The sequence below is a fragment of the Catharus ustulatus genome, chromosome 22 (assembly GCF_009819885.2).
Source record: "Catharus ustulatus isolate bCatUst1 chromosome 22, bCatUst1.pri.v2, whole genome shotgun sequence".
Taxonomy (NCBI): Eukaryota; Metazoa; Chordata; class Aves; order Passeriformes; family Turdidae; genus Catharus; species Catharus ustulatus.
Genome location: NC_046242.1, coordinates 4,560,663 through 4,811,107, shown reverse-complemented (window position 1 = coordinate 4,811,107; position 250,445 = coordinate 4,560,663). Strand labels below are relative to the sequence as shown.

At 54.8% G+C, this 250,445-nt stretch overlaps 15 protein-coding genes and 2 non-coding genes across 23 annotated transcripts; 8 read left to right on the top strand and 9 right to left on the bottom strand.

Moving 5' to 3' along the window:
- Nucleotides 1-6,888: 6,888 nt before the first annotated feature.
- Nucleotides 6,889-36,407, bottom strand: RTN4RL1 (reticulon 4 receptor like 1). The gene is made up of 2 exons (XM_033078459.1): nucleotides 36,346-36,407; nucleotides 6,889-10,023 (listed from the first exon to the last, which is right to left on the bottom strand). The coding sequence occupies exons 1-2, from the start codon at nucleotides 36,356-36,358 to the stop codon at nucleotides 8,660-8,662; spliced, it is 1,377 nt and encodes a 458-aa protein (XP_032934350.1). The 5' UTR covers nucleotides 36,359-36,407; the 3' UTR covers nucleotides 6,889-8,659.
- Nucleotides 36,408-38,168: 1,761 nt separating this feature from the next.
- DPH1 (diphthamide biosynthesis 1) lies at nucleotides 38,169-55,948 on the top strand. 2 transcript variants are annotated; one of them, XM_033078158.1, is made up of 12 exons: nucleotides 38,169-38,217; nucleotides 38,943-39,089; nucleotides 41,329-41,392; nucleotides 48,789-48,910; nucleotides 50,572-50,726; nucleotides 51,333-51,454; nucleotides 52,644-52,712; nucleotides 53,423-53,579; nucleotides 54,481-54,581; nucleotides 54,811-54,889; nucleotides 55,177-55,308; nucleotides 55,652-55,948. In XM_033078158.1, exons 1-12 carry the CDS (start codon nucleotides 38,169-38,171, stop codon nucleotides 55,724-55,726), a joined length of 1,272 nt encoding a protein of 423 aa, XP_032934049.1. In that variant the 3' UTR covers nucleotides 55,727-55,948. The 2 variants fall into 2 exon arrangements, with proteins under 2 accessions (XP_032934049.1, XP_032934050.1); XM_033078159.1 differs by lacking the exon at nucleotides 38,169-38,217 and having other exon boundaries at nucleotides 39,084-39,159.
- A 146-nt stretch (nucleotides 55,949-56,094) lies between these two features.
- On the top strand, nucleotides 56,095-58,437 carry OVCA2 (OVCA2 serine hydrolase domain containing). Its single transcript, XM_033078161.1, has one exon. It carries the CDS (start codon nucleotides 56,115-56,117, stop codon nucleotides 56,793-56,795), a length of 681 nt encoding a protein of 226 aa, XP_032934052.1. The 5' UTR covers nucleotides 56,095-56,114; the 3' UTR covers nucleotides 56,796-58,437.
- Nucleotides 58,438-65,185: 6,748 nt separating this feature from the next.
- On the top strand, nucleotides 65,186-73,994 carry HIC1 (HIC ZBTB transcriptional repressor 1). Its single transcript, XM_033078591.1, has 4 exons — nucleotides 65,186-65,429; nucleotides 68,288-68,351; nucleotides 69,703-69,853; nucleotides 70,523-73,994. Exons 3-4 carry the CDS (start codon nucleotides 69,802-69,804, stop codon nucleotides 72,466-72,468), a joined length of 1,998 nt encoding a protein of 665 aa, XP_032934482.1. The 5' UTR covers nucleotides 65,186-65,429; nucleotides 68,288-68,351; nucleotides 69,703-69,801; the 3' UTR covers nucleotides 72,469-73,994.
- Nucleotides 73,995-74,262: 268 nt separating this feature from the next.
- SMG6 (SMG6 nonsense mediated mRNA decay factor) lies at nucleotides 74,263-181,235 on the bottom strand. Of its 4 annotated transcripts, none has more exons than XM_033078032.2 (19): nucleotides 181,091-181,235; nucleotides 175,806-177,546; nucleotides 173,799-173,991; nucleotides 173,042-173,152; nucleotides 172,273-172,379; nucleotides 171,515-171,593; nucleotides 170,707-170,817; nucleotides 169,922-170,134; nucleotides 155,401-155,462; nucleotides 151,697-151,842; nucleotides 128,003-128,119; nucleotides 127,342-127,510; nucleotides 118,994-119,195; nucleotides 91,544-91,720; nucleotides 88,499-88,645; nucleotides 81,527-81,680; nucleotides 78,174-78,385; nucleotides 77,851-77,932; nucleotides 74,263-76,327 (listed from the first exon to the last, which is right to left on the bottom strand). In XM_033078032.2, the coding sequence occupies exons 1-19, from the start codon at nucleotides 181,233-181,235 to the stop codon at nucleotides 76,197-76,199; spliced, it is 4,299 nt and encodes a 1,432-aa protein (XP_032933923.1). In that variant the 3' UTR covers nucleotides 74,263-76,196. The 4 variants fall into 4 exon arrangements, with proteins under 4 accessions (XP_032933923.1, XP_032933926.1, XP_032933924.1 ...); XM_033078035.1 differs by lacking the exon at nucleotides 181,091-181,235 and adding an exon at nucleotides 178,722-178,801 and having other exon boundaries at nucleotides 88,499-88,648; XM_033078033.1 differs by lacking the exon at nucleotides 181,091-181,235 and adding an exon at nucleotides 178,447-178,537 and having other exon boundaries at nucleotides 88,499-88,648.
- On the top strand, nucleotides 178,630-180,719 carry SRR (serine racemase). 2 transcript variants are annotated; one of them, XM_033078037.1, is made up of 7 exons: nucleotides 178,630-178,800; nucleotides 178,952-179,087; nucleotides 179,289-179,392; nucleotides 179,466-179,585; nucleotides 179,673-179,747; nucleotides 179,965-180,174; nucleotides 180,436-180,719. In XM_033078037.1, exons 1-7 carry the CDS (start codon nucleotides 178,630-178,632, stop codon nucleotides 180,631-180,633), a joined length of 1,014 nt encoding a protein of 337 aa, XP_032933928.1. In that variant the 3' UTR covers nucleotides 180,634-180,719. The 2 variants fall into 2 exon arrangements, with proteins under 2 accessions (XP_032933928.1, XP_032933929.1); XM_033078038.1 differs by lacking the exon at nucleotides 178,630-178,800 and having other exon boundaries at nucleotides 178,808-178,972; nucleotides 179,471-179,585.
- TSR1 (TSR1 ribosome maturation factor) lies at nucleotides 181,047-187,126 on the bottom strand. The gene is made up of 15 exons (XM_033078036.2): nucleotides 187,003-187,126; nucleotides 186,826-186,929; nucleotides 186,375-186,591; nucleotides 186,162-186,296; nucleotides 185,423-185,850; nucleotides 185,007-185,166; nucleotides 184,540-184,700; nucleotides 184,074-184,270; nucleotides 183,501-183,663; nucleotides 182,990-183,100; nucleotides 182,558-182,690; nucleotides 182,088-182,204; nucleotides 181,690-181,830; nucleotides 181,507-181,581; nucleotides 181,047-181,410 (listed from the first exon to the last, which is right to left on the bottom strand). The coding sequence occupies exons 1-15, from the start codon at nucleotides 187,106-187,108 to the stop codon at nucleotides 181,232-181,234; spliced, it is 2,427 nt and encodes an 808-aa protein (XP_032933927.1). The 5' UTR covers nucleotides 187,109-187,126; the 3' UTR covers nucleotides 181,047-181,231.
- Nucleotides 182,420-182,510, bottom strand: LOC117006234. Its single transcript, XR_004419972.1, has one exon. It is a non-coding gene; the product is annotated as a small nucleolar RNA SNORD91 family (small nucleolar RNA).
- On the bottom strand, nucleotides 183,923-184,013 carry LOC117006233. The gene has a single exon (XR_004419971.1). It is a non-coding gene; the product is annotated as a small nucleolar RNA SNORD91 family (small nucleolar RNA).
- A 201-nt stretch (nucleotides 187,127-187,327) lies between the features above and the next one.
- POLDIP2 (DNA polymerase delta interacting protein 2) lies at nucleotides 187,328-196,557 on the bottom strand. Its single transcript, XM_033078420.2, has 11 exons — nucleotides 196,382-196,557; nucleotides 195,884-195,965; nucleotides 195,206-195,303; nucleotides 194,351-194,447; nucleotides 193,828-193,903; nucleotides 193,144-193,251; nucleotides 192,790-192,926; nucleotides 191,802-191,828; nucleotides 191,493-191,618; nucleotides 191,030-191,109; nucleotides 187,328-189,571 (listed from the first exon to the last, which is right to left on the bottom strand). Exons 1-11 carry the CDS (start codon nucleotides 196,552-196,554, stop codon nucleotides 189,457-189,459), a joined length of 1,119 nt encoding a protein of 372 aa, XP_032934311.1. The 5' UTR covers nucleotides 196,555-196,557; the 3' UTR covers nucleotides 187,328-189,456.
- Nucleotides 196,558-196,709: 152 nt separating this feature from the next.
- On the top strand, nucleotides 196,710-198,957 carry TMEM199 (transmembrane protein 199). 2 transcript variants are annotated; one of them, XM_033078191.1, is made up of 6 exons: nucleotides 196,710-196,881; nucleotides 196,955-197,028; nucleotides 197,106-197,195; nucleotides 198,030-198,066; nucleotides 198,351-198,463; nucleotides 198,548-198,957. In XM_033078191.1, exons 1-6 carry the CDS (start codon nucleotides 196,710-196,712, stop codon nucleotides 198,641-198,643), a joined length of 582 nt encoding a protein of 193 aa, XP_032934082.1. In that variant the 3' UTR covers nucleotides 198,644-198,957. The 2 variants fall into 2 exon arrangements, with proteins under 2 accessions (XP_032934082.1, XP_032934081.1); XM_033078190.1 differs by having other exon boundaries at nucleotides 198,351-198,957.
- Nucleotides 198,958-199,052: 95 nt separating this feature from the next.
- Nucleotides 199,053-200,308, bottom strand: SEBOX (SEBOX homeobox). Its single transcript, XM_033078543.2, has 2 exons — nucleotides 200,024-200,308; nucleotides 199,053-199,900 (listed from the first exon to the last, which is right to left on the bottom strand). The coding sequence occupies exons 1-2, from the start codon at nucleotides 200,306-200,308 to the stop codon at nucleotides 199,652-199,654; spliced, it is 534 nt and encodes a 177-aa protein (XP_032934434.1). The 3' UTR covers nucleotides 199,053-199,651.
- A 370-nt stretch (nucleotides 200,309-200,678) lies between these two features.
- Nucleotides 200,679-205,021, top strand: KIF12 (kinesin family member 12). The gene is given in 16 exon segments (XM_033078163.2): nucleotides 200,679-201,178; nucleotides 201,181-201,293; nucleotides 201,421-201,499; nucleotides 201,576-201,697; nucleotides 201,837-201,912; nucleotides 202,024-202,158; nucleotides 202,243-202,378; nucleotides 202,607-202,698; nucleotides 202,927-203,062; nucleotides 203,148-203,266; nucleotides 203,378-203,482; nucleotides 203,570-203,829; nucleotides 204,020-204,146; nucleotides 204,234-204,520; nucleotides 204,625-204,761; nucleotides 204,886-205,021. Coding segments are annotated over 16 exon segments (2,115 nt in total). The 5' UTR covers nucleotides 200,679-201,052; the 3' UTR covers nucleotides 204,951-205,021.
- Nucleotides 205,022-205,108: 87 nt separating this feature from the next.
- Nucleotides 205,109-210,542, bottom strand: VTN (vitronectin). The gene is made up of 9 exons (XM_033078164.2): nucleotides 210,298-210,542; nucleotides 208,528-208,670; nucleotides 207,942-208,061; nucleotides 207,198-207,464; nucleotides 206,952-207,091; nucleotides 206,544-206,700; nucleotides 206,289-206,438; nucleotides 205,473-205,745; nucleotides 205,109-205,290 (listed from the first exon to the last, which is right to left on the bottom strand). Exons 2-9 carry the CDS (start codon nucleotides 208,652-208,654, stop codon nucleotides 205,175-205,177), a joined length of 1,350 nt encoding a protein of 449 aa, XP_032934055.1. The 5' UTR covers nucleotides 208,655-208,670; nucleotides 210,298-210,542; the 3' UTR covers nucleotides 205,109-205,174.
- Nucleotides 210,543-211,439: 897 nt separating this feature from the next.
- On the top strand, nucleotides 211,440-219,970 carry SARM1 (sterile alpha and TIR motif containing 1). Its single transcript, XM_033078162.2, has 9 exons — nucleotides 211,440-212,069; nucleotides 214,464-215,082; nucleotides 215,246-215,458; nucleotides 215,581-215,672; nucleotides 216,134-216,369; nucleotides 216,464-216,557; nucleotides 216,886-217,075; nucleotides 217,179-217,300; nucleotides 217,794-219,970. The coding sequence occupies exons 1-9, from the start codon at nucleotides 211,618-211,620 to the stop codon at nucleotides 217,921-217,923; spliced, it is 2,148 nt and encodes a 715-aa protein (XP_032934053.1). The 5' UTR covers nucleotides 211,440-211,617; the 3' UTR covers nucleotides 217,924-219,970.
- An 861-nt stretch (nucleotides 219,971-220,831) lies between these two features.
- Nucleotides 220,832-225,698, bottom strand: SLC46A1 (solute carrier family 46 member 1). The gene is made up of 5 exons (XM_033078520.1): nucleotides 225,468-225,698; nucleotides 224,114-224,966; nucleotides 223,667-223,750; nucleotides 222,603-222,759; nucleotides 220,832-222,069 (listed from the first exon to the last, which is right to left on the bottom strand). The coding sequence occupies exons 1-5, from the start codon at nucleotides 225,696-225,698 to the stop codon at nucleotides 221,994-221,996; spliced, it is 1,401 nt and encodes a 466-aa protein (XP_032934411.1). The 3' UTR covers nucleotides 220,832-221,993.
- A 3,462-nt stretch (nucleotides 225,699-229,160) lies between these two features.
- Nucleotides 229,161-241,071, top strand: SLC13A2 (solute carrier family 13 member 2). Its single transcript, XM_033078518.1, has 12 exons — nucleotides 229,161-229,283; nucleotides 232,134-232,262; nucleotides 232,625-232,761; nucleotides 233,838-234,058; nucleotides 234,914-235,091; nucleotides 235,281-235,403; nucleotides 236,298-236,519; nucleotides 236,602-236,684; nucleotides 237,196-237,317; nucleotides 238,451-238,612; nucleotides 239,472-239,609; nucleotides 240,329-241,071. The coding sequence occupies exons 1-12, from the start codon at nucleotides 229,182-229,184 to the stop codon at nucleotides 240,458-240,460; spliced, it is 1,749 nt and encodes a 582-aa protein (XP_032934409.1). The 5' UTR covers nucleotides 229,161-229,181; the 3' UTR covers nucleotides 240,461-241,071.
- The last annotated feature ends 9,374 nt before the right edge of the window (nucleotides 241,072-250,445 follow it).

Here is a 250,445-nt window from a genome sequence, read left to right as displayed (position 1 = left end):
TTCTTCCCCCCCCACCCCTACCCCCAGCTCCCTGCAGCTGGGATTACTTTTCACATGCTCTGCTCACATAATTGGCTCTAATAATTTCTCAGCTCTCAAGACAAATACGTCCACCTTTCCCCTGGCAGGGCTGCACACACCCACTGCACTCAGCACGTATGCCCTCCTTCCTGCTGCTCCTGCCTCTCCCGAGCCCTTCCCTTCTCTCTCCCTGCTCTAATCTCCAGAATCCCCATCTTCCTTCCTGGAGATCACTCGGCTGATGGCTCGGTGTGCTGTGCAGATGTCCTTGGCTGGTCCCAGCTCTGCTCCTCGCCCGCCTGCGGGAAGGAGATCCTGCAGGCGCTCGGGGAGATGGAGCCTCACAGGAGGAGATGCTGTCAGGCAGGGCTGCTCTGTGCCTCTCTGCTCTCTGGATGCTGGCACCAACGTTTCAGGGCAGTGCTGTGTCAGCAGCACATGTGGAGGGGGATTTTGGAGGTTTCCCATCTTTGCTCCAGAGAAAACCCTTCCAGCTACCCAGCGAAGCCGGTGGCCGGGGTCCTGCCGTGCCAGCTGGAGTGCCAGGGAGTTGAGGCAGGCTGTTAACATCCCGTGGTATATTTAGTTCAGGTTTAACAGGGGCTCCATATGTGTGTGTTCTCTTGTTTCCTTTTGCTTTCTATGTGCTAAATAGATGCAGGGAAGAGTGGAGAATTCTTCCCGTGACAGCGAGGGTGAGGTTTCACTGCTTCGTGTTCTGTTCTCCTTTGTTGTCTGCTTCCCCGACCTGTGCCCTTAGAAAACATTAAGAGCTGGAGAGGAACAAGTGTCCCAGGGACTCCTTCTATCAGGGATCCCTAAAAAAGTGGTGAGGGACATGATTCTCCTGGGAGCAGAGCTGTGGAACAGGGCCCTGCACACAGCCAGCAGATTTTGCACATTTGGTCCTCCCCAGGATCCTTTGGTGCCAAAATAGTCACCACTTTTTCTCTTAAATTATTATTTTTTACATTTTTATATTTCAGAGTGAGGTTAAGGAATGAGTTGAAAATCATGCAGATAGCCTGTGATTCCCAGGAGGGGTTCCAGGAGGGCTCATTCTGAGGATATGGGGGCATGCAAGGCACTTCATGAGACAGAACACGCAGGAATGCTTCCTCAGAGAAGATGTGTGAGGAGCCAACACCTTTGATTACAGGATATTTTAGCTGTAGAAGGATTGACTGGGGGAATCATGATGAAAACCTTTTCCAAGGAGAGCAATTTGTATGCACTATTGAGAAATCAGGCCTGAGAGAAGCTTCGCAGGGTCTGTGGGAAAAAAGAAATAACCAAGTCATGCTGGTAGGCTCAAAGTGGAGGTGTTAAACCTCATCTAAGAGATGGGGAAGGTAAAGTCCTGTGCTGGGGGTGCTGTGGTACCTGCCCATTTGGAGAGGGATGACCTGAGGCAGCTCAGATTGAAGCAAACAGAATCCATCTCTAGGGATGGCAACCCTTGCTGGGAGTGGGAGCTGCTTCTCTGGGGAACAAAGTGTGTGGATGTGGGGGAGAAATGGAAATCTTCCCAGGCACGTCAGCAAATAGCCAAGAGTATCATTATTCCATAACAGCCTCAGACATCCTCAGCCTGTCATAGGAACAATTCTGGATTTTAATAGAAATGTTTTGCTTGTGACCCTGTGTGGCAGAGCAGCCCCTGAAAAGCAGGAGAGTTCTTTCACTGTTTCCATCAGATTTTAGGTTTTCTCCAGCTCCATTTGTTTAAACCTCCTGTTCCCCAGGCAGGTTTGGGCAGGTGAGGGGCTCAGTGTGGACGCTGGAGCCTCTCAGGGTGTAGCAGAACCCAGTTTGGGCAGGATGGAGGTGTAAGACACCAGAGATGTTCTGGCCAGCACATTATTGCTAATCACGATTTGGTACTTCGATTTTGACATTCTGTAAGTGTCAGCTGTAAGCACAAAATAACCCCCACCTCTGAAGCTTCCAGCAATGCTTTTTGTCCCTCCACAAGATCAAGGGCTGGGTTGCAAAACACTGAATTCTGCTTGGATCCCCTGAGAAGAGAACTCGACTCTTTTCATCCAAACAAGACCAGTAACTTTAAACCCATGCTTAGCTTGGGTTTATCCCCTTTTTAGCTGGAAAACACAAGATCCAGAGCATCTGGCGGGTGCTGCAGCGTGTTGGCAAAAGGAGACCACAAACAAACGGAGAGGAGAAATGGCAAAGAGGAAGGAAATTTTGAGTAATGTTAGGAAGTGTTTTACAAAGCAGATGGCAAACAACGCCTGCCTGACCCTGTGCCTGTCTGCAGCACCAGGGCTGTGACAGCTGACTCCCTGCGAGCTGCGAGTGCAGGAAGCTGTCCATAAATCAAAAGCACCGAGACTATCAGATTTGTTTATTACTTGGGGGTATTACTTGCTGGGTTTCACTCAGGTAGCTATTTAGTTTCTTTTTAGCTGTGTTCCACCCCAAAAAAAAATTTGTTGGAGCACAACTATATCCCTACAACCCTTTATCCTTAGATTCTTTCTCTCTTTTTTGAATTATTTTTTTTTTCCCAGAAGATAGCGAGCGAGCCGTGGTGGAGCTGGTGGTGTTAATGTTCTGCAGCAGGAGTGAAATAGCCTGGAGATGTGCAGCAAGAGCAGGGGCGTGTGCCCTAAATAGGAGGGTTAAACAGGGCTTATTCTGAGGGAAGCAGTAATTGCAGCTTGCATGAAGCAGTAATATTCTTTTGTGCATTATTTACCCAGGAACATCTGCTAATACATATACATTCTCCGGTGCATGTAAACAAGTTGTGCAGGAAGAGGATTAGGAGATTTATAAAAAAATTAGAAGCAAGTTAAAAGGGCAATTAGAAGAGCAGAAAGAGATATTGAGCAGTGAATTAGGGAGGATATTTTAACACACAATCAGAGCTCCCCGAGACGTATTCAGAGCAGAGAGAAGGTAAAAGAGAAAATTGGCCAATTACGAAATGATAGCGGGGAATTGGTGACATGAGAGAAGGTAATGGCTGATTTGTTAAACAGTTATTTTGATTCTGTTTTCACAAAGGAGGAAGAGGATGGAGGGGCAGCTCCAGAAAGGACTCTGGCTGTGAGGATGAGGGTGGGGATAAGCCTGCAGAGAGATAAAGATGCATCTGCAGAGTGGCTGGGCGTGGGGAGAATTTCACCCGTGTTCACAGAGTGGGGGGAAAAAATGGATTTTAGTGAGCAGCGATTTCCAGCAGGGAGCTGGGGAACGAGGGGCTTGTGTTGTGACACCTGCTTTTGTTCACTAAATGCTGCCTTTGAGTGGGGACCAGAGAGGTGGTCACTGAGCTGGCACACCCCTCTCCCTGCTGAAGCTGCTTCTCTGGGAAAGGGGACGACAGAGATGGATGGGGACCCTGGAGGGGTGCTGCTCCTGGGGCTGTTTTATGTGGGCAGAGATGTTTCTGGCTCGTCAGCGTGACACCTTCCCCAAAAACACACACTGCAGAGCGTGAGCACCTGTGTCCTGCTTTCAGAGTTGCTTTTGCTTCCATCTGTAACCCACAAACTCCAACGCAGTCAGGAATACAACAGCATCCCTGGAATCGCTGTTCCCACCACACTTGTGTTGGTATCTCGTGTTTCTCCAAAGCAGGGTGAGCTCTGGGGCTGCTGGATGTGGTGGGGAAGGACAGCAGGACCCCAAGGAGATAGTGGTGAGAAGGGAAATCATCTTGGTAATGGGAAATGGGCTCTTGGGAAGGGTTCCTGGGGGAGTGGTTGAAGCTAAGACAGGGAAAGAATACACAGGCAGGGGATTAAGGGGAGGATAAACTTGAAGGACTGCAAAAAAGTGTTATTTAGCTGCAAGAAATGTGAAGTGGTGCTTTTGTTCTGCTCTGCCCCTCTGAAGGGGAACATGTCACAAAGGAACTTTCTGAGACAAAGGAAATATTTTGGAATTGGTGCAGGGGGGCACAGGCGTGGTGTGGGAAGTGATGGGGAATACAGGAGAAACTGCGGTCTCGTGGTGTTGCTTTAGACTGATAAACTAAAAATTTATTCTCAGTATCCAAGAGGTGTTTGGTTTTTCATCCTGCCTGGGAGGATAAAAGAGATGCAGTGTTGCGTGGTTTCTGATTTCAAAGCATGTACGAAAAGCTCCATATTAGCAATTACGGGATGAAACTGTGGAAAAGTGGTACAAAGGAGAGAAAATTGGCTCCGACTCAGGAAACGGGATTCTGCCGCTGGGAGTGAGTTTCCAGAGGCACAGTCTGGGGTCTCTTCTGGGTTCTCTGGTGTTTATTTTGTTTAATGGAAAGGATTTGCATGAACAGCCCAAAGTCAGAGCGCTAAAGCTCGCTGATGGAAGGAAGGGGAAAGCAGCCACAGCGACAGGGACTTGTCTCATCTTCCAGAGCAGCACAGACTGGAGAACACTAATGGAAAGGCAAACTGATGAGCAAATAAAGGCTCAGGTGACATTTTCCCCAGGGGAGCTGTGGGGAGGTACTGGCAGTGTCTGCCCAGGCAGCAGGGCCTGTCTGCCCCCACCACAAGATGGGATCAGGGCACATCCAAAGGATGAGCTTGTGAAAGGAGCATGGACAGGTTCAGAATTTATAGAATCACGGAATCATTTAAGTTGGAAAAGAGCTCTGTGGTCATAAAGTCCAACAGTTAACCCAGCACAGCCAAGGCCACCAGTAAACCACGTCCCACAAGTGCCACATCCACAGGTCTGTTAAATCCCTCCAGGGATGGGGACCCCAAGCCAGGTGCCCTTGGCCTTCTTGCCCACCTGGGCACCCCTGGGCAAAGGTTCACCCAGTGCTGAGCAGCACCTCCAGGTCCTCTCCCACCTCTCCAGACACTGCCCCAGGCCTGTAGTGCTGCCTGGGGTTGTTGTGACCCAAGTGCAGGACTTGCCACGTGGCTTTGCTGGCCCTCAGCCCATTATTGCAGCCCAGCAAAATTCCATCCCTCAAAGTGGCCCTGGTGCTTCCCACCACTCTGGAGCTCATCTCTTCACCCCTGCCAGACACCTTGGGAGCAGTTCTAATGAGATCCCAATTTTCTCCACCTTATCTCCAGACAATCTCTGGCAAGTCAGGGTTGTACCCACGTCTGGAGAGCTGCTGCTTCAGAGGAGAGGGGATTTCTGCCGGGCCTCAGAGCAGCATTCAAAATGCATGAAGACATGCTGTAGGAAGGAGCTGGGGAAAAGGCACACGAGTGTGAACTCAGGGCTGTGGTGAGCTGAACCACGCAGCTGGAAGTTCGTTATCCAGCCTGAGTGTCAGAGCATGCCATAAAAATTTAGTTTATCCTCAAAGAGCTGTGGTCGTGGATAGAAGGGTGGGAGTGGGGAGGGATGGCAGCTGAGGAGGAGGCAGGAGGAATATCAGGAACCTGTGTGTGTCCTGGTTTGGGCTGGGTGAGTTGATTTTCTTTCTAGGAGCTGTGGATTGGGTTTGGGATGAGAATAATGTTGATAACACATGGATTTTTTTGTTGTTTGCCCTGAGTCAAGGATTTTTCTGCTCCTCTGAGAACACTGTGTGGGGCACAAGAAAACTGGGAAGGGACAGCTGATCCCAACTGGCCAAAGGGATATCCTAAATCAAATGGGATCATGGTCAGTATTTAAGCTGAGGGACTGGCTGGGCATCAGCAGGCGGTGAGAAACTGCACTGTGCATCCCTTGGTTAGCATATTCCAATCCTATTGTTACTATTATTATTTCTCCTATTTCTGTCCTATTAAACCAGCCTTATCTCAAGCCATGAATGTCACTTGTGTTTTTCCCAATCCTCTCCCCCATTCCAGCACAGCCATGTGGTGCTCAGCTGCCTGCCAGGTTAAACCACAATGCCATGTCAAGAGACATCTCCTATTTAGCAGTGTATCATGTCTCCCTTCTGGTTTTTAAACAGTTGCCTTTATCACTAGGAGTTAGAGCACTTGATTGACAAGGCTTGTAATACACCATGGAGTTGCTTTTATTTTCCCTACATGTTAAAGGAAAAGATACTAAAAATACAATTATAGTTTTGAGCCAGGCATAGTCTGTTCTAATATAATTCATCTCAAAGACTATCCACCGTGCCTGTTGCACCCAAATCATTTATAAAACATTAGCATCTCCTGTGCTGACATTTCACTCCCATATTACAGGAGTTACACGCAGACTTAAAAAAAAAATTAATAAAGTGCTTCTCTTCTTCATTCTCCCACTGAGAGCTTTGATTTCCAGAGTATGAAACGAAATAACCAACATAACAACATGCTCCACTTCTGAGGGACAGTGCCAGACTCATTCAGTTGCTATTGGTTATAGAGAGTAGGACATGAGGGAGCTATTTCAGATCACGGATTATTTGTTCTGGCTGCATTGGACATCCCTTTAGTGGAGCTTTAGAGCCCTGTAGACAGAAAAGTTTGGGTAGGAGCTGGAAGGCAGAGGGCTTGATGAAGTAACCTCTTCCTTTCTCCTCCCAGAATTACTCTTGCTATTCCCCAAGAAGGGTGTTTAAAAGAGAAGCATCCAAGCCTCTGGCCTTCCTTGCTTGCAAGACAGAGAGAGGAGGCCGTGCCCCTCCAGCTTCCCACTCTCACCATCCAGCTGCTCGTAAACACAAGTGCATTGGGGAATTTTCTACTTCTCTTTTCAGTGGGAGTTTCCCTTTTCATTTCCAGATACCTCCAAGGGATCTGCCACTATGTAAATACCCTGCCCCCTTCCCCAAAGTGGTTGGGAGAGCAGATTTCTCTAGCTGGCGCATCCTTCCTGGAGCTAATTGTGTGTCTGATGGAAAATTCCAGCTGTTTTCTTCAGGATTTCCTGCCCCACACCTGAGCCACAGGCTCGAAATATCGCCAGTGAGATACGGTTACGGAAAGAACAGAAGCCTTTTCTTGTCCAAGATCACTTTTATTTCCTTTGTTTCATTAACTTCAGTGTCTGTTTGGTCTCACACATCCACGCTGACAGGGAATTCACACCAGCTGCAGAATTTGGGCAGCACCTCCCCGAGCCCGTGGGCTGCCGTCAGTGGAGCTGCCGGCTCTGCCATGCCCCCGACCACAAACACATCCCTCCAGCACACTGTTTGACCCAGGAAGAGGGGAACAGGATGCCCTGCTCCCTCTCCTCCACCTCCCCACAACCCCCTTTGTACCACAGCTCTCTTGGACCAAAGATTTGTCTCTCCTGCCATGGACCACAAACCTCGGGCACCGCGCTCCTCGCCGGTCCTCTACAAGCTGTAGTTTCCCCCCTTATCTGACTGTTCCAGAATCTGTTCCTTTTAAGAAACAAAACCCCTCCTGACTCTGTCAGGTCTGTCTGCAGCCTGGGAGCTGCTCCTTGCTGCCCCAGTGAAAACCTTAGTCCAGCTATAAAGGTCCTCACGCCACCACCAGGCTGGGAAGCCCCTCTGTGCCTCCAGCCCCAAACCAGCCCCTTTCCTCCCTGGGGCCTCCGAGTGCTCTCCAGAGACAGAGCTCTATGGCTCTATTTATTTGGGCTAATTAATCTCTCTTTCTCCCCACCACCAGTTATAAATTAGGATGTAAGGGTGAATTTTGGCTCTCTGGGTATGGACTTTGCTGCATCACACACAACCACCCCCCAACCCCTCCCAAAGTTTAGTGCTCTGAATTGCTGAGAACATTGGTCCGTTGTGGTTCCCCCGCGTGTACTGAGCCCGCCCGATGGCTTTCAGCATCTGTAGGCACTGCTGCCGGTTTGTTTTCTCAAGGAAAAAAAAAAAAAAATCGTATACTGGTCTGCTATAAATTCAATAATACAATCCTTAGTTCTGAAGATACAGTTTCCATATAGTTTATAAACATTGTAAGACATACATATGGATAATTGAGGGGAAGAGGGGGAGCCTGTGCAATTGTTGGGGTTTTTTTTTTCCTCAGATGTGTGAACATGGTTACAAAAAACACACCTCCTGCGGGTACCTCATTTCTTTATGTGTTGGGTTTGTTGGGGTTTGTTTTTTTTTTTGTTTAATTCCACCTCTAATCAGTCTTTCCTTTGGTTGTTGGCTACTCCAAGCCCAGCAGGCAAGCCCTGTTCTGCTGTAATGCCTGAGATATTCAGGGGTTTGAGATTGTCTTCTAAGAGATTCCCAGCCAACTTTGGCCTCTGGGTTTGGAGCCAAAAGGGCTAAAACGTGGGAGAACCAAATGTCCTTATTACATCAGTGTCCTTGCACTCACTTTCAGAGAGAAACAGTGTAGGCTTAATCGGTGATGGTTTTTACAGCAATTATGTTCCTTTCGGTAATTGGAGGGGTCGCTCGGAGCGCTCTCGAACGAACGGGATTTCACAAGAGCATGGATACAGTCCATTTGTCCGGGTGTTGTCACCGACAAATTGGTTACCGTCCCCGTTATCTGCTTTTTGTAAGGTTGGCTTTGTTGCTGTTGTAGGTGCTCGGTTAGGCTGTTTGTGACAAGGTGTGATAATGCCTTTTAATCTGCTCCCGCTGCGCTCGGCACAGTCCGGCCGGGCGCGGAGACAACCCTCAGAAGCCGAGACAACGTTCTTCCCTTCGCCAGGCCAACGCTGAGCCACGTACAAAAAAAGAAGAAGAAAAGAAACTCTGGTCCTTTGTAGATTGGTGGCAGTACAGCTCCGCTCCGTCCGCGGCCGGAGGGAGGGGGGCTCAGCGGATGACGGCCGCCAACACCACCATAAAAACCAGGAGCGATGCCCTGAGCCCCGGGCAGCCGGAGGCCTGCTGGACCCCGCTGGGCGGGCGGATGGGCGTCCGCCGGGTGCACTTACCCTTGCGCTTGGGGGACAGCGTGGGCATGGCCCCAAAGCTGTATTTGTGCTGATAATCAGGCACATAGTCTGGCACCTCCTGCCCGTTTTTGCGCGGCCCCAAGGACACCGGTTTGGAGGTTCGGTTACGGCTTTTGTGGCTGGTGCAGTTCTTGCCGGGTTTGCGGTAGCCCGGCCGGGAGCCGGGGGGGCCGGCGGGCTGGCTGCTGTGCAAACTGTTCTCAGCCCCTCGCTCCTTGCCCTTCTCCTTGGAGGAGTGGTGAGGGTGGTGGGATTTGGAGGCTCCTCTGTCCGCTGTAGAGAAGGTGTGTGTTTTCATCTGGTGGAGCGACTCGGACCCTGAACAGTTCCTAAAGTCTTCCGCTCTTAGCACCTTGAGGTCCTTGCCGTGCATCTGCTCGGGGGACTCGCAGATGACGCTGGAGCTGGAGCCTCTGAACCTGTGCAGCCATTCCCAGAGGGAACGGGCTTTGCAGTCGCAGCTCCACGGGTTCCCATTCAGCCTGAGAAACTCCAGGGCTCCCAGGTGGGCCAGGCAGTCCCCCTGCAGCTCCGAGAGGCTGTTATTGAACAGGAAAAGGGTGGTCAATCTTCGGAGGTCATGAAAAGCCCGCCTATGAATCCACTGCAGCTGATTTTGATGGATGAGCAGCCGATCCAGGTTTATTAGTCCCCTGAACGTGTTCTGATGGAGGCTCCAGAGCTTGTTTCCATGGAGAAAAAGATGGCTGAGGTTAACCAAGTCAACAAAAATATCGTCCTGAAGGAACTCGATGTGGTTGTCTTGCAGGTACAGGTATTGCAGGTTGTGGAGGCCACCGAAAATCCCGCTGGGGAGGGAGCTCAGCCCGCACTTGTACAGATACAAGGCGTGGAGTTTCACCAGCCCTTGGAAAGTGTCTGCAGCTAAAGCCCTTAAGTAGCGGTTGTCCCCCAGGTCCAGCTCCTCCAGGTTGACGAACCCATCGAAGGTGTTGGGGTCGATGAAGGTGATGTTGTTGGAGTAGATCCAGAGGGTGACCATGGAAGGGCTGAAGTGGCCCCGCAGCAGCAAGGTGATCTGGTTGTTCTGGAGGAAGATCCTCTCGCTGTCCTCGGGGATGCCCTCGGGGATGGTGACGAAGTTGTGAGCCTGGCAGCTGACGGTCATCGGGGAGGGGTAGCACACGCAGTCGGTGGGGCAGCCCAGGGCACCGGGCACCTTCAGCCCCAGCAGCACCAGCAGCAGCTCCGCAAACCCCCCTGTGCGGAGAGAGGGGAGAGCGGCGTCAGCGGGAACCGGGCACCTCCCGCCCACCCATCGCTGCTGCGGAGACTATTCCGGGTGAAAAACGCCCCCAATTAGCTCAGCCCTCCTCTCTGCTCATGAATTACCCACGCGGCTGTGATGAGTAGGCTCATCACCCACGGCAGTTCAAACGTGATGTATGGAGTACTCCCTGCCTCCTCTCCCTGCCTGCAACAGGCGGCTGCTCGTGTTCCCAGCCCCGAACAGGCAGCAGAAACTTTCTCGGCGAGAATTCACGCTGCCAGCGCAGGCAGCAGAGCCCCTTGCCTGCAGGCAAGGAAACGCCGCGGTGTGAGAGCAAACAGAGGAAATTCAAACTCTCGCAGGTGCCCCCCACTCCTGCTGAAATGCACCTGTTAAATCCCCTGCACATACCGGGGAGGAAAAGCTGCAGAGATTCAGCATTTCCCAGCGAACCACCTAAAATTACACGTGTGCAGTGAGTGCATCCCACTCCCCCCAAAGGCACAGACCCATCCCCACCGTCTCCTTTCGCTACAGCTGTTAGACACCACCATCCACTCCGAAACCCGAGTGATTTACAGGGAAATATGTTGTCAGCAGTTGGTGGAAAAGGCTGAGCCGAAAACTCCGTTTGGAAGTGGGATGCTCAAACATATTTTTAAATGAATGTCCTGTGGCAAAGCATATTGCATCCTCTAATGCTACGGTATGTGCCTGTGACTGGGGCTTTCTCGCAGCAGAGAAGCAGAGAGCGAGGCAGAATCATCCCCTCCCTCTGCTCAGCTCTCAGAGCTCCGGTTTCGCCACCCCGCTCCCGTCTCGCTCCCACTCCTCGCACCAGGCTTGCTTTCAGGCTATTCCTTCTGCGCCGAGTGGCTTTTCAGACTCATTGCACCAGACTTGTCATTTCTCATTCAGATTTTCCTCCTAGATTTGGCTTTTTCCTCTTACACACAGAATTTGCTCTTGTCTAATGAATTCTGCCTCTGGACTTTACGGGGGAAAGGAGTAACAGCGGAGCAGCGCACAGCTGCCGGTGCCATCCTGCCCACGAGTCCTGCTCAGCTTGTAATAATCTGAAAAACGAGAGTGGAAGTGGAGTTCATCTCTAATTACTCCACGTCGTTATCACCAGCTAGTCCAAGAGCTGGGACCCCTTGGGCTTTTACAGTCCCTCTTTTCAGTGCCTACAGCCTAATATAAGTTGGAGGCACAAAAAACTCACTGTTTTCTTATTAATTGTGTTTGAAATATAACTGTGTGGTTGCTGTTGCCTTTTCCCTGGTATGGAGATCTATGGCCGTTTAGTTAACAGCAGGTGACCCGTCCATCTAGACCCATCCTTTCAAGGCAAAGTTGCCACATATTTTAGACAAACTGAGTTATTCAGACTCTCCATAAATCACCAGTAACAGCCAGTCATCGCCGACTGGGCGGTTAATTGGGAAAAAAATAGCATTGCTGCCCAAAGCATTGGATCAGGTCTTGCCTGGGAATGGGAATGAGGGGGATGACTTCCAGGCACTGCCCTTCAGAAACGAAGCATGGGCTACCAGGAGGGATGTCTCATCCCTGCACCACTGCCAAAAAGGGCTGGTGAGTCGGGAACGCTGAATTCGCGACAACTCCTACGGCTGTGTAGGAAAAGGAACATTCTCCAAGTCACTGCCGTAGCATTTTGGCTTTGCTGTCGTGCCTCTGCACGACGAGCATGAGCGAGGGGCTGCGCTGGTGGGAGCATCGTGCTGACTACCCAGAGCTCCCTGCCAAAACGGGAGCCCTGGCTGCCACTCACAGCCTGGGAAACAGCGGTGTCCTGAGGATGTAGTGATTATCCTACGATGGGAGAGGTAAAGCCATGTCTGCAGATATATTCTGCTGGGTTTTTGAACTCGAGGATGTGCTTCACCGAGGTGGGACAGCTCCACATCCCCCCGTCTCACCTCGGTGACACCGGCGCACGGCGCCTTCCGTAGGTCTAATGTTTATTAGCAAAACCCTGCCAGGCACAAGTGCTGTGACGATCTCCCACATGCAGAGTCTGTTATTGCAAATACCAAATCACAAGGGTCTGAATCAATAAACCATCTCCCAGCTACACGCAGCAGGTTGGAAGATTACATATTGCTTCCAAACAACAGTTTTATGCGCTCTTCCGTGACACGACAGTTGCCAGGCTAACGGGATTACTGACGGGAGGTGGAGCTGGGCAGGGATCTGGGAGCATACAGGATTTCATGTATAGGGATGGTGATGACAGGAGGCTGTTAGCAACGCCTGGTGATGGAGCAAGGCAGCCCAGGCCTCCCTGGAGCATGGCCAAGGTAGAGGCTCCTGCCGAAAGGGAACGCGGTGTTTAACAGCTCGCTGCCTGCAGGGATAGCTCCGGAGGTAAAGGTCAGAGGGAACTGAGTCCATCTCTTTAATTAACAGGCGGCTGTGAGTTAATGGCTGGAGCTCCTATGGAGAGAGAGATGGGATTCCTGCAGCCAGGGAGGGCGGTGAGGATAGGCTGGGGTTGTTAGTGGTTTTCAGCTTCCTGAGAATAGGATGGTGGGAAGAAAAGACAGGGATGTCTTTCCCCCTGTTGCAACTTGGGAGTAAGGAGAATGGGGAAACAGAAGGATGGATACTTAGGGAAAAAAGGATGAACAGGGGAGCAGGACTTGGATAGGGAGTAGGTTTATACTAGGTAAAATGAAGGAATTCCTCCTTGGGAGGGTGGTGAGGCCCTGGCACAGCCTGCCCAGAAAAACTCTGGCTGCCCCATCCCTGGAAGTGTCCAAGGCCAGGTTGGATGGGGCTTGGAGCAACTTGGTCCTAGTGGAAGGTGTCCCTGCCCATGGCAGGGGGGATGGAACTAGATGTTCTTTGAGGTACCTTCCAGCCCAAAGCAAGCCATGATTCTGTGAAGGTCTGGACTCCCCAGTGGATGCACACAAGGTTTGTGGTATCATCGAGGAGGCCTTTCCTCCAAGCCTGTAAAACCTGCTGACTGCTTAGTGCTGTGAGAAGCTGCTCCTGGCATGCCCTGGGACTGGTTCCAGTTTAGATCCGGGAATGAGACCTCCAAAAAGCAAAGCGGTCATGGAGCTATGAAGCTCCTGAGGCTGGTCACACCAGCACTGGGATATCCAGCAGCCAAACCCTGCTGGGGTGTGACAGCCAGGAGCACCTGGGTCTCACTGGGCTTCCCACACTGGAAAACACCATGGGAGCCTCCTGAGAGGCCCCAGCCTGCTCTCCTGAGAGTTTGACCCTGTCTAACTTGTTATTCCTGACTCAGCCCTTTCAAGTTCATCTTGTAAAGGTTGAGGCACACAGAGGGTCACCAGCCCCAGCCTCGGAGCTCACCGGGGAGGGAGAGCTTCAAAAGCAGCACGGAGAAATCCTCCAGAAACCTGCTGGTGTAGAGAGCAGAACCAAATCCCTGCTGACATGGATAAAACCAGCAAAGGGGTGTTCATCTCCTGCCTTTCTCCCACTGACGTGCTGTGTCACCCTGGCCTCTGCTCGCCGAGTCCTTCTGCTGCCTCCTGCCTCTGACTGAGGTTTCAGTGATTGGAATGAATTCGTCTGACTGTCCAAACCATTTCCCATGTAACATCCCTCTAATTGGGCATTAATTAGGCATCAGTTAATGAATGCTTGAAATAATTTATCTTTGGATGCGTCCAGTTTGCAGTCTTACTTTTAACAGCATTAGACTCATTATTAGATTAACATCGTTATAAATGTTCTCCATTACCTGCTTGTTTCCATTGTCTTAGCCTTATTACTGAGAGTGAAAATCACTCCTCCCACATGCATTATTGATGAGTAAGGACTTTCTATATGTAGCACGGGATTAATTGTTATACAGTGTAATGCATTTAGCGTGAAGCCTCAATTTGTGCAAGAGCTGAAAGCAGCCAGAAGAATGCAGACGCCCGGAGCCAGCGTGATCGGCCAGACACTGCACATCCCTCTCCAGGCCAGACCAGGTTCCTCCCAGGCCGGTGCCAGCACAGGAAGAAATTTGAAAAAAAAAACAACCCAGTTTGATACCTAGGATCAAAGATGGATGGTTTCAAGGGTTGGAGCATTTCTCTGCCACCACGGCAGGGACTCTTGACTCTGCAGTGCCACTTGCTCCAGAGAGCCAGGTGTACCTGCCCTGGCAGTTTTCTTGCTTTTTAAGGTTTATAACACTTTGCTGTACCTCTGAGCCAGGCAGGGACTCGGTTTCTTTACATGCCACTGACTTGAGGCCAAGACATCACTTAGTACAAGGGTGGTTTTGTCCCTGCAGGACAACCCCAAAAGGGAGCCCTGCACCCCCTGGCCATTCCCTCTTGGAGAGCTGCTCCTCTCACATGGATGTTTTCACCTCTACACCCGGACAGGCTTATATGGGTCAGAGCTTGTCTAATTCTCCAGCAGGAGAATCCGCTCTCGAGGATGGAGCAGGTTGCTTCTCTTCCAAATCTCTCCTAAACCCACCATCTGCTTTGGGAGACCCATCTTAGCTCATGTCTACATGCAACTTGACTGCCTGCTTACTGTGTCCATTACCAGGGCTGCTCAAGCTGTTAGATTTATAAGCTCTTTAGAGCAAAGCCCTCGTCTTCTGGTTGCTGATTTATGAATCTTTACTGCCATAAAACACTATGTATAGCTACTACATAATATAAATAATAATACTTAACCAGAGTGCGCTACAAGTGGGGACAAAGCATCTGCTCACAGGCGGGATTATCAAAAAGAGAGAAGCTTCCTCATCACTCACCCTCTTTTGAGGCCAAACTCACACCTGCTCTAACACCAGCACCTCACTGAGCTCTAGGCAGAGATTTTCCTGTCCTGCTCCCACCCTGGACCTATCAAAGGATTTTTCAAAATCCACCTCTAACAAGCTGGTGCACAAAGACATGACTGTAACCCCTGGGGGAAAGTACACTTTGAAACTTGGGAACGACCTCAGAATTGGATGTTCACATAGAGAGAAACTGTTGTTTAGGGAGAAAAAGCAGCCTCAAACGCTCACAATTTCATCAGCCAAGTGAAGGACAATGAAAGGCAAGGACAGAGTACCGAAAGCAACTGGGCATGAGCCAAGAGCCAAAATCAGGATCTGGGACGGTTTGACAAAGCAGTGTCAGACCCTGCTTAGCAGCTGCAGGGTTTATTTCCTCTTTTTCTCCTTCTCTTTTTTTTTTAACACAGAGGATAAAATAAACACGCCCATGCTGACTGTCACAAAGCCTAAATTCCCCAGTGAGCAGCAGCTCCCTTTCAGCCTCTGTGCAAAGCCCCTTAGGTGCTGCCCCTCCATCCTGCAGCAGGAGCATCCTCGCTGGGATTGCTCCCAAAACATCAGCTGCAGCTCCCAGCAGCAGGACACACGAGGCTTTGCTTTCTGCACGAGCTGCCTTTCAGCCAGAGAGTGGCAGCCACCCATCCACCTTCATCATTTTATTATTTTTTTTTTTGCGACCGGTGTCATAAATAACTGACAGATCCCAGCTGTTTGGAGTTATGGCTTCTGATGGAGTGACAGCTGCTCCCAATCCCCCAGTCATCACCCCGGCAGTTCTGGAACATTTCAGCAACATAAAAATCATTGGAGATAATTTCGGTTTTGCATAATTTGGTTAGGCAAGCTGTGATTTAATGGCAATTATGACCTCCGAGGCAGAAGATGAGCTTGGAGGCTACTGGCTTCACACGACTTTAGCTCGGGGTGCAGCATCAGGGATGTTCCAGGGAGATGGCACTACAAGGAAAAAAAAAACCATCTCCAGCAGTTGGAAATTGCCTTCCTTGGCTGGCAAGTGAAAACACTGTTCCCACAGGAAGAAGCATACAAGGAAATTTGGAAGGAATAGTGCTAAGGAAAGCTTTGGGAAGAGACCAGTGCCAAAAGATGCATCAGGAGGTACCTTTCAAAGAAAAGCCAGGAAAAGGCTGTAGACTGGGGAGTGCCTTTGCAAACCCTTCTGTGCCACCAGTATCTCATGTGTTAACTGGTACAAATGTCCTCCTGGTCACTCTGAAAGCAAATCCTCCTCTTGGAGAGGAGATTTGGAATCTGGAATGGGCCCAGCTGCCTGCTCTGGGCACTGCCCTTTGCCCTCCCCTCTCACAGGGTTTCTCCTGCTCTGGGCTGTGTTGCCTCCTCTCCCTGCATGCTCCTCATCCATCCCAGAGCCCCTTGGTTTGCATTTCTCCAGCTGTGACTGAAAGGAGCAAACCCTTGGGCAGCCAAGCTGTGCTGGGAGGTCAGCTGAGGATGGAGAGCCATGCTCAGGAGCTCTGGGGACACCATGGTGCTTCTGGCTGGGGGAAAAACGTGGCTTAACAGCAGGAACAACTTTTGTTTGGAGCTGAGAAGGTCCCATTCCCCCACTCCATCATGGCTGTCAACCAGCTTGGAGTTTGCTGTGAGCTCAAGTTCAGGGCAGAGACCTGGGGACAGCAGCACCCCAAAATCAAGTCCTGTAGGGTGTTGCAACTTCAATTTACATTTGCTGACCTGGTAAGTGGAGCTGTTCACCTTCCCCCACCAAAGCCAAGGCCAAGGTCACCTGGAAGTTTCTGGATGGTGGTCATTAACTCCTATTGCAGTTTGAAACCAGACCATAAATTTCATAGTGTAATAATGTAAAAATCAATAACTCTGTTTGAAACAATAGCTTTGTCTTCCATTTCAGCCGGCTCTGATATCTCCCCACGGACCACGTCCCTCTGAATCACACAAATAAAGAGAGAGGAGCGATGGGTGGTGGGGCTGCTGCTCCCCTGCCAGGTGCACAGTCCCTCCATAGTTACAGATTCAATTAGTTCATTTATTCCTCTCTTGCAGTTAAACTCGAGGATGATTTAACAGGAATAAATAAGGAGCCTTTTATGCTCAGTCTCGCTGACATCCCGTCCAACACAGCGTCCCTGAGGCTTTCCATGTGAGAGCTGCCCAAGCCCCTGCTCTCCATTGCCATGGGCAGCAGGGCCAAAACCCAAAATACTTCTGGAAAGATGCAGAACCAACTCACACGGGCAAAAAATAATGAAAGTCCGCTCTTTTCCAGCTCTGGCTTTCCGGGCGAGGGAGGTCTGGCTTCCTTTGCTTGCTTATTTTCTGTTGTTTGCTGTAGCACTGGCTCAAAATATACATCGAGAAGCAGGATTGTCTTTCACATGTTGGTGGATGTGTGATCCTCAAAAACAAATTAGCACCGATTCACTTCTATATAGAGTGCAGCCGTCAGGGAATCACTCCTGAATTCACAGTGAAGGAAAGTAATAATGCTTCCAGCGTGCTAATCCTCTCCAAGAGCAGCCCCTGAACTCTCTCCTGGTGCTGGAGGCACCACTGGAAATTACAATTGTACTGAAAAAATAATAAATAAATGCAGAAATTGGCAGGGTTTGTGCTATTCCAGAGGATTTGTACCCTAATGTGGAACTCCCTGTTTAATTAGCACTTCTCTCTGTCTGCATCTCCTCCTCCTGCTCTCAAGCTAGAGAAAAAGGGGGAAAAAAGGAGGTCAATGGTGGAAGTGGCTGTGGGATTGAAACTCAGCTATAGAAACTTGTTTAATTTAAATGCTTCTTTCAGGATTAACACACGCAGAAGCAGAGGGAGTGTAGAGTGTGTTTTCCCAGCATAATCTGCTCTGCTTAACCCCAGTTCTGAGCACACCTTCCACAGCAGGGATGCCCTTGGTGGAAAACTGCAGTGGGATGCTGCTGGTCCTGCAGCTGCAGGCACAGGGAACACCCCCAGTACCTCAGGGCACGTTTGGGAGAAGATGTTTAAATCAGAGACTGGAGCACTTGGAGACAGATGATTGGGATGGGATGGGATGGGATGGGATGGGATGGGATGGGATGGGATGGGATGGGATGGGATGGGATGGGATGGGATGGGATGTTTCTGTTGGAAGGGACATACAATGATCATCTGCTCCATCTGCCCAAAAGCTAAAGCTTGTTATTACAGGCACTGTCTAAATGCCTCTGGAACATGCTTGGGACATCAGCCACCTCTGCAGGAAACCTGTTCCAGGGTCTGACCACCCTCTAAGTGAAGAAATGCTTCCTAATGTCCAGCCTAAACCTCCCTTGGTGCAACCATTCCCACATGTCCTGTCCCTGTCAGGGGAGACAGAGCACCCCCTTTTCCTGGGTCTCCTTTCCTTGCTGCTGCAGGGTTTATTGTGCCCCTGTGTCTCACCCCACTGCGCATCTCAAAAACCACCAGGACCTTTTTGGAGTGCAGGAATGCTGGAGGGAAAAGCACATCTCTTTGTGCATGGATGAGTCAAATCCTTGGGTGCTGCTGTGGCTGGAGGTGTCAATGGACACCAGGATGCTCCTGCTTCTCCAGGAGAGAATGGCATGGGCCAGGGAACACCCTGAGCAGGATTCCAGGCATGGATAGGGGTTTCCCCGGCTACTGGCACTGCTGTCCTGACCCCCAGCATCCTCTGCTGGTCCCCAGCACAGGACAGGGCTCTGACAGGACTTGCCAGCAGCCTGCAGTGAAGCCGGGATAGAATTTGGCAAAGGACGGGGAGATCTGGAGGTCCTCGAGAAGGGACTAATAATTCCAATTGCCCCCAAGGAAAGAGAAATACAGGAGGATGACTTGAGCTTAGTGCATTGTCTCAGGGGATCATCAGATACTTCCACTCCCTTTTTGTCCTGAGGTGACAAGTTTTCCTTCCCATTCACAGAAATGCAAAGCAGTTCATTCACAGCAGTAATAATAGCGATGTCCTTTGTAAAACAGCCGGGGAATGAACCCTTCGAGGTGCTTTACAGCAAAACAATTGCAGATGAAATGACAAAACCCACCCCAGCTGAGCACCGACCAGATCGGTATCAAACGCTGAACAAGCTCATGTGTAGAGAAAGCAGATTCACCAGCTCGTTTCCCTGCCAGCAGCTGGCCAGGAGCTACGGAGGGTCGCTTTAGGATCAGAAATACAGCCAAAACACAGCAAATATGAGATGAAGAGCGAAACGACAGCTGCCCAGGCTCTCAGTGCATGCTCGGCTGCCCCATCCAGCCCACATCCACGGAAGATGGAAAAACTGGAGGCTGTGGAAAAGTGAGGATGGATGGATGGATTTTTTTACCTGGCTGGAGATGGGAGCAGACAGCGACCCGACCCGGGGAGGCAAAGATGTTTTCATGCAAGCATGGCTAATAGGGAGGGCATTAGTACTATAAACTTGTAATCCTGCTGAGGTCCCGACCCCAGCAGTGTCCTGTGCCATTGAGATCCACAAGCGAATTCTGCACCGTGCCGCGTGGGCTCCCTTTCATCATCCCTTTTCAGCCTTTCAGCGCTTGAGATTTACTGGATGTCCTTGTGTTTGGTGGAGAAGAGGGCAAATTGGAGCCTGTCGTGTACCTTCTTCCTCATTCAGCAGCACATCATTCTGCCTGCAGCAGGGGGGAAGGAGACGGACGGGCAGGCATCAAAGCTGCCGGCTCTGTCACATTTTCTTCCCCCCAACCAAAAAAGAAGTGTTGGCGTCATTTGGAGCCCAACCCACAGCCTCAGGTCTCTCTCCCACACCCAGAAAGGGCAGCAGCACCTTTCCCTGTGCCCTTGGTCTCCTCTCAGGGCGATGCCACGAGCCCTCCGAGTGAACATCCCTGCGGGTGAGATCCCAGCAAAACCCCATCCCCACTGGAGACGTGAGCCAGCACGCTGGGTCATGAGCACGGCTGCCTTTCAGAGACCTCTCCTGTGCTTTGCACTGAACTTTTTAGCAGCTCATGAAAAAGGCAGTGATAAAAGCAGAGCAGTGTGAATAGCTGAGTTGTGCCGCTCCTCTGCCCGGCATCCGGGGCCATTCGGAGGCTTAATGAGCCGGAGGGAAATGCCATGTGCCCAGTTGGATGTTGGGCATTGTCACTCTCCCACACAGCTCTTGGGGTGTGTGGGGACGTGGGGGACCTGAGGACCGAGCAGCAATGCTTTGCCAACCCCTGAAATCCGAAATCTTGGAGCAGCTGGCTGCTGGGAATTAATGCACAAGCGATGAACGTGGTCAGGACACGGCACTCTGCTAACATCCTGCTTTGTCTAGCTCCAGTGCCGGTATTCCAGCCCAAAATATCCCCCTGAACATCCCTCTGGGAATGGACTTTGTGGAGATGCTGCACATCCCCCAGCACCACGCAAGTGCCTGCATTAAAAGCTTAATAAAAATAGCTTGATAACGGGATGTGTTCCCATCCGCGGCGGCTCTCGAGCCCGCCGCCCATCCCTGCGCCTCCAACACTGCAAGGCCAAGTCATTACGGGATGGGGGCTGCAAGGTCTTGACAGTCTAATTTCTACTAATTACAGCCCGTGTAGGATCCTGTCATTGTGGAAAAGGGAGATGGGAAATCGTTGCAAGGCCAGGAAGATGTTGAGAGAAGATGTTGAAGGTTGGTAGTGAAAACTGGCAGCAGCCAAAAGATCCGGGCTGGCCACAGCAAGGAGAGGTTTAAGGTGAGCAGCAACAGGTTGGGCTGGATGGAGGGATGGAGATGTTCCACCCTCCTCCTCCTCCTCCTCGTGTTGTGTTGCTCGAATGCACGTTTTGCAAAGTTAAGAGAAATCGCAAAAGAAAGGAAATCAGTAGTTTTAAGGGAAAATAAAAGAAAACAAAAATAAGATCTTGGCAGAAGGATAAAGGAAGGCAACTGAAATGCTCATTAAAACTGAGGGGCCCCATTTCCCTGTCCAAGTGGCCACATCTCTGGAGGCTCCCAGATCCTTTGAAATGCCTTGTCAGACGAAGTCTTTCATCCTACCTGATTCTGGCTAAATTCATGGACCCAGAAATTTTCACTGCAAGCGTGAAAGACAGAGCAACTCCATTCTGACTTTTCACTTCCCATCTGATCGCTGTTGATACAATTTATTCCTATGACAGCATCTGCTGCTTTCATGGGTTTTTTATTCTGAAGTACAACTCGTCTTTGTTAGTCCCATTTTCAGGCCTTTCATCATTTGAGTCACAACATAAAAGGCATTTAAACACTCCTGCTTGGAAGCCAGGCTGGGAGAGGGTGGGAGCAAGGAGATGCCATGTCTCCCCAATCCCAACCCTCCTCTGGCATGGGATGGGTTGTTCTGGTGTGCCACAACCCTCTGGTACTCCCACGTGCCCCCTTGCCGAGGATGGCAGTGATGGGGATGCTGTGGCTCCATTTTGGAGTGATGCTGTGAAATCCAGATTTGCTTTGAGGTGCAGAGCCCTGTAGACCACATCTCTGTTGGGGCAGCATCTCTCTCACCTAGCACTGGCCCAAGGAGTGTTTCCAGGGGCTCTGTGCCCTTCTCATTAGCCAAACCTCTCATTAGACAACTATTTGCCTTTTGCTCTGTGGCTCCAGAGCAGGCTGTGGTGCTCAGCTCTGCATGTCCCTGTGCTGGGGGGCTCTGCCACCCCTCACTGCCATCCACACCCCTCTGAACTCACTAGGGACCCTTGTCCCCACCAGTGCCAGCAGATCCTCCTCTGCCATGGCATCTGCCGAGCTGCTGGAGGCATCAGGGAGTTCAGAGCTACCCACAGAAAATTGGAGTCTAATAATAGCTCTGTGGTGTTGCACCAGCAGAGAGCTGGAACAGCTACGTCTGGCAGGGAGAGGCCACCGCTGGCTGCCTGTGCCTGCCCGGGCTCCTGCCTGCTCAGCTGGAAGAACAACGCCTTTCCCGGGATCCTCCTCCCCCTGCTCCCCCTGCAGCCCCGCTGCAGCTGACAGACCACTGTCCTCACTTCAAGGATTCCCTGCCACAGCAGCGTGGCTCACACCACTCCCCAAACCCCTCCCTGTGCACATGGGGCACGGGGCTCCACGCCTGTGACGGGGTTGGGACCATGTGGAAAAGCCACTGGGGGCACAGAATGGGCAGGACTCACCCAGCACAGCCCTGGATGAGCATCTCTGGGATCTGGTGGCCTGTCCCCCTCCTGCTTTAATTCCCCTGCCATATTTTCCACCCCAGCAGGCATTGCTGGCACCTGAGCATCCTCCAGCAAAAATCCTTCCTCCCACCTGGTATCTCTCACCCTGGATGCCATCCCTTGTCCCCCAGCTCCCAGGAAAGGGAGCGCAGCTGGAAACTGTGCTGCTGCTTATTGGAATAACCTTTCAGGATTCATTTAGTGCCGCTTGCTTCCACCCCACCTTTCCATCGTCAGCACTTTACTAATTGCAACTTTTAACTCGTTGTGCCCAGGCAGCCCAAGAGCAGCTGCTGCTGTAAGGAATGGGGTCCCTCTGCTCCTCATCTCTCCTTCCTCCTCAAATAAAGGGTCAACCTAGTGAAGTGTGAACACCATGCTCACCCCAGCCTGCACGGCCCCACTCCTGCTCCCAGCTCACCCCACAGGCTTCCTGCTTTGGGAAAAGATCATCCCAGAAGACCACAAACGCCAGGCTAAATCCCAGCCATCACCTGGGAGCATAAATCAGTGCATGGCTGGGCAGGGAAGAGGCGAGAGATCCCGACGGCTATCGGAGCACTGTCTGCCTGAGACTTATTAAATTATGGCTCTCGAGTTCAGCATCTGAGCCCGGCGCGCCGGGGACCGGGCGGGAGGGGGGTGGGCTCCAGCCCCCTAATTCAATCACGGGGCAGAGGCGGTGTGCAGCTGGTGGGGAAGAGGAGCTGTCGCTGTCAACACAGAGAGAACGAGGCTTCCACAGCCTTCCTGGATGGCTCTGCCCACTGACCCCTCACAGCTGCATTTCCCAGTGCACTGGGAACGGCTCTGTGTCACTGTTAAGGGCTGGGGTCTGGTCCTGTGCTGGTGTGGCATCAGTGCCACCGCTCAGGATTGCACTGATCCAAGTCCACCTGCACTGAAAGGGGGGATGTTGCCAGCTCTTCTGGCCAAAGAGAAAACGAGCCAAGAAACTGCATTTTCAGGAAAATGAGGTGCTTTTTACTAAAGTGCAAGAGCAAGGCAGGAGGAGGATGAGATGCTGTTTCCCAGCTGACACCATGAACCAGCGAGTGTGACTAAAACTTGGGAATGCTTTGCACAGGGGGTTCAGCCCATGGCACTGAAACCTCAGCAGCTGCTCAGGGAGACGAGGACAGAGGGACATAATCAGGCAGGAAAGAGAGGAGAGAGCCGGGAAGGCAGATGCTTTCCCTGAAAGCATTTCCAAGGTCAACGCTTAAAAGTGGAGCAGAGAGAGGATTTGGCTCAGGCAGGGGAGCGGGACCACGCCGGGATGCTCAGTGGGAGGCAGACGAACGCCCAGCTCCCACGCCGGCACCAAATTACGAATTACCCAGGCGAGAGCTAAGTGAGGCACCCAGACAAGGTCACGGTCCCACCGGAGCGGCGCGGGAGCTCCGGCTGCGCCAGCTCCTGCCTCCACGGCAGCAAATTCAATCGTGGCGAATAACAGAGTGGAACAAAACCCAGCAATGCAATAAAATCTGCCGGCGCCTTGTTCACCTGAAGCCTGAGCAGCCGGGCTCGCACAGGACATGGCACGGCCTCTGCGGGCAGCCTGGTGTCTGGGGAGCTGGGCAAGGGCAGGGAGGGTTTGAAATGACCCTGGGTGAGCTTTCAAAGGGTGACAGTTCATCCCAAGGCTCATGGGAAGGGGAGGACGGCTGGGTTTGTGAGCAAGGGAGAGCTGCTGGTTCCGTAAGAAGCGGGGAGGTGAAATCCAATTGTGCAGCATCCACGGCTGCCATTAACCTGTCTGTGTACTCCCGCATCCCTCCCCGCCCGGCAGCCGGGGCTGCCCGGCACTCGCTGCCCCGGCACACGGGGATTTGTGTGTGCCTGCGCACAGCCCTGCCGCAGGCCTTCCTCTGGGCTGCTTCCAAAATGGAGCGCTGGCTAAACGTCCCCTGGTGAGCTGGAACTGGTTCCTGGAGAAGGAGAAATGGTGGCAATGTGATGGGTGGAGCTGCTGACCAAACCACAGCTCCAAACTGAGCTTTGAGGAAAGATAATGGCATCGGACTTCCTTGAAGGAGGGCCCTTAGGACATTCCTTGGGGATGCCCCTCGGGTATTCAGCTTGTATCATCTCCATCAAGTGAGTGTTTAGATCCAGGGATCTTAATGGCAGCTTTTGGAAGCGCAGATGGGTTTGTGCCAGAGTTGCACGTTCCTGGAGGAGGCACCAGGTGGGCATGAGAGGGGTCTGCACCGCCTGGCATTCAGCTGGAGCCCCCTCAGATGTGCCAGCAGTGGCTGACAGGGGAAAAGGCAGGATCTGGACTCGCCGTGCTCAGCCCCACACTCTTCCCAGCCCATGGGGAGGCTGAGAGCAGGCTGATGGAGAAGGGAAGGGAGAGGAGAGGTGGGCAGCAGGGAGGAGGTGCAGCCAGCCCCACCAACCGCCTCGCCTCTCTGCATCCCAGTTCCATTTGCAGATTTATTAAATCGAGAGCCAATTCCGGCATAATTTCTTTCAAGCAGCTCCACCTCGCAGGTGTGCGGAATTTATTTGAGATAAAGAAAACCATTACAGAGAGACAGCAATCTTCAAAGACCACCTCGGAGACCTGAGAGAAATAAAAACACTAGCCCGTGCAAATGTGCAATTAAGTTTCAGAATACTCCTGCTCCATGAAAAGCTCCGTCCCTGCAGAGAACAGGCCTTTAAGGCAATTTTCCCAAACCCTATTCAGCATTCACTCAAAAACGCCTTTTTAAAACAACGTGTGATTTTTTTTTTCCCCCTCCCTGCCTCACTCCTCCTCCTCCCTGTGCTTGCTCCATCACTTCCAGGTGGGACACAGACAGCTCTGGTGGAGATTTGGTTCCTCCCCCTTTGGAGGGGGACATGAGGCACAGGAGGGGTCCCATCCACACAGGCACAGCTCTGTCACAACCACCAGTCATGTCAGATCCACAAACCAGGAATTTTTAGAGCTAGTCTTATTATTCAAGGAGACCATGACACCGGCATGGCCCCGCCTGGGGACAATTCGCCAACTATTCCCAGTTGAAGGATCTTCATATCCCTTATTCATGGGTCATTCTCTGCTTGGTGATTAATTAAAAATGCATAATTAACCTGTGGAACGCACTGCCATGAGGTATTGGGGAGGCCAGGAGCTTAGCAGGATTCGGGGGAGGATTATATGTTTAAATGGATAATGAGAACATCTGGTGGTACATTAACAGGGATGAAGGAGAATTAGGGAGAAGAGCTTGGCCTGCTGCCGGCACAGGGTGCAGGGGGGCAACCACGGGGTTGGCTCAAGGAGGGCACTGCTGGTCCAGCCCCAGAGACACCAACACACCCCTGCACCTTTGAGAAGCGTGATTTTGGGAATGATGGGTGAATTCTGGGGAATGGGGCAGTGACAGAGGTGTCACCGCAGGGCTGGTTCCCTTTGGCTTGGAGGTGGCTGCCTGGGACAGCAGGATGGTCACAGTGCTGCCAGCTCCTTGCCAGAACACCCAACCCAGCTGACACTTCTTGTCCATAGATATCAGTGGCATGACCCTGACCCCTGGAGACACCTTGATAAATCAGCCACAGTGCCCTTAGAACCCCAGGAGAGCATCCATCAGCTGCAGCCCTTCCTGCAGGTGACACCACGCTCGCACGCACAGCCATCCGTGCTGCTGGTGCCAGGCTCTGAAGTTGTGGCACGCGACCAGAATCCAAGAAAAACGCAGGAGACACAAGAACAAGCCTCAGCCAGCCTGGCCATGCAGGGTGTCCCAGCCCAAGGGTGTGCAGCCCATGCAGCAAGCAGTTCCTAGGGGTCTCCAGCTTCTAAACAACATGTGGCTTCCAGGACTGAGCCTGGCACACACCTTCTCCCTGTGGCAGCATTCCCTATCCACCCCAGGTTCCACACAGAATCACAGACACCACCCACCATCCCCTTTGCACACTGGGCACAGACCATGTGCTTTGCTTCACTTCTTTCCCCCAGAAAGAAAATTCAGAAGTTTTCTTGGAAAAGCCTGGCAGCCAAAGCCAGCGGCTCTGAGAGCAAACTCCGGGCTGACGACAGGATTACTAAATCCTGTCAGCAAACAGCTGCTCTTTTGCATTGTAAATCTGCTGCTCCACTGTTAGCACCAACTGAGGTTGTGCAGGGCCTGGGAACTTCAACTTATTGGGGTGAAAAGCACTGAGGGCTCTCAGCAAGGTCCCCAGGGACTGTGGGTATCCTCAGCTCCTCATCCCACTGCATCACCAGGCTCCAGCTTTGCAGCAGCTTGGAGAAGGAAGGGATGCTCAGTCCTCCCAGCAGGACTCTGGATGCTCTCCATGTCCCTTCACCATTTTGCAGGTGATGCCACCGACTCAGCAAGATTGGGCAACCAGAGGGATTTTGGGTGTCGTGGCCCCTCTGGACTGGCTGCTGGTCCCCTGGGACGAGGTGGCTGCAGCACATCGTGCTCAGCCTGCCGAGCACGGCCAGGCCCTGCTGGGCCAGGGTTAATCTCGTTGTCACACTTTCCCTCCTTCTTGCTGGCTCGGCGCGCTTTGACCCGCTGTGAAATTGTGGCCAACAGCACTGAATATTTTAAGAGCAGCAATGCAGTGATGGCCGCACGGAGGAGCAGCAAGGCAGGCCGGGAGCTGGGCTGGGCCCTCACCTCCCCCCCGCCACCACCAACCCATTAGCACAGTTCAGGGAAACCTAAAAAATTCAAAAGACACTGAAATATGCAGCATTTTTGCTCTCTCTGGAAATGACGCGCTTCGCTTCCCAGATGCTCCCGAGTAGGACGTTGTAAATAAGAAGCTTTATGACACAGAGGGTGTTGCCAATGGGGCTGTGGGATGCTGCAGAGCCCAAATTGACACCCCAGTCCCTGTCCTGCCCCCCAATGGGGACAGAGCCATGCTTGGGCTTGGAACAGACCTGCACTGCCATCAGTGCCCGTCCTCACTAGCGCAGTGCAGCCACTAAAGGAGCTTCCCCTCTGCACTCTCCATCCTTGGCCTCTGCTGGCTGCTCCCTGCCCCTTTTTCCCCCCGGGATATCCCCTCAGCACATCCCTCCTCCCCTCGGCCGGGCGGGACGCGGGTGCCGCAGGACCTGACGCAAACACCTGTCCTCAGCACTTCTGCTATCTGGGGCACAGCACAGCAGCAGCGGCGAGGAATTAAAAAAAAAAAAAAAAAAAAAAAAAAAAAGCAGCCCTATTTGCATAAACCTCCCAAAAAAGAGGAGCTGGAGCCTGAGCCTGGAGAGCTGGAATATCAGTCAGCGACCACTGGAGCTGGTAGGAAGTGCAATAAGTATTTGGGAAGCATCACCTGGACCTGGGCACGTTCTGCCACCAGGTCCCTGCATATCCCCAAAGTGCTGCCCCAGGGCTTGACACCCCATCTTGGAGTGACATTGGGACACTTTTGTATTCAGGTCTTAAGAGGGCAGATTAATCGCCATGCGCTGGATCTGTCACGCGCAGGGATATATATTCTTCTCGGAATTTACAAGTAGTTCTGTCTGAGAAATAAACAACTGGAGATAAAAATTACATTGTCACCGTGCAGGTGTGATCGATGGGCAAGACAAGCCCTCGGAGTGCCGGCGAGGTGCCACTGGCACAACCCACCCACGGAGTGCCAGCACCAGGAAAGCTGGGAGATGCCAAAGGGACTCCAGGAAAGGCACTGGGATGTGCTCCACCAACCCCTGTTGTGTCTCTGCCCCAAAAGCCAGGAAAAGTGGGAACAAGCCACCAAGGCCATCCCCAAGTGAGGTAGATGCCAAACCCTGGAGAAAACAATGCTGGTAATGGTGATCAGGATGCAACCGTGGGAAGATGCCCAGAGCAAAGCAGTCAGTGGCACAGGGGGCTGCAGCCCCCAGGTCAGCTCCTTGTAAAAGCCTCTTGGGTTCTGCCTCAAGCCCCAGATCCTCCTCTCCAGTGTGTTTCCAAGGCTGGCAGCTACTGGATTCCCCAGGGATTTGAGAGAAGGATTGATGCAGTTTACACCAAGCCCATTTCTAGTTTGGTTTCTCCTTCATCCTTCTCTGCTCCCCGTGGCTGCATTGCCTTGGCCTGGCTTGTCATGGAGTGACAGAGCACATTGCCTGCTGGGGTCACTCCCTGGGGAGGGACAGGCATCGGCTCCCTCACAGTTTAAATCTGAATTCACACTGAAAGCACTAAAAAAGCCCTGCGTGGATCCTCTTCCCAGCCTTCGGCATCCTGAGGAGTCATGACTCGGCTCAGCCTGCCAGGATGGAGATCCCAAAACCATCTGGGGACATCCAGCTGCCCCTGAGGCGGGTGCCTCGCTCCAGGCTGGCACCCAGCAGCTGGTCCAGCAACTGCCTTCGGTCTATTAATAAAGCTGGAGCAGCTGGTAGAGCATCCACCACGCCAGTCCTCGGGATTTATCCACACTGCTCTGCCTTATCAGCCATGCTTTTCACAAGCACTTAAATTCAGGAGGAAAAGGAAAAAGTGAAATCAGATAGAAATGCAGGTCTGTTTGCTGTTTTCTCCAATGAAATGGTTCTGGGTAAACAGCAGACGCCTTTGATGAAATCCCAGCAGGCTTAAACAATAAAGCTGGTTACAAACTCAATCTGGCGCAGATATCAGATCTGAAATTGTTTCAAAAAACATGTCAACATTTTCTAATGCTGCTGCAAAACTTCCTCGGCACTTTGCCACAAGCTGCATCTGTGACGCAGGACCTGCGCCGCTGTCCCAACTCCTGCTCCCACTGCTGCACTTCCCAGGGGCAGTCCTGCCCTGGCACCTCTGCCACCCTCTGCCTGGGGAGACCCTGAGCTGCAGGAAGGTGCTCAGCAGCATCACCTGGGAGGCAGGAGATGCACATTCCCAGCACAAGGCACACTGGGTTGTTTTCCAGTTGTAAATGCAATTCCCATCCCCAGGCACAGCCTGGCTGAGGCTTTGCAGTGCTGGAGGTCTGGCAGGGTGGGCATCCCTCTCATCACATCCCAGGGGTGGAATTCAGGCGTGGGTTCATCCCAGGCACCACCAAGGACAATTGACTTTTCCGTGGAAGAACAATTTGCAAAGCTTTATGGTGGCAGAGAAGCACAGCCTGGTGCCCCTCCTGGGTTCTGCCTCCTGTGTGCCACCCCTGCATCCTGCTGGGACACCAGGGCAGGATGAGGTTGCATGGCATGCACAGGTCCAGCTGATGGGATGCCTGGCTGGGGGCAAAGCTTGGTCCCTCTCCTACACCCATAGGTGTGAGCACAGGTTGGAGAGCACAACAGGGAGCATCCAGTGCAGGGTGACAGGAAATCTGACAGCTCCACTGGTGTTGGAGTGACAGAGACCATCCAAACTCAGAAAACACGTGGAACCAGAGTGCAGTAAGATCCTGCACTGGCATTGCATTGCACTGGCATTTGGCACTTCCCAATCTCTGTCAGCACTTGGGGTTTCTGGAGGACACCAGGGGATTCAGCTGAGAGGCTGAGGAGGAGGAGGCACACCTGGTCACACCACAAACACTATCTTGGCTCTAGTTTAAAATACCAGAGCCAAAAATACCAGAGTTAAAAATACTGGTCAGCACCAGCTCTAAAGGTATTTGGGGTCTCCCAAAGGCTCCCACCTCCATCCACGAGAACTGCTCCACAAGTGTGGGGGAAGACACACTCATCCCATGTTGGATCCAGCCCTACACACAGCCCATCCCACCCCGAGGAACCCCCAGCCTGGAGCTGATGCCTGACACAGCTCACACCCCGCGTGGCCGTGATGGAGAGCAGAACCTTCATCCCTCCCAGGACCTGGAAATGACAAAGGGGACACAGGAGAGGAAAAACGGGGCCCGAGGAAGAGGATGAGGAGGGCAGGCAGCCCTGGGGGGTGCAGGGGGCCAAGCCTGAGCTCCGGAGCAGCACAGGGGACGTGGCAGAGCTGACCCCTCTGCGGAGGTTGCCTTTGCCATCGATCCCTGTTGCACTCAGGCTCATTAGGGCCAGGGAGCTGCTGCGAGCGGCTGCTGGAGGAGACAGACGGGGGGAGCGCTCGCTGTGGCTCCCTGGATCGTATTAAATATTTACTTTGTTTTGTTTTGTTTTTCCCAGCTATATTGATCAGAGATGGAGTTGTGGGTGGGGGGGAAGCAAGGGGGTGCTGCTGGATGCTGGGAGGGAGAAACAGAGGCAACGACTGAGCTGGAAAACGGGGACAAACCTGTCAGAGCATTCCCGAGGGATTCACCTGCTCTCCCAGTGCTGTCACCCTAGAGAGGCTCTGTCACCCTACAGAGCCATTCATCCCCTTCAGGGTCGGGATGGGCATTACCAGCACACGGGAGGCACAACGGGGCAGCTCCCACTCCCCATCCCACACCATCCCGTCTCCAGGGATGCAGGATAGGGGGATGCCCGAGGCGAAAGCACCTCACAGCTTGGGGTATCCCCCCTCCCCGGGCCGGGAGGTGCCCCCCGCATCCAGGCTGGGCCCCGGGAGCGGCCGCGCAGTCGGCACTGTTTCTATTTCGAGAGGAGCTCTACTGGAAAAGGAACAAAAGCCGAGGGAAGCTATAAATAGCCGCCTCCTTCACACCAGCGCCTCCACCGCCCCAGCATCCCGAGGCCGGCGGGGTCCCGCAGCCTGGCCCGGGCTCAGCCCCACCGCCAAACCCCCCTCCGCATCTCCGAGCCAACATCTCCATCTGAAAACCAGAGGGAATAAGAAGCCGGGGAATATCTGCCGCCGAAGCAGAACTGGCTCTGAGCAGCGGTTTGCCAAGTTACCCAGCGGCTCTGCCCAGCCACAGCCCCGTTCCCCGCGGGGTTTGCCGCTGCCCAGCCGGGCTCTGCACCCAAAAACACCCCGCGGGCACGGATTCCACCACCTGGGGATGCTCCTCTTGTCCCTGGCCCTGTCTGCGGCTGGCAGGGAGCAGGAAGAGCCGAGTGGCTCGGGAAGACCTACTTTCAAGGCTTTAATCCTTTTTGCTTAAAGAATCTTTTTTTTTTTTTCCTCTCTCCCCTCTCTTTCTTTTTTTCCCTTTCTTTTCCTTTCCACGCGGCAAAGATGGGGTCTGATCAGAGGAGAGACGCAGGGAGCTGACAAGCTGCGGCGTACGGAGAGAAAGGAGAAAGAAATACATATTTATTACCCTCAATTATTAAAAAATAGATAGCAGCAGATCTTAGGCCCTGGCAGAGGCACTGCAGAGTCGTTTGTCTGAGGACTATTTTGTTTTTTAAATTCCATTGAAATTATAATACGCTGGGCTTGTTAGCACAAACACCCCGGCATCTCCCTGCCGAGGGGGGATCATCCCAGCCCCTCTGCTGCCTCTGGTGTGCTTCCCGCAGGGTGGCTGTATCCAGCACCCGATGGGATGCCGAATTTGCAGGCAGCGGGGATGGAAGGAAGGAGGCTCAGGGAGGCAGAGGATGCAGCCAGCAGCTTTGTCCCACTCTGCCTTCACCCCGCGGGGATCAGGAGGGCTCTGCCCGGTGCAAGCACGTACCAAATGCACATGGATACCCAGCTGGGTGAAGGTCTCATGGACAAGATCTCAACCAGGTCACCTCGGGTCAAAAAAACCTCCCCGTGACATTCTCCGTGCCCAAGGACGGGCTCTGCACCCCTCGGGTGGCACCGTGGGGGTCCCGTGGTCACGGGGATGGGGTTTCCCCAAGCAAGCCAATGCAAACGCTGGTGCAAATGCAGCTGGAAAAAAATAGAAAGCGGTTCCCAAGTGCGGCACACGGGGCTGGCGGAGCCGCTGGCACCTCCCCTCCGCTTGCAGGGCTGCTCCGTAAGGAGCCCTGCCAGAGCAGCAGCAGCCAAATTCCCTCCCCAGTAAACAGCGGCTGCATCACCGTGCGATGGTGATGCCGGGACTTGGGGAGCACGTGGAGCACCTCTGACACCCTCCGGCTCCAGCACGGCGCCCTCCCCACACACGGGATCTGTTTGGATGCTCTGGACCTCCACGGACCTGCCGTGCCATCCCCTCTCCAGGGCCAAATCCCTCTGCCACCCCATCCGAGAGACGCAGCCGTGAGAGGAACCAGTTTTTGGCACCGTGAGCCACCAGAGCGGTCACGGCTCACCCGGCCCAGGCAGGAGCATCGCTAAAAGCTGCTCACCAAAGCTGGGCCGGCTCCAAGCTGCCGTGCCGGCTCCGAGCCGCTGTGCCAACGCCACCGGGAAGCAAGCAGACAGCGGGCACAGATGCTGTTAAAAAGGAAAAGGAGCTTTCTACACCAAATGGAGTATTTTCCGCTTAATAACCCCCAATCCTAATCTGCGCAAAGAAGATTGCCCCCCGCATCTTCCCGTCCTGCATCTGCCGCTCGCCCTGCCCGCACTTAACACCCGGGCAGAGCCGCGGCTGCCCCAGCAGCACGTGCCCTCAGCAGGAAAAGCAGGAGAAACACCGGCCACTGGGAAAACAGGCGATGCCCAGCACCGGGCTCATCTCCTTTGTCAGCGCCGAGCCTCCACCATTTGTCATCAGTAAAAATAATATTCCTAAAAGTGTCCCCCCTCTGATTGCCGGGCGGCAGGGCTGTGGGTTTCCATGGTGATGCTGTTCCGCAGGGATGGCACAGGGGGATCGGTGGGATTGGTGCTTCCTCGATTTGGGAGATGGGACGTGGTGTTGACATCCGGAGTGAGGACAGCACAGCCCTGCTGCTGGCAGAGGATCCTGAGGCTGAGCCAGCTCCTTCCACCTTGGGCTTGAGCAGCATCACCCAGAATAGCAGGGGAAGAGCAGCCCTGCTGGAGAGGACACGGATGCTCCTGTATCCCGGCGGTGCTCCTGAGGCCATGCCCTGCACCCCGTGCCAGCACACGGATCCCCAGCTCCTCCTCACTGACTCCCACTAGGATCCTGCTTGCTCCTGGCCTCATGGTTCTCCCTGCAGCCTCCCACTTGTTGCCTCTGCCCTTAAAACAGACTCCAGGCTCTTTCAGTGGGCTCTGGATGAGGGCAATACCTCGCCCATCCCAAGCTGCTGGGAGCCCGTACAACAGCCACCACTGCTGGGGTGTGGGTGCCTGTGCTGCTGCTGCTGCTCCACCAAAGTGCTCTGCAAACATCATCTGCTCTTAATAACCCAAGTCTCTACTGATCGTGGCTGAGCCCTGGAACTGCACTTTGCAAACAAAGCCCAAGTTTTTGGTTGTCTGGGGGAGACTGGAGCAGCTCCCTGGGGTGGGGATGAGCAGCAGTGTCACCCAGGGGTGCCCCAATGTGGGGCATAGTGGGACAGGCAGTGCCCCAGTGATGTGGGGCTGAAGTGGCCATGTCCTGGGTCACTCCTCTGCAAGGGGGGCTTTTCCTCTACACTCCCACAGGGGCACTGCCAGGAGCAGGGGACACCCCAATGGGAGACAGCCCTGGTCACACTTGGCCACCACCATGTCCCTCCAGGCTCCCACACTTCCCTGCCTGGTTTTTACCTTCAAACAAGATTTTGAAGAGTGATTTTACCCACTCTTGCTGTCAAAACCCATCAATGCTCCAGCAGTTTCCAGCAGCCCAAGCTCCTGCCCGGCCCCAAGGCAATGATATCCCAACTGGTGGCCTCATCCTGCAAACCATGGAGCCCCACTGCCCCTGCTGCTGGCCTGTGCCACTGGCTCCAGCACTGCCAGGTGCTTCAGGGAAAGATGGGTGTGAAATCATGCTGGAAAATGCATATTTTTACGTCTCCCCAGCAGGTTCACTGATGTTTTTAGGGCAGTGCTTCGAGGCCACCTGGAGTGTCACCCACAGCCTCCGGCACCCAGATGGGACTGCAGGGCACGGGGTGTGGCATTTTAGGCAAAAGGTGGGAGTAACATCCAGCCAAGCAAGCATGGTCATGGCTCTGACCTGCCAGGCTCTATCAGTGCAGGTCACCGAGCAGAGACGGCTCCTTCATATCCTGGCTCTGACTCCAGGTCTGGGCAGGTCTCATCTGCCGAGCCCTCCTTGCTCCCCCCAGCACCACCGCAGGGACAGCCTGGGCCGCATCCTGACCCCCTCCCTTGCTTCACCAGGCACAGAGAGCTTGTGGCTTCCTATCAGCTCTTTAGGAAATTAAACTTTTATAAGCAGAAAGGTTTCTGGGCTCTCGGCTCCCCGGTGCAAGAACCGCAGTCCAGCCTGTGCCTGTACCCTGCCCACTGGCTGCTGGCCTGGCAGGGAGGGAATGGAGGCTGGACGCCCCGTCGATGGGATGAGTGATGGAAGGGACAGGGATGTGGCTGCCCATGACCTTGATGTCATCCTTGACCTGGAAATCTCCTTCTGCATTGCCAGTATTGCACTCCCGCCTGCGGCTGCCTGCGGCCACCTCTGACAAGGCTGTGACACCCTCACCTGGGGTGGAGCTGCACCCCACACTGTCACCCACTGCCACGCCACCAATGACATCCCACTGCACAGAATCCACCCCGACTCCCACCAGTGACTCCACAGATGAAGCTCATGGGTTGCAAGAGGCCCAAAATGCCCCCAGGAATCGCAGCACTCGCCCGGCCACGCTGCCACCATCCTGCTGCCAACGGCTTTGCCCGTGTGGCACCGTGAGTGAAGCTGATCCCTCAGAGCTGCCTCCCTTGCAGGTGTCAGCCACAGCACAGCTCCTGCTGCCTCAAGCCCTGCCATGGCCCCAGCTTCCAGCCTGGTCCTGGCAGTGGGATGTGGAAGGTGGTGGCAGTGCCACCATCAGCCCGCGCTGCCATGCACCAGCACAGCCTTGCGTTGCCACCATCCTTGACAAAACCAGCTGCCTCGGAGCCCTGCAGAGGGGCTTGGCCCCAGCCCAGCCAAACCCTGCAGCTGTGCCCTTGTCCCCTTGCCTCACATATGGGGTGTCCCCTCTGCACCTCGCTTGGGGCTGATGCTGGGAGCGGGGACCCCTGCCCAGGGACACCTGGCCACGGTGAGGCAGGGAGGGGAGAACCTGTCGGCAGGATGGAGGCCTCCTCTAACTGCCTGTTGAATTATTCAGTAACGGTATTAACTTATAAATGAGTGTGTTTGACTGATTTTGTGGTTGATGTACAGATAAATTCTAATGAAAGACAGCTACAAGATTTTAAATTATTAATTAGACTGCCACTTAACAAAGCCTATTTGGCACTCTATTTCCTTGCTTAACAAGACAAAAACTTTAAGAATAGGTTTTGCTTTAGCCCACAGGCTCTTCAATTTGCATTTTGTTTTTCTAGCTCCACAAATGAAAGCTGTAGATCTTGACCTTAACAGGCTACCCCTGGTGGGATCCAACCCTGTCGGCAGCCTCGCTGCCTGCCTCCACCTCAGGCTCCCAGTTTCCCAGCCTGGATGATGCTTTTCCTCCAGCTGGCAGCACCAGGGCTGGGAATCCAGGCTGGAAACCAGGACGGCTCCGAAGGCTTGGGGTTTATTCTCAAGTCATCCAGCCGGGTTGGGTTAATACACCAAACAAAGCTGAGGCGCGAGGCAGAGAAAGGAGCATCCGAGTGCGAGGCCCCACAGCCGCAAGGTGACATTTCCCCCAGTGGGAAAAAGCATCTCTGGGGTGGCAGCGGGGGCTCTGCCCTGGCTGGAGGTCCGCACCCCAATGCCAGGGGCTGCACGCACAGCGTTGGCACCTTTTCCTCTGCCCGAGCCTCGTCGGAGAGGGGCATGTACTGGTGGTGGCAAGGGCTGGGCCTGGGGCTGTGTGGCCGCCCCCTCCCTGGGGCATGGAACAGCACTGGGGGGTCCAGCTGGGATCTCCCCGCATGGCACCGCTGTCCCCAGCACCTCCCCGGGACTGACCCCGGTGCAGCGGGGCCGGGGGCACTGCTCCCCCCCACCGTCCCGGACCCCCCGGGAGGGCCGGCTGCTCCCCTCGCTGTGATGTCACAAAGCTCCTCGATGATGTCCCAGGCGGTTGCCATGGAAATCGCGTGATGTCACAGCGGAGCGATTCTCCTCGGGGGGGGCCGAACGGGACGGCTCGCCCCAACTTCCCCGCCGAACCCCCCGCGCTCCCCGGTGAGCCCCGTTTCCCGTTCCCTCGCCCTGACGGACGAGCATTGACCCCCCCCGCGCCCGCCGCAGCCCCGCTGCCTCCGGGACCCGCCGTACCCCGGTGCCCGCGGGACCCGCCGCGTCCCCGGTCCTGCGGGACCCAGCGCCTGCCCTGCCTCCCTTCGCTCCTCCCGGTCTCCCGCCTCCCCGCCGCGCTGCGCTCCCGCCGGTGCCGCTCCCCGGGGGGTGCCCGAGCCTCGGTGGCGGCGCCGGTAACGCGGTGGCGGCGGGGGGCGCCCGGCGGCGCGGCCCCAACTTCGGCGGGGAGACAAACTTCGGGGCCGGCCCCGCTGCCCCCGATGCCCGCGGCACCCGGTGCCCTCCCGGTGCGGTGCTCACCTTGGCGGAGCATCTTGGAGCCGGGGCGGGCGCGGTCTCCCGGCGGCGGCGGCGGCGGCGCTCAGAGCCTCGGGCGCGGCGGCGGCGAGCGGTAGCGGCGGCGGCGGCTGCTGCTGCTGTACCGGGAACGAGGAGCCGGAGCCCGGGCGAGCGGCCCCCGCGGGGGCATGGCGGGCCGAGCCGCAGCGGCACCGGGGAGCGCCGGCCCCGGAGCACCGGGGAGCGCCGGCCGCGCCTCTGCCCGCCGCGCGTCCCGCCGCCGGCTTTTAGGGGGGAGCCGCCCCCTCGGGGCTGGGGCCGCCGCCGCCCCCCACCCCCTCGGGCAGAGCCTATAAAGGGGTGCCCGGTGCCGGTGCCGCGCTGCCTGCAGCGGCGGGCAGGGCTGGGCAGGGCGGGGCGGGGCAGCGACGGGGCGGGCAGGGCTGGGCTGGGCTGGGCGAGCCCCCCCCGGGCCCCCCCTTCCACCGCCGCCGCCGCCTCTCCCGCCTCCCGTGGACAGTTCGTGAAAGTGCCGCTGCTCCCGTTCCCCGCGCCACCGCCCTCCCTCCGCCCCACCGGGGGGTACGGCCCAGCGCCGCCCCTCCGGGGCTCTGCGGTCCCCCCGGGACCGACCGTCACCCCCGGCACATCGTTGTCGCCTCTGCCGTCGCCGTCCACACGGTGCCCCTCTATCGCACCGAGGCTCCGCCGCGCCGCCCCGCGCCTGCCGTGCTCACAGCTGTCCCCGCTGTCCCGCCTGCCCAGCACCGTCCCTGCCGCTCCCCGGAGAGCTCTCCTTATCGTCCCCTCTCCCCGCCGTGTCCTGCCGCGATGCCGCCGGGTCCGATCCGGGTCCCTGCTATCCGCGCTCTCCCCACCGCCCCGGCACGGTCCCAGCCGCTCCCTACAGTGACCTCCGCCCCTTCTCGTTCCCTCCGCCCCACCGGGTCCCTGCTGTCCCACCGGGGTCACGGATACCCCACCGGGGGCTCTGCTGTCCCATCTGCCTCCCGCTTGCCGCTGTTCCCTTTGTCTCCCGATTCCTGCTGTCCCCGCACTCTCCGCTGTCATCCCGACACCCCAATGCCCCCGGGCTGTCCCCACTGTCCCTAGACAGTCCCTTCTGCCTCTAGAGGGTCCCTTGCGCCTCCTCCCCTGTGCACCACAGGGGGTCCCGTTATCCCACCGGGAGCGCAGCTGTCCCCACTGCCCCGCCGGGATCGCCGCTTTCCTCGGGGGATCCTCGCTGCCTCTTCGGTCTTTTGTCGTCCCCTTGAGGTCCCCGCTGACCCCGGACTGTCCCTCCTGTCTCTCGAGGGTCTCTCTGTCCCACAGCGGGTCCCGTTATCCCAATGGGAACGCTGCCGTTCCCACTGCCCCGAGAGGATCCCATTATTCCAGCGGGAGCACTGCTCTCCTTATTGCACCATCGGGATCCCCGTTGTCTCCAGGGAATCCCCATTACCCTCTGTTCCTTCTTGCCCCACGACACGGGCGTGGGGGACACACACACGGACCTCTCACCGTGACAACGTCCCCTGTGCCCCCGCCCCGTCCCTGTGTTAACATTAGGACTGTTAACCCTAGAGCACCGCGAGGGATGCGGCGGGACCACATCCCCGACGTGAAGAGCGGACAGCCGCACCATCGCAGCGCTCGTCCCATCCCACCGCACTCCCAGCGTCCCGCCGGGACCGCGGCGAGCGCGCTTGGTCCCCGCCACACCGCCCGTCCCGTCGGGGCCCGCGGGTGCGCTCCCGAGCTCGACGTCTCGGCCGGCGATTGCTCGGGCCTGGCGCGGGGATCGCTCGGTGCCGCCTCCCGGCCCCACGTGCGGCACTGCCATGGCGGCCCCCGTGCGCGCCGGGAGCGCGGCCGCGCCGCCCGCCAAAGGTGCGCTGCCACCGCCTCGGCGCGGGGCTCCCGGTGCTCCTACCGGGCGCTGTTTGGGTCGCCTCAACGGCGAGGCCGGGCCGGTGGCGGGAGGTGGCTCCGCCACCATCGCGGCCACCCCCGCCGCCGTCCCGGCCCAGCTGGCCCTTTGTCGGTTTTCCCGTGGGCCGTGCGGGGAGGGTTTGGTGGCTCGTGAGTGCCGGTGTTGGGCTGGAAATAGTGAATAATCCCCCTGCTGTCACTCCCCCGCTGCACTCTGGCATCGCCGAGATGTAGGGGGGCGGCTGCTGTCGGGGGGGCGGCTTCAGGATGAGGCTCCCGGGGATGGATCACCCGGCGCTGGGTGGCTTTTTCCCGCTGGGATAACGGGATCCCCTTGTTAGGGAAACAGGGATGCTTTAGGGTGTCGCAGGGATGCTGACCCATGAGCCATGAGGGGCTGTGCGTGCTGTCCCCTCGGTGTGGGGACAGCCAGCTGTGCTCACAGGGTTTCACATACTCACTGCTAAAAAAAAAGCACCTTCTTGTTCCCCCAAAAAGCGCTAACAATGTGTCCCCAGCGTGAAGGGCAGGACCCCGCTTCTTTTCCCCGCTTGTCACACGGGGTTTGAGCACAGTGACCCTTCTCCTGCTCGACCCAAAGCCTGCCATGAGGACGGCGAGGCTGCTGCTGGCCCTTGGCGAGCGGGAGAAGGGTCACCGTTTGTCCCCCGTTTGTCCCACAGCCCGAGCGCGGAGCGTGGCCCAGCAGATCCCCGAGGAGATCCTCGGCAACGCGGAGCTGCGGGCGGCGGCGGAGGCTCTGCCCCCCAACTACAACTTCGAGATCCCCAAGACCATCTGGCGCATCCGGCAGGCTCGGGCCAGGAAGGGTGAGCGCTGACCCGGGGGATGAGCGGTTTTGGGGCTGGTTTGTGCTGCTGAACCCCCCGTGGCAGGCAGGTGAGGTGTGGGGCCGAGCTGCTGCTGTGCCCCCCGTGTGTTTAGGCACTGTCTTGGCGAGCTTTCCTCCTCTCGAGGGGGGTTAATAGATCTGTATCTCTGGATTATAATCACATTGGACAGCACAGGTTGAGCTGCGCGGACCTGTCAGCCTGGAGATGTGTCTGGGATGCTGGCCAGGTCCCTGCTGTGCTCCTCTTGCCTCTCTCCTCTCTCTCTGCACTTTCCTGACACGCTGCTGAGGCCGGGAAGGGGGAGCCCCACAACACCGGGCAGCAGGAGGGGCTGGCAGGGAGCTGGGCTGTGCTGCTCTCTGGTCTGAACCTTCCTCAGAGAGTTGTGTAGCCCCAGAGGAGCTGGGAATGATTGTGGAGGCTTCAGGAGCGGTGCCAGGGCTTTCCCTGCACAGCCTGTGCATCCCACTGAGCAATATGTGATCAGCTACGGGGAGCAGGGCACAGAGCCTCCCCCTCCATCCCCGGGTGTCACCAGCGTCCCCACCCTGACTTCACGTGCAGACAGGGGCTGTGTGGCTGAGCCAGGTTTGAAATGCCTTGAATCCACCTGGGAATGTCTCTGCCTGCTGCCACCGAGCTGGCAGGGCTGGCAGGCGTCACGGGGGATGTTCTGGAAGCTGAGCTGCTCCCGGCTGCCATGCCCAGGGGCCGGAGGGTGTGGGGCTGTCCGGCCCATTCTGGCTGTGGTGTGGCAGTCAGGGCTGGACGTGTCCCATCAGGACACAGTGAGGCTGCCCAGCCATGCTGCTCTGGCTTTCCTTGCTGTGTTTTGCTGCTTGGCACCTCCTAATTAAATGTAAATATGCGGCTGGGATTTAGGCTTCCGAGCTGGGAGCGGAGCCCATCAGCCAGCCAGCCGTGCTGGGATTTAAAAATCCGCGTGTGCAGAGACCAGCCAGGGGCTCGTTGCTGGGGGAACGCAGCCTCCCACAGGGCTGCAGCCAGCCCTGCCTGTGCCCTGCCTGCTGTGGGGTTTGGTGGGGGGGTTGGGGAGCACCTCCTTTCCCCATTGTGCTGTGATGGTGGAGAGCGACCCAGCTGCCTCCTGCCAACCCCCTGTTTGCTGAGCTGGGGTGGAGGGCGGCCCCAGATGGGCCAGAATGGTCTCAAATGGGCTGGGGGATGCTGAGATGGGGAAGCCTCGTCCCTGTCAGGTCAGGCAGGGGCTGGCAGAGCACGTGCAGCTTTTTCTGGGCCCTGTGGGTTGAAACAGGGTGGGATCAACCTAATTTGAGCCAGGCCTTTACACAGCTCCACACTGGCCAGCAGGCTGGGCCTGGCAGCACTGGGATTTTGTTGGAGGGGAATCTGGAGAGAGTGTTTGTATAGATAGCATGGAAGCTGGGATATCTTTGTAGGACTGGGAGGTGAAACAACAACAGGATTAATGGGGCCTCCTCCATCATGGTCCCTGCTCCTCCCCACCACTCTGTGGGGGGCTCCTGGCTGGACCCCAGGCACTGGGCAGTCCGCTGGCCTTTGGAGGAAGAGGGATTGTTGTGAGCTGTGAGGAGGGAGCAAATGAGGAAACATAATTTGTTGTTGAATAAATTCCTGCAAGGCACAATGCTGCGGTTGTTGCTGGCCACCCTCCTGAAATGGAGAGAGAAGCTGGGATGGGGGGTTGGAGAAGGGCGGTGAGGATGATCAAAGGTTTGGAGCAGCTTCTGTATAAGGAGAGATTAAATAGATTTAGGTCCTTTAGCTGGAAAAGAGGTGAATGAAGGGAGATATGATAGGGATGTAGAATTGTGAATGATGTGGAGAGGCTGAACAGGGGATGATTATTCGCTCTTTCTTGTACCAGTAAAACCAGGGGCACACGTTTACATTATTAGGAGCAGGTTTAAAATAAACAGAATAAAGTACCTTTTGCTGTACAGCACATAATTAAAATCTGGAAGTCATTACTGTGGGAAGCAGGAGAGACCAGCAGTGTCAGCGGGTTCAGAGAGGGATGAGGTGTGAGCACAGGGAGAGTGGATACAGCCCAAGCAGGACAGTCTGCACCCCACCTGCCAGAGCCACCCGGATTTTTGACCAACACCTGGCTGGTTTGGGAAGAGTGTTTTGTGACTGCACCTTGAGCTGGTCCCCACTTCAGGATGTCCCTTCCATCCCCTCCTAACCCCGTGGCTGTTTCTCTTCCCAGTGGCCCTGCAGATGCCAGAAGGGCTCCTCATGTTCGCCTGCACCATCGCTGACATCATTGAGCGGTAAGACCACGGCTTTTCCCTGCTTCCCTGCGGGGCTCCAGGGCTGGCGAGGACATGGGGGCTGTTACTGGGGATGGGTTGGCCACTGGGCAGGGTGAGGCCCAGGGCTATGATGAGGAGGTGCTGTGGCTGCCTTTGTGGGGCCGCAGCCTGGCTGGGCACAGCTGGGCAGCCCTGCAGCAGCTCACAGGGACCTGAGGACAGGGACCAGCACGGTCCCAGCCCAGCCCTCGCTGCTTGGCTTCTCCTCCCCTCTCTGCTGAGCCCGGAGCTGCTGACAGGCTCAGCATGCTGGGGTCCCCGTGGGGGTGCTGGAGCCGGGGAGCAGCCGTGTTAACAGCCGGCTGCCGGCAGCCCGGTGCCCGCACGCTCGCCGCGCAGCGCAGCCAGGGGAGGGCCGGCAGCGGGGCCACCCCTGCGGCACAGAGCCATCCTCCTCCCCCACGGCCTCGTCCTGCCTCTGCAGCCACGCTGCCCAGCATGGAGATGTGCAGGGGCAGCCTTGCTGCGGCTGGGGAGGCTTGAGGCCACGGAAAGGGTCACTCCTGCTGGGTGACCCCTTCGCCCTGGCTCCTCTCTTGATTTTTCTGTGCCGCCTGAGAGGCGAGGCTGAGGCACTGGAGAGGAGCTGGGCTGTGCAGTGACAGTGGATGCAGGCACCTTGCAGAAATTGGCTGTGATCTCTTTCCTGCGAGCGCGTCTGCCTTCCTCCCCACCCACCATAGCTCCCTCCGCGTCCCCTCTCTGTTTTAGCACAATGAATTAGTGCTAATAGCACTTGGTGCCTTGTCTGCCATCGGGGTCGTGGCACTCATTAGCAGCTGCCTTGCCGAGGCTGCTGGCCTTGCCTCCCCGCCGCTGCCGTGCTGGGTGGGAAGGCAGCTGTGCCCACGGGCTTTGTCCCCGCTCTGCCATCGTCTCCCCCGGGGATCACAGCAGCCCCACACTCGGTGGGAAGGTGGGCGTGGGCAGGGGACGGGCACGGGGGGCAGGGGGTGGGTGCGAGTGTGGGCAGCTCCGCGTGGGTTTGTCCCTTTAAGTGGAGCTGCCTCCTCTCCGGCTTTGGCACCCAGCCGCTTTCATGTCTCCGACTTCAAAGGCAGCGGATTAAGGGGCTCTTTTATCTGAATGAAACCTTAAGCCCCGCTTCCCGGTGGATGGTGGATTCCAGGGTGCTGAATGCCAGGGTGCCGGTGGATTCTGGGGTGCTGGCATCCTTGCTGGACTCACCCTCTTTGCTGGGGGTGCTCCACAGGGCTGGTGAGGGGTGCTGGTGGGTGGAGGTGCCCAGCCAAGAGAGGAGATATGGGGGCACCGATGGGATGGTGTTTGGATGTGGGATGGCTTCAAGGCTGAGCTTGAGACCTGTATCTTTCCTTCTCTGCCACTATGCAGCACCCAGACACTGCCACCCTCTTACTGGGAGCACTGGATGCCATCTGTGACCCTGGGTGGGGATGTGGCAGTGCTGCTGCCAGCCAGAGGATTGTGGCTGTGGGCAGGACTGAGCCCAACCCTCTGTCCACTCTCTGGGGGACACACTGGGGACCCAGTCACGCTGCTGGAGGTGAGGTGTGAATCTGCAGGTGGCCTCGTTAGTTCCTGCCTCTTCCTGCTATTAATATTCATCGCCAGCATTAATGTGGAATCGCAGCTCGGCGCCCGCTCCTGCTGGCCCTCCTCACCCAGTGCTGGGGCCGGATGAGCCTCCAACGTGACAGGAATCGCTGCAGCTGTGTGCTCTGGCTGCCGTGGCCAGGCTGGGGACAGGGGCTTGGGCAACCATCAGCCCTGGGCTGGTGACCCCTTCCTCCTGGTGACAGAGAGATGTGAGTGCTGATCGTGACAGGAATACCTGTGTGCCCAAGAGGGACATTGCTCATGAGCAGCCCCTTTCCCCAGCCCATCCCCACAGCCTCCTGTCCTTGCTGGGCAGTTTGAGGAGTGAGTTCCCCCTCCCTTGCATTCTCTGCTGCTGGCTGCAGAGCCATGCCCGGGGCTGGTGCCCCTGGGGTGACAGTGCCCACCCCTGTGAACTGGAACCGTGTCAGCTGCCACTCAGTCGGAATATTTATCCCTTCTGCTGGAGCTGCCTTTTAATAGAATATTTGTGCCACGGCGTGGCGGTGCAGGGGGGAGCCGAGAGCAGGGATGTGGCTCACTCCCCCGCATCACAGGCGGCTGTGCGTCTGTCTGTCCCCGTGCTGTGGCATGGCAGTGTCACCACGGTGGGATGGCAGTGTCACCGCGTCCCTCCCGGCCATGTGGGAGTGAGCAGGCCCCCGGGGGAGCTCCGTGGGGTAAGGAGGGGAGGGGGGCGGCCAAGGTGGGGCCTGCCTGAGCTTCCCAGCACTGCACTGGCGCTCGCCGAGCCCGGGGGGATGCAGGGATGAAGATGTAGCCGAAGCATCACAGCCGCCGCTGCCGGAAAGGCCGGTGGGGTTCTTAGCCTGGAGCCTTTGAAATCGAGAGCACTCTCGGAGCATTGACCGGTGTGAGGCCAGTTAATTACCGTTAATAGGTTTGTCATTGTCAAAGCCGTGCCGGGGCGAGCAGCCCGGCTGCGGGGGGGACGGCGGGGCCGGGGTCTGCACGATGCCGGCGCCGCATCACGACGCTCCCGCGGCACCTTCCAAATTGGCTCCATTTGTCACGGCTGATGTAATTCGGCAGAGGGGAGCTCGTGCTGGGGGGCGGCAGCGTGGGGAGCCGCGTGGGGGGAGCTCGGACCACAGCTCAGGGAGGGGCAGCCCCCCAGCCCAGCCGCTGTCGTGCCGGGGAGGTGGCAGTCGTGTCCCCCTGTGCCAGCAGCGTGCAGCTGGGGGCTGTGCAGCCAGCGGCGGACCCCTGCTCCCCTCCCTGCCGGGGCTGGAGCAGACGGATCAGCTGGGCTCTCAGCTGGGCTTTTGATTCCGTGTTAATAAAGTCGGCTGTCAGGCTTCGCAGCTGCTAATCCCTCTGTCTTCCTGTGCCACGCCGGGGTGAGAGGCTCTTGCTAATCAGCCGAGACTTGGTGGTGGGGATGGGCAATGGCAGGGGGGCCCAGGGGTGTCCTGATGCCCACACAGGCTGCCCTGGCACAACTTTCAACACCTCCCAGTGGCTTTTGGAGATCCATGCGAGGCGGTGCTGGAGGTGTGCAGACCGTCCGAGTCTCATCCTGGTGACTCAAGCATATGGGAACTTCTTGGAGTGATGGCTGGGTCCTGCTTGAGCAAGAAAGAGTTAAACATCTGTGTGTACAGCCCAACAGCTGTGGCAGAGCTTGAAATGCCCCACTGTGGCCAGGACAAAACAGGCCCTGATGGCCAGTGTGCCCTGCAGTCCCTGGTGCCATGGCTGGTGTGCCCAGCAGGTTCCCAGTGCCAGCAGGCACCAGGTCCCTTGGCCAGGCAGGTTTGCAACGTGGCACTGAGCAGTGTGGCACTGAATGCTGTGATGAAGCTGGCAGCATCACCAGGAGGTCCCAAAAGGCCACCCTGGGACACTAACACAGATCAGGGTCTGGCCTCAGCTGCACAGTGCCGTGGCTGTGCTGGCCAGCGCCGCCTTTTCTTCTCCCCTCATCCTTTTAGGCACAACCTGGAGGGTCTGGCATCAGTGCACGCTGTGCAGGGGAATTTAATCACTGTCATTAACCACACAACAGCATCATTAGGAGGAATGAAGTTCTCACTTCATTGGAGATGTTCAAAACCTTCTACCCAGGCGGTGGCTGCACCAGGGGATTTGGCGAAGGGGAATGTGTGGGGTCTATAGGGCTGTCACCTCCCAGGGCTGGGATGTGTCAGCACAGGTGCCCTGTGCCACCTCCTTGTATCCCACAGAGCTCTGTGACCTGGCCATTGTGAAGAGGGGACAGGCACCATCCAGGCACAGGGTGGTCATGGTGGCTTTACAACCAACGTGCACTGGCCCTTGGTTTGCCTTATTTTGGGTTTTATTTGCTGCTATGGGACCAGCAAAACTAGGGTGCCCTGGGACATGCCCCTTGAGAGGTGGTGTTTGCCCTGCCACCTATAGTGAGGACAGAGTGGAAAGTCCCCTCAGGGGAGGGGACCCAGCTGGAGATGGTTCCTCCTGGAGGGCTGTGGGGACACCCACCTCTCCCCCACCGTGCCCAGAAGCTCTGTGGGGCTCCATCATTGCCCAGCTGCAGCCGGGCTCTTCCAGCACCAATTGCAATAAAATTGCAAACTCATTATTTTAATTATGTGCAGCCTTCCTGTGCTAATGAAGTTGGGAGTCTGGTAATGGGTTTGGTGATGGGCTTCTCTGCTAATTAAGTGCACTGCTCTCGGCCAGGGCTGGGCTGAGGCCCCACAGCCCACGACAGCAGCACCCACGGGTATCCTGGGACACACTGGGCTTGAGCACAGGGCAGGCAGTGGGGGTGGTGTTTGTGGGGTGAATATGGGGTGGTTATGGGGTGTTTGAAGGGCCACATGCAGGTGAGGCAGGTGGCTGTGAGGCAAGGAGCAGTCTGCACCGTGTCCCTGTTCCCAGCACAACATGCAGGTGCCCTGGCATCCCAGTGCTGGCTCCATCCTCCCCTAGCACAGGGGTCAGGACTGGCCACTCTCAGCCCAGTCCCCTCAATCTCCTCCCCACCTAGGGCTGGTGGACACAGGGGCTGAGGACTCGTCCCTGCCAGGCAGAGCAGCTCTGCCTCATGGCTTGAGGACCAGCACTGTATCATTCACACACTGCCAAGGGACCTTGTGCTCCTGCCAGCAGCAAATGCTCTCATTCATTTTTCGAGGGGCTGGGATAAATCAGGGCTGCTCCAGCCAAGTGCCTGTGCTCAGGTGACAGGGACTGGCTACCCCGTGCTTGGAGACTTGCAGCTCTTACGTGTGCATGTCTCTGATCCAGCGTTTTCAGCCCCAAAACTTGTCCCTGGATTGCTGCTGCCTCCATCCTTCCCCAGAGCAGGGCTGGGAGGGCGTGGGGGTCCCAGCTGGGATCGGGACCAGGACCTGGCCCACCCTGGAGCACATCCTGCCAGTGCTGAGCATGGCACTTTATAAATGGGATTTTGGGAGCCATCTGTTTAAGGGAGCAGATAATGAATTAGGGGGAGATGAGAAAAATGCTAAGGCCAGGCGGTTTTTCAGAATGAGCCGGGGTTTGCGGGACATAAAAGATGAATAACCTCCCCACGTGTTCAATATTCATGAGCTCCCAGCTGTAATGAGCGTCTCAGCGCTGGGTGGGGACATCCCTGTCACCACTGCCAGCACGCTGCTGGGACCCATGCGTGGCTGTGACAACTTCCAGGGACACAAAACACTGACAAGGATGCTGCCGTGGCTGCCCCTTGCCCACGTCCTGGTCCGGGCTGGTTGGTGAGCAGCTCCCCAGCCTGCACTGGAGGCAGGTGGCTGCTAATTGACATTTCCTTCCTCTGTAGTTTGATGAAAGACTCTGGCGACACCGAACTGATTAAAACATCAAGGGGAGGCTCTGGTGCTTGCCTTTGATTTGTCTCAGGAGATGATTGCGGCTCCGCTCGATTGTCCAGCCCAGCCGGAGCGGGTGATCCCGGACTGTGCCATCCTGGAGCCCCTCTGGCAGCACCGCCAGGCTCCTGGCCTTGCCAGCACCATTGGGCTCTCTCCTCACCAGGCACCATCCCGTGGCCTCTTTGCTCACCTGTGACTCCACACCCTGCAGCCAGAGGAGGAATCTTGCCCATGGCCAGCGCTGGGCTCAGCCTCATCTCTCCCTGCCCAGCTGCATCCCCACACACCGGGCAGGGCCACGGGCACCTCTGCCCTCCTCCTTCCACCGTTGCTATTTCACTTTCTTGCTCTTCACCCCCAGGGACTTTCTCTGGGGTTTGGGCCAATTTGCATACATTTTAATCTATAAAAAATTAAGCGGCGCTGGCTGCCGCTCTGAGTCAGACCTCCCCATCCTGAATCTTAAGGAGCTGAATAATTTTCCACTTTTGCTGAGATGTGTGGAGTCTGATTCATGTTCATCTCATCACCTCTCATTAGAAGAGGGGGCTGGGGGCTCGGAAGGGTGGGAAGAGCTTTCTCGAACCTTCACTGGCAGCCCCCAGCCCCACGGCGTGGCCGTGTGGGCAGTGGAGGAGCCATCCTCCCATCCAGGCCACGCTGGCCGCGAGGAATCGCGGGATTTGGATGCTGGCAAGATCCAGCCCATCTTCTGACGCTCCCCAACTGCATCCCCAACCCTTGTGGAGTGGGAGCTGCCCAGGCTGGACTCGGGAGGTGAGGATGGCTGTGCTCCCACCTCGGGGATGCTCCAGCATTGCTGCTCCCCTTTCCCCCTCCCCGGGTGCTGATGGAAGGGCCAGAACTGTTAATATTCAGCACGCTCCGCCATTTCTCCACCTTCTGCCATCTGCCCAGCTCTGCCCACCATTTCTATTCTTGCTGCCGACGTAACGCTCCCTGCCTGGCGCTTGGGGGGAGCGCGGGACCCTGGCCCCCAGCCAGCCATGGGTGCTGCAGGGGGTGACACTGTGCCAGGGCCTCCTCCCTCCCTGGTGCCTGTGCCAGCAGCAGGGGGGAACCCCGCTGGCACCGAGCTACAGCAGGCCTCGAGTAAATAATTAGCATCTGGTTTAAGCAGCCCCTCCAGGCACAGGGCTTTGTCATCGCGATACCTGCTCTCATCCTGCTGCGGCGGCTCCCTGGGAAGGCAGCCAAGCTAATAATCCCCCAAAATGGTGCAATAAATACCCACAAAGGTGGTGTCTCTGAATCATGCCAGAGCCCTGGATTTGCTGCTCAATGCTGGTGTGTGCCCCTTCAGCCACGGGCTGGCAGATGCCAGGTGGGTTTGGACTGGAGCAGTGGGAGTAGGGGACAGCACCAGTGGTGATTTGGTGCTTTCCCTCTCCAAGTGCCATTTAAGCACCAGCTCTTCTGCATGTCACCCAGCTTGGCCAAACTGGCATTCAGGGGTGACACAGCCAGGTGCAATTGGATTCACCAGCTCACACAGTGCCCAGGCATGGGGTGATGGTGGCTTGGCTGGCACCTCAAGGGATGCCAGGACACTGTTCTGCCTGTCCTGGTGTATCCAGTCCCCAGGGCTGGCTGTGGAAGCGGTGGCACCACGCTGTGCTGGGTCTCCCTCTGCTGCTCTCCCTGCTGGAGCATTAGGAATCTGGCAGCGTATTGTTTGATGAGTGGATAATCCGCTGAATTGCAAACAGCTTTACCCAATTGAAGAGGCGGATTACCGCTCTCCAGCTTAATCATGTTGACATCTCGGAGAGTAGCCAGTGCTTGTCCTCTTCGGCGCGTGGCTCGGTGGCAGCGCGGGGTCCCCCTGTAGTGACATGGCACGGGGCTGGGGGACAGAACCTGGGCTGTGGTGACGCAACCGTGACCCTCAGTGCTGTGCCTTCCCACAGATTCACGGATGCAGAGGCGGTGGTGATGGGTGACGTGACCTACGGCGCCTGCTGCGTGGACGACTACACGGCGCGGGCGCTGGGGGCTGACTTCCTGGTGCACTATGGACACAGCTGCCTAAGTAGGTGACACAGAGTCCCGGGGTGCTGCTGGGGTGGCTGTGTGGGGCACTGTGGAGGCTATGCCACTGCCACCATGCCACACCAAGCAACTCCACACCCCTCTCGACGCCAGCTCAGAGACTTAGTGCCAAAGGCTAATCCCTTCCCAAAGGGCTTTCTGTTCTCCAGCTTCAGCTGCTGCCTTTGGCTGGGGCCAGGCTGGCTGGGTGGTTGCTCACAGGCAGGATTTTTGGGTGCAGCAGGGCGTGCTCATCCTGCTCGGCTGCAGCAGCAGCACACGGATCCAGCCTTGTCCCCAAGAGCAGAGCAGCAAGGCCATGGCTTGGCAGGACCCTGCTGGCCCAGGAGCTGCCAGCGGGGATGAGGCTGCTCTTGCCCCCACCTGGCCTCTGTGGAGTGATGAGGAAGGGAATGATGGCAGAGGAGAGCGAGGGCCTGGGGGTCCCGCTTGCCCCGGGGCTGGGGAGGGCGGCTCTGCGGGCACAGTGCAGGCTGGGCGGGGAAGGGAGGAGGAGGAGGCTGTGTGCTCCCCAGGCGGACAGTACTCTGGATCCAGTTGCCATGGAAACTGCGCTGCTGTCCCAGATGCTGCTAACTTTGAAGTCCACCCAGGATGGAATCAGCCCAAAAATAACAATAAGACGCTCTGGGTTTTAAGGTGGATCTGCAGAATTGCCATAGCGAGTAGGAGGTGTGTGCATCCCTGCTGCTGCCACGCTCCCAGCACCTGGCAGCCCTCCTGGACATTTATGGGGCCCTATAAATGGGTTTGAAGAATTGCATCGGGCTCTGTATGAAATACTGACTCCCCAGCTGAGGACTCTGTCCTGAAAGCCACGTCGGTGTGAGCGTTCGTGGTGATAAATATGTGTGCTAGGTGCTTTGTTATGGAAGGAGGGTTATGGGCACCCCTGGAACAGGGAGTATAAAACTCCTGGTTTGTAGCCTGCTGCTTATGAATGAACAGCAGGAAGGGGAGGAAGGGGCTGTATGCATCAGGCTGCTCCGGGGAATGGGACTCACATCAGCTGGAGCTGCTCCCTGCAGGGACAGGCAGGCACTGCCAGGCTGACTGTCACCAGCTGCCATCTGCTGCCTGTGGCCTTGTCACCCTTGCCTGCTCTGAGTTGGGTGGGTCACAGGGCAGAATTGGGTGGGTCACAGGGCACCCTGGGTTGCCCATGGGCTGCCTTGAGGATGCTGGGCTCCTTTTGAGCTGCCCACGGTGGTCCTGTCGCCAGGGTGGCCAGTGGTGAGGTACAGGGATGCTCCCTGCTCCCTCCCAGCCCCACGTGCCCCGCAGGAGGGAGTAATTTGCACTTAATTGTGATCAGGCGAAGAGCACCAAAATGGGAAGTGAACGCGGAGCTGTGGATCGATGTGGACTCTGTGTACTTTAATTATTCACTTAATCGTGGTGACAAAGGCTTCTTAGCACCAGGGGTAATTAGATTTGTGTTCATTGATTCCCCAGGCTGCCATTATCTGGAGAGAAGCGAGCGGGTGCTCTCTGTAGCTCCCATCTGCACCCCCTGCCCTGGGTGCCAGGGCAGTTTAGGGCACAGGGAGCCCCACCAACATGCTGCAGGCAGCAACAGACTGGGGCTCGCTGGAGCCCTGGTGTACCCCACACTCAGACCCTGTCTCTTCCCATCACCAGTTCCCATCGACTCCACGCAGGGGCTGAAGATGCTCTATGTGTTCGTGGACATAAAGATCGATGCATCCCATTTTCTTGAGACCATTCGCTTCAACTTCGCAGCAGGCACCTCCCTGGCCCTGGTCAGCACCATCCAGTTCGTCTCCACGCTGCAGGTGAGATGGAAATCCCTGGCTTTTGTCTCCCTCTGAGTTTTCCTTGGCTCAGCCCTTCCCTGTCCCAGCCCCGCAGTAGGAGCAGCTGCCCCGCGGTGCTGCTGGAGCCGGTTCCCCTCTGACGAGTCGCTGCAATAACGTGCTGCTGCCATAATGTTGATCAAGTACTTTATAATAACTCTGATCAATGTTTCATGGCGGCACCCCTCCCCAGCTCCCCCGGGAGCTGCTCTGGAAATGTCAGGGCAGGCGGTGGAGCACTTGGCATTTTGATGCAGTGCCGGCAGCGGCCGGGGAAGCTCCGGCGGGTCTGTCTGTCTGCCCCTGAACGGCCGGCTGGGCAGGACGGGAGGAGATGAATGAGCCTCTTGAGCCGTGTCTATCAAAACACGGGGCTATCCAAGCGTTAAGCCTTTCCCCTTGTCTTTTAATTGATACGATGGTTGAGCCTCGCTGAGCATCCCGGCTGTGCGGGGGCTGTTCCTGGTGCCACCGCGAGCGGGCTGGGCCACAACAGCTGGGACTGCCAGGGCTGGGCTGTCCCCAGAGGTTCTCAGCCACCCTTTGTGCCATGGCCTGTCCGTGCTGACCCCACGTCTCCCACAGGCAGTGTCGCAGGAGCTGCGCTCCCAGTACAAGGTGTGTGTGCCCCAGTGCAAGCCCCTGTCCCCAGGAGAGATCCTGGGCTGCACGTCACCCCGGCTTGCTCAGGACACGGATGCCATTGTGTAAGTACCCGGAATCCTTCAGCGCCCTCCTGCCTGGCCCAGGCTTGCCATCCTTCCTGCACCCCCTGCCTGGTTTTGTGCAGTTTTGGGGGGTTGTGGGGGACATCCACAGGCTGAGATGGGCCCCCTTCAGCTCCTCACGCTGCTTTAAGTGGCGTGTGCTTGTAGCACAGAGGAAATAATTGAGTCGTATATCAGAATAGATAATAGATGGAAGGGCGGGTGGATAATTGGAAAAGACAAATGGCCGGGGCCCAACATCACAGCAACATTAATTTTATTTAAGGACAGCAAATTAGAGGGAGCACTTCGCTTCCTATCACCTAATTATTTTAGGTAATGGAAATGCTTAATGTACTGTGAATACAGTGTGCTGCAGAATAAATAAATACAAGGACCCCACCCTTGGGGGGAGCTGGGGAGCCCAGGTGCGGGTTTGGGCCCTGCTGAGCTCCTTGCCCACGCTGCTGGGAGCCAACAGCACTGGTGCTTTCCAAGCACGGCCATGCAGGGACCTGGGCTCTGAGCTGCTGGGCATGGGAGTCAGTGGGAGCTCTGGATTCATCCTGAGGCACTCTCCATCTCTCCAAGGACATCAGGAGCAGGTGGGGCAGCCAGGCTGGCACTGCTTTGGTGAGAGTGGGTCCTTTCAGCTGGCAGAGGAGCGGCAGTGCGGCACCAACCCGCGCAGGTGCACTCGGCCTTACCTGCGTCCTCCCTGCGTTATTATTTTCTTCTTTGCACCGTCTCTGGGGCTAACTTCTGCAGACAAATTAGCTTTGATCTCCCAAAATGTCATTCTCCAATTAAGGGCAAAATCTAGTCAAGTTTTACGTCTGAATTCATTTTCCAAGCCCTCACTCCATTAGGGCAGCTGAATGAAAGGCTTTGAAATGTAATTGCTGACTGGAAATCCGATTAGAAATGGAAGCAGCAACGTCTAGAACCAGCCATTGAGATGGAGCAGCTCCCAGCCACCCTGTGCTGGTGTGAGCACCCCTCCTTGCTCTGAGCATGGCTGCCAGCCCTGCCAGGCCAGGGAGCCCTCGCTGTGCCTGCTGCCCCTGGGTCCCAGCACAGGAGCTTGGATTCCTGGCATCTCCACTGTCCTGCAGTTTGGGAAACCATTGGACACATGGATGGGGTGCTGCTGTTTCCCAGTGTCATAGCTGTCCTTCCCTCTCTGCAGGTATTTGGGAGATGGGCGCTTCCACCTGGAGTCCATCATGATTGCCAACCCAGGGATACCTGCATACAGGTACAGACACCCGCTGCAATCCCACAGTGGGGAGCACACCATCTGTCCCCATGTGCACCCCAGGAACACCTCTGGGCTGGGCTGTAGCTGCCAGCAGCAGGCACAGGCAGGTGAGAGGCCATGGGGTGGGTGAGGAGGTGCTTTGGGGGAGATGAACACCAGCCATTTACTCCGGCTGAATATAAACATTTTGACAAGTACCTGTGGAAGCTCGTGGAGGTGCAGCCATTAAAGCCTGGCTGCTGCAGGCAGAGGCCATAAAGCGCGATGATGAGGCCGCTGAAAGCAGATGAAATATCAGGAGTGAAAGGCTGGGCCCATTTGGCGGAATCTGAATTTCCTAGTAGGTCGTTTGTTACAAACGGGAGGCGCACGTCAGGTTTATGGCGCTGGTGAAGCTGCCGAAACCCGAGTGGGATTTGATTAAAATTCTCCTCGTCAAACAAAGCAACAAATCAAAGAATTCTTCATAATTGATGAGCCAGGATGGGGGGGAGCTGAGTGTGAAGCCAAGCACAGAGCTGAGGCTGTGCTGGGTGTTGGGGTGCTGTGGTGGGACACTTGTCCCTATCCCTGTCCTTGTCCCCTAAAAGTCGGCTGGGTCCTACATCAGCCAGGAGGACAGATGCTGTGGGAGGCAATTAGTGCTAATGAGGGACGGGCATCACTGGGAAGAGGGCAGGTGATGGAGCACTGGCTGTGCTTTGCAGGTACGATCCCTACAGCAAAGTGTTCTCTCAGGAGCACTACAGCCACGAGCGCATGCACCGCGCCCGGCAGGACGCCATCCGCACCGCCACCAGTGCCCGCTGCTGGGGACTCATCCTGGGCACGCTGGGACGTCAGGGCTCCCCCAGCATCCTACAGGTACCAGCCCCCTCCCCAGTGTCCCCACCGGGCACCAGTTGGATGTGGGGGGAAGGACTGGAGAGCGATAGCACTGTTGCTGTCCTCACTGCCAGGGTGAGAGTGGATATGGCACCACTGGAAACCCATCAGTGGCCACTGGCCCCGGTCTGCGTGGGCAATTAGCAGCAGATGAGGGAGGCTGGACAAGGGCTCATTAAACTCCTTCCTGGGGAGAGCTGGCCAGTCTTGGAGAACCCCCCTCTGCCCAGACAGCTCAGCAATTAATTGGCTGGGTTTGTCTTAATTGGATGAACTTCTGATCAGGTTCAGCATCCCTGCTCAGCTGCCGTGCTGGCGCTTTCTGCACCCCAGCTGGGTGAGGGGAGCAGGACAGCAGAGTTCTGCCCTCTGAGCATGGTGGCCCTGCCCACACCCAGACATTCTGGGGTAGCCAGAGGTGAGATTTGAGGCAGTGCAGGGAGCAGTGGGCAGAGCAGGACAGCAAGGTCCCAGCAGCTGCTCTTCCACATCTGGCAGGACACAGGCATGACCAGGGCTGGCTGGGCAGGGGGTGATTAGCACTGGCTCTGAGGACAAGGACATCTCTGGCCCCTCTCTTCCTCCTGAAAGCGCTGGCTGCAGCCAGCCCCTGACAGGCGGGTGTCCCAGGGCAGGCAGTCGCTAACGAGAACAGATTGTTGTCATTGAGCAGTAATTACTTCATTAGGCTGAGGCACGTGCTGGGGAGAGCTGGGAGCAAGCAGGAGCCATGGCTGCAGCCTGGCCTGACTGCCAAGGGGACACGGCTGTGGGGCAGAGCTGGGACCCACAGAGTCTGATGGCCAGGAAGGGGCTATGGGCAGGGCTTGGGGGGCTTGCTGGGGGACCCTAACCCTGCCAGCTGCCTTTTACCCTGCAGCACCTGGAGTTGCGTCTCCGTGCGCTGGGCCGGCCCTATGTGCGGGTGCTGCTGTCTGAGATCTTCCCCAGCAAGTTAAAGCTCTTCCCAGAGGTGGATGTGTGAGTGCTGCTGACCCTGCTCCAGCCCCAGGGTGCCCCATCCCTGTGCAATTCTCACTCGAAGCTGTCCCTGACACATCTGTCCTGCTGTCACTGTGCAGGGAAGGGGCATGGCTGTCCTTAGCAGGGTGGTGCTGGCACAGGAAGGACCTTTTGGGATTCTGCTGAGGAGTGTCATTGTGGCTTGCTCTTCCCAAAATGCTCATCCCCACTGGTATTTCCCTTCCAGGTGGGTGCAGGTAGCCTGTCCCCGGCTCTCCATCGACTGGGGAGAAGCCTTCAGCAAGCCACTGCTGACACCCTATGAGGTGAGCACCCCTCTCTGTTTTGTGGGGACAGTCCTGGCTTGCGGTGATGCTCCAGGGCAGGCTTGGGGATGTCCCTGCACCCAGACAGGGTGCATCTGTGCTCTGTGCACAATCCAGGCATATCCATGCTGGGATATCCAATCTTTTGTGAAACCAGTGAGATTCCCAGTGGCTCGAGCTTTTCCCCAGCAGTGCCCTCCCTGGCACACCAAGCTGGATGCTGGGACCTCTCCCAGCTCCCCCTCTGCGGGCATCACTCGGGGACTCATCCCCGGTCCTCTCCGCAGGCTGCAGTGGCTCTCCAGGACATCGAGTGGCAGCAGCCTTATCCCATGGATTTCTACGCCAGCCAGTCCCTGGGGCCGTGGACGGTGAACCACGGTGGCACACAGCCCCCGCGCCGCGGGCGGCCGGCACAGGTGGGCAGCGAGGGGTCACCGTGTCCCCGCTCCATCCCTCGGGCCGGGGACAGCACCGGCACGGGCTGAGCGCCCGGTGCCGCTCGGTGCCCGGTGCCGCGTACCCAAAGCGCCACCCCGTGGTGTCACTGCCACCGAACAGTAACGGGGACAGTGCCAGCCCGGCCCGGGGGAGGGACACGCGGGTCCCCGCAGCCCTGGCCGGGGTGAGCGCCCGCCGATCCCCGCGGCTCCCCGGGAAAGGGGAGTGTCCCCGCAGTGTCCCACGGGGTGCTGTGCGCTGGGCACGGACCGGCTCAGCCGGCTGGGGCTGGGACATCCCTGACCCTCCCTCTCCCTGCAGGACAAGCCACCCGCGCCCCCCGCCCCGCCCGAGGGTGGGGAGCAGCCAAGCACCGGGGACCCCGCAGCCTCGTGAGTGTCGCCCGCAGCTGCCGCGCTCTGGGACCTGGCGTGGGCAGCGGCGGGGGCACCGCTGATCCCCCCACCAGGGTAAACACCACCGGGATGGGGATGGATGGGGTCTCACCCCGTAACTCGACGACACCACTGCCCACAGGACTGACCCCGGCTGTGCGCGGGGAGTTGCCCCTCGTGAGGCCAGGCCGTGCTGCGGCCCTGCCCGCGGCCGCCGCCATCGCACCGGGGGTCCCGCCCCGTCGGGGCCGCCCCGTCCTCACCGCCCCCCGAGACCTCCCACCGCCAGGGGGCGCGCGTCACTCCGCGCCGCTCTCTCCCCTCCCGCCGGCCAATCAGCGCGCGGCGTTTCGGCGGGAAGGCGGAAGTGGCGCTGCCGGGGCGCGGCCATGGCGGAGGCGCGGCCGCTGCGGCTGCTGGCGCTGCACGGCTACCGGCAGAGCGCCCGCCGCCTCCGCCAGCGGACCGGCGCGCTCCGCAAGGCCCTGCGCGGCCGCGCCGAGCTGGTGGCCATCGACGCGCCGCACCGCTTGCCCACCAGCGCTGAGGACGACCCCGACGGGGACGATCCCCCCCGCGGCTGGTGGTTCTCCGGGCCCGGCACGTTCGAGGCGGGCGAGGCGGCTGCGGCTCCGGCGGGGCTGGAGGAGTCTCTGTCGGCGGTGGCGGCGGCGCTGGCGGAGCACGGGCCCTTTGACGGGCTGCTGGGCTTCAGCCAGGGCGCGGCGCTGGCCGCCATGGTGTGCGCCCTGCGGGCCCGCGGCGACCCGCGCTTCCCGGTGTCCTTCGCCGTGCTGGTGGCCGCGTTCGCCAGCCGCGCCCCGGCACACGGACACTTCTACCGGGAGCCCATCGCCCTGCCCACGCTGCACGTCGTGGGCGACACCGACGCCGTCATCGCAGCCCCGCTCAGCAGGGAGCTGGCCCAGTGCTTCGTGGAGCCCGTTGTCCTCACGCACCCCGGCGGGCACTTCATCCCCGCGGCCCCGGCGCAGAAGAAAGCCTACCTGGAATTCTTGGAACGCTTCTGCCCCGGGCAGGGCCAGGCCCAGGGGGCTGGGGAGGTTTGAGAACGGGTTCTGTAATAAAAAAGGGCTCTGGTGAGCCACGTGCAGCCGCCCATGCTGTGAAGCATCACTATTGCCATGTCTCCAGAGGGACCAGAGAACAGCTCACTGCACATTCTGCTCTTCAGTGCTCACCCAGGCCAGGCTAAATGGTTCTTTATCTCCCTTATTTTCAACTTTGTTGTACACATCAGGATAAAATATATACGTATATATGTATATAAAGTTAAATATTATGTATCTAACATGTATGACATGTAACTCGTGAGTGCGGGGGTGTGACAGTGAGGGGGTTCAGGGCAGGAGGGTGACACTGCTCTGTGTGCAAGGTGCTTTCAGAGACTCAAACACCTGCTCAAAATGAGAGTCCCTCAGCTCAGCCACAGGAAGTGTGTGCAGAGCACAGAGCTGCAGTTTCACACCCCAACGACTCGTGGTTTGTAGTATCTGTTAAGCCAAGCTTCCAGCTGCTCTGGGCCTGGAAAACCTTCTCATCCTTGGCAGTGCCAGGGCTGGTGTTTGTTTCAGGAATGAAATTCCTGCTGGCTTGGTGTGCATATGTTGAATCTCCCTCCATGAACAAGAAAAACTTGTCAGTGTTTGTGGCTCTGCATTATCCAGAGGCGCACGAAAATCTTTATTGCTGTAACAGTTGCAGGTGTTCTGCCTGCTCAGCACTTGGGCACACGTCTCAGGAGAGGAGTGCTAGCAGAGCTTCTCTAACCACGGCTTTCCTTGGGGGTGTAGAGTTGGTAAAAGAGGGAAATCGGGTGAAAAATGTGAATTTTCCCCCTGTTTGAGCAGCGGGGCAGCGCAGTGTCAGCTCTGAGAGGGCTGGAGGACACTGTGCTGCTGAATCCCCTCCCCTCCCCTCGGCGGGGAGCAGGCCTGGGAGCGCCGTGGGTTAAACCAGCCCAGAGGAGTGAGCAGTTCTCAAACCCAGCACGTTTTTCCCCCAGTATGCAGGTGGTGATGGTGGCAGGAGGACGTGGCTGTTCCCTGCAGCCCAGCCCTGCTCTGCTGTTGCCCCGCGGGGCTGGGGTGGCTCGGGCAGTCCTGGCCGTGTGTGCCACTTCACCTGGGCTGTGTCACATCTGCTGCGAAGGCGTGGGGTGTCCGCACCCCTTGGTGACCACACCAGGGGCTGGGATTTTTTTGGTGGCTGCACGCCCGGCTGCAGCTGTGGCAGAACACGGCGAGCAGCTGTGACAACGCAGCGGAGCTTTTGTCCCTGCGCCGCCGGGCAGGGACGGCAGCGGCCGCGCTCGCCAGCCCCCGGTACCGCTCGCCAGCCCCCGGTACCGCTTGATGATCGCGGAGCTCCGGCGTGCCCGGCGCGGGGGAGGCACCGCAGCCGTGTCCGCCCGCCCGCACTGCGGCCCCGCAGCTCCCGGGCACGGGGGGGCACCGGCAGCTCCTGGGAAGAGGAGAGGGAAGGAAGGGGAAGAAGCCCAGGGTGCGGTGAGTGAGCAGCACGATCCCAGCTCTGCAGGCAGCTCCTTCGCGTGGTGGGTCAGAGAGGGATGGGTGACCTGGAGTGGGGTGCTGCAGTACCTCCCCCTTCCCTGAGGTCTGCATAACGATGGCTCCTGCTGGGTATCTGCTGTACCGGTTTAAATGGATTAATAAAAACAGATAAACGCGACCTTTGTCCACAGGAGGTGCCGGGTGCGGAGGGAGGTCCTGCTTGGTCCGGGTGGTGGGAGGAGGGAAGCGGCTCCCGCGGCTGTCACGGCGTGTCCCCAGCGGGCGGAGGGTTTGCCATGGGAATCCTGCCCTCTCCCTCCTGTCCGCTGGCGGGATGCCCTCGGGCTGGCCCCTGCCTCTGTCGCAGATCCAGGTCTGTTCTTGGGATGCAGCCACACTCGGCTGCCCGCAGAGGTGAGCCTGGAGACAAGACTGGCTGCTGTCCTCCCTCCCTCAGCTTCATGCTGGGGAGTTCCCTTTTCCACCACCCGGTGTGGCCCACTAGAGTTGGTTTTCCCCCCAAAACAGCATGGGCTTGTTGCTATTGCTGAACACGGGGGTGGTGAAGTGAGCCCAGGATCTGGGTGGCAGCTGTGCCACTTGCCTGGGATAAGAGGGCCCTGGGGACAATCACCTGTGTTACAAGCAGCACTGGGTGTTTTGGCAGGGGGGATGTCACTCCTGTCCCCACATGAGCCTTTCCAGACCCCAATGCAGCCAGTGGAGGCACCTGTGTGACCTCAGGGACAGGAAGGACCCTGGCTGTGGCCCTGCTCGTGAGGAGCCTGCTGTGGGCATGGAGTGCAAGCCTTGGCCAGGCCGAGCTTTGCTGCCCCTTCCCTGGCTTAGCAGAGCCCCCAGTCCTCTCCCAGTGTCTCAGGGAGGGCAGGAGGAGCTGAGATGCTGCCAGTGCTGTCACTTCCCTGCAAACTCCCGGCTGTTTTCCCACCTCTCCCCAGCTCCCCACACCCCTTCCCCCTGTGCCACTGCCACCTCGAGGTCACTGCCACTGCCCACCCTGCCAGCCACCCACCTGGAGCCTAGCAGGGGTTCCTGTGGGCAGTGCTGGACAAAGCGATGCCCCACCGAGCCTGGCACCAGGGTTGAGCCTTACTCATCTCACGCTCTTCCTCCTCTGTCCCTGCCAGCAAGACCTGCCACAGGCGTGGGGAGGGGGCACACCGGGAGGGTGACGTGTTTCCCAGGTGATTTTACAGCGAGGCTTCCCCCAAACCTGCCACGCTCCTGCCTGTGAAGTGGCAGTGGCACGGGCAGGGGACAGCTGGGACCATCCCTGGGCCTGCTGCTGGAGCAGGACCAAGCCTTTGGGAACAGCCCCCCCTTCCCTGCTTCACTCGCAGAAGCTTCCAGTTGTGGCTGAGTCACTCCTGCTGTAGCTCCTTCTCTCTCCTTGTTTTGGATGGAAGTTTTCCATGGAAACCCACGCTGGGCCGGGCTGCAGGCTGGGATAAACACGGCTGAATCACAAAAGGCCGTTTCGCCAAGAGCTGTCAGATGGCAGCAACAGCGTGTGGGGCCAGTGGGCACCTGCCTGGCCTTTGGGGGGGCAACAGCAGCACCTCTCCCTGCAGCCCCCACCAGCTTGGCTGGCTCAGCCCCCCTGGGCCCACCCTAAGTTCCTACGGTGCCAGGATGCCGCTTGGCAAAGCCAGGAGTGGGTGACAGGTTTTGTCTAGAAGTTTTCTGGGGCCACGTGCTTTCCCAAGGATGCACAGGGAAATCCCGTCTGGGAGAGTCCCTTGGGACCTTCGCTGCAGTCAGTGGGGGCTCCACCCCGGTCCTCAGCCACTGGGCTCTGTAGGGTCATGGCTTGGAGGTCCCAGGGAGACCCTTCCCCCCTCCTGGCCGTGCCCAGGGACACGCTCTGCAGCCGCTGGGTGCGTTGCCGAGGTGAGGCGGTGTTTGTGCCGTGCCTGTGCCCCGCTGAGCACCATTCCACCATGGAAGAGGCCGTGGCAAGGGCTGTGATCCTCCTTGGCACCACATTCCTTCCCAGCACCGCTGCGATCTCCGTGCTGAGGAGGAGCACAGGAGCTGGACGGGCTCTGTCCCCCGGCGCTGACGGCTGGCCCCAGGCCCAGCAGCTTGGAAGCGCCGTTGGAAGACGAGTCCCAGTGTCAGGAATCCAGGATATTTTTAAGGACTCTGGAAGAAAAACTGATTCCAGGGTGTCAGCGGGAGAGACTTGGCCTTCAAAACAACAGCGCAGCTGGAATGTTCCTGGGCTGGAGCGTGGGGTTCAAGGGGCTGCAGTGCTGCCCACGGGACATGTCCCCTCACCCAGGGTACCCTGGAAGGGACACTGATGGCACCATGGCCTGAACCTCACTGCAATGCTGGGGCACAAACAAGGAGGTGTTTCCCAGGGTGTGGAGGGTGGGTTTTGTGGCAGTGGCAACTTTGCTGCACGGATGTGCTGGACATAGCTGTGGTTTTACCTGAAAATCCCCATCCTGGAGGTGTGAGGTGCTTGACCTGTCACCAACATCAGCCATGGGAAAAGCAGGAGTCAAAGGGAACAAGCAAGAGACATGGCAGGGCACAGTGGAGACCTCTGATCCTCCCCTGCCTGTGGCTCCCATGTCCCACTGTGGCCCTGCTGGCCCCTGGGGACCTGGTGGTGGCCATGCCTGTCAGTGAGGGCAGAGCTGCCAGGTGCATGACCCCATGGATGGGTGAGGGATCCTAATGGGGCTGCTTTGGAGAGGGAGAGTGTGGGCAGGGGACCCTGTGTGACCCCCACTCAGTCTAGGTGGGACACCAACAGCAGCCCTGTGCTGCAGGATCCCAGGACCGAAGTTTCTTCTTTGGAGTCTCTCCCTGTTCTTCTTGCCACTGCCACCCTCACACACTTGGGCCTGACCCTACATCCCCGGTGTCCCCGTGGGATCAGGTACCTCCCTCCCCTGTGTGACCCTGTGTGGTCACTACAGCCCTTCCAGCCCCCTCTCCAGGGCTGTGAGTCCCCGGTGCCCCCCGCGAGCAGCCCTGCCCGGCCAGCACCGGCCGCCGCCGGCTGCCGAAGGCCCGGTGCCCGGTGCCGGGGCAGGCCGGGCCGCTCTGACTTCGCCGCTCAGGAATCTCCTGGCCCCGCCGGGCGGGTTGTGCAACCTGCGACCGCCCCCGGCCTCCCCCGCCCCGGCCCCGCGGGCCGCGCTCAGTCCCCGCCGCGCCGGCCCCGCCGCCAGCCCCGCTCCGCGAGCGGCCCGCGGTGCCCCGGAGCGGGGCACGGCACGGGGGGACGGGACCCCGACTGCCGAGCGGACAGATGCGGCGGGACGAGCCCGGCGGGGACGCTCCCCGAGGGGCTCCGGGTCCCCGCCGGGAGGGCAGGTGAGGGGCTGCGGGGCGGGGGGCAGGACTGGCGGTCCTGGAGGGGGTCCCCATCGTTCCCGCTGTCCGAGGAGGAGCCGCTCGGCGCCCGCCCCCCCGAACAGTAAGAGTTGATGTGCGGTGAGCTGCATCCTGCATGTGAGCTCCTACTGCCCCGGGAGGCGGGCCGCCCCCGACGGGACCCCCGCCGCCCCGCCTCCGCCGCCTCGGGGACCCCTGGGCGTGGGCGAGTGTGGGGAGCCGGTGCTGCCTGCGGTGCGAGTCCGCCTGTCCCGGCGACCATGGCTGTAGACTGTTACCCCCCCAGCGGCACAGTAACAATCTAAAGCCACGGTCGCCCGGGCGGCGTCGGAGTGGGGGGGGCCGGGAGGGCGGGTCGGGAGGGGGCAGCCGGTGCCTTGGCGACGGCGAGGAGGCGTCCCCGCCACCGCAGCGAGCGCGCCCGACCCCCACCGGCGGCGCGAGGGGTGGCTCCCGGTGCTCGGGAGGGGGGAGTCGGTAGCATCGGCAGCATCAGTAACATCCGCCCACCCCCCCTCCCCGCCCCCTGCCCTCCCACGCGTGTCCGCCCCGCCGGGGGTCCCCCCCTACCTGGGCTGCAGCGGGAAGGCGGGGGGGGGCGTCCGCCGTGGGGGGGTCGGTGTCTGCGGGGAGGGAAAGAGAGAGCGGGGTCAGGCGGGCACCGGGACACCCCCCCATCCCCGCCCCTTCCCGCCTTCCCCCCCGCCCCCGTCGGGGCGCGCTCCCCGACGGCTCAGCACCACGGACAGCGCCCGCCCCCCCGGCGCTGCGGCGGGGCCGGGACCGGTGCGGGGCCGGTGCGGGGCTGGGGCCGGCGGTGGGTCATGCTTCAGTAGCCATGACTGTAGACTGTTACTGTCCTGTCCCTACGCAGCAGTAAGCAGTCTAGAGCCAAGGTGCCGACGCTCTGACTCGGGCTCTCCTCGACGGGGTCTCCGCGCTCTTTAGACGCAGCGGGGTGAAGGCGATCGACCCCCCCCGGGCTGCGGAGCCGGCAGCACCCGGGCTGGGGACACGGGGCTGCGGGGGAACCCGAGGGAGGCGGCGGTGGAGAGTGCCTGGCACGGCGGGAAGGGGCTGGGGGGTCCCGTCGGGGGTGGCTGCGGGGAGGCTCGGAGAGTGGGGACAGCGGCGGTGTCACCGCCGAGCGGGACACGCACGCACAGCTCCACACACGGATGCGCTTCCGCACCTCTCCCCGCCCTCCTCCCCCTCCAAAACCAACCCCTGCAAGATGCGGGCGGCCGGACCCCGCCGTGCGCCCCCCCGGGGCGGCCCCGCTCTCAGCGCCCGCCCCCGCGCACCGCCCCCGCCGGCGCCGCCGCCCGGCCCCGCCGCCCCCGCCGCCCGGCCCGCACGTGGGGCTGCGCCAGGCGGCACCGCACCGCCCCCGCCCGTCGCAGAGCTGCCCCCCCGCCCCGGCCCCCGCTGCCCTCCGCTCCGCCTCACCCCCGCCCCGGGGCCGGCAGGTGCAGCTCCCGGTGCCGCGGGGCTCTGCTGCCCCCTCCCGCCCCCGCACCGGGCTCCGTCCCCGCTTACCTGGGGGCCAACCCAGCCGGTGCCTTACCTCCTGCGGGCCCCGCGGCTGCCGGGCCGGGCAGGGGCCCCGCGGCTCCCGGCGGGGCCGGCGCCGGTGTCGGTGCTGCGCTGTCCGCAGCGCGCGGGGCTTTTATAGGATCGGGCTCGTAGTAACGGGGATCTCGGCTCATTCATAGAAAAGCATCAACCTACACAATGACGTGAGCGCTACGTCAGCGAGGAAATTTAGGGAACGGGAAGACGCTACTATTTATATCGGCGCGGGGGGAGGACAGCGGCCCGGAGCCGGGCAGGGGGTCCGGGCTGCAAAAGGACCCAGCCCCTCCCCGACCCCTCCGGAGCACCCCCCTCCCCGTTCCCTGGCTGCTCGAGGAGCGCAGTGGAGCAGCACCCAGCACCCCACATCCCTTCTGCACCTGCTGCCAGACCCAGGAGCCATGCACCCACTGAGACATAAACTGAGGGTCCTGTCACCCTGGGAGTGCGGCGTGGGGCACCCCCTGCCCCAGACACGAGGTGTCCATCCAGCACCCACGGGAACCTGGGTGCCCATCGCCCTGACCACCCCTCTAGGCCAGAACGTGGCCCCGTCCTGGTCTCGTGGCATCACCACGGGGCTGCTCATTTAGGGCAGTCTGAGCCTCCGGGTTGCACAGGGGTCCCCACGACCGGGCATCAGCCTGGGGGTGCCCCCTGCCCACCTGCATCCCTCACCCACAACAATGTCCTGAGCAGCACCTCCCAGGTGTCCCCTGATAAGAGTCGCTGTCCTTCCAGTGTCACAAGCACCCGTGGGTGCTGCTCCAAAGCGCTGCAGGATAATGGCACAGCACAGAGTGGTGCTGGGGGACGAGTTTAGAATACGTGGGGTGAGCAACTCATTGCAGCACCGTGCAGCCCTGACCCCTCCAGCCTCACAGTGGGGCCTGGCCCTCACTCCCACCAGGGTTGGGTCCCCCAAAAACCATCACTGCTACAGAAACAGGTTGCAGCTTCATGGGTGAGTTAATTTTGGCCCCTTGCTCCTTCCCAAGTGTCAGCACCCCACAAGATGGGCCTAGAGTCATATCCAGGGGGATTTGGAAGCATCCTTTCCCCCTTTATGCATCTGTCCGTCCGTCCATCCATCCATCCATCCATCCATGCATCCCCCCCATTCCTGCTGGAGCCGTCTGACCTCACTCTGCTCTGGCGAAGCATCACACCGGTAACCACAGCAACAGCGGCGTTGTCATTGACAGCAGCATCCGCGCCCGCCAGCATCCGCCGCTGCGCAAGGCCGCACGCTGCTGCAAGGCCACACGCTGCTTCGGGGGCCTCAAGCCACGACCCCCCCACTCCGTTACCCCTCACACCCCCAAATACCTGCAGAGCGGCTCGGAGAATTAACCCCTCCCAACCCCACCAGCACCTCCCCATCCTCCACCAACCATCCCGCTCAAGGTGCTGCCACCCCCCCAGAACTCCCCAAAACGCCTTACGCACCCCCTGCTAGATGGGGGTGTTCCCCTCCTCTCTCCCCCCACATTTTTTTTTCCCACGCAGCACCGGCGCTCGCCCCGTCGGGGCTCTCCGGTTCGGGAAGGGGAGGGGGGGAATCGCTGCCGCAGCGCTCCCCGCCGCAACCGTGACTCAGCCCCGGGATTAGTCAGCAACTGGGGCCGGCCCACCCGCAACCGGCTGCGCAGCTCCGCCGCTCCTCCGGGAGCCCAGACCCCCCCACTCCACGTCCCGGTCCCCGCGACGCGCACCGGGAGACCGGGGGACCGGGATGCGGAGTGGGGGGATCGCGGCCCCCGAGGAGGGGGTGTCGCATCCCGGAGCGCGGCGCGTTGCTGCCATCTCGTGGGCTTCCCTCCAGCGACTGCAGCCGTGTCCCTGTCGCGGGAGGAGGGAGAGAGGGCCCGGTGATGTGGGTGGGGAGGGGGAGGTCACCTGTAGGGCTGGGGAAGGTGGTGGGTGGGAAGGGGGTGGTCGATGAGGGGGATTGGAGGAGGAAGGGGTGGTGTCGCCCCACCTGAGAGGGGAGGAGGTCTCATCGTGTCGTCGTGACTCCACAGGGGTGGGGTTTTCACCTGCTTGGACATCACCCCACAAGGAAGGGATCCTGTTGCCCCACGATGCTTCACTTCAAAGGAAAGCGGTCTCATCACCTCAAGCCCCAAAATAACACCCTGCTGGAAGTGTTCCTCACCCAATCTGAGCATTGTGCCGCCAGGAAGGGGTCCCACTGCCCCAGGAAACACCACCAGGCAGGTATGGGTGCCTTTTCCTGAGAACTGCCCCACCAGGAAGGGGTCCCACTGCCTCATGAAGCATCATCCATTAGGGAAGGGGTCCCATTGTCTCACCAAGCATCATCCCACAGGGATGAGATCATCACCTGCCTGCAGAGAAAAGGGGTTCCATCACCCCATCCAGTGTCATCCCGCAAGGAATTGGTCCCACTGCCCCAGGAAACAACACCTGGCAGGGATGGGTGTCCGTGTTTGACTGAAAATTGCTCCCACAAGGGGTCCCACTGCCCCCAAGAAGCATCACCCATAAGGAAAGGGGTCCCATCATCTCACCAAATTTGACCCACGGGGACAGGATCCTCATCTGCCTGCAGAGGAGGGGTCCTGTCACCCCATCAGGCATCATCCCACAAGGAGGGGGTCCCATTGCTCCACAAAGCTTCACCTCACATGGGTGCCCTTGTCTTCCCAAACATCCCCCTTTAAGGAAGGGATCCCACTGCCCCCCAGTTCAGGGGGAATTGCTGCTCCTGGGGAGGAGGATCCCTGAGCTCTGGGATATCCCAGGGATTGTCCAGCTGGACAGCAGTGCAGTGGAAAAGGCCTTGGGGACAGGAAGTTGGCCATGTGTCCTTGGGGTGAAGGAGGTGAATGGTGTCCTGGTCTGTGCTGGTTGTCAGCAGGGAGAGGATCCTTCCCCACTGCTCAGTCCTGGAGTGCTGGAAATACTGGAGAGAGTCCAGGGAAGGACCACTAAGAAGGGTGAAGGGCTGGAGCATCTCTCTGAGGAGGAGAGGCAGAGGGCCAGGACTGGCTGGAGAAGGCTCCAGAGGTCTCTCAGTGCATACAGACCTCTGGAGGGAGGGTGTGGAGAGAACAGAGCCAGACTCAGCTCCGTGGTGCCAGGGGCAGGTGGCACAGATGAGTCCTACAGCTTCCTCTGACCATCAGGGAGCACTTTTACACTGACAGGGGAGTGCTGGCACAGGCTGCCCAGGGTGGTGCTGGAGTCACCAGCCCTTGAGATGTCCAAAACCACCTGGGCAAGGTCCTGTGCAGCCAGCCCTGGGTGGCCCTGCTGGAGCAGAGGGTTGGGTGATGACTTCCTGAGGTGTCTCCCAGTCTCAGTTCATGTTTGATTCTCTCTCTTCTGCTCCTGGCTATCCTTCCACAAGGAAGGGTTACCTTGCTCCATGAAATATCACCTTGCAGGGATAGGTGTCCTTTTCTGACCAAGGACCACTCTGCAAAAAAGGCTCCTCTCAGTGTCACCCCACAAGAAAGGGGTCCCACTGCCCATCAAGCATTGCTCCACAGAGAAGGGCCCCCCAGCCACTTGAGCATCACCCCACAGGGAATGACCCCCATTGTCCACCCCAGCAATGCCACCCAGGCAGCACAGCAGAGAGCAGCCACCCTGGCCGGGCCTGTGCTGTGCCAGGGAAGCTCTGCCCTTCCCACTGCCTTTCAGGGATCCTCTCACGATGGGGGGCACCCTGGGAGAACTTGGCAGGGTCCCGTGGCTGCTGCCAGCCTTGCTTTGGGCACTGGAACAGCTCAGGAGACGCGCAGCGGTGATCCCTGCCCAGCCTGGAACAGCTCAGCACTGCCATGAGCTGCAGCCCCAGCCCAGGTGGAGGGGACACACATCCCCCTGCACACCCAGGGGCCGCAGTTTCGGGGCTGCTGTGCCCCAGCACCGCCGGGAAAATGAAGCGCGAGCTGCCAGCGGGGGCTGCAGGCTCCTGGCGCTGCCGGATGCGGCCCCGCTGGCCAACGCGCCGTAATGGAAGACATGTGTGTGGGCTTTGGGGAGAGGCTGCGCTGGGAAACAGGGCCCTGCAGAGACCGGGGGGCTGTATCCTGTCCAAAAGCCCAGGTCCCACATGAAGCCAGGCATGCGAACGCGATCCAAACCACAGCTGGATTTGAACCGAATCTCCCAGCATCTGGGCTAATTTGCTGCAACTTTGATTGATCGTGGGGAGGGGGCACAGGCGGGAAATGCTCCAGCTCAGACCTCCCAACAGAGCCAATGACTTAACCAGAGCTGGTTCCAATCTGCTCAGCACATTGAGGCGAAAATGCCCCTTTCGCTGCGCGCTCCCGGCCGCCGGCGCTGGCTCTTCTTGCGGGGCTGCAGCCCCGGCCGGGACGTCCCTCGGAGCTGGACATCGGCTGCAGCTCCCTGCGGAGATCCGGCTTTTGAGAGCTCTGGGTGCAGAACGCTGGCTCAGGCTGCCGTGTTAGGATCCCTCCAGAAGGCTGAGCAGGACAGGACGGGGGATACTGGTGCAAGAAACCCCCCTCCACCTGCCCCAAACCCCCGCGGGCACCGATCCGCCCCTCTGCTCCTGGGAGAGGCCAGGAATGGGAGAGGAGCTGCAAAGGGGGATGGAAAAGGTGAAGGGTTTTTCCATTCCCTCCCTCGGCCGCTGCCCCCGGGGCTCGGCGTCACTCAGCAGGTAGCTGGGGCAGCCCGGGGTCCCGGCCGGCCCCGGGGGATGCAGCTGTCTGGGAGCCGCTCGCTGCCGTGATTTATGCAGCTCAGCCCCATAAATTACCGGGACGGAGCCCGCGGGAGCCATCGCTCACAGCGACGTCCAGAGCTCGCTGCCAGAACCTGAAACACTTCCAGCCGTTAATTGAAGAGGGGGGAAAAAAAAATGGGAGGGGGGGGGAGAAATTAGTGCCCGGGGAGTTGGGATTAAACCGCGGCTCTAACGAGGGTCGCCCACGTCCCGCTCCCAGGATCCCAGCGCTTCCTGTGGGCCAGAGCCCAGCCCGGGGAGCAGCGAGGGGGATTTGTGAGCCAGCGCCTGGGATGAGCCCACTGCAGGGTCCCCACGGGCAGTGACACTCCGTCCCGGTCCCCAGGGTGATGTCTCCGTACTGAACTGGGACACGCTGAATCTGAGGGGAATCTGAGGATGAGTTGCAGGTGGGTGATGCTGAGAGCTGCCACCAGCCTGCACCGCCCCTGCCAGCACCCATCTTTTTTGTCCCAAATTCAGGACTGGCCAAACCCTGTCCCAGGCTCCAGGGACCCCGCATTGGCTCCCATTCACCAGGGGAGCACGGTTATGGGGTGAAACCCCAAGAGCCCAAAGTGGGAGGGATGGCCACTGCTCGGGGTGCCCTGCTCAGGCCAGGGGGTGCCAGCGGGACACCCCAGGATTAGCAGCCGGCTGGGGAAGCCCATCACGATGCTTTGCTGTACCAGAAGGTTGTGCAAGAGGCTGCGGCTGTGAGAAAGGAGAAGTGAAAGTGTGAAGAGAGAGGCGGCTCCCCCCGCGCCGAGGGGGGTACCCCATGCTGCACCTCCAGCCCAGCAGCCTTTTCAGGGACGGATGGAGGGATGGAGCCGGGGCGAAACGCGGCTCTACCTCCCCGTCCTTCTCCTCCTTCTCCTCCTCCTCCTCCTCATCCCAAACCACCGCAAGTCCCCAGCCCACCCCGAGCCACCGCCACCGCACATCTGGGCGCCAGCGCTGCGCGCCCCTCCCGCTTTCTGCCGTCCCCCCTCACCAGCAAATTCTGCCGTCTGCCTTCCCTCCCTGCTCCCCAGAACCCGTTCCCACATCATCTCCACTCATCGGACACGATGTTCCACCCTCTGCACCCCAAAATGACACCACCCGCTCCAGCCTTCCCAGCCGATGTGTGCCACCCCGCTTCGTGTATCGGCATCCATCCTTCGGATGGAGCGGCAAGCAAAACCCCTCTACTTTGCGGTTCCCCAGCACCGTCCGCCCCGTCGGGTCCCACCTGCGGGGAGGAGCCGCCCCCGGTACCGGGGGGATGGAGCGCACCGGAGCCGCTAGATGGCGCCCTACGAGCGGTACCGACGGGGGGGACACATCGCCCTTTGGCCGGGGACACCCCGGGTCCCCCCCTCTTCGGGGCTCCCGGCCCCACCCGGGGTGTCCCCGGGCAAAGAGCGATGTCCTAAAGATAGAGACCCCCGAGGGGGCGGTCAGGGCGCGGCGGGAGAAAACCGGGAGGAGGGAAAAACCGGGCTGGGAGGAGGAGGAGGAGACCGGGATGGGGAGGGAGGGGTGTGTAAAGGGGGGGGCCCGGCTTGTCGGTGCCCCGCCCGGGGATGGGAGGAGGAAAACCTCCCGCCGTCCCTTTAACAGCCAGCGGCGCTGCTCGGAGTTCAGGCCGGGGTCAGGGGGAGTTCGCAGCCCGGGTTTCACCTCCGAGCTGGCGGCGTCGGGAACCCCGAGGAACCGCTGCTGCTTCTTCCACAACCACCTCCTCCTCCTCTTCCTCCTCCTCCCGTTCCGTAGGACCGGCCGGGAGCGCGGGGTATGGAGGAAGAGAAGCAGCAGAGGAAGAGGAGGGTGGAGGGGAGCAGCAACCGGCGGCGGCCCCCCCGGGGCTGAGCCATGAGAGTTCACCGAGACCTCAGCTGGTTGGCGGAGGCCACCGGACGCCCAGGTAAAAGGAGGGGGGGAACACCCCGAAATACGGGGAGGATCAGCCGGAAAAGCAGCTCCGCGGGCGCTTGGCTTCACGCACCTGGGCGGGGGGCACCGGCACCGGGACGGAGGCGGGGAGGGGAGGTCCCGCTCCCCCCACACCCCCAATCGTCCCCCCGCTCACCTCGAGGGGGGGAGAGGAAACGGGGGCGGGGGGCGCCCGGGGGGTCCGGCCGGCCGCCTCCCGGGACCGGGGCGCATAAGAAGCGGGGAGGCGCGGCGGGGAGCGGGACAGCGGCGGGGAGCGGGGATCGGCGGGCACCGGCTCGGGGTGTCCGCCCTGCGCTCCCCCGGCAGGTGGGCGCGGGGTCGCGGGGGTCCCAGGGCTGGCGGGGCCGGGGCGCGGCACTGGCGGCGGCGGCGGGTGATGTCACATTCTCCAAAACCCTCCGGGGGTTTTCGCCCCCCTCCCGCCCCCCCGAGCCGCCGAGAAACGAGCCCCCATATAAGCGGTGGCACGGCGCGGAGCGGCCGGGAGGCAGCGGTGCGTGGGGCTGAGACCCGCCCCCCCCACGCCACGCACCCCACGCGCGGGTGAAGCCCCGGGCGCGCCCGTCGAGCCCCCCGTTCGTTGCCGCGGGCATGTGGGGCCGGGCACGGCGCTGACGGAGCGGCCGGTGTGTTGCAGGGCGGCGGGCGAGGAGCGGGATGCTGGACGCCATGGAGGTGCCGAGCCACTCGCGGCAGCTGCTGCTGCAGCTGAACACGCAGCGCACCAAGGGCTTCCTGTGCGACGTGATCATCGTGGTGCAGAACGCGCTTTTCCGAGCGCACAAGAACATCCTGGCCGCCAGCAGCGCCTACCTCAAGTCGCTGGTGGTCCACGACAACCTGCTCAACCTGGACCATGAGATGGTGAGCCCCGGCATCTTCCGCCTCATCCTCGACTTCATCTACACCGGCCGCCTGGCCGAGTGCGAGCCGGGCAGCGAGCAGAGCCTGGGTGCTGTGCTGGCTGCCGCCAGCTACCTCCAGATCCCCGGCTTGGTGGCCCTTTGCAAGAAGAAGCTGAAGCGCAGTGGCAAGTACTGCCACCTGCGTGGGGGCTACGCGCCCTACAAGCTGGGCCGTGGGCTGCGGGCCGCCACGCCGGTCATCCAGGCCTGCTACTCGGGGACACCGCGGCCCGTGGACCTGCCGCCCGTGGAGCCGGCGGCACCGCTCAACACGCAGTGCGGGGAGCTGTACGCCTCGGCCGCCCAGGGCGCCCCGCTGCACCCCCACGGGCTGTGCCCGCCCGAGCGCCACTGCTCGCCGCCCTGCGGCCTCGACCTCTCCAAGAAGAGCCCCACCGGCCCCTCTGCCCAGCTCCTGCCCACCGACCGCCTGCTGCCCAGCGAGCCCCGCGAGCCCTCGCTGCCCCCACGGCACGACAGCCCCCCAGTCAGCGCTGGCCTCCTGGGCAGCCACGCTGCTGCCTACAAGGACTCCCCGCCGGGTGGAGAGCCGGGGGGACACCCCCACGCCCCCGACCCCTTCCGCAGCACGCCGCCCTGCGCCGAGCCCCCGCTGCCCCGCGCTGACGGGCGAGAGCTGATGTACCGCTGGATGAAGCACGAGCCCTTGGGCCCCTACCTGGACGAGGGGGAGGCGGAGAAGGACCTGGAGCGGGAGGAGAAGGCCGAATCACCCCCTGCAGCACCGCAGCCCCGCTACCCCAGTGTGGAGAGCAACGACCTGGAGCCCGATAACAGCACGAGCGAGGAGACGGGCAGCAGCGAGGGCCCCTCGCCCGGCGACACGCTGGACCGCTACTGCAACCACCTGGGCTACGAGCCGGAGAGCCTGGGCGACAACCTGTACGTGTGCATCCCCTGTGGCAAGGGCTTCCCCAGCTCTGAGCAGCTCAACGCCCACGTGGAGGCCCACAACGAAGAGGAGCTCTATCACAAGGCAGCGGCCGAGCAGGCCGTGCCCTTCCTGGACAAAGGTGGCCCAGGGCTGGGTGACATCTTGCGGCCTTACCGCTGCTCCTCCTGCGACAAGTCCTACAAGGACCCGGCCACTCTGCGGCAGCACGAGAAGACGCACTGGCTGACGCGCCCCTACCCCTGCACCATCTGCGGCAAGAAGTTCACGCAGCGTGGCACCATGACCCGCCACATGCGCAGCCACCTCGGCCTGAAGCCCTTTGCCTGCGACGCCTGCGGGATGCGCTTCACCCGCCAGTACCGCCTGACCGAGCACATGCGCATCCACTCGGGCGAGAAGCCCTACGAGTGCCAGGTGTGCGGCGGGAAGTTCGCCCAGCAGCGCAACCTCATCAGCCACATGAAGATGCACGCGGCCGGCCCCGACGGCAAAGCCAAGCTGGACTTTCCCGACAGCGTCTATGCCATGGCCCGTCTCACCGCCGACCAGCTGGGGCTCAAGCAGGAGAAGGCGGCCGAGCTGCTCTCCCACACCTCGCACTTCCTCAGCGACCCCAAGGCCATGGAGAGCCTCTACCCCCTGGCCAAGTTCACGGCTGAGCACCTGGGGCTGAGCCAGGACAAGGCGGCCGAGGTGCTGGCGCAGGCTCCACACCTCCACACCGAGGCCGCCCGGACCATAGAGCGATATTCGCCCCCCTAGCACCGGCCTGGCCGGGGGGCTGGGGGGGCCGCTGGGCTCCCCTCGCTGCCCCGTGTGGAGCTGGGGGTGGGGGAGAGGTGATGGGTGCTCGTCCCCTGGCGCTGCCGATGGTCCCGGAGGACTCGCTCGTGGCGATGGTCCCATGAGTGCTGCTCCGGGATGGATGGACGGCGTGTCCCTCGACCAGCGCCCCGGCTTGCCCGGGAGAAGCCGATAAATCAGGGACTGACCCCGCGGCACGTCCGCCCCTTGCCGTGCGGGCTGCCGGGACCCCCGACGCACAAGCTGTGAGGCCGGGCTGCGCCCCGAGGCTTTGGAGGACATGAGCCCGCTCCTTACCTCAGGGCTGTCGCCCCCGGGCGACGGGACGCCCTCGGCAGCCGCCGCGTCGCTCCGGCCCCACGGTGGGAGCCGGCGGCGCTCGGCTTTGCCGCGACGGGACCCGGACTGTGCCTCCCCGACCGCCGCGGGCCGTGAGTAGCTCTTCCGTCGTGCCCGGAGCGACGGCTCCGTGCTGAGCGGGAGCGGCCAGCGCTGGGCTGGGGGTGCGACCCGACCACGCCGGGGGCTCGGGGACAGACTGACGGAGGGGGACGGTGGGCTCTGAGCAGCAGGCGTGGGACGGGGGAGCGGCGGTCACGTCCATGCTGGGGAGGCCGGGGAATCGCGATGCTCCTCGCCCCGAAGCAAGCACTGACCTCCCGTCCCGAACGCAGGGGCTCAGCCGGCTGCTCCCCGTGTTTTTGGGAGGTGGGGCACGGCCTGTCCCAGACTGAGCCCCTGGGCCCTGCCTCGCCATCAGGGATGCCCGGGGCACCCGGGCCAGCCCCGGGACCCGGCGGATTCGCCCTCGGGCGGCCACTCGCCTCGATTATTTTTTATTTTTTTATTTTTGCCAAAGACGCCCGTCTCCAGCGCGGCCGGGCCGGGCCGGGGGGTCCATGACAAAGACAAAGCGGTCTCTGGTTTGTCAGCTACGGGAGGTGGGCAGGGGCTGCGGGAGGGGGCCGTGGAGCAGAGCCCAGCGGGTGATGTGACCTGGGGCCGAGTCCCCCCTCGGGCACCTTTCTGCCACCACCGCACCCCCTCTCCCACCTTCTGCTCGGTGTGGGCAAAGTCCCCCCAGCCTGGACCCCCCCGGCCCGTGCCCTGACCCCTCCGTTGGGGCTAATGTGAAGCTTCTCCCCCGCTCCCGAGCCCCCTCCTCTCCTTTGCACACGAGGCTCCGGGCGGCCGCCAGCAGCGACTGCCCCCGGCCTCGCAGCCACTGTGCCTTAGCCTGAGCTGGCCGCTCCTGCCCAGCTGCCCCCGAGCCTCCCGGGGCTGGCCCGCTCCCCCAGGGCCGGCGGTGTCCCCCGGAGCTGCCGTGGGGTGACTGGCAGCGGTGGCAGCACCCAAAGCACAGCTGGCAGCGCCCAGCGGGGCCCCGGCCCCCCCTGTATCACGTCCAATTTGTACACGGGCTTCTCGCCCTCTTTTTTTTCTATAGTCGAAACGGAATGAGCAATAAAGTGACATTAACACGCGTGGCCTCGCGTTCTTCTCTGGGGAGGGGCCTGGCTGGTGCAGGGCTGATGCTGAGCATGGCTGGGGGTGACCCCGGGGGCCGTCTGTGGGTGCAGAGATGCAGGGAGGAGACCCAAGGGTCTTTGTTGTGCATCTGGTCTGCCCAGACCCCCTCGACTGGGGGCAGCAGCAGATGCAGGTGGGACAGAGCCACTGCCACCCTTACACCGTGTCCCACTGCTGTCCCCCACCCCAACCTCAGCAGCAGCTCATGTGCTGACAAGCAAATGACACACCACACTGCACTGACACGTTTAATACTAAAAATTATTAAAACCAACTTAACAACCCGAAGGCGGGCGCTGCCCCAGGACAGGCTGGCAGGGATGGCCCCAGGCGCTCAAGCTCTGCTCACTGCTGTGCCAGCTGGTCTGGTGGCACCAAAACTGTCCCATGGCTGAGCCTGTGACACGTCTGGCAGAGCTGCAGGGCCCTCTGGGCTGGTGGTACCTCGGGAAGGGCCTCGGAAAGCAGGGCTGGGGCAGCGCCGTAAGAAAACAAACACAGAACACACCCGGAGTGGAGGAGAAAGCAAAGTCTCAGCAAAGCTGGCAGCCAACACGGCTGTGGGCAAGGAACCAAGGCAGGGGTGCTGGGCTGATGGCTCTGTGTGCCCCACAGCAGCCGTGGGCACCCCAAAGTCTCTGTGGGCCGGGCTGTGCCCTCCCTGCAGCACAGCCCCTGTGCCCGCCGCCCCAGGCTGGGCACTGCTCTGGCACAGGTGATCCAGCACAACCCTGTGTGTCCATGGTGCTGCCCAGGCTCTGATCCTGGTGCTGGGCAGCTGGCACAGGGGTATCTGGGCTTCCTGATGCACACACCGGGTCTGAGCCACCCACACAGGAAAGGAAAACGCTGGGCTCTGTCCTGCTGCTTCCTCCACCACCTCTGACACTTCCCTCCCACGGCCGTGGTGCCCCAGCAGGGACCAGGGGTGGCCTTGGGGCTGCTCCCACCCTCGGCTCATGGGACTGGGACTTGACAGAGCTCCAGGGGCTCTGGCTCAGGGGTTAATGCTCCCTCTTAGCTTCTGTATCTGGTGTGTCACTGGGGACGGGACACTTGGTGATGGGACAACGTGGGGTGTGGAAGGCTTAGCAGCACCCCAACCCCAAATCCAAGCGCAAAATGACCCACGGACAAGGCAATGTCTCCATCCAGGGACCCTCTCAGCTAGGCAAATAGTGGGGCTGAGTATTTCTGTGGTTCTCTCTGACTCTGCAGCCACAGGCAGAAGCTAGATCCCACATGGAAGAGGGGCCTGCGGCAATGTGAGGACACACAGCACCCATGGGACAGCTGGTCCTGAGGTCCTTGGAGAATTTTGTTAGCCTAACACAGAATCTTAGGTCAAAAGCGTGCCTAAAGGTAGCAGGGTAGAACTAAAGGGTTTAGGGGAGAAGGGAAGGGGCAAGTAATGGCTGGCGTGGGCAGGGGATCAGGGCAAAGCAGCTGTGGGGGTGTTCAAAGCCTCCCCCAGCAAAGCAGGCAGGGCACACACCTGAAAACTAACCTACACTGAAAAATGAAACTCAACAAGCAAACCCCGCAGCACGGAGAGGACAAACCCCTCTGCAAGCAGCACTCCTGCATGGGGCAGCACAAGGTGGGGAAGGGGATGGGGACCTGGGGCTGTCTGGCCATGCAGGACAAACAGGCTGGGGCAGGGGGAAACCTGCCCTTGAAGTCCACGGCCTCTCCAAGGGGTACAGGCTGGACTAAGCAATCCCAAAATCTGTGCCGGCATGTCCCCAATCTCTGCCCTACGCAGCCTACAAACCCAAAGAGCCACCAAGGTGTGACTCGAGCTCTCTGCACCCAAGCAAACCAAGCGAAAGGCCGGTGATCCAGCACAGGGCTCACCCAAAGCTTCCCTCGCCAGCGGGGCTCTCCAGCTCCGCGCTGGCACTGCCCAAAGGCCGGCGGGACCCTCAACGGCCCAGCCTCCACGAGAACCATCCACAGCAATGACCTTCCCAGCTGGTCTGCCCTCGGGGGGCCCTTCGCAGCACGGCCATTCTGGGGTGGGTTGAAGACGTGGCGTTTATTGTTCGTGGTGGGCTGGCGGCGGTGGCGGCGCGGCGAGGCCGCCGCTGGAGCCGGGCTCCCGCCGTCGGGGGCTGCGTGACTCGCTCAGGGGCGCTGGGCCCCGCTTGGCCCCCTCAGCCCTCCTGAGCCCACTTGAGGAAGGTGGGGATGTCCCGCACCGGCACGTTGCGGGTCAGCGCTTTGACTCGCAGGTTCCGGTCGTCCGTCAGCAAAACCACTTCCCTGAGCAAACGGATGGGATCGTCTGCAACGAGACACACACACGGAGCACGGTGAAGCTCAGACCTGCCCTGGGCCTTCCACCCATCCCATGGTGATCCCCTGCCCTCCCTGCTCCCAGCTCTCAGCTCCTTGCCAAGCTTCCTGGTGGGCCTCGGAGACAGCCCTGCATCCCCAAGGCCATCTGCTCCCCTCTCTGCTGCCCAGGGATGGTTTGTGACCGCTGCCCACTGCCCACTGGGGTGGTGGACTGGCCACAGGCTGGGAAGAGGAGTCCCTGCCTGACCCAGGCCAGGAAGACGGCCTGCGACCCTGGCTCCAGCAGGAAGCTGGTGCTATTATTCTGTTGATCTCATTATAAGATCTAAAGCCACCCCTTATTTTTTGCGGAGCTTTTTTGGAGTCGCCACTGACACCGAGGCGTTTCTGGCTGGGGCTCAGACAGACACTGAGAGTTGATGCCTGAGAAAGAACCGAAGGGATCTTGCCCCCAGATGGATGAGCTGCCCCGCACGCAACGCGCCGGGCTGGGATGTGGGAGCCACGCTTACGTGTGTGCGAGGCAGGGGAAGCATATGGGGTATGTGTAAGCAGCTGGGTCCTGTGACCAGAGTACTGTTCCTATGAGCACAGGAAACACAGTGCCTCCGAGCCAGGACGGGAATGGAAAAAACAGAGTTTATGGGAGCCCAACATGGGCCCAGATTGGCTGCGCAGGGAGCAGCAGGACGAGGGGAAGGGGAGGGTGGCCAGGAACGCGGGCTATGGTCACGGTGTTGGGGCTGGGGATGGCGGGCGAGTGCCTGGCTAGCCTGTGCTGGAAGGAAGGGAACTGGGGGCTCAGTTTAAAGGCAGGCCAGGGATTGAGAGCTGCCTCAAGTGGGACCGGGAGGTTTTGCGCGGACACTTTAAGAAATGTGTAACAATAAACATCCTCTGCCCCGCGCTGGTGACGCGCCTCCTTGTTACAAACCAGAGGCTGTCAGCTTGTCAGGCCCCATTCCCCATAATCCACATGATTTCAAAATTCAGCATCATTTGCACATAAACATTTGGTGACGGTTTCTCTGTGAATCTGACAAGTTAAGCTGCTAAGAATTCCTGCTGACAAATGCGGGTTGATTTCTTGGGCAGCTGCTGATGCGATTCCCATCCCTGCCGCCCTGGCAACAGCCTGGAGGCTGTCTGATCCCAGCACACACGGCTGATGCCAACCAGGAATCCAGAGGAAAAAGAGTCCTGGACAGAAGGTATCAGGGGTCGTGGGGAGGAGGCATTTTCTGTCCCTTTGTCACCACAAAAATGGCTCTGTGGATGTTTATGGTGGGTTTGTCACAGGCTGGGGCATCCCCAAGGTGCCATGAGGTGACATTTGGCAATGAGGTGGGAGGGCCACAGCCTGGGGCTGACCGGAGGCAGGAGGTGGCACCTTGGTGTTGAAAGAGGCAAAATGCAGGAGAGAATAGATGCAAGGGCCATGAAAGAGAAACGGGAGGGGTCTGTGGAATGCAACAGAGAAGGGACAAAGAGGATGTCAGGATGTCCCACCTTTGTTGGAGGGCATGAAATCCTTGGCCTTGTCATTGCAATAGTGGAGGCAGCAGGACAGAATCACGTCGTCATTGTTTCCCTGGAAAAGAAAGGGCAAGGTTACCCTTGGCAGGCAAAACTTTGCACCCCCACCACCCTGACTGCTGCACCGCCTCGGGACACCCCAACACAGCCCAGTGAGAGCAGGGTTGCCCCAAGCTAAGACACAAGGGCCTGCTCAGCCACCTGCAAAGTGGCTCACAGACCTCAGGGCCCCTGGTTTTCCCTGAGGAGGTGATGGCAAAGAGCTCCCTGCCCTCCCAGTCCAGTCTGCCCCTTACCTGCTGGCCAGTGGTGTCTTCACTGCGGAAGGAGATGGACTCCAGCTCGTTGCCTCGGCTGGTCAGAGCCCTCAAACAGTTGTCCCGGCTCTCGAATCGCTCCTCCAGGAACTCGATGGACTTCCTGGCTCTCTCCTGCACTTGGCGGGCATAGCCTGCAGCCCGGTGCTCCATCTCTGGGCCCTTGGCCAGGCCATCCAGCTCGTTTATCACTTCAAACAGGAAGAGGAGGTACAGTTACTATGGGACAAGGTGCTCCCGTGACCTGCTGCTGGAGCACACAAGTTGCCAAGGCCTCAGGGCTGGGGCACTGGCAGCTGGCTCAGGAAATCTGGGTTCAGCTGCTGCAGTGTCCCTGTGCTCCTGGACTTGGCTGTGGGTCTGGAAAAGCTTTGCTGCCTTCCACCTCCATGGGTCACCTGGCTCAGCCCCGAGAGCACAGGCACCTCACCCCCGCAGTGTTAACTGGTGAGGGCAACTGGTTCTGCCCTGCCAAACACTGGGGAGCATTGCTGTGCCCCCACCCCACACTCCTGTATCGTGGCCAACAGCACATCTGTGCCTGGTGGTGTCAGGAAACCCTGAACTCCTGCATCCTGCTCCTCTATCTCCGAGCACAGCGAGGGCCGGTGGCACCGTGCCTCCTGCCTGTGTGGCACTGCCTGCCTCTGCACTGCCTGTCCAGGGCTGCACATGGGAACAGGAAGCAGGCAGTTCCCACCCTGGCACTATTTCCCACACAAATCCCAGGCCTGTTTTCCCACTTGAAGCCACCACCCCGTGCTCCTGGCAGGGAACACGCTCCTTTCAACGCCTCACCCATCTGGCTTTGCGCATCTGTCCTGCCTCGAGACGAGCTTGGAATCCAGGTGAATTCCCAGCCTCTTCACCTTGACTGGAACCCCTTGTACTGCTGCCAAGTGGTTGGGAACTCCAGCTGCTCCAGCTCAACGAGCCCAAGGGACCCCAGAGCTCCAGGAAAGACCAACCCTTGGGTGCTGGGGCTGCTGGAAGAGCAGCACTGCTTGAGTGACGACACTCGTGAGCACATCTGGACACACCCTTGTGTGCCCAACCTCACAGCTGGCAGCAGGGCTGGGCACACAAATGGGCTTCCAGATGTGCAAACAAGTGTCCCCTGGCTGTGCTGGTGCACGGGGCTGCGTGTGCACAGAGCTGGTGTGCACGTGTGTGCGAGGGAGCCTCCGCGCGCTCTGTATGTGTGTGTGTGTTTGAGCCATGGCTTCATTTCTGAAGATTGTTTCCGAGCTTGGAGCCAAGTCCTGAGTTCAAGTGGGAACTATGCATTCCTTGGGGGGTTCGGGGAGAGAGCTCGGGGTCTGAGGCCTCTCCCCAGTGCTGTGAATCACTGCCCGGGGAGCCTGCGTGATCGCTCTGTTCCATGGTGAGACTGGCACTCACTGTCTGGGTATTCCAATTAAATCTGCGTGGAGCTGCTTTGCTCTTCCCTGGCTGGAGACTCTTCTTGCTACCGACCTGATGCTGCCATTTCCACACAATGCACGGCTGGGCCCGGGGTGGGGGGAGCCGTGCAAGAACGGAACATCAAACAGGAAAAGCTGGTATTCCCTCCCGAAATCCGCCTTCCTGCTTCCAAGCTAAACAGGCTTCAAAGGGGAGGCTTGTTTGTGCTTCTGCACCAGGCCTGGCTTCTCCATGGTGGGGTCAGGCTCAAGGAGCACGGAGCAGGTTAAAGAGCAAGAGAAACAAACCCAACGAGAAGCCAAGCGCTTAACCCCTTGCTGCATCCCCGGGAAGAGCAGGGAGCAGTGCTGGGGGAAGGGCACTGTGCCTCTCTCCAGTCTGCCCATGGGACATGGCCTCTGTCCCCAGCAGCCACAGGCCCAGGGGATGGCTTCCTCCTGCCCATACTGACAGCTGTCCTGGGGGAATGTGACCAGCCCGTGCATGGACAGGGAGTTGCCGGCTTTAGTGCTTCTGGGAGGATTGTGGCAGCAGTGGGAGATGAGTTACACATACGACAGCAGGACAGGAGGGCACTAAAAGTGTTCAGTCGTGCCTGTGGAAGGGCAGGTCAGGCTCCTTTTGCAGGTTGAGGGTAGCAGCATCTTGGACAGGGAGAGGACCAGGGTTTTCAGCTCTCCTGCTGGGGTTTGATGGAGAAGCCTCCCAGCAACCACTGGAGTGCACCAGGAGGCAAAGCCATGGCTCCAGGGCAGGTTCCAGCTCTTCCAGGTGTTAACATGCCCCACAGCCCTCAGGGCTTCCCAGGCTCTGCTGGTGCTGCTGACTGACTTCCCTTGGCTTCTGCAGTGCCAAGCCACAGAGCAACTTGGCAGCTCCTGTGCTGAGCTGGGCAGTTATCCAGCCCTGCTCTCCCCACCCAGGGGTGCCAGCCCCAGGAATCCCTCCTGAGCTGGGCTGCTCAGCCTGAGGAGAAGGGCAGCAGCTGAGTGTTGGCTCTGGGACAGGCAGAGCTGTCTGCTGGACACCAGGAGTTGAGAAGGAGCCCCCACAATGGCTGGGAGGGCAGCACCCCCCACGCCACGGGGTGCACCTGTGCCACCCCACTGCCTGGGCACTGGAGATACCCACGGCACCCAGCTGGTCCCCAGCCTGCTGGGGCTGTGGATGGGATGTGGGCTCTGCAGTGCTCAGCCCCACTCCTGCCCCAGCCTCTCCAGCTGTCCTCAGGGATGCTGTGAGTGCCAGGCTGGCACCAGGAGTGCCACTGGCCGGAGGAGCAGCACCTCCAGCCCGGAGCATGATCAAACAATCAGAGCAAAGGCATCGAACCAAATGCTGCCGCCACCCTGGGAGACCACCCAGCAGCACAGCCGTTATCTGCCAGGGTGAGTGTTTACCAATAACGGGAACCAGCTTGCTGTTTTACTGCGAGCTTTATAAGGATAAAAAGAAGGGCTGGGCTTGAGCAGCTCCGAGGCGCTGGGACACAGGCCGGCCATTTGCTCAGCCTGCCTAAGCCCCAGCTCAGCTGGGATAAGCTATCTGCTCTGATTGTTTAACAATTCCTCCTCCTTGCTCCCTTCGAAATTCCCTCCAAATCCCGATTAACACCCATCTGCTTTCTCCCAGCCCCTGGTACCTCCAAATGCACCGGGAGAAGTTTGCTGAGTGCTGTGGGCAGAAGGCTGGCAGGGAGGGAGTGGGATGACACGGGCTGAAGGAATGCCAGAACGACTGGGCTGAGACAGGGCAGGATGAAATCTAGTCCCACGGCATGAACTGACCAGCTCCAGACCACACAGGCACTGTGGGCACGTGGGGCATGGAGAGAGGGAGCCAGACTGGAGGGGCAGACCACACCAGGGGAGAGGGGAAGCCCCCACCACAGCACTGGCCCTACTCACCGATCAGGGGCACCACCAGGATGAACTTCCTGCAGTCCAGCAGTGTGGCCAGACTGCCGAGGTGGTCGATGAAACCATTGGTGTCTGGGACCAGAAAGACAGGTCTGATCTCCAGCTCCATCTGCCTCATTTGGCTCTGGTCTTTCAGTACAGCCTGGAGGAGAAGGAAGGACACATGGTGAGTAAAGAGGATGTCAGTCCTACAACCCGAGGACCCTGAGAGCAGAAGATAAGCCTGGCTGGCACGTACAGATCCATGTGAAGGGGACTGGGAGGAGGCTGCATCCATCCCACCTGCACACCCCTAACATCTGTGTTTGGGATGTGCAGGTACCAAACTCAGCTCTTACAGGCTCACAGTACATATGTGAGCAGGATGGCAAAAGTCCCCAAGAAAACATTCTCCTAGAAAAACAGCCCTGTCCAGGCTTTGGGACCAGCCTTGGAAATTGAGGTATTTTGGGAACTGTCCTATTTGTGGGACTGGCAGTTGCCAGGATCATCTGCACCCGTGCCAAGGGGTTCTGGAGCTTCACATGGAAACAGGTCAAGGTGACAGCAGACAAAACAAACCAGTTTGGGATGCCTAAGTCCTGCCAACAGCCTCCTAACACAGGGACCCCAAGCAGGCAGCCAGAGGTCTGTGGGGTACAGATCCTTGGCTGAATATCTCCTTCACTGTCCTGCCACCTCCTGCACATGCCTTGTCTTTTCCAACTCCATCCAGCTGGGAAACCAGGTGGGTTCCAGCCCTGAAAACTCACAGTACTGTCCTTGGTCGAGCCCTTCACACCCACAGAGACCAGAGGTGCTCGCACTCACAGGGGGAGGGTGTGCTGGGGCTCACTGGCCGCCCTGTGGGCTGCACCTGGACCTCTGGCCAATGCCAGCTGCCAAAACGGGACCCCAGAGCTCACGTATGACTTTCGAGGCTCTCAAAGGACTCGGGCTCTTTAGTAAGCCACAGGCTTAAAAAACTCAGGATGCTATTCTAGTGCTTCCTCTGCTTAAAAATAGCTTCCCTGGACTCACTGATGTTTGTTGCCTCTAATAGGAACCGGTCACCCATGGAGCACAGCAGAGCTCCTGTGGAACACATCCACCATGCAAACCCTTCTGAGACTGGGCTTGGATTCACCAGATGTACCCTGGGCACATGTGGTGACCACCAGCCCTGTCCTCCCTAACGGTATGGGGAGCTCCCTTTGCCCACAGTGAGGATCCCAACCCTCCATCAGCCATGCCAAACCCTTGGAGGCGCCCTGGAACAACGAGCTGCATGGGCCAGCAGTGGCCATGGAAAGAAGTGGTTTTTAATTCATTTCCAAGTGTTGTCATCTGGCTTTAAATCAAGGCGGCTTGATGCTGCCACCTCCCACAAGTGTCTCCAGGCAAGGCAGCAACCAGAACCTCACCACGTGCCTCCCACCCTCCTTCTGGCAGTGCTGGTCCTGAGGATGTGGCTCCCACAAACCCTGAGGGGTGTCAGGCAGAGAAGGGAGCATGCCAGGTCCTGCACGCCAGAGGGAGGACATGCCTTCCCCATCACACAGACGACACACCAGTGTCCCCAGGCTGCAGCTCTGTACCAGCCACGTGCTAGATGCCATCCCTGCATGTGCTCTGCCTTGGCACTCGTTGGTGGCACAGGAAGAGCTACAGTCAGGGAGAACCTGGAACCAACCCCAGCATGGAGCTGCTGCTGGGAGAACAGCAGGAGAACAAGGAGAACAGCAGGTGGGGTGTCTCCACAGGGTTTTGGGGTGTGGGAGGAGCTGCTCGTCCCTGGGAAGCACTGGACCCTGCTCCACCTGCCTTGGGGAGGTAGAGAAGGGCCCCTCGACCAATGCAGAGACTCAGAGAGTGGCAGCCAAAGAGGTCAATGGCCCTGAAGCTGCAGGAAGTGGGAGTGAAACCACGCAGCCTCCACTGAACGGTGACAGTCCTGTGTGAACAAGAGCTGGTGGCAGGAGGGGACCCCCGCCAGCGCCCCAACACGGCTCCTGAGCCTGTCACTCACCCCAGCCCGTGCAGGTGACCTCAGGAGAGCCCCACCTATCCCTCCAGCCGGGGGCACAGGGGTGACAGCAGGGAGGGCGAGTACCCTCGTGTGTGGCATTTGCCCCGGCAGCCCTCGCGGGCCGTACCCGGCCGATTCCTGGCAGCCGGCAGCAACGCCTGTGCCGGCCGTCACGTCCCATTCCGCTCCTCGGGCCGCCCGGTGAGAGAAGGACACAGGATGCGCCGGGAGTGAAAGAGCGAGGTCGGCGGGGAGCGTGCCAAGTCCCCGCGCACAGCTCCGGGCGCTCGGGGAGCCAGAGGGAAACTCGCCTTTGCAGAGTTCAGAGGCCGGCAGCGAGATTTATTTTTGTTTGTGTGAGTAAAAGGCTGCAGAAGCCTCCGGCCAAGGGGTTTGGGGGAGAGAGGAGTGGCCTGTGATTCATGCGGACGCTGGCTGGCCCCAAGCCAGAGATGAAAGGGAGCCCATGTGCGGCAGAACCGGGGAGGCCAGTTCTGCCTTAACCCTTCTGCCGGCCCGTGGGGCTCGGTCCCGCGGGGAGGAAGGGGAGATGAGGGTGTGGATCGGGATGGCCGTGTCTGGGACTCAGCTTCTGTGCTTTTAGCGCTGCCAGAAGCGAGCTGCTGGTCCCACCGTGCCGCAGAGTCCCTGAAACAAGGACGGGGAGATGGTGGCCTGGGTGTGCTGCTGGGAGGTGGGGTCTGGAAAGCACCCTGGGGAGCGCAGGGTGGACAGAACAGCAGAGCTACAGCCTCGCCCTGGCCCGAGTGATCTGGGACAGCCGGATTTGAGCTCGGGCTAATGTGGGTTAAACAAACAGGCTCGGCTTGGCTCAGCTCAGTGGCAGGGTGACCCCACAGCGCTGGACGTGGCAGTGAACTTCTGAGAGCAGGGGCTCCTTGCCCTCTCCTGGGCTGGCAGCTGCGCCTCCCTTGCCTGCTGCTCCCACCCGCAGCCCCCTGCCCATCCCGCTGCTCCGGCCGCGGGGGCTTCTCCCAGGAGCCGGGCCGGAGCCGGAGGCGGCTCCCCCGGCTGCCCCAGCTGGTGGCAGCACTGAGATCACACACTCCTGCACACACAGTCCCAAATTCCCAGCTCGTCCATCAGCTGGGATCACCTGGGGAATTCCCCGGAAGTCGATGCCCGGGTGAGGGCTTCCAGCGTGGGCAGGGGACGGGTCCCCCAAAAGCCAGGGCTTTGTGCAGAGCGACGGGGGGGCGAACTGAGGGTCTGCACCAGCGGCACAGAAAAGGAGAAGGCTCCAAATGGACCCCAGAACTCCTCTGCCCGTGGTGCCAGGACGGCAGAGAGGCCGAAGGGCACAGCGACAGGTCGCACGGGGTCACGCCGCTCAGGCAGGACGGAAGGGCCACCACCACGCTGCCAGCACCTCTCTCCTGCCACCACCCGCTCCCCAGGCACAGCCGGCGCCGCTGCCCCTTCCAGCCCCGCGCGCTCCGCGGGGATCGCATTTTCCAGGGCTGAGAACAATGCCTCCTCCAAGCCTCTCTGCTCCAGGGCTTCCTCCTCCCAAGGCTCGTCCCCAGCGTCTTCCTCGGGAGTAAACGTGCCCCGTGGCTGGTAGCACACCGGGGCCGCCGCCGTGGCGGAGCCGCCGTGGGTGGGTGTGCGCCTTCCGCAGGCAGCAGGCACCGCTCGCAGGCAGGTGCTGTGCGTGTGCGCCCGCGGCATTGTTCCTGCGGGGAGGGAGAGCGTGAATGGGACACGGCTAAATTTAGCCACTTACTCACACGACCGCCACAAAGGAGCGGCTGCATCTTAAGGGGGCGGCCGTTCCGTGGGCTCAGAAGGGACAGGAGAGCGGCTATTTTGGGAAGACATGTCATAATTGGCCGCCCCGGTTGAGCTGCTTCTGTAATGCTGAGCAAAACAATAGCAGCATCCAGAGGAAGAGCCTGTTATGTTTCAGGTGGGATGTTTTCAACCGGTCAGGAAACTCGACCGCTCCCAGCGCGCAGCGGCGGCACAAAGGACAGGGGACGCTGAACAGCATGGACCGAGGGCTGGCCAAGCAGCAGGACATGCTGTGGGCTGGGGACAGCCCTGGCCAAGCAGCAGGACATGCTGTGGGCTGGGGACAGCCCTGGCCAAGCAGCAGGACATGCTGTGGGTTGGGGACAGCCCTGTCTGAGAGCACTGCCTGGCCCAGCACTGTCACTGCCACCTCTTCTTGTCCACCTGCCTGCCTGGCCTCTCCTCCCTCTAAGCACCTGAGCAGCACCCAGGGATGTGCCTCATCTTTCACCTCGTCCTGATGCATCCCCCTGCTGTCACGAGCTCTGTTCCAGTGTGGGAATGTGGTGAGGGCAGTGGAAGGCTGGCAGTGGAGCCAGGGAGCTGCTTTGTACCTAGAGCTGCCCAGGAACACAAGAGACCTGACCCTGCTCTGGTCTATCTTTCAGAGTAATGGTTTTGGGGTCTGTGCTTGTATGAGCTCATAGAGATGGGCTGAGTTCCCTCTAAAGCTGCTGCTGGCTCAGGGCCACCCTGTTTGCCAATTATCCTGCCTGAACTTGTGCTTCCCAGCAGCTCAAGCCACAGTCCTGCACACAGCCAGGACAGGGACAGGGACCTAAGGAGAGCAATGCAGCTCAAATCCCCCTCAAGGCAACAATCAGCAGCACAGCTGGGCTGCCAGAGATTGGGGAGCAGGGCAAAGGCAGGAAAACCTGCAGGGGAGAAGGTTTTATCCAAGAGAAGTGCAACTCTGCAAATCCCAGGTGAGGCCGTGACACTCCTTGGGCACAGAAAGAAACCACACAGCCAAGAGATGAAGGCTTTGTCCTGCACCCTGGGGGACTGCACACACCATCACAGACTCCACAGGAAGCAGCCACAGCACCTGGAGCTGTGTGGGGAGCTGAGTCCTGTGTCCTGAGACAGGAGCCACATCTGCTGGACTGGGATGGAGCTGTGGCTTGTCCCCAGAAAACTGAAAGGGTGACTTGGACAGCAGCTGACACTCCCTAGGGCAGTGAATGAGAGGATATAACAGGGAAGGGAAAAGGTCCCCAGCTCCCATGAAACACTAAATCTGTTGGGAAGAGCAGAAAGGTCAAGGATCACAGGTTAAGAGGGAAAGTGGAGGGGGTGGATGCTGAGCTGGCTCCAACCTGGCCTCTCCCGGCAGCATTTTCCACCCGAGCTCCTCTGCTGCTCCAGCTGCGTGGTCAGTACCCGGGCAGGGAGAGGACTGGGGCAAGCACACATGTTCTGCTCCAGGCCATTCCCAGCCAGCCACAGCCTGGATGACTTTACTGAAGCCCCAAGGACCTCTCCTCCGCCCCGTGCCTTCAGACTCCAACTGCACCTCAGCTCTCAGCTGTGCAGCCCCTGAAGCTGCCCACACCCTCATTTTGACCTCTCTCTGCCTGCGAGCATCGGCCCCAGCACGGCCGGGGAGGAAGGGAGGAGCAGGCTGGGGGGAGAAAGCCCCTGACAACATCAGGCAGCCCCCACTCTCCCTGCAGAATGGGCAGCGGCCATCCCGGGGGGCCCCGCTGCAGCTGCGCCGCTCGCCGGGATCTGCTGCGCGCTGCCCTCCCCGAACATGTGCAGTTCCTGTTTGCTGTGTCTGTACAAGGCAGTGGGAAGTGGGGAATTTACTTACACCTCCCGCTTAACAACCATGGGAGGCTGGAAGGCTTCAGGCCGCTTTAATTTACAGCCCATCTCTCCAATCTCTCACTCATTTCGTTGCTGCTCTCTCTTCCTCCTCATATTAACGTGACCCAGGTACCTGCCAACAATAATGGACTCGCTTGTGGGGGCGGCCCCTCCCTCCAGCACACAAACTTCTACCTTCGCCTTGATATGGATTGCGCCGAATTTCAAATGAAAAAGAAAAAAAAAGGGGGGAAAAAAAAGAGAAAAAAGGCGAAATCTGAAAAGGTTGGGGTGGGTTTGGAAAAGCGAAGCGCAGTGGTTCTGGGCCCGGCGCCAGTAGCCCGAGGGTACACATGTGCAGGCTCTCCCAGTAGGGCCTTCAGCAGCCCTGTTTTACAACCACCTCGGCACACACTGCAGAGTTCACGCATATGGCCAGACAGATGTGTCTGGCTTACGTTCAAGGCTGGAAAATGAAGAATTATGGAAGTGAAGGGCCCTGGGCATTAGAGAGGGCGGAGGTGAGGGGGAGGGGAGCCAGGGAGAATTTTTCCTCTGCTGAGAAATCCTCATCTGGGCCGCGAGGCTGGAGGAAGAGGGGTTGCGAGCGAGGAGGCAGCCAACAGCCATCCATGCATGTGAGAGATCGCTCTTAAAGCAACAGGGTGCATGGCCAGGCGCCTGCTCCCAGTCCAACCAGTTTATTTCACCAGCTCCCACTGGGAAACACGCTCTCATCAGGCCAGGGCCAGGCCAGGATCACCTGCATCCCGTCTGTTTGTCCCCATTACGATGGCAACGTTCTGGCTGCAGCAGCCCTTCACAGACTATTTTTCCGCCGCTGGCTCCTGCATGAACTCTGCCGTTCACGTCCCACCCTCTCCTCGTCTGCCTGTGCCCCGTTGCACAGGAAGGCTGATTTCTCACCAAATCTCGCTGTCCTGGAGCCTCTGCCCTGGGTGGGGGCACAGCTCACACACACAGGAGCTGCTGCCTGGCACACACAGCACTGCAGCCAGCAGCTAGAGCACTGCCCTGCCACTCCTGGGTGTGCTGGCAGCTCCATGGGGAAGCTGTGTGTGCCTTCAAGAGGGTCCCCAAAACATTAATTTCAAGGCTTGGGAGGGCAGATCTTACCCAGGGTGGGGACAGCAACACAGATTTGGACCTTCCAAAGGGCCAAAGCTGTCTGCTGCTGGGTTTCACAGAGGCAGCAGTGTGGCATTACAGGAAGGTTAAGGTGCCATGGGAAATCCCAGGAGGCCATTGAAGCATGGTAGGAAAACAGCTGTGCACCACAGCAAGGTGGGATCAGCCCATCCTACCTGAATCTTGTCTTGACGGCGCTGCTGCTCAGCGACTTTCCTGGCCAATGCTTGCTTTTTGGCTCTGAGCTCCTTGATGTCCATCTCTCCTCCACTGCCTTCAGTCTCAGAGTCATCTTCAAAGGCCTCAATCCTCACATCATCCTCCTTCTTCCAGGAAATGCAGAAAGAGAGAAAAACAGGAGGGCAGTCACTGTAAGGGATGCTGGTGGCAGGGATCATTCTCATTCTGCCCTTCATTTTCCAGCAGACAAATCCCTGTCAGACAGTCCATCACCCCTTCCTAATGGGTGACTGACTATTTCTAAACATCCAAAAGAAGCCAAATAAATAGTAAACATTCAGGAAATGACAAGGTGAGACAGGAGATAATGGGCAGGAAAGGCAGCGACCAGGCTGGGCAGGGGCAGCCCAGCTTTATGCTCTGCTCTAAAATCACACCCTCTTCCTCACCTTGGAAAACTCTTCCCACAGCCTTGGGTGACTCACTGATGTTTTATAGCCTCCAGCTCTGTGAAATCATGGTATTTCCCTGTCTCTCTGCTTTGCCTGGCTGTTCAGGCTGCACATCCCTGTTCAGGCTGCTTCCTCCCTGCACCAGGGCAGTACAAGGCTGCTCTAACACTGCTGCCTCATCCCACAGGGCACACGGGCTGTTCATCCTAACAACAACCTCAGATCCACAAACTCAGGTGCCCTTCTCCATTTTGATCTCTGAATAGGTCAGAGAGATTCCTGCACCCACCCCAAAACTTCCAGCTGCTCTGGTACGGATGTTTCAGAAGGAGATGTTCAAAATCTTGATTTTAAAGCTCCACATGATGAAGCATCCACTGCATCTCAAGGTCACTCATTTCAACAGTTAATGACTTCCTCTGTTAACATTTCCACCCTGCTTCTAGTCAGCCTTTGCCATGCTCCTGCTGTCCAGGAACTTTGCTGAATTCAAGGGTCCCTGGTTCTCCAGCCTCCTGCTCACACCAGCATATCTGGACCATACTGCATCTTCTTCCTCTCATAGAGACCCTTCCCTGAGGTTCCCCACCAGTTCTGCACACTGTTCCCAGTATGCCTGCACTGCCTGGAGACCCCAGAAGGAGCCAGGCTGTTCCTACCTTAGGTGGAGGCCACACTGGCCTTTCCCCACATACCCAAATCTCTGGGATACAGGAGGGTGGGATGTGGTGGCTGTGTCTAATTGGGCATCACTCACAAGCACGCCAAGCTTTGCTGCTCTCTCCAGTGATTTTACACCCAAAGGGAGTCCCTGTTCCTTAGCATGTGTCCCACACCTGCTACCCAGTAGCCCAACTCTCCACTGCTGCATGCAGACTCCTCATCTCATGCAGCCAGCCTTTCTCCCCAGTGATCATAGGTGGCCTTCCCAAGCTATGCCATTACCCATCCTCCCTTCTCTGCACAAAATCCAAGGGTTGTGATGGAGTTGGGTAGAGTTCCCAGATGGCACCTGGCCAGGAAAACCTGCTCTGAGGGCTGCAGGAGTGATCCTGCACAGGGATAAGAGCAGGGCCACACTCCCTGCCCCGTGCAGGCTGCCACAACACGTGTCAGCAGAAGGGACTCGTGGTCTTAATTTAGAACAACCCCAGAGCTGCACAGTCGTGCACTCAATCATTTCACCCAGGCCACAGAACCACCTTCTTTCCTTGTGACCTTTTAGCCATGGGAACGAGGAAGATGGGAGCCCTCAGGCTCACTTCCCTCTGCTGGGACAGCCTGGACCACAGGGGATGGGGGGATGCTGCCAAAGTGTCACACCAGAGCCTCAGGGAAAAGGCTCTGTCTGATGCAGATCTGCTGGGGAGGGGTCAGGACCTGCTTGCCCCACAGTGGTGGTGGTCCCTCTGGTGAGCTGCAAGCTCCCCTGAGATCAGAGCCCAGGAGGGAAGCTCCAGGGTTGCACAACGAGCTCATGGAGAGATTGCCACAGCTGAGCAGAGACTGGGGACAGGGCAGGAGGGAGCTGTCGGGGCACTGTGCTTGTTCACAGCAGGAACTGGAGGGACTGAGCCAACAAAAGGAGTCTTCTGGAGAACAGCACCATCCCTGTCAGGACACTGGGAAGAACCTAAACATTCCATATCCCACGTGCCAGACTGCACCTTCTCCAGAATAGGACAAAGATCCAGGCCTCCCACCTTACAGAGACAACTCTTGGCTGGGGATTTGCTGTCCCCTGCTCAACTGGGACAAGGAGGGTGCTGAGTACAGCATTGCTCTGGGCTTCTCTGAGCTTTCTGACTTTCAGTTCCCACGGGACAGGGACAAGGTGCTGTCCCTGCTCAGGGTGATATCCCTCTGGCTCTGAGAGCCCGGCCCCAGCACAGGGAGAGGAACCAGAGTGAGCCTGGGCAGCACCAGGCCACCCAGCTTCCTGTTCCCAACGCCTCTGCTCCTCTCTCCTGTTTCCCTGGCCTTTCCAACTGCAAGATTAAACAGAAGAAAGGAGTCAACCTGCAGAGCAGCTGGCAGGGCCCTTAAACACACACACGGAGCCTGGAGTGAAGCAAGGCCTACAGGAACAAGCAAGGGCAGAAAAACAAGAGTTGAATTCCTTAATCACATCAGGATGTGAGAGGCAGGGGAGGGACGGGGCGCCAATGTCAGCTCTTCCTGTACGTGTGCTGGAGGCTGGAGCTCAGGCCTCTGCCACAACGAGCTCCATGGCTATAAACTTGATCCTGAAGCTGAACCCTGACACCCCCTCGCCCAGCTCCTCTCCCGGGGCCGCGGCACTGCACGTTATTAAAGCTCCCCCCACCCAGGGTATGAAAAAAGCAGCATCTGGAAGTCATAGCGGCGTGCGAGATAGAGGCAGGCGGGCTGGGCTGGCAGGAAAGGGCACGAGCGAAGCACACTCGGGAGACAAGGGCTGTGCACCATTTTCACCCCCTCCTGCCTCCCCCCATAAAATGCACACGCAGCTAGGCCAGCTATAAATAGCGGGAGCTGCAGGGCAGGCAGAGGCTGGGCCCCACAGGGGTGATTCTTCCTTCACCGAGGCGCGCTCTTCCCGCACGGTACCTGATCTTCCAGTTGTTTTCCCTCTTGGCTTCCCATTTCCTTTCCCATGGCGTCTGGGACGGGTGCCACTGACACATATTTTCCACCCTTGAATGCCAGCAAAGGCTCTTCTTGTCCACAAAGGGCTTCCAGGAAATACTTCAGAACTGTGACCCTCTTGCAGTCGGCTGCAATAACCTACGGGGTGAGGACGAGGGGGTTGGGGAGAGGGAAAGGAAAACAAAGTCAGTGCAAAGGGGAGCGGATGAGTAACGACCAGGGGGAAATGTTTGGGATACAAGGCCCAGCGGGATGCAGGCAGCACCACAGGGATGTGAGGGGTGCCCCTCTTCTAAGCACGGGTGGAAGGGGTTTGCCTTGCTTTGTAGTCCCCAGGGAAAAGGCCCCTGCCCAGCCCCAGCAAATGGGGGAAAATCCTGCTGAACCATGAGATCAATGATGTGGCCTATCTCTCTGTTTCATTTTGGCTTAGCTGCTGGATTTCCCCCCTAAAAGCTGTGGAGGGATGCAGGTGTGCAAGTGAGAGAGTGGTGGCATTTGAGAAAACCTGAGCCCTTCCTCACCTCCAGCCCAACCCCATCCCACGGGCCCATCTCACAGACCAACTGGGGAGCCCCTTTGGGGGGGCTGGGATGGATCTGGCCTGAAGGAAACTCAATAGCTTGGGTAATTATCCAATTTATGAGGCTCTCAAATGGAGTTTCCAGAGCACAGGAGCCCGGTGCCTCCACAGCCTCGGCCGGCACCTCCGCCACGCCTGGCCTTGGCTCAGCCTTGTCCCCTTGCAGCAGGGCTCTGCACCTGCACAGCTCTCCCCTGGTGCTTCCTGCTGACCGGTGTCACCCCCAGGGAGCGGCAGATTTATAGGGAGAAAGTCAGCAAACGAGATTAAAAGTGCTACACACTACGGACACAAAGTCTGTGCTGACGCCCGAGTTTCTCCTGCCCCCAAACCACCCTGGGCTTGCTGTGCTCGTAGACCAAAGCAGTCTCAGAGACCCCCATCCCAAAAGGCTTTCTGCAGGCTTCCAGGAATGGGACTGTGAAGCCGGGGAGAGGGCCAGGTGCCTCACAGCCAGGGACAGCCACCATGTGATGCCAGGCCTGGTCCTGGTGTGGGGGACATCACCTTGTCCCCAGAGCTGGCAGTGGCACCGGCCCCGTTGCACCAGGCTGCCGTGAGAGGAAACTTCTGCTCTTCCACAGCACTGCCAGTTTCCTCTCTGTGGGCTAATTTTAACCACGGTGTCACTGCCGTGCGTGTCAAAAACCTGACCCTCCTCTGACCTCCAACCTTCCACCCCGGCCACTGCCGGAGCGAGACACCCTGGTGCACCCGCAGCGGGGGTTGCCTCTGTTTGAAGGTGTCCCCCTGAAATCCTGTGTCCCCTTGTACCTGCACGGGAGGAGAAGCCCTGTCCTCCCCACAGAGGCAGTTGCTGCTGCAGGGAGGTGGTGTGAGCAGGGTGACCACAAGAATTAGTATTTTGAGGATCAACAGATTCATAATCACTGATTTTGCACCTATAAAATGTGTCCTTTGGGACTGAGGTGAGCAAAGGACAGGGTGACACCAGCTCAGCAGTTCCAGGAGCTGCTGGGGACCCTCCTTCCCAGGACAGCTTTTTGCTGCTTGTGACATCCAGCCAGGAGCAATCACTGCAAGTGTCACCACAGGAACATTCCCTTCCTCCTGGCTCTCCTTTAGGAATGACTGTGTGCAGGGGAAAGTCCAAAGGAAAGAGAACACGAGCAAAGTGGGAATGGCTGTCATGGGAAACATCCCTCCTGACAGTTCCTGAGAACTCCGGGCTGCAGCTGAGGAAGTGGTGGAAACCTCACTGGCTTCACCCCCAGCTCCACAGGCCAATGCCACGGAGACCCAGCCTGACTCACACTGGGTAACTTCTGCCCAGGGATTTTCCACTCTGGGTATCTGCAGTTCTGCTGTGCCCACACTGCTGGGCAAGCAGAGTGCCCACCACACCAGCCACGTGCCAGGGGATGCCAGGATGTAGCCAAGAACAGCAGCAGTGGGGAAGGGGATGCAGGAATTGCCTGTATAGGTGGGGAAGAGATGGGTACCCCATCCTGACTCCATTCCTGAGGGATTTCTCAAGACATCTCTAGAAATAAGTCACATCCATGAGGTTTTCAGGAGGGGCTGAGTGCTGACACAGCTGTAGTGCAGCCATTGCTCTACAAAGGCTTAAATCTGAGCCTCTTGGATCAGGAATGATCAGGCAAAATGCAGAAGAGCTCCCTTCACCCTTGGCTGGGGCTGGGGACAAGGGCAGGTGGGATCACTCCTTCCTCCCCTGAAGAAGAAACCAGTAGGAAACACCAGATTTCCTGCCAAGCCAGCACAGCACATGCTTAAATCCAGCTCATCTGCTGGGGGAAAAAGAGCCCAACCAAAGGCCCATGACATAATGCCACAGCAACTCGTCTCATGAACACATTTTTCCAGCCCACATGAATGAAAAACAGGGAAGGAGCAAATGCTCCTCACATCTCCGTCACGTGCAGCCCTGCTCGGGGAGGACGCGGCAGAGCCCCGGGCTGCCGGCAGCCAGGCTGGGAAAGAAGTGACCCGTGACTGGCACCCAGGTCTCTCTGGAACAGCAGAGAGGGACCTTGCATGCCGCCAAGCAACCCACTTTGGTCACAAACTTCCTGTTTCAGGGTGGAAATGCGAGTGGCAGCGCCGGGATAACCGGGATGGCCGCGAAGGCGCTCGCCGGTGCACGCGGCAGTGCCAGCGGAGCACGGTGGGGACACCAGGAGCTGTGCCCAGCCTTCCCGAGGGAATGGCAATGAAATGACACGGTGGGGATGTAGGTGGTGATGTGGCAGCAGACACCTCAGCCCCAGTGGGGAAGAGAGCCCTTCCCCCTCTGTGCAGTGCGACAGCAGGAACCGAAAGCCTGGCTGCGAGTCACTGCTGGGTATGAAAATAGGCCTGACACGAACGCAGCCGCTCTCAAAGGAAAACCGAAAACGAGAATTGCTGAAGTGGTCTGGTGCCCCCGTCCATGACCCGGGCTCAGTTCCCCAGAGCCACCCCAGAGCCCCTCGCCACCGCGGTGCCTCGCGGGGACACGTGGCTGGGGACCGGGCGTGGGACTGAGGTGGCTCCGGCTGCAGCAGCCCTGATTGCCAGTCTGATCTCATCCGGGCTGGAGGGGGAGACGTTTCCAATCTCCTGCTCCATCAGACAGGCTCGCCACCAGCTCCAGCATCAGCCACCCACTGGGGGCTGGCGGCTGCTTGGCCAGGCTGCCGAGGCTCATTAGCCAACTGCTAATTCATGGGTCACACATTAACATACTGATCATTGAGTAAGACACAGCGGGACACACATTAACGCGCACTGGCTGCCTGTAGAGACCCACTGGGCTGCGCATTAACTGCACCAGCTGTTGTGCTTTCAAAGCCACTCTGCAGTGCCAGTGCCACCAGGACCTCACGAGTCCAACCAGGATCTAATGAAGCTGATCCCTTCTATGGTCTCAGCTGGATAAAACAGGCAGAAGGGAAAAGCTTCCCTGAGCACTGTGGAGGGCAGAGGACTCACACAGCACATCACCACATGTCCTGCAGGAGATTTAAGGGGAGGGAAGGGCTTGCTCTGCGAGCTGTGAGCTGTGTGCCTGAGGGGACACCTGCACCTGGTGCTGGCGGGGTGACACCAGCAGAAAGCAGCCGGGCTCTCGCTGTGGGTGAGAGCAGCGCCCGGAGCCGGGGCAGCCGCGCCTCTGCCCCCGGGCCGGCCCCGCACGCCGCGCTCCCGCGGCTCCCAAAATCGCTGTCACACCCTCCGCCGCCTTCAATCAACTTTTACAACTTGTTAATTTTACACAGCGTCCTAAAGAGCAAACAACTGGGAGGCAGGAATGCAGATTCCTTCAGCTAGTCCAAAGAGCCTGCGGCAGCCCAGCCAGCTGGCCAGGGGAGCCCTGCTCAGCCGCGGGGACCGGCCACACATCCCGGGGGGACACGGGCTGGAGGGGCTGCCCCACGCCCACGACAGCCTCTGGCAATGCCACACTGCTGCTGGGGCTGTGTGGAGGGGTCCTGGCAGCTTCTGCCTCGGCAAAACCTGAGACTCCACAAGGAAACAGGAGGCAGCAGCCCTGGAGAAGGGATTGCTCGGAGGACAGGCTGCCATTGCCGGCTCTGCATTCCTGTGTGCGAGGGGGAGACACCAGCACATCCTGACAGCTGGATTCAGAAGGGGAAAAGGACATGAGAAGTTTGAGTCATAGCATGGAGAGATCCCATCCCAGATTCGGAGATGGGAACGGGATAGGAGCGGGACTCAGAGCCAAGCTCCAGCACGATCCAGCGTGGGGATAACACTGTTTTTGCCACATCATTTTAAACATGTCTAAACTGAAGTAGCTGAACGATGCTGAGACCAAGCGAGCCCCAAACAATCTAAACCACGCAGTGACTGCACTGCCCAGCTGAAACGTTTGCAGTGACCCTGCAGAACATCCAGGCAGGCCATGGCTCGGTGCCCCCTGTGCCGCCTCCTCCCATCCCCGGGGAGCCAGCTCGGAGGAGGAGCTCACAGGAAAGCTCCTCGTTTGGTCTCATCCCTTCTGGGCTTCAATCTCACAGGCTCGCACAGAAGCTGGGCTGGGTTCAACCCTGGACTCATCACAGCCCAACTCCTCTGGGTTTGTTCCCCACCCCAGCCCCTTGCTCTGCCCAGCCCCAAACAGAGCTTGGAGTGGGGGGGGGTTTGGCCACCTGGGTAGGGAGGACCAAGGCGTCCATCCCAGCTGGGCAGAGGCACTCACAGCTGGATATAACCCTGGTTTCAGCAGTTGAGAGCTGCCTGCAGCCACAGGTCCTCTCAGAGAAACTTTTAATTTCAACTAATCCCACAAGCAGCCTCGGTGGAGGTGGTTCCCACATGCCTGCAACGCTGTGTGTGATCTCAGAGAACAACTGTGGCTGCAGCAGGGACCAAACCAAGGCACCTCTGGCTTGGATGGATCTCACTGCTGGATCCTGTGCACCAACCAGAGAGCACATCTGGGGAAAGGATCCGCCACATCCATGCCAGATGTTCCATCACAGAGAGGAGCATGAGAAAAACCCAAGAAGACAGAGAAGTCCAGAAGAACCATTCCAGTTGCTCTTCCCTGTGGACACAGCTGGAGAACCACTCTCCAAAGAGAAGGTTTGGCCACGTCTTATCCTAAACTCTCTCCCAGCATCCTGAGCCTCACGCAGGCACAGCTCCAGCCTCTGCACTGGGGCACAGAGTCTCAGACGAGTCATCACAGCAGATGTGCTCTGGCCTGGCAAACACCTCTGTCTTTCCAGCTTTAAAGGCCACACAGCTGAGCCAGGACTGGCCTTTAAAGCTGGAAAGCAGCATGGAAAGGGAGCCAGCTGCCCACCATCACCAGGGTTGGCTGGGCTTGCCTCATCCCCTGCAGTGATGCAGAGAATACACATGGTTGACATAAAGGTGCAAAGTGATGGATCTGAGCTGAGTCACCCAATTTTTGGGGTTAGAGACCACAAGAAGACCTGAGTAGCCTGCACAGATTCCTGCCAAGGTTCTGGTATCTGCTGGCAGCTGTAGGACATCAGGGTGAGACTCAGTGACATGGGGGAAGCTGTGAGCAGCTCTGGGGCTTGGAGCCAAAATACCTCTGGGGGTCCTGCAGGAACCTTTAGTTAATTATATGGAAGACACCAAAGCCAAAGCAGATGTTCCAGATGAAAAACCATCCTCCAGATCCACCTAAAGCTCCTGTGCCCAGGATAGCCTGGAGAGCTGACACAGCCCAGCCCAGGACCAAGTGCTTCCCTGGAGCTACACAGCCTGGAGAGGAAAGTTCCTGCTGGACTCCAAACCAAGCTTTTGGCTTTCGCTGATGCTTGGAAAGACTTGCCCTAATGTCTTACTCACCTGTTAAATGTGCTAAAGAACTTCACTGTCAGATCCAGGGAGCAGCAGCACTTGCAGCACGGAGCAGTTGGCTCCAGGCTGCATCCAACACCTCGTGTGCAGGAGGTGGCTCTTCAGTTTGTTTAATTTTACCCCCACCAGAGCAGTCCCAGAGAAGATGATGGGATACAGGAAGTTTCCAGTCAGTAATGGGGATGTTTCATCTGGTTTGTGAGTGTCTGATTCTCCTCGTGTCCTCAGGCATTGTTGCCAACAGCTCAGCAAGGGCTGTGGGCTGCTCCACAGTGCAAAATGGTGCTTCCAGTAAGATACTGCAGGAGTTTTTGCAGGAATTTTCACTGGAGAAAGAATTTGCTTCCACCCACCATGGCCACATGTGCTAATCCCCACAGCAGTGACAAATCCAGGGCATTTCTTCTTTTCAAGGTGAAGCCTTGAGCACAGGACCACTCATTTTAATTGTCTGTCATGTGAACAAGGGGCTGAAAAATCACAGCTGTGAGAGAGGCAGATGACTCCTGGAGAAACAGTGAGTCACACACTGGGACTCCCTGTTACAGCCACCTCAGTGCCTTCCTGTCTCACTCCAGCTCCCAGCACAGTACATCCCCAAACTTCCCAAGGAAAGAAAAAGTCAAGCCAAATCCAAATGAGCCCACTCTGCTCCTCCCTTGCAAATCCTACCAGAACATGAACCAGGGATGACAAATCCCTGAAATCCTGCCCCTAACCCGTGGTGCCAAGCTGGGGAAGGAGGAAGGCAAGCTCCTTATCCTCAGCAAAGCCAGCATGGCACCACTGACAGCTTTCATAGGGCATGGGCTGCTCTCCCTGCCGCAGGAGCCTCCAGCCTTTTCCTTTTCGGGGACTGGGGGAATTTATTTCCTCTGCCATTTCGGAGGATGCCTGCCTTGCCAGAGATTGTTTTGCAGAGTTCAGACAGATAAGAAAGTGGTTAGCAGGCTCTTCGGTGGAGGAAGGGAGGATTGCTTAGTAAGGGAAAGGCGACCGCTCTGCTCTCAGCAGCCGCATGCTGCCCTTCCTCTGAGGCCACCACTGCAGAGGACACTGGCGCTGGGGACAAGGCAGGGCCACCCCCACACCTCTCACCCCGGGTGTTTTTCGGGTACATCTGTTCATGGGGCCACGCTGGTGACCAGAGACTGTGTTGCTGTGCCAGGACTGGGATCTGTCTCTCCTGGAATTTGGGAAATGCGGCTGATGAATGTTCAATCCAACAGCTCGATTACACATCTCAGGGCGCTCTTGCGACAGTGCCCTGAGACAGAGCCCTTTCTGCAGGATATGTGGGGGGGAAAAAAGGGTCAGGAGCCCACTCCAGGCTGTGGGGATGGTGCTGTGGTTATCTGGCACCCTCCCTGCTCCAGAATGTGTCTCTGGAGCAGTGGCAGGAGGGAGCTGGCCCTGCTGGGGCTCACAAGGAGGAAACCCTGAAGATTCACCGACAGCACAAACTCTTTCCCAAGGACTTCCCCATGGAGACAACGAGAAACTGCCCCACGATTTCACCCACAGGGTAACTCAGAGATTCCTGTCCCACAGGACAAAGCACCAGTGTCACGGAGTGCTGTGACAGAGGGAAGCTGGGTGGTGGAAGGAAAAGCATGACAACACAGGAACGGGGGAGCAGGGATGGCAATCTACAATATAAAAATAGCATCAAAAAGTGCAAACCAGAGTCACCCTGACAGCCCCCACCTGCTCAGCCTGCACCATTCAGTTCTTGCCCTTCCAGTGTCACCTCTGCTTCAGGCAGAAAGGCAAGAGCTGGAATATTCTGCCTGGTGCTGGCAGAGCTGGCTGAGAAGCCATTTCTGTGAGTTTACACAGCTTATACATTCTCCATGCAGTTCCTGGCTGCCTTCCATCGCAGATGAGAGTTTTATGTCGAATTTTAAGTTTGACCACAAATATTTAAACTTCCTTGGACCACAAATGCTGTATCTTCTTTGTGGTTTAGTTGGCACCAAATGAGTATTTACAGATCCCTATATGTCTGTCTGTCATTTAAATATCTCACGGAGGTGCCAAAGGCTCCCAAAGTGGAGGGGCTCCTCCAGCAGACCCCTGATTTCCCCCTCTCTGCCCCTCCTTACCCAGCACAGGCAAGGGAGAGGTGCAAGCACTGGCCAAGCCCTTGTAGAGGGCACAGCTGCTCTGGCCTGAGCATTTCATACTTGCACTCTATTAAGTTTTCTTTCCAGAGAATGTCATCTGAGATCCCACCGTAACTTCCACAGTTCCCTGCCCTGGTGGATACTTGAACTGGGATGAAAGCATTTGGAATTTTCTCCCCTTCTTTTAGGAAACTGAGTCTACAGGAGACTGTTTTAATGAGAACCGCTAAAACCTCCTAAAGCAGCACAGCTCCCACCTGGCCGCTGCTCGCAGCCTCCCCACGGGGGTTTTCACTTCCTCAAACACCAGCAATTCTCAGCGGGTGATAATCCCAACCTGCTGAACTGGGATCCCTCTCTAGGTAAACTGGTCAGAGTGGTTAGTGCCACTGGCACAACGATATTGAATTCAGGCAAGGCCGTTTGGCCAGGAAAATGCAGCCAAATAAATACCGTAAAAGATCCCTCCTAAGCATCCAGTGCCAAAGGAATTTGGTGTTGCTGTTACATTTAGCTGGATGGGGAGCAGAGAGCTGGAGGTCCTTGAGCTGACACCCAGCAGCAGCCCAAAATCTGAGTTAAAGTGCACGCACTGGCTTGAGTCAAGATGTGTGTGTATTTAATTTCCTTCAGACTTTTTAGTCTGGAGCACAAACTGGATGCTCATCCCACCAGTTTTAGGGGAACTTTAGAACACAGAGATGCTGCTCCTGCAATGCTGCTTTTCCCATCCCAGGGATCCACAGCACTGGCCAGCTGTGGCAACACTTGGGGAGCTCTCCCACAGCTCCCACCACCCCTTGGGGGACACAAAACAACAGCATGCCCATGGCAAAAGCTCCAGTGATGGTTGCCCACATCACAGGAAACAGATACCTGAGTCAGAGCCACGGGATGAGAAACCTCTGCTCCACAAACCAGAAGGCAGATGGAGCAATGTCAGTGCCCTGGTGCTGCTCACACACCTCACCAGCCTTGGATGCTGCTGGGAAGCTCAGGGCACTCTGCCTCTCCTCGGCTTTGGAGGAGGAAAGAGAAGCAGCTCTGCTTTGAACTAACAAAGCCCTGGTGAAAGGGCAGCTCGCGGGGCTGCCACGTGCAGGGAGGAGCTCCTGCGACTGCCGGCTGCTCCGTCGGGGCCAGCCTTGAATTCCCTTGAAAACAGAGGGTGGGGATACAGCAGGCAATGGAGTAACACCAGAAAAATGCCACCACAGCTCGGCTGGCTGCGGCACCACAGCCCCAGAGATGTTACCAGCAGTGGCATTTCCCCCCCGCCGCAAGAACCGCGCTGGCAGCACGCTCCAGGCTCGGGGCAGGGCGGGAAGCAGCTCACACCATTTCCAGCAGCCACTTCAGGGAGGGACAAACGCTCTATTTTGCTTTACAGTGAAATGCTGCCACTTAGGGGACTCCCGATGACGTTCTTGTGCCTGAGAGCCCATGTCCTCTTCCAGGAGGGGCTGCTCCAGGCAGGACATGCTCCCTTAGCCCAGCAGAGAGGTCACTTTGGGCACCAGCCCTGAGCTCTGGCCCATGCAGATCCTGCTCAGCTTTAAGGAAGCAGCAAGCACAGCTCTGCTACTTATACCCAATACTCAGCTCTTCTGGCAAATGATTAATGGCCTGAGTCTTGCAGTTGCTTGCTTCCAGCTGGGCCAAGAGCTGCAAACACACCTAGGGAAGGGAAGGAGGAATTGGAACGTTGGCTTGGTGGGGAAAGGAAAGCTATTCGCTGTGTCTTTGTTTTCGGGAGAGCTCCTCCTCTCGGGAGTGGGATGCTGAGTGCAGAGCAGGGCCCCTGCCCCGAAACGGAGGAGCTGAAGCAGAACAATAGGGTGGGGACTCTGGATGGGCCCCGACAAGTGGGGTGGGCTGGAGCAGGGGCACCAATCCATCCTTTTGACTTCATTCACACTTACAGCTGCATTAGAGACATTTCCTGAAAGCACAGTAGGAAGAGTGGGGTATTCACTCACTCCACCCTCCATCTAACACCGTCCTCGCGATCCAGCCGTGCGCTGAGAGCCAATTCTGGCCTCTGGCAGAGCTGCAGGCCAGACATTACAAGCGCTGGTGTGAGCAGCACAGGTCCCCACCCGATGAGCAGCGAGCAGACTTGGAGCACAAAGGAGGGGTGCAGCAGCCAGCAAAAAATAAAAATTAAAAAAAAATCAACCCAGGGAAATGCAGAGCATTGTCCAAAGTGGACAAGAAGGTGTCGAGAGTGGGATCTGAGTGTTTGGCTTCAAGGAGAAGGAACAGTGCAGCCACTTGGTAATATCAGATGAAATGAGGCAGGTTGTTCCTGCAAAGGAGGGCAGTGACAGCCACGCTGCATGGGGCCTTGGGGCTCCCATGGCCGTGTCCCCAGCACGTCATCTCCTGTGCCATGAGCTGCAGCAGGAGCAGGGGACTGGGAACGGTGCAGTGACGAGCCCTGGGCCTGACTCACCCCGGCCCGGGAGCCTGCGCGGCCCCGGCGCATCGGCAGCCTGCATGTGGAGCCTGAAAAACAACTTTTTTTTCCCTCTCTTTTCTAAAAAACAAAAAGCCAGACGCCCTCTTCCAGATCTGGAGTTACTCAGGCTGACTCACAGCAAGGCTCTCCTGGCTCTGCTGGCAGTGCCTGCACATACCTGGAGTGGGCTGTGCAGGCTGTGCTGGTGGTACCCACGGTGTCACACATCTGGAGCTGCTGCACTTCCCTGAGTGCTGTGACAACAGCCTGCTGCAGCCAAACTAATCATTTTCAGCTTCAAACGTCAACCATTTTTGGTGAATCCCCGAATGAAAAAAAAAAAAAAGCCAAATAAATGAAGACTATAATTTTTTTTTTTTTTTTGTAAATGGGAAAAGTATTTCTTTCATTCTCCCATAATACGAATCCAGCAAACAGGAAAAACATGAACCCAAACCAAAGCTCAGACATCACATCTGGGGAGAGACCAAGCATGGAAAATTTTAATCCAAAGGTTAATGTTTGGGAAGCTCCGAGTGTGTGAAAAGAGGGGTTAGATGGGTGCTGCTCCGCGGCTCGAACAGTTATTGCCGCCAAGTGGCGGCTTTCAAACGGTGCCTGCCTGCCCCAGCCCAGGCACTCGGGGTCAGGAGCTAAAATAGAAAACAACTGAAATCACTGGAAGCAAACAAACACTCAGATCAGATGCTGGAAAAGCCAAGCGAGGAAGGAGCCAGCAGCAAGAAATGCAACTCGAGCCCTGTGACTGGGAACGGCCTCCTGACTCGCCTGGGGTGAGCTGCACCAAACCACACGGTGCTGGTGGCCCTGGTGACCCTCTGCTGCTCCCCCAGCCCTCCTGTGCCACCTCCATGATCACTCGACAGCCCTGTGACACTCCTGTCCCAACTGTCACCTCCATCTCCTTTGTTCATTACTCTGCAGGGTCACATTGTAGTGGTTGTCACACCTTGGGGCTTTTTCCACCCCACTTTTCTCACCAGAACCACCATTTCCTGCCCAAGGACAGAGCACCCAACTTTTCCCCTTCCCCCCAGCCCTTCCCCCTTCACCCCACCACAGCAGAAACATCACCCTGTACCTGCCCAGAGCAGTATCTCTGCTGCTGTCCTACTCATTCCACCCTTACACCCCGAGCTGCTCCTCTCCTGCACCTCAATCCTGCAGCAGCTCTGCCTTCTGAGCATCTCATGCCCCCGTTTTCCCCACATCCTGCCTCCAAAATGCCTTTGTCTTCATCTTCTGCATTAGATTATGCCCTTTCCAGACTGCTCCTTCCAGACACTAGAAATCTCTCATCCCCAAAGCTCCAACAGAATAGCATCCTAATTGCCTTTGTTAGGGATGGGGCCATGCCTGTAAAATTGCCACGGCTGCTGCGAGGCCGGGTCGGCACTAACAATAGCTTGAAAGCTCCAGGAGTTCAGCGTGGAGCCCTCCCACACTAAACCAAACACAAAGAGAAGGGACCATATGTCTGCAAAGGCAGTGTCAGGTGGGTCGGAGCCCCCGGTGGCTCCCCGGGGGTGGGAAGGGAAGGCACAGCCCCGGCAGGCGTGAGAGCATCCGGCAGAGCCATCCCAGCCAGGAGCCTTCCTGGGATCAGCCAGGGCAGCAGGCAGGCTCCAGGGAGCACCAGCACCCTGCACTTGCCAGATTCTGCTTCTCTCCCCAGCGCTGAGCTCAACAGCTCCTGCCCAGCCAAGGAAGGTTTGGGTTTAGGCACATCACTGAAACAGAAAATGACCTGCTGCAGAGGGAGCAGTGACATTCCCAGTGTCATGCACTGCCCCCAAGGTGGTGGTGCTGACCAGAGAAGCATAAGGATGGATGATGGAGTTCAGCTCCTAATATTCTGATTCTCAGACTGCTCAAGATGTCAGGCTGCTGGGGGACACACAGAACCAGAGAGGAGAGAGAGGGACTTTCAGCTGTTAGCAGAGAATCTCTGCAAAAAATATGGGAAAAACATAAACTAACACACAAAAAAAATGGAAATGATTCTTTAACAAACCATTGGGGAAGGTAACCCAGCTTAGACCAGTGCCTTGCTTGTCTGAGCCCAAAATCCAGGCACCTCTCATTCCCTGACCACACACTGCAGGTAAAAACCTTAATCAGCTGACAACCAACTGCAGAAACATGGAGATAAAAATGAAAAGGAAACAGAAATCAGGCTGAGGGAAAACACCAGGAATCTCTGTAGACACCAAATGCTTCTCTAAGCTTAGCCTAGAAAAAGGGCTCTAAAAGCACATGCAAATCCTCTGTCTGGGCAGGGGAAGGACCAGTGATGCCAAGGGAAGACCCTGAGGAGTAGCTGAAGGGAAATCATGGCAAGGCTCACCTGCAAAGGCAGGGGAAGTGTGTGATGAGAAACGTGAGCAGAACAGGCTGGCAAAGCCTTGGCTCAGCAGTGGGCTCCCTCAGGGTTTGTGCTCGTGGCAGCATGTGCTAGCACGCTCAGAGGAGTCCCAGCAAAGGCCAGGCAGGCGTGCTCCAGCTGCCCGTGGACCATCGCTCCCGCTCCTCATCCCTCCAGCCAAGGGGGAAAATGTAATCAGAGCAATTTCTATTAGCAAGAATATAAAGACTTGGAAGCTCTGGGCTGTCTCTTGACAACTAATTAATTACCAGGTAGCATCCCCTTGAAGCTGCCAACACAGCACACACAAGTTCCAGCATGATTTAGGGAGAGGGATGAACTTTACAATAAACTCTAGAATTTTACTTCATCTCCCGCCACCATCTGAGATCCTGGGGGAACAGGAAGGGGTGGCAAGAGGCAAAGTCTGAAGCCATCTGGGATCATCATTAACTCACTCACTCGTGGCCTCTGAAACAAAAATGCCGACTTTGCTGTGAGCAGCAGCTTCCAGCCAGATGAACTCCTTGGATACTCCATTTCTTAAATGTTCTTCTGCCAGTTTCTGCCATTCCCAGAAGGACACAAAGGGACAAAGGCTGTTTGGGTTGCAGAGGCTGTCAGGGAGAGCAGGGGAAGCTGTTACTCATTGTGATGTGCCAAGCTTTGTCAGGACATCTCATACAAAATAAAAAGGTAACAACAAGCTAGAGCTGAAAAGATCAGGATGTGTGAACTGTCAGGGAGTTGGGAGCAGGGAGCTTGGGCAGCCAGCACCAAGAATCTCAGAATGGTTTGGGTTGGAAGAGACCTTAAAGATCACGTAGTTCCAATCCCCCTGCAACTGAACACTCCCATGATTCAATATAACCCTCATGGCAGCACTGTGAGGTCTGAATTAGGAGACAACACATGAATTATGAGGATATTTAGGGGCAGTCATCCCAACATAACATTTCTCAGGCTCTAGAGCCACAGAGAGATGGAAGAGGTTGTTCAAAATTACCCAGTTTTGTCATCACCCAGGGTGGGATAAAATTCACCATCAGCAGCACCTTGATCAGCACAGGGGGAAGGAGATATTTGACATGTGACAACTCTCCCACCACTTGAGACAAGCCAGGCAGCTTTGGGGAGCAGAAGCCTCCATCTCCCTGCTCCAGGCCACAGCTCTACTGGTGGCCATGGATTTCTCCCTTAGACACCAGCACAGCCACAGGTCATCTTGCTCAGGTGCAAATGTTCTGGGCTATGCCAAAACATTTATTTTCTTTTTTAGATTTACTTGATGTAAGTCCAAAAACTGAGATGACATCAAAGAGCCCATTGAGCAGATCCCCTCCAGAAACACACGGGGACTTTACCTCGTTAGCACAAACACGGTTCCCCTGCAGACTTCCTGGGAACAGCTGAAGCAGCACCGCACTTCAAAAACCAGCCTGCACTTCACAGGGCTGGGGAGGAGCTCAGTTCTGGCTCAGGATTGTTGTCAACCCTTTCAAAGCCCACGCAGGATCACACACAAAAATTGTCACAGCCCTGGGGGGGGACAACTTTCTCTCTGTCCCCAGGATATGGGCTGAAAAGGCAATGGCAGGGCAGGAGCTGTCACAGGGAGCAGTCAGGGAAGGCGTGAAGCCTGATGTGAAGGAGAGAAAGAGAAGGCTTAGAGGATGGATTTACCCCTGCTGGGACTGGTCAGTGACTGTTTCCCATGAGCTAACAAGAGGAATGAATGTCCCTTCAGGATTTCAAACCCGTGCCAAGAGCCCATCTTTCTCTGAGGGATGGCAACTGCCAGCAGTTCTGTTCCTGCTGCAGTCCCCAGCTCGGATCTGCTGCTGGCTGGGGTCTGAGGTCACTTCCAGAGGGACACAGGAGACCTGCAGGAGCCCAGGCTAAGCTGTGGCATGGAGTGACAATCAGGAGATATGCTGCTTCCTGGAAGAGTTGGAACTGATGTGCAAATAATGGCAGAAAAATGCAGGGCAAGGGAGGGTTAGAGAGAGATTAGTCTGGGGCACACTCTGGGAGATACACAATGTTAAGTATGAGGGCAAAGGAAATGAAAACTGGAAACTCAAACATAGTCAAGAATCCAATCCCAGCCTGGGCAGGAAGTTTACACTCTGCTTCTAAATATACATGTTTTTAAATCAACAATCTTTCTTGTTCCTCAGCCCTACTGTACATCCACAGGAGAACGAAGCGGGTGGAGGCACTGCCAGGCTCTCCTGGTGAGGTGCTCTGTCCACAAGGGACAAGGCAGGGGTGACACACATCCCTGCCATGCCCCAGCAGGGAAGCAAAGGCTTCTCTGCTCCTGAAGATGCTCTGGGAGAGCAGAATCCCCAGCTCCACGCTCACAGTGCCTTGCAGGCAGACTCTCCTGTGCTCTCCGAGTGCCTGTGGACCATGAGGAGAGGGATCCTGAGAGCAGGGCTCAGCTCTGGTGCCTCTCTCCTCCCTGCTCTCTGGCCACTGCATTCATGCTCAGCAGTCAGATAGTCACATTTTTTTTTAATTTGATATAATTATCTCCTAGAAATTACTGTACACAGCCTCTTGGGATCTAAAGCAATTAAGTGAAGATAAATTTCTTTCATGGAGCAAGCTGTCAAAGGATGAAGCAATTTCATTCCCCATTTGAAGTGGAAGCTTTGGGTCATGCATGGTTTATTTGAAACAATGCCATCACCTAAAGCTGCTGATCTTATCTTTCTCTCTCTGTCTCTCCATTTCAAACTGCTGAAGATGTGCAGCGTGGCACTGCCTGAAGTGATGACATCTGGCACCAGGCCAGCTACAGAAACAAGCTGCTCCTCCCCGAGCCCGAGTGCAAGAGGCCAAACATTCCTATTAAAAAGGGGGAAACCGAGGTGAAATCTGGGAAGAGCTGAAAAGTGGGAATCCTGCCTGAGGGAACAAGCTCCAGGAGGAGAGAGGTGCCAGCAGGAAGGGGTGGCACTGCCCAAGACAGGATGGGGCATCTCTGAGGGATAACAGGCTGCCAGGCTTCCTCTTCCTCACCAGGCTGCCCTGAAGCCATGCAAACCAAGCTTCCAGGATTTCATCACCAGGAGGAGCAGCCCATGCCCTTCAGTCTGTGTGAGGAGAGACATGGCAGGGTGGAAATTATATCCCATTAGCACATGCATGCAAAGTCTCTCAGGATTTCCAGCAAATTCTCTCCCGTCCTCACACTTCACCATGCCAAGATGCTTCATTTTGCACCAAAAAACCCACATAAAAAACAAACTCATTTAAATAAACCATTCTCCAAAGTGGTGGATTTTATCCTGGAAATGGGAGGATGTTGTGGAGCAAAGTGTGGCTGTGGTGAGGGCTTTGCTACCTCCACAGAGTCAGAGATTCCAGAGATTCCCAGGAAGAAAAGCATGTTTAGCAGGTATCCCATACTTCCCAAAGGGAGAGACCTGGAGGATCTCTCCTTCCCCACATCAGGACAGTCACTAACTCAAGCCACAGGGAAATTGGTGAGGATGCCCATGTCTGAATGGAAGTTTAGTTATGAGTGTGAAAACAGGCAAGTGCTGAGCAAATTCAGCTCCCACGGCCTGCACTGACGAGAGCACTTCATCCACGAGGCTTCTGCAAAGCTCAGATCACTGCTGATTAAATCTTTGCTCATTAGAACTAAAAAAAGTTACTGGTACTAGAGGGAGCTAATAATAAAAACTGGCAATGGGTGCAAGTTCGAGAAGTATCTGGGTGACTTAAGAGCGCAAAAATGATCTTCAGAGGTGACCTCAGCAGCAGACATGTGGCACGTCACCGACAGCTGGGAGGTCACTGCATCAGCTCCAGAAACGCACAGCAACAGGCACGTCCCTGACACACCCTGGGGAGCTGCTCCAGGGCCGCTTTTCCATGGGAATCACACATGGAACAGGTATCAGGTGAGGTGACACAGCTCTGGAAGGATGGAGCAAACTCCATCTTTTTCTGTGCATGGACATAAATCTCCTTCCTTCCCTAATAATGGCTGCTTTAATAAACAGCACATCGTTTATGCTTAAGATAAATACGGAACCAGAATGTAAATCTGCTCTGTTGTTCACAGAGCAGGCAGGCAGTAACTCCTCAGAAAACACATTTGTCTTCATACTGAGAGCTTGTGTTTATATGTGCATCTACCTATTCCAAGTACAATGAAGTTTTGGGAACGTTTAAAAAAATAAATCAACGGAATGACTCCAAATAAGAACTACAGTTGTCACTATTCATAATATATAAACATATAGACAAATATTTGTTACATATGGCAGAGAAAATGCTTTATGTAAAATGCTGGTATGTAAAATGTTAAGGCAAATTTTGTTAATTTAAATAAATTATGCCTTTTACCTTATGTTTAAGGAAATATATGCAAATATGTTATGGGGGAAAATGTGATTAAATTATCTGATGGATTAAATATCCAGCATTTTTCATGTCCCACCACAGATACAGCCAGGCCAGCAGCAGTCAAGCTGCTCATGTGGGGTCTGTTTTTTGGAAGAATTTTAATGTTTCCCAATGAACCTTCCCTTAGTACCCCCTTGTCTTCCTAAGGGACACGGGTGGCCTGGGGCTGAGGCACTGGCCTGAAATCCTGGGTATCAGGGGTTTGTTCTCATCCTGAAGCCAAGGCTTCCTGTGGGACCAGCCTGGTCCCTCAGCCCCGTGTACCTCTGTTGCCAATCCCTAACAAGGAAATTGCTTTTCCTTCTGTCACAACGTGTTGTGGAGATACGTTCATTAATGCCTGGGAAGTGCTTTGACTTCAATGACTTTGAGAAAAAAAAATAAATAAAATTATGGTGGTGTCTTCTTCTCTCTGGGGTTTGGGATGTGACAGCAGGAGGGCACTGAGGGTGACAACTCTGTCCTGCCATGGGAGCTGGGCTCTCCAGCCTCGCCCAGCCCCAGCCCAGCGCTGGCAAACGGATTTGGCATCCACAAAAACAACACAAGCTTCAGCTGGGAGCAGAAACGTGGGGAGCAGACTCCAAGCTCAATGACAGAGGTCACCTTCCGTCTCCCATAGAGACAGAGTAGATCCCCATCTGTTATTTGGGCTGACCACTCCCTGCATTCCACCCCGTCCACTTCTTTGGCAAGCTCTGCAGGACGTGGATCTTTCTTATTCAGGATAACAATGAGGAGTTATTAATTGGGTCTTTTTTCGGGTTTCCTGAGGTCCTTCCCATAGCTGCCTTGGTGGATACCACAGCCATGCTCGCCTTCAGATGGGATTTAAGCCTTTCAGTTGGGCAAAGACAAAGCAGTGCCATGAGAGAGGGTCCCTCCAAAGCCGAGTCAGGTCAAGGACTGAGTTTAGTCCCAGAAAGAAGAGCCTGAGCAGTGGCAGCTGGCAATGTGTGAGGCAAAGATGCAACCCCAAGTCCCAGGGACATCTCCTGTGATCCAAAGCACCACATTAACACCTGAGCAGCACAAAGACTGTCTCAGGCCACGCTTCATACCCAGGGACAGCTCAGCCAGCCAGAGAAGCCTTTCCATTTCCTCAGAGTTTCTCTGGGTAGCAATAAGAGATGGCTCATTGGGAGAGGATCCAGCATTAATGGTGCTTTAATGAGGCCTTTCAATACACTTATAGACAAATCAGCAAATTCCACAAGGTCTGGGCTCTGCTATGTCATTCCAAGTACACTAAAGCCATGGCAATACCTCTGCACAGCCAGAGCTGTGCACTCTCTGGGCCTCATGTCCTGCCAAGAGGTGGCAGGTTTTGTGCTATTTGGGTGCAGAAACAAGGCCACTTCCCACAGCAAAATCCCAAGGGAAGTGAAGGGTGCTGCATGGTGTGACTCTCCTTTCCTAGGTCACTCCACTATTCCCAACTCCAGGAACACACGGTCAGCGAGTTTCTTGAATAGGACATTTCCCGTTTCCCAAGAATCTGTGCTGAACCTCTGGAAGCAGCTTTTAGGACTAAAAGGACTAAACACAAGCAAGTTTCCCATCTCCTTACACAAACCTGGCCTGACCATGACACAAGTGAGGACGTCGGACAACGAGCGTCATCTGATCCGCACGGAAAGATCCAACCCCAGGCATGGGACAAGGCTGATTTATCCTGTCAGGCTCTGCCTCGAGCTGATGATCCCATCTCACTTCCAGAAAACACTTTAAAAGAGCCTTTAGCTGACAGCAGAGCCAAGCTGTGCAGGGCTGGCTGAGGAGCTGACACGTGCTGGGGCACGTGCACAGCTCACACCCTGATTCACTTGGAGCTCACGCTGTGCTTGAAGCGCCCTGTCCAAGATGAGCCTGGAGGAGAGGCAGAGGTGCATCCAAGGCTGGGGAGGAAGGCATGGAAACATCACAAGCCACTTGAGAAAACTCCCCACGCACCGTGGTAGCGCTCCTTCCCTCCCCATGCCAGGAAAGAGGCATTTCAGGGACAGGCAAGGTTATTTCCACCAGCTGCTGGATCTTCCCTCCCTGCTTTTCCCCGCAGGAGATGGGGCTGCCTGGAAGGCAGCACCTTGTACTTCCCTGCAAGCTGTGCCCAGACCACAAAGCGACTCTCACTGCCTCTCACTGACAGGGGGGGTGAAGAGAACACGTGCAGCTGGATCTTAACACGTTGGCAGGTGGTTCCTCACCTCAAAGTGCGACTGCAGTTCCCACACACAGCCCTCAGCCCCAGGACAGGGCAGAGCAGCAGGACCCCAGCTCTGCACGGGGGTGAGCTGCTGTTAGATCTGCTCCTCCTCACCACCCTGCCTGCCCAGGGCTAGGGGAGGACCTGTTCACGCTGGGCTGTGGCAAAGGGGCTGCAGGGCTTTGAGCTGCTGCTGCCTCCGGTGCTGTTTCACAGCCCCATGGCACGGCCGTGCGTCAGCAGCCCCGAGCGCTCGGCACGGCCGGGGCCAGAGGACGTGAAAAGCTCCTATGCCCCAGAGACTGCAGTGCACAGGATACGGCCTGGATTAAAATCTGGTCAGCAGAGGTCTTAAAATGTCAGTGTAAACAGGAGGGCAGTGCTGGCAGGGCTGCAGGGAAGCTTGCTCAGGCTTATGCTGCTTAACAATAGGTTCAGTGACCTGGACAAAGAAATCCTCTCCTGATAAAGCCAGCAGATTAGACACCGGCTCAAACCCTCCCCAGCTTTCAAGAGAGCAGCTCAGGAACAGGCAAAAACTTGGGATTGCTCAGTCACTTACTTAGGAACAAACCCTGTGCTATTTAGCACAGTTAATGTCAAATTGTGCCTACAGGAAGGAGCAAAGGCTGCAGGACACTGGGAGTGTCCATGGGTACAGAGGAGAGTGGGACAGCACAGTGTCACCTCCTCCTGAGGAGCAGCACGTGGAGCCCGGACAGCCACAGCTTAAACACACCAGGAGAGCAGGGATCCAAACCATGCCCAAGACTGTCCTGCCTCCCACTCCATCTATTCAGCTTATAAAAACCAGGATGGGAACTGGGGGGACTCTGATTTACATATCAGAGTTAGAGTAGCAGCCCACGACTTCCCAACCTACAGCAAAGTGCAATTATTGGAAACTGAAACAAAGTAAATGTAGCTGGGAAATAATGCAAATAATGAAACTGGGTCTGGTGGCAATTTGCTGAGGATCCTGAAGGGTTCTCAGCCTTCCAGAATCAAGGGTTTGTGCTTTCTACAAGACCTGCTGTTGGAAATTTCCTTGTGGTTTCATGAGGGAGAAAAAGCCAGTGGAGATGGCCACAGCCTCCCCAGCTTGGCAGCATCCGGGGCTCTCCCGGGCTGGATTCCCCGTTCCCAGAACTGACGCACACCACCGTGGGCTCCTCTTTGAAGAGGGGGTTTCTGACCTGTACATTCTTCCCAGAAGCTCCCTGATGTTCAAAGCACCTTGCTGACAGACAGGCAGGTGTGCCTGTGACAGTGACCACCTCCCCAAACCGCTGTGGGGGCGGAGGGGAGGGGGTGGCCCCCCAAACACAGCCCTGGGCAAGGCACGGGGGAGGGCTCCCAGCCCAGCTGTGACATTTCCTTTCACCTATACCTGTACAGCTGTTTCCTACAGGGCTGCAGCCTCGAGTGAGATGTGTGAGGCTTCTGTAGGTGCTTGGGAACAAGATGGAACAGAAATGCTTCACACCTGGCCCCAAAATTACAGCACGCTGGCAGGAGGCCAACATAAACTGGCAGAGTACCAGTTGCAATGGACATCAATTAAGCAGCCTGTCATCCTCAGACTGCAGGCTTTGCTTTTTGTGATCTGCATCGCTCCTTAAGCCTTCAGCAGCACCAGCACTGGAGTTTTCCAGATGGGATCATTTCCCGCAGATTCCACTCGCTAGATTTATTGCAGCTTTTTTTTTTTTTTTTTTTCTTCTTAACCCACCCCCCCCTTCAAGAGGCTGAACTATTATTCCACATTGCAGATTTCTCCAGTGCTGGATTCAGCGTCTTCATGCTGTGCTAGTGCTTGTTTGCCATCGGTTCTCTTCACCTTCAGCTGCAGAAACTCAGTTTTAAGAATATCCTCAGAACTCTCTTAGCTTAAAAAGTAATCAAAAACTGAGGCAAAACAATAACTGAACAGGATTCCTCTCTGGAAGATGCCCTGCACAACCCTAGGAAATGTTGCAGCAATCACTGGACAGGACTTGTGCCCATTGCTACAACGCTGCATTTAAAATAGCACAACAGACACCAGCATTGCCTCCTCTGCCACCCAGACTGGGGACATGGACTGAGCCTGGCACTTCCCACTGTGCTAACAGCACCTGGCAAAGGCAGAGAGAGGCTCCCAAGGTGCCCACACAGCCCCTGGCACTCGTGGTTCAAGGTGATGCCAAGGACAGCTGAGGAGTTCAAAGCAGGTGATGCTCCCCACGCTACCTTCATGGTGGCATAAAAATCCAGCCTCTCCTCCATCACCCCATGACATCATCTTCCAACATGGCCCATAATTTAGTTTAATTGCCTTTTACAATCCAAAGGCACCACATGAAAGGGGAGGTCGAGGCTGGGATGGAGTTCAGATACTGGTCAGAAAATGTAAACATCTCTTACTCTGCCGCCTCGGGGCTGCCAGCTCCTGCCAAGTCCCCGCTCCGAGCAGGGCTGCCTGTGGCAGGGATCTTTCACGGCTTGTTTGGAAACCCAGGCAGGCAGGAATGGAAGGAGTTTTTTCAAGGATGACTCCTCATTGGACTCTCCTGCTTGGGGCTCCGATCTCTGCTCACAGTTTCCCTTTTCCTCCCTGGACCAAACTCCAGGCTGGAAGCTCTCGCTCTCATGGGCTGAGAGCATTTGCCTGCCAGCTGGAGGGAGATGCTCCAAGGCTATGGAATGGGAATATGGAAAGGATGCTGAGAAAACAGTTACATTTGCTCACTGGGGTTTTCTCTCTGCTTACAAAGTGTTTGTGCTCTCAGAGCCCTGGTCTTGCTACCTTTTCTCTGATGCCTTGCAAAGTCCTCCCAAAGTTACTGTAGTGTGGCCACCCCAAGATGGATTTAATCCCTGGCATTCCAGGAGTCATGGGGTCTCATAAAGGACAAAAAGTGTGGTGTTTAGAGGCATGACAGAGCCCAGTCACTCCAACAGCTACTCCTCCTGGGTTTTTAAACCTGGGGCTCCCTTTCCAAGAAGCATCAGACATGACTACACGCTGCCAAGAGATCTCTGAGAGTCTTAGGAAGACTGAAATACCATAAATAAGTGAAGTGAATAACAAGACAGGACTAATTTTAGCCCAAGTCTAAATAATAATTAGCTCCTAAACAGCTAATCCAAAGACTACTGTCAACCTAGAGCATTTTGGGGCAACTAGAGAGAGGGTGACATTTGAACTATCCACCTGGGCTGGACAGTGCAGAGGAAGGGGATTTAGGATTTCTAAGGAGAATAGAGCTTGGGATTTAGGCTATCTGCACTGACAGGTGAGTGAAACAAGGAACAGCACCAAGTGTGGGAAGCTCACTGGCCACCCTGGAGCTGGAGGAGCCACGCAATACCCAGCTTGTAGGTCTGGCAGTAAAATATTGCTAATTAATTTTCAGAGCCTCGCGTTTTAGGGCTTTCATTTGCCTGGTGAGGTGAGACAGGGTTGAGACCAGTTGAGTGGTGAGTATCTGAGACAGTCCACTCCACACATGAGCATGCACATGAGGGAAAGGGAAAAAAGTGCCTTTCAGTTTGAGAGGAGGGAACCACGGTGACTGGCCCTATAAGCACATGTATTAATCATGCACCGTCTGGTTTTAATCCACACACTGCTGATCCTGCGTCTCACTGTATTGTTATCAGGGGAAGGAGTATTTCTCCTCAATCTTATTCACCAGCCAAAAGCCTGAAAATGCAAAAAACACATTTGTGAAGTGCCTTCCCAAGGACCCTGGGCCCCGGACCTGGTGAGCTGGGGCTGCTGCCTTTTTATTGGCGTTTAAAAACCTTTTATTAACGTGTGTCAGGGCTGGGGGAGGAGAGACAGGCTCAGGTTTCAGGACCCCCCATGCAGAGAGGTTTATTGTGGGAAGGGACATTAACACTTTCTCCTCCACATCTGCCCATGGCTGGGGCATGTGGCAGAGGGTGTGCTGCAGCCACAGGCCTGGGGGATGCACACACACTGAGCCCATGAAGAGCTTGCAGGGATGTGGGCAGTCCATGCCTGTAGAGAGGAGAACCTCCCTGCTCTGCTCCACATCAGGGATATCTGAGCCCTCTTCCAGCTTTGCCACGAGCTCCATGGGGTCACTGCAGAGCAGGATGCTCCTGAGACAACAGCATCCAGCAAGAGCTGAGGAATCCAGGACATGCCCCAGGTTCCCAGGGCTGCACCCACGCACCATCACCAGGACTCTCTTTAACCTCAACACAATCCAAGTGGTTTCCATTATCAGCACCATGACTCCACAGTTGCCACCTTCCCCCTTCCTGACCCTAACTCAGCCATGCTGCTGCTCCCTGCTCTTGCCTCAGGTCCAAGGCTGGGTGAGGGAGGTCCTGGCAGTGTCTCCTTGGGCTGCAGACACAGCTGACAGCTCAGGCACCAGGCTGCATAGTTTGCTGCTGACTGGTACGGTCGGTGCTGTTCCATCACACAAGCTGCAGTGGAGATGTGCCCAACACACACACCCAGGAAAACAACACCGAGTTCTGCTCGCCCCAGAGCCAGCTTTTGTTGGTTACAGCTCCAATGACAGTGCAAGAGACGATGGGAAGCTCTAAGTGTCCCACTGGCTCCAGCAGGAATTCGAACGCGCGGTTCCATGGCAGCGAACGGAGTCAGAACGTTTTCACTCAAAATAAGAGCCAGGCCAAATGCTCAAAGACTTACTGAGAAACTCTGGCTGAATTCTGCACTCCATCTGCTAAATGGGACGTGGAGAACAAAAAGGAGTGGGAAGCACAGTGTTTGTCCTATACAGCTTACAAAACAACCACCCTCTTACCAGAGCAAAGAACCCAACATCATTTTAAGCCCAATTCCCTCCAGGTCTGCCTTTCAACAGATTCTTTTCCTCTGAAATGTTACAAATTAATTAAGAAGCTAGAGGGTAAAAGAATTTGGAGCATTAGCAAGCAAGGTGAGATATCCCTGTAGTAAAAGCCAACTGCCTCTTGCTAGCCATGCAAGTGGTAGGAAAGGGACCCAGAGTCACTCTGGCACACCAGAACCCACAAGATATTCATTCACATTGTGCCATATAAAGAGCAGTACATTCTCATTGCCTCTCCAGCAAAGAATTTGGGCTGAAAACTGGTCCAAGATTGAGAACACAACAGGAAGAAATTGGGTGCAAAAAATAACTCCTGCTAAAAAGTAATGAAAAATCAGTATGGGAAAAAAATCAGTGCCAGAGAGAGTTGCTCCACTGCCATCGCCTGCTGGAGGCTCAGGGACACAGATCCCAAAATGGCACCATGCTCAGCACAGACATGCAGCCTTCCACTGCAAACAGCCCAGAGATGTATCCCACAGGCTCAGGATGGTTTGGGTTGGAATGGATCTTAAAGACCATCCAGTTCCAGCCCCCTGCCATGGACAGGGACACCTCCTACTGCAGCAGGTTGCTCCAAGCCCTGTCCAACCTGGCCTTGAACTGATGAACTGTTGAGGAGTTGGACTCATCTGGTCTCTGCATGTTACAGAGAGGGCAAGGAGGAGATGGTGGAGTGGAGATGGCACACAAATTTAAGTTGGGTTAGGGGATTTTTTGCTATAAAGTGCCTTTTTGTATCCTGCTCACAGTCACTGCCATGTGGGTTTGTGCCTCAGTCCTGGCTGGCTCTGCAGTGCCTTCTGCAACACCCCACTCCTGCAGAGTCCACTTGCTTCAGTAATGCTGCAGAGGGATAACATTTGTGGAACAGGGTAGTCACTGACTGTACTGACGCAGCTGCCACTCCAGTCTCTTTCTAGAGAGTTTCCAAATCACAGAAAACAGGGTAGGATGATCCAAAGAGGTCACTTTGCCTTCTATTCCAAGGTGTTTACCTCAACCCAAGTTGTAGCTGAGAGAGTCACTCAGCCTGCTTTTAAAATTTCCAGGGTTGAAGAGTTCCTGTAGACTCACTAAGGAGGCTGCTCTCAAGTGCTGAACTACCCAAAGGTATGAAACCTTTTCTGAAGTTTAGTCTTAATCTATTTTGCCTGTTCCTTCCTGTGCTTTTCAGCATGGAGCTGGAGGACACCTTGTTCTCCTCTCTGCCTTTTCCCTGAATTTCCTTCAGACCAAAAAAGCTCACCCAGGTCCTTCTTGGAAATCAGGCTTTTGAGCTGTCTTTTCTAACTCAGTCCTCCCCTTCATCCTCTCAGGTGTCCTCTGCTCTGTGCACAGTGAACATGCACACCTGCTGCTTCACCTGTCTGACCTTTAAAAACACTGGTCAGAAATAAAGGGGCACAGGCACTGCCAGGTCTGGCTGCTTTCCTCTGGGATTGGGGCTGCTCCTTCAGCAGAACTGAGAGAACACCATGCCTGATATTCTGAATTCCTGGGTGGCTGGTGCTGAGCTGTGAGGGCACCAACCCCCACCTGTGGAGTTGAGCAGTTTCTTTACAAAGCACCAGAACCAAAGGGAGCTGGGACAGGGAGAATTCAGCTCGGTAGCTCAGGTGTAGCTATAGGACAGAGACACAAAGATGAGTGCAAGTGCCTGGCAGGGCAGGTAGATGGCACTCCAAATAAACTGGTGTGTGGTTAGAAGAGGCAGAGTTCAGGGAATACCGACCCCTCCCACAAGTTACAGGGCACTAGAGCTGCTCAGCCACCTCACCTGCCTGCTGGGGGCTCTGGTTTGTGGCTATTGAGAAAAGAATCTCTGTATAGGGACACTTGGATTGTCCCCAGCAGAACCCCCGTGGGGTCACCACAGACACTAGGCAGACCTTAGGGCAGCAATGGCAATTGCACACTTCTTATTTTAATTCTGTCAAACGGAGCCTTGAAAATTCATGTTTCCACAGACACTTCCTGGACTAAGCTGCTTCCCCAAACTGAGAAGGCTCCTGGTTTTACTGGAACCTGTGCTCCCGTGTTGCAGGCAGTGCTGTGAGCACAGGTCAGGGCAGACAGAGAACTGAAACAGAAATTTGCACCTTTGGATCCCTCTGTGAGAAAGGTCCCGAATTTCTCACCGTCATTTCAGGACAATGTCATGAAGAAGAAGTGGCACGGGGAAAGGCACCTTGCCATTGTCACACGCAGGCTCTCCACAGAAACCTGCTCTGCATCCTCACTTCTCCTCCTGGAGCACCAACCCCTCAGGGAGGGGACACTGCAGCTTCCCAGATGAGCCACGTTTTTGGAGCTGCAGTTCTGCCTCCGAGCAGGAAACTGTTGAGAGCCACTCTCATCCTGCCATGCCTCCAAGGGCGTGCAGAACAAATGCCATTGTGCCTCCTCCATCCCCCACCAGGTTCAGACACGTTCTCCAAGTGAAGCCCCCAGATCCCTCCTGGCCAGGTGGTGGCAGAGAGCAGACCCAAAACCCCACATCAACAAGGGAACTGATTTCATTATTCTAAAAACAAACAGCCAAAGGAAAGTTCAGCCTAGAATGGGCTCCTAGAGCAAAGAAAGGAAAATAGAGAGCGGGCAGTGGGGAATGCTTCATATTCCTAAAAGCCTTTTGTACGTTAACACATGGTGTCTGCTTCTCTCTAGTCACCTATTTATCACTCTCCTCTTTAGAGAAGGAAAAAAGTCCTGGCTGCCTTCCTAAGGCAGAGTTTTGTGGCCGGGGGGAGGGGGAGGGTGCTTTAAGCATGATGCAAACCATTTGGAGTGCACCGAGAGCTCTGCCAACACAAGCTGCACTATTTAAACAAGTGAGGAAATGATCGTATATACAACATGCCAGCGAGCACACACACACCAGAGGAAGTCGAGAGGGGTTTTCATGACACAGAGCTGGATGTCAGCGGCTGAAAGGTCGATATTTTCCCTTAACACCCTTCTCAATGACTTAATCGTGTTCCGTTTGCACAGAAAACTTCCCAAGAATAAAAGTCTGGAGGAATCGAGGGGGGATGTTTGGCCTACTGCTGACCTTGTCCGAGGTCCTCTCCACGTAGCAGGGCTCCTGGGGGGCGACCAGCAGGGGAACGAAGCCCGAGAGCAGCCGATCCTCTTCCAGGCTAAGCAGGGCAAGGTCGTCATCTGGGTCCTTGTACAAGGGCACCTCCGACTGATTCACTGTGGTCAGTATGTTACAGAAGTCAGCCAGCGTCGCCCACACATCTACTGAGACCCTGGGAGAACGAGGAGAGACGTGAGCAATTCAGGGCTGGAATGCGTTGGGAGTTGCCTGCAATGCTGCAGCGAATACCAGAGAGGTGAGGCGAGGCGAGGCACGGCACCGCTGCTGCCCTGCCCCCGGCACAGCTGTGCTGGCACCGACCCCGGCAGGGACCTGACCCCGGCACTGTCCCCGTGCATGGGGACAGCTCCCGGGATGTCCTGCCCGGGGCTCTGCACACCTCTGCCCGCTCCCCCAGCCCGGCAGGAACCCAGCTCCTTCCAGATGCTTGTAACTCGATTTTAAAGCCTGCTGGAAGGGCAGAGCGAATATCTGCCCTGCTGTGGGGCTGAAGGGGCTCTGGAGGGCTCCAATCCACCCTGGGGGGCTCCAGCCCAGCCCGGAGCATCCTCTCCTTTGCACAGCTCTTATCTGCTGTGACCACGCTCTGCAGCACAGAGATTTTCACAATCAAACCCCAGCCATGGGGGGGTTAAAGCCCTGTTTTGCTTCTGGCCACAGGTTTCAACTCTCAGAGTGACCTGCAAAGCTGCCTCTGCCATGTCTCATGTTCCCAGAGTGGCAGTGATGTGCAGGGTGCAAACACAGGAGCCCTGGACTGCTTTCCATGCACTCCCATCACACATCCCCATGGCTGAGCACAACCCAGGAAGGGCTCAGCACCCCAGAGACAGTGTGGAGAAAGCAGGGAAACAAGCAGCAAGCGAGGGAATACTACAGCTGACCAGGCTGCCTCGCACTGCATCTCTCCCTCCTGTTTCTACAAACACTCAGATTGAGTTTTTTTCAGGATGTAAACTGGGATTTAAGTAGGAAATAGGGGAAACTGGGGCTGATATGCTTCTGGTAGGCTGCTCCTCCAGCCAACACCTCTGGAGAGAAGCAGAGGGAATCCAGCATCCCCAGGGGTGGGTGTGGGCCGAGGCAGCCCAGGGCTGGAGGGAGGCCCCCTGCTCTTTGAACTGCTCCAGGTGGACAGAGTCTGCACTGGGTTATTTACGGGAATCAATGTACCAGGAAAGCACACTGAAATGAAACATCTTGTTTTCAAGAGCGTCCTGGGAGCCAGGCAGAATGAGGAGCCATTAATCAAAGCCCGGCACGTAATCAGCACACATGTAACACAGAGTCACCCACGTCCCCGAGCCAGCCCTAGCCCACGTCCTGCAGAGGAGAAGAGGTCCTGCAAAACCCTCTGGTCACAGACACCAGGAGCTGGGTTCATTCACAAAGCTCCATCGCTTGGCTCAGCCAGGTCTGGCTGTCAGAAATGTTTAAATATGGAAAAAAATAAACAGTTGCAACACGTTTTTCGGAGGGATCTGTCCGAGGCCCTTTGTGATGTAATGGGAAACGCTGCGTTTGTGCTACCAGCTGGAAAATAAACAGAGCTGCGAGGGTTAAAAGGAACTGAACTTTCCACGACCCCTATCTGCAAAAGAAGAAAATAATAAGAGGAATGATCCACTGCCCCACAGCCCTGATAGTTTATCCTCCGGCCCAGGCTGCAGAGACAAGCACCGGATGTGATAGGGCTGCTCTGGGCCACCTCCAAGGCGAGCTCTGCCCATGGGAGATGCACAGGGCTTGGGAGGCTCAGCCTCCCCCAGTGCCCTGCTGGCAACTGGGCTGGGCTGCCTGAGGCCAGTCACATAGCACTGCTGGGGCCCCACGGCCACGAGGGCTTGCTGGGATGAAGGAGGTGCAGAGGCATCAGCAGGGAGAGGAACGGGAAAAGTGCCCAAAACTGCTGGGGAATGAGAGCACTGGGGTGTTGGGGACAGGCAGGGATGCTGGGGTTATTTCCAGGGGGCTGGGACAGCCAGGTGCATGGGGCTGTGGTGGAGGAGAGCAGATTGCAGAGAGCACACCCATATTCCCAAAAAACAGAGCTGCAGGAAGGGGATGATGATGGCAGTGAGGGTGGGAGGGAGTCAGAGAGCAATGGCAGGATGCTGAGTTGGACTGGGATTTACAGTAGGGCCAGGGTGGTGGTGGCAGGGGTATCAGCACAGATCAAGTACAGGAAGCATCTCCCTCCACAGCACTTGGCATCCAAAGTCAGAAAAATGCCACAGGAACAGCCACTGAGCTGGCACTGCTAATGCCCTTGCAGGCACCAAGCCCAGCAGTTCCCTTTGCTCTCCCCCAGGGCAGCACTGCCAGGCAGGGCACCCCTCACCACCCCTGAGTGTGAGGCAAACCCTGTCACTTCATCCTTCACCTACAGCTTGACAGTGCCTTGCCACATCTCCCATTTGCCCTGGATGTGACAGATTCCCACTCTGGGCTCACTTCAGTCAAACCTCAGACTGTGCTGGCTCCCTGGGTAGCCAGCTCTCACTGCACTGCTACCCCAGCAGCACCCTGCAGAGCCTTCAGAAAGCCAAGAAAGATGTAGTGCTGGCATTTTTCCCTGTTTTTCTCCCGTGATGGCAGAGGCAGCACTGCAGAGATCAGTTCTGATCATTTTCTGCCATCCCCTCGGGTGCAGCTCCTCCTCTGCAGCACATCTCCCATCACTGCCACCACCAAGATCATTCACCAGCTGCTACTGCTGGTAAAGCCAGCGAGGACAAACGGCTCCCACTGACACCTACGGTCCTGTGAATCTCCTGCTGGGACATACACTTGCCCTGGAAGGTCACACACCACTTGTGAGCCGTATCAGCCTCTTCTCCCCACTGCCCCTGCCCAGGACCACCTCACAGCCACCCCCAGGCATTTCTGGCTTATGTCACCGCACGGCGCGGCAGTGCCGGAGCCTCCGTGCAGAGCCCAGGCGGTTCCAGGTGCCTGGAAGCTCTGTGCACTCACAGTGCCACGGTTTCAACGTCCCTCTGCGGAGGGAGGCCCCGAATTACTGACACCGAGCCCAGGCACGCAGCTCCCAGGTACAGGGACGAGGCTCCCAGAGCTTTTAACCGAGGAAGCGAGAAGGGGGTGAGCGCGAGGTCTTTCCTCGGAACGGGGGTTCATTCGCTTCCCCACAGACACATTTACATTTGCTTATTCCACTAGGACAGGAAAAAAAAATAAGAGTTAATTTCTTTTTTATTGCCTCAGGATTCCAGGTTTAATGTAGCTGTCAGTGTGAGCGCAGCCCAGCTGCAACGCCGACGGACACAGCCCGGCCAGGCAGCGGCGAGAGCCGCGCAAGTGCGCAGCGAGCTGGACCACAGCCCCGGGGCTGAGGCTGGGGAGGGCTCTTGGCAGGGATGATGCCCACATGGGCATCACCACAAGGCAAAAGGCATGCAGCATGGGGAGGGCAGAGGATGCCAGGGTGAGCCTGATGCTCACCGAATCCCCGCGCGTGAGCCGCCATCCTCACCGGGGGCGCGGGCTGCCTGGTGATTAATATCAAGCACAATGACCCCATGTTACAAGCCTGCGGGGGCCTGTGGAGGTGGCCATTTCCTGTGTAATACCAGCTTGTTTAAACACTAACATCCAAACTGCACAGCTGCAGCACAAACCCGGAAAGCGCGGCGCAGAAGAAGCCCTGCATTGTGTTCCCAGCCACTGCCGCTGCCGTGCAGATGGCAAACGCCTCGGGCCGCACGCTCCCGGGGCCAGGCAGGCACCGCTGGCTCCTGGTGCCCACAGGATGAGGGGCTCGGCATCCTCCTCCCGCCTTTCCTCTCTCCTGGACCACGGGAAGCTGAACTAAAAGCGGCTCCTTTGCAAGGAGCAAAAGGGGTTGGTCATGCTCTTCCCAAAATGCCCTCACCAATCTTGGTCTGGGCTCAGACAGAGCAGGATGAGGTGGTCACAGCCCTTCTGCATCAGTGATTTTCCCCACTGCGCCCTGCACACGGTCCCTTTGGCCAGCCAGGCATCCATAAACCCATTCCTCTCCCAGGAACCCACCTTTGGAGCTGTGGGCTTTGGCTCTTTACCCAGGAGAGGAGCAGTCTCCTCCCAGCCAGCCCCTGCTTTGCCACAGCCCCCTTCTCCACAGAGACTTTTGGATTCTCCTTTGGTTGACTTTATCTCCGATCTCAGCCAGGTTTACACTACTGAGACCCCTCTGAACCCTGGCTTTGATGTCTCGATAGGGAAACTCTGGTGGCCAGCGTTACTGAGGATGGGATCTGCAGAAGGGATTTTCCATTTAGTCTCCAGCAAACTCCAGCAATGTCTTGGCACCCCTGTGCAAGATTCTGTCCATCCCTCCCAGTGGGAGCTGCCATCTGAGTGACACTTCTCTGCAAGAGCGATGTGATGAGAGCGATCTGGCACATCTCTCTGGGAAGGTAAGCTCTAGAATGTGCTCGCAGCTTTTGGATTTAATTTAATACTTGGTTTAAATTAACCATTTTTAAATGCTTGCAGACAGTCTCCACAAACTGAGAGGCCCTTGGCCCCGTGTGGAAGGAGCATGGATTTGCCAGGGTCAGCCCTGCAGCAGTGTTTGTCTAGCCAGTGGCTTCTCCATCAGTCCTTGTGCTTCATTTAGCAATGGATTAATTGTGGTAACAGAACAGAGCGAGGAGCAGCTCTGCCCAGCCCTCTTCACCTTCTTCCCAGCCACATGTCCCAAAAGGGGATGGAGTCACTCATACAGCAGCCTCCTTGGAGATCCACCTTTCGACCCATCTGCTGCCATTATCTCTGCCTTAGGAGACCCACCCTGCTCCTTTTTACCCAGAATCCTGGCTTTTACACCCCAATCTCTGCAATTCACTCCTGGGAACATTTGATCTGAAAGACTCTTCTCCAACTGCCTTAAACAACCACCTGCAGAGAACTTGACACAAGGTTTGCCATAAAACATGAAGAGAAAAATTAATTTTAAGATACAGAAGTGACAGCTGCTTGCTGCTAGAAGACCTGGCAACACCTGGCTCAGACACACAATTCCCGAAGCAGAGATGTCCAAGGTTAAGTTTAGCTCCTATTCTGGAAACACATGAGGAAAGAGTCATGGAAAGCTCACAGAGCACCTCTTCCAAAATAGGAAGGACAACTTTCACCTCTCAAATACACAGAGAGAGGTAGTTAGGAAGTCCAACAACTGCAAACCTGTTCCAGGGCATCCCCTGAGCCATGATGACCATGTAGTGTGGCCAAGAGCTGGAGGAGTGCACCAGACCAAGAAGGGTGGATTTGGGGAAAGATGGAACTTGGGTTGAATTCAAGACTGCTGAGCCCCCAGGTGGGGAGAGGATGCCTGCCAGGAACCAGGGTTCATTCCCAAGCTCCCACCAAGAAAAAGCATCCTGAAGACACAGGCTCCTGAGCCTCTCATCCCACTCCACGGAGCCCACTCCGCATGGCTCACATCCATCTGCCGGCTTTCGGCAGCGCTCACCCCTCACACCTTTCCCTCCGCCTCTGTCCAAGGGGGAAAGCAGCAAGCTGAGGAATTTGGTGTGGGGTTGGTTTTGTGTTTTTTTTTTTTTTTATTGTAAGGACTCAAATCCAGCAGTGTGATAAATGCATCCGAGCTACAATTAGGAAGATATATAGCATCAGAACGCGAAGGTCTGGGCAGCGTGGTGAAACGCGGGCTCTCCAGAGCCCCAGCTATGTTTCCCATTATGTAACCCTGGTCATGGGCAGACAGCCAGACTCCAAATGAAAAAGAGACTCTGGCTTGGCACCGTTTCTATTTTCCTATCCTCATTCGGGGTCAGCGCAGTGTCATACAGCTGCAGAGAAAGCTCCGGGGATTAAACCTGGGAAAGACTCCAAGACCAGGACCCGGGTTCAAGTACCAGCTGAAAGCAATAAACCAACTGCCACAGCTGGGCTGAGTTTAGACGTTCTCAAAGTCCCCCAGCTCTCTCCCATATGAAGAAGGAGCGATTGCAAACATGGCAAGAGAGGCCTTGGGACACACAGCCCCGGCCCAAAGCTCTGGCTGAGTCCTGCCAAGCTGCCCTGCTGGCCACGAGCCCAGCCCAGCATTCTGGCTCCGGATGAGCTGCACTTTGATGCGAGCTCTGGGCTCTGAGTGGGCTTCCAGGTGGGTATGATGCCTGTTTTTAGCAGAAGCTTTAGCACATCCATGGCATCTCTGCAGGGTGTTGCTGTACTTCAGGGGATTTCTACATCCATTTTCTGTGCCCATGCCATCACAAGAGGCAAGGAAAGTGGTTTAAGAGTATCCAACCAGCTTCTCTGTTGGGAGTGGTGGGATCTCACAGCACATCCCAGAGGCAGAAGCATGTGTGACACGGCACAGGTCTCTCACTCAGCTCTGGAACTTGGCATCTGCACTTGCTCCTCACGTGCTCTCCCCACTCCTGAGCTCACCCTGCCCATAAACCTTGGCTTACTCCACCACGCCTGCTGCTCTGACCCATGTTTTACTTCTAAACTTCTTTGAAGCTGTTCCTATCTAAACCCTTGGACTCGGTGGCTCTACCTGGTTCCTGAAGAGCTGCAGGGCAGCCAGCAGGCTTGTGTCAATAAAGAGCTGAAACACTAACCCAGTGCTCTCCTTTTCTTTTCCTATCCCCAGGGCAAATGTTGCAAATCCCAGGTCATGCCCAAGAGCAGAGCTGGCTCCCTGCATCTCCATGGAAGCTCAACCACTGCTGTCCCAGACTCCTGGACCACCAAGACCCATCCATACAGGAGGTCTGGGCTGGAAGAGCAGTGTGGCTAAGAGAGATTCTCCATTTGAGCCAAAGAGCACCAGGGTGGAGGAGCTGGGAGCCAACATGAGGCAGGAGGACAGGATGGGCATGGCAGGACAAGAGGGGCTGCTCAGCCATCCTCCATGGAGAGGCCAAGCAAGACAGAGACACTCATTCCTCCACTGAACACATCAGGATCTTGTGGAGTAGAGCCCCCAGTCCATGCCCACTGCTCCCCCAAGAGCCCTGGGGTGGGGCTGCCAACACCACCAGCACCACCAGCACCTCCTCCCACCCCAAGGGGCGAGCAGAGCCTGCACCTGCTCTGTCACCCCGAGGGGACACAGCCCTGTGCCCTGCAGGAGGGGGAGCAGCTCGTCCCAGGGCAGGCGCCGAGCGCTGGCTGCGTGAAGCCAATCAGAAATTCCATCTCGAGGCTGCCCGTGGCCAAGGGCTCGGCGGCTCCCTGCGCAGGCAGCGCGAGGGGAAGGGGGGATTGGTGCAGCCGGGCTCACGTGATGGATCCCAGTTTGAGTTCCTGCCCAAAGATGGGCAGCAGTTCACATGAGCAGGCAGCGGTCCCACACCGAGCAGCCGACAAACAGAAAACAGACTCCATCTCCACAAAATGAGGCCCAGAACTTCCTGTGTGAGATTTCCATTTCCTCAGCCAAATGAAAAAGAACTGGAGTAAGAGGCAATAAACCAGGAGAGCAGGACTGGACCTGACGCACGGAGCGGGGACCCATTAATGGTTAAGCCACTTTGCTGGATTACTCTTAATGCTCCTTCCCATCACCCTGGGTTCTGGCTCCTTTGGATTAACAATAAGACGTGATTTCAGGCTCTGGATCCGGAGGACCGGAGGCAGATGGAAAATCCTGCGGGAAAGCAGCTACAGAGCATGCTCAGACGCTGTTTCGCATACTCCATACTTGGCCCCTTCGCTCAATTTTCTGTCCAAAAATATGCAAATTGCCTAGTCCGCATTATGGACTAATGGGCTGAAATCGGCCAGTTTAGAAAATTAACCCTTTTGTGTGTTGCAGGGTAAGGACAATCGGTTCTGAAGCAGAGGGGAGGTGACTTTGGGAGCTCCAGGAACAGGCAAGCTGCTCCAGGCCAGCCCAGCCCAACCAAGGTTGGCCTGACTCAGTCAAAAGAAAGGTAAGGAAATGCTTATGCTGGAAATGGAGCTCCCTCTGGTCCAGAGGAAGGCCCTACCAGAACATCTGGGCCAGCAGAATACCTAAAGGAAGGGTATCCCAACTAAACCAGATGTACATCCTAAACAGAAAGTAAAAATCCACCTCCTAAGCCAACTTCTAACATAGGGCAGCCACCAGGCACCCTCCAGCCCCACTCACACATCAATGAGGAAAGAAGTCACTGTGTCACCAAGGGTGACAAATTCCCAACATTCCCTGGGCAGTGGGCCTTGCCTGGGTGCTCAGGTCATGGTGCCACAGCCAGCAGTAAAGCACAAGCAAGGGGGAAGAGTGGCTTGAGGAGCTCAGGGAGGGAGCAGAAGCCAGAGGGTGCACGTACTGTTTGGGGAGCTCAAGAGACGTTGGAGGAGGATTCCAGGTGTCCGGGTGGCCAAGCATCCAGTCCGACCAGACCTTCACACTGGGGAGCAGCTCCTTCAGGTCCTGGGGCAAGGCAGAGACCTTGATGTCGTCCTCCTCATCCTCCTGCTCCATCTCTTGTGGCTGAACTGCAAACACAAGACGTGAGAGCTGAGGCAGCTCACCACAGCCAGGCTCAGGCAGGGACTGGGAAAGTATGACACAGATCCCAACAACTCAGCCTTGGACACACAAGGGAACAGCCACAACCCACACAAAGACAGATCTGTTCTCCCTACAGGGACTGGTCTGGAGGGCAAGCCAGGGTGTTTGTGAGCCCTTTTATTGAGGGCAGCAGGGTGCCACTGCACTGATAACAGAGGTAAGATGCCCAGGTCCCAGTTTTAGGAAGTTTCCCAGTTGCTGGCAGAAAGCATGGCCTCAGTCTATCCCTTTCTTCCAAACATTTCTGTCTGCACACATCAGGCTTTCCTGCAGCTGATCCAGCTATAACCTGGGCACAGCTTGGGATACTGGAGGAGAATCCAAAGGTCCCAGGAGAGGGGAAGGGATGTAAAAACCAGCAGGGAATAAAGGCTGCCTCGTGGGCCCCTGCATGGATCCTGCTGCTGAGCCCTTACCTGGCACACATTCCCTCAGCAGGTTGGTGCACCTCCTCACCAGGAGTGCAAACATGGAGAGCCCCAGGGCCGTGGCCTGTTCCTGGATGACAGAGCGGCAATCCTCAGAGATGCACTCTAGGAGACAGAGAGGGTTGGGGTCAGATGTTCCATCCAGTTTCACCTCCACAGCCTCCCTTTCCGCATCCCACAAGGAGCAGGGGTGAACAATTCCCTAATTTACACCTGTCCCAGACATAAATGTTCCATGTAGGGAGGAAAAAGGTGGTGAGTGGCTGCAGCCACCCTGCCCACACCATGCCCAACCCTGTGGGATGTGCTGAGCCAGCCACGACCATGCTGGCACTCAGGGCTCCCAGCACAGAAGCTGCTGCTCAGAGCTGATGCCTTCCCCTGAGGAGGGGGGGTATGTTTAAGTGTTAAAAGGATAATTAGCTGCATGTTTGATCTCTGTCCCTGCTGGAGTTTTAACCTCAGCAGCTGAGGAGGGGGCTCCTCCCATTAGTTTCGCAGTCACACAACAGCTTGTCAAGAGAGCTTAATTGGAACTGTTACTCAAGGAGATGCCACACGACCACAGCTCTTCCAAACAGAGCTGGCTCAGAGAGAGAGAGCAAATGCCCCCAGCACATCTACACCCAGCCAGAAACCACTTCTGAGGCTGCTGAGAGCAGCGGGGAGCTGGCTCGAGGGAACTGCCTGGAGCCAGGCGTGGGTTGGGCTGGGGAGGCTGGGAGTGCCGTGGGACATGCCAGCCTGCCCCAGAGCTCCCAAAAGGGGTTCAAACCTTCAGGGCAGCCCCTGCCCTCCCAGCTCCCTCTATTCCCCATTCCCATCCTCCCAGGATGTGGGGAAGTGGCTGGTTGGGGAGAACCCACTCATACACTGGGTTCCTGCTCATTGGTGCCTTTGCTCTGTGCAGGATGCTCCTCGCTGGCTTATTGCAGGATCAGAGCTCCCACCCAGAGAGCAGCTGCCACAAGCCAGGCAGAGGATTTTTACAAACTCACAGGTACTGACTCTGAATGGGTGAGTGAAGCCCCAGGGCTGAGATAGGAAGGGAGAGCCCCCAGAGCCCCCCAGCTCCCAGGCACCTCTGCTGGAGACATCAGCACCAGCTGCACGTCAGCACGGGGGTGCTGGGAGCTGAACTGCCCAGATGGGGCAGGGCAGGGATTCTGAGCAAACAGCAAGAGGATTAGAGCAAGACACTGAGACCACGTTGAAGCCAGGGCTAGCAAAACACCTGAGGTGCACAGAATAAACAGTGGGGTTTTAAAGACAGATCATTTCAGAACAGTGGGCTGGGAGGTTAAAAACATCCAAAAAAAGACAAGAACGCACCAAGAAAATGCAGGAAAAACAAGGAGGAACATCTGAAGGCTGGATTGACAGTTCTTACAGCTGTCAATGAGTTCAGTGTGGAGGGTACCCCAGGGTGGCACCAAAGGCACCTGGTAGCTGAATGAGGGTGCTTTGCTTGCAGAGCCAGGGTTGAGCCAGTGCTGCAGAGCAATGGTAGGAAGTGCTGTACTGCAGGGGCTGTCAGCTTTTGGAGGAAACATAAAACTAAAGATGTGACCACTCTGGGACAGTAAATCTCTTTCATGAAGCCTTTCCCACAATTAAGAGTGTTAGTCCCAGAGCTCTGGCCACAGTCCAGTCGAAGAAATTACAGTTGTCTTCCCCGTGCTCCCTCCTCCTGCGCTCGGGTGAGATGCTGCACTGTCTTCACTTCTTGTCTTAAACGGACACACAACAAGACCATGGTGGTCCAGCTGCCACACCTGAGTCTGGCAAGTCCCCTGGGTTGTGAAAATCTCTGGGCATTTCAGCATGGACCCCCACACTTTGAGTGGGCAGCCCCTGGCACTGTGCTCAAGCCAGACTCACAGTGACCCCCAAACTGAGTTGGTGCAAAAGCTGCATCCTGACCCCCTCCAAAACAGGTAAAGCTTAAAGGTGTTTGTGATGGTGAAGGTGATGAGCATCCCATATTTCAGGGTGTATTTCAGAGACTGGCTCCAAAAGCTGGACCAGTGCTCTGTGGTGGCTGTGGCCAGGCTTGGTTCCAGCTCTTCCCACTGCCACCAGCAGCTTTTTCTGCAGGCTACAAGTTCCCCACATAACATTTAGCAAACCAAATACAGTAAAAAAGCTTCCTGCACTTGAGCTGTGGCAGGTACAGCTGTCCATCACACATCTTGTGCTGCTGCAAACAGTGTGTCCACCAGCTCGTAAAGCCACAGTGCTCCAATGTACCCCAACAATCCTCAGCCCTGGCACAGCCTGCAAAGACACCCACTGTGCAGGTAAGAGCAGTAGGACACCCACACTTAAAGGCTGTTGTCAAACAGCTCCGTCTCAGCTTCCATGGGTGTTGTCAGCTCATCATTAAACTCATAAAATGCACAAAACTCCCCCAGCCCTGAAAGTTCATTCACCAGATGAGCTCATCAGCCTCGTTCCCAGGGGACTCCTCCAGCACAGAAAGACAGACATCCAGGTGGGTGCTTGTTCAAGACCCCTGAACACGCACCAGCAAAGGCTCTTAAGAGCTTAATTATGGGACAAAAGAGGAAAGCACCATAAATCAGAAGAAACTTTCTCTCTGTGCCTTTTCACCACTTTCCTCAGGAGGCTGGAGCTTTGGCTTGCCCTGAGCTGGGAGCTGGGAGCCAGTGGCTAACAGAGGCTGTGGGGACAAACCTCAGGCTACCCCTGGAGACAGGGGTACAGACAAAGGTGAGGGTACAATCAAAGGGCAAAGCACTTGGGGTGTTTAAACAGAAACCTGTAAAATGTTTTGAGTGATTGGCAATAAGGAAACCAACTCTCTGCACCCACTCAGTGTCTGAGCCTATCCTGGCACTAAGAGGAAAACACTTTGTAGAAAATATGCTGAAATGAGGGTTGGAGCAACAAATCTGCTCTGGAGCCCACAGGGCATCATTACTTCTGAGCTGAGCAACAGCCTGTGCTGCTGGTAATGCACAGTAAGACACAAACTTATTGGAAAAGAGATGTTTTTGGAGGATGGAGTGACACTTAGGTCATTTCTGTCCCTGCAGTTGCACAGTACTAGTAAAAAAGGAGATACCAGCTGCTCCAGACCAACAAGAGCAGGCTGAGAGATCCTGACTGCCCAAGTCAGGGTAAGCTCTGTAATTCCCAGATGTGTTTCCCCAGACCCACAGTGGGTGCAGGAGAAGCAGAAGGAGTGTCAGGTCCACAGGCAACCCTGCAGGCTGTCACCAAAAGCTCAGTGACAGAGACTTCAAGTGGCATCAATGGCACCCCAACAGCTAAAGCTGCCACAAATCCACTCCACTTCCTCCCCTGAAACCCCAAATGGAGCTGTAATCAGATAACCCTCCCAATTCACACCCAGGCACGCTGTGCAGCTGGGGCACACCGTGGAGGTGTCAGGCAACTGTGGAAAGAAATCACACACAAAGGAAGGGGCCACGAGTTCACAAGCTCTGAGGTAGTTGGAGCTGTGGCTCCTCTGTGCCACCAGCAGCCACAGCAGTGACACTCCACAGGAAATCATCCAACACCACCAACCACAACACATTCCCCCTCCACCTTTCTCCCCTTGTAACCTGGCAAACATCTCTGTTAATGCCAGCCCTGGATAAACAGCTCCTGTCACGTCACCTCTCAGCTCCTGCCTGCACAGCCACCCTGTGAACAGCATCATGCAGCTCAGCAGGCTCACAAATGTCACCTCTCAGCTGTGCCACTGCCTTCAAAGGTGCTGCGTGGGCACAGAGGCGGGTGGCAAAGCTGGCACTGCTGCCTCAATAACTGCTTGTTAAACCACAGCCTAAGGTCAGGGCTCCTGCACTCGCAGCCAAGACTGACTCAGGGTAAATTCACACCCTTTTCTGTGTTGCTGTACCAACACAGCCCCTGGAGCCACGCTGCAGCCACGCCAGGGAGCTCAGCTGGCATAAAAAGCCTCCTCTGGGGAGCTTCCTTAGGCTGGAGCTGTTTCTTGTAGCCACACATCAACATCAGCAAAACTCTGGTCTGTGGAACGCTGCATGGGGCTAGAAAGGAGCAGGCAGAGCATATTAAAGCAGGAGTATCACCAAACACTTTGAAATGACTGATTCATAGGCTGAATTTACCTCAAAGATCTTTTTCTGCACCAGAAAAATAAGTGAGAGCCCTGCAGATCCCTGTGAAGGTCAGGGCTCTGGAGGCCAGACTGGCAGCAGGACATGAGCTGTGACAGTTCTGAGCACCCTGTCTGACACTCGACACTTGTCAGCCCCTTTTTCTGGCTGGCTCAGGCTTTGCTAAAGTTTCCATGCTAGGTGCCTTTCTCAGCCTGAATTCTCCTGGAAATCTTCAGGCAAACAGCTCAGCCATTTGTGAGAATGGGGCTAGGAAACAGTGGCTTACCCCTGTTTGCAAAAAGAACACTTACAACCTTTTCCTTGAGCTAATCTAGCAACTGCAAATCCTGGAACAAGGATCTGAGATTTTGCTGCAGAATAACCTTTTTAACAGAGAGTTTTCCTGTCCTAGTAGAAATCTGTTCACACTCAGCCAAGCTATAAACATCTGAAAGACAGCAGTTTTTCCATACTCAATAGGAATTCATTTCAACAGTTAAAACTTGCTAGGATTTCACTTCCTTGAGTAAGCTCCATCTTCCTACCTCCCTGCACCTGTGTCACAGGCAGCAGAGCAACTGCCCTGCTCCCATCCAGCAGGTGGGGACTTCTGTAAAAATGTCCTTGTGTGAGTGACTGCTGCTTGCTGTGAGCTGGACACTGGACCCAGACTCCTCCAACTGGTGCCCAGGTGATCTGCTCTGAAGCAGAGCCCAAAAGCAAGAGAGGGAGAGGGATGGGATGGAAAAAAATGGGAGGTGATGAACATCATACTGCAAGAACAGAGCAAAAGCAACTGGGAAGCAGCGACAGGCAGTTTTTCTGAAGATCAGGAAGAGGAGTCCTGTTTCTTTGAGTGTAGAAAAGAGGGTTTTTTTCTGGGTTGCACAGAGCACTGTTTTCCTACCAGGAGGCAGTTTCCTGCAGGGATTGCAGGGAGCTGGGTGGATCAGCAGCTGCAGCGCCCTCTGCAAGCTCCCACCTGGCTTCTCCCAGGGTCTGTGGGCTCTGCTCCCATCCAGCCTGCAGCAGAAGACTTCTGCAACCATAAATCTACCTGTTCCACAGGGGAGAGGCTGAGAGGCAGAGAGAAAAGGCACTTTTGTACCGGGGAGAAACTTGTGTTTCTCTGAGAACGTTATATTCATGGAAAACATAAACCAACTGTCGTCAAAGTCGTCTGAGCTCAGGAAATGGAGCGGCCGGGAGAAGGCTGCCATGTGGCCGGATGTTATGTATTTCTAATTAGTGCTATACATCTTTCAGCAGCGAGTGTCCTTTTGCTGGGAAACACAACGCGCTGCCCTTGTTATTGTAACTGTCAGAGAGTGCTTAAACAGATAATCTCCAGGAAAAGTGATAAACACATCCCCTCTCCCACTAGGGTGTGCAAAACAGCAGTGCCAAACCTTTATTAGGGCAACACAACCAACTACAGGAAATGGGAATGGGAAAAGAGCAAGGGGCAGCCGCCTACGAGGAGAGGGATTTGCTGGAGGAAGCTTCTCGTGGCTGCTCAGTGCCATGTGCTGAAGGAAATCCTGCAAGGGACAATTGGGGCACAGCGAGCACAGGACACGTGGGCTGCTCACAGGGACAGGGCAGGGGCAGGGAGGGAGGGCCCCAGCTGTTCTGCTCCGAGTGTGCCCCCAGTTTGGATGAAATGGAGCCACAGCAACCCCTGAGCTTACAAGCAAGCAGTGGATGCTCCTCCATCCACCCATCCCAGCTAACAAAACACAAGGAATGCTGAACCTTCTGCAGTTAAAACAATCCCAGCCAACAAATCTTAAAGGAGACCAGATTCCTTTGATTAAGGCAACCACACTGGTCCAGCCAAGGGTCAGGAGGGCTCCAGGGCGACAGTCTCCATGCTGGCCTCTCTGCCCTCACCTGAGCTGTGGCTCCAGGAAGCCCAGAGCAGTGCTGGCAGCAGGTGATCTCAGTGCTGGCAGAGCAGCAAGGATGTGCTTTGCTCCCAGGCAACAACAGCTGAAGCCACCTTTCCTGGTGACAGGGTGAAGGACTGCATGGGAAGGCACTCAAAAGAACGAACAGTTCTATGGACACAATCCCAAGGATGACATAACGGGCTGGCCAGGGGACACGGGAGCTGCAGGAGCTCGGTGAGCACAAGGCTGGGGGCGAAGGCACCCGGCTGATGTGTCAGCACATCAACTCTGGAGGCACAGACAACTGATTCACCAGCTGGCTGCTACCCTGAGGGGAAGAGACCCGGGCTGGTCACCTCGGAGCTGACACCACCTGAAGGCAATTCCTTTGCTCCCTCACTGCTCAGACACAGCTTTCCCTGTGAGTCACTGCCCGCCAGACACAGCCCTGGCACGGCTACAGGGCAGCCCCCCGGGCTGGGGCTGTCTGCAGGAAATGGGTGAGGAGAGCCCTGCACCGGCCCAGGCTGGTGGAGACCGCACACAACCACGGGAATATAAAGCTGCAGAAGTGAGAGGGATGCTCGCAGCTGTGGGGCATTTCCCCGACACCCCCTCGCAGGGGATGACCTGTGAGTCACTGGCACTCCCAGCTCTGGGAACTGGCGAGTCATACACGCACTCATCTGCCCCCGAGAGAGCCTGGGAACCTGGAGGCACTGCTGAGCCCTGCCTGATACCCTGGTAAGGATGGGCAGCTTTCCTGGAAGCTGCTCCCTAACTCTGAGCAAACAGGATGGCAGCCCCAGCCCCACCAGCACTGTGACCACCTGCAGCACACAGGGCTCGACCTCTCCCAAAGCAAGCTCTGGATTTTAGTAATAACCTGGATGCCCCCAGTCCACCTCCCTGCACTGATGTCTCCCCATGGAGAGGCAGGAAGGTCCTGGGAGGGTCTGGGCTGGAGCAGCAGCTCCGGGGAACTCGCTGCACGTGTTCCCAGAGCAGCTGGGGCCGCCCAGGAGCCAGCAGCTCCCTCTGCAAGCCTGACTTGTCCGAGGGAGGGAAGGAGGGAGGCCTAGGAGGTGAGGAATGCCGGGGGCCTGGGGAGGATGGAGCAGCTCTCCCTGTGGAAGCCATTAGATATTCAACACTTCATTTGTTTCCAGCCGTCCTGGACTGCAGCGCTGGGCTCTAGGACGGGAGGCTCTTCTCTGACGTAACCAGGAAGCAGCTGCAAAATTAAGGAATCCCTCATGACATCATAAAAAGGGTCGATGGTTTACAGGGGAAGGTATAAAAATTAATGACATATTCCCACCCGAAGCAGAGAGCCTGCCCAGGAACCACAGGGGAAGCCATGCTCTGCCCGACACGAAGGGGCTGCCTGCCCCAGACAGCTCTGTGCTGCCAGCTCCCTCTGCCTGATCCAGGAGCTTGTCTCTGGCTCTGATTGTCCCTACGCACAGGCAGGGCTGGATCCTTGCACCTGGGGTGCGATAACCAGCTCAGCATATCCTTCCTGACCCTGATGAACAAAGCTTTAAGGAATGACTTTAGGGACGGCTTTCTTGTGTGCTCGGGGCTGGCCAGGAGTCAACGACAAAAAACATCATTGTGAAGTGACTATTAATAATACTAACTTAATAAGAAGTTATTAATTTCCACAGGGAAAGCAGACACGTGCACAGAGTGTCCCCAACACCCCAATTTGTGCAGCTCTGGAAGACCAACGGGACCTGCAAGAAGAGACAATGGCAGTGGCACAATGTCCCACCCACCACACAACACGGGCTAGGTCAGAAAGAATGACATTAGCCTTGAGGACAAGCACAAAGCCATTTCCACTTGAAAAGGGAAAAGGATAGTGGTTTAAAATTAACTACAGCCTTTTCCAGGAAATATCAGTGGAAAGAAGCAGCCATTTTTAGAAATGTTATTCTCAGAAATTTCCTGAAAAGACCCATCAGTCAAAACACAGATTGAAGCCATTTCCACTTGCACTAAGCAGCACTTCGGAGCTCTCCCTACACGCTCGGGGTGCTGACCCAGCCAGCAAGGCCAGGATCCTGCTCTGCCCCCCTGACCCCAGCCAGGCTGTGGGAGTCAGTTTGGGACATGGAACAGCCCATACAGAGTCAGAAACACTCCCCCTGCCTGGGGAGGCACATCCATCCCACTTGTCACTGGTCACATTTGCACTGAGACAAGCCAGTCCCTGTCCATCACAGCTGCAGCAAAGGCACCTCCAGGTTCATCCATGCTGGCAAACCTGGAGAATTGCCAAAGAAATTCTCATTTCTCAGCACTGCCCTCACCGGAGCCACTCCGAGTGCGGGAGCTGACGCTGGCACTTGTGACACAGGCACAGCAAAGTCTTCACTGCAGATCCCCAGAGCCACAGGTTCTGCTGCCAACAACTGACAGCAACGTGAATTTGACCAGTCTGGCAGCTAAAAGGCTGGCAAATCCAAATGTATGTAACTCCTGGCTGCTGGCTCATAAGGAAGCGTGTCCCTTCAAGCTGGCATGCCAGCTCATCAGCATATCTATAGCTCCAGACCAGCCTGGCACCAGCTGTCTCTTCCTGAGGAGGGAATATTTGCCATAAAATGCACAAGCAGGATGCGACTGAAGATGCTGCAAAAGCAAAAAGGCCCAAAGGCGAGCAGGGTGTTCAGATGAAACAGGGAATGTTGTGTGAAAGAAGAAAAATCGTGGGTGATAGAAATGGAAAAGGGTTTTAGGGACACTTCAATGATGCGTAATGAAAAATGAGAACCCCTGATGGCCTATGCTCTGTCTGCACAGATCTGTCAGCTCTTTTTGAAGATGCCAGAGCTATGAACCTCACCAAAAGAGCCGGTGAGGAGCTGGCTGGGTCACACAGCAGCATGGCAAGAGCTACCAGCATCCCCCCAGGAGCTGTGTGTGCCCAGCCACAACTGTGTCAGATGTTATTTACAACAGCAAGGGGGTGTGAACAGGACTTCCCAAGAGATTTCCTCCAGCCCTGAGAGAGGTTTTACCAGGACAAATAACAACAGCAAATAACAGGCAGCATTTTGCAGCCCCCAAGCTCTTGCTGGGCATGTCCTTGACAGCAAAATGTGAGCAGACAGCCTGGAACTGGCTTCCTTGGGTGTGAACCTGGGTGAGCACTTTGAGCCTGCAGTGAAAGCTCAGGAGAGCAAGTGCCTGCAGACAGGAGCATTCAGAGAAAGGAGCCTTTGATGGGACAGGAACAGCAAAGTGTGGAGCTTCCTTTTCAGCACATTCCCTCCTTTGCTGCTCGTCTTCTTACAGCTTCCTGAGGGGCCCGTGTTTGCAAAGCAAATGCCAAAACATGAAGTGAAATCTGTGCCCTCCTCCCAGCTCTTGGGGCAGGAAATCCCAGGGTCCTCACCAAACGCCTGCAAGCCTGAACTGCCTCCCCAGCTCCCACTCCAGCCCTCCTTGGTCCCTCCAGCCTCCCTGGCTGATGGCAGTGGCACCCCCAGCCCCAGGATACCCCACCAAGGGGGGCACAGCTCAGCCACTCTGCTGCAGTGATTCTTACCTAACAATTTCCATTATAAGAACTTGGTTTCAGTTCCTAAGAACTTTGCCAAACTTTAACCATTTAGGCTGCAATCCCTCATGCCAAAAGCTTTCTTCAAGCTGAATTTATTGGGAAAATTTCAACTACAAAGGTTCAGCCATTTGCCAGAATGAGGTTAGGGAAAATATATTGTTCTTCTTAAGTTAAAAATTCTTTGACCATTTCAGCAAAATCCCTAGCACCTTCACACTTGGAGCAGGAACCAGAAATTTGGCAGGGGACAGCAGAGGGGTCTGGGTGTGCCTTCTGCCACCTCCATCCTGCTTTGCCAAGGTGGGGACCTATGGAAATCTGGGTGCTCACTATCAGACAGCTCTCTCAAGCCACTCCAACCAAAGCAGCAGTTGGTTCACCTGCCTGGACAGAAGAACAAACCAAGCCAGGTGAGGCACTGGAGAGGGAAAAGCAGGTAGAAAAGGGTGCTGAAGCAGCACAAGTGAGGCACAGCACAGCAGCCCCTTCTCCAGCCCCCTCACTGCTCTGCTGGCACCATCAGTGGCCGCTCTCCCCAGAGGATCCCAGCCCCACACATGCAGCGTTCCTGCCGTGGCAGAGCTTGTGTGGTGCATCCAGATTTATGTACCAGCCAAAGATCCCAGATGAGGTCAGCCTGGTTCCATGGGGGAGCTCGCTTTTCTGAAAACCATGGAAATTACACATGCAAAAAAACTCTCTGAACACCAGACTTGGAGGCATCTATGCAGCTTCAAGTCAACTCCATCACACTTACTCACCATAAAGCCGTCCTAACGACACATCACTTTTCCTCCCCTCAAGGTACCATTTTCAGTCAACACAGAAAATTAACAGGCAGCAGAGACCCTCCTGCAGAGTGTTCTGATGTGCTGAAATGTGCATGTGTTCAGTGAGGCTCAGGGCTGCAGGACAAGGTCATGGTTTGGGGGATTAACATGGAGAACTTGATTCCATTCTTCACCTTGGTCCTGAACTTTCAGGGAGATCCAGAAGTCCCCTTAACTCCTCCCAATTCATGTGCTCAACTATTTTTTGTGTCACTCACTTGTTGGCTGGTTGGTGACACAGAGGGAAAGGAATTTGCAGACACTGGGCAACTCTGCTTTGAGTAGGACCAAAGGCAGCTCCTGAAGTATTATGTTTTTAGGAGAACTCCATCTCAAGGTGGGCAATCAAGGAACTAGAAAATCTGGTATTTTCCTTAAGATCAGTTGCCCATTAGTACCTGTTGGAGGTGCCATAAAAAAGGCACCCAAACCCAAGCTTTAAGCACACACCAGTGGGTTTACAGCACCCAATTATTTGGATTTGAACCTTGTAGCTCTTCCTATATTCCATGTGGCACTGAGCATGATGATAACACTTAATCAGTGGCTTCTCTGGAAAACTCTCATAGGAACGGAAAGAAATTTTGCACGCAAAAGGACAACAGGAAAATTGAGCCTGGGATCTCTTTGTCCTGTTATCATCTTGTCTCTCACAGGAGGCTTTGTGTGCCTTACACCACACCTCAAGTGCCACTGGGCACAGCCTTCGAGACTTGCTCTGTTTGGAAACAAATCCCCAAAATGCTCCTCATGAGGATACAGCCAGATTCACCCAGCAGACCTCTGGTGGTGAACGGCAGCTGTGGTCCTCTGTGGAAATTTGGAGAAAATTCTGTGAGCGGTGCCATGCAAAGGGAGGTTCTCAGGTGTTGAATGAGCAATTCCCTGCGGGAAGGAAAGGCTGTGACCACAGGCCCAAACCCACAGCACGCAGGGAAACCATTCCAGGAAGTTTAACATCCGAGCCCCTGTTAGAAAATACGATCTCAGTGCTCCAACAACTCACATGGAGCCGGAGCCTCGGCTCCCACCGCACGTGAGGGCTCACACAGGCGATGGAGCCCCCACCACAGCACTCAGGAACTAAAGAGCCTGAACCCTCCACATTCATTAACAAGCACAAGACATCACACTTTCATGCCAAATTCCTCTTTTCCCCCGTGGTTTGAGATAGGATTGGCACAGCCGTGATATTCCCTGCAGCTACTGCTGCTGCAGCATTCCCAGCATGGCCATGGGGAGGGAAAGGCTGTGCTGGGGGTTGGTGGGCTGGCCTGGGGGTGCCCCTGCACCCCTTTTGTTTGCTGCTGTGTCTCCTGGCAAGAGGACACGAGGGAGCTGCGGGCTCCAGTGCCGTTTCCTGCAGAGATTTGAAGACCTGTTGCAGTTCCAAAGCGAGCTTCGATTTCACTGTGACCAGCAGCTCGGAGACTCATAGTTACTATACAGCCGAATAAAATATTTTTTCATAAATTTAACGCCAGCATGTCTGTGTTTGGAAACTTTGAAAATCCATGTTGTATGGTTTACTGCACTGGAAAAGGTGCCAACAGAGTTTCAAAGGAAGGGAAGTGTATAACTGTTTCCTTTCAAATGTATTTTCCAATGGGATCCATTGAGGGAAAAGGCTGGAACTAACTAAAACATTATTAAAAACTGTTATGAAAAGAGACAGAGAGATGGAAAAAGATAGACAAAAACTCCAATACACAGCCGAAAGGGAGGGAGGGAGACAGGCGGCAAGAAAGGGGATATGGGCAGAAAGACACTTTGGGTGGGGAAAATGGGGCGAGACAGGGAGTTTTAACTGGCAGTCACCCTTCGTGGTTTCATATTGTTGCAGATCAATTGATCAGGATTTCAAGTGCTGCTGGCCCGGTGGCACAAGGCGAACCACAGAGTTGGCTGCAAGCGCAGCCCTTGCGAACTGCTGACCTTCAGTTTTCAAACCAAAAATATTCCTTGGGAAACGGTTACACCAGGTCCCAGCCCCGAGGCTGCCAAGCAAAAAACAAGCACTACGGACCTGAAGGAACGCCCCGAGTAACTTACACCAAAGCAACAACCAGGGCTAGTAGCCTGAAGTAACTCCCTGGTGTGATTCAACCGGCAGTAACCGCGCGTGACATGTGTGCAGAGGGGCTTGGCTCTTCCATCCTCCCGGAGCGGGGAGTTCTCCAATCACCCTTCCTCGGGATGAGCGTCGGCCCTCAAGCCGCTCCCGCTCCGTTGGCCACGCTCAAGCTGCTCCAACCAAGCCTATAAATACCAAAGCCATCGGGTCCATACAGTGCAGTCACAGCCTGATCCCAAAACCACCGCTCCGGCTCCAGGCGCAGCCCTGGGTTTGCTGCCCTGCGAGCGAAGGGGGAGCTGAAAGGGGCTGAGAACACACGTTTTGTCAAAGACTTCAGTGCCCTGGCCATCAGGAGGCTGCCAGGGTCGGGGCTGGATCTCTGTTGCTCTGCCAGGCTTCAAAGAGCCAGGCCGGGGGTGGGCAGAGCTCGGCGCACGCCTGCAGAGCTCCAGGCCTGTGGTTCCACGGGGTGTAGTAACCCTGGGCTGTAGCACACATGTCGAGGGATGAGGGGAAAAAAATAAACAGACAGACAAAAGAATGAGGATGCTCTGCCAATTCCAATTGTGCAGCTTTTATTTTAAATGCTTATCAAGCTGAGAAAGAGCAGAGTTCTTGGAAAACAAGGTTTCCTTTCTTCCCATGCCAGTGTCAAACACCCTCAAGGACGGGTACAGCACAGGCACTCACTGCTGGCCGCCCTCTCTGCAGCCGCCAGCCCGTCCTGGGAAGGGTTTCCAGCTCACAACTCTGGTGTTTCTGGTAAAAAGATCTCTCTGTGATTTTCTTTTTAAATATATACATATATATAGATATGATTTTTTTTTATTAATCTCCAATCTGGCTGGGTTCAAATTATGGCCAATTACCCACCAACACTTCACGCTAATAAAACAAATTTTTACGGGCCCTAATTACTGCTTTCGCTGAACTGCTCTACAGGAAGCAGAGAGGCTGTGGCTCTCCAGACAGCAGCAGACAGGAAAGCTCCGGCGAGGAGAGGGAGAGGATGGAGGATGGGGAGCGTGTGCCGTCAGGGCCCCCGTCAGCCGCTGCACCCACCACCTGTGACGCAGGGCGGCTGCTGGGGACACGAGTGACGGCCACAGCGCCACGCCGGGATCCGCGGACGCGAGCCGGAGGGGAAATCGTGTTTGGAAAGGGCTGCATCCATCACGCGTGACGGAGAGGCAGAGCCGCCTCCCAGCGCGGCACAGGGGTCCCCCCGCAGCCGGCACACGGGGGAGGCGTTCTCAGCCCGGCGCCCACCTTTGCCTCTCTCTGTTCCCATCGCAGCTAATTGAAGGAGACACAAATAGCAGAAAGGCAGAAAATCCCTCTGAGAACGCGAAGCATCCAGCCTGCTCCCTGCTACACGCACGCTGCTGCCTGCCAGCACAGCGCAGCCCCAAAGGGGCTCCCGGCTGTGCAGAATGAGCAGAACCCGCTGGGTGACTGCAGCCTGCAGCCCGTCCTGCCTGAACCCCGCTGCTCCGGGGGGAGCAGGGGGAGCAGAGCCGCTGTTCTCTGTCAGGGAACACCCTCCGTGGCAGGAAAGCCGTGGCAAAACCACCGGCTGCTGGAGCCCTTCGGAGCGCGGCTGCCACGCAGGTATCCCGGCTCAGCTGGGGAAACGCGGCTCTGCGAGATTGATGGATTTTTTTTTTTTTTCTTCCCCTCCCTTTCTTAACCAGGATTACACTAATTTCCAAGGCCTAATGGAGTCCAGCTGTGATGGGGAGGCAACGCTGCAGTAGTACAAAGACCTTTGCACGTTGGTGCAAACTTGTACAACGCTCAGCACACACACACAAAGCCCTATAAAAAGGATGCACTGCAGCGGGATATTTTTAGTCTTGACAATACAGCCCTAAAAATATGACTTTGCTAATACATCACTACAGAAATATTCCCAGTGTCCATTCAGGAACGGTTTAAAACATTTATTTTTGTTTCCTTTTGCAATGGTCAGAGAGGAGGGAGAAAATAGAAACTCATTGATAAGAGGAAACGAGAGAGACATGAAAAATTGAAAACTACCTAAAAGCTCATGGAGAGGTTTATTTTATTAGTTCTTAATAAATATCTTGCAGATTTCCTCAGGAAATACACCAGATCACATGTAAAATAGTTTGGTACTGATGTCAACTGTGTCAGCATATGAAATCTATTAGGGTGAAGCCACAGCAGGGTGATCAGCGTGCTGAAAAACTGCACGGCACTGAGGCGAGGGGGGGTGGGGGGAATCTCACGGCCCTTCCAAATTCTTCGAGAGGTAAAAAAGTCAGCCAAGACGCAGAGAGAGAGAAAAAAAGATCCCACATCCTGCTTTGCGCTGCCAGCAATGTGAAGTGCCCAGAGATTAATTCTATGTCTGGCCTGGAAATGTGACTTTAAAGCATTGGAGGGAGCGGGGAGGAGAAGGAGGAGGAGGAGGAGAGAGGAACGAGAAGGCCAGGAGAACCGGGACTGGCACAGTGCCACCGACCCCCCTCCCGTCCTTCCCAAGCCGTGTTTCAAGGCAGACAGCAGTAAAGCCCAACAGACGGCAGCTCCCGGGGCTGCCAGGGCCTCGCACCAGCTGGGGCGCGTCTCCTGCTCCCCGTGCAGATGGGCCAGGGAGCATCACTTCCGCTGCGCCTGCTTCTAGAGCCACCCGGGCCCATGTGGCCGCCTTTGGCCGCTCTCCGCCGCGGCCCCGAGCGCGCTTGGGGCCCCCCGGGCGGGACGAGCTCTGCTCCCAGCACCAGGCACGAGGGTTGTCAGCCTTTGGCTCCATGGGCTGAAGGGTTTATGCTGTTCCCAACCCGCCTTTGGCAGCCGGAGCCTCCTTCTCCATCCCCGTGCCATTACCCGGGGAGCAGGCGCTGCTTACGCAAGACGCCCCAGTTCTGCTCCCGGGGCTGCTGGAGAAGCACCGGGAGTTCACTGAGCCGGGGTCAGGGGGCCAGATGATCCCACCAGGGATGGGAGGAGAATGGAGAAACCAGAAACTTCACAGCCAAACTCATCCCCGTGGGGTATCTCCCTCCCATTCCACAGAGACATGCTCCTGTCTGCTTCCCTGGGGTGGGACCTGAGAGCCTCGGGGGCACACAAATCACTTGTGCCCTCTGTGTGTCACCTTCCAGCCAGCCCTAAGGCCATCACCAGCTGCAGCAACCAGCATTAAAAATGACCCTTCCATTAGAGATGGACCTTGTGCCTTCAGGGCTGTCACTCAGGTGGGGTTAAACTGTGCTGCTTAGTGAAGCTGGAGCGAGCATCACACAGCCAGGGTGACACCTGAAGGTCACACCTTCCTCCCAACTGTCACTTAGTGCAGGCACAGCCAGCTCTGTGCTGTCACGAACCTGTTGCACAGTACACACAGCCTAATTAGGAAAAACAAAAGATCTTCACACCTAAACCTATGTGGGGTCATCTCCTCACATACACTCAAGAGCAGAAACACAGTCATGGCTGTGCTGCCATTCCTGATCTCAACATTAAGGCAAGAAGAGATCCCAACAGCACCGGGTACAGGATTCCCAGAGGGACTGCAGCCTGTGAAAAGAGGAAGGCAGGAGCTGCCAGGGAATGAGCCTGTGGGGCAGCCCCTGGGAAGGAACTACCCTCACCGAGCTGGCAGGCTGCACCCAAACCTGCACGGGGCAGGCAGCCCTCCCTGCCTACACCTGGGAGGTTATAAAACAGCCCCGCAAGCTCAATCAGGAGTTTTACAACTTCACAAAGCAGCATAATTAGCCTAATTATACAGTGTTCTCTCAGAGAGTTATACAGAAATACAGTAATTGACTTGGTGCTGCTTAAAAGCATGAGGAAATCAAAGGTGCAAGGCACATTAAAGAATCAGAAATATCTCTTCAAAAGCAAGAGGACTTCCTGTCACGCTGCAAACATCTAAAGCTTCACCAGAGCTGCTGCACCTGGTGCACCTCACTCTGGCTCCCTGGCACCCCTCTTTCTTCACCTCCCAAGCTGGGGATATGCAGAGACCTGGGACAGCTGCCTCAGCACCTCCTTTCTTGTTCCACAGCAGGACAGATGGACACAGTGTGCCACTGCTCCATTTCCTGCCTTTCATTTCACACAGCAACGCAGCTTCTTCATCCAAACAGTGGTGGGATTCAGTGTTTGCAGAGCTTTGGAACCACAGCAAAGCCTCTCCAGCCTCACCTGTCACTGACTCTGTCTTGATTTGCTGCTTGGGCTGCTGAAGCTTGGCTCTAAAGCAGACTCAGGCTTTGTGTTTACAAACCATTTCCCCTCGATTTGTTGCCCTGAAATGAGATCCCTGTATCACCTCGTGGAACAGCTTCAAGGGCAGATGTAAGGATGTGCCTGTGTGACAGGCAGACCAGGCAGAAACCCCCAGCAAGCCCATCCAACACCACTCAGTGGGGACTTTGCTGCACTTGAGCTGGAGGGCAGGACTGGAGAGTCTGACACACCAGCAAACACTCAATTTTGCTGGAAACCTTTCCCTTCCTTGCCACAAAGCCCTGCTCAATCTTTTGCCTCCCAAGCCAACGTCTAGATTTCAGAAACCTGAACTGCCAGTGGAAATTCCCTGCAGCGCGTTGATTATTGCATCTCCTGCTGGCACTTGTGGCAAGGGGAAAAAAAAGTCACATGGCTTTCTGGACACACGTTTCACTAAGGAGTCTTGCATCAGAGGGCAGAAGCCAGCAGCCAGGAAAATAACTCCAATTACGGTAAATAAATCCCCAAATATGTGACAATCTGCCTTTTAAACAGGAAACAGAGGGGAATAAGCAAAGGAAGACTTTGGTCTAAACATTGCTGCCACCAGCCTCAAGAGCCCGAGAGTAAGACTCTGAAGACACGTCTGGGCCAGAATTATTTTACCTGAACTTTACTGATGTGTCTCAAGTCCGAGACAGCTTCCTTCCCTGAAGGGAAAGGCGCCGACAGTTCCCAGCAACTGTGCCAACCTCCAACACTCCCAGTGGCTCAGAGGAGAAACCCTGGAGGGTCAGCTGCCATCTCTGGACACGTGCATGTCCCTTAGGAGGCTCAGCACAGGAAGCTGTGTGGCTCCTGAGATGAGCAATGCGGGTATCACTCCCTGCACCACTTCAACCCTTCTTCCTACTCTCACATCTCAAGGTCTGGGTTGTGTGTGGATACAGAGAGTAGCAGATATCATCAAACAACAGGTTCAGTGCAAAAGCTCTTTGCCAAGGCAGTGACATCAAAGAGCCAGCTCACTCAGGAGCCTCAGTGCAAGGCAGGCAGCAAGGGGAAGGATGGACACCAGAATCACTCAGCCTTCCTCTGGGTTTCCTCTCCTAAATACCACTCAAGCATAAAGCAAATACAAGCAGCAATGTGAAAGGAGGGGAAGGATAAATTAAACATCCAGATCCTCCAAACTTAAGGCCTTGGGAAGTGTTATGTCTTAACACCACCTCACTAAAGACAGCACTGCCCAGTCTCAGAGGGAAAGTCACACAGCAACTGCCAGGTGCAGCTGGAGATCTCAGTGCACACACCTCTGTCCACAATTGCTGTACATCAACCACAGCCCAGCACCCAGAGAAAGCCAGATGTCAAACTGCTCAACTCCAGCCTGCCTGCATCAAGTGGGCTTTGCACTATAAACTGAGTCCCCCAGGCAGGTGGAGGGTCCTCAGGCTCTGCTCTCAGCACAGGGCTGCAGATGCTCAGTTCCCCTGACACAGCCTTGCAATGTGACATCTTCATCAGCTTCCTGGTTGTTTAGCCCAAAGGTGTCAGCCCACAGCTGAAGTGTGTATTTACCACACAAAGAGGGAGATTCAGAGAAAAGGACTGAGTTCTAGTCCCCAGACAGGGAAAGATCAAGTTGCTTCTGCTGCTATCTACAGCCTGAGGTTTATTAAGCTTTCTTTTGTGCCTAATTTTAAAACTCCACCAAACCGAGGTAGTTACCCACAAACACTGCTTTATTTTTGAACTCAGGGCAAAAATAACTGGACTCTCGTGCATTCGATTCCCTCCACGTTTGTCAACTCTGACATACAAGATGTGGTTAGAGTTTCTTGAGAAGACATTGAGATAAAGCTGCCACAGGTGATCAGAAGTTGCTTCCTCTGAGCCTCTTCTGATGCTGCAGTCAGCTCTTTGAGCAGAGCTGGTCCGAGTGACAGAAATGAGCCCGTGGCAATGGTCAGAGCTGAGGTTCTGCTGAGGGCAGACACCACCAGCCTCTGCATCATCTCTAGGGATATTTTAAGGGTTCAGGCTGCAAGCCTGAGCAGGTGTGGTCAGCAAAGCGAGACCTGCTGTGCTCGGCCCAGGGCTGTGAGTCGGGTGGGATGGCAGCGGAGCTGGCTGCTGTTACCACAGCACAGCCTCATCTCAGGGCTCTGACCTGCCCTCCCCAGTGCAAATGGCAAGTCCTGTACCTGCTTAAGCACTGCAGGGGATTTGCACTGACCTACAGATCTTTCCTTGTGTGCATCAAGATCTGCATCTCAAGCTGGTGTCGGTGTTCAAGGAGCAGCAGGGACACGTGCCTTAGCAAACTCCTGCAGTCAGAGCTGTGTGACAGCAGCTCCTCTCTGAGCCAGGCAGTCTCTCCAACCCCTGCAGCACGGACCTGCTCGGCCCCAAGGATGCTGGTGGCAAAAGCCACAGACAGTGCTCTGAAGCTGCTGCTGTGAAAGCTCCCTTGCTGCACGAGCCTTCAAGGTTTCCCAGCTAACACCTTGCACAGAGAACCCCACCGTGTTCCACTCAAGAAGACAGACCAGGGTCTGCAGAGCAAAGCCCAGCCTGCCCCTACCACACTGAGCCCTCCTCATAACCCACATGAGCAGTCCCTCTGCCAGGGCACAACTAGCAGGTTTTCCTCCTTGCCCATCGCCCTTGGCAGAGCAGCTGCCCTGTGCACGGGTCACCCTGCCCAAACCATCACTTCCCACTGCTTTCCCACATTCCCAACCCTCAGCTAAAGCAATGCACTTGGCCAGACCCTCCCCGTGCCTCTGTGCCCTGACTCTGCTCGGCCCTGGGGGATGCAACTTCATTCCCTCCATGTGCTGAGGATGCACATATGGCAGCCCCCTCCTCTCTCCACTTCCACCTAAGCCCGACCTCCTAACAACCTCCACACGGCACAGCGCGGCCGGCCGAGAGTGCCAGAAGGCATCCAGGTGCTGCAGCCTGATGCTTCACACCCACAGCCAGGCAAATTTGCTGGGATTTCCGGGAAGTGTCTCTAGGGTGCCCCGTGCTGCTGCACCCCCACCTTGGTGTGCGCTTGTTTGGAATGCGGGGCCATCATGGGGGGGGCTTGGGGGGAGAGGGGAAGTTATTCTGGTGGTGGCCTATGAATAACATCCAGTGATTTATAGGAAGTATAATCCAATAATACAGTAAAATAAAACAGTGTGTCTGAGATGGGTTTGATTCCAGGAATTATAAAACAAATTATTAAAGAGAGAGAGAAAGAAAAAAAGCCTCAGAGAGGCCAGATCGGAGTAAATTGGGCACAGATGGGCTGGGAGGGGGTTTCTCTCTCTCCACTCACCGAGATGCCCCTGCCGCAAGCACGGCTTCAATTAGTCTTTTCAGAAACCAGAGTTTTATTTCCCTAAATTACAGAATTAAAAAAAAATTAAAATTCTTGGAGTGTTTGCGGTCGGGATAAAGGGATCCAAACTTCTCTGTGAGTTGGTTGTGCAGATGGCTACCAAACTGTTAAACGGGCCACCCCACTAGGGTCCCGCCCCAGCCAGAGCTCAGGATGGCCCAAAACACTGGTCAGTCACCTATGTCCCATCCTGGAAAGCTCTGCCATGTAGAGTGGCCACCTCTCTCTGCCTCCCTGCCCTGGGTGGGCATTTCTTGCCCCATGGGTTTGAGGCCTGCAAGAAGCCTTCTCACACCTGCAGTGCTCCTGGCAGGAGGCAGTGGGATCAGTGGGACCCTCACTGGCTGCATGGCTCCCTGGACAAAGCAGGAACACACTGTTTGATGCTGAACAGCAGGGGATGCGCTTCATGTGGGAATTCTTTGGCTTCCTCTGTCAGAGAAAACAACAGATCCAATTCATCTCCCAGGATCTTCCCAGTGCTGCCCGGCTGCACAGGCAGCTGAGACCAGCTCCAGCGTGCCTGGTGCTGTCCCTGGGGACCAGCACAGCTCAGCTTCACTAGGCACAGGCCATGGAGCCCTGGCTGTGCTCACCTGAGCCCTGGCACCCACTGCAGGCTTCAGGTAACCACAGCAGTGACCTGCGTGGGAGGAGGATGTGAAATGCCACGTGCTGCTCACAGCTGGCTGGTCTGGAAACCAGTTTAAACACAGCACAAAAAAGTCACCCTGTCAGAAAAGCACACAGTGACCTTGTGGTTGGTTGGTTGATGAAAAAGTGGCAGTGGCTGGGAGCAGAGACACAGAGGACATGTCACAAATCCCATAGGGGCACACGTGCCAGGACAGGAGCACCCCTCAGGGGTCACAGCCAACCCATACCACAGCAAAAAAATAGGAGAAAAAAAGCAAAGAGCAGTAGATATAAACTATCCTGCATGAGTCCCAACCTCCTGTGCTGCCCATTGCCTCACTGAAGGTCAGGGACAGACTGGGCACAACCCAAAAATGGGAGAAACTGAGGCTGAGATGGGACAGGACTGTGTTTGGCATAAGCTTGAGGAACAGGGAGGACAGGTGCTTAACACAGAATTTAATTGTTAAGTTTCATTTTTCCTAATACCTGATTCTTTACTTAAAAATTCTTATTTAGAGGTTAAGAATTTCATAGAATTCCCCACACTGTGACTGTTGTGCCAGTGACACTACACCATGAATGCCAGCACCACTGGATCTCAGCACAGGGATTTGTAACACACCAGACAGGGAGCAACAAGCACATTTACAAGTTTCTCATGAGTAGCTGGGGCTCCAGAGACCTGGAAATACATAGCAGGGAAGGGAGGGAACACCCCTGGACAGCAGGGAAGAGAGTCCCAAACCCACAGATCTCCTCCTGCTACTGCAAACAGCGTCAGGCCCCTGTGATGGGAAGGACACAGCCACGCTCTGCTCCCAGATTTGCAGGAAGATTTCAGTAGGAGGAGATCTCCAGAGGCTGTTTGGTCCAACTACAAAGTTAGATCCAGCTCTGTGGAGTGGACACGGCCAAGCTCTGACTACAGCCGGCTCCCCAGCAACGCTTCCTGGCAATTTGGGATGCAGGCAGGGTGGGACTGCTCCCTGCCTCCCAGCCTCCCACAGGCCCACAGGGGCGGCTCAGCCCCCTGGCTCCCGCTGCTGCCCCTGCTGCAGCAGCACAGGGAGGTGACTCATGTGCTGGGAAATGGGAACCCGCACCTTCCCGACAGCGTTCCTGCCGCGCTCCCGCCGGGCTCTGCCCACAGCAGCCCACACGCCGGGGAGTGAGCCAGCACCCTTGCTCCATGCAGGGCACTTGGTAATCATTCCAACATTCCTGCCTTCCTTCTAAACTCCAGACCCTTTGCTGTTCTGCTTTTGATTTCCATCTGCACCCAGCTCTTCCCAGTATGGCAGCGTCGGCAGCGAGCCCAACCTGCGCTGTGCCAGCACTCGGCGTACGAGCGCTCCGAGACCACCGAGGCATTTGTGCTGACAGCAGGCTTTGCTTTGCCAACAACACTCCCAGCGATATTTCAGGGTCACCAGAGCAAAGAGCCCTCAGGGAAATCCCTGAAGGGCCCTTGGCATCAGATGGCAGCCGTGGTGCCATCCGACCTGCAGGCATTCCACGAGCACTGCCACCTGCTCCGCATGCCCCGGCAGGAACAGGTTTGCTTTCTCCAGAGATCCAAAAGCTGGGAGCAGCTGGCAGCTACCCACACAGGAGGCAGAAAACTCTGAGAATACTTATTTTTCATGAGATAAAAAGCACTCCCTCTGTCACTCACACATATCCACAACTCGGCTATGGATGGACGAGCACAGCCCAGTGGTTTGAGAGCTGGGATTGCTTCCAGCTCTGCCACAGGGGCTTGCCATCCATCCCAGTCAAATCTCATCCTCTCCTCCCACCCGCTCCTGTCTGTGGCACAGACACCACTATTAATTCACCTACCAGGGGTATTATTAATATTATGAATACAATAATTACTGTCACGCAGAGGCATTTGCTTATAATCACAAAGTACTTTGCAGCTCAAAGATAAACACGCCATTGTTGGCTGGCATCTGGCAGGCAGGAGGGCATGGCTGCCTCACCAGGGGGATTGACAGCTCCCTCCAGGACAGCAGAGTGCCTGCAAGGCAGGCACAGAACACAGGAGCCACTTCCCAGCCCTCTGGTCGGTGCTGGTTTGCTCCATCAGCTGATCTCGGCCACTGACCACCAGCCTGACCAGTGGCCAACTGGCTCACGAGGGAGGGATCTTCCAGAAGCAGCTCTCTGGGGCTCAGCCTGATTGCCCACATGCTGATCTTAGCTGAAATCCATCAGCTGGAGGCCTTCATCTTTGGGATCCCAAGGCATCAGGATGTGAAACGCTGCTTTCTCCCACCCAGGGAGAGCAGCCCCATCCCTGCTCCCAAACCCACAGCTCAGGCAGAGCTGGGTACCTGCTGCTGGGTGCATGTTGGAGGGGACACTGGGCAAAATGCAATCCCTGGAAGCATCATTTTACAAACTCAGTGAAGAGGCTCTGGTTTGGTGGCATCTCTGTTGCCCAGCACATTAAACTTGTCCATGGTAGAGACCATCCAGGCTGCTGGGTGGATGGAGGAAGTGAGAGGAGGGGAGTAATTAACACTGGATCTGTGCTGTTCTCTGCATGAACACGAGGCACAGGCTCCAACCCAGTGTTTCAGAGAGTGGCATCACATCCCCCACCCAGCTGCAGGGACACAGGCAGCCACAGCCACAGCTGGGGTCTCGGACTGTCCCAGCCCTTCTGCTGCCAGCACAGGCACTGAGCAAGGCCCAGCTTAAATGCTGGGAAGGCAGAGCCATAAAGCAGCATCTTCCTTGTGTGCTGATGACTCAGGCTCCAGGGGGATGTGATGCCTCCTCATTCCTCAGACAGCTCCAAGGGCCCAGCCAAGGTCCCTCTGTGTTGACACCCACAGGCATTCAAGCACCACTCCCACCTCCCCATCTGGTATGTCCCCCACCCTTCTCCACACGGGGAGTGGCTGATCCCCATCCAGTTTCCCCACCAGCAGCACGTGGTACCTTTGGGCTGGGAGTTGTACACTGCAAACATGTTGATGGCCACGAGCTGGAGCATGCGGGTGCTTCCGATGGGAGGGGGGCTGTGTTGCAGCAGCACCTGGAACTCCCTCAGGACCTCCTCAGCCACCGCAGGGAACGTCTCCATCCTGCAGACAGAGGGAGAGGCTGTAGAGAGCAGGTTGTGCCCTGAGATGTGGGGTGGGAGGTGGGCATGGCTCCTGTCACATCTCCTGGAGAAGGGGGAATCCCTGGGGTGCTGTCTCCCAGCCAGGAGCTGAGGGGAATGAAGGTGCAGGCTGCTTCCTTAGACAGGGCAGTGAGGGATTGCTCTGTGACCGACAGGCAGCATTCTTTTGGCAGGAAAACACGGCCTTTATGAGTCATTTCTGACCAACCATTTTTTTCTACTGACTTCTACCAATCTGGGAGAGGTGCCAAGGGGCCAGCAGCTCACTTGGACCAGGAGCAGCCCATGGGACTCCCAAGGCTGCAGCAAAATGCACACACTGGTGCCACATTGCGGATGTGGCAATTCCAGTGCATTGAATGCTGGCCAGAGCGTGCTTCCTCCAGAACTCCTCGCTGCAACATCGGATCCCATGGCACCGAGCCCTGTCTCCCCCAGGCTACACACTCCTCAGAACTGTGATTGAGCCCCTAAACTTCATCACTTCGAGCCCCACAGGACAGGGACTCTCTGACTCGTGGAGCTGCTGACAGTGTCAAAGCTGGAGCGGGTCCCCGCAGCCGCAGCGCCGCTGTCGCGCGTCAGGACACAGCAGCCCGCGGCTGCGGGGCCACGCCTGGAGATGGGGTGAGCTTTCAACACCACTCACAAGCGCCCACGGAAATCTGACACCTTTATCCTGCTCTTCATCGCTGAGGGAATTAGTTGAGGTCACTTATCAAAGCTGTTGGATCCTCAGCAACCTCCCAGCTGGGGTGAAAAATTGAAATTATTGCAAAGTGAACAGTCAAACCCCAAAAATGACTGAGGTTGCCCACAACAGTCTTCACCTGGTATCCTATGAAGACAATTTCATAACCAAGAAGCTGCCCAAAACCTTGGGAACTACTGAGGGGGGAGGTCCTCCTGTCTCACTGTCTCTTCTGCAGAGTTTGCTGTATTGATTCTTGCTCCTACGCTAGAAAAAGCCACAGCCTGACCCAGCATGCTGAATATCTCCCAGAAAGTGCCCACACCAGTTATCAGTGACATTATCAAGTCCTCACATGGGTATGAAGGAGGCAAAACCCACCGAGGGTGAAGCATCTGGAGCTGGGGCAGGCAACCTCGGGGGCCTCCATAGCAATTTCCTCTATCTTCCCCCTAGAGATTCAGATCTTGCGATATTACCACAGGCTAGATTAATGAGCCACTTCTGGTAACCCACATGGGCAATTCTGCTGGGCTTCCCCAACAGATTTCAGGACAGTGACAGCTTTATTTTTAAAGACAGAAATGATTTTCTTCTTAGCCGTATTTCATGAGTGCTTTTCACCACCCAGGTCTGCCTACCAGCAGGGTACCCCTCTCCCCGGGCACTGTTTGCTGGAGCAGTTCAAATTCTCTGTTACCTTCCCAAAAACACGGGCTGGAACAATTACTCTCCTTGTACTTTGTAGCTGTGCAGCATGGAGCAGCTCTGTTGGTGCAAATGCACTGCTTTCCCTGCAAAAGGCAACTTCCCTGGATCTGGGGCACAGCCAGAGAATTAGAGCAAACTGATTGCTTCTAAAGACTTCCTAATTTTGAGAAATCTCAGACCACATCCAGTGTATGTAGCAACATCCTCCTAGGGCAGACAGCACTCTGGGAGCGGAGGAGCTCTTTGCAGGATGGGTTGTTACTCAGGAGATGAAAATTATTGCCATGGAATAACAACAAGAAGGAGTGAGGGCTTCCTCAGCTCCACCACCTGTGCTTTGATACCACAGCACATCTGGAACAGCGTGCAGTAACCCCACTGAGCTCAGAACCAGCAGGTCAGGAGCTGAGCGGAAGCTTTTAATAAATTGCTTACCTGTGGTTTTAGGAGCAAGAGTCCAATTAGGACAACATCATCTTTTCCATATTTTTTCCAGACAAATCACTAAAGATCCTGCCCAAAAAGGACTTGGCTATTCCTCACCTTTTACCTATTTTAAGCACGGAAGCTGTTTAGCAGGGCTGGACGATTTTCTCTTCCTGTGTCATGGTATTACTTTCTAGTTCCCTTCTAAGTACTTCAGGGCATATTGTACCATTAAACATACTTGGGTTTTCTAAATGACTGTCCTGGGAAGCAACTGCCTGAAACGCTGCATCTTAATTTCACAAAAGTCTCAGGAGCCAAATGTGCAACTGATCTCTGCTACATCCCCATTAATCCCCTGCTGGCGTCCGTTCAACCGGAGCTCAACCGCGAGCGCGGCCCCACAGCACCGGGGACCAGCAGCTCCCCGGATGCTCTGCCCCCCAGCACTGACCCTGCACTTCCCAAACCTTCCCTGGGCTCTGGCAGTTCCTCCTCTTTTCCTGCAGGCAGGAGGACACCCAGCTCTGCCTCAGCCTGGGGTTCATGAGTGGATAATCAGTGCCTTGTGACTCAGGGAGATCAGCAGCGACCCTCAGACATTTGGATCTCCTAATCACCCAGCCCCTGCTTCCCTGTCTTTTGGGAAGGGTCCAAAGTGCCCCTCCTGAGTGGTCACCCCTGTAAGCACTGGACACAGCAAGTGCTGAGGTGCTGCTGTGTGGCAGGATCTGAGCTGCTCCCAGCAGGGACAAGCTGTCAGTGTGCACCCACAGAGCCTGGAAAAGGCCCTGTGACTTGGAGCCAGCAGTTCCACAGGAGAATGAAGGAGCCAAGAGAGCTCAGGAGACTCTGGTTGCTTCCAAGGCACTGGCAGGCTCAGGCAGAGACCACCACTGCCAGAGACCCACATGGGGTCTCTCCTCACCAGCTGCTCCCACACAGCGAGGCCAGCCCAGACCTGGAGCAGAGGCAGCTCCGTGGGAAGCCCATCAGCTGCAAGGCTGAGCTCTGCCCTCAGGGTCATAAGGGTGTCCCCTGGGCTGGAGTCTCAGCCCAGAGCAGGATCAGGTTTGCTTTGCTTCAAGGGGAGCTGTTCAATTATCTGAAACCCATTTCTGACAGCCTCTGCCAAGGGCACTTTGTACAAACCAGTCCCACAGCCAGGGCAGCTCTCAGCTATGGGGCTTTCACCGAAATGGCAGCAAGGACATGAAGGGCAAGGCTTGTTTTGCCTTGCTCTGGAGGGTAGCTTTCAGCCATCACATGGACCTGCCTCAATGGCTTTGTGATCCTCACAGGCAACAGCCACTGAGAGCCCCAGGAGCCACCTTTGCACTGGAGGAGGGCAATGGAACAGAGGGGGTTAAACCCAGAAGTTCAAGGTGATGGGAGAAAGAGAAAACAGCCTCCAGACCCTCCTCTGTGTGTGAACCATCTGAGCTCAGCTCCTGCCAGGGGGTCCTGGTGCATGGGCAGGAATGGGCTTTGAGGTTGGGGAAAGGAAAAGCCCAAGCTCCAACCAGTGTGGATTGGAGGGCGGGTAAGGAGAATAGGAACCAGGAGGCCAGGCCTGCAAGAATTCACACCCTGTGCCCTCAGCTCCAAACACAGCTTAGTTGCTAACAATATTAAATTCCAAAAAGACTTGTAATGTAGGAAAATAAAATAAACATCCTGCACACTTACCCAATCCTGGTAAACAGCTTCCCATGGGCATGGAGAAAACTGAGGATGAACCTTTTGTTCAGCTGCATGGGAAAAAAAAAAAAAAAGAAAAAAAAAGAGAGGAGAAAACAATTAAACTCTCTCCTATTTCCTGTGAATTAAGAATGTCCCCAGTGACAGAAGAACCTGGCCTGGATGCTGGGGGTGGCACTGGAGATGGGAACCAAATGGACATGCCCAAACTCTTACAAACATCATGCACAGAGGCAGAGGCAAGTGCCAAACAGCTGGAGCTGGAAGCGGAGCTGGGAGAGGCGGTGGAGACACAGCACCCTCTGCCGGGTCCTGGGATCCTGCACAGAGCTGCTGCATCCCTGGAGCCCCAAACCCCGCACCCTGGGCACCCCAAACCCAACACCTGCACCCCCAAACCCGATACCTGCACCTCAGGAACCCAAATCTGATATTTGCACCCCAGACACCTCTAGGCAAAGCCCTCCTCCCCACTCTCACCAACTCAAAACTTAGCACAGCCCTAGGGGCTCTGGAAAAGGAATCTCCAAAGGCAGCATTCCCATCGATGGAAAAACACAACCCCACAACCAGCAGCAGTAGCCTGTTCCGTGCTCCCCACTGTGTCAGAGGCAGAGCAGCAGCTGGACAAGGCAGAGAGGGAGCAGGATGTCCTCCCCAGCACTTTTCTGCACAGCAGCGAGCACGCAGAGCTCAGCAGTAGCACTCACACTTGTTTGTGCCCTGCCAGGAGTAGCTTCCAGAAGCAAGGGAGGATTGGGGTGATGCTGCACCCCCTCATTTATCTGGTGTTAGAGACGGTGTTCAGATGTGCCAGCAGAGCCTCTGACCCTGTTTTTTGAACAGCTACTGAACTGCTCAGGGGAGCTGTGGATGCCCTGTTCCTGGAAGTGTTCAAGGCCAGGCTGGATGGGGCTCTGAGCAATCTGCTTAGTGCAAGCTGTCCCTGCCCATGGCACCAGGGTTGGAACTAAATGGTCTTTAGGGTCCCTTCCTACCCAAACCATTCCATGATTCTGTGGACATGGAGCTAAAGGAAGACAGGGGAGCTGGGTGTAGCACATGGTGTGAAGGCAGCTTCCTGCCCTGCTTTGGTCCCCTGACTCCAAAACCTGACTTGAATAATTACTGACTCCTGCTCCAGGCCACCTGAGCTCGCTCAGCACAGCTCTGGGCTTTCCCAGTCCTTATCTCCAGGGCTCTGAGGACAGCTCAGCACTCCCTCAGCCTGGCCCTGGGGGTGGCTGTGTCAGAGCAGGAGTGGACTGGCCTCGCTGTTACCTTCCCCAGAGCAGGAGGTTTTCCTCTCTCGCCTGTGCCTGCACAGCCTCAGCGCGCTGAGAAAAGCCAGGCCCCGAGTGCTGCGAGGGAGACGCTGACCAGGAGCGACCCAGAGCACCACCACGCTGCTCCAACCCACCCAGGGCTTTTACAGCTTCAACTCCCCCGCTTCCACTCACAGGGGGAGGATAAGATTACCTGGCAGGGCTGGGGCAATGCCCAGCCAAGAGCTGGGCACACGCCAGAGGACGCAGGGCAGGCACTGACCAGTGCATCCCGAGCTCTCTGCCAGGCCTGGCTGCAGGGGACAGTTGTCACTGGCATCCCAGCCCTGGTGCCACCTCCCAGCCCCATTTGCTGAGCCCCTGGGCTCAAGCCATGACTGATGCCAGCTGCTCTGCAGCTCCAGTGAGGTGTAATTAACCCGGCTGCGCTCCCGGAGGATCCATGCAGGAGAATGATGCCCTGCTGCAGAGTCGCTCCTGGGCCATGTGCGAGTTTCAACATAAAACCTGTCTCATAAAACAAGCCAGACCAATTAAACTGGCCCCCGCAGCAAGGGGTTCTTGCTTACTCACTATTTTACTGCTGCCCTAAAGAGCCCTTTCCACTAGAACTCAACTTGATTTGCCACCATTTTATTAACTCTGCAGATGGAATCCAGAAGAGACTGGGGAATACTGGGACAGCACAGCAAAGCCCTTACTCATTCTGCCAGTGAAGTTTGAATATAGCTGATTCTTCACCTTAGGACACTGATAACTGAGAGCTTGAAGCCTTTAACAGGTCCTTTTTTATCAGCAGCAGCCTGTGCAGGCAAAAATCTGGTTTGTGACAAGTTCTGGCTGAAATCACAGACCCTGACACAGACACAGCCTAAGGAATCTAAGGAATCACAGCCCCCAGCTTGGTGCAAGAGCCTTGCTGGGGTGGTGGGCAGTGCTCTGCCCCACAGCAAGACCCTGTGCAAGAGCTGGAGGAGGGGGTCCATGCTCTGCATCCTTTGAGGGGAAATATGGAAAAGGGAAGGAGCTCATAGCCTGACCCATCTCTACTGGACAGCAACACTCATGGGCAGGCTGCAGGTGGGGAAAAGGAGAAATCACGGCAGAAATTTCCCTCCAAGGCCACATTCAACCCACGGCCCCAGGAGTGTGCTGCAATCCCCACACTTTACTAGCAGCAGGGGAAAACCAAAATTCCCCACCTTGAATGGAAAGTGACACCCAGCAGGGACATGCCCAGAATGTCCCCACAGACACACAGCTCCAGGAGGGCTCGTCAGGACATTGGCTTCACCCCTATTTTCTCAGAGCAAGTTTCACACTCAGCCTTTTCACTCACAATCCCAAGGACTAACCAGTCACACACTCCAACAACCAGCACAGAACTGGGACAGAGATAAGTGCTTATTTATAATTGTTTTTAAGGAAATGTAATACCTGCCTCTAGGAATGAAGCATGTTTCATGCCTCTTGCCAACTTAAATCACAACCCCAGCAAGCCCAGGCAGAGCCCTGTGTGCCCCAGCACTGTGGCATCTCAAGCAGGCACCTCACACTTCTTTCACCACTTTTTCTCCCACAGCCTCGAGGTTTTGACGAGCTCATCACTCAACTTTAGACCTTTCATCTTCGGGTTCACGCCAAGGCCACGGGGCTGCTTTGACTGGGCTCTTCTCTGGATGACTGTTTCCCTACTGACTCACCTGTCCCTCAGCCCCTGGGAGCCCTCCCAGCTCCTCCCATCAAACTCAGCTTCTCAAGGGGAGAGGGAAACAGCGACCTGGCCTGGCACACAGGAGGAAGTTCTGTCACCTGCTGCTCTGCACTCACATGGTGGAGAGGAAAACTTCTCAAAAGCATTGCCAGCATGCTCACCACCCTGACAGTGCTACCATGAGACCTACAACACCTTACTGCCTTCTTCTCACTGACTGTGCAGCCCCAAAGCAGCCCCCTCCAAAGACTTCCCAAAAATGGTCCTCATGCTGATATCAGGATGCCAGCCCAGAACTCCCAGCACAGACATTGCTGCCCTTTGTGGGCAATGCTGCTCCTTGGGATAAGAAACCAAATCTGGACCTTCCCAGTTGCTCACTTGGGAAAAGCCCATCAAGAAAAGCTCATACAACAACAAAACTATGTCAAAAACTGGATTTTGGCCCTTCCAGCTGAAAAGCGGGCATCACCGATATGGAAGTTATGAGCATATAGTGGAGGCATTAGTTATAAAAACAAACCAGCTGTCAAGAAGAAGAAGGGGTCCCTGCACACAGTAGTGCCTGAAGCTGAAAACAGCTGTTTCAGCTGTCATGAGTCAGCATGTGCAGACAGACTAAATCCACCTGGGAAGAGGCAACCTCACCAGAGGAAGCAGCCCAGTGCTGCTTGGGGAGCATTCACACACCTCGCCGCCAACCCAACTGGATTTGTTGCCATGGAAGGAATCAACAGTGACTAACAACTTCTCATGGAGCAGCTAAAAGAGCAGAGATAGCAACAGGGCTGCACAGCCAGCTCAAATCTCCTGGAGGCCATGGGGAGCACGGCCTGACAGCAACATGGAACTGCTCGGGCAGCTTCATGAAAGGCTCAGAGCCAGCAGAGAAGAAAGCAGCATTTAACCTCCAGGTAATGCACTGAGCACACTGAAAATGGTGTCCCCCACCCCAGCACAGCAATGCTGGAAATGCCATCAGAGAGGACAGGGAAAGGAGTGCCATGACCAGGGAGCTGCTGTGCTTGAACCCGTTTGGCTCTGGGCAAGGAGTGCACAGAGCTTTGGCACCTGAGCATCAGCCCCAGCTGTGAAGGAGGCACCAAATAAGGGAAAGATTCTGGAGAAATGACTCCTGGGGAAAAAGTGTTTCAAGTTAAAAATTGTTACTTCAGGTTTGGAAGTAAATTCCAGGATCTGGTCTTTATCAAGCGAGGCAAACTTTCTTCAACATCAGCAAAGCATCTGTGGAGCAGAAAGCGGTGTCAGAGTCAAAATAGGCTGCAAAAGACAAGTCCATTAATCAAGAGACCAGATGCAAAACTGCCTGTAACAAATGCTCTGTCTCCACTGGAGTGGAAGGGCCTGGAGCACAGCAGGACGTTCTCCTGAGTCTAAGGGTCTCCTCAGTGACAAGGGGTTGGGATACAGACCACAGAGCCACACAGCTCTGCTCCAAAACACGTACCACACTCATCCCAAATATTTTCAGGGTTTCTTGGGCAGTCAGGCTTTTCCAGGCACAGCTTCCTTGCTGAGAACTGTGTGAAATAACATCCAGGCACTCAAAACGTGCCACATTCTCACTCCCAGCTCAAGGGTTAGATACACCACATTAAGATTATTCCTCTTTTTTTTTCCACAGGCAGCTCTCTCAGAGCACCCAGTCCAACACGGATACAGGGATTCCTGAAAAGCCCAGGATGCAGCAGTGGGCTCCATTGGCAGGATACCAGGAGGAATTTTTACTGCTACAGGTGTAACCTCACCAAAGTGCTGGTGGAAAGGGTTTTGTGCAAATGGCTACCTACACAAAGGAGATGAGACAAAAGGGCTGTTAAGATTGTCTGGCATTTTTGCAGTGTTTACAAGGTACCCACAGAGCTGTGGGCAAATTCCAGCTGGGCTAATTACCATAATCACTTCTTTTTATATACCACCTGCAACCACAAATGGATACAGGGCTTGCCTTGGCTGCTTCTTGCCACGTGTTTAGTGCAGGTTTCTGCTTAGCAGAGAAATGTCCTGCCCTGAAATGGATTCATTTCTGCAGCAGTAGAAGCAATTCCAGTGAAAATCCCGCTACTTAACATCAGACACCACACAAACATAAAATCCAATTTGCTATGATATGGAAGAGAGAGGGAACCCTGATGAATCACGGCCTTGAGGCTTAAAAAAAAATTAATTTACAGGTAAAGAGACACTGAGACACTCCTGCAGCTCCCTGGTCTTTTGCAGTGCAGCAGCTCCAGGACACATCTCATGGCTGTAAAAGTTACAAACCATCAACCCAGCAAGAGAAAAAGATGAATTTAAGAAGCCCCCTGGCAAAAGCAGTGAGCTTTTGAGTTCTTCCTTCATCCCAGCAGGGAGCAGATAAGAGGAAAAATGTTAAGGAAGAAAATGATCTGCTTTAGTAAAGTAAAGATCAGACCATGGTAACTTCACCAGCTCCAGAACAAGTATGTGACTTCCAAATAAATTCAACATAATTTAGTAACAAATTTACTAGCAGAACTTTCAACTCAAGGAAAGCAGGTCAAATAGAATATTTATATGTGTGTTACTTCCTTTTCAACCAAGCCTGTATCTAAATTTGGTTTCCCTGGATTAGTAATATGCAACATTCTTGAAAAAATATTATCATTAAAGGAATAAACTGATTCAGTGATGTCTAAAAGAGAGGTCTTCAGGGATCCTCACTGAACTGGATGGAAAGAGGATGGTAGAGATTCACTAGCAACGTTTTTAATCAACAAAAGGAAATTCTGCTGCCAAACTGCCCGTTTGGAGCAGCAAGTAACGATGGCTACACAACATTCACACAGGGTTTATTAAAACAGCTTCAAAATCTGGGGGTTTCCAGCATCAAATGTCATGTTATTCATCTGGCATCACATGGAAAATGAAGTCTCCAGGAGATTGTGCCCGAGGCAGCTTCTCCACAAAGCCTTTAGGGACCACAGTGCCTGAATCCCCAATGCAATGTCCAGCAAAAAGGATTAAACACATCCCCTGCATGTGCAAACAGAGCAGGGACTGGACAGCACATTCACATCTAAATACAGCACCGTGGGGGATGACACTGAAATACTGCACCCAGCTCTAGTGCCCTTATTTTTAAAAGGATGCTGAAAAATTGGTAAGGATCCAAAAAAAAAAGCCATAAAAGTGATTCAAAGGCTAGAACTGATGCCTTGCAGTGAAAAATTTCAACAGCTCAATCTGTTCAGTGTTATCAAAATAAGACTGGGAGGTGATTGGACTGCTGGGTGTAAAGTGCCTCCATGGTACTTCAGAGCTCTTTACACTTGCAGAAGAGCAAAGCATGGGCACAAACTGGGAACATTCCCTCTGTAAATAAGGTAAAAGCATCTCAAAACCAGTGCAATTATCACTGGAATGAACTCCCCAGGAAAAGGGTGGATTCTCAAGGCTGGATGTGTTTCTGGAAGTACTGCTTTAGCCAAACACGAGTTATTTGGCTTCACATAGGAGCAGCAGGGCGAAATTTAAGGACCTGTGATATACAGGAGATCAGACCAGATGATCTAATGGTCCCTGCTGACCATAAACTCTCTGAATCCATGCAAACATGCCAGAGAGTCCTCAGCTGAGATATCAAGTTCACTTTTGACACAAAACTTTTCACAAATTGGCTCTGGTGCTGCAGGTCGTTTAGGATACAAGCTCAGCTCTTCAAGGCTGCATCTGGTTAAGCACTGAAAGCCCAGGCAGAGCTTTCTGTGTCCAGCAGGTGAGGGGGAGGCCACATGTGCACTAAAGCAGCCCCAACCAAAAGCAGCTTATACTCCAACACTCTCACTGTTTGCCAGGAATAAACAGTGTTCACCTTCCTGTGACAGAAAACTGACAAAAAAAAGGTGTGATGAATTCTGGTGGTAAGAGATCGGCTGCTAAGGCAGCTCAGAGCGTTGTCAGCCTTCTTTACTTCTCCACAGCAGATTATTCGTGGGGTTAAAGCACAAAGGAGGGAGATAATGTGAGAAATTAAGGGTGAAGACTGAAGAGATGGAACCCTGAAAGGCTGATGATGGAGTTGGGCCAAGAGAGGAGACATTTGGACAACAGGCTGAGCGGAGACAGAGCCTTCCAGAAGGATGACAGCATTATCTCACGCAACCTTCACATCCCCACTCTTCCAGCCACGCTCCCCAGCCGGGATAGCAGAGCTGCTCCCAGCCAGGCTGTGCCTCAGGCTCCCACAGGTAGCTGTGCATCTCCCTCTCCACTCTGAATTATGCAGCAGTGAAATCTGCTGGGGAGGAAGAGTAGAGCCAAGGACAGAGGAAATGACACAGACTCCAGCAGGTTCCACTCCCTGATCCTCCGGAAGGAAGTTCCTTTCCTAGTACCCACCTCCACAGTGGACACGAAGCCTGTCTGGAAATGGCTCATTCAACACTGAAGAGGAATAAACATTCCCCATGGCAGAATCAAGAGGTTTGGCTGTGGGATACGAGGTGCCAATCTCAAGAAGTCTACAACAGACAGCAGGAAACGTTGGTCTGGGCCAACTTCAGACAAAGATCAAGGTTAGACTAACAACAAAAAAGAGATCTCAAGAGAAATCAGTGTCTACAGCCTTCACCCTGCTCTGGGAAATCTCCCAACCCTGCTATTAAGATATTTTACTTCCTTTACCAGTACTGCCAATTCTGGCAGCATTCTCAACTCAAGTGCAAACTCTGCCTCCCAACACCACTGTGCAGCACCAGGATCATCAAACCCACTGCTCCGAGAAAGGCCTCGTGTGCAGCAGCAGGAGGGGGTTTGGTTACACACAAATCCCTGCCTGATCAGCACCAGCAGGAGAGGAAATGAGGGAAGAGTGACTGACAGGGAGAGGCGGTTTCTGGATGATTGTACTTGGTTTTGGGGTATGAGAAGCTTGTTGGAACACGAAGTCTCTCTCCCCTCACCGCAGCCTCTCTGAGCACGGGGATAGAGCAGAGCCCCTCACAAAGGCACAGCTCATTGATGTCCTTGTAATGCTCCCACCTCGGATCCACCACACACATTAGCACCAGATGCCTGCTGCCAGAAGGAGAACATGCCAGGGTCTCTCCCATCCAGGCAACATTAGTCCCTGCCTTGTTCTTCACAGTTAAATAAAACCACCGACTAAAAAGAAGAATCGGGGGTGTGGGGGGGGAAATATCAACACCAACTTCTGGAAACTGTTACAAATAGCTCAGTCTTCACTTTCTGGGTAGTGGCAAAAGGTCAAGTTGTGCTGGAAAGCAACATTTGGGTTCTACATGACATGAGTGCACAAGCTGCATCAGGCTCTGCTGGAGCATCCACGAACATCACAAGCCCAAGCAAAGTGGAACAGCATTTTCTGGGAGGATTGCTAACAGAAGAATTGCAGCTGAGAAGTTTTTTATCAGCAATTTGAAGTGAAAACACAATTTATTTAAAAAGCAAAGTGAAGGCAGGGATGGTGCACAACTGGCAGGCAAAAAAAGCCAGTGCTGAGCTGCATGGCTGAGTGTCACGTCTCAGACCCAGTGAGACCAGGAGTGTGGTTTTGGTGTTTAACCAGTTTCAACTGCAGCCTGGCACTCTTTTACTTCCTCTGCAGAGAACTCTTCTCACTGCTGAAGGAAAGAAAGCAACCTCACCACGCAAAACAAAACGGCTTGAGTAAAAATAAAGCCCCAAGGTGGTTTGGTGGCTGAGGTCATATCAAGAGGCAGAGAGGTTGCAGGCAAGGGACAGCACTCAGAAATCCACATGCTGCCAACCAATAAAAAGATTACAGAAAAGGAGGCAGGGCACAGAATTAATGCAAGTCCAGCAATAAAGAGGCTGACGAGCCTCTTTCACACGCCACCAGCTCCCCCGTGCTCAAAACAGTTTGTAAACTGTTTCCTAAACACAAAGAAAAAAAAACCCCAGACCTAGACCTGACCTCCGTGAATGAGTAACCAAACCCAACAGCTTCCTGCAAGCTTGTGGGGGTGAGGAAAATGAGGGCAGGACAAAGGGAACTCCACACTTCTCCCTCTCAAGTCTCGCTCTGGGCACAAAGATTAAGGATGCAACAGCTCTCGCTGTTCTCTCATGTGGGTGGTGGATGCAGGCCAGAAATGAGGGAAGGCAGCCCTCAGCTGACTGCTGGTGCCTGGCATTCCCACCCCAGAGAGCATCTCTGCTTCTTGCAGCGCTGCAGGGGAGGCTCAGCAGGGGCTGGCAGCTCTGCAGAGGTGTGGATCAGGAGCAGGCTGGGGAGGGAAGCACTGCCATCCCCTGACAGCAAGGAGAGCCCAGAACACAGACAGGATCACATCCAATACTAGAGAGCATCTAACCATAGAGGGGGCAAACTTCCTGACACAAGCCACCCTCCTGTGACAAGGGGCTGACACTCTAAGGGCTTGTGTGTATCCCACTGGCTCCTTCCGTGAGAAAAACCCGAGGGGACATTCCCTCATGTGTCCCCACCCTTTGGGGACACACCTACACCACTGCTCTGGTGGGGCTCAGATGTTGAACTGGTGTGGGAACAGCTCCAGCAGCAGCACACAGGGATGTGCAGGCACTGCTGGGTTAGTGGGTCCCACTCCCTCCACTCTCTGCACCAGCATCCAGTTTTGGGTTAAAAGAACCCTAAAAGCATGCAGAAGTCAGCACAGGACATCATGTGCAACCTGCAGGGTTACCTTTTTGGGGAGCTATGCCCCAGCAGGGGGGGGGAAGGCAGCAAGTCTGTGCTTTCACCCTGCCCATTTAAACCACAGGCACAGCCCCAGCTGCCTGGGCTCATTTTCCAGATCACAGGCTCCTAAAATTGACCATTCTGAGGGCTTTGCCCACCTGACACCATGGAAGGATCAAATGAGAGAGCCCTGTAGGAGCCCTGTACTTCATCCAGCAAAGATTATTCATAGGAGTCTGCAAAGAAAAGATCAATCTTTCACTGTCCTGAGTGAAACCACCCAACCATGCTGGCAGTGAGGAGAAATGCTCCCGCCAGCCTGGCAGGGATGCACCAAAAATAATGAGTTCCCCAAGCAGCTTCTTCTCCGTGCATCTGTATGGAAGAACAACCATCATTACAGCAATACATCATTTCCACTTCTGCCTGTCACTTACCTCCAGTCATGTGTAATGGAACAGAGTAACAAGGTGAGGGGAAGAGCTGAGAGTGGAGGGAGAAGCTCGCAGAAACAGGGGTGTCTCTGGGGTATATTTGCATGAGCAGAGTTTGGCCATGCTCAGAGACACCCAGCTCACACCACAACAGCCTCTGAACAAACCAGACACTCCCAGGGAGCAGAAGCAGTGACATTCTGGCAACCCTGACTCTGAACATGGGTCACTTCTGGTCCTGTGTGTGACTGGTCCAAGCAAAGGACAAGCTAAAGGAGCAGAATGGGCAAGAACCCCCACCACAACTGCTATCAGACTAAAACGAGTTTTTAATCCCTCCAGATGCAAAGCCCAAGCTCCACCAGATGAAAAACTGCATGGATTGAAAGCAGGCAGGAGAAGGAGCCAGCCCAGCCACCCAAGTGGCTGCTGCCCAAGAGGAACAAGTGCACAGAGCAGGAACAACAAACACCACCAGGGAAAAGCAGATGTGAAACATGCAGGAGCTGACTGGGACAGGGACCCTTTCACCAAGGACACATGGCCTCTGTTGAGGAAGCAGCTTGGGCAGCCCCTCAAGCTCCTGGAAGCACAGGCATTCCCCAAATTGTCTCTTGGTGGTATTTACTGCTCACTCATGGAAACCCTGGTGCAGTATTCTACATTCCCTGCTGTTGAGAAGAAAGTCTGGGTAAAGAAGTGAAAGTCAAAACCTGCTCTGAATTCCAGGGCTAATGATTTCACTCCTATTTCTCTGCCTCTGCAAAGGGGCTGTTGCTCCATGGGCACCCAGCACCAGGCAAATCCAAAACCTCTACCCCTGACCAGCAGGCTGGAGGAAAATGGGAATGTCCCTGCAGCTGATGCACAGGGCTGTGACAGCAAATCTTGACTCTGGCTTTTGCTTTCCCAAGAGCTTTTCTGGTGGCCCTACCAAACTTTTGATGGTTCTACAAGACTGACCTCTCACAAAGAGGCTAAGAGACTTAATTCTTTAATGATGATGAAGTATTCAGACATCTGGAGAGAACTATTATTCAATTACTGGCCTGCCAAGGGAAAACCTCTCTTCCCTAATCTTAGCTGCAGCAATCTTTATTAGTGCCTGCATGCTGCGTGGTAACACAAGGAAGTGTCTACTGCAGAGCACAGGCAGCAGGCAGCAGCAATTGTGAGAACCTTAACTCAGCATTTCCTGACAGGAGTGATTAAAATCTCAAATTCAGTGTAATATTAGCACTTTCTCAAGAGACTGACAGCCCGTTTGCCCTGTTTACTTTACCAATTCACAGCCTGCAGAGCAAACTGCTTACAGTACTATCAGATTTAAGATGAATGCAGAGCCATGGCAAATGAAACCAGTGGCAGGGGTTCAGCTCTTCAGCTCACCAACACGACTGCTCACTTACTCAGCCTCCTTTTTTAGCATTTCTCATTGGAATTGCACATGAAGTGACCAGATATTGCCAAGGAAAGGGTCAGCCTGGGCCCTCCTGCCCTGCACACCCAGGAACATGCAACGTACAAGAGACCACAGAGAGCAGCCGTTCACAGAATGAAACCCCAACAGGCTGTGGCCAAAACAGCCAAAACCCTGAGCACCAAACAGCCAGGCTGCAACTCAAACACCTCCTGAGCTTGCTCTCAAACTGTCCCTTGTCCTGTGTGCTAGCAGTGCCAAATCCAGTGACAGGGGAAGGGGCCAAGCACAGATTTACAGCCCTTGGTGTGCACAGGTGGTACGTTCTTCCAGTTCTGCATCTTCCTAGAAAAGGGGATGGAGCAAACTGTGAAACAGGCAGCTCTGCCAAGCCTCTACCTAAAAGCACAGTGCAAGGCAAACTGCCAGCCTCACCCCAGAAATGTCTGCAGTCTGTGCTGGCCTTTTCACTCTTGCCATCCCAATTACTAACTTCAGGCTGTGGGCTCCTGACCCTGAAATAAAGCAGTTTTGTGGTCTTTGTAGAGAGCTGCATAAGGGAAAATGAAGTGAGACCTGAGCAGAGGTGTGTAAGCATGTGCTGACAGGGACAGCACAAACACCAGCAGGTCCTGGGAGAGCAGTAGCAGCAGCTCCCTGCAAAGTGTGTCATGTCACAGGACTGGCACCTCACCACCTGCACAGTAAAGAGAGTGACTACTGAGACAGAAAACATCCCCAATCCATTTCTTGACACCTGTAGAACAGCCAGCATCCCCACAGTCAAACCACCTGTGGCTAGGTTTGATACAACAGCCACTGGCTGAAGGGTACAGGCACCCTCTCTCCCACACCCTGCCCAGAATGCATCCAGAGCTGTTATATCTCTACTTGCAGTGTTAAATCTGCGGCTGGCATCTGAACTTACCCATTCTGCCCTGCAAAATCCCCTTCTCTGGCCCACAAACAGCTGCCATAGGGCTGATGCCTCTGCTACCTGCAGAGCACAGCTCCCAGGCCAACACAGAACACAGCCTGCCTCTGCCTTTTCAAGGGCTGAAGCTGGCAAGGAAGGGAGTGGAGAGGCAATGACACATTTAGCCTCATTTCCCCAAAATGACACAGAAACGCTGGCACACATCCCCTGGGAGCAGAGCTGTTCCCTTCCGGCCGCCCGGGGATGTGGGGCAGAGGTGCTGCCAGCACCAGGGCTGCTCCTGCTCCTGCTCCTGTCCCGGCCAGCAGGGCCCTTCCGAGGCCAAACAGTGCCACACAGTGGCAACTCAGGGCTGCTCGGCTCCTCTCCAGCCAAGCAGCTCCAAAACACCCGGGGATGCTGCGAGGAACAGGCTGAGAGGCTGCAGCTCCGCTGAGGAAGGAGTCCAGAGCTTCCCCAAGAGCTGCTGCCTTTATCCAGCCCACAGCTTCACAGCTCGGGAGCTTTGGCAGCGACACACATTTCAGGTTTCCTTTCCCCGTGGTTATTTTAGGTGATATGGCCCCATAAACAGTTTTGCCAACTCAAGTGTTGCCCCACAGCAAGCACAGGCAGCCTGAGAATAAATATCTTGGCTGCCAAAACCAACAGTGCCCAAACCCAGGCCCTCAGCTCCCTTCTGCCACTCTATTTCTGATGGTGTGCTTCTCCATGATCAGAAGGCTGGTTGCTTTTTAGGAGGCAATATTTCAAACAGGAAGAAATCAAGACTAATGGTAAATATCAGACAATGTGTACAGACAGCGCCAGGAAGCTGCACTTCAGAGAGCACAGACCCCACCAAACAGAGCAAGGGGAAGCTCCAGCACAAAGTGCTGCACTACAGACACATCAGTGCCTCCCACTTTGCCAGCTGCTACACTGCCTCCTGTGACAGTACTGCAGAAGAGAAACCCCCACCAGTGCCCCAAAAACACTGACAGCATCTCATGCCAAGCAGCTTCATCAATGATTGATGGGGAAGCTAAAGCTTGGCATGTTCCTTTCAATGATGCTGAGGAAGCAAAAGTCCCCAGAAGAAAAGCTGAGGAGAGGGAAAACAACCAAGAGAAGGAACATCTGAAAAATGCTGCAGCAATGTGCCAGAGCTTATCTTTCAAAAGCCCCAAGACTTCACCCCAGTTCCACCCAGCTGAAGTCACAAACTCGCTACAAAAGCACAAATCCAAGAAGCTTTGGCCCCACAGTGTGCAGGGAAGGTTTTCTCAGTTCTCCCAAACTCTCATCCTTAACAGCCATTTTAGGACAGGCAGCCCAGAGCTCCCTGGCAAGTTCTCTTGCAAGTCAGATGTGCCAGAGCAGCGCAAAGATTCCTGGAGGATGAGCTCCCAACCACCACTGCCTTTGCCCGCATTCCTGGCCCTGACAAACAGAGCTCACCCATGCCCCTCCTGCAAGGTACAGCTGGACAGGCTCACAGGAGACACCACCACTTAATTATATTTTTAATTCTTGCAAAATAAAGGTGCTGCTTTAGCCTCTCAGCAGAGCAAGTTATGCAAATGTAACACCTACACTGGAAATTGAAACCACGGTTTTCACATTCCCAGAGCAAACCTCCAATCATCTGGCAACGGGACAAGTGACACACTTCCAAAACAAGCCTCAGAACTGCCAGGGTCACTGCTAACCCTTGTCTCCAGCTCCTGACCTCATTTCCCACCAGGAACCTCACCCAAGTTAGAGCCCTCAGAGCAGAAGCATTTTACAGCATCTTCTGTTTGTGCCTCTCTCCTGTTCCACATCAGCCACGCCAGCACACGCTGCCAAGAAAGGGATGGTAACAACATGCCTTAAACACGAGAGGCACGAGGTCACCAGCTCCTCAGCCTGACCCAGGCACAGCTCCCACAGGGAAAGCCAAAACACTGGAAAATTTAGCAACAGGAAAGCAAAACAGATCCAGTGTCATTCCACTGCATTCCAAACACATGAGACCGAAGCCAAGGGCCGCCTCCTGCAGTACTCACGTCGCTGGGGCTGAGGTTCCCAAGCCCGTTGTCCTGCTCGGAATCCCGGCCGGACTCGTGGCCCTGGGAGGAGCGGGGGTGGGAGGGATGGATCCAGATCTCCAGCCTGGTGGCATCATCTCCCACTTGTCTCAGGGTGGATTTCTTGCCTTTGCCCCGGCGGTTGGGGCTCACATCCAGCACCTGATGTTTCCTCTGCTCCATCTGCTCGGACTGGGCAAACAGGACATGCTCAGATCACCCAGGGGTTAAGGGTCAGGGGAAGTCTATGGTTTCATACACATGGAAAAATTAGCCCTTTGCCCTGCTTCACAACCACAGTAACTCATGGGCAGGTCCTGAATTTGGTTCTGACTCTACAGGACAATGCAGGTGAACAGTTTTCAACTGGAACTACCCCAGAACAAGAAAAGCTGTGTCCCAGGAGCGTGTGGCAGCCCATGTGCTGTATTTGGGGTGAGTCCCTGGGGCACAAAGGCACTGCAGCCACCCTTATCCATCAGGACAGGGTGTGGAGCATCTATGGAATAAAGCAATGATTGTGCTACATGCCAAGGCCATGCTGCAAACCCCAGCAACCAGCAACCCTTGTAGAGCTCAGCTAAATCAGTTTGTGACTCAAAACCAAGGTATTCAGCTGCCCAAACCACCCCAAGACCATCATTCTGAAGGCTGCCTCTCTCCTGAAATTTCTTAGAAGTAGGTAAGTCCAAATGCCACCATTCTCTCCATGCTCTGCAGCACAGGAGAGGTGCAGCATCCCACCGCCCAGCTGCAAGACTCACCTTGCGTTTTGTCTCCTCAAACAGACTCATGAGGCTCTCCTTGGCTGTGAGGATGGGGTTGCTGGCAGCCAGGCTGCGCATGTAGTAGTACACAGCATCCAGCTTCCTCCTCTGCAAAAAACACAACAAAAAACCAAGTGTTTCAGGGCTGCCACTCCTTCTGGGGCATTCAAAGCCAGGTTGCCATGTGCTTCCCCTTCCCTCAGTACTGCCTGCAACAGTGAGAAAGGTCCTCCCCAGCCAGGAAGGAAAAGTGCTTCTGAAGCCTGCAGTTCTGAACTGCTCTATTTTGAACCAGTATCTTCCAGTGCTGGGAACTGGCAGATCCCTGCCAGTCTGTGTCCCAGCACGATGCTTCCATTATCTGCTATCACGTCTTCCCTGAAGTCAGTTTTCCTGCATGGCTGGAGTAGCCAGCACAACTGAAACCCGGGGAAATCACATGTGGATGCTGCTTAGACCAATGCCCACAGGTCCAGTGATAAGATAGCAAACAGATGGCTCTGAGCACAAAAATCTCATGCAAAAAGTGGGCTGTGTTTTCAACTTAAAACAATTACACACTCAACAGCCCACAAAACAGTCCCTAAAATCCCTGAGGGAGTAGCGTGTATCTGACAAAGCTGCCTGAAGCCACAGCAGCTGGAATCCACACAGCACATCCTGCCATCAGCTTTTTTCTTTTAAGAAAAAACCCAAACCATCTGAGCACTGCCCTAAACAATGCCTTTCTCCACCAGATGGAATCTCCCAGCCATCCCAGAGGCTCTTCCTGTGCCTGCACATCCTTGCAAGAGGAGCATCTTACCGTGTAGATGGCCAGAAGTGCCAGCTGGTTGTACGGGCGGCCGTTTTTGGGAGCAATTTGCTGAGCCTTCAGGTACCAGCTGGGGAAGGGAAAAACAGAGAGAAAGGGTTACTGAAAGGACATCAGGCTGCATTCCTTGTCCTCAAGGGTGCAGAACTCCCCTTGGAACTGTCATTTCTTCAGGGAACTGGCCCTTCCCACAAGTGCCCTCTGCCTGCAGGAGTGAGCACAGACAGTGAGCTGTGCCCATCCTGGGGAGGGATGGGGCAAGAGAAGGCAGGTCCAGCTGCAGAAGGAAATATCCTTTAAGGACCACAGTGGCTGAATTCCCAACGCAATGTCCAGCAAAAAGGATTAAATATATCCCCAGGTTCACTCCACAGATGAGCAGGGAGCAACAAGTGCTGCTAAGTTCTGACAGAGAGAGTATACAGATGCAAAAGCCACCAGATAATACAAAAGCAAATCTGCCAGGCTCAGTGGTCTAAACCTTCCCTGCTAAGGATCAGCACAGGACAACTTCCACCACCTCCACTTCTAGATGGAGGATGTGTGGATCTGGGAGCTTGTTCTCTGGAACAGCAAAACTCAGCACACCTTTCAGTTTTACAGAACCGCGATAAACAGAGAAGTGGAAAGACTTGAAAAAGGAGAAGAAAGACTTCTTTAGCTAGAGGCAAGCTCAGGGATGAAATGACATCCATCCCTGGTATGCAGAGGCAGAGCTGTGCTGGAAGGACACAGAGCTGAGGGCTCACCTGCGGGCCTTGCCGTAGTTCGCCGTGTCGTTCGCCTGCTCCCTGTACCGGCAAATGTCCCCCTGGCAGATCATGCACCTCTGGGCACTGATCAGGGCATACTTCACCTGCAAAGGAGCAGCCACAGAACACAGCCCTGACTCACCTGCAGACCCAGCAAGCCCACAGGGGTTGTACAGAGCCAAGAGGAGGTCACTGACACACTGAAGGGCTCACAAAAGGGCAGCAGAATGAAATGACAAGGTTCCATTGCACTGGTTCTGCATTTGTAGGGGCAAGCCAATCCCCAAAACACCTCCTCTCTGACACAATATCCCACCTCTCTCCAGAAGGGGCTTGTTCAGCCCATGACCAATTTGAGGACAGCTGTTAGATAAACACATCTCTCTGGGAATGGAGCTGGACTAAAATATCCTTTCCCAGCTGTCCCTTGCACCTGCACTCACAGCTTTCCCTCATTATTCTGGATTCCACAGGCAGAAAAAAAAACCCATGTTCAATACCTCAGGAAAGGTCAGGGTGCCTTTGGATACTTCTTTATTAGCTCTGGAGACAGAGCTGGTACAAAACAAGTTCTTTGCAAAGGAAGCTAAGAAATGTTACTGCACTGGAGTGTAGAGTTCTCAGTTAAGCTGAGAAAGATTCCCTGCAAACAAACTGGCTCTGTTTGGAGTACAGCTGCCTGCATCTTGGTTAGGGCAGCACACTGAGTGCAGCACCTTGCACAGGAATACCAGGATGGGAAGTCTCCAGGAGGAAGCCAACCTACCATTTTCCTGAGAGGTTTACTGCGGATGGCCATCCCATCCATGTAGTCCTCAAGCTTGAACTGGTAGGACACCTGCAGCTTCTGGAGGAGGCTGTCAAAAAAAGAAGAGCCCTGCAAAACACACAGAAACACTTGGATGTTATGATCTTTCTAATGACAAGCACAAAATCATCACACCAGCCCTGCCACGTGCAAGAAAGGAGTTCCATCTCCCTGAGGCTTGGGCTGTTTCTCTTCAGAACACAACAAGTAGGTTGGGGGATCTCCAGGCCCAGAGGTTTTCATAACTGAGTTACACAAAATCAGGACTGATTTGATTTAGTTGAGGAGGAGGGTGGACTAAAGGCTTCCAATAGTTCCTTTTCTCACCCTAATTCTTTAAAATATCTTCTCAAGTCTGTCAGCCTAACTGGTACAAAGACTAAACTTTGCTGCAGTTTTATAGAATTACTTCCAAGCAATTTTAGTAAAGTTGGCTTGTGTTTAGCTCCACTTCAGGGCATTAATTTCATTTTAGCTTAAATCAATTTCTAATTAACACAAACACACCGAAACAAATTTGGTTTAAATTGCAGCAGATGTCTACCTCGACCTACACCTGCCCCATTAAACCATAATGTGTCTGAGCATCCTCTTTGCATAAGGATGACCTAAGGCACGTGGAGAAATGAACCAGCTGCCCCATTGTGCCAACCCCTTCCAAAAACCAGTCAATCCCACCCAAAGCTTTAGTGGAATCTGGGAATGTTTCTCTCACCTCATCTAGAAGCAAGAGCAGTTTGTTCCGAATTTCTTGGGCATTTTCCCCCTGAGGGTCCTTGAGGAGCTGCCGGAATTTCTCAATCACTTGGTAAAAAGCATTTTTCCACAACAACTGGTCCACGTTCTGGGTGTCAGAGAACTCGATATCCATCAGGATGCACCGTTCATAGAGCTGCAGCATCTCCACCCTACGGCAAAACACAGTCAGGGAGGGCTCAATGCAACAGCAACTGCCCAGGGAACACGTGCTGAACCACCTGCTGCTCACATCCAGCTGCCAGCAGCACTCAGTGCTTCCACACACATCCCCCAGGGAGATGGGAGCTGCTGCAATCTAACACCCTTCCTGCTCCAAGAGGGCAAATCCAAAAGGAGCATCTCCTTTGTACAGGTGACTCAGAAAGGATCAAGGCATGGCAAAGAGTAAGGAGCAAGGCTGCAGTTCCGCCAACAGCAAGGCACAACACAGAGAACACACACAAAGCTGCCAGGCTTTGCTCCCTCTGAGCACAAGGTCTGGGCCAGGAACCAGAACACAAATAAGCACAGAGCAACAGAGATTATTAAAATGATCCTCACCCCCTCCCCTTCCATCCAACAAAAACACACAGCAGAGACACAGACCCTGCTTCCTCAAAAGTGAATGAGTTGGGAACAATGGAAACAAAGCCTCAGAGTCCCAGAAATCACATTCCCCTTGTCAGTTGCCTACACCCCTGTCTGGAGCAGAATTCCTTCCACAAATTTAATAAAATAGCTGCAGGCTAGGAACAGCTCTGAAACATGTGGGGCAAGTTAACGGCAAAGGGGATCCTCAGCTGTTCCTGCCTTATTCTTTATAATCTTTCAAGTCCTACAGAAACAGTAGGAGAGCGTGGATGGTAAAGCCTGGAGTGAAGCCAGATGGCAATGCCTGGATATGAGAATGACAGGATAAGAGAAGGATGCTAGTGGGTTCCTGCACAAAGCACAGAGCCAGGATGGGCTGCCTGACCCCACACAGTCCCCAAAGCCTGCACACACACCTGGACAGCACAAACACCAAGGGAACTGGACATTTCTGCAGATGGGTGTCAGGTAAGGGTCCCCACACAGCTGGCAGCAGGCATTCAGACACAGGGGACACTGCCAGGAAGGACAGGGTCAACTGTGCCCACGTTCCCAGGGCAGGGTGGGCTTCCACAGGCCACAGCAGCACTCCACAGTGTTTCCTCTCCCTCCACACACCTGAGCAACCTGAGAAGGACCTGAAATCTCTAGTGCTGCTTCAATGGCAGACATATCCCACCTGTGGTCTACGGAGCAAGGGCACAAAACACAGAACGAGCCCTGAAATGAGCTCACTTGCTAATTTGCTGCCAGTCACCTCTGCAAGTCAGCCTCCAGAGAAGCCCTGCATACACAGAGGTCAAAATAAACTTGAAAGATGCCAAGTAGAAACTTGTTACAGCCATGTTAACCAGCCCCCAGAGCAACAGTTACTTCTCTCCTGACAGACTGGCTTCAGCAGGCTGCTCCCACTGGAGTGTCACCACTCTGAGTGGCATCAAGAGCAAAACCACACAGCACTGAAAGGGCACTGCCCCTCACAGCACCAGGAACACACGAAATGCTACCTGAGCATGCAACTACGGACAGGTAAGAAAGCAGAAGTCTGACAACAAACACTGAGAGCACTGAGAAACATCAACTCCAGCAAGAGACAGAAGAACCAAAAATCTTCAGCAGGTGCTTGGCCTGCTCCTCTGTGCCCCTGCAAGGCATTCACAAAGTACAAGAAGGTACAGCTTAGCTACCAGCCCAGGGAAGTGACATCTACCCTCACCCACAGTTTCCTTCCACCACCCACACACCACTGGCACACAACAAACAGACCCAGCACATCAAAAACTGGCAACCCAGTGTCACATCTCCGAGCCACAGAGATCCCCAAGGAGACACCATCCTCCTGCATTTCACCCTGGAAATGACTCACTCCTCCCTCCACAGCCCACCCACGAACCTCAGCTGGGCCATCTTCTCCAGCCCCTCTGGGCTGATGCGGTCTCTGGAGAGGAGGTTGCTGAGCTGCTGCTCCTGGTTCCCAGCCTCACGCAGGAGTTTGCTGAGCTCCTGCTGCTGGATGTTCCTCATCTGCTGCTCCATCTCGGGGCTTAGAGGAGTAGGAGACAGTGGGCCACACAGGTACTGCCCTGCCTGGCCAGGGTACCCGGGGTAATAGGCTCCTGGGTACACCCCATTGGTTGGACCCATAGGATACTGCAGGGAATATCCAGCATAGGGATACTGGGGGCTTTGCCCGGAGGCACGAGGGTAATAATAGGGGTTGTCAGAGTTCTGGAATTTATAGTAGGAGGGCTGGGCCTGGCGGGCTTCCCCCCAGGAGGTGGGGCTCACTTCATCATCCGTGTCTAGGAAGTGAAGCTGAGCAGTCTGGCTCTTCAGGGCGGGTTTTTGGTCCGGGTTGTTTGGGTCCCACAGCCGGCGTGCAGTGCCACCTCGGCCCCGGCTCCGGGAGCCTTTGTTGCCAGCCCCACCCAGCAGGAGCCTGGGCCCAGGGTGAGTGGCTTCAGGGACACCCGCTGAGCTGGCAGAGAGGTCCGTGTTGGCAGGCAAGAACAGAATCCCACGGCCCCTCCCTTGGGGCTCCCTGCTCTGGCTCCTCGCCTCTGAAACCTCAAAGGCTTTCAGGGACTTTTTTTTATCTGTATCTGCCAGGCTGACATCCCTGTTCATGGTCCTGCTGTCAAACGTCACTCGACAGGGTCCCTTGACTTCCCTGCCATTGCTGCTCCATTCACTCTCACTCCTGGAAGCTCGGCTGTGCTCCGAGTGCCTTCTCCTGTCCGAGTTCCTGCTGGGCACATACACCTCTGCCTCATCGATCCTGTCATCATCCAGGGAGTCAGTGGAGGACACAGACAGCTGCTTCCTAGGACGTATCCTTTCCCTGGCACGCTCCTGCCTCCTCTCCACCCCATCCACGAGCAGGGCTCCGTCCGTGCTGTTGTTGCTCCCAGCTGAGCTGGTGCTGCAGGTGCGGTACCGGCTGCGCCGCTTGTCCGTGCGGGAATAGCGCTTGGTGGAGCCCAGCTTCCCCGGCAGCACCTCATCCCCCGTCCTCCTCACCCTGTCGCTTCGCTCTGCTCGTCTCCCTTTATCCCCCCTGGAGGCCTTCACTGCTTCCCCTGCCTGGCTCCCCTCTCTATCCTCCTTGCTCGATTTCATTTTCCTGTTGTTGCCTTTCTCAGTCTCTTCATCTCCCTCGACTTTCAGCTGCTCCATCCTCCCGGTGATTTCCTCGCTGGTTGAACGCAGGGAGGGTTCTTTAGCAGCTGACTGCAGGCGTTTCCCAGGCTGGTAGATCTGCTGGTCCGGTTTCTTGGTTCTCCTGGGGGTTTTTGGACACCACTCATCCACACTGGGCTGCCTGGATGAGTTTTCCTGGCTTTGCAGTCCACCTTTGGTCTCTGTTTCTTCTTTTTCCTGTGAAGGACCATTCTGATTGGGGCCATCACTTTTGTCCCAGTCCCCCACAGCTGGAGCTCCCACTCCCACAAAGTCCTTGTCCCCAGCACTCTCCTCCTTGTCCTCCTCAGCTCTGCTCCTTTCCTTCTCCGAGGCCTCTTGCTTTGGTGACACAACTTTGCTCCTCAGTCTGGAGAGGCCGGGCTTGTAAATCTCCTGGTCTGGGCGCCTGTTGTCTTTGCGATGCCTCGGCTCCTTCACCTCCTTCATGTTTTCTGGGAAAAAACAGACAGAAGAAAGTTATTCCCAAGGACCAAAAAATACCATGACAAATATTCAAATCAAGGCAAAGAGCCTGCCACCCTCAGGGCGGGTCCAGGAGATCTCTGAAAATCTATGTCAATATTTACAGGAAATCACAGAATAAGAGCAGAAAATGAGGAAGTCTAATACAGCTGACCAAATCCTTAGCCTGATCCATTTACAAATCCCATCTTGCAACAGGTTTTGCCTCAAAGCACCAACAAGGCAAGGGAAAGCACAACACCAGACTTGAGCACAAGTAGCAAAGGTAAAGTTGTATCACCACAGGTTCGGCAGCAGTCACTTGCCTGCTGCTGGTGCAGGAGCTGCCGTCCCCGGCAGCGCCTGCGGTCACCAACCAGACCGTTTGGAATCAAAGACGCCTTTCCCTCCTGCTCACACCCCGGTAACGCTTCTCTCCTCCTCCTCTAACCGTATTTACATAAAACATCGTTACAGAGCCCAGGCCGGACCACGCACAGTTAACCGACCCGCTACAGCCAGGCTGCTCCCCGCTGCTTTCCCGACACTTTCTCCCTGTCAGCACCGCGCACCGGTCCCAGCCCCGAACCTCCGCCGGTACCGGGGCTCGGCCCGGAGGACCCCGAGGGGCTGGGACCGACCAACGCCGCTCCGGCCGCCGCCGCCCGGCCCGCAGCCTCCCCGTTCTCGGTGCGGCCCCGGCCCCGCGCTCCCACCCCGGACAGCCCCGTGCCGGTGCCGGTGCCGGCGGGGCGGCAGCTCTGCCCCAAGCCCTGCCCCAGGCGCAGCCGGGCAGCGCGGCCGCGGAGCCGTGCGCGCCCACGGGCAAGCCTCTCTGCGAGGAAGGGCCAGCCCGGCAGCGGGTCGCGAGTGCCCCCGGTGCCCCTCACCTCGCCCGCCGCCGGCCGCGCGGGCCTGCGCCGCCACCATGTCCCGCAGCTCGGCGGCCGAGACGCGGACGCGCTCCAGCCCCTCCGCCATCTTGGCTACGCCGGGGGCGGGCGGCGCCGACGGCGGCCGGGCAGGGACAAACCGCCCCGCGGCCGCGCGCACGCGCGCACGGAGCCGCGCACATGGCCGCGCACGGAGCCGCGCTGGGGCTGGGCGAGGTGCGGGATGCGGAGCGGCGGCTGCGGGGCCGCGTCCATCGCACCCCGCTGCTCACCTGTGCCGGGCTGGACCGCATGGCCGGCCGGAGGCTGCTCTTCAAGTGCGAGCTCTTGCAGAGGACCGGATACTTCAAGGTGCGCGGGGATGGCGGCACTGTGTTCCCCGGGGCAAAGGTCGCTTTTTGCAAACGGGAAAGCCGCGCTCCGCCGAGACCCACCAGGACTGAGAGGACGGTGGGAGGAGGACGTTGAGCCCAGCACACACAGTCCTGTGCTCTCCTTGCAGATCCGCGGTGCCCTGAACGCGGTGAGGAGCCTGGTTGAGCAGAGCGAGCGTGCGGGGCGGGCGCTGCCCCGCGCCCTGGTGACACACAGCAGCGGCAATCACGGGCAGGCACTCGCCTGTGCTGCTCAGGCAGAAGGTAACCCGGACCCGCCCTCCAGCCCAGCTCGCAGAGGCAGGGACAGGGTAAAGGCAGAGCTGGTTCTGTTGGAGAGGATGGAGATCTCCCTCCTGAACCCATGCTGGAGGTGGTATAGGCAAGGCAGTGCCTGCTCCTGCAGGTCAGACTGGCTGCTGTGATTTTCAGGCTGTTGGATTGACTTCCTCTCTCACCCCACAGGGATTCCTGCCTATATTGTGGTGCCCCGGACAGCCCCGCAGTGTAAGCAAGATGCCATTCGTGCCTATGGTGCCACACTGGTGCCGTGTGACCCCACTGACAAGGTAAGGCACAGGGGAGAGGGGCCAGGGACACTGCCCAGCCAGAGTGAGAGGTGACAGCTGTGCTTTCCCTTAGTCCAGAGCTGAGACAGCATCTGCTGTAGTCCAGGAGACGGGAGGAGTCCTGGTGCACCCCAACCAGGAGCCAGCAGTGATCGCAGGGCAAGGCACCATCGCCCTGGAGGTGCTGGAGCAGGTGAGGGACACAGCCCAGCGCCTGCAGGGGCACAGCAAAAAGGGGGACACAAAGTGTCAGAAGCTCTAACAATTCCTTTCTGCACAGGCACCCCAAGTAAATGCAGTGGTGGTTCCCGTTGGAGGTGGAGGAATGGTTGCAGGAATAGCAGTCGCCATCAAGGTAGGCAACAGCTCATCCAGGAATCTCCTTGTGGGAAGGGCAGGACTCTCAAGGCAGGCAGCAGTTTTTAACTTTAGAAACAGAAAGACCCTGCAGTGAAAGTCTAGGGGTGCCTGGGGTCTGTATGGCAGCAGCAGCAGGGCCTGCTTAGCCCCCTGCAGACACAGGAACAGGCACAGACTGGTGTCACCCAGGTGGCTCCTCCTGCTCTCCCCAGGCTTTGAGGCCAGATGTGAAGGTGTTTGCTGCTGAGCCAAGCAATGTGGATGACTGTTACCAGTCCAAGGTCCGAGGGGAGCTGACCCCCAACCTCCACCCACGGGATACCATCGCCGACGCAGTAAAAACCAGCATCGGACCCAACACGTGGCCCATCATCAGGGATTTGGTTGATGATGTCCTGATAGTCTCGGAGGAAGAAATCAAGGTAAAGGCTCCCAACTCCCTTCTCACGGTAGCTGCCAGCAGGCAGCTGCCTCCATCCCCACCCTGCCCCTCTGCTCTCACCCCAACACACTCCCAGAGCAGCACAAAGCCCCTGTGCACCACTGCAGCTGTGACACCCACGCTGTCTCCAGCTGGAAAGGGCTGTTGGGAGCTCTGCCCTCCCTTCCCAGACTGCTGCAGGGATGCTCCAGAGCAGCCTGTGCTGGCTGCTGGGCTGACAGCTGCTGCCCTGTCCCAACAGCGAGCCACGTGGCTGGTGTGGGAAAGGATGAAGCTGCTGATTGAGCCAACAGCAGGCGTGGGACTGGCGGCCGTGCTCTCGGAGCAGTTCCAGGCAGTCCCCGGGGACGTGCAGAACGTTTGTATCGTGCTGTGTGGGGGAAATGTGGACCTGAGATCCCTGACCTGGCTCACAGACCTCTCTGGGAAAGCGGAATGAGGATGGAGTGGTGTTTCAAGGAATGAAAACCTCACTCTGAATTTGTGCAGTGGTTTGTGAGCTACTAAAAACAGATCAAGTTCAAACGTTTGGGAGTTTTTGTGGACGGACAAGGGAAGCTGGCATTGGTCTCTGTGGGGGGCCTGGAAACAAAGCACTGCCTGTTCTCTCTTCCCCAGCTGCCTTGCTCTGGCCCAGGCCTCCAGAGAGCTGCACTCAGTCACCCTCCCCATCTGCTACTTGGCTCTTCTTTCTCAGCAGTACAGGAACTGCCAACAAACTTTACACAGCAAAATCCCCACACTCCTCACGTGGCAGGGCATGAGGGACAGAAACAATCCCAGTGGGCCAGAGGGTTCAGTTCAAGGGGTGTACACAGCCTCCTGGCCACCACCATGACAGAGGCACTTAGGCATTTTTGACATTTTCCATTAAAATAAATAGCTATAGCTGGTACCTGAGCAGCAGCTGGCGATGCAGCTGCCCCTGTACAGACCCCAGCAGTAACACGTCCAAGGTATCAGTGCTGTCCTCACAGTGCATGGGCCAAGAACAGCATCCAGGGAGCCAAGGCACAAACTCCAGCCATGCTGGAGACTCATTCCATTTCCACCTCCTGCTCTGGCAGCGCACTCTCACTCCTCACCCACGGCACAGGCTCCGGGACGTGAGGGTCGTAAGTCCATTTGGGAAAAACGCGCTTGTAGAGGTTCAGCAGCACCGTATCCTGGGACTTGAGCTGCCCGTCAAAGTGGCACTTCATGTGGCCATGGGTCCCTAGGCAGAGAGCAGAAGAGGCCATTAGCAGTCTCTCTGGCCCAGGAGGATCACACCTTGCCAGCCACACAGAGATCAACACCAAATCACACCTACCTAATGGCTCCTTGATGTGCCCTCTGCGTCCCCACTTTGTCCTCAGCTCCACAGGCTTGAACCACATCACATCCTCTGGAGATGGAAACACAAAAGGCAGGTAAGGAACAGGCTGTGCTGCACCAACACAACCACAGGGACAGAACTTCCAGAACCCCTCTTCCCAGCAGAGACCAGCTGTACCTCTGTTGAAGAACATGTATCGCACGACAGCCGTCTTGGTGAAGATCTTGAAGGGGTGGCCACTGAGCACCAGGCGCTTGATGACGATCCTGTCAGGGTCCACGGAGAGCAGGGAGCCCGTGGCAATGAGGTCGTGCATTCCTGCCAGGCAGAGTCACCAATGCAGCAGGGCAGGTGCCTCCATCACCCATTCCCCCCCACAAACCCCTTCCCAAAGGCCCAGAGCAACCCCACAGCAGGGACAGACAAGTGACAACAGGGATGGAGATGAGCTCATCTCAAACAGCAGGAAGGTGACAGCTTTTTCAAGTCATACTGTCTGGAGAGATGCACTTGTAAGCAGGGTATGAGGTCAGTTTGTTTCCCAGACACCACATCCTCAGCATTTATCAACTCACCATTACTCCTCTGTTTGAAAAGCAGCACTGAGGCAGGAGGGAAAGTGATGGGAGCATAAACAGTCACCACCAGGGCAGCATCTGGGCGCAGGAAACGCTCCAGCTTGTGCTTATCAGCTAGGACAGAACAGCAGTGATCAAATTCAGGCCAAGAGCAGTCCTCAGAGCTGTGGGAAACCCCAGAGCTCGTTCTTCCCTGTTCACCAACCACCCCTCCTCTGCGGGCACTGAGTATCTGGGAATGAAGGTGATCCTCTGGTATGGAACCTGCACCTTACCTGGATCAGTGAACCACCTTTCCCAAGCCATTCTACTCCCCCTGATTTAGTGCCTGCCCTGGAAGCCTCAGAGCCAAAGGGAGTCTTCACAAGAATCCTTCAGCCAGGTTCAGACACCACGGCTAAGACATCACAGGCTTCCAGCTCCAGAACTCCCAACCCCACTCCTGCTGCAGCCAGTCCCCGACAAACCTGAGGTGTGCTGGGAGAACAGGGGGGATGCTCGGAAGCGTCTGAACCCACAGTGGAAGATCAGCTCCTCCTTGGCCCTCACTGGCTCGCTGTTGCCCGGATGCCGACGCACCAGGAAGTTCAACACGGACATCTGGAAGAGGCGGCACAGTGAGGGGCTGCTGGCAGGGGATGGTGGGCAGCACAAAGCAACAGGACATTGCAGCAGAGATGAATGTTCTCAAAAATGGGTTCCCAAAAGGTCACTGTCACCAGTGCCAAGTTCAGACACTTTATCCTAAACCCCCCTGGCAGCATCTGACCTGCTCTGAAACAGGAGCAATGTGGGGAGATTTCAGCCCAAACCCTCTGCAGCCAGACCCTCCCCAAGCCATGCAGCCTGAAAGAACAAGGAGCTGCACATCTCCCCAAGGCATCATCCCTTTTGTTCACCTTTTGTTCATGGGGAAGCAGCGAGAACAGGACCAGGGGTTTCCCATCCTTGAAGCTCTCCATCACTGAGACAGGGACATTGCAAACATGAAGTGTAACGTACCAGCCCACCTGCCAAGACAGGAGCAGTTGTGAACACTTCTCTCAACAACAACAAAAAAAAAAGTGCCAGAAGATATGCCTGGATTAGGGAGGGAATCCAGGAGAAAACTGTCTGAACTTAGGGCTTCATGCTAAGAACCAGCTGCCTGAAAGATCCACCCAACCACCTCCCTGGTAAATCACTCCTATTGAGAGCAGAGGAACACAACAGGGAAAGAGATCAGCAAGAGGGAAAGAGATCAGCAAGAGGGAAAGAGATCAGCAAGAGGGAAAGAGATCAGCAAGAGGGAAAGAGATCAGCAAGAGGGAAAGAGATCAGCAAGAGGGAAAGAGATCAGCAAGAGGGAAAGAGATCAGCAAGAGGGAAAGAGATCAGCAAGAGGGAAAGAGATCAGCAAGAGGGAATTACCGAAGCTCCTTCAGTCTCCTCCTTCTCTATTTGCCTGAAGAGGTTCTTTCTGGTTCGGGAGAAGTCCTGGAACTGGAAGATCCTGGCATAATCCCTTGGAAGATTCTCTTTGGGGTCCCAAGGAGAAGTCCGGAAGCTTTTCAGCCCCCTGTACTTCTGGAACCTTGAGAACAGACAGCAGGAAAGACAAATTACTTCACCAATTGAGGTGAATCCCATCCCTCACCACCACCTGTGGTCTGCAGGGTCCCACACCTTTAGGGAGGGCAAAGGGAGCAAAGCAAACATTAGCCCTCAGGAAAGATCTTAGTACAAAGAGAGCTCAAACCAGCTGCCAAATCCCCAAACAACCTGTCCTTGCCTCAGGGCCATCCTCCTCCCTCTCCCACGTCAGGACCCAGCTCTCCCTGCCAACTAGTGCCTGCTCTGGAAGCCTCAGAGCCAAAAAGAGTCTTCACAAGAATCCTTCAGCCAGGTTCAGACACCACGGCTAAGACATCACAGGCTTCCTCACCCAATTAAACAGAAAGGCCCCTTCCAGCTCCTCTCCCAGCAAAGCATCCCATTGCTTACCTGACTCTGGCAGGCACATCCCGTGGTGTGTCCACCTCATCTGGAAACATCTCATCCATTCTCTCCTGTTTGTATCTCTCCAGCATCTGTTCATCCTCCTCCATCTTCTCATCGTACTGGTCATCCCGCAGGCACTCGGACACGGTCATGGTCTCGCTCTCCTCCTCCCCAGCTTCTTCCTCACTGCTCTCCCCCTCCTGGCACAGGGCAGCACAAAGCCTGTGAGCACAGAGCTGTGCATGCAGCACTGGGTGTGCTCACATTGTGGGATTTAGGATCCCAGCCCATCATTTGGTCTAACAGGCCAAAGAAGCAATGTGGGGATTTAACAGTGGAAATCCAGGCAAGTCCTGGCTCTGCATCATGCCCTTGTATAGATAAAGCAAGCTGGAAGGACAGAATTTTCCCAGAATATGCAATAATGGCCTGGAGATCACTTGTACTATCAGCTCTTGGAGGGAGGTACCTGAGAAACTGCTTCTTCCATCAGATCATCATCCATGTCATCATCTTCATCATCATCATCCTTCTCGCTGCCTTCTTCTCCATCATCCACAATCCAGGCAGCCTGGTACTTGGATGTGCCTTTGGGGACCTTCACCACCCTCCTGTTTGCCTTCAGAGAATCTGTAGGATTCCCACCAGTGGTTAATACAGGAACAGTTCTCCTTCCCCTCAGCAACATTTACACCAAGACAGCCAAAACCAGATCTAGACCAGAACTGCTATTTTTCCAGCACAGAATTTGTCAGGACAGCCAAAGTCTGCTAACTTGCCAAGCAAACCACACAGCCTGCCGGCCACCTGATGGGACTGGGGATGGAAGCCATCCCAACTAAGGTGTTTTTTCACAGCCACCCTGGATGACAGAAGTTTCTAACAACCCTCCTAAGAGGGACAAGGAAAAGATACAGAACTATTGCTTCTGCTCACCCTCTGCTTCCTGCAGTTCTTCTTCAGTGGGCCACGTCTGCTCCCCTTCCATGGGATCAGGAACCACTTCTGACTGCAGAGACTCCTGCTTGCTTGGATCTGCCTTCATCAGGACCTTGACATCTTCCTCCATCTCATCAGCACCATTTCCAGCATCATCCTGAAGGGCAAGAGCAGAGTTCCTAAATCTGCACCTAACTCAAGCCTGAAATTAGTCTCAAGTGGAACTCCCTTCATGATGTCGTGACATAACTTTCATTGCACACTGCAGGCACAGAACCTCAGCCCAGCAGCAGAACACAGATAAAACTCCCTTTCCTCTCTCCTTACCCACGTAAACCCAGTTGTATTTTGCCCAGTGAAAGTTTAGAAACCTTGAGTTCTAAGAGGACTGGCAAAGCTCTCACCCCACACACCTGAACCTCCATGTCCTGACTCTTCTTCTGTCCTTTAACCACTCGTGGGTTCAAAGGGAGCGGGTCAGGGGGAGCATCCACCTGGCTGAGCTGAAAGTCCCCATGCCCCACAATGTGCACCAGGCTGTTCACGTTGAGGGTCTGTCCCCGGACAAAGCCAGACACCTTCAGTGTCCCAACCAGGTCACTGTCCTGGCTGGGCACAAACTCAGCAGCACGGGCGAGCAGGTGAGCGCGGCGGTCCCGAAAAGCCAAGTGCCTCTGCTTCTGGGAGCTGAGGTGCCTCAGGAGCAGCGAGGATTCCTGCTCTGTGTTCAGTGGGAAGAGCTTGGCCTCAGGAAAACGCTTCTCAATGGATTTGGAGAGCTTCTTCCTGGCATCTATCCTCTTCTTAGGGGGCAGGTCAGTGCCTCCTGGTACAGCCAGAGCTGCCAAGCAGAGAACAGAGCTCAGAATCAGAGCCTAAACTTTCTGGTGTCCTTTTTACCCAACACAGGCAAATACTTGGATGTCAGCAGCCCAAATGGCCAGATTTGCACCACAAGGTACTAAGGGAGTTTCACTGGTTTCAGTGGTGCCCAACAAGACAAGGGGCAATGGCCATAAACTGAAATTAAAGAACTTCCACCTCAACATAGGAAAAGATTCCTTTTCACTGAAGGTGGCAGAGCCCTGAAATTTAATTACTGTGACAGTAAATCTCCAGTAAGCACCCCCAGAAACCCAAAACATTTCTCACCATAACTGGGGAGCCCCTGTGCAAAGAGGCAGGAGAGGCAATGTTCCCCAGCACCGTCCCAGCCATCCACAGGGTCCAGGATGAACAGCAGGGAGTCAGCAACCTTGGCAAGGTCTAAGACAGCGTGAAGATCCCCTGCACCAAAACACCTCGATCAGTGTAGCTGCCAGAGGTACCAGACCAAGAACCCGACCAACAGCGGCGCCTCCTCACCTGCCTGGGCTGTGACAAAGCGCCAGCGCTGCTTGAGGCGGGGGCAGAGGAGGGCAAAGCCACCAGCTCCGCCCTCATCTGCCCGGACAACGGCCGAGTCCTGGCTCTGCAGCAGGCGCAGGGAGTCGTGGGCTGCAGCCCTGCTGTGCAGCAACACCACAACCACGAGGTGCGGGGGCCCGTCCCTGCTGCCAAGGCTGCGCTTCTCCGCCAACACCTGCGGCCACCGGGCAGAGCGTGAATGCCAACCCAAACCCGGCTCCTCTCCCGCCCCCCGGATCAAGGCCAAATTCCCCCACACCTCAACCCGAACACATTTGATCCATTAATGCTCCGCCTGACCCAAACCCAATCGGCCCTGGGACTCTCCCCAGCAGAGACTCGAACCGACCCGTTTCCCGCTCCCCAGCAACAACCAGCCCAGCCGCGCCCGGTTTCCCCGGGGCCTCACCGCCTCCTTGCGCTGCCGGCGGAGCTGCAGCGCCTGATGCCGCCGGTCCACCCTGTTCAGATCACGGAGCCGCCGGCGGGGCTGGGCCTTGACGGGGACGCGGCCTGGGGGAGGGAAGAGAACGGTCAGGCTGTCCGAGGGCGGCGGGGAACCCACGGGGAGCCCGTCCCGCCTCACCTCCAGCGCGGCGCTGCGAGGATCCGCTGTGTTTGCCGCCCTTGTGCGCTTTGTTCTGCTGTTTGAGCGGCCCGGGCCGGTGCGCGCCCGCCGCCGCCATCACCATGCTGCCGCCTCGCCGCCACCGCCTCGGCGCGGCTGCCGCGCGTCACTTCCGGTGCGACACGAACGCGCGGAAGCTCCACGTGGGCAGCGAGAGGGAGGGGACGGGACGGAACCGAGACCGACCCCCGGGAAAGGAGCCCCGGGAAAAGGCGGGGAGGGAAGAGCAGCGGGGTTGGTGGCCATAGCGCCGCTGGGCAATGAGAGGCAGGAGGCAGAGCCGTTCGTTCAGCGCTTTATTGGTTGGTTCTTTGTACAGGTATTTACACAGAGAGGGGGACAGGGCTCGGCCGCGCTCCGGGAAGGGCCCTGAGGGATGAAGCAGTTGGGAAAAGGCCCTGCCGAGCCTCTGGCATCGCGCCCAGGCGCCAAGGGCAGGACGGCAAAGCCTGATGGAGTGGAAACATTCCTCCCGTGCCCCAGTCTGTTACCGCGGTGACCTCAGATTTGCCAATCATTATCCAGGCAGGAATGTCCATTCCTAAGCAGAGGCTTCAGCCCCGATGAGACATCACCCCAAACCCCAGCAGAGCCCCTGCCCCGGGACCACTCCATCCCTTAGGGCTGCAGCTCTCTGCTGGTTACAGAAAGCATCAAAGCCGCAGCACCCCAGAACCGCGTGGCTGAGCAGCGAGGTTAAACATTCACAGGGGTGTTGCAATCGCCAGTAACGCTGAAGCAACCCGAGGGACAGGCAGGGCAGCTGCATGGGAAGGGAAAAGCAGGTTCCTGCTGCCTCTGAACTTGAGGCATCTTCCCACCTCCTCCTCCTGAGAGGAAATCAGCATGACAGCAGCAATGTGGGGTTGTCAGCTGTGAATGGTCTTTAGGGATCCTTTTCTACCCCTAAAAGCAGACTGGCTGTTTAAACCTCTGAAACTCTAAATATGAGCACATACTACCTGAGAGGAAGGAAAACAGAAAATTGAAGAGACTTGTGACAGATAAACATTGCAGTGATTAAGTTTCTCTAAATAGGAATCCACTGGCTGTGGGACAGCATGAGAGTCTCCCCCAAAGGCTGTTTGCCCACAGCACAGCCTTGCAGAGCAAAAGGCAAACAGGCAGCTCAGAGGGGATTCCAGGGAAGAGGCAACAACTGGGGTACTTCTAAATGAAGAAAAACATCCTGTGAGTTAGTTACACCCTGTCATTTAAGGGAAAGGAAGAAGGTTGGAAACTCTCTCCCTAGGGTTACCACAAAGCCAAATACTTCTGCCTCGAAGTCTGAAAACCCAGAGACAGCCAGAAGGGTCCCACAGAATGGAGGCTGATGGTCTTTGCAATCCTCAGAGCTCCTCTGGCTTTCCCACACATCCATACATTGTCATCTTACAGGGATTTCACTGACCTGCACAGTCCTGAAGGGCCCTCCAGATGCATGCCACCAAAAAAAATTACAACCTGCCAAGCAGAGCAAGCAGGAGCAGAAAGCCAAGCACTGCCTCACTGGCTGACAGCATTCCAGGAGAAAACAAGCATTCCTGTCAAAGCAGAAACTACCAAGGAAATATAGATGCAGCCAGCGTGAGCAGGGAAGAACCCTCCAGCAGCTGAGATGTAAATCCCTGCATCAAGGCAAAGCCCTGGCAAGGGGAGGGCTCCCCTCAGCTCTCCTGTACCATCACAACAAAGAGCCTGGTGCTCTGCACGCAGAGGACACTGTGACAGCACCACATCATCCACCTTGTCCCCTCTGCACCCTCTTCTCCAAAAAAAAAAAGAAAAAACCAAATCAGGCTTTATATCACAGCACAAAGCTCAGACAAGCTGTGCCATGAGTGGAGCTCACAGGCTGCTCCAACCCTGGCTGAATCCCAAAAAGCAGCTGCACTGCAGGAAAGCTGAGCTCACATTCCTGTTCCCTAGAGGAGCAGCTGCTTCTGAAGCAGCAAGAACTCTGGGCTGACTCCACATGGGTAGAGCAACAAGCTGGGACAGGCTGGATGCAAAGCCATGGCCTTGGTTTAGGAAGGAAGACCTGGTTGCAACTGGAAGGGCCAGTTTATTGAGAAACCTCACATTGCAGAGAAGTCACAACACATTGGAAAGGGTCCAGGCCTGCTGAGGGGGGCCAGTCTTCTGCAGCAGCATAGATCTACATCCCCCAGCCCCAAACACCCAGCAGGTGCCACAGAGGGAAGGGTTACCTGGAACATAGCTTATGTTTTACAAGCAGCCTGAGAGAAGAGCCAGTAGTAAAGTTCCAAAAAAAGCCTCCCCGGCAGACAACAGTTAAAACAAAAATGGTTTAAAATGTTTAAAAGCTCTGTGTTCTTGGCTGCAGCATAAAGGGGAGGCAAAGGTCTACAACACACACAGGCCTCCATGGGTCTGGGCACCTGCTCTGATCTACCAGTGAAGGCCAGAGGGAGGGGTCTTCTCATCTTTGTTGCTTTCCAGGGAAAAGGGTGGGATTCGGACATCGAAGTGGGAGCCATCAGGCCTCTCAAATCGGAAAGTGCCCCTGCAAAAGTAACGGCAGAGATCACACTGAGGGCAGGGACAAACACACCTAGGAAGCATCAGCAAGAAGGTAAGACCTGAGCTCTTCCATATCCTGGGGGTCCATCTGCAAGGCTGGTCCAGCAGCAAAGACATGGGCTCAGCTGCAAACATGGGCTGCCAAGATAACTCATTTATGGAGGACTCCTGGGCAGTTTTACATCACATCCCTAACACATTTCCTGCACTAAGCTGTGATGATTGCAGCCCACAGGAGTCAAGCACCCTCCATGCACCTGCAGCAGTGTTTACCCAACTCCCACTCCCCAGGAGACAGAGCCAGCTGAGCTATTTTTACAAACTGGTTACATGTAAATTCAGATTTGTATTTCTTGGCAGGAGCTCCACTGGTTATCTATGCCATTAAGAAATCCCATCACTGTTGAAATTTGGAATAGTTTCCCTCTCTGTTGTCCTGGTAGAACCATTTGTTTACTGCTCTGAGCTTCAGATGACTGTACTGCAGAACACAACATGGGCAAGAGGGTTGTGGAGGTAAATTAACAGGTTCTCAGGACAGAGAGGACAGAACTGAACACTAGAAGTCAAGCTGAGCAGCTTCTGAGCTGCAGAACCTTTGTCTCTGTTTTCAGGATGTATGCAGAGAGGGAAAAACTACTAGACCATCTGGTTTAATTCCCCAGGGCATCCATTCAGGCAATTCAAAACACTTCACATGGCAAACAAGGTACACCCTATATGCAAAGGGCTGCTCTCCTGCTTTTCCCCACCTCAAAGGCTTAACTCTGAAGGACATTTCCTTAAAAAAAAAAAAAATGCAGAAAGACCTGTCATACAGAAGGCAAGAGATGGCTGTGCAATCCTTGTCCACAGAGAGGTGACACTAAATGTGCTAATCCAGCCAAAAGCCAAATAAAGGGAAGCTGCTTTAACCCCAAGGCACAGGAAAAGAAAAACTCAGCTGGGCACTTCCCTCCCAGCACTTACAGAAGAAGAAACTTGAACACCAGTTATACTGAAGGCCTTATCTGGTCTAAACTTGGAAAACCCCTGCAAACCTGACACAGAAGGCATGAATGTTAAAGCCCAAACCTCTCTCAAGAAAGGAGATACCAGAGCACACATTCCTGCTGCTGAGGGAATCACCAGCACAAGGCCTTGGCTCTTGCACCAAGGACCAAAAGAGAGAACCGTTTCATGTCTTTAAATCCAGTCTAGCACAGACCACAGCAGGAGGATAAATTATCCTGGAACCCCTCCTGGTGCAGAGAACCAATAGATCATCTTATCACTAATTAGGATACAGCTAGAGAGAAGCTCATCAAGTTTTACCTACCAACTATGTTCAGTCCACTTCCACCCAGCTTTCAACCACAGCCCCAGGCTGCAAACTGCACCCCAGCTCACTGCTGGGGGGTCCTACACCCAAAACACTGCTGCAGCAATAAGGGCTTCTTACCACATGTGACCACTGGATGCTTGCAGGGAGACGTGGCTGCTGTACTGAAATGCTGGCTGCTCTTTGGACAAAACTGGCTCCTGAGAAGACAAGAGACCATTGGGCATCAGCAATTCTACCACAGACAGACATCAACAGGAAATTTATACAGCCTGAAAAAAACCCAGAGACTTACACCCCAGGACTTCTGCCAACTACACAGCAATTTGTCGACTGAGTGGCACCAGAATGCCCTTATTATTCCAGTTTTCCAACCACCAGTCATTTAGGATCGTCCTCTAATACTCAGTGTGAAGTCTCAGTTCATGCAGACAAACAACAGATGAAAAGCTCACATGACTTTTTTCATTGCCAGTTTCCCCACTCCATCTACTCAAGTGCCCACTAAGCAAATCCACACAACCAAGGGAGAGAACTCCAGCAAAGGGCTGTGTTTCCCAAAAAAGGGCTGCATGGTACCTACCCTTCCTACAACCCCACGGCCCCGGACCGTTTCCAAGGTGCCAGACAAGCTGAATATCCTCCAGTGCCGTTCTCGGAGCTGCACCACTTCACTGTCCAGGTTCTCCAGGCGAATACAGTAGCGCCACTGCACACAAGAAAAACTCTTATCAAGAGCTGGAATCAGCTGCAACTAGTTGATAACCTACTGATACCTGCGAAACAGTTGCCAGGCAAGGGCTACTCTCCCTCAGAGCTTATCACACTGCAGTGATGCCACAGCAAATAAACTGCTTCCCTTTATCTGTTTCATGACACAAAAGGCACTTACCCAGTAGACGTGAGAATTCTGGGCTTCCTGTCAAGAGAAACAAAAGACTTTAGCAGCTGTCCTTGGACACATGATGCCAAAAACCTCTTCAGCTGTCGGCACAGCACCAGCACAGGGGCTCTCACTCCGTGCCAGGGTGACGCAGACAGCTCACATGAGCACAGACAGCTGCTCTCAGAGGCCTTTTATCAGCAGAGCCTGGCACTGGCTCTGCTCTACACTGATCAGGTGGGAGATTTGCAAGGATCTCGTGACAACCCCCAGGGTTCATCTCCATGTTAATTACACACTTTCTACAGATCTAGAAACACCCCTTTCCTTGCCTTTGGGCACCTGTTTTCCTGACAAACATCAGCTGGATTCCACAAAAGTTGCAAATCCACACCAAAATGTGCACCTGCCACAGCTCAGGGTCCCCAACAGCCGTGCTCAGAAATCACAAACTGCTGTGGGAATTTCCAGCTCTCCCACTCAGGAGTCTGCTGGAGCTGCATTATTTTGGATGGTCCACATGAAGTTCTGTGCTATAAAGAGCACATGGTTATCAGCTAAATCCAGAAGGCTTTAGCCAAACCCTCTAAGCCAAACAAGAGGCAGGAAATGAGCAGGCAACTGCAGCCCATCACTGGGCAGGATAACAGATGTGTCTGTTGTTACAGAGCAGATGGCCCCAGTATCATCTCACGTGACTGAGGCAGTAACAGGACCAATTCAAAAGCCTTCCCAAATATCTAGCTAGCACTGTTGTACAGAACATTACAGGTTATTTCTTATCCTACTGATAACAAGCAAAACCCAATATGCAGGAGCTCTTCCCCAAAAATATGTGACAAAACAGTTTCATGTTTATACCCATGAGAACAAAATGGCAACTGTGGTTAAATGTCACTTCTCCAAGAAGCAGAAGGTACCATCAGGCAGCAAACCAGTCTTACAAAAACAAGCCAGTGAAGCAAACTGCAGAATTACCAGAGCAGCACACACTTACCCTCATGCCCATGTAGAAGGGGATGACAGTGACACGGATGTTCTCTGTGGTTTCTCGGTGCACATCCGAGAGCTCCAGCCAGGGGTGGTTCTTCTCCTGCCAGGCACACAGAGTGTCCCTTGCTACAAAAGGTGGGACTGTGGGGAGGGAAAGGTGAGAAGCAATACTGTAACTGGAGTACTTTCCCCTCAACACAATTCCTTTCACTTGGTTAAAAAAAATATTCAAAGGCAGCTTCACTTTAACAAACCCCATGATTTTTATACCATATCTGAGATGATGGGGTTTGAGTCTTTGTTACAGAGCACTGCAAGCATCTGGCTCTCAAAAATTCCCTGTGAAGCCAGAGCTTACCTTTTGTTTGGTCGTACATGAGGAACCTCTCAAAGAGCTCATGCTGGATGGGCACTTGATCAGTGGAGCTGTAGGGAAGGATGTCTTCATGGCTTACATAGTCTAAACCTGAAAAAGAAACCCCAAAAGCCATGGAACTTCCCCAGCAAAGAGCAGCTCAGAAATCTCCTGGCACAAAAATTGATCACACTAGTGAAAAAATAGGACTTTGGCAGCAGAAGCCAAAGTTAATATCACAACTGCAAGGAAGAATGGAGGAGATGTGCCAGGAGACCCTTGGCAGTGTTCTCCTGTGAGATTTTTCATGGAATGACTCCTCTGATAAACCCACACTGCCCTGCAAAGTGCCTGCACTGCCCCAAAAGCACTCTGGGCAGGAAATGCCCAGGACAGGAATAAATCCATCCTGACAAAGTAGAACATACACAACTTGGTATGGGATCTATGTCTCAAGAGCTCAAATCAGGCATGGCTGTGTCTGATCACAGAGGGCCCAACTTCCAGCTATCCAAAAGGCTTCCTGAACTTTGGTCACTCTGTTGTCTCCAGCACAGCCCTGAGCTACAGACAGATCCACTATGAATGTCCTGTAGGAATTGCTGCTTCACTGGCAGGAGCTGACCACTGACACCTTTTCTGACCTCCCCTCACAACAAGCAGAGGCTGCAGGAGGATTTTACTCACCTGGGATGGCATAGAGGGCTCTGCTGTCATCATGATTTGCCAGGAACGTCACTGCCTCTGTCTGTGATCTCTGGGACTGAGAAACAGGGAGGTTTATGTCTCTCTGTGTGCATTGTTGCAGGACAGTTTCCTGTCATATTTCAGCTCACTAGTGTCGTTTATAAAGCATGTAGTGTCTATTTCATTTAACCAGTTCACCTCAGAACTTCTCTCCATTTAATTCCTCTGGGCTAACTCCCCACTCAAACAAGCATTTTCAGTGCTGCAGCCCACATTCCTAATGACCTGTGTGCAAACACCGTGGCAACAGCACCAGGAAGAGGAAGGGAGGTTGGAGAGGGGAAACATGATCCAGAAAACAGTCCTATGACATTCCACATGATCTTCCTCAGGGAAAATATGCCTTTATTTGTCTAAAAATCCTAACCAATCCAAAGTAATTTCCCTTCAGTGCCTGTCCTTTTGGACCACTCATGTAGGAGAAGAGACTCAAGTTTCAATACCAAGATTACTCATTACTTACTATATGTGGACAATCCCGGGCATCTATTAACACCTGGTAGTAAGTGTGTGTTTTGCCCTTGACCTCTTTGGAACCATGGCCTGCCACATTCTCGTTCCTACAGAGAAAAGCAAAGCTCTGAGCTGGCAGCAAATTCTTGTTACCAGGACCAAGCACTTATAAACAATGATTTTTTTAAAAGCCCCATTTTGCAGCCTGTAATCATTTGGTTGCACCCAAACCAAAGCCCCACAAGCCACCCACACAATGACAAATGGGCTGAGATGACCATCAGTGGTGTTTGGCACAACAGCTCAGAAGTTTTTCCTGTTCAGTAGGCTCCTCTTAGGGTGGATGTTCCCACTGCCCTCTGATTTTCTCTCTGATCCTCACTCCTCCCCAGCACAATTCATCACAGGCCAGGGGAAAAATGGATGCAAGAGGGCAAGAGAACTGAACAGCAACTCAAGAAGGATGAACTTGGCTTAGTGGGGTGAAATTGAGGAGGAAGCTGACAAATCCAACTCACTGGCAATCTACAGCAGCCTCCAACTGGTAACACAGGAGCCTGGATCTAACTCAAAAAGGGTTTTTTTGTAAAATACAAAATGCCATGAGTGTAACTTTTAAATTTATTTTTATTTCCTCCATAGACACACTTTAATCCTTCATACTTCCATGTCTCTAATTAATACTCAATACTTAATAATGAAGTATCTCCTCTTCAAGCACCTTTTCTAGTTTACACTCATGCAAACAAACCCATGCCATTGCCCCTCCTTAAAAACACTTGTTTATCCCAAGTAGGAAACTCACTACAAAATGTAAATCTAACAGTCCAACAATATGAACCAGCAGAAATCCTCAAGTCCTTACTTTTCTGTGACAGGAGAAGCCACATCCCGATCATAAAGCCTGGCTTGCCAGGGAAACAGGACAATTCCTCGATAGCCAAACACACTGTGAAGGAACAGCTGGAAGGAACAAATAATTGCAGCTGAATTATGTTAAAAATCTATTATCTGAGGCAAAGACACAAACATTTACAAAAGGTTTAATGTATGGGATGGGGATACAGGGACAACCAGCACTGTGATGACCCAGAGAGGAGAGAACACAAACAGTTTGGGATGGGAGAAGCAATCCATGTCATCTCTATCCCACAAAAGGGAAAGACTAAATAATAATGCAGTAATAGAGCAGCAGAAAGGAGAGACTGCTCAGAAAATGAGTGGCTTAAAGACAGGAATTACAAGTTTAGTTCTTATTTCTCAAATTCAATGATTGTCTCTTTGGATCCTTGAGGGAGAAAACCCCCAAATAAGACCAGTGCAGCAAATGCCATTGTACAACAGTTGTGTTGTGCTGCAGATTCTTATCAAGCTGCTATTGTCAGATGACTGACAAAGTGCAGACACAGCACACACAAGGAGCACCGAACTGTGAAACTCCCAGCCTTGTTCTGCTGCGATTTTCCTTCGGGGAAATCCCTCAGCTGCCCAATCCCTGTGGCACGAGCCTGCAGGGCCAGCTGTGCCCCCCAGAACCCCTTACCTGCCCTGTCTCGTATTTGCCGTGCTGCTTCGGGGCCTCAAACACCCCCACGGTCTCCAGCACTTTCCCCTCGGGACGGTTCCTGGGAGCAGAGAGGCAGCTTGGAGGGTTTGCAGGGGCTGCAGCAGCCCCCAGGCCAGGGGGACACTGCTGCCCACCTTGTGCGTCCCTCGGGTACCCCACAAGAGCCCCACTGAGCACTCAGCTGCCCAGCCCCACTCCCCTCTGTCCCCCACACTTTGCCAGTCCCTCCGCACTGCCCTGGACACCCTCACCCAGCTGTCCCTTTAGCCCAATCCCCCCTCTCCCATATCTCTGCCCTGACAGCCCCCCAGCTCTTCCACAGTCTTCCCCCAATGACTCGATAGACCCCAGCTCCGCTCCAGCCTTCCCCAGCTCCCCTCACCCCAAACACCCCCTCCCAACCACCCTCAAACACCCCCTCACCGCCCTGTCCCCGAACCCCCCGCCCTCACCCCAACCCCTCACAGGCCTCACCGCGACGAGAGGTGCCGCCGCGGCGGCAGCAGCAGCGGCAGCGCCGCCGTCCCCCCGGTGCCCAGAGTTCGCAGCTGGCGGGCGGGGGGCGGCTCCCAGAGCGGGGGCGGCCCGCGGGCCCGGGCCCGGCCCAGCGCCGCCGCCACGTACCGCCGCGCCGCGCCGCCCGACATCCCACCGCCCGCGGCCCACAGTGCCCCGCGCGGGCCGCGCCGCTCCGCCCCGCCCGCCGCGCGCCGCTCCGCCCCGCCGCGCCCGCCGTCTCTATGGTTCACCGCCCCCCCCCCCCAATCGCCCGGTCGTCCCGGCAACGCCCGCCGGGCCCAACATGGCGTCGTCCGTGCGGGCCGGGCCGCGGCTGCGGCGGGCGGTGCGGGCCGGCGAGTTGGCAGCGCTGCCCGCCCGGCTGCGGGATGAGTTGGAGAAGGCGCTGGCGGAGGAAGGAGGGCTGGTGCCTTTCAGCCTGCTGCGGAGGCTGCACGCCGCGCTGCGAGAGGCAGGTAGGCCGCGCTGCGCCGGGGCGCCGTGACCGCCCCGTGCCCGCGCCGTGACCGCCCCGTGCCCCGCCCGCAGGGTCTCCGCTGCACCTACACGAGCTGCTGGAAGGATGCGAGATCCACCTGCCCGAGGTGCCCGTGCCGCCGCGGGTGAGTGAGGGCCGGCCGGGAGTCGCGGGAGGAGGAGGCGGCTCCCGGTGCTCACGGTGGGTCTGTGCCTCCCCCAGAACCCCGAGCTGGTGGCCCGGCTGGAGCGGATCAAGGCCAAGCTGGCACATGAGGAGTACCAGCGGATGACCCGCAACATCACCGGCCAGGTGAGGGGCTGCTGCAGTGCCTGAGAGCAAAGATTTTCCCCTTAGACTGAGGGCAGTGCAGAGGAGATGTGACAGACACTGCATGACAGCACACTGTAAACACACCGGGAGCAACAGATCCGGTGTTGAGGACAGAGGTAGGACAGGGTTAACAGGGTGGTGAATTAGACACACTGACTTTTATGAACTGGTCACTGTGCCAAAGATCTCAGGTTCTGTTCTGGGAGACTGAGCACATGCCATAAATGTTTGACTGGGAGCATCTGTGCTGGTTAAATTTTTGTCATAGTTTTAAAATTGCCTCATTCATGTCGAGGTAAAAGCTGAAAATACAAGATCATATGTGAACTCATTCTTTCCTGAGAGAGCTGAGATCTTCTGGCAGGGTGGCTGTTCGGAGAAGTCAGCATCCCTTCCTGCTGGCATTCCTTGTGATCCCATTGTGCCCTTCCACACTCTACCTGGCACCCATGCGCACATTAACTCTCATGGGAAGATCTGCTCTGCTCTCTGCCAAGCTGGACCACTCCAGGTTTGACCTGGTTCAGTGAAAGCTCTCCCTGCTCATGGCAGGGGCTGGAACAAGATGGTCTTTAAGGTCCCCTTCCAATCCATCTATAATCCAGGGTGGCTTTAGCAGAGATTGTGCAAAATCTCAGAGAAACCTGTCTGCTGTGAAACTGCTGCTCCCCCACAGCCCACCCACCCAAAACCTCAGAGTCTTGGGGTCAGGACAGGGCATTGGCATTGCTTTTATTCTGCACAGACAATGATAACGTTACTATTAACATTAAAATACAAGTGATCACAAGCTGTTTCAATCCCTTCTTTCAGGAGATGAACGGGCCATTGGCTGAATTTGGGAGGCAAGGTGAGTGGCTCCCTGTCCTGTTGACATGTGGCGGGTCAGGCATGGGAACTGTTCCATCTCCAGCTGGTGACAGCCCTTCCCTGTTGGAATATCTCACCAGAAGGTTTCCATGCACTGAAGTGTTCCTTCAATAAAGGATCCCGTTGGTCATTCTTACCAATATTTCTGGAGGCACCAAGCATGTGACTCCTCCAGGATCACATCTCCCAGCTGAGGCACCTTGTCTCCAGCCCTACTCCCCAGCCTTACCTAAAAATTTACTATTTTATCCTTCTGTCCCCCAGTTCGCTCCGTGAAAGCCGTTGTCATCACCATCTTCAACTTCATTGTCACCGTGGTGGCCGCCTTTGCCTGCACCTACCTGGGCAGCCAGTACGTCTTCGCAGAGACAGCGGCGGTGAGCGAGCCCAGCCCCTGGCAGCCCCTCTGTGCTGGTCAGCCCGGACACCCAGGGTCACCTCTCTCTCTTTTGTGTCCCCAGCGTGTCCTGTCAGCTGTCATTGTGGCCTCGGTGGTGGGTTTGGCTGAGCTGTACGTGATGGTGCGGACCATTGAGGGGGACCTCGGGAAACTATGACCATGAACTGCAGGCTTCGTGCTGGAGGCTTTTGTCCTCCCCAGGAGCTGCTAATTTGGGACAGATCTTGTCCTATCTGTACCTGTTCCTGCTGTGGGATGACTGCTGCATTCCTCAGGCTCGTCCTTGGCTTCCTGCTCCTGAAATGAATCATGGGCTGGAAATCCCAGAGCTGCAGAGCAGGAGAGGGAATGGCTGTGGACTCCCACCACCCCAGCAGGGAGAGGGACTTCATCTCCTGCCATCCCTCTTCTCCTGGGAAGTTCCTCTCCTTTTATTCTGGAAATAAATGACACTATGTGTTCATAACCTTCTTCCTGCGTGTTGGGAAATGTCTGTTGGTATGAGAAACATTGATGTGGCATCTAAGACACTGCAGAGATGTGAATCTTCCCTCTCCCTCTGCATCCTGCTCCATCTCCTGTCCAAACCTTCCTCTACTTGCATAGTGAGGGACGCACAGTGCTCCCAACCCCATGCCAAAGGGTGCCCAGATTCTGGAGGCAGGGAGGGAACACCCCTCAACACTGTGCCCAGGGGTTTCTCAGGTGCTGTGGGGCAGAGAGCAGAGCCAGCTCGGTGCACCCACAGCAGGGAGGGGACAGCCACGCCAGGCCCTGGGGACCTGGACACCTGCCGGGTGGGCTCTCTGCCAGGACCAGACACAGTGATTAATGCTCTGATGGCAGCTAAGCCCCTCTGGAAACACGGTTTAATATCCGATCCAGGGAGATCTGCCGGCACCTGCGAACGTGCCTGCGGATTAGGGGCGGCTGCGCCACAATCATCCGTGGATACGGCCCCAGATTAAGGTATTTTTCCAAAAGATTAGTTGGTATTAGGGACCTGATGGGGAGCTGCCCCTGCTGTGGCCGCACCGGCATTTAGGATATTGGATGACATCCTCGGAGCCTTTGGGACCGGCAGTAATTCCACACCCTAATGAAATCGTGGCGCTAATCCGGGGGGGCCAGGAGGGTCCCTGGAAGCCAGGGGTCCTAGCCACGGCTATGGCTCGCCCAGGTTGGTGATGGCCGCGCTGTAGATGAGGTCGGAGATGGAGCCCAGCGAGGTGGGGAGGCCCCGAGCGGGGCTGTGTGATCCCGCCGGCGGCAGGGCAGGGGCCGGGCACGGGATGCTGCCGTCGGGAGGTGCCGAGGGGGGACCCCGCTCCCCGGGCGGCGGCAGCGGCGGTAGCGGTGGCGGCTCCGGCTTGGCGCTACGGATCCTGCGGGCGCGGCGGTTCTGAAACCAGACCTGGGACGGGCGAGGGGAACTGTGAGACACCGACAGCACCCCGATAAGGTGGCCCCGCGGAGGAGAGGGAGGCCCGGGAGGGAAGGAGGAAGGGATGGAGAGGAGGGTCCCGCCTGTGCTCACCTGGATCTTGGCCTCGGGCAGCTGGGTGAGCTCGGCCAGACGCTCCCGGGTGGCGATGTCCGGATAGGGCACGGCGGCGAAGGCCCGCTCCAGCTCCGAGAGCTGTCCCCGGCTGAACGTGGTCCGCCGCCGCTTCCGCGGCCCTCCCGGGCAGGGACAGGGACAGGGACACGGCCCCGGGGCGCCGCATCCGCCGCCCGGCCGCCCGCCGCCCGGCCCGCCCGGCCCGTCGGGGAAGCGGAGCAGCGGCTGGGGAGCGCGGGAGGTGCCCGGGGCCGCGCTCATCCTGCCCGGCCCCCACCCCGGCCCGCCGCCGCCCCGGCTTTTATCCCCCCCGGGTCCCCCCCGGCGGGCTGGGACCGCCCCGAGCGGGCGGTGCTGTCCCCCCCCCCCAGCCCTTCCCAAGGACTCCCGGGGCCGGTCCCAGCTCCGCGTCCCTGATGGCAGAGCCCCGACAGTCCCGACTGACTCCCCAGCATCCCCGGGGACCAGTATCCCCATCAGCTGCTCGTACAGGTCTGCCCCGCGCCGCCGTCGGGGCACGGGGGGGTCCGTGAGGATCCCAGGACTCGGGGACCCCCTGCCACCCGCCCCTTGTGCCCCCTCCCTGGCTCTCCGCCCTCCCCCGCTCGCCCCCGCGGTGAGACCGCCGCTCTCCCGCAGGGCTGGCACCGGTCAATGTTTAACCGGAGCGGTGGTACCGGTTGTGTGGGCAGCCGGGGCCGGCTGGGGGTGGCCGCCGCCGGGACGGACCGGGCGCTGCGGGTACCCCGAGCACAGCGTGCTGGGGGGCGCATGGAACCAGAGGGGGAGCGGGGCGGGGACCCCCAGCCGGACCCCCGGCCCAGAACGCTCCCACGGGGACAGGAGAGACCGTAAGTTTTTGAGGAGACGGAGGAGACAGAGGCCATCCTGTTCTGGAGCAGCAGGCCTTGGGCAGTGACTGCCGACTGATACAGGCAGCGAGAGGGGTGGGAGGGAACCCCAAAAAGGCTGGGGGGGGGGACAGGACCGTCCTTCTGCGGCGACATGGTGGGGACAGTGAGCTCTGTCCCCTGCCATGCTTCAGGGCACAGAGGAAGTGGGAGGACGGTGCGAGCACACCATGACCGAGGGTCCCTCTACCCCAGCCCCCGGGGTGCCCGCGGGCAGACCCCCCCAGCCGGGGGGCACCCACCACTCTGCTGCCCTCTGTTCCCCAAAGGAGTCCTGGAGAGGAGCGGGAGCGCCCCGTGGAGGGCAGAGAGACGCGTCTGAGAGTGGTGTTAAGGTAAGGGGGGACGAAAGGGCTCAGGGACGCGGCAGGAACCTTCCTGCCTGGGGCGAGGTCACAGCAGGGCTCCCCAGGGGTCCCCACGCAGCGACACGTTTGTGTCCCCGTCCACACCCCACGTTAGGGTCCGGCCACTGACCTGCACAGAGACGCGGCGAGGTGACCAGCAAGTTGTGCACAGCCTCGGTGACGGCGCCGTCCACGTAAGTGCCAGCTCCCCGTCGGGGTGTCGGGGTTCGAGGGGGGCTGCGGCACTCCCTGAGCCGCCACTGTCCCCAGGTAAGCGCGGCCAGGCACGATGCCACCTTTGGCTTCAGCGCCGTGTTCGACGCCGGCGCCTCGCAGGAGGCTGTGTTCGAAGGCAGCGGGATGAGGCAGCTGGTGGAGCTGGCCATGGACGGGTGAGTCCCGCGGACCCCAGCCCTCCATCCACCCCACGCCGCGCCTTTCCGGCCCGTTTGCACTGCTGGGGCTGTGTCGGGAGGTGGCATCGCTGTGCCACCGCCTGCGGCCGTGCCTGACGCTCAGCATCTTCAACAGCTTCTCCTGCACCGTCTTTGCCTTCGGGCAGACCGGCTCGGGGAAGACCTACACCCTGATGGGACCCCTCGCCCAGGTACAGCCTGACCTGATCCTGGTCGTGGGATGAGCTCTTCCCAGCCGGTCATGGGCTCTGGGAGCAGGCGGGTGCCCGATGTGACCGCCCACCATCCTGGTATCCCTGCAGAGCGAGGCCCAGCCGGCATCCCCGGCTCTGCTGGGGCTGATGCAGAGATCCTTCACCTGCCTCCTGGAGCAGAGCCGGAGCCGTGGCTCTGACCTGGCTCTCAGCGCTTCCTACCTGGAGATCTACAACGAACAGGTAAGTGCCTGCCCAGCCGCCCACTCCAGCCCTGCTGGCCCCCCGTGCCCCGCTCCCGGTGCCTTCCCTCTGCCGTATCCCCAGGTGCGGGACCTGCTGAGCCCGGGGCCACCGTGCGCCCTGCCCCTGCGCTGGAGCAAAACCCGCGGCTTCTACGTGGAGAACCAGCTCAGCGTGGAATTCGAGAGCCTGGAGACCATTGTCAACCTGCTCCTGCAAGGTGCTGAGCCGCAGGCACAGGGCTGGGACGTGTTCAGGGTGTGCTAGACCCGGTATGGGGGGCTCAGCCCCGGGCTGGTGGCACTCTGATGGCAGCCAAGAGGAGCAGCTCTCCGTTCTGCTGCAGAGCCAAGGCAGGCTCCTGTCTGGCAGGGGGTGGTGGGCAGTGGATGCTCTGGGGTTGGGGCAGGGATGTGGAGTGTCATGCAATCAATTCCTCCCCTGGCAGGATCCCAGAGGCGCCGGACCTCGGCCCATGCCCTCAACAGGCACTCGAGCCGCAGCCACGCCCTTCTGACCATCCACATCCGCAGCCGAGCTGTGAGCGCTCATCCTGCTCCTGGGGCGGACTGGGGGGCTCAGGGCCCAGCGTGGGGGTGCAAACAATCCCACAGTGTGGGGAGGTCATGCCCTCCTCAAGGATACACTGGTGGGGCTGGAGTGAGCATCTGGGAATCCTATCCAAGATCCAGGAGTCGGGGCAGTGCTGTGGACCATGGGGAAGGGGTGATGGGGGCCAAAAATCACCCCCCAACGTTGGTTCTCCAGGCCAGCTCCTGCTCCAGCAAGCAGGGCACGCTGTGCTTCGTGGACCTGGCTGGCAGCGAGCGGGTGAAGGAGACTGGCTCCAGCGGGGAGCTCTCCGTGGAGGCCAACAGCATCAACCGCAGCCTCCTGGCACTGGGTAGGAGCTGGGGACCCGCCCTGGGAGTGCCCTGCTGGCCCCCACCAGAGCCCTGTCACATCCTTTGTGGCTCATTCTCTGGCAGGACACTGCATCTCCCTGTTGGCCAAATCCCGAGGGAAGCGAACACACATCCCCTACCGGGACAGCAAGCTCACCCGGCTGCTGGCTCGCTCCCTGGGCGGCTCGGGCATCACCCTGATGGTAAAACCATGGAGGAGGCTGGGCAGAGGTCTCACCTCGTTGAGGGGAGGGCTGGAAAAGGATGGTGACTCTCTGGATGACAGTCCACCTGTATCTCTTCCTCCTTGACAGGTCGCCTGCATCTCCCCGTCCTCCCGCTGCCTCTCAGAGACTCTGAGCACGCTGCACTACGCCAGCCGTGCCCGGAGGGTCACCACCAGACCCCTGGCCAACAGGGTATCGCAGACAAGGAACCCCTCTGAGCTCCTCTGTCTCCTGCTGGGACCTCCCTGACCCACCCCTTTATCCACCCACCCCTCCCAGGTGTCCCGGGAGAAGCTGCTGCAAACCTTGGAGCAAGAAATCCATGCCCTGCAGCTGGAAAACCTCTCCCTGCGCCAGCAGCTGTGCCTGCCCAGAGTGCCAGTGAGGAGCACAGAGGTCACAGGGAACCCTTCAAAAGCATGGGCAGGCTCGGGGAACAGGTACAGCCCTGCAGGGCAGCTCCCACCAGAGGGAACCCCAGCCTGGCCCAGCCTCTACGGTCTCCTGCGGGACTTCGTGGTGGAGAATGAGCAGATGAGGTATGGGAGGCTTGTGTGGAATAGGAGATCAAGGGCCTGGCTGGGCAGCAGCACCCTGCACCAACCTGCCACCCTCAGTGGGGCTGGGCAGGGCTCTCTGGAGGCTGCCAGTGCCCTGCTGGGCTTCCTCGCTGCTCCCCAGGCAGCCCCCAGACCTCAGTGGTGACATCCCAGCTGGTCCATCCCACAGAGCCACCCGCAGCTCCTGTGACAGCCAGCCCCTGCTCCGGAGTGCCCGCAGCCTCCATGTCCCCTGCAGCCACTCGGTGAGGCACCGGCGGCCTGAAACAACACCCAGCTCTGTCCCTCGGCTGCCGGTGAGAGGGGGGACCTGGGGTCTGCAGTCATCCCACGGCAGGGTGAGGATGCACAGACCACCCACCCACTGCTGTCCTCTCTTGCAGAAGCTCCCTCCTGCCTCCAGCCGCCCCAGCTGCCCAGTGTGCCCACAGTGCTGCCCTGGGCCAGCTGATGCCACCACGTTCCAGATACAGCCCCAGGGGTCTCTTTGGACAGGGTGGCACAGCCACCTTGACCACTCTGCTCACCCCCAGGTGCTGCCAGTGCTCCCCATGCCACAGCCAGTTCCCCCTGAGGGAAGTGCTGGTCTTCTGCCACCTGGACAGGAGGACACGGCTCTGCCTGGCTCCCGTCAGCCCCACGGGCACCCCCAGCCGCACCAGAGGAAGCGGTGAGAGTCACTCCTTGCACATCATCTACTGCTCAGGAACTCCCTGGAGTTTTGGGGGGTGGTAGGACAGCAGGTGAAGGTTTGTCCATCTGTCCTCATGGCAGGAGTCATGGCAGGAGCAGGAGCTTGTCCCAGCAGCACCTGCTGCACCGGGAGCTGCCAGGCCCTGAGCGCATTCCCAGCCCCGAGGGAAGAGTCATCCCTTCTGCACCACCGTGGCCAGGGCTGCCAGAGCCCAGAGGTGAGCGGGGCAGTGGTGGCAGGGCCTTGGATGGGCACCCATCCCTGCACAGCCACCCACATGTGGGGCTGTGGACGGATCCTGGGGGAGATGGAGACCTGACCCTGCTGCTCCCCGCTGGCAGCTGCCGGCACCGTCCCTCTCCTCCAGTGGGAAGAGGCACTGGACTGGCTGGCAGAGCAGATCTGAGCTGCCACAGGCACACCATGGATGGGGCCAACATCAGGGATCTGGCACAGTCTGGAGGGACAACCACAGCCCTTGGGGACATGGGATCTTGGACTGCACGGACTACGCAAAGCATGGCACAGACGGTTGGATGGATGGACAGACAGATCTCTCCAGCCTGCATGGCTCTCACAGTTTATTTCTGTCTAGCTGAGGCTGTGCTGCTGGTGGCTCCAGGGATCCCATCAGGTGCTCTCTGTGGGCTGGGGGCAGTCCAGCCAGTACTGGGCGATGGAGCGGGGATAGCGCGGCCGCACCAGGTCCACGCGCTTGGTGCGCAGGTTGACACGGTAGTACTTGTCTGGGAGAAGGGGACATGGCTGTCAGGACTGTCCCCAGCTCTGGGGAGCTGCCAGCCCTCACTGCCAGCACCTTCCCACTGCATCCCAGAGCCCTGGGACACTGCAGAGAGAGAGAAGCCCTCCTCATGCCCCAGCAGCCCTGGTCCCACATCATTCCCGGATCCTGCCAGACCAGACTCACCTCCTACAAAGAAGTAGACACTCTGGAGCATCTCACACGTGGAGCCTGACAGCCCATCGCTTTCAACACCTGCTGAGTCGGGGTCATTTTGCAGCCAGCCCCAGAATCCCAAATTCAGTGACCTGTGGTGGTTGTACCTCTTGCGCTGGCGGCGAGACTTCCTCCTCCGGGGCTGGTGGGAGGCCACGTAGATCCGGCCGGCCATGGCAGCGTCCAGCCGGCTTGGCACCCCCCGCCAGTCCCGGCTGATGTACCATGGACCATTGGCCCCGGCTGCAAAAGGAGCAGAGGGAGAGTGAGAGAGGCAGCAGTGTATGGGGTGAGCTGAGCCCAGCCCACACAGCACCCAGCACCTGCTCCGAGACCCACAGGAACGCTTGGAAGGATCCCAGCCTGGATGGGATGTGTGGCAGTGACACCAGCCAGGCAGAGCCAGGAGCTGCCCCCACCCCCTTGGTTGGGATCAGCCTTGTGCTGCCAGCTCCCTTCTCCTCCTCTCTATCTTTCATTCCCCCTGCCCAGGGCTGGGCTTTTCCTGAGGCATCTCCAGCTCCGGTGATAATAAACAGTCCCCAGCAGTGACACTGTGGTGTGAGGTGGCTGGTGATGGGTTTGGTTAGGATGTAAGGGTGGGATTGGGATGCTGTGGGAGGTGCAGCTGTGGCCTGGGGGGTTCCTGTGCATGGCCTGGGCAGGATGTGATGGCTCATCCAGGCATTGCTCCCTCCTCCCTGGGTGTCTGCATCCCTTGTGCCCTGTCAGTCCCAGCTGTTGAGACCTGCCAGCCCTTTCCCCCGGGGCTGGCCCAGCCCTTACGCATCCTGCTGCCAAAGAGGAGCTGGAAAACATCCTCCCAGCTGTCCCTGTTCAGGAAGGCGTAGTGCTTGAACACCGTGGAGGGGGAGGACTTCTCACAGTCGGCCTGCGTGGGCTGCTGGGCAAAGTCGTAGGACCAGTAGTACTTGTCTAGGAGAGGATGAGCAGGGTGTTAGTGGGGAACAAGCACTGGAGGGGTGTCCAGCCTGTGCCCAGCGGTGCCAGGCTCTGCCTGGAGCAGGGGTCTCCCCTTACCCTTGAAGAAATAGACTCTCTCATTGCCGTGGTAGCTGTGGGCAGGGAGGGCAAAAGCTGCATCCACGTTGTCGGGGATGCCCTCGAAGCCCTCGGAGATTTCCCGTGGGTACCCAGGGTCCAGGGCTCCATCATCAAAGCGCCAGTACTGGGTGCCCTGGGGGGTGGGGGACAGAGAGGGGTTACAGGGCAACATCCCCCAGCCACAGGTCTGTCAGGAGGAGCAAGTGGATGTTGGGGAACCCCACTGTGAGGCTGTGGTTATTTGGGGTCCCAGAACAACCACAGGGATTTGAGGTATCTGGCAGCCACTGTGTGTGTGTGCATGGCAGGTGCCAGAAGGGGATATAGGCTGGGTTGGGGGGCTGTGCTGGCTACCCTGGGAGTACCCCCAGCCCTGCAGCCCACCTTGAAGAGGTAAGTCTTGCCCTGGCAGTTGATGCGTGTGAAGGCTGCATCGATGGGGCCCTCGATGCCCCAGACGTCACTGATGAGCTTGGGGTAGCCAGGCCTCACAGTGGTCTTGTCCAGCTCGTAGAAATACTTCCCTGGGGAGAGAGGAGAGGTGGGGGCAGCAGGAGGGACTGCAGACACCAGTCCAGGGTGACAGCATGGCAGCTTGTCCCATGTGCCTGGGGAAGGTCCCCAAAGTACCTCGGAAAGCGTAGAGGGAACCGTTCTTCAGGTCAGTGAAGGCATCAAAAGGTTTCCCACTGCACAGCTCCTCAGGCTCCTCGGACCCATCTGGGGTGGTGGTAGGCACAAGGTTTGGCGTGCTCTCTGGTGTGGTCTCCACCAGCACTGGGGTTGTGGGCAGCTCTGTGGGGTCTGCCACGGGCACCTCCTCCGTGACAAAGTCGACAGTGAGGTTGTAGTCCAGGTAGTCGTCCTCCGGCAAGGCAAAGACATCTCCCCGGGTCACTGCAGGAGGGAGCAGCTTGGTTCCCACTGGGTTTGGGTGCAGGAGATGCTCCCTCCCAGGCAATAAATTTTTATAGAATCATGGAGTCATTAAGGTTGGAAAAGCCCTCTAAGATCATCAAGTTCAATTTAACCCAGCACTGCCATGTCCCCAAGCACCACAAGTACAATTTTTTTAGAACACTTCTAGGGCTGGTGATTCCACCTGGGCAGCATATTCCAATGCCTGAACACCCTTTCAGTGAAGACATTTTTCCTGCTATCCAATCTATCCAATTAGCATGGATTCCACACTCCAGATGGCAATGAGCCAGCTCCCAAAAACCCCATGAGCTGCAGCAAATCCAGGAGCTGACTTCACCCTGCAGACACAGGCGGGTGCAGAGCTGACCCAACGCAGACCCCACAATGTGGAGCACCCACAGCCACCCTTTCCCCGCCGTGCCCTGGCCAGGAGGGTGGCCATGGGGACAGTACCTTTGGCTTTGCAGACAGTGGAGTAGTCGCTGCAGCAGCTCTGGTAGTACACACAGAGGGTGTCACACTGGCACTTGCGCCCTGCATCGAAGCCTTCTTCACAGCGGCCCTCGCAGGAGTCTGCAAAAGCCACCCCACAGCTCAGGAGGAGTAATGTGGAGTGGGGCAGTGGGGCCCATGCCTCCCCCCCAGCCCAGCCCCCTAGGGGAAAATAAATTTGGGGATGTCCTGGTTGGGGGTACTCCACCTCTTCACGGTCAACTCCATCACCAGGGGCTACAGCAGCTCCTTGCCCTGCTCCCACCCAGGTCCTGCTGGGATGGGAGCCAGACTGGGCTGTGCCATGGCCCCAGTTCTGTGCTGGCAGCCCAGCTGTGGCACGGATTTACCAAGGCACTATTGACACCACACCCATGTGCTGCCCACTTGCTTTCTCCCCATCCTGCAGGGTACAGCCAATGTGGCCACGGCCACCATCCGCTCCCTCCCCACCGTGCCCGGGCTGCCCAGCCCCTCCATCAGCCCAGGAGCTGCTCTTGCTCCATCCCCAAAACACCTGGCAAGGGGTTGGTGGGCTAAAGCTCACCTTCTGCAGCATGGCTGGTGGCGAGCAGGGCCAGCACGAGGGCAGGGAAGAGCAGCCTCATGCTGGGTGTCCGGGAGCGCAGCCCTCCTGCGACTGTGCGGGCTGGAGCACAGCACAGCCCCAGCATCCACTGTTTGCTCAGCCTGCCCCGGCGGGAGAAAGCAAACAGCACAAGGTCAGAACAGGGGAAAAGGGGCAGAGATGATCTCCCACCCAGCTTCCCCCGCAGTCCACACTGAACTGGGTATGCCTGGTATGTAGGGCTGCCATGAGCGTGAGCAGCTCCTCCCCAGACCCCCGTGCGGGTTGGGCCCTGCTCAGAGAGTGGGGAGGGAGAGCAGAAGGACAGAGTCAGGAACTGGTTTTGGGGTCCTGCCACACTCATTTCATTACATGCCTCACGGTGTAAAAGCAGCCAGCTGCTTCCCAGCCTGGCCTTGGCAAAGACAAAACCCCAAATGAGATAGGATGGGGGAGAAACGCTCAGAAGACAAAGGGAAAAGCCTCGGGCTTATGCTTGCCCAAAACATCACCATTTGTAGGGCTTATTCTTAGGATTTCAGCTTTCTCAATGTCCAGGCTGGGAACAGACCTGGGGAGCCCCAGGGCAGGGTGTTTTGGAATGGGGCAGGCGCCACCTCTGTGCGTGGGGACCAGAGGCCAGAGATGAGTGGCCAGGGGCAGGAGCCCTCTGCACTTTCGCTGCAGAAGGCAAACAAAAGCCTGTGTATTTTGCTCCCATCATTCCCTTTCCAACCAATCTTTTCAGTTACTAATTAATGTCGACTCAGCTCTTCTGGCTGCTCCTGATAACTCTGGGATGTTTATTTTATCAGGGGCAAGGAGCAAATGCACACAAGAGCAGTCCTGACTCTTCTGTCTCTGCTGGGACAGGAGCTCAATGGGATCTGTCCCAGCCCTCAGCAGGAGTGGTGCAGCTTTGGCCTATAAGTGATGCAAGATTTGGGGGTCTTTCCTCTGCCAGCTCAGACACAGGCAGCTCCTGGCATTGTCTGCTCCTGGCATCTTGCTGGAAAGAGCTTTATTTGGTTTTGAGACAGGCATTTCCACCTGGAACCCCTGGAGAGCTGAGGGCAGCTACCAGACATGGACTTTTGGGGCAGAACTTCTCCTGCAGCCCCCACCCCACTCCTTGTCCCCTGTCTCAGCTATGGCAGGGCTGGCATTGTCCAAAAGTGCCAGCACCAGCCTAGTGCTGCACTACAGCTTCATCTAGTCCTGGAGGACAACAGCCCTGGGAGGGTTCAGGCTTGCAGGAAGCTCTGGGGGAGAAGGGCTGGGCATTGTCTGAGCTGCTTTGGCTGACCAGATAAGACAAAGCTCCCTCCTGCTGCTCCAGGCTCCCAGCCACCAGCCACAGACCCACAAAGGCTCAGCGAGCCCTTCCCTGCCAGGAGCAGATCCCAGGAGAGGGGTTGGGTGGATAAAGGGACCCTGGGGAGCTCCTGCAGCCAAGGGCTGAGCAGAGCCAGAGAGGAGAACTCGGGAAATGGGGTTTATTCCCCAGGACAAAGCTAGCAACCACTGCAGCTCCAGAGCCCAGGCTGCTGGGTCTGAAATCTCCCCCAAAAAGCAAAGCAAAGCAAAACTAAAGGCAAAGCAAAGCACAGCTCTCTGGGCTAGTCAGGACAAGCCTGAGGGAATGGTTTGAATTCTGCTGCCCCCAGCAGCAAACCCTTTGTTGCTCTACACTGGATCAGCCCTTATGGTTACCCCCGATTAATAATAATTTATCAGGAAAATCCTTACTGGTTCTGTGCCGAGCTTCTCCCGAAGTTTTGCTCTCCTCGGGATGCCTTGTTTGCTGTCCTTCCTTGTGGGATGATGTCCCTTTCCTCTGTCTGTCCCTTCGTAGTGGATTCAGAGAGGATTAAGAGCGACTCTGTCACATCCAAACATCAACTCGAATTTAAGTCTCAGGCTGACCTGGCAACAACCTGGTTTTGGAGTCAAGGATTTAAGTCGCTCCTCCCAGCACATCCGAGAAGTGCCCAAAGCATTTAAGCATTTCTGCCCTGAGCACGTCTGGCCTGGAAAAAAGAAAACAAAAGAGGCCCAGGCTGCCTCTGCTCTTTCCTTTATCATGCAAATCCCGAGCCCACCCAGAAGAGCTGCTCTGAATTTCCACCAAGCAATGGGTAATTGCCCCCCTGCTGACACCAAACGGGCTCAGAACTCTGTGCCAGGGTGGTCACAGCCTCCCCGTGAACACCACGGTGCCCTTTACCTCCACCCTGTGCCCCCTCGCTGGTCACAGAGGGTCCTGATGAGATGTTCTGCAAAATCAGCCGTGGAAGTGACACCGCAGCAGCAGCTGGGGCACGGTGCGGGGATGTGGGCCATGGGGACAGCAGGACAAGCCCAGCTCAGGCTGGACAGGGAGGGCTGTGGGATAGAATGGTTTGGGTTGAAAATGCAAGGCTGTCTAATTCCAAATGCTGTCACGTTCCACTAGACCAGGTTGCTCTAAGCCCCGGTAACCTCGCCTTGGACACTTCCAGGGCTGGGACATCCACAGTTTCCCTAAGCAAGTACGTCACAAGTAAAAATGTTCTCCTAATATCTAATCTATTTATTTTTATTTTTAAACCGCTCACCCTTGTCCTATCGGTATCTATTCGTGTAAAAAGTCACTTCTCCCTTTTTTTTTTTATAACCCTTATTTAAGCACTGAAAGGCCACAATCACACAATCATAAAATTTAGGTTGGGAAAGCCCTCAAAGATCGATTCCAGCTGCTACCCCGACACTACCAAGCCCACCCCTGAACCACGTCCCCAAGAGCCACATCCACGCTGGTGTGAAACCCTTCCGGGGCTGGTGCAGGAGGGGTCTGGGGGGATGTGCAGCGGGAGGGGGATGCAGCTGCCAGCACCGAGCCCCTCCTCGCAGAGGCGGCGCCTGCTCCCGGTGACATCAGCCCCGGGGACCGGGATGCTGAGCCCGGCTCGGGGAAGGCGGATCCCGCTCCGCTTCCATCCCCGCATCCCGACAGGGCGGAGGGGGGAGCGGGGCGCATCCCCCGCTCCTGTCCCCCCCAGCAGGGGGATGCTGCGGTAGCAGCCGCCCATGCTCGCCCTGCTCCTGTCGCTGCACACGCTGGGCCGGTCCCTGGCCATGGCGAGCGCGGAGCGGCTGGCCGTGCCCGAGTGTGTGAGCCGGGCGGGCGGCTGGGCGGGCGGGGGCAGCGCCCGGGAGCACGGCGGGGTCTCCCCCGGGGTGGGCACCGAGGTGCGGGAGGCGCTGGAGCGGGTCCTGCCCGTGCTCCGCCGGGCCATCGCCAGCGCCACGCGGGCGAGCGGCCCCGAGGGGCTGCGGGCGGCTCTGTCCGAGGTGTTCCGCCTGGTGGAGGAGGCCTGGGGGATGCCCGCCGTGGGGAGGGACGTGGCCAAGGTGCTGTGCGATGTGATCCGCCTGGAGGGGGGCCTGGACCTGCTGCTCAACCTGCTCTACACCGCCGAGCTGGAGACCAAGTGCCAGGCTGGAAAACTCCTGGAGCAGATCCTGGTGGCGGAGAACAGGTGAGTCTGCAAAGAGCCCCTGCCCTCACCCTGCCGGGCACTGCCGGCTCCCACAACGGTGTGGGGTCAAAGGGACCTTAAACACCTCATCTCAACCCCCTGCCATGGGCAGGGACTCCTTCCACACACCAGACTGCTCCAAGCTCCATCCAGCCTGGCCTTGACCTACCTTCACCCATCCCCCACATTTCCTCCTCCCCAAATTTCCCTGCTGTGGGTGCTCCCAGTTGCACAAAGCCCCTTGGATCCCCACCACATCCCCCCAGACCCAGTGCTTGTGCACAGGGTCCCTGCTCCTTTCCCCCACAGCTGGAGGGAGGAGGACCAGCCCCAGCTCAGGGATGCTGGTGAGGACTGGGGTGTCCTCCTGAGCTCCCCTCAGCCAGGCTGAGCTGAGTCAGCTCAGTTTGAGTCAGAGCATCTGACCCAAAGGACAAGACGTGACTCCCCTTTAGCCATAACTGCAGCAGGAGGAGGAGGAGGAGGACAAAGTCACTTCCCAGAGCCTTCCTGCTGCTGACCAGGGCTGGAATGAAGCCATCAGGAGGGGTCAGCTGGTCATCAGCCCTCAGCCCCTAGTTCAGATGTGTGTGCTGCTGCCCAGGACAGGTGAGAGGTGCTGGGATGTCTCTGTCAGAGCACGGGCACGGTGGGGTGGGACTGTGTGCCTGAGTCGGTGTGTACACAAAGGTGCATGTGCACACCTGGCACCTGACACATCTGCATCACTGCACCCACACCAGCTCACCCTTCCATCACCCCAAATGCACCCTGCCAGCTCTGCTCTCCCTCAGAGCACCCCAACACAGCCTGGGCTCTGGGAAGTATGTGGAGGGAGCCTGGCCAAAGTTTCTCTGGCTTCCTGGGAGATGTCCCTTGCTGGAAGGCTGTGGACTCACAGCCTGGGCCTCACTTCATGCACTGGCAGGCAAAAATAAGCGGCAGCTAAATCAGGAAAGCCCATTAGGGTGGAATTTAATCCCAGGAAGCATCACTGGCACGGTCTGAATTCAGCACTCAGCTTCTTAGCAAGAGAAAGCCTTTGCTGGAGTTGTTTCTGCTCCAGGAGCAGTTCATGGGCCAGGGTCTTGGAGCAGCCATGGGATTCCAGGGAGGTGTGGGGTTCCCTTCTGGGTCCAAGCCTCTCATGTACAGAACTCTCTCACAGCAGCAGAGGTGTTTAGCTGAGAGCTGGACAGGTCCTGGCTCCATCTGCAGCTCAGGGAGTCAGGGGCTGTTGGGGCTGTGTTTGTCATCCAGCTCCATGGCTGAGTCCGGGCTCGGAGCCAGACCCAGGCCAAGGGCTTTTTTTTTTGTTGTTTCCCAGGGCTCTCCACAGCATTTCCTGTCAAACCCACCCCAAGGTCAGTGAGAGCCCTGTGGGTCACAGGTTTCCCAGAAATGCTCTTCCTGCCTGCCAGCACAGAGGCTGGCGTGGCATCACCCCACCATTGCTGGGGACTGAGCGTGCCACTGCCCTCGTGAGCAGCACCTGTGCCAGTGCTGCCTCCCAAACAGAGCAGCTCCATCATCAGAGCAGCTCCAAATGGCCACTGCTGAGGAATGGAGCTGCCACTCGCCCCAGGAGACCTCATGGGAGCACAGCCAAGAGCTCATCTCAGAGGGTGGTGAGGCCCTGGCACAGGCTTGGACCCTGGAAGTGTCCAAGGTCAGGTTGGACAGGGCTTGGAGCACCCTGGTCTGGTGGAAGGTGTCCCTGCCCATGGCAGGGGCTTGGAACTGGATGAGTTTTCAGGTCCCTTCCAACCCAAATCATTCCATGACCCTGATTTCTCCCTTCCTCACTGCATTTTCAAGGCACAGCCCCATTCAGGTGTCATTTTAAGCACAGGCCTCCCAAGATCAGCCATGGCCAAGCAGCATGGCCCTTGCCCACCTACCCCAGGCTCTTGCTGTGCTCTTCCAGAAGAGTGCAGGGTGAGGAAATAAAGAGCTTCCCTCCAGCTGCCATCCCAGGACACACGGACATCCCAGACAGACCCCTGTTTGTGGGCAGGGCTGCTTGGCTGGTGAGAGCCTGTCCTAAGCAGTGCTTAGGGGACAAACAAGTTTCACTCCCAAACACAAAACAGCACCACAGCAGTGCTCCATTTCCAGCCTGGCATTAACCTGCCCTGTCTGTTAATTGCTATGAAGATCCTACCTCGAGCATGGGGGAGTCCTGGGCTGTGCACCCCATCACAAGTTCTTCCATCAGACCCAGACAGTTCCTCCAACACCAGCCTGTTGCATCTTGCTGCGTTGCATATCTGGCAGCTGTCCTACAGGGAAACATCTGTCTGTTAAATGTCACACCAAGGCGTGGGGCACACCATTCACTGTTGTCACTCTTGGCACATCCACCTGGCCCTCTCCTGCCTCTCCTTCCCACAGGGACCGCATCGCTCGGATTGGCCTGGGCGTGATCCTGAACTTAGCCAAGGAGCGGGACGTCCCCCAGCTGGCTCAGAGCATCTCTGGCATCCTGGAGCACATGTTCAAACACTCGGAGGAGACCTGCTTCCAGCTCATCTCCGACGGAGGCCTGGACACCATCCTGTACTGGTGCCGCTGGACCGACCCCGCCGTGCTGCGCCACTGCGCCATGGCCTTGGCCAACTGCGCCATGTACGGGGGCCAGGCCAACCAGCGCCTCATGATCGAGAAGAAGGCAGCAGAGTGGCTTTTCCCGCTGGCCTTCTCCAAGGACGACGAGCTGATCCGGCTGCACGCCTGCCTGGCCATCACGGTGCTGGCCACCAACAAGGAGATCGAGAAGGAGGTGGAGCGCTCGGGGACGCTGGCTCTGGTGGAGCCCTTCATCGCCTCGCTGGACCCCGAGCAGTTCGCCCGGGAGATGCTGGGCAGCAGTGACAACATCCAGGGCAGGACAGCGCAGGACCTGCAGCGCCTCGTGCCCCTGCTGGACAGCTCCCGCCTGGAAGCCCAGTGCATCGCCGCCTTCTACCTCTGCACCGAGGCTGCCATCAAAGCCAGGCAGAAGAAAACACAGGTAAAGGGTAGGTTGGCCTGGAGGAAGGTGATGACAAAGGGAAGGGGTGCCACAGCTGCATCTTGGTGTCACAAAGCACCTTGGTCCTCACCTGGCCTGGCACAGCTTGTTGGGAGGAGGATGAGGGGAAGCAAAGTGACGCCTCCTCCCTTTGTGTCCCCAGATTTTCAGTGAGATCGGGGCTACGCAGAGCCTCAAGAGGATTGTGTGCTACTCCACCAGCAGCACCACCTCTGCCCTGGCCAAAAAGGTGCTGCGCATGATAGGGGAGGAGGTTCCTCGGCGCATCCTGCCCACGGTTCCCAACTGGAAATCCTGCGAGGTGCAGACGTGGCTGCAGCAGATCGGATTCAACAAATACTGCCAGAGATTCCTGGTAGGGCTTTGTGCTGCGGGAGGGACACATGGGTGGATACTCCTGCCCCAACTCACAGCAGAGGTGTAAGCATCTCACCCAGCTTTTCCTGGGACCTTTCCAGCCTAGATTTCTCTTGGCAGGATCACCAGGTGGATGGGGACATTCTCCTGAGGCTGACAGAGGAGGAGCTGCAGAGGGATTTGGGGATGGACTCCAGCATCACTCGGAAAAGGTAGGACCACCACCAGGGCACACTGGGCTCCCTCAGGGCCATCACCACTGTGGCAGAGCCAGGGACAAGGTCTCTGCCTTTCCCTTCTTGCAAAAACAGGAACAGAGATCCTCCAAATGCAAAACTTGCACTGCCAGGGCTTTTCTACAGCACTTTTTGCAGTCCCAGAGAGATTTCTGTAAATCTGCATGGCAGAGGTGTGGGTGGGGGAAAGGCCACCTATGGCACGGGGCAGGTACCCAGAAAGATGGAAAGCTTCCCAGCTGCAAGCTACCCAGAAGGATGGGAACTTACCCTTATCTGAGCTCCTCACACCTGGGTGTCCCAAGGACTGCACTCCCATGGAACTGTTCCTGTTTCCTGTTCCTGAGCTCATCCTTCCCCCCAGCACAGAGCAGGTAAAAGCTGTGGTACCACATGTCCCTAAGTGCTGCCTGGTGCTCCATCTATTCCTCCACCAGGTTTTTCCGGGAGCTGACAGAGCTCAAGACTTTCGCCAACTACTCCACCTGCGACCGCAGCAACCTGGCAGACTGGCTGGGGGGCATCGACCCCAAATTCCGGCAGTACACCTACAACCTGCTCACCTGCGGCATCGACCGCAACTTCCTGCACCGGGTGACGGAGCAGCAGCTGCAGGAGGATTGTCACATCCACACCGGCTTCCACCGCGTCCGCATCCTCACCGCGGCCAGGGGTGCGGCTCCTGGCGGAGGGGAGGGGGTGGAGGGGTCTTTGGGATGAGCTGCCGGGTGGTTTTTAACTTCTGGTGGTTGTTTTGTGCTGCCTAGAAACGCTTCACTCCCCCATCACGCTGCAAACCACGTCCAACGGGACCGATGTGTTCATCAGCTACCGGAGGAGCACCGGCTCGCAGCTGGCCAGGCGAGTCCTGCAGGGAACAGGGAAGCCCAGAGGGAAGGAGGGTGGGTGGTCAGTTGTGGCAAAATGGGGAGGAGGGAGAGGCTGCAGAGCAAATGGGGACAGCACACACTGCACAGTGGACAGGCCAATTCCCAGTGCTATCACCACCACTTTGGCACTGACTGACCCTTTCCTCACACCCTAGGGGATCAATGTCAGCTCCTTGTGTTGTCTGCATGTGCCCAGACAGCTGGGCTGGAGCTGGCACTCATTCCCTGCTCCTCTGCCTCACCATGGTGAGACAGCAAATGAAGCCTCTCCTCATGGTGCTGTCCCCTCTTGCCACCAGCCTGCTGAAGGTGCACCTGCAGCTCCACGGCTTCAGCGTGTTCATCGATGTGGAGAAGCTGGAGGCAGGGAAGTTTGAAGATAAGCTGATCCAGAGCGTGCTGAGTGCCCGGAATTTTGTGCTGGTCCTCTCACCAAACGCACTGGATAAATGCATGGAGGACCCCGAGTGCAAGGACTGGGTACACAAGGTGAGAGATGCCACCAGGTGGGAGCTGTGTGGACCTTGGAATGGGAGGGAGGTGGTGAGGGACTGATACAGGCCATGAGCACCTGCATGTTCTGTTCCTACAGGAGATTGTGACAGCCCTGAACTCTGGAAAGAACATTGTACCTGTTACAGACCATTTTGAGTGGCCAGACCCAGAAACACTTCCAAAGGACATGAGGGCTGTCCTGAAATTTAATGGCATCATGTAAGTAAAAGTCAAGTGTGCCATGGGGTTCCATGATACCTGGGGACAGCCACTTGCATAAGGAGTAGCAGAGAGCCCGAGGGCATTGGGACAAACAGATGAGGGAGGCAGAACAGGTCCAAGGGACACTGAGTCACCCCAGGTGCTAAGGAGTGTGCAGGGAGCAAAGGTTCCCACATCACCCCTGCTGCTCGTGTTGTGCTGGCCCTCCTCTGGGTGACAGAGAGGTCACTGCTGAGAGGACACCTATCCTCAGGCAGGAGTGATGCTGACAGGTTTTACAGCTCACCTGGGTTTCTTATCCTCTCCTGCTTTCCCTCTGTGCATGCCAGCCTGGCAGGGCATTCTGCTGCTTCCATGGGGAAAAGGGAGCTCCTGGAGAGCTGGGGTGGAGGAAAGGAGTCTGTCTCCTGGCACAGATGAGCTGAGCTATCTTGTGGCACCCCACACAGGACAGAAGAAGTAAACATCGCATTTTCCCTCTCGAATACAGGTGGTCCCACGAGTACCAGGAGGCCACGATTGACAAAATCATCCGGTTTCTGCAGGGCCGCTCCTCCCGGGACTCCTCGGCCGGCTCGGAGAACGGGCTGGACTGTCTGCACTCCCTGGGGCAGAGCTAGACCCAGCACAGCAGCCTCAGAGACTCCCAGCTGACCCCTGTTTTGTGTGGGTCCTAATTTACCCCTCCTGACTTTTCCCCCTTCTTTCAGAGAAAAGCTGTGGCTCCTAGTCCCTCCTCACCCTCCAAATGCAAACCCCTGGCCCCCAAAGGCCAGCACTCACTGGGGAGCCAAGCCAGGCTGGACTCTGGGATGGATTCTGTGTCTTCCACATCCTCCTGTGGGTTGGCAGGACGTGCATGGGGTGTGAGGGAGACTGGAGCCATCCAGACCCCCACAGGCAGCTGCAGCTTCCCCCAGAAACACGTCCAAAGAGGAAGAATCTTTGGAGAACTGAAAACTGGAAAAGTGTTGAGAATCCACTGTAAGAGGACACAAGGGAGAGAAGAGCAATTAAGAGGAATGTGTGGCTCTGCCGTGTGCCCCAGGAACATCCTTGTGGTCAGAAACTGAGAGCAGGAAAGGGCAAATAAAAACTAAGCCCTAACAAAATCTTTGTGTTTGGGAAAGATAACCCACAGGGCCCTTCTGAAGTGCTTTATCTTTCCCAGCAATGTCCCTTTATCACAAGAGCTCCTTCCCTCCTCAAAAGACTTCCACCTCCCAGTGCTGCAAAACCACTGTGTGCTCTTAACTCTGGCAGTGGACATTTGGGGTTAGACCCTGTGAAGTTTCTGCTGGATCTCTGCAAAAAGTGCTTTAAAAATAGTCTCCTTCCTTCCATCTGAAGTCTCAGCTTCACCACTTTATCAGGTCTGTATTTTCAGGGCACTGGAGGCAGGAAAACTTCTGTCCATGCAGGGATGATGCTACTTGCTGTGCCTGTGGAGTTATTCTACACTGTGGCTGTATTTTATCTGCTCCACAGCAGGTCTCCCATGGTCTGTGCCTTCAGCAGGAGCTGGTGAATCTCTCTGCTGACCACCACACCCCCCAGCCCTGGCTGAGCTCCTTGGGGCTGTCCCTACTCCCTGCTGGATGCAATTCCTGCTGGATTCACTTGTTTCTTCCTGTTGACCTCCTCTCAACACCCACCGGGGCTTTTTGCAGCTCCTCACCTTAAAATATCAAGAAAAAGTGGAGAAAAAGGGCTGGCAAAGGGTGCTCCAGCTGGGAGCAGGACCATCAACTCTGCTGGTGAGGAACCATGGACATCCTGACACAAATCCCTGCATTCCCCATTCCAGGCTGCTGAATTATCTTGCAAAAGCAGCAGGCTCCTCTTCCTGCTTGAGAAGAACTGAACCCTTTCAGGAGGTAACAAGGAGTGTCAGCCACCTTGTCCCCCTTCTGGCTCTCCCTGGAGTCCTGCTTTAACTGTCAGGAACACAAACACTTTTTTTCCTTTTAGCTTGGATCCATGAACATTTCAGGAAAAAAAAAAAAAGAAGTTCATTCTAGTGTTTTATGGATAGTTCTTATCAGCTCACAGTTAATGGCATCTTTGCTCTCCAGTGAAAGGTTAATAGCCATATCTGCCCAGCATTTATCAGAATTAGATTCCACCTCATCTCCAGATTAAAGAATAAGAAGCCAGCAGATGAGCCCAAAGGTGAATCTGCCAAAGTATAAAAACCTCTTGTGAGCTGCTTCAGGGAAAAGCCTTCAGGAACTGATGTCAAGCCCTCCATGGCCTCTGAAGGAGTCCCACACAAACAGTCCTAAGGACTTTTCTCCCTTCAATAATACCTGGTAAGATGATTGTGTCTTGTTTCCCAGGAACTCTGTAGCCTCCCCACCCAGCACTCAGTGTGGAGATTTATTTGTTCTCCACAGCTCAGGTGTCTCACCTGAAACGAGATCCCATCTCCTGCTCCAGCTGCCCAGACTGTGACTCCTCCTGTTTCCCCATCATTATCTTCACCTAAATGAACTTGCCCTACTTCTGGCAAAACATCCCATACCCAGTCCCTTCCAGCTGGAGCAATCCCAAGGAAATTAATTCCTCTGTCCTCACCCTCCCTCATTCCTCTGCTCTGCCATGTCAAAAGTGTTTGGAATTATTCAATCAGGCATTATTAATAAACCTGGTTTTTACTCTAAATCCCCACTCTTTGTCTGTGTCACATGCTTTGCTCCCTGCAGGCTTTTCACACTTGTTTTCCCTTGCCACTGTGAAGCAGAACTGACGTTCCCAGGCACCATTCCCTGCAGGAACCCCTCACTTCCCACTCACCTCTGATGCACTGCACCCCCAGGACTCTGCCTGCTGTCACCAGCCATGGCTCCACTGTTGCAACTCTTGGAGCATGGCCCAGAAAAACTTTGGTTTAATTTTTTTAATAAGGCATAATTGCTGCCATTGAATCTCTCCCCATGCAGAGCCAGGTTTCACCTCACTGCACAACACTGAATTGGCACCCAAGGAGGGGAGAGGACTTCACAATCAGTTCAGCCACAAACATCTACTGCAACATTCAGAGCATGCCCTGTTCCTTGGGGAGGCCAATTCCAGGCTTAGCCCAGCAATCAGACCTGGAACTCCTGTGTTCCCTGGTGTAACTGCTTGGAGCAAGTGGCATAACACCAAGTTCTTAAAACCTCCCTGCTTCTCTGCTCCCCAGTTCTGCTTTTACCACAAACTGCCAATGGACAAGCATTTCACATTTTCTGCACACTCTGAAGGGCAGGTTTCAGACAAAGCTTTCCTGCAAGCTTTACTCTAGTGGTCAGGAAAAGCAAGTTTTGGCTGCTTGCAAGTTCCAAACCTCCACTTTTCCTGACTTTTCACTCTCACACACTCATTCTCCACGAGACAGATAAATTCCCGCTGCTCCTTCTTTACTGCAGTCTTCAATAAAGGACTGAGAATGCAAATAATGGAGAGAAGCCCCAAATGAGTCAAGGACAAATGATATTAACAGTTGCACAAGACACCCAGAGTTTCATGAACCATAAATAGCATGGAGGTTTTATTCATTCTGAAAGTAATAGTAAAGTCATTACTGAATGTACCTGAAGAGTATGTGCAGTGCTGTGTACACAGAACTGCTGATTTATGGCACGTTGAAGGAAAAAAAAAAAAAGGATTGCAACCACACAGGTAGTGCTTTAGAAAGAACAATTATAAGCACCATGGAGTTTGCTTGCTGGCATCAACAGATTCCAGGACAGCAGAACTGAGGTCATTAACACATGATTATACACACAACAAAAAAGATTAATCCTAAAGATACTGGTCCTGTCCCCACACCAGGAAGGCCTCTGGATAAGCACAGCAGGGATTTCACAGGACTGGGGCACACCTATCAAACTGGGGCTCAGCTTTGCAGTATAAGGGGGAACAATTCTGACAATTTTCTCCTTAACTTCACAGTTTTTGGCAACTGTCAATTAAGGTACCTACAGGAGTTGCTTCAAGCATCCTCGTGGGTCCCTCCCAACCCAGGATTTATTCTACTGGCACTGCAGTATTCTCAGATGATCTGTTACTCCTCAAAACCACCTCTGAGATCCTGGGCTGAGCTGCAGACAGGCAGGACACACCACTGGCATTCCTACCAACACTTCATGGATTAGATCCTCTCCTTAGGACACCTCTGACTTGCAAAATTAAAGCTGGTTCAGTCAGTGAGGACAGCAACAGCACTCCTGTGCTAAACTATCCCTCTCCATAAGGATTTTGTGGTCTGGTATGTCACATTTGTTGGGTTTTTACTGGCAATGTGATGATCTGGAGCACAGATCTTCCCCCCCAGCTCATCTGCAGCATATTGGAATATTCTCAGGGGAAAATGCTTTGCAATTAAACCAGAACTCGGTCCTCTCTTCCCACTAAAAACACAGCAGAGCCTTCTGCCCCACCAAACCACAAACCAGCCTTGCAAAAGGTCCACAACAGCTTGATTGGCTTTTGGGCATCTTGGGTTTTCTCTGACAGATGAGACTCACGCTGAGGAGACATTCACAGCTCCAAATCAAGTCCTTCTGTGATTTCCAACTACTTGGCATTTAAAAATTAGGAAGGACAAGCAGGGTGTCTTTCCCACACTGATCTGTCCTTTGAGGGAGGAATAAAGTGCAATTTTCATGTGGACACTGCTGTGCTGGCCAATTCCTTGTTGTTAAATTCAGTCTTTTGTAGGGGACAGGGAAGCATCTTGGAAGTCGTCGTAGTTGTGTTTTGAATCCCAGATTTGTATCCACCTAGAAGAAAATGAACAGTTTCAGGTTTCAAAGGCACATGGGGATATTGCTGAATTGAATGAGTCTTAAAAGTTTCAGAGGAACAAAATAAAATGACCTTGCCAGGAGCTGCTGCACTTGTGCAAATCCCAGTACATTCCTTCTCCCAGAACCTACCAGGGGATTTGTTTTCTATCACAACCAAACTTCTGCTTTAGTTACTAAAGAAATTACAGGAAGAGAGACTGCTGAGACAGCTCCATCTCTTCTGTGAAGAACTTTCAAATTTAGTTCCAGATTTTGGATTCCATTGAGGGTGGAGTGAGTCTTTGAAATACTTTGAATATTGGCAGCTACATTACTCAGGCTGCAGGTTTATCCCTAGGATTCAGATTCCAAAAGAAATGACCTGTACCTCTTTTCAGCAGAGCACCAGACACCCTCTCACAACCACAACTGAAAATATGCCTTAAATACTGCCAGTTTCTATTCCAATAAATAGTATTTTCCATACGACATTGCATGGCAAAGTTTGGACATCTGAAGTAAATTACCCAAGGATAGCTGCTGGAATAAGGAGCATTATAGCCCCGAAGAGAAATGGGAATCCTCTCATGAAGTGCAAGGTGGCAGGATAGAGAGAGTTGAACACTCCTGTAGACACGAGTGAACACAGCCCTTGCACGCAGGCAACAGAAGCAAAGAGAGCACCTGGAAAAGAGATAAGAGGGTAATGGTGAGATAGGCAGGTGGTTATTGCCTGTAACACATCACCCTGGGAGGATTCTGCCAATCTGTCCAAGGGTTTGCCATCAGAAAGGTGTGTGAATATCAGGTGTGGTAAGGTGGGACAGGACTGGCCTGGCACAGCCAGCCTGTGGCCAGAACCACCTCACCAGCCTGCAGGAGATGACCAGGACATCACCAATCAGCTGGACTGTAAATGCTCCAGGCCAGGGCTCCATAGATCTGGTTATTGCCAAGCACCTCTTATCACTTGTTAAACATTAAGGACAGCAGGAGATTTAGCACCATAAATCTGCTGTTCTAAAATAAGAAACATGAGTTCTGCAAAATCACCTCTGGATCATTGCCACCCAAACCCCTCCTGCTCCTGTCTGCCTCGGAGACATTCCTATGCTGTGCTTCACAGCTCGTGCAAACCCTCCAAACACAGACCTGGCCAAAAGGCAAATATGGTCCTCCTACAGGTTATCCATGATCTTTCACCGTGATCAATAATACAACCCTCCAACACCACCTGGTTCTTCCCACTGTTACTGATCTACAGAGAAAAGTCATGGTCAGGAGAATAACTCTTTTCTCCTTGTTGCATAATCAATTCTAACTCTTGCTCCTTGTAAACATTTTGGAAATGTATGGATCAATGAACTATTCCTGCTTTTCTTCCCTTGTTTTCATCTTGGAAATGCAGCAAATCTGAATAAAATAATGAGAATTATTTGGGAAAAAAAGTTACTGTGGGCCTGAGGGTTAATGCAGGGGCACAGGAGTCCAGAGGAGACAGGGAACTCCTAATCTCCCCAGAGTCTGGTTTCAATATTCCAAGAAAAAAGTGTTTCAGGATCTGGCTTAAGCACAGTGGTTAATTTCTTACCCTGTTCTGTCTCACTGACCAGCTTGGAGAGCTTGGATCTGATGACTGGAGTGGGTGCCATGGAAAGGAACAGAATTCCATAACCTGTAAGCAAGACACAGCACATTAGAGAAAGCTCAACTGAAAAATAAAGGCTCCCAAGTCAGTCCCAGAAATCTGCAGCTGCTGGCATTGTCTCCCTGCTATATTTAGACACAATTCACCCTCCTGGATTTCGTAAGGCACTTCAGTCTATGTCTGCAGTGTAATACAGTTCTGGGAAGTCTAATGCTCTAGGAGCTACATGGATGCACTTCCAACCTCACTGTTTGGCCAACACTGCCCTCAGCAAGCCACAGTTTTGTTGGAGCACGAGGCAGAACTTCCTCACGTGCCTGAACTCCCCGTGAAGCACACTGCCAGCAGCAATTTGCCAAAAGAAACAGAGATTTAACCCTCCAGCATCACCTGCAAACATCAGCGGCGTTGTGGTAGCAAGGGACATCACCACCAGCCCAGCAATGTTGGAGACCAAGCCTAACTCTGCCACCCAGGTGTCCTCAAGGCAGAGCTGCAGCAGCCTCAGCCCTGCCAGGCTGCTCAGGTAAGCCAGGTAGTTGGCGGCCGAGCCGTACCCGATCAGGTCAGAAGTCCAGCAGAGAGGGAAGCCGAGCTCATACAAAACATAAATATCCTTGGCTCCAAAATGCACCGTGACAATCACAAAGAAAGCCAGGGTGTACAGAGCCAGCTTCCACCTGGAGGTGGGGTGCTCTGGGGCCGTGTACAGCCTGTACACAGCCTTGTAGTGGCTGAGCGTGAACAGCTTGGCCTCTTTCTTCTGCTTCACCGACTCCCGGAGGAAGAAAGCGGCGTAGAGAGTGGCAGCAAGGCTGGCAGCAAAGGCCAGCCAGAAGGGGTTGATGTAGCCCTGGGCCCTGCGCCACTGGCCACCACCAATGCTGGCCACCATGCCCGCGATGCCCAGGCACGCCTCGAGGATGGCCACGCGGAACGTCCGCGCGCGCCGCTCGCTCGTGTCGGCCACGTAGGAGAAGCAGCCGGCCAGGATCAGGTTGTAGTCGCCCGTCAGGCCGCTCAAGATGCGTCCCAGGAGGAAGAAGGCGACGTGCAGCTCCAGGTACATGACCAGCAGGTAGATGCCCGTCTGCAGGGCCATGCCCGCGGCCGGCAGGATGAGCGCTGGGCGCCGGCCCACGCTGTCGCTCCACGGGCCAAAGAGAGTCACGGAGAACAGGCAGGCGAAGAAGCCTCCCAGGTTGATGTAGAGGTTCCAGTGGGACACCAGGGCTTCCACCTCCTGCAGGAGAAACAGGCAGCTGAGGAGCTCTGACAGCACCCAGTGCCACACTGGGCTCCTCCTTGCTCCTGGGGCTCCTCACCCTCCTGGGGCTCCTCGCTCCTCCTGGGGCTCCCCACTCCTCCTGGGGCTCCTCACTCCTCCTGGGGCTCCCTGTTTCCATCACTCTCCCCTTCCCCTCCGCCCCCCCTGCTCCTTTTGGGGTTCCCTGCTCCCTCCTGACTCCACTTCCCCGGACTCCCAGTTCCTCTCAAGCTCCCTATTCCACTTGGGGCTCCTCTCTCCCTCCGCTCCCCCAGAGCTTCCCTCTCCCCTGGGACCTCCCGTTCACCGTGAGCTTCCCACTCCCTCCGTGGCTCCCCAGTCCCACGGACTCCCCTTTCCCCCCGGTCCATCCCGTGCCTCCCCTCTCCCCGGACTGTCCCCCTGAGTTCATCCACAGCAGAGCTCCGCTGTCTGTCCCCGCTGTCCGCGCTGTCCCCGCTCCCCCGGTGTCCCCACCTGCCGCAGGGGGTCGGCGGTGGCGTTGCCGTCCCCGCACCCGGCGGAGTCGCTGCTGTTGCCGCTGTAGCCGTGCTCGGCTCCCAGCCGGTCCCACAGGTACTGGGTGGCCAGCGGGCCCTGCATCCCCAGCGACACGGTGGCCAGGAACACCAGCGGCTCCACGGCGGGCAGCGACGGGCGGCAGCGCCCGGGGGGCACCGGGGGCTCGGCGGGCGGCGGAGCGGCCATGGCGGCCATGGAGGGGCGGAGGCTCCGCCGGAACGGGACTGGCTCGGCTCCGCCCGGGATAGCACTGACACGGCTCCGCCGGAACGGGACTGGCTCGGCTCCGCCCGGGATAGCACTGACACGGCTCCGCCGGAACGGGACTGGCTCGGCTCCGCCCGGAACGGGACTGGCTCGGCTCCGCCCGGGATAGCACTGATACGGCTCCGCCGGAACGGGACTGACACGGCTCCGCCCGGAACGGGACTGGCTCGGCTCCACCCGGGATTGGACTGACACGGCTCCGCCCGGAACGGGATTGGCACGGCTCCGCCCGGGATGGGACTGACACGGCTCCGCCCGGAACGGGACTGGCACGGCTCCGCCCGGGATGGGATTGGATCAGCTCCGCCCGGGACGGGACTGGCTCGGCTCCGCCCGGAACGGGACTGGCACGGCTCCGCCCGGGATGGGATTGGATCAGCTCCGCCTGGAACGGGGCTGACACGGCTCCGCCCGGGATAGCACTGACACGGCTCCGCCGGAACGGGACTGGCTCAGCTCCGCCCGGGATGGGACTGGCACGGCTCCGCCCGGGATGGGATTGACACGGCTCCGCCCGGGATGGGATTGACACGGCTCCGCCCGGGATGGGACTGGATCGGCTCCGCCCGGGATGGGACTGGATCGGCTCCGCCCGGGATAGCACTGACACGGCTCCGCCCGGGATAGCACTGACACGGCTCCGCCGGAACGGGACTGGTACGGCTCCGCCCGGGATGGGACTGGATCAGCTCCGCCCGGAACGGGACTGGCTCGGCTCCACCCGGGATTGGACTGACACGGCTCCGCCCGGAACGGGACTGGCTCGGCTCCGCCCGGAACGGGACTGGCTCGGCTCCGCCCGGGATGGGACTGGATCGGCTGCGCCCGGAACGGGACTGGCACGGCTCTGCCCGAACGGGACCGGCTCCGCTAGGGTGGTTCCGGCTCCGCTCAGCCCCGAACGGGACCGGTTCCGTTCCCTCCCACCCCGGGCTGAACGCGGGGGTTCCCGAGACCCCTCGGCGCTGCAGCGAGCCCTGTGCTAAAGGTGCAGCTCTCAGGAGGTGATTCCACAAAACTATCTAATTGTGTAGGTGAGAAAAGCCCTCTGATCCGAGGTTAACGCAGCACGGCCAAAGCCAGCGCTGAACCATGTCCCCAAGTGCCACATGGTCACTCTCAGATCCCGGCAGGAATGGGGCTGCTCCTGGGCAGCCTGTGTTAGTGCCCAGACACCCTCTGTGTTCAGAACCTTTTCCTAACACCCAGCCTAAACCCCTGACATGCCTCCATGCCGTTCCCTCGGGTGCTGTCCCTGCTCACCAGAGAGGAGAGAGCAGCCCCTGCCCCTGCGATGCCCCTCGTGAGGAAGCTGCAGAATGCAATGAAGGCTCCCCTCGGTGTTCTACAGGCTTCACAAACAAAGCAAAACAAAAATCAACATTTTAACTGCACTAGGACCAGCAAAATATTGTATTTAGCAATAGACGCTCACTTCTGTTATTTCACAGCATGTTAGAAAATGCTTCTTTTTTAAAGGACAAAATAACTTATGAACTCAGTTAATAAAGAAAGTTTTGGCTGTGCTGTTTGGTTTCCTGCGAGGTTTGGCTGCCTTGAAGAGCAGATCAGGAAGCAAAGACCAAGTTGTCCTTTAAATTCAAAGCATGTGATTCAGAGTATTAGATTAACCCGTTTGGATAAACTAGAGCAGTTCCACACTAATGTAAATTGGCATTGCTCCTCTGACAGCACCGAGGTGCTCATGGCCCGCAGGAAAAGCTTGGACAAGATATAAACCCGTCGTTTTGCAGTAAAGCACTCACAGAACTCATTTTTAACACCTTTGAAATATTGTGACTCACATGACAGTGGCAAATATTCTGTGGAGGTGGTGCTTTTAGAGAACAGGCACAATTCTTCAGCTGAGACCCTTCCACCTGGGTATTTACACTCCATAAATCAGGCTGCAGCTGGAGGTCAACCTTTATGCTGCAGAGATGCAAAAACGAGATGTTCTTTTAGATTTCCATTGCAACCTTAGGCTGTAAGAGCAAAAAGCAGAAAAATGACCTTACTGTTGGCTGCTGTCGCTGCACCTTGTCAGACAGTAATTAAACATTCAGTGGATGCAAGATGGGGGAGTAGAATTAATTTGGAAGCTCGTTCTTAGAGAATGGTGGTACCCTCACACACAAGGGTGAGATGCTAAAGCTCAGGGTTGGCACCAAGAAATGTGATGCTGTTTGTTGTGAGCAGCATGCCCAAATCCAGCTTGCAAATCTGGCAGCTGATTTTCCATCATTGGCCCTGGCAGAAGAGGGATGAGAGGCAGAAACAGCAGAAGATCTTTATGGAGCTGACACCAGATAACCTGATGGCTGTGCTTCGTTTGTGAGCAAGCTACATACAGTACCAAGGTGATTTAAACCAATAAAATGCAATTGTTATTATCACTAGTTGAGAGATATACTTAGATGATCTGACAAAGCAATCAACGTGGCATTAACCAGAGATACCCTTTGGACTTAAAATGTTTAGTACTATTACTGTAAATGTATAGAATCTAATGATTCACAGCTTGTGTTTTGGAAGTTGCCTTAAACTGGGACAAGAATCACTGGTAATTTCCCTGTAGCGCCTTTTCTTGTTAATTTTTCCCCCCTCAATACATCTTGCAAGTTCCCAAAGCTGTGCTCATAAACCTGCAAGATCACAAATGTGTGAAAAAAAATTTAAATAGCCCGGGGTCTGCAAAGGGATCCCCTGTAGCCAAACCTTTCCTAATCCACTAAGACCTAAGGTAAAGACTGTCAGTCACCTTCTGTGGGGGGACACGATGTGGCACCTGGTGGCAGCAGCTCTGCCCAGTGGGTTTTGCTACCCCAAGTGGATTTCTCAGTGAACAAACATAAACTTCATAAACAATGAGGTTTGTATAACATTTTATGCTGGCGTTTCTAATCCCTGTATTTGAGCATTACAAATGCAGACGTCATTTTCAGTGTTTCCCCCAAATTTTTCAAAAATTGAAATAATTTTTCAACCTGTTTTGGAGGGAGCAGTTTATCTTTTTTTTTTAAATAGGAGGAATAACCTATAGTTAGTATAGTTTGAATATAGTTTGAATAGTACCTATTCAAAGAGGACATTATTAGAGAGCAAACCATTAATATTCTTTTTTGAAAGCGTAGGTCATTCCAAGATGCCTTCAAAAACCCACTTGCTCCACAAGGAGTTAATTCTCTAATGGATTTGTCACCTTTCTGAAAGATTCTCTGAAGTTCCTGCTCTGACACTCTTTTGCTGTCTCCTCCCTTCTTTGTTCTCTTCCTTCTTTCTCCGATTACAGTTCCAAAAACAACACCCAATCCCGAGGTCAATGGTTAATATTCCCTGGTGTTTATATAGGCTCCAAGCAGCAGATTCCAGCCCGTTCAGCACTGGGCTAGCTCCAGCACCATGGCTTATTTCTGGCAGGCGGTGCTGGCCTGCAGGAACTACCTCATCGTCATCCTGGTACCCCTTCTGTTTCTGCCCCTGCCTCTGGTTCTGCCCACCAAGGTAAGGAACTTTTAAAATCCAATTTAAAAGCTTCCATGTCTCAGAGCTGCTCTTCTCAAGGGTCAAGAAGTTCTTGCATCTGCTGCTTGGAGATCGCTTCTCTTTTTTTCCTGGGAATATTGGGGCAATAAAAAAGCAGTGGGGTACAGATGGATGAGCAGCCACATCTGTGATTGCATCTTCTAGAGGAAAACTCAGTGGTGTGAGATTAAAGGACTTTCTATGCTGGAGATTATTGGCTCAATTTTAATCCCCCTTTTCATTGTCTAACAATGTTCAATCCACACCTTCTTCTATTTTTTTCCCTTGTTGTCATTGCTCCTTAGAAGAGGCATTTTTAAACAGACAAAATATTCTCATACATAAGGGAAAGTAGCATGTATTTCAGTCTTGCTTTAACATATTTCTGTAAGAATCTTCCCAAGATTCTTCTCCTGGAAGACACCTGGCTTAGAGTTCCTTCAGGAAAAGTTGACTAAGGAGCTGCACTACCTGAGCAAGTATTTTTGGGGCATTGATTATTTAAAGAGAGAGCTGTGAGCTGACACACTCCCACCCTTCTGCTGCTTCTTCACTGTTTCTTGCACTCCCAGCCTCTTCATGCAGAAAGATCTAATCTTTGGTCTCTTGTTACAGCCCCAGCACCACGAGATAGCTCGTCCCAAACTGCCCCTGCTGCCACTTTCTCTTTCACCAAGTCCAAACTCTTCCCTCTGGTCTCTGCGTCCCAATCCCTGCTGGTTCCCAGTCTTGACTCCTTCTCCACATCCCTGACTCTTCCCTGCCTATCCCAAAGCTCTGTCCTCCCCACAGCTCTGTTCCTGACCAGGTGTGGCCTCTTGTTCCCTCACTAGGTAAATAAAATAGTTTAAATTATTACTTAAGGGCTTACTAGGAAAGGGGGGGGAAAAAAGTACCTTTTTTGCTAGTTAACTTTCTGTTACTTAAAGGCAAAGGAGTTACTGAAGTGAAAAGAGATCAGGACAAGGAAAGATCTAAGGAGACAGATATTTTTTTTTTTTTTTTTGTCCTGAGGCCACAAGTTCAAACTCACTTGGGCATTGTTACATACAGTAAGTCCTTGGAGTTACTTGTGGAATCATTTGGCAGTCTTGGTTCAGTTCCCCTTTGAAAACGACCCTCTGGTTTCTATGCAGTCAGCAATAAGACAAAAATTGAAAACATTCTGGGTTTTTCCCTTTGCAACTTAAAGAAACCTTTAAGAAGGGTTTTTGTGCACTGTGCCACTGCTGAGCAGGAAGAGCTGGAGCCTCTGCACGCGGTGGTGAGCCAGCAGCTGCAGGGTGGAATTTCACATTTTTTCTATTCTGTTGATCTATTAACCTGCCCTATAATGACATAGCACTGGACACTGAGCTATTATAATTGGGAGCAAACAATGCTAAAAATCTTGCTTAAAGGCAGATGAAAGTCCTTACAGGATGGCTGATTTGGGAAAACCCCTTTTCCAGCTTTTACTGAGAGCCTGTTCACAGCAGGCTGGAAGACACTGTGCCTATGAGATACATCCCAAAGCTCTACTAGGGTCTCTTATCTGTGTCTTTTAATAACAAAAATGGAGAGAAAGGATTGTCAAGAGGGAAAATTGCTCTCAGTGATCAGTGGGATGAATAATTAAGGTTCTTAATGCTCTCATTCAAAAATAAAAAAAGAATATTTTTGTATCTTTGGGAATCTCTCAGACTTACTTCTACAACCTGGCTGCTTTGATAATTCCTAATTGCTGTCTCCTTCTTTCCTCTGGACTGCTCAGCTCCCTGCTCATCCTTTCCCTTCAGCAGCTCTGAAACCTCCACACCACGTTCAGAATTCCTGAGCGTGTTCCAAAGCATCCCAAATTCAATCCTGCCACCCATTATTCCAGCTCCTTGGTTTAATCCTCTGCAATCCAGCCTCAAAAAGCAGCACTACAGTTTCATTCCTGCTGAGCAGTGTATTTTAGTGGACATCCTTTATCCAAGACCACACATCCATGGTTTTCTTCCTTTGGCTTTGGTGTCTCTCATAATTGTGCAAGTTCCAAAATGCAGAAGACACCAAAACCTCCTCTTGTTTTTTTCCTCAGCCCAACCAAATGCCACTGTTGTGACAAGTAATTTTGAATCTTTTCAGTGTACAGGGAATGACTGAAACGTTTTTACATTAAATTTGAAGTGGTTGTCCAAAATAGAACAAGGTTTTATAGGTAAAAGAGTGACGTGAAATAGGGGATCTCACTTTCCTCAGACAAACAAGACGAAGTCAGTAGAAGATGAAATGATCTGTGACTGGTCTGCCAGTGATCATTTCAAAGTCTCTACTAAGCCAAAAAGGCAGTGAAAAGTTATTAAAGTATTTACAGTACAAGGAGTCCAGGCTGTTGTGATCAGCTGTGGTTCACATGGGCTGTGACCTGAAGCCCATGAGGGAACAGGTGGAGAAGCCTTGACTGGATCAGTAACTAATTCTATAATTCAAGGACATAAATATAGAAGATAACACCATCAGCACAACTGAGAACCCTATTCAATGATTGCCAATCCCTTATCATGAAAAGTCCAAAGTCACCCATGTTCCTTTCTCTCTGGTATTATTTTTACCCCTGCCCCCCGAAGGTTTCCTCTTCTCCTCATGGTTCTGACAAGATTGCTGCACGGTTTGTTGTTTGATCAGGGGCTGCCTAGTTCAGAGGCTAGGTGGGGAGAAGCACAGGAAATAACCTTTTCTCTTTCTCTTTCTTAAATAATCCCTTTATCAGGCAGGGAATGTAATTATGAGGCCTTGGCTTCTGGAAAAGCTCTGGGTTCGACGTTCAGCGTGTTCTGATTGCATGTCCCCTTCCCCTGGCAGGAGGCACTTTGTGGCTATGTGATCATAGTGATGGCACTTTTCTGGTGCACAGAAGCCCTGCCTTTGGCTGTCACAGCTCTCCTGCCCGTCCTGCTGTTCCCACTAATGAACATCATGGATTCAACAACAGTAAGAGACCTTGCTCCATGTATGAATCGGTCAGCTGCTTTTATTCTGGGATTATTCCCCAGGATTATATTATGATCATCATCATAATAAATATATTTATATTATTGATGGTATTATTATTTTATTTTATTTTATTTTATTTTATTTTATTTTATTTTAACTCTACTATTATTATTCTCTGTCTTGTTCACGGACTAGAACTTGCACAAGCCCACAGAGAGCTCTGGGTGGAGCTGCTAATCTGAAATCAAAGCAAATTCCCTGTTCAGATGCAACCCAGAGACACTCCCTGCTAATGCCTTTGGAATAAACCCCATCAGAAAATGTCCCCCCTCTTGTGACTCCCTTCTCCCACCTCACAGGTCTCCCAGGAATACCTGAAGGACACCAACATGCTCTTTTTGGGGGGCCTGATGATGGCCATTGCCATTGAGAAGTGGAACCTGCACAAGAGAGTGGCTCTGAGGGTCCTGCTCATCACTGGTGTCAGGCCAGCCCTGTGAGTTACAGTGCTGGAAATGCTGTGGGATTCAGGATTTTATGGCATTGGACCCCATCTCTGATGGGAGTCTGCAAATCTTTCCCTGCAAATACTTTCATACAGCCCAAGTGAGTGCCTGAGTGAGCCTTACAAAGGGGGATCCTTTGAGGTGTTACACACCTGATGGGGCTTTTCTTTTGGTTGGTTTTCTTTTTTAATTCCAAAAGGCTTTTAGGAGAAATAGCAACAAGAGAGTCAATGCTGGAAAGGGAAAGGTGCTGCCAGGCTGGGCCCAGCTTTGGACAGTCAGGAAAAACCACAGCTGGAACACAAGAAACACAGACACTGACTGCTGCTGATTGCAAAGAGAAGAAAAAAATATGAGGATGATTGTTTGGAAAACAACAAATGTTTTCCAGACTAGAACTTTAAGCTATGCACAGGCTACATCACCCAGTTTAATCTGTTTCAGCTCATAAGAGGGAATACTGAAGGAAATTGCAAAGCAATAGAATAATGCATACAAGATAAACCCCTTTTCATCTGATGTATAATCTACATCTCATCTACAGAATAATTTCGAGACAAATAACAGAGTAATACTGAAACGAGGATTAGAATTTTAGATGAGTAAGAAGAGAATCTTAAATAATAGAGGTGGGATAAATAACAAGAGGGAAAAAAAAAAAAAGAGATCATCTTCCTTATGGCTTAAACTGATTGCCATTTGGGATAAAATTCAGCTTGCAATTCCTCTTCAAAATATATTATAATGCATTAACGTGTTATTGAGAAATGTCTTCCTCAGTAGGATGTGGAATAAGCAGGATCTGACTGGATAAACTGCTTGCTCCAAGCTACCAGCTTTCACTTTCTTATCCATAAGAATGTCAAAAAACTGGTTGAAAAACAAAAATTGATGTTAAATCTTAACTGTGTGGCTCACAAAGTAAACCAGGGTGGGAGGAAATGCTGGGTGGGGATCACTGGGCATTTTCCAAACCCAACATTTGTAGCTGACTCTTTGTAACAAAAAAAAAAAAATCAGAAGAGCACTGCAGGGCTGAGTTCTGATCCAGCCCTTCTCATTTCAGACTCCTGATGGGTTTCATGGCGGTGACAGCCTTCCTGTCCATGTGGATCAGCAACACAGCCACCACTGCCATGATGGTCCCCATAGCACAGGCGGTGATGGAGCAGCTGCACAAGTCAGAAATTGAGTCTGAGAGCACTGCCCAAGTGTCTGAACACACCAACAAAGCCTTTGAGCTGCAGGAAAAGTCACCTGATGGCGTCAACGAACCAGAGGAAAAAGGTGAATGGCTTGTGGGTGGTTTTCTCTTCAGGGTGATGGAGGGTGGTCTGGTGCTTTCTGCTGCTGTAACAGCTCCTAGTAAATTCTAAAAAACAACCCATCCCCAAAGCATCCTGACTGCACCACACAGCACTGATGAGGCTCTTCCATGAACCAAAACCACAGTGAGCTACTGACTTGGCTGAAGTTAAATAAAAAACACAAAGAGGTTGTAACTACTCAATAAACCAACAAAAAGTACAAATTCTCCACTAGGGGAAGCTTTTGCATCATACTTGCTTTTCCCCTGCCAGTTCAATTATTATCTACTGCATAACTTATCACATAATAGGGAATTCCCAAGGGAAGATTTCTGGCCTATTTCCAGCTGGAAGGTTAGGGACTAAAATGATTTTTCTAATCCAAAGGTACACAATCAAGCAACAATAACTCTTTACCAGCTGTCTTTTCCTTTCCCCATTTCTGAGGTGATTCCAGTGTTTCTGAACAGAAATCTCAGTGCCAGCAGACAGCTGCTGGTGCAGGAAAAGTTCCCTTCAGCCCAGCTCCTCCAGCTCTGTTCTAATTCCCTGAATTCTTGCCTCACCCCCCACCACTTGCAGTTCAGACATTGCCCAAGTGTCAGCAGTAAGTTCAGACTTTGTCACACATTTCAAATTCCTTTTGCGTCAAGACAAGCGGTGGAAATGGGCAGAAGATCAAAAAATTAAACAGTGCCAGCCTTAAAATGAGGAACTTTGGTTCCTTCAGCTTTGAATCCATTGTGTGCTAGCCTTGAAATATTAAATTATTCAGTCCCAATGCCTTTTCCTATCCAGTCTAGCTCCTGCATCTCTTTTGTTCCTTGGGATCCAGGTAATTCTCATGTCCTGGCAGCTGAGGAAGGGAGAAAGAGAAATGAAGAGCTGGAGAAGAAACACTTGGAGCTCTCCAAGGGAATGTCCCTCTGTATTTGTTACTCATCCAGCATCGGAGGGATCGCCACTCTGACTGGGACAACACCAAATCTGGTGCTGCAAGGACAAGTGAATGAGTAAGTCTGGGATTACACACCCTCCAGGCAGCAGCACAGAGAAGGAAAATGTCACTTTGGTCCCTTCCCTGGCAAAGTGAGCTTCCCTTCCTTAATGGGCCCCACAGAACCTCCCCTTTTCTGCCTCCTTGATGAAGGACAGAAGAGAATGTGGAATTTTGGATGCTAACAGCCACCTGCATTTTCCAGCATTTATCCAGGAAACGGTGGCATCGTCAACTTTGCCTCCTGGTTCTCCTTCGCCTTCCCCACCATGCTGGTGCTGCTGATTCTGGCGTGGATTTGGCTGCAGATCCTCTACTTGGGCTTCAAGTGAGTGCCCCTGAGCCCCTGCACTCTAGGGCTTGTTTAACACCTTTTATTATTGAGGTGACAGCCGGTCACAAAGGTGACAAAGTCCTGACACACAACAGAGACCAGAACTCGGTGCCTGTTAAAATTCTGCACGTTTTCCTTTGAGGAATCTGATCAAATCCCAGCTAAATGTGCTCTGCAGATGAAAACAGGGAGCTCCAGGTGCATGTCACCTGTTCTGCAGCATTGCTGTCGTGTCCTGGGAGATTGCTGTGCTCCAAAGCAGGAAATTGGTTTCTACAGAGAGCTGGTAAATGCCTTTGTGACCAGGGTTGTTTCAGATGTGGAGGATTAGTTCTGTGCCACACACCCACATTAATACTCAGCCTATCATGTTTGTGTTATCCCATCTTCCCTTATTTTACATGGAAAGAGTGCTGTAATACCCGAAATGGTATTCTCACCTTCAAATTCCTCCTTTAAAATTCTCATTTTCTGTCATTTTAAAAAGTTTGGCAATTCTTTACTTCCCAGTGATCAAACAGCTTTGTCAATTCCATTAACATTGTCCTGCTCTAGAGGAAGGTGTCCCTGCCCATGGCAGGAAGCTGGAAATGGAATTTAAGGTCTTTTCCAACACAAATCATTCTGTAATTCTTTTTCTTCATGTACCCAGATATCTTACTTCTTTACATTTAAATTACAAGCTTTTAGGGGCAGGAAGCTTTTTTCTGATCATCTTGTCATGACACACAGCTCCTACACACCATGGTTGCAAATTATAATATATTTAATTTCAATATTAATATATAAATAAATGTAAAGACATTATGATTGACTATAAAATTTGGATTTTTAACTCTCAGGATACCTGCCAAATTTCTCTGACATCTCTCATCCTTTTTCTTCCAGTTTTAAGAAGAATTTTGGTTGTGGTGCCAACCCTGCCGCTAAGGATAAGGAAAAAAAAGCCTATCAAACCATCAAGGAAGAGAGCAAGAAACTGGGCAAAATGTCATTTGCAGAAATAGAAGTTTTGATCATCTTCGTTCTCCTGGTGGTGCTGTGGTTCACAAGAGAGCCTGGGTTCTTCCCTGGCTGGGCAACAGTTCTCTTCAACAAAGATGGTACAAGGTAGTGCCACTTCTCATTTTGAGTAAAAATGAAATAGTCTGGATTTTATCCAGCTGATAAACACCTGACTGCTCTCTTGCAGCTATGTCACTGATGCTACAGTCTCCATCTTCGTTTCACTGCTGCTCTTCATCCTCCCTTCTGGCATTTCCAGCCAGGGGACAGGTGAGTCACCAAAAATCAACTGTCTGAATAATAGGTGTGTGGGAAATTTTCACATTTTAGGTTTACAAAGGAAATTTCAAATATTAAGTAGCACTTCAAACTGCTCTACCAGCTGTGTGCTTTAGATTTAGCAAAGCACACGTCATAAAATTCTCTGTTTCTCATCATTTAACTAATTAGGAAACTCTTATCCCAGCAGCGTCCCTGCCCCTGTAATACACATTTGTAAAGGATTCTGAGCTGGAATCTTCAGGAGGGAATACACAACTTAAGAGAAGCACACAGAGTTCCTGCCACACCTTCAGCTCACCCTTCAGATCATTCATTACAGCTTTTGCAAGTCAGGTTTTAAAACCTTTGTTGATGGTGCTCCCAGCGTTTGCTTCAGGAGATAATTCCAGAGTTTGCTGACAGAAGGGATTCTGATGTTCAGACCAAACTCAGCTCCCACCAAATTTTCCTTTCTCTGGAGAGTGTAACGTGGCTTCACAAAATCTCTTTTGGGTTCCAGAGGGCAGGACAAGGTTCCGGGCACCCCCAGCGCTGCTGGACTGGAAAAGTGTTCAGGACAAGATGCCGTGGAACATCGTGTTCCTGCTGGGAGGTGGCTTTGCCTTGGCCAAAGGCAGCGAGGTAACTCTGCTCTGCTCACCTGGGTTTGTGTTTTCCTGGGTGGTTTCTTTCCCATCTTGCTCCCCGTGCTGTGCCAGGACACAAGAGGGCACACTGGGAGCATCAAATGCTCCTTTCCCAGCTCCTGATCCTGGGATCTGCACAAATCCTTGGGATGGCACTGCCAAGCAGGGCAGCACAATTAACTGTGCTGCTAGAAAAGTGACTGATCCAAAAACTGCCCCAGCACATTAAAGATTATTTTAAATAAAACACAATTTATGCGACCAGCATGAGATGATTTCCCCAGGAGGGGTCTCCAAAGTATTTCAAACCAAAGATTTATGGAAATAGGATTTAAATTAAACTATTGTAAGATAAATGTAGAACTTGCTAGAGGAACTTCAGAAGCAGTTAAAAAACATCTGCAGGAATTAGTCCAGTGCTGCACATTATTTTTCAGTAATGATTTAAGTGATGGAAGAGACAATCCATTTATTAAATTTGGAGACAATAAAGAAGTTCTAAAAGGCTTCAAGTGCTTAGAAATACTAAGATATTATAATTTAAGATCAAAATTTAGAATTAAAAAATCAAAATTAAAATGAAAAAGTGCATATTTGGAAAAGGAAATATTTAAGAAATCAGATCAATTTATCTTAGAATAAAGAACCAAATACATGAAAGCTGCTGCAGAAAGCCCAGGATGACAGGGAGGATGCTGCTACAAGGATGAAGGGTGTGAAAAGATTCAGACAGTTATCAAGATCTCAAGCAATGTGATGAAATTAATTAAATCACTGATAAGATACATACATATAAATATTTTAGGAAATTCATTCAAATACCTTTGCTTATATAAAAAATATTAAAATATAAAAAAATATTGACCACGTACAGTAATGATCCGAACAGAGAAATAATTATTTGCTGTCAATAATGCACTATAAATCTCCTACTTTCCAATTCCTTGGAAGGGAAACAATGCTTATTTCTATTTCACCTGCTGAATAATCCTGTCTGAGCACTGGCAGTGTTTTTCTGCAGACAGCAGTTTGCATGGGAGCTGCTCTGAGATGGGATGCTGAACTGCAGCAGGACCCTGATGTAGCTCTTGCCTCTCCAGCCTGGCATCCCTGCTTGCTGTGTTGCAGGAATCTGGTTTGTCCCGATGGCTGGGCAGCAAACTGACCCCTCTGGAGAGCATCCCCCCTGCAGCCATCGCCTTCCTGCTGTGCCTGCTCATCGCCACCTTCACCGAGTGCACCAGCAACGTGGCCACCACCACCCTCTTCCTCCCCATCCTGGCTTCAATGGTGAGTCCCAGCACTTGGAAATACTCCTAAAAGGAAAGTTTTCAGCTCCTCAGTTGTCAAAGCTAGCTGGCAAAGCCAGGCACTGGTTCCTGTATCCCATCAAGGGGTGCAAGATTTAAAACAAAAATCTGTGTGTGCATATAGGAGCACACACAGTGCTTAGTTGAACCTTCCCAAAATCATTGCTGGTGAAAAGCAAAGGGATTAAATTCATCGGGATACAAAGACTTTGCCTTCTGCCCTAAACATGAGGTCACTGCCAGCTGTACTTGGCTTTTTCCCATCTGTTCTGCATGGAGACAGCAGCAGCATTTCCTTGCCTGCCACATTCCCTGGCTCTGTTTCACCCCCACCACCAGCCTTCCAGAGCTCTCTGAAGGTGAAAGCACGACCCAATTCAGACTTCTGCATTTCCACAGGAGGTTCCTGTTGCTGGGGCAGACAGAGTCCTGCACATTGAAAAGCTTTCTCCAGACAGAAACTGGAATGAGCTCCTCCAAAATCTTTTTGCTCAGGCCACAGACTCCAGCCAGCCCCTAAACCAAAGCTCTCACCTCCAGAGCTTCACCTGCCTCCCCTGATAATTTAATTTTGCTCTTTACCAGTTTGAAAACAGGGTTAAGAGATGAATACAAGCATTATTTATCCATTTATACAGCAGCAACACCAAGCCCTGACCACAAAATCAATTCTTGCACTTGCTGGAAGCGTCTAAAGCAGCACCAAAATATGAGTGGCTGCAGTGTTTGGGGAAGAATGAGGCTTCTGACATGCACAAATACCATCAGATTTATGCCAAAAGGTTTCTGTGCATTTCTGGATATGGTAACCATCATCTCTGCTCTGTTTTTGTGCACAGGCTGAAGCAATTTGTCTCAACCCTCTCTATGTCATGCTGCCCTGCACACTCTCTGCATCTCTGGCCTTCATGCTCCCCGTGGCAACTCCTCCCAATGCCATTGTCTTCTCCTATGGACAGCTCAGGGTTATTGATATGGTAAGAAAACAAACACAAAACAACATTTTCTTTCCAGAATTTTCACCCCTAGGTTTGATCTTTCCTTTTCCTGATGCTGGTTCTTCTTGTGGGAGCATTGGAAAAGTCAGCGTGCCCGGCTTGTGTCAAGTGGAAAGAGGATGTGTGTGCATTAATAAAGGGTCAAACTGTCTCTAATACACTCTGAGAATCTTAGAAAGGTGCTAAAGAACAATCAGGGCCTCTTGAAAATTTTATACTAAGAGCTGTCAATGCCTAACTGCTTTAAAAACCCAAATATAGAGCATGAGGGTGTCAAAGAGCCCTGTCACCTGGGCAGTCCTTCTGCAGGGACAGGGAACAGCCTGGCACCTCTCACTGGGTGCCCTGATGCCTCAAAAAATCACTAAAGATGCAAGGACAGCAGTGCCATATCCTTTGTTATATATATTGATATAATTGATCCAAGCAGAAACCCAAAGCAGCATTAGAGAGAAATACCAGGTCAGAAGAGAAGTGGATTGAAATTATTTCAGGGCTTCTAGTTTTAAGGGTTTTATGCAATGGAAACTTTTCTCTTTATACAAATTATATTTATGGAGAAAACCAACTTATATATAATTTGGTGGAGGCGTGAAAAATAACACCAATTAGAAAATCAAACCATCCTGACCATCGAGGAAGGAATAAAAAAAAAAGTGCTCAGGGCTGCTAACAACACTTCTCTTTTAAAATTCCAGGCCAAAGCTGGGTTTGTACTCAACATTCTGGGAGTTCTGACCATAACTCTGGCCATCAACACCTGGGCTTCATCCTTGTTCCAACTGCAAACATTCCCATCGTGGGCAAACAAGACAGGGACCTGCCCTTGAGGTGGGGAGCAGAAAAACCAAAAACCTCGAGTGTTCCTGGCAGAGCTGCAGGGAGAGCACGACCATCACCCCCAGGGCAGTGCTTCATTCTGTGGGAAAGGACAAGCAAACTCCTCCTGCTGACAGCAGCTGTAAAAATTGCCCAGTTCAGTTTTGTCACCCCAGCAGGAGGATGAGGTGACTTTTGGCTTTTTAGATTTTCTGCCTCTGCAGGGGTGGTTTTTTTTTCCCCAGTGCTTTTCCAGTAAGTCTGAAATCTGCACAAGAAGAAAAAAGAAAGAGAGGTGTGACTATGGAAAAGGAAGGAGAGAGACTCTGAGTTCCTGATTTCTGTGCTGTCACAGCTCTCCACGTGTATATTTGTAAATGTTCAAGGTGTACATGATTGTTATTTACTCTGTGGGCACTGACAGCAACCTGTGTTGTGTGATCACAGAAAAATCACTGTCAGCCCATCCTATTTTGACATGTATTTATTTCCAGTCCCCTTGTTAGGAATGTAAAAGATTATTTTTCTCCCAGAACATCCACCCTGGTGTTATTTATGTCAGATTACGGCCTGCAAGTTCATGATAAGACCTTTCCTTGAAAAGGAGAGAATCCCTGTGTCCTAAAATGTATATGACTGAAATAAAGATTTTTTTTAATGTACTCCTGTGTTCTGGAGTTTATTTTTTTATTATAAATCACTGCTTCTGTCTTTCAAGTTTCAACTGCTTGTCCATGTGCTCACTTACAGTGTCTTAAATAATCAGAGACATCAGCATAGTTGATTTTCTCTTATCTTAAAGCAGTAATTGTACTGTTATTATTACTGAGTTAAATTTTCTTGCAATGTCCAGCCCAAGATTTTCCTTTTTAACAGCCTTTTATGTAATCCTGTTACATATCTAATCCCTGTTCTGCTGGAGCTGACTTTCACTAGCAGATAAATTCCTAATGACCAAACTGACAACTATCCAAAGTCACTTTGCCAAAGCAATTTCTCAGTGCCATAAATGAGTTTGGGTTCAGACAGAGCAGTAACTCAGTGAGTGCCCCTGAAGTTTGCTCTGAAACCTTTGTTCTGTTGTTACCTGCTTGTATTTTGCACAAAGTGCATTTCTGAAACCCTGCTCTGGTGGGATCTCCATGCTGCTTCCATGAGAGGGAAAATGAGGGAATTTCACTCTAAAATTGTATGTTCTCCTCAAAGTCTTTCTTTTTTCTTTCTCTACCCTAATTATTAGGAGATAAGCACAGAGTGCAGTGTAATTTTGACTCATAAAATATCCAAACTCACTGACTTGCAGCAGTTTTTTTCCAGTTCCAAATATCCAATAACTCTGGTGTCTGCTGGCCATTGATGGTTCCAGTGTGGAAATCACAGTCCTGGAAAGAACAGCCTGCTGCTAATCCTGCTGTGGCTTTGACAGAGTTTTAATTTGATGTGAGATAGAGATCCAGCAGAACATCCACAGCTCCAGAAGGAAAGGCATTTCTTCTCTGCTGCTAATGAGCTCCTGGGTAACAGATTCCAATCACATAATGACTTGCTCAGGTCATGCTACACCTCTCTCCTTTCCCTTCGCGTTCGCCTCTATCAAATAACACCCAAATCTCTCTAAATATTTTCATTACCCTGCTCACCCTCTGTCTGAGGACTTAAAAATTACAAACTGGAGCAGATGATTTGCTGAGAGCCTCTCCCTGCTCTCTCCCTTTGTCTCCAGCATCAGGGCAGTGTGCTCTGCTTTTGTTTGCTTTTTGTTTTCTTTGAAATCCTCGCGCAGACTTTACATGTCCTCCTGAATTACTGCTTAGCTAAGCAGGAAAGGTGGAATTCTTATAACATTTCCCGTCAGCCTCTCCTTCCAGCCCTTTTAAAACTCTGTTATGGTTCTTTGAAGTCTTTTCTATTAGTCTACATTATTCAGAGGTTGTGGTGTGCATAAAGTACCTGCAGGAGCACAGGTGCAATCTTTATGCCAATCTCAAGAAGAAAGGAGGGAGACATCAAGTAGCACCGAGTGTCAGGGGTGCATTAATGCTGGGTGTTCCACGTTCATTAGCATGGGTGAGTACAGATTTACCAGGGGATATCTGCACTGGAAGCTGCTCAGAGGGTGTAAAAATGCCCCAAATTCCAGAAAAAAATAGGGGTGAAAATCTGTAGGAGAAAAGAGAGAGAGAAGGAAGAGAGAAGAGAAGGGAAGGGAAGGGAAGGGAAGAGAAGAGGAAGAGAAGAGGAAGAGAAGAGGAAGAGAAGAGGAAGAGAAGAGGAAGAGAAGAGGAAGAGAAGAGGAAGAGAAGAGGAAGAGAAGAGAAGAGAAGAGAAGAGAAGAGAAGAGAAGAGAAGAGAAGAGAAGAGAAGAGAAGAGAAGAGAAGAGAAGAGAAGAGAAGAGAAGAGAAGAGAAGAGAAGAGAAGAGAAGAGAAGAGAAGAGAAGAGAAGAGAAATCAGGACACAAGAAGTGAGAATTTCATGACCAGTGTTGGTGGCACTGGGCAGTTCATTGCCCTGGGTGTGTCTGAGCTCAGGACCAGTCCAGGTACAGCTAAATATAGTGTGCTTGTGCAAAACCCAGTAACACTATTAAAAATTTTCATAATTTTCTAAGCAAAGCAGGTAGAAAGTGTTTCTAAGCCCCATTATTACCCAGATCACCTTTGAAGGGTGGTTCCCCATTATGTTTCCAGATATTGCCCTCAAGGAGTGGCTCTATTTCCCATTGTGTGATCAAATTTCACAATCTGCTGCGAAACTGCCAGCTCAGCACCTGCTGTGTTCAGCTGGGATTCCCAATGCAGCTCCCCATCTCTGAGCTTGCTTTCCACAGTGATAAATTCCATAATGAGGAGGGGGATGTGTTTCTTTTTGCCTGCCTTGGCTTTAAAGGACTGCACAGAACCACAAAGTGCAGGTTTCCCAGAGTGAGTAAGAGTGTGACTCGCAGTCACCTCCTCCTTTCTCTGCAGTTTTGGGGCTGCCCTGCCTTGCCTTGCACACACACAGGCACACACATGCACTCTGAGGAGCAGGGAGCCCTTACCCTGCTGAAAAACACCATTTCTCTGACCACACCATAAAAGCTGATGGTTTCTGGGCAGGCTCCTGAAAAATCGCTTACATTTGGGAAAGGCAGCTGGCCATAAACACCTTGGCAGCAATTTGTAAAGTGGATTGGAGTGATGCAAGGGTCACTGAAATCATAAACAGACTTAACAGGACACATGGCAATTTGAAAGCTGAACCAGGATGAAGCCAGCACATCTTTCTAATCCTCAAATTGGTTTGGAGAAACCAAAAATTTGCTCCCAGTCACTTAAGAGGTATTAAAATGAGCCTTGTTGTATAGCACTGACATCTTGAAATATGCCCAGGACATACAACTCAATTCCTAAACCTTCATTAAATAGAAAAGTAAATTTAAAAACTACTCGGAAGGACACCTTATCATAAAATAGACATTAAATAATTCTCAAAAAAAGTGAAAATTATTTTCAGCAGACAAGCAGAAACATGAGGTTCTGTGTTTTATTCAGTATTTAGCAGCATGTGGGTAACTGTGGACCTTTCTCCAGGAGCTGTAAAAGCTGTTCCACTGATGTCCTTGAGGAAATTCCTCCCTTGGATAACTATGGCAGGTTGGCAGCTGTGTGCATCTCCTCTCTCCATTTTATTATTTAATTTAGGGCTACAACTCTCTGCTCTCAATTAGCCCACTGGATTTAGTGCTTGCCAAAGCAGAAACAGAGTTTAAACCCTCTGCAATGATGAATAACTAAAGAACAGAAAACAGAAACATGAGGACTTAAGAAATACATAACTTGAAATCATCCAAGAATTTCACAACCCTCAACCTTTTTTATTTTTTTTTTCCCAACATGGGACCAATAAAACTATTTACAACTTGATTCACTGAACTTTATGGCTTGAGTTAGTAATGACCAAGGTGCCAAAGTCTGGAAATGAAGTGGTTTGGATGTACTAATCACCTGGTGTCCAAACTAACAACTGTTTAATGGAACTTAATCACTACTGTCAATGCTGAGTATTTTCTCCTATTAAGGGAACATTCAGTATTATTTATCCTTTAATCATGTTAACACAGCGAAACCATGCAGGTGCCATGCAGGAGGTGCAGGTCCCTCCCCACCTGTCACCCCTGGCTGCAGACACTGCACCAGCCCATGCCAAAATCCCCAAACCCCGGCCAAACACCTGGTCTGGTGTTGATTTTCCTTGGAAAACTCACTTAAACAGCTGAGGAATGGGAACACTTTTCAAAAGCAGAGTCAAAAAAATTAATAAAATGTATTAAAAAGTAAAAAAGTAAAAAAAAATCAAAACAACAGAACCAAACTAGCTTGAAAATAGAGAAGGAATAAAATGATTAATTCAAGGGTTCAACACCTTTATTTTTATGGATCAGAACAGACTCATCTTCAAGGCTCAGATGTTGTGTGAGGTATTTGTGATCTAACAATTAATCACAGCTGCTTTTAGTTGAAATACTAACTAGAACCAGTTAGACCATCAGAAACTTACTCTGCTTCCAGTTTATACCATTCAGAAGACTTCAGTGGCACTTCAGGAATTTTCTCACTTCCCTTAATCCCTGTCCAGTCCATGAGGAGCAGAGCAATTTCCAAGTTTTCCTGGGACTTTCCATTCTTTGGGAGGGAGTGGACACCCAATTTCAGCAATTCTGCTGATTGTTGTTCCTTTCCATCAAGCACAAGGAGAAGTGGTCAGAGTTGCCCATGAAAATAAAGTACATTAACATGGAATTTCACAATGTGTGCAGTGTGTTCCAGTTATCTGGACTGGCACCAGTTTTCCCAGTTGCCTCCTGGGAGGACTCCAGTGAGTCTGGGGCAGTTTGGTGACTGCAAAAGGAAAACCACATTTCCCTTTTTTTTGCTCTAGGACTCTCCTGATGAGACTTGCCAGAAAACTGAAAAAGGATCCTCTTTATTTTTGTCTGTCACCCGAAGGGAGCCTGAATTTTCCTCCTTGTTCTTACCTGTGGCAATGTCATTCCTGCTACATGAAACGTGCAATCATAAATCACCTGTCTGCATCACAGATAACACAGTTGGACCATGGCAGCTCCCTCACACCTGTGCTTTTGCTTTTCTCCTCACACCTGAGTGCTGCTGTGCCACTGAGAGCTACAACTGGCACAGGAGAAATAGCAGTCCCACAAGATCCCATGGAAATAATCCAAAATAACATTTGTAATTCCTCTAGCGTTATGTTTTTATCAGCCAGGCTCACAACATCATCAGAATTAGTTCTGAGGAGTTTTAGGGTGTAGATATTCCCCCCAATTATTGGCAAAAATCAATGACCACAGCCAGAGCTGCTTGGATAGTCACAATGGTTTGGTGAATGGAGCAGTAAAAACAAGCACCAGTTTCATGCTCATGCATTATCTGTTGGACATGACAAAAATAAATTTCTGAAATATATTCAGAAAAGGCTGAAGCAGAGCTGCCAGAGGGGCAGGCTCTGACTGAATCCTGGCTCCAGAAACCAAAGCCTTTCTCCCAAATGAGCACAGGGGTGTGGAAGTGCAGGAGTTCACACTGCAAGCTTCTGTATTTTGGCAGAGATACTGTAAGGAAAAAAAAAAAAAAAGACAACAAACCAAAACATGTAGCTTATTAGCCTAGAAGAAAAATCTTTGTTCTGTTTACACAGTAACCACACACCTGTATCTCAGAAATATGAGACAAGTGATGGGGAAAGGGGAGGGCACTGACATCTTTATTTTCCTCTACACCAGGTGCAGTCAGCTCTGTAATATCTTTGCAGCCACTATTTTGACTCAGTGCCACTGTTGGCCTCCTGTACCTGCTGAACAGCCCCTGCAGGGAATGACTCCAAAACATGCCCATGCTCCCTGCTCCTGCAGGATCTGCTCCTACCTGGAGCCCTGGCGGGTGCAGACACAAGTCAGCTAAATCCTGAACCCATCCGAGCACAGCTGCACCTCCTGCAAGCCACAGAAAGATAAAAACACCCAATTCTGTACTAAATTATACTATATTGATTCATTTTTCTTACAGGACAGACCTCACTTTCTGGTGGTGCCAGTTTATGACCCATTTTTGTGGCATTAAAACAATAAAACATCAGGGTAGGGGACAGAGCTGGAGAGTGTCCCACCTCTTTAACTCCTCAAACCAAAATACAACTCAGTAAAATCCTTGTAGCAAATTTGTGTGTCTGGTTTCACTAAACAGGATTGTTTGATATTCCTGGGCAAATGGAGAAGAAAAGAGGGGTATATATATAAAAAAAAAATTATCATAATTAAATTATTTTTGTGATGATAATGACAGAGAAAGTTGCTTTAAGACAGCAGCCACGTGAGTAACAACAAGGCAGCTCCTACTGCAGTGCTGATGGAATCCAAAGCTGGAATCATGGAATTGTTTAGGTTGGCAAAGCCCTTTGGGATCCCAGGTCCAACCGTTAGCCCAGCACTGCCAAAGCCACCACCAACCCATGTCCCCAGGTGCCACATCCACAAATCCCCTGGGGATGGTGGCTCCACCACTGATGGCCCTTTCAGTGGAGATGTTTTTCCCGAGATCCAATCTTGCTGAGGCCGTACCCACCCTCCTCACCCCGGTTAATCTGGTGCAGGTGAAGCAGGACTGGCCCCAGTGCTGAGCCCAGCTGGGTGTGACTCCATCCACCACCTTTCCCTGGGCTCCAGCCAGTGTTTTACCAGCAGTGCACCCATCCAAGCCATGAGTTTCCCCAGGAGAATCCTGTGGGAAGTGGTGTCAGAGCCTTTCCTGAAGTCCAGGCAGGCCCATCCCAGCTTTTCCCTCTGCCTGTCCCGGGAGGAGATCAGGTTGGTCAGGCAGGACCTGCCTCTCGTGGAGCTGTGCCAGCTGTTCCTGATCACCTGGCTGTCCCATCCGTGCCATGTGAGGGAATTCCAGAGGGGCTGATTCCCTGGATCCCCCTTCAGATTTTTATTTTTTGGTATGTGGGTGTCACATTTGCTGACCTCCAGCTCAGCCAGGGCTGCTGGTGAATGATGGAAAGTGGCTCAGGGAACTCTTCCAACAGCTCCCTTGGGTGGATCCAGCTTCTTCCTCATCTGTTGTCACTCTGCTTCCCTCTACAACCAATAAAGGAGGGAGAATCTCCTTTGCTCTTCCTTTGTTACTGATGTATTTATAGAAACAGTTTTATTGCCTTTCACAGCAGTGGTCAGATTAAGTTCTAGCTGGACTTTGGCCCTTTTAATGATTGTCAGTGGGGCTATTGAAACCATCAGTGAATAAATCAATTTTATTTCTCTACTGCTTTTGAATTAATTTATTTTCTTTAGTGACAGTGTAACATGGAATCATCCAGGATTTACTGGATAAATAATGTAAAATTGTTTTAAATTAACTTTGCCACGCCATGCCAGGTCGGTGCAAAAGGCACGGATAACACAATTTATCATGGAATCATGGAGTGTTTGGGGCTAAAACCATTAAAAACCATCTCATTCCAACACCCTGCCATGGCAGGGACACCTTTCACTAGATCAGGTTGCTCAGAGTTTTGCAAACTGCTCTGCACAGGCAGTAATGGGTGAGTTGCACTGGGCTGCTCAAGAGGGATATTTTGGTATTGCACCAGCACAGAGTATTTATATCATTTTTATGTCTTTAATCTGACTGCCTGCAACCCCACAGAGCAGAGAAAGTCAAATCTCCATGTTCAGGAACCCAGATCTTCATTGGGAAAGGGGCATTTAGTATTCCTAGGCAGTGATTAACGTGAACTCTGAGTTTATAAATATGATGAGTCTTTAATTTGCACAACAAGTAGAGTAATAAAGATTAGAGGAAAGGACTTGAGAGGGAGGGAGAGAAACCTCCATATCTAATCTGGGCTGCAACACACTCTAATTACAATTGGTCTCACAACAAAATCTTTCAGGAGTCGGGATGTTTCAACTTAAGATTTTGAAATAACCAATAGACCACATTAGTGCAAAGAATTATCCTACACATAAAACAACAGGGCCCCTGGTTTTCCTTTAAATCTTACCCAGGTTATTTTTTCATCATGAAAGAAGTACCTGCATCTTTGGCAGTCGTAAAAATATGCATGGCACCACCTGCCAGACTAATAACAATAATTAGAAATGTAATAAACTGTTCATTGGCAAGGGAACAAATTGTCTTATCCTTTGAAAGTCACACTGGCCCGAGGCAATTCCTCACAGACATTTGCCACTGATGTCACAAGAGCCAGAGTGAAAAGCACACAGGGCAGAAAAACAACAGAGGAGGGCAATGAGAAAGGGAGAAAAAAACACTGACAAAGACATTTGAGCAGTGTGCAGTAGCTGCAGAGTATTCCCATTTCACTGAATAAACCATTAAAAACTCAGGACTTACAGAGAGCTGACAATGAGGGAGAACTGATCCTGTTGCTTCCCCTGGAACTTTAAGGACAGGAGCCTTTGGAGAATCACATGAGCTCAAAACACTTGTTTTAACTTAAAACATTTTTAACTGAACTTAGAATGGAAACCTCAGGGTTGCAATTACTTCCTTTTTATCCTCCTTGAGTCTTTTCATCTTTTGTACAATGATTTTTCATAAAATAATTAAGATCTTTCACAGCATACTTTGCACTGAATACCTTCTAGAGTGGGTTACTCTGCCTCTTGTATCTCACACATTTAATTTTAAATCTGGCTATCTGAGATCAATATTTCATTTTCACTGAAGCTCCTCTAAGTGCTGAAGCAATCTTGGTTTGGCTGCCAGATAGGAATTAATGGCCTGCTCAGGACTTTTACCTCCCATTATAACTCTCCATTTGAACAGACCACAAGATTTCACCTTGCCTGTTTTCTAAGAGTGTGTTTAAAATCATCCTCAGCAGTAAAAATGTGGTTTCATGTTTTCATGACCTTATAATGTTTATGCCCCTTTTTCCACACAATGTGTTCTAGCTCAAAAAAACCCATGGTCAGCCTCTAAAATGTAAAAGGCATCCAGAATTCTGTGAGCATTAAATATTTGCTTTCCTCATCCATCTTCTGGACTACAAGCTAGCAGGTCTGCGCTCACAGAGGACTGAAGAGAAGAAAATCAAGTTATAAACGCTGCCTAAGCACTTCTTTCTGAGGCTTCTGATGATTTCACAGTCCCAGTAAGTCATCTAGGAGGGGCCCATGCCAGGCAGCAGCCTGCTTTTGTTCTTTGCTTTGTACTCAGAAGGGAGGGACATTGCTGAGGTACAACACTCTGGGTATTTACGTGATTCACTCCTTCTTTCATTGAATCATTTTCTCGTTTCTAAGATAATACCTCTGGGATGATTTCAGTGGCTCTTTGAGGAAGCACAAAGTTTTTTGTGTTTTCCACTGTTGGGAGTGAAGGTGAAGGTGGTTCAAGAAAGATGGGGAAATGATTTGGACAGGATGGGGAGAAACTGGGAATTCTGATTATTGACCTGATGGCTCCAAACTCCTGAGCACAGGAGCTGGAGGTCAGCTCAAAGCCTGACTACAGACAGCTGTAACTGCATAACCTCCCTGCTGAACATGCTGCTTATTCCCCAGATCCAGGCACTGCTCTAGTCTGGGTCAAATAATTCCTCCCAGGCTGTGTTTGCATTATAACTGGTTAGGAAAACCCAAGTGTGTGAGTGCTTTTCAATGTCCCACTTCTCCTTTCTGTTTCAAAATCAATACAGTAATGGTTGGTAGGATTTGAGACAGCACCTTGGAGGGCTGATATCACACACCTGACAGCTTTACCTGCAAGTCCTGCAGGTATAACTGTGCTCACAAGAAATTCACATTTCAGCCTGGCTAATGTTTGGGTAGAGCTTGGAATGAGATGATCTTTAGAGTTCCTTCCAACCCAAACCATCCTGGGACTCTGATTGGAGAGCTGCCTTTGAGTCGAGTTCCTAACCCAGTTTTTCTGCAATACAACCCAGTTCTGCTGATGCATCAATATTT

Coding starts and splice junctions, on each gene's coding strand:
- SLC46A1 (XM_033078520.1), bottom strand. CDS start 225,698: ATGGCCGCTCCGCCGCCCGCCGAGCCCCCGGTGCCCCCCGGGCGCTGC. Junction 223,751..224,113: donor AACGCCGCTGATGTTTGCAG/GTGATGCTGGAG, acceptor TCTTGCTTACAG/GTTATGGAATTCTGTTCCTT. Junction 222,760..223,666: donor GGTCAGTGAGACAGAACAGG/GTAAGAAATTAA, acceptor TCTCTTTTCCAG/GTGCTCTCTTTGCTTCTGTT.
- SARM1 (XM_033078162.2), top strand. CDS start 211,618: ATGCTCGCCCTGCTCCTGTCGCTGCACACGCTGGGCCGGTCCCTGGCC. Junction 215,083..215,245: donor CCAGGCAGAAGAAAACACAG/GTAAAGGGTAGG, acceptor TTGTGTCCCCAG/ATTTTCAGTGAGATCGGGGC. Junction 215,673..216,133: donor TCCAGCATCACTCGGAAAAG/GTAGGACCACCA, acceptor TTCCTCCACCAG/GTTTTTCCGGGAGCTGACAG.
- OVCA2 (XM_033078161.1), top strand. CDS start 56,115: ATGGCGGAGGCGCGGCCGCTGCGGCTGCTGGCGCTGCACGGCTACCGG.
- TMEM199 (XM_033078190.1), top strand. CDS start 196,710: ATGGCGTCGTCCGTGCGGGCCGGGCCGCGGCTGCGGCGGGCGGTGCGG. Junction 196,882..196,954: donor CGCCGCGCTGCGAGAGGCAG/GTAGGCCGCGCT, acceptor CCCCGCCCGCAG/GGTCTCCGCTGCACCTACAC. Junction 198,067..198,350: donor GGCTGAATTTGGGAGGCAAG/GTGAGTGGCTCC, acceptor TCTGTCCCCCAG/TTCGCTCCGTGAAAGCCGTT.
- TSR1 (XM_033078036.2), bottom strand. CDS start 187,108: ATGGTGATGGCGGCGGCGGGCGCGCACCGGCCCGGGCCGCTCAAACAG. Junction 186,592..186,825: donor GCCGGCAGCGCAAGGAGGCG/GTGAGGCCCCGG, acceptor CGGTGGCCGCAG/GTGTTGGCGGAGAAGCGCAG. Junction 182,205..182,557: donor GTTCTCCCAGCACACCTCAG/GTTTGTCGGGGA, acceptor GTTCTGTCCTAG/CTGATAAGCACAAGCTGGAG.
- POLDIP2 (XM_033078420.2), bottom strand. CDS start 196,554: ATGTCGGGCGGCGCGGCGCGGCGGTACGTGGCGGCGGCGCTGGGCCGG. Junction 191,829..192,789: donor CCTTCTACATGGGCATGAGG/GTAAGTGTGTGC, acceptor TTCTCTTGACAG/GAAGCCCAGAATTCTCACGT. Junction 191,110..191,492: donor GCCGTGGGGTTGTAGGAAGG/GTAGGTACCATG, acceptor TTGTCTTCTCAG/GAGCCAGTTTTGTCCAAAGA.
- SEBOX (XM_033078543.2), bottom strand. CDS start 200,308: ATGAGCGCGGCCCCGGGCACCTCCCGCGCTCCCCAGCCGCTGCTCCGC. Junction 199,901..200,023: donor TGCCCGAGGCCAAGATCCAG/GTGAGCACAGGC, acceptor CGCCCGTCCCAG/GTCTGGTTTCAGAACCGCCG.
- SLC13A2 (XM_033078518.1), top strand. CDS start 229,182: ATGGCTTATTTCTGGCAGGCGGTGCTGGCCTGCAGGAACTACCTCATC. Junction 235,092..235,280: donor CTGCAAGGACAAGTGAATGA/GTAAGTCTGGGA, acceptor TGCATTTTCCAG/CATTTATCCAGGAAACGGTG. Junction 237,318..238,450: donor CCTTGGCCAAAGGCAGCGAG/GTAACTCTGCTC, acceptor GCTGTGTTGCAG/GAATCTGGTTTGTCCCGATG.
- SMG6 (XM_033078032.2), bottom strand. CDS start 181,235: ATGAGTCTCCAGCATGGCTGGAGTTTGTGCCTTGGCTCCCTGGATGCT. Junction 78,386..81,526: donor CCTGGTGGTGCCCCTGATCG/GTGAGTAGGGCC, acceptor TCCTGTTTGAAG/TGATAAACGAGCTGGATGGC. Junction 76,328..77,850: donor TTTCATGCCCTCCAACAAAG/GTGGGACATCCT, acceptor GTCTCGTTGCAG/ACGATCCCATCCGTTTGCTC.
- SRR (XM_033078037.1), top strand. CDS start 178,630: ATGGCCGCGCACGGAGCCGCGCTGGGGCTGGGCGAGGTGCGGGATGCG. Junction 179,748..179,964: donor GAATAGCAGTCGCCATCAAG/GTAGGCAACAGC, acceptor TGCTCTCCCCAG/GCTTTGAGGCCAGATGTGAA. Junction 180,175..180,435: donor TCTCGGAGGAAGAAATCAAG/GTAAAGGCTCCC, acceptor CTGTCCCAACAG/CGAGCCACGTGGCTGGTGTG.
- DPH1 (XM_033078158.1), top strand. CDS start 38,169: ATGGCGGCCCCCGTGCGCGCCGGGAGCGCGGCCGCGCCGCCCGCCAAA. Junction 52,713..53,422: donor CCAGGGATACCTGCATACAG/GTACAGACACCC, acceptor TGTGCTTTGCAG/GTACGATCCCTACAGCAAAG. Junction 55,309..55,651: donor GCCGCGGGCGGCCGGCACAG/GTGGGCAGCGAG, acceptor CTCTCCCTGCAG/GACAAGCCACCCGCGCCCCC.
- VTN (XM_033078164.2), bottom strand. CDS start 208,654: ATGCTGGGGCTGTGCTGTGCTCCAGCCCGCACAGTCGCAGGAGGGCTG. Junction 206,701..206,951: donor GCAAGACTTACCTCTTCAAG/GTGGGCTGCAGG, acceptor CCCACCCCCCAG/GGCACCCAGTACTGGCGCTT. Junction 205,291..205,472: donor TGTCTACTTCTTTGTAGGAG/GTGAGTCTGGTC, acceptor CCCTTCTCCCAG/ACAAGTACTACCGTGTCAAC.
- HIC1 (XM_033078591.1), top strand. CDS start 69,802: ATGAGAGTTCACCGAGACCTCAGCTGGTTGGCGGAGGCCACCGGACGC. Junction 69,854..70,522: donor GGAGGCCACCGGACGCCCAG/GTAAAAGGAGGG, acceptor GGTGTGTTGCAG/GGCGGCGGGCGAGGAGCGGG.